The 226,482-nt window shown below is 42.9% G+C and overlaps 12 protein-coding genes across 25 annotated transcripts; 4 read left to right on the top strand and 8 right to left on the bottom strand.

The window, feature by feature from the left end:
* The first annotated feature begins 2,924 nt into the window (after window positions 1–2,924).
* On the top strand, window positions 2,925–13,696 carry ILKAP (ILK associated serine/threonine phosphatase). The gene is made up of 12 exons (XM_053389697.1): window positions 2,925–3,073; window positions 3,740–3,805; window positions 4,945–5,001; window positions 5,476–5,595; window positions 6,749–6,875; window positions 7,820–7,926; window positions 8,904–8,997; window positions 9,779–9,866; window positions 10,777–10,898; window positions 11,503–11,622; window positions 11,770–11,851; window positions 12,643–13,696. The coding sequence occupies exons 1-12, from the start codon at window positions 3,013–3,015 to the stop codon at window positions 12,781–12,783; spliced, it is 1,185 nt and encodes a 394-aa protein (XP_053245672.1). The 5' UTR covers window positions 2,925–3,012; the 3' UTR covers window positions 12,784–13,696.
* A 275-nt stretch (window positions 13,697–13,971) lies between these two features.
* On the bottom strand, window positions 13,972–25,259 carry ERFE (erythroferrone). Its single transcript, XM_053389698.1, has 8 exons — window positions 23,998–25,259; window positions 22,123–22,236; window positions 20,729–20,822; window positions 18,336–18,556; window positions 17,691–17,799; window positions 17,073–17,163; window positions 16,377–16,455; window positions 13,972–16,048 (listed from the first exon to the last, which is right to left on the bottom strand). The coding sequence occupies exons 1-8, from the start codon at window positions 24,190–24,192 to the stop codon at window positions 15,950–15,952; spliced, it is 1,002 nt and encodes a 333-aa protein (XP_053245673.1). The 5' UTR covers window positions 24,193–25,259; the 3' UTR covers window positions 13,972–15,949.
* Window positions 25,260–30,272: 5,013 nt separating this feature from the next.
* Window positions 30,273–43,735, bottom strand: KLHL30 (kelch like family member 30). The gene is made up of 8 exons (XM_053389696.1): window positions 42,968–43,735; window positions 40,580–41,423; window positions 39,629–39,788; window positions 37,998–38,084; window positions 37,457–37,612; window positions 36,623–36,811; window positions 33,601–33,746; window positions 30,273–31,481 (listed from the first exon to the last, which is right to left on the bottom strand). Exons 2-8 carry the CDS (start codon window positions 41,351–41,353, stop codon window positions 31,233–31,235), a joined length of 1,761 nt encoding a protein of 586 aa, XP_053245671.1. The 5' UTR covers window positions 41,354–41,423; window positions 42,968–43,735; the 3' UTR covers window positions 30,273–31,232.
* A 2,260-nt stretch (window positions 43,736–45,995) lies between these two features.
* On the bottom strand, window positions 45,996–75,929 carry ESPNL (espin like). Its single transcript, XM_053389695.1, has 10 exons — window positions 74,693–75,929; window positions 71,155–71,829; window positions 68,520–68,710; window positions 63,529–63,715; window positions 62,365–62,547; window positions 61,527–61,658; window positions 50,985–51,078; window positions 49,581–49,696; window positions 48,913–49,110; window positions 45,996–47,794 (listed from the first exon to the last, which is right to left on the bottom strand). Exons 2-10 carry the CDS (start codon window positions 71,446–71,448, stop codon window positions 46,232–46,234), a joined length of 2,958 nt encoding a protein of 985 aa, XP_053245670.1. The 5' UTR covers window positions 71,449–71,829; window positions 74,693–75,929; the 3' UTR covers window positions 45,996–46,231.
* A 716-nt stretch (window positions 75,930–76,645) lies between these two features.
* Window positions 76,646–91,791, bottom strand: SCLY (selenocysteine lyase). 5 transcript variants are annotated; one of them, XM_053389690.1, is made up of 13 exons: window positions 91,703–91,791; window positions 89,387–89,495; window positions 88,693–88,805; window positions 88,209–88,309; window positions 87,571–87,754; window positions 86,268–86,395; window positions 85,066–85,230; window positions 83,602–83,708; window positions 82,859–82,895; window positions 81,593–81,676; window positions 81,288–81,390; window positions 79,929–80,004; window positions 76,646–77,653 (listed from the first exon to the last, which is right to left on the bottom strand). In XM_053389690.1, exons 2-13 carry the CDS (start codon window positions 89,482–89,484, stop codon window positions 77,509–77,511), a joined length of 1,341 nt encoding a protein of 446 aa, XP_053245665.1. In that variant the 5' UTR covers window positions 89,485–89,495; window positions 91,703–91,791; the 3' UTR covers window positions 76,646–77,508. The 5 variants fall into 5 exon arrangements, with proteins under 5 accessions (XP_053245665.1, XP_053245663.1, XP_053245664.1 ...); XM_053389688.1 differs by lacking the exon at window positions 91,703–91,791 and adding an exon at window positions 90,973–91,122; XM_053389689.1 differs by lacking the exon at window positions 91,703–91,791 and adding an exon at window positions 90,916–90,936.
* Window positions 91,133–95,382, top strand: LOC128414431 (uncharacterized). 3 transcript variants are annotated; one of them, XM_053389694.1, is made up of 2 exons: window positions 91,133–91,399; window positions 93,327–95,382. In XM_053389694.1, the coding sequence occupies exon 2, from the start codon at window positions 93,356–93,358 to the stop codon at window positions 94,232–94,234; it is 879 nt and encodes a 292-aa protein (XP_053245669.1). In that variant the 5' UTR covers window positions 91,133–91,399; window positions 93,327–93,355; the 3' UTR covers window positions 94,235–95,382. The 3 variants fall into 3 exon arrangements, with proteins under 3 accessions (XP_053245669.1, XP_053245667.1, XP_053245668.1); XM_053389692.1 differs by lacking the exon at window positions 91,133–91,399 and adding an exon at window positions 91,671–91,775; XM_053389693.1 differs by lacking the exon at window positions 91,133–91,399 and adding an exon at window positions 92,624–92,647.
* Window positions 95,383–101,073: 5,691 nt separating this feature from the next.
* On the top strand, window positions 101,074–115,485 carry AIRE (autoimmune regulator). 2 transcript variants are annotated; one of them, XM_053389685.1, is made up of 13 exons: window positions 101,074–101,374; window positions 102,195–102,369; window positions 102,861–103,016; window positions 103,779–103,853; window positions 104,215–104,327; window positions 106,028–106,105; window positions 109,581–109,696; window positions 110,243–110,339; window positions 110,910–111,065; window positions 111,352–111,473; window positions 112,896–112,995; window positions 114,169–114,237; window positions 114,647–115,485. In XM_053389685.1, the coding sequence occupies exons 1-13, from the start codon at window positions 101,204–101,206 to the stop codon at window positions 114,725–114,727; spliced, it is 1,509 nt and encodes a 502-aa protein (XP_053245660.1). In that variant the 5' UTR covers window positions 101,074–101,203; the 3' UTR covers window positions 114,728–115,485. The 2 variants fall into 2 exon arrangements, with proteins under 2 accessions (XP_053245660.1, XP_053245659.1); XM_053389684.1 differs by lacking the exon at window positions 101,074–101,374 and having other exon boundaries at window positions 102,172–102,369; window positions 109,584–109,696; window positions 114,169–114,737.
* Window positions 115,486–116,253: 768 nt separating this feature from the next.
* LOC128414428 (nuclear body protein SP140-like protein) lies at window positions 116,254–129,419 on the bottom strand. Of its 3 annotated transcripts, none has more exons than XM_053389681.1 (9): window positions 129,253–129,419; window positions 124,197–124,298; window positions 123,689–123,775; window positions 123,109–123,216; window positions 121,034–121,176; window positions 120,200–120,247; window positions 118,063–118,114; window positions 117,116–117,679; window positions 116,254–116,817 (listed from the first exon to the last, which is right to left on the bottom strand). In XM_053389681.1, the coding sequence occupies exons 1-9, from the start codon at window positions 129,320–129,322 to the stop codon at window positions 116,519–116,521; spliced, it is 1,473 nt and encodes a 490-aa protein (XP_053245656.1). In that variant the 5' UTR covers window positions 129,323–129,419; the 3' UTR covers window positions 116,254–116,518. The 3 variants fall into 3 exon arrangements, with proteins under 3 accessions (XP_053245656.1, XP_053245657.1, XP_053245658.1); XM_053389682.1 differs by lacking the exon at window positions 129,253–129,419 and adding an exon at window positions 128,871–129,153; XM_053389683.1 differs by lacking the exon at window positions 117,116–117,679.
* Window positions 129,420–131,285: 1,866 nt separating this feature from the next.
* On the bottom strand, window positions 131,286–157,007 carry LOC128414427 (nuclear body protein SP140-like protein). Of its 2 annotated transcripts, XM_053389679.1 has the most exons (14): window positions 156,833–157,007; window positions 156,025–156,166; window positions 154,404–154,569; window positions 152,388–152,483; window positions 151,491–151,589; window positions 147,846–147,935; window positions 146,514–146,624; window positions 144,736–144,875; window positions 143,168–143,215; window positions 135,880–135,995; window positions 135,190–135,283; window positions 133,927–133,998; window positions 133,665–133,811; window positions 131,286–133,055 (listed from the first exon to the last, which is right to left on the bottom strand). In XM_053389679.1, exons 2-14 carry the CDS (start codon window positions 156,163–156,165, stop codon window positions 132,972–132,974), a joined length of 1,404 nt encoding a protein of 467 aa, XP_053245654.1. In that variant the 5' UTR covers window position 156,166; window positions 156,833–157,007; the 3' UTR covers window positions 131,286–132,971. The 2 variants fall into 2 exon arrangements, with proteins under 2 accessions (XP_053245654.1, XP_053245655.1); XM_053389680.1 differs by lacking the exons at window positions 154,404–154,569; window positions 156,025–156,166; window positions 156,833–157,007 and adding an exon at window positions 152,951–153,246.
* Window positions 157,008–161,497: 4,490 nt separating this feature from the next.
* LOC128414426 (nuclear body protein SP140-like protein) lies at window positions 161,498–175,091 on the top strand. 2 transcript variants are annotated; one of them, XM_053389677.1, is made up of 13 exons: window positions 161,498–161,635; window positions 162,759–162,924; window positions 163,573–163,668; window positions 164,519–164,661; window positions 165,880–165,927; window positions 167,949–168,067; window positions 168,746–168,887; window positions 170,093–170,258; window positions 171,117–171,215; window positions 171,506–171,616; window positions 172,549–172,691; window positions 173,043–173,090; window positions 173,780–175,091. In XM_053389677.1, the coding sequence occupies exons 1-13, from the start codon at window positions 161,549–161,551 to the stop codon at window positions 173,822–173,824; spliced, it is 1,413 nt and encodes a 470-aa protein (XP_053245652.1). In that variant the 5' UTR covers window positions 161,498–161,548; the 3' UTR covers window positions 173,825–175,091. The 2 variants fall into 2 exon arrangements, with proteins under 2 accessions (XP_053245652.1, XP_053245653.1); XM_053389678.1 differs by lacking the exon at window positions 173,043–173,090.
* Window positions 175,092–187,335: 12,244 nt separating this feature from the next.
* Window positions 187,336–201,351, bottom strand: LOC128414425 (nuclear body protein SP140-like protein). The gene is made up of 11 exons (XM_053389675.1): window positions 200,982–201,351; window positions 200,439–200,580; window positions 199,142–199,307; window positions 198,028–198,123; window positions 197,047–197,189; window positions 195,941–195,991; window positions 193,015–193,133; window positions 191,601–191,706; window positions 189,310–189,381; window positions 189,039–189,182; window positions 187,336–187,559 (listed from the first exon to the last, which is right to left on the bottom strand). Exons 2-11 carry the CDS (start codon window positions 200,577–200,579, stop codon window positions 187,479–187,481), a joined length of 1,119 nt encoding a protein of 372 aa, XP_053245650.1. The 5' UTR covers window position 200,580; window positions 200,982–201,351; the 3' UTR covers window positions 187,336–187,478.
* Window positions 201,352–204,536: 3,185 nt separating this feature from the next.
* Window positions 204,537–210,554, bottom strand: LOC128414424 (nuclear body protein SP140-like). 3 transcript variants are annotated; one of them, XM_053389673.1, is made up of 8 exons: window positions 210,481–210,553; window positions 210,169–210,310; window positions 209,243–209,408; window positions 208,288–208,386; window positions 207,880–207,990; window positions 206,889–207,031; window positions 206,490–206,537; window positions 204,537–205,841 (listed from the first exon to the last, which is right to left on the bottom strand). In XM_053389673.1, the coding sequence occupies exons 2-7, from the start codon at window positions 210,307–210,309 to the stop codon at window positions 206,493–206,495; spliced, it is 705 nt and encodes a 234-aa protein (XP_053245648.1). In that variant the 5' UTR covers window position 210,310; window positions 210,481–210,553; the 3' UTR covers window positions 204,537–205,841; window positions 206,490–206,492. The 3 variants fall into 3 exon arrangements, with proteins under 3 accessions (XP_053245648.1, XP_053245647.1, XP_053245649.1); XM_053389672.1 differs by having other exon boundaries at window positions 204,537–205,809; XM_053389674.1 differs by lacking the exon at window positions 206,490–206,537 and having other exon boundaries at window positions 210,481–210,554.
* Window positions 210,555–226,482: the final 15,928 nt, after the last annotated feature.

Below are 226,482 nucleotides of genomic sequence, written 5' to 3'. Positions count from 1 at the left end.
TTGAATGATCCTTTTATTAATTGTTTAATTTCAAGTATCATCTAGACCTTAGGGGGCAAAAAACAGCATTTCTGAATAAAGCATATTTTGGAAAGTCCTGCAGGAAAAGGAACCTATTAAATGAAGCATAAAATACTGACAGGATGGACTTCCATCTCTGCTCTGTTTCACACAACCATATCATTATAATTATCTCAAGGTGGAGGCTGGTGAGAGAAAATAATGTTATACAAGAAAAATAATTTCAGATTATGTCATACTTATCCTATTCCATAGATTATATATTGGTTAGAGACTGGTCTTCAGTAACTGTAAAAGCCAGTGTTATTTTGTTCACATAAAACTCTTTCCCATTCCAATAAATTATTGGGGAATAAGGAGCTCACCTAAAGTATCAAATGCTCTCTGAACTGCCCTTCAGTAGGGGGATAGCAGAGCCCAGTATAAGTAGTCTTATAAATTATCAAGGAGCAACAGGAAAGCAGAGAAACAAGTAAAAGCAGCACAATTAGCTAATAACTGTGGGACTAAGAGGCGATTGCTTATCCATATGGTAACATGCAAAAGTGACAACACAAGATGTATAACTCTCTAATATGCTCTTACTGTTTCTTTCTGTTGTGTGTTCAATGAACTGTAGGGAGGATCACTATCATTCATGAGCTGTGACTCAATATCAAGAACTTACTGTATAAAAATGAAGGTTGTGGTTACTTTTTATTTTTTATTAATCTTATTTTGCCTGTGCTTCCATTATCTAGTTTGTCCAAATGAGTTCTTCCTGTGACATCATCTCCAAATGCTGGGAGACCATTTCTCTTGCTTTGTATATATGTGATTGCTGTGGGCACACCCTGTACCACTGTATAAATAACAATACTGAAGTAATCGAGTCTAGTTTTCTTGATGTCTTAAAACTATTGAGTGTTGGAAATTAGGGTCTTCAACTGTTTGTGTACACTTAAGGCATTGTTCAGTTAAAGAAATAAATGTGGCATTTATGCAAATAGTGGACACTCTGTTCTTGACCTCTGGCTTGTTTTCTTAACCAAATGTTGTATTGTTTCATCAAAACAAAGCATTCTTGGGGGGGGGGGGATTTCAATTCAGAAGTAAACAAATATGGAAAGTACTATTTTCCCAGTTCGTACAAGAGAGCTTTCCTTTAAATATTCTGTGTCTATAACATTGATGGCCAGTTGGTGTTCATGCCCTGCAGGCCACATGCCAGGTGAGAAAGGTGCTCTTCTTATGCACAGAAGACAATTTTATCTTGCCCTAAGCAGCCCCACCAAATTTTATCAAAGGTACACCACACTTTTTTTAACCTTCAAATTGTTTTCAGAAGTCATGAGAGTGATATTCTACACGTTGGTGTTATTTTAAAGATGTCCAACGATCTCCAACATGGCTTACAACTTATTAACACAACATATGACTCACCATTCCAATGCAGTTAAGACAATAATTTATTTTATTTAGAACACTTCCATTGTGTCATTCATCCCATGGTCAGCAAATGCACAAAGCAGCACAATTATATATTACTGTATATAGACCACCTTAAAAGGAGAAAAAAAGAAAGAATGATATTATAGTGTTAAAAATTGGGGCAAAGTAACTTTAAAACTGGCACTTAACATTAATGTGGTCACCAGGCAAACATGTTTGGAGAGGACATTCCATATTGACAGAAAAGGTCTTGTCTCTGGTAGGCACTCACATAAACTTATGAAGGTGGGGAGCACCCAGGCCAGAATTTTTGCTGACAATTCACTTAATGTAGGGTAGGTGGAGAGTTGCAAAAGAGGACAGGGCTCTGTTAGAGTAGACCAAAGATCCGTCTTATTCAGCATTCTGTTCCGACAGTGACCAACTAGGTGATACAAGAGCTACTTCGATTCCCTCTTCTACACAACTACTAAAGGTGCAGTAGCAACGTCTTATTTTGCCTCTACCTGCCCAGCTAGAGCAAGGATGGGCAAAAGGAAGAATTCCAGTTCATCAGCAAAGATTTTGAGTCTCGATCGGTCAAAACCAAAAATGGGCTTTCCCCCATCTCAATTAGGTTGCTGAGATTCCCGTTTACTCTGCATCCTGTGCTCCTCCACCATTAGGGGCCTTGTCCTGTGCTTAGAAAGCACACTTTCCCACTTGTCTCGTGCTTTTTAGGCACTGATCCATAGCTGTCAACGTTTCCCTTTTTTAAAGGGAAATTTCCTTATTCCGAATAGGATTCCTCGCAAGAAAAGGGAAAAGTTGACAGCTATGCTCTGATCCCAGCGGCTATGCCTTTGGCGCCACCCCGCCAAAAAAACATAACACTCGCTTTTTATCGTTAAATCAAGTCTCATATCATCCACACTTCCTCTTGCCCTGCAGCACGCTCAGGAATCATCTAGTGGCAGCTTCATCTTGTTACAAAGAAGTAACCAAGCCATCCCAGCGGCGGGGGGAAGAGTTGTTTCAAAGCACACCTGTGGAGGATCATTAATTTGACCTACACGGCCGTGTCTCTCTTAGAAAGCTAACATGAGGGGCAAGATCCCCCGCCCCGCAGAACCCTCGTCCTCTTGGTGCCCCGTCAATATTTTTCCGCCTCCCGCTATTGCAAAAAGCATCTCACTGCCGGGAAGCAAAGTAGCAGAACGCGGCGCGTCATCAGAGCGTTCGAAAGAAAAACTGGCGGGCCCGCCCCTAAGGATGATTGGCAGGCGCCAACTCCTCCTTGATCCCTGAGCCATAGGAATAACGGAGCCTGACTTACAACCTTCTAGTCCCGCCCTCCAGGGCGGCTGGCCTATGAAAAGGCCCGCGTTTCTTTTGGTTGTTTTTTGGCCAGGGTGCTTTAGCCACGCCCCTCTAAAGGAGCGATTAGCCGATGGAGGCGAGCAGCCAATGAGAGCTCCGCCTCACGGCGGTGATTGGCATCCAGGTGGGCCTTTGCGAGTGGAGGAGGAGGAAGAGGAGGTCGCCGCGGCTCGGGCCGGCCGCCGCCGAGTGCGAGGCTGGATGGATCTGTTCGGGGACCTTCCCGAGGCGGCCCCTTCGGCAGCTGTGGAGGCGGCGGCAGGTAAGCGCCCCGGGCGCCCTTCGGGGCCTGGACTCCGCCGTCCGCTTGGGGGGAAAGGAGCCTTCGGCTGTCGGCCTCAGCCCCCGGGAGCCGCAGGAGCCGGGCTGGACCTTAGCCGCCCGCCCTCCTTCCCTTCCCGGAGCCTTGAATTCGCCTCATTTCTTGGCGGGGAAGGGAAGGCGCCGCCTGCACTCGGGGCCACCTGCGCAGCCATGGTCCCTTCGAAGAGCGGCCAAGGCCCCAGGTGGGTGCAGGCACGGGCTGTGTTGTTTTTTTCATGCCCAGGATTAGCCCCGCTTTGCTAAGCACGGTGCAGCACGCATGCGCGTGTGAACTCGTACACGGATGCACGCGTCGCGTATTGACACCGGGATGCGCGCGCGCGCGTCCTTTCCTTGGGTGAAAGCCCTAGCGCGCACTCACACATACACACGCATGGGTAACGGCTTCCGAGGTACTGTAATTGCTGCTGCTGCTGCTTCCGTGACTTTCCAGTACTGTATTGTTTTGGCTGTTAGCTGCTAGGAAGGGAGGAGGAGCAACTGATTCTGCCCCCAGGAGATTTACACTTTGAATGATTATTTTTTAAAAAAGAAAGAAGTCAATCTGTCCCTTGTAGTCACATGTTCTCTAATTGATGTCTGTTGTTGTTGCTCTTTTTTTCAGGGAAAGAAGGGCAGAAAGGAATTTTGCTTTTTGATGAACTTCCGTCAGTCAGCAGCACTGACTTTGGTATGATTCTTGTATACATCATGTCTTTTGCTGACTAGCATGGTCATCTCCTTTTTCTCCTTTTGTTTTGTTCGCTAGGCCCTTATGTAGTGATGTGCCCTCCTTATGCTCAGGGGAAGACTAACAGGCACTCTTAATCCTCTTCATGTATGTAACTTGCTTTGAGAAAAGCAGGACACCATTGCTCCTTGATTAACGTTTTTCTTCATGGCAGTTCATTAAGCCATATGTACTCTTTGTCCCAGCCCCAACTTACTACATGTACGTCGAAACTCCATCACAAAGTGGGCCTTTACTCCTGGGCAAGAAGTTGTGTTTATTATTTATTAATGTGCATTCATTACTTGCTATGTAAAATGTCTCCAAGTGACTTTCAGTTGTAAAAAAAACACACAAATACATAGGGTAAAACATAAAAAAGAATAAACAGCTATTTACTCAAAAGTGCTCATCCTGCAATATTATAGAAAAAAACAAATCCTACCCTGGCTCACTAAAAGCTTGAACACCACAACACACTAGGGCAGGGCCTTTGATCCTCCAGATGTTGCTGAACTACATTTTCTGTGAGCCCCAGACAGATGGTGGGCATTTTAGTTCAGTAATGCCTGGAGGCTAAAAGTTTCCCAAAATGTGGGTAGGGTATCATCATATATGGTCCCAACTAAGAACCAAATGCCTGAGTAAACAGGAACATTTTTGACTGGCACTTAAAAGTGAATAATGATGGATATAGTTGCTGCTTCTGGCTGGGGGAGTTCTCTGACTCAAGGTGCCTGTAGGATTGGGAAGATGCTGTGCTGATTTACCCCTTGTCTGAATCCTGTCTCTGTTTAGCATGGGCGCCATTCCTGTATCACAGGGCCTTGGCCATCCAAGCCTGCATTTGTAATGTGTAGCTACATGCCTAAGTTTACTTTTGTTCTTCAGCTTGCTACACAAGCAGCATTTCTACATCGCACTCAGGTTTACTGGTAGAGTGATTACAGAGACATTGCTGATAATACAAAGGCTGGTTGCTGTAGAACAGACATTTTAGCTAGGCAGTGCTGTTTTATAGATTGTGTGTTCTTTATGAAACTGAGAAATCTGTTTGTTCTGGGACCTGGATTCTGGACACATGTTTCCTTGTGTTTTAGGAACTGGAGGCTCTTTGCTTTTTGACGACCTCCCACCTGCCAGCAGCGGAAACTCAGGTGAGCAGTAGTCTCAAGATTTCTGTTTTGCTGTTGATTGCACTGCTGTAATAGGATCACACCTGAGAATGAAACATGCTTGAGTGCTTCAGAAGTTGGTTAACTGAAGGGCTTCATCAAATGGTCACAGGTGAACATTTTCAGGCTCAAAAGTAGTGGTTTGAAGGAGGTGGATTGTTCCCTCCACACCACACCCTCTTTGTCTCTTCAGCTCTTGTTGTTCACTTCCCAGCTGGCAACTGTTTTCGTACCATCTTTTATTGCTTTTGATACTAGAGCTTCCTCTAGCTAGGATTATATAAAGGAGAAATCAAGGGTGGTGTAGCCAGTGTTACAGCATAATTACAGCATAATTTGGCTCATCTCATCTGGCTGCATAATCCCAGCCAGTCAGGGACTGTGTACTCTGTCACAGTATCACTTGAGTAAATGACTTGGATAAATAAAATAACTGACCAACATTTTGTTCCTCAGCCTCACATCCTGCAGAGCAAGTTTCTCTTCCCGTGAGCCATGGGAAGGGAGAGAAGAGGAAATCCACAGAGGGAGAGAAGAATGGGAGTGAAGAACTTGTGGAAAAGAAAGTTTGTAAAGGTTTTCAGAAACTCTGAAGCCACATATTTTCTATTCTACCGCTGCCTTAAATTAGGGCAAAAGTGAGATTGTTTCCTGTTGTGATCATTTTTAGGAATGAGCAGGGGAGGAATATAAGATGCTCATGAGCAAATGTCTCACCTCTGCAGTTTCCTGCTTTTAAGGGTATTCTTGTTTCCTTGCAGACACTGTTCTGTCTGTATTATATCGGTAAGCCATGTTTCCTCCAAGGAGTGAAGGACAATGTATGTGTCTGTTACCCCCTCTTCTCCTCAGAACAACTTTGTGAGAGAGGCTGCTGGTGGTAGCTTTTTCATGACAATTCTGGGTTGCTTTTCAGGCAGCTGAGTCCTCAATGTGGCTCACAATAACAAGGTGCTGTGCACAATTCAAAACAAGAATTGCCTAATAAGATGAACGAGGATCTGAAGACAGGCCTGTGTCCGTGTCTCTTTATCCACTGCCACGAAAGCTTTTTTTCTTGGTGCTCTTTGCAACATGGCCTAACTGCTGCCATGCCATACAGCCTCCATCTATTTCCTCGTCTGCCTCGGGTAGGAGGCTTCTTAGATTATCCAAGCTAACCCAGAGTGTAGAAGCAAAAACATCTTTCGATCTCCCAACTGAATTGTAATGTGGCAACAGTGGCATGACGTGAGTCACATCTGCTTCTGTTCACATCAACTGCATTTGTAGAAATCCCAGAAGTGTACCATGTTGACGTATTCTCTGGTGCACCTGATCAAGCTGTAGCTGTTCAATCTAGTGCTGTGGCTAACACAGTAATGCCACAAGGTTTAAAAATTAAGAATATTCAGAGGGTTCTAACCCCAGTTGAACAGCTTTTTCGTATTAGAATGTATTCTGCCAGCAGATTCTTTATGAATGTGAATACAACTTGGGAATGCTCCTACATTGCCTTGAATGGGGCTTTCAGTCTTTTGTTTTATTGGCATTGCTAGTGTACTCTTAACTGGTGTGTTCTATTCTATAATGTTGCTGTCCAGTAGTCTAGTTAAAGCTTTACATGTAGTTTGTTACCAAGAGGTTTTCAGAATGATACTGTCTTAAGCAAAATGGCCACTTAATGGGATGTTGTGCAAAAGGGAGCTCAAGGATTGAATCCTGTGTGTATCTTTTGCTTTCTTTTTAGATTCTGCAGGTATCCTTGGTCTGAAGGGCTACGTGGCAGAGAGGAAAGGAGAGCGAGAAGAGATGCAGGATGCCCATGTCATTCTGAATGATATCACAGAAGAGTGCAGCCCCCTCCCCTCTCAGATGTGAGTATTATATTTACATATGAGCATATTGACTTGTGTGTGTGTGTGTGTGTGTGTCTGTCCTAGTCCTACTTTGTGCTGTGGATAGCCTGTTTTGCCATATGTGGACAATAATTTTAAAGTTGCTTTCCAGTTGATTTGGTGTCTGGAAATAGTGTTTTCCTTTTTGAAATGTGTTATGCTAGCAATGGTTATTAGACATAATATCTATATAATAAATTAGCTCTGGTGTTGGAGATGGCATGCCTTTGAGTGTCACACTGGCATAAGAGTGCTGTTGCACTTAGGCCTTGTTTCTGGGCTCCTAGAAAACATTTGGTTAGCCATTGTGGGCACAGAATGCTAGACTAAATGGGCAGTTGGTATGACTCGGTGCGATTCTTCTGTTCCTATTGAACACACACATTCACACCTCAATGCACCTTTCCTTGCAGGTGTAATTCTGGGAGATACAGCAGAAAATTGGGCCCAAGTTATCCTAAAAGAGCACGTCAGATATATGCTTTCCATCCTTTTTATTCTGTATTCTTCTAAAGAGGCAAGATCTCAAATTGTGTAACTGTTAAGATTCTACCAGTGGCATTGGAAAACCTAGGATCTGGGTCCTTGTTGATACTGGGGGCTGCTTCACACATTGACAAATTCATAATTTAAAGAGAAATGTGAAACCTGTACGTAGGCAATCCATGTCAGGAATGAAGACCCTGTTGCTCTCCACATGTTCATGGACTTCAACTCCGGTAATCCCTGACCATTGGCCATGCTGGCTGGGGCTGATGTTGGGAGTCGAACAGCGTCTGTTAAACACAAGATTGCCTATCCTTGTGGTACATGGATGAGGGAAGGTTGTGCTTTTTGCAGATCCGCTAGTGATGCAAGTTCAGCACATTGTCAGTTTCTTGGCCACTTCCAGAGAGTGGGGTCAATCTTGTCTTCCTTTACAGTACCCGTGTCTCATACTTTGCTGTCTTTGATGGCCACGGAGGAGTTCGAGCTTCAAAGTATGCAGCACAGAACCTGCATCAAAACCTGATCAGAAAATTCCCTAAAGGTAAAATTGGGGGTTGGGGAGTGCAGCGTGTGTGCAGTATCATTCTCTGGGGTTTCCTGCTTCCTGAGCGCTAGTTTTAAAGCAGTGTAGCTGCTGCTGCTGCTGCTGCTGCTGCACATTAGTGAGGCTTGCTCAGAAGAAACTAACTATGTGCTTGTTTGGGTGCACAGTGCCCAGTAATTTTATAAGCTGCACTGGCACCCAGTCTGTTTCTGAACCCAATTAAAACTCCTGGTTTCAATTATTTGTTTTCCTTAAAATTGTATCCTGCCTTTATTCCACCTTGAAAGCCAAGCTGGCACACATGTGACTGCAGGGTGGCCTCTCACTCAGGCATTGGACAGACCCAGGCCTGCTGAGCTTCAACACAGTGTCCCTTCACACCATAGTCCTGGGGTCCTGCTTAAGCTCTAAACAAATTGGAGCCAGGCTATCTGAAGGAGTGCCTTCTCTAATATATATTTAACCAAACTATGACATTGCCTTCAGAAGTCCTATTCTGCAGTCCTGTCCTGTGCCAAGTGAAGGGTGGTGGGTGGCCTCTAGGGAGACAGCCTTCCTTGCAGGGATACCCCAGTTGCAAAATGCCCTTCCTGAACGGTTAATCTGAATTGCAGATTTTCATTTATTTCATAAAATTTATACACCACTTGATTGTAAAGAAAAAACCAATAACAACCATCAGAGTAGTTTACAAAAGGATAAAACCACAAAATCGGGGGGGGGGGAATCAATATCTTAAAACATACAATAAGTTAAAATACTAAAACAGATTAAAGTTCACACCAGCATTTCTAAGCATCTGGTTAGGCTTGGCCAAACAGGAATGTTGTTAGCAGACACTGGAAATAAGTATTTTAGTCATAATACGTTCTGTAAGCAACATTTCAGGTAATCCTGAGCAGGAATTTTGATTTGTCTAGCACAGAATATGTTTTGAGGGAAGTAGCTAATCACTTCTTTCGTGTTCATAACAGGAGATGTGCCCAGTGTTGAGAAAACAATAAGAAGATGCCTTCTGGACACCTTCAAATACACAGATGAGGAGTTTCTCAAGCAGGCTTCCAGCCAGTAAGTGTAAACTTTCCAAGCATATAGGCCAGGCATAGGCAAACTCGGCCCTCCAGATGTTTTGGGACTACAATTCCCATCATCCCTGACCACTGGTCCTGTTAGCTAGGGCTCATGGGAGTTCTAGGCCAAAAACATCTGGAGGGCCGAGTTTGCCTATGCCTGATATAGGCATTGTATTAAGCGTATTTGGGACTGTATCACTTCAGAAAAGACGTTTGCATGTTTCCCCTTGTCAGATGTTCCCTACAGATGAGAAAGAAAGTTGCCAAGTAGCGTTAAAACAAAGCCACCTTCATAACCCCCCCCTGCCTTTTTTGCAGAGCCAGTGTGGTATAGTGGTTAAAGTGTCAGACTAGGACCTGGGTTCAGATCCTCACACACTTCCACTCACCTAAGGCCAGTCACTGTCTCTCAGCCAAACCTACCTCACAGGATTGAGGCAGTGAGAACCATTTATGCCACCTTGAGCACATTGGCAAAAAAAAGTGGGCTATAAATGCAATAAATAGTAATAATTTGATAACTATTTTTCCATTGCAGGAGTCTTTGTGGGTGGGTGTATACATACTCAATTGTACACTCCTCCATGTGAACTCAACCATTTCAAAATGCAAGGGGGGGCTATAGCACAGGTGTGTTCTTAAACTTGTGAGTGGTCCATTAATTCCCCCTCTTTTTTGCATTGGGCTATCAGTCTCCATAATTGTGCAGCATGACTCTTGGAACAATTTGGAACTTGCTTGAACTCACTTTTGTTTCCACTTTCTTGTACTTCCAGGAAACCTGCCTGGAAGGATGGCTCCACAGCAACCTGTGTGCTGGTGATTGATAATACTTTGTATATTGCCAACCTTGGAGACAGCAGGGTAAGCAGCGCTAGAAGTTGTGGGTCCAGTTTTAATACATTTTTCTTGTTACTGAGTGAGGCTAATCTTTTCAGTTCCACCAAAAGATGCTATAGCAGCTGTACCTTAGCACTGTCATTGCCTTGCAATATGTCCACCAAATTTATTGTTGGGAGGAAATGTGGTTTGGAGCAGCTCTGTGATCCGTTGGATTTTCTTGATGAACTCTAGATGGCGTTACAGACTCAGTGGTGGTGTCTTCCATCAATTTTTAAGATGTTCTCAGCTCAAGCCAATTTCAGGCTCTGGCCATTTTGTGTTTAAAATTTGTTGTTAGCCACCCTGAGCCCCGTTTTCTGAACCAGGAAGGGTGGGGTATAAATAAAAATTTATTATTATTATTATTATTATTATTATTATTATTATATGTGTGGCTGGAGGCATGCAATAGAGTGACACTACTTAGAAATTGGGACGTGGGTGGCACTGTGGGTTAAACCACAGAGCCTAGGACTTGCCAATCAGAAGGTCAGCAGTTCGAATCCCCGCGACGGGGTGAGCTCCCGTTGCTCGGTCCCTGCTCCTGCCAACCTAGCAGTTCAAAAGCACGACAAAGTGCAAGTAGATAAATAGGTACTGCTCCGGCAGGAAGGTAAACTGCATTTCCGTGCGCTGCTCTGGTTCGCCAGAAGCGGCTTAGTCATGCTGGCCACATGACCTGGAAGCTGTACGCCGGCTCCCTCGGCCAATAAAGCGAGATGAGTGCCGCAACCCCAGAGTCTGTCACGACTGGACCTAATGGTCAGGGGTCCCTTTACCTTTACTTAGAAATTGTTTAAGGGTTTGCTTATTGGAAAGTTATCCTATATTGCCCCAAGCAGAGACTTGCAATCCTTGCTACTTGCTCATGAGGGTTCTTCTGTCAGTGCAGGCGCTTCTGTGTCGCTACAATGAAGAAAGTCAGAAATATACAGCCTTAAGTCTCAGTAAAGAACATAACCCAACTCAATACGACGAGCGGATGAGGATCCAAAAGGCTGGAGGGAATGTCAGGTAACAGGTTTCTCTTCTCTTCCTCCAATAGCCCTTCAGCAACATTTGGGGTTTTTAGCTGCAACCGCCCCCTCCGGCTGCCCAATGTAAATGCTCATTTGAACCATGGAAAATTCTTATTAACTGTTAGCTGTAGACTAAATTTCTCAGAAAAAGTCCTGCAAGGGCACATGGGAATTTGCCATACTGAACAAGTTCAACCAAATTTTAAGTGAATGCATAACTAGGGCAGGTGTTCAGATCATATTAACAAATTAACATTCAAGTGCCAATTTGGGATCAAAACATATTGCTTTCTCTTGAGTTCTATAATTATATGGTAAAGTTGCAAAAGGAATTGTGTAGACTACTTGTGAAGCATCTAGCTAGAGTCTGTAGTAAACTGGACTCACCTTGGTCCCAAATACTTCTAGCTCAGAAGTGGGGAACCCTTGGCCCTCCAGGTGCTGTTGGAATATCTCTCCCATCTTCTCTGAACGTTGGCAATGCTGTGTGGGACAACACCTGCAGCGCCACAGGTTCCCCATCCCTGTTCTATCCTGACAACTTTGGGGATTAAACCCAGTGGCATGCTGAAACAGGCTCTCTCTCCCCACTTTTGTAGGGAAGGACGTGTCTTGGGTGTCCTGGAAGTCTCTCGCTCCATTGGGGATGGGCAGTACAAGCGCTTTGGGGTCATCTCTGTGCCAGATGTCAAGCGCTGCCAGCTTACACACAACGACAGGTAAAACCTGACACAAGTACACAAATGCAGAGAATACAAGTGGGCTGTCTTTAGAATAAACCGTTAAATCACTCCTTGTGTTCTGTTTTGTTTCTAGGTCCTAATCCCCCCACCCCCCATAAAACTTATCACTTATTGCTCTTCCAGGTTTATCCTCTTGGCTTGTGATGGTCTCTTCAAAGTCTTCTCACCAGATGAAGCTGTGAACTTCATTATGTCTTGTTTGGAGGTAAGGGGAAGATAGGCTTGAGTGAGAAGAGACAGGGCTGCTTGTTAGGAAAGGAATATGGAAGAGGAACTCACTCTTGTTCTTTGGCTGGCATGTAAGACATCTACTTGATGGGTTGTGTGCCCTGATTCAACCAAGTAGGGACCATGTAAACTTTAGTTGCTGTTTCAGGTGGGAAGGGGGCAGAAGAGAGATGGTCCCTCTGTCCCCATAGCAGCAGGTGGCAGGGGGGGCTTTCATTCCTTTCAGATGACAGTGCAGGTAGCTAATTGCAAGACTGAATATGGGCCCTTTTTTGAGTGTTTCTGTTTAAATGAGATGAGGTTGTTTGCTGTGAAGGAAAGAGCCCCTTCACTGGTGACTTCCCAGCCGTGGAATGCCTTCCCCCAGAAAAACTCCATTGACGTCTATGTTGTGGCCTTTTCAGAGCCAGCTGAAGACATTTATACACCCCCCCCCCAGCTTTCTAGTTCTAAAGCCACATTTTTAGTGCTTAATAGATACTTGGCACTACTGTATCCTTGGCTGCTGATTTTACTTTTATTACAATACTTTTTAAAAAAAGTGTTTCTAACTTTATGCCCATTTTTGTACTTTATAGTGTACCAGGGGTTGTGGGTGTTGAAACAAGTCCCTATACTTCCCAGATATTTTTTTGTGAACGAATGATATACAAACATTGTAAATAATTAGAAGTTACTCTGGGAATGAGAGACATGGGCATTGAAGTGCTCTCAGCAAATGAAGTGAAAAGAAACTACCCCGCATTTGTGTATTCTGCTTCCCCACAGGACAAAACGATTCCCACGAGAGATGCCAAATCAGCTGCTGATGCTCGGTATGAAGCAGCCTGTAACAGACTGGCCAACAAGGCTGTGCAGCGAGGCTCTGCAGATAACGTCACAGTTGTGGTGGTCCGGATTGAGCAGTGATGCCGAGAATAGGTGCAAGTGAGGTCCTTAGCAGCATGCAGTGGATTTAATGGAACAAGTTAGTGTGCCTGTGAGTGTGTATGTAGGGTTTCGGTTGTGTTTCCTCCCCGAATGCTCTTATTTGTAAATAAAAGGGTTTTTTTTCTAACTCTTCAAGTTGGTTCATTGTTTCATAGAATCACAATTGGATGGAATGGGGCCGTCTAATTCACCGAGTGAACTTCTTAGATAAAATAATGTACAGTTGATGCTCATAGTGCTTGAATTGCACAAGGCACCTTGTTTTTTGTATTCCAGCACCTTAAGCACAAAATACATGCCTTTTGTGTTGGTTACGCAGAGGAAGGAAATGATGTATTGAGCTTCATGAGTTAAAAGATGCTCCAGATTTCAAAACAGTTCAATACAGCTTGAGAGAACTAACTATGCATTCGTAGTTGCCTTTCAGGAATTTCCCTTTCAGGCAGTTGTAATAATCCATCTGGAGTTTTAAAAAGCGGCTGTAAATTTTGCATGGAAATTGCTAAAAGAGGATCATGCAGGAAAATTTTTGGGGTGTGATCTCACACCAAAACCCACTGGATTGCTCGCTGCACCTCTTTAGAGGGGATACTCTTGCTGTTGGCAAAAGGTAGGTATCAAAAGCTAAACTTTAAAAGATGAAAAGCTGGTATGTACCTTGGTTGTCATCTGTCAATAGAAAGTAAAGGTTGTGCACACTTGTACCAGTATACTCACTCCTGAGTAAATGGGAATACACCAGGCTCTTCGTAGTAGAATCTACATCTGCTATGTGATCAGATGGGGATAGAAAAGTAAGCCACACTTTTGTGATGCTGAGACTTGTATGTGACGTTTTTGGGAGGAGGGGTCTAATATTTTTCATAGCAAATAAGGGCTATGTCATTATGAGTTTAAAAGGTTGCAGTTTGCAAAAGATGAAACACGAACTCTGGGAGGTTTTTAAGGCTGCTTTATAACTGCATCTACATGACTTGAGGCTTCTACACTGAGTCACTGGCCCTTGAATAAGCTGACCCTGGCACACACTCCTATGCAAGTCGCCACTTCATGTTTTCAATCAAGTGGTGAGCATGTTTGAGTTCAGTCACCAGATGTCCTCTGTGATCGTGGATCTGTTGTCTGAAATAGTTCATAGCAGTTGCTTTAGCAAAAGAAGCCAATTAATACAAGGGAAAGCATATATTTTTTAATTAGAAACTGTCTTGAAACCAATCCATTATAATTTACAGAAAGTACACCATGGTGCAACAGTTTGTGTCAGTGCATGCACATACACTCAGCCAATCAGAACGAAAGATAAACAGATGTCTGAGAATGCAAGAACAGCTCTAAAACTAAGGGTGTGTGGTACGTGTAACCTCCTGCACTATTCTGTATCGCAAGTCTATGAAAAAACACCACTTTTTTTCTTACAGCCTTGGTTATTTTGTATATTCCTTCTCTAAGTAAATAAAATGCATTTAACAGCAAGTGCATAAATATATTTCTTAATATAGTGCAATAAATAGACCTGCTTATAATAAAGCTTCAGTGGGAAGGCTAATGCTGATTGTGCTGCAGGGCAGGGCACCACCTTGGCCTTATCAGGCCGTGTGGCATTTCCAAAGTGGAAAGGGGTGGGTGTATACAGTTTACTGAGAATTTGCCTTTTCTAAAACCTAACAACTTAATATTTGGCTGCCCGGAATCCTTTTCAGTATGCTCTGCCTCTTAAGAATATTTTTGGCTTGGAGGGAAGTAAACTTTCCCTGTTCCTTATTCTTCAGGAGGAAAAAGGAATGAAGGGCAAGGGGAGAGCAGCTTACTTGTCAGTGTTACTCTATATTAAAACTAATCCTTGCATGTAGAAAGATTCAGCTATCAAGAACTCCCTTCTTGCCTTGCTACATTTCTTGATGCAGTCAGTTTTTCCACAGCGCTATGTACTGACTGAAACATGGCTTTCTGCATTCCAAACTGTCCTATTTTAAACTGATCTATTTAAACTGATCTTGTAAGAAATTATCGAAGAAACAAATCTTGTTGAAGCAGAGGTGGTGCTCCCTTATGAAAATTTCCACGATGACTTGCAGGGACTGATTATATAAAATAGAGCAGCTGGGGCAACCTGTTACACAAGTAACTTTTCAGGCTAAAATAGATAAGGGTATGTGTTCATCCCACACACTTAAAAAAAATCCACAGGAGCAGTTCTAATGCCTGCCTACGTGCCCAAGGTTACAGTAATAGTAGAAGAGGGTGGTGCTGCAATCGCAATTCTTGGATATCGTACTTTAGGGTGTACACAGCCTCAGAGAAAATAAGGACAGTTACTAAGAAATGGAAATAACCATCTCTTCCCTCGTCACGTAGTTAGGTTCAAAATAAGTGGCACTAAAGCTGGGCACTCTGTCCATTGGGCTTCATGCTAAATGGACAGTGCAATCTAATTGACCTAAGGCAATAGAAAGCCTCTGGCTAACAGTGGACTCAATAAATAGCCTACCATCTCTTCCCTTTCTTTTTAAAACCCTGCTCTAAATATGGTAGCCAATCTACCCACCGTTCATTGAAAGTTAGCAATGGATATTGGGCACCATGCAGCACAAAGCAATAGGCAAATTCTGCTTGTGGTTGAGGAAGTCACCAGACAGGCAGAAAATCAACAAAAGTTAGCACTTTTAACTTAGAAGACTTATGAACCAATGAGATACTAAAAGATATTCCAAAAAATATATAATCCTTTGCTAAAGACTTTTCTGTTGAGCACAAAACAGCATGTATGCTTCCATGAAGAACCTAGTTTTTGAGAACCACTGCAAACAGATTGCATAATTTTAAGCATCAAACAACAGACATTCAGGAATAGGAGGAACTTCTAGCTGAGTTGCATCAACCCCATTAACACTTGATGCTTCCTTTTATAAGTTTGTTCAGCATCCTTTTAATCAGTTTTACTAGATGCTGGGCCATTTTTCTCAAATCCAATTCTTCACCTTGGTATGCTTAACCAGTTAAACAGCAGTGGAGGTTTGCTAGCTTTGCATCAACAGCTATAGTGCTTTGTTTTGGTGCTTACCAGCTCCAGGCACTTGAGAGGAATGTAGCAGAGGGGCTGATGAAAAGCAAGGTTTCACCTTCAGAATAGTTGGCTGTGAGCCAATCAAATGCCCAGGAGGACAGCACCAAAGTCAGACCCACTTCGAACAGTGAGGGTGGATCCTGTTGCATTGTCTACAAAAACTGAAGCATACTGGCCAGCCTGGAACAGAGAAGATAACGGTGGGTAAGCAAAGCAAGACAGATTTCTGTGCCAAAATTGGTGCCGTCCCTAGGATTGTTCAGATATACCTAGTGCCTATGCTACCTTTTAAAGAGGTTGCATACTTTGCTTGTAGCAAATTGTTTTATAATTTCATGCTAAAGGCCTCCAGTTACTCAACAGCTATAGGAAAGCCTGCGTTTAATAGCTGTTGCCTGCATTTTTTATTCAGGAGGGAACAAAATGCAGGTGTTTTGCCAGATTTGTGTCTCTAAGCACTGCTGGTTATGACAACATCTTACAACTTTCCTTCGTGGCTTTTACTCACCTGCAGGAATAGAATTCCATGGATTGAAATTGTGAAATGTTCATTGTTTCTGTCCAACCTGCTCACTGTTTCCAGAGAACTGAAAGCAAAAGACAACTTCATCAACATGAACAATCCTAGAAAATAACAGGGTAGGCTGTTCATCACTTTAATTGATGAATGGTGGGTGCACTGGAAAGAGTTAGGTTTGGATGTGGGTGAGTGGGTCAGAAACCTCATTCATCAGTGTTCACTGTGTATCATCTGGACTAGTTCAGGAGTGCGGCCAGATCCTTCATCCTACCTACCCTGGACCAACTTTAACACCTGTCAAAGTTCAAAGAGGCTCATTGTAATCCAGTGAGCCCCTCTGAAGTCAGCTTGCAGGTATAGTTTGGATCCTCTGCAGGCAGTTACTAGTTGCTTAGCACATAACCAGCCCAATAAGTTTGCTTGGAGAGTAAGAATATATATGAAAATCTGCATATTCAGCATTGAAGGTAGGTCAAGAAGGAAGTTACTATTTCCTCATTTATAGGCTGCCCTATACGCCAGGGTACTCAGGGTAGCTTACAACAGAGTTGAAATTAAATGTGAATTTCATATGGTAAAACAGAGAAAGCAGGAGCATGTAGCAGAGTAGAAATGAATTGGAACTGAAATAAATTCTAGCTGGCTGCTTTCCTAAACAATACTATTTCTACTCCACACACTCACATGTTCTGTCGGCAGAGGGACTCAACGCAGATCAGCAAGCGCAGGCGTTCGCGGGTGCGGGGCTGGTTCTTCTTTAGCTGAACCTCTGGAACTGCAAAAGGCAGCAACTAGTCAAACCAGAGGACAGGAGGCTTGCTGCTGGGCTGGAATCCTTGACCCCAGCAGCTGGAGGCTATCTGACAGTGTCTAAAAGGCCTACCCAAGGTTCAGAGCTTCACTGAACTTTGCTCTGTTCAATATGCAACCTTTATGTTGCTATTCAGGTTGCCTCAGAGAATGCTCAGCTGAAATCAGACATCCACTTGAAACTGATAAGCAAATTCTAACACTAACATTACACTGATAAGTCATTACTAAAGATGCTTACAGAATCCTCCCCTGCTACATTTCTCCTTGAATTCAGGGCTACGTTATTACCCAAGATGTTTACAGAACTGGAGTTGATAATGTCAAACTCCATAGTACTTCCAGATTCTTATTTCTAGAATGTGCACTTTACTTTTCTTTAAAAACATTGGTAAGAGAGTGGGGTGGGGATAATTAACTGCCAGCTCCAAGTTGCTTAGCATTTCTATCTTGAAGAACCCAACACGGTATTGCTTTAAGTTAAACACTTACCAATATGCAATGTGGCAGTGAAGATGTAGTATCCACTGAAAGGTGCTATGTATTGTCCATTGTTAAGGTTTAGCCCTAGGCCACGGTGGAACATCTCTTCTTTTTTAGGCTACGCACAACAACAACAAAAGGATTATGAAGCGGGGGAGAAAATTGTTCCAGCTTTCCCTGTGGTGCATGGAAATAGAGCGCTGAAGAATGCCCTTCAAGAACCAAGGTTCAGACATTCATAAAAGGGAAAAGGGACCGAACGTGGATCACTTGTGAACATACTTAAGAGGGATGCATAGTTATGAGATGAACAACAAAATATGGCAATATTTTATAACGGGACATATGTCTAGCTTGGCCAAACAAATTCAGAGCCTGGTGCACAGATATTTCTCCATCAATGGTGGCAGCTTCCAGAGTTTTTATTGTGTATCTAAACATTTTTTCCAGGGACAACTTAAATTCTGGAAAACCAGGTTTCAGTTATTTAGATCATCAGTTGCAGAACACACTCTAATACCCTTAGAAATCACGAGATGGGGGGGGGGTTAAGACAGGATTTATAGGGTTGGTTGTCTTGTTAGTGATACTGAAGCAAAAACTACCTTCCCTTTTGCTGACATTTGCAAGAAGAAATGACACCAAGCTACTCACTATGTAATAGAACTGAAGCTCTTGCAATGACCGCCGTTCAATTGAAATGTTTCTCCGGGTCCGACAGTGGAAAGCTGCCTGCACTCGCCCATGCTCCCTGCTTTCTAGAAGTGGTCCACTAATCTGGGCCAGAAAGTTATCTTCTCTGGACCTGTCGTCTTCGTCTTCTTGGCAGTTGTCACAGGCTTTCTGACTGATCCTTTCCCGTTCCCTGATTACACCTGAACAGCCAAAACACAAAGCCCTGTTACTGAGGTGGGCCCACTCACGTTCTCTGTAAGTCCAAACCTGCACCTACTTGCTTTCAAACACAACAAGGCCACACTAGTCAATATGCCTATAGCCATCTTAACACTGGCAGTCCCAAGCCAACCCTAAGACTTGGTGAATCCGTATTATTTTAGACAGCTGGCTCATTGGAATGTATGTTCACCTGTTTCTAGAGCAGTAAAAATACTGGACTTAAGAGTCTGTAGGATCAGACCAGAGCTCCAACAAGTCCAACATTCCGTTCTCACAGTGGTCAGCTAAATGCCCAAGGGAAACTCACAGGCAGGATCAGCAGTCTTCCCATGTGATTTTCAACAAGTGGTACTCACAAACACATTTGGCACCAACATCAGATGTAGTACATAGCTATCATGGCTAGTGATAACTGTTAGGCAAATTCATGGAAGTTAAGGCCCTTGTAAAGCAACCTCCATGGGTGGCTATCACTACATCTTTGTGGTAACAAATCCCACAGTTTAAGAGTGGAAATCTTTGCTAGGATCCTGGTGTAGCTCAGACCCATGGGTGGGGGAGGGAAAACGTGACTACTGCTAGGCCACATTTGCTCCTTAGTGTCTAGTGCATAACATCCTCAGTCGGCTCCCCTTCATTGACTTCTGCTTAGTGGTGAATCTGAGCATGATGATGTTATGGCAGAATCCAATTTGGATTGCAAGGGTGGAGAAACCGGGGGGGGGGGCAATCTAGATGGTGGACTGCAACTCACAAGCAGCATGACCAGTGGGCCAGGGCACAGCCCCCAGGGAGCCCCAGAAGAGCTGAGGCAGCATCGTGGCCAGGGGATGAGTCATTGGACAGCAAAGGGGAGCACAAGATGCTACACCCTCCCTCCCCAGGGGCTGGGGGATCATCAGGATACCGGCAATGAGGAGAAGGAGGCACTATGAGGAGGAGGAGAGCCAGTGTGGTGTAGTGGTTAAGAGCGGTAGTCTTGTAATCTGGGGAACCGGGCTCGTGTCCCCGCTCCTCCACATGCAGCTGCTGGGTGACCTTGGGCCAGTCACACTTCTCTGAAGTCTCTCAGCCCCACTCACCTCACAGAGTGTGTGTTGTGGGGGAGGAAGGGAAAGAAAATTGTTAGCCGCTTTGAGACTCCTTCGGGTAGTGATAAAGTGGGATATCAAATCCAAACTCCACTTCTTCTACTACTACCACTGCCCCAGCTCCGAAGGCCCAGCGCGGATGTGGCTTGGCTTACCTTGCCTCCCCACAGGAACCTGTAGTGGGGGCGCCTGGTTGTGCCCTATCAGACATGTATGCCCAGGGCCATGGCCCCCTGCCCACCCACCCCCACGCTTCACCTCTGAGTTTCCCTACCAGCTTTGGCTGGAGAAGATGCAAGGTTGAAGTTACTGAAGGGGGTGTCTTAGAGGCCTGTGTAATAGCAGAATTCTTGGAGGAATTCCTGTATATGAAAACCAGTATCCTAGAAGGTCCACTTGGAATTTGCATAATGGCTGCCATGGGCGGAAGAAGAAGGGGAGCTGGTAATCTATACTGGTGATACATACCATCACACACACAAAACACTGACTGAATCTGAATTCTAACAGCAGAAAAGTGGCATGGATTGCACTCCTCTTAGAATATACCTTTTTAACTTGGATATTGCAATCTTGGATAATATTTAATGCTGTATTGTTTTTAACACTCGACTGGAAGCCACCCAGAGTGGTTGGGGAAACTCAGCCAGATGGGCGGGGTATAAATAATAAATTATTTTTATTGGATTAATATTCTTGACCTTGCCAACAGCCACAGTTTTAATTGCAAGTTTAATCATGTTTGTGGTTTAAAGAAATCCAAAGCCAGGGCAAATAACCCCAACAACAGAGAATCATAGAAGTGTAGAGTTGGCAGGGACCACAAGGGTCATCTAGTCCTACCCGCTGTAATGCAGGAATCTAATATCATATTTTAAGCATATCTTAGTCCTCAAGAGTAGAACTCCAAAAGTAAAGTCTCCATCAAAACCCAGCAGGTACATTAAGACAACAATAATGTCAAATAAAATAATGTCACCTATTATTAAGGGCCCAATTCATTATTCTGTGCCTAAGGCAAACAAGGTATGTTTGCTTGGAGAGCAACAACCTCCATACCTTTAAGCAGCAATCTGAATTCTCTCAGCAGCTCCTCCTGGGTGATTAAGGCTCCAGGGGGTCCTGGTGGACCAGGGGGTCCTGGAATGCCAAACTAGAACCGAAAGAAATAGAGGACAGTATTTTAGATCCATATTTATTCACATCAACCACCAAACCTATTGTCTGCCTAGCTATCATCAACTCTCAGTCTCTGGGCTCCTAAAGGCTGCTTCTGCTTGTCTGATGTGCTCTTGCTTCAAGATGCTTTACTTAATTGCCTGAAAGGGGCTCCAGTACTAGGAGGGAAGAGAAAGGTCCTTTTCACTTGCAAAGGTTCACATGGGAAGATACGTCTCATATCAACATCAACATGACTCCCTCTCCCCAAACCATTCATGAAATAAATATTCACCTTCTATTTATTTTACTGTTATTGCATTTTAATCCCACCTTTCCTCCAGAGTGTTCAAGGCGGCACGTAGGTTCTCCTGTTTTATCCTCAAAACAACTCTGTCGGGTATGCTAGGTAGAAAGACAGTTTCTGACCCAATGTCACCTAATGACTAACTGGGGATTTGAACCCTCATTTCCCAGGTCCTGGTCCAACACTCTAACCAGCACAACACAACACAACACAACACAACACAACACAACACAACACAACACAACACAACAGACCTTGTACATTTATATTCCGCCTTTCTTCTCTCATGCAACCAAAGGTGGTGTATATGTTGTTCCCACACACTCCTCATATCCCTTGTCAGACCATACTCTAGGAACTTGCATGCTGAAATCCTATGAGTGGGATTTGGTGAAACACTATTACTAGAGCTTTCTTTCTTTCACAAGGTTTTCATTTCTGTGCAGCAATTTCTCTGTGTCTCTTAAAGTGCATGCAGCCATGAACTGCTGCTTTGGTGGGGGGAGAATTTTAAATTGTCTTGGTTAAATTTAGGGAGGCTCCAACAGTTCGGAAGGCTCAGAATGTCAATCTGAGGAGATGTTCACATTACCACCTTACAGTGCAGTGCAGGGTTCTTTTGGGTGGGTTACCCACAGTCCCCCCTCTCACAAACTGTACACATCAGCACAGTTTCATTAGTGTCAGATTCGTTTCTGTAGTTTCCCCCCATGCAAAGGTGTTTACACCCTGACTGGAGATGAATTAGGAACAGCTTAAGATTTCAATCAGCATGAGCCTGGTTTGAGAAACAACTCATCAAACAGTGGCATTTTGTACGTATCCATTTTGGATAACGTCATGTGAACACTGATTAAAGAGCTGTGCTGGAAACGCAGTGAATGCACAGAAGACATGAAAACAGAGTATGAAAAGAGTCTCAGAATCCCTTATCTGAACAGACTTTGAAGACAAGTGAGTCAAGATGAGGACACTTAATATTGCTTACCTTGAACTTTTTGGCTTTATTTTTGCTTCTTTTTTTATTGTTCACCCCGTTGTTCATAAGCAGCATCCAAGCAGCCCGGGATTCATCCCTGCGAATCTTTCCTGCAGCAGTTTCCTTTATGTAATGAGAAGTAAAAGAAAAGGCATGTGAAAGGCAGAGACAACCAGGAACACGAACACACACAACCCACATTGTCCCAAAAACATACGTTGAGGATTATCTTTGCTCAGCATCTTCATAAGGTCTGCTGTATCCATGTGTCAATCGTGCTTCCTTCAGCCAACATCAGAGAAGGGGAACCTTTTACAGCCGCATTTCCTTATGCACTGAAAGTAGGCAGGGCAGGGGCACCCTACAGGATCTCCCCCTCCCTCCTACAACACAAACCCATACACACACTCCATCATCTGCCTTACTTGCCGTGATTCGGTTTACTGCTGAAGGTGCCTATAGAAAGCTGAATGTTACATTATTCTGCAGCAAGAATACTTTGCCAGATGTTTTTGTGCTGGCAGATGCCCTCGGTCTTTGCAAATGCCCCTGCTTAATTGATTTAATCAGTTCCCTAGGAAAGGGAATGGTTGGGAGATGGCCAGAGAGGGTCTGGGTAACATGTTAAGAAGTGCATACTGCTGTCATGCTTGACTATATGATTTCCATATTAACAAGTGCAGATGTCTTGGGCCTTTCTCTCATACCAGAGGAAATAGCTCCATTTCAAAACATCTTTGAATCATAGAATTGTAGAGTTGGAAGGGACTCCAAGGCTCATCTAGTCTGACCCCCTGTAATGCCAGTAGATTGGCCAGCTGCATTCTTTGCTAGTAGAATTCAGTGTAATTCCAAGAATTCACATATCTTCTATAGTTGGTCTACTGCGATTGCTGTGAAGCAAGGATGCATAGGAGCCAATTTCTAGGGGCCGAGGTCTCTTTGGCCCCCTAATAAAATATTTGAGGGGCCAGGGCCCCCAAAGTTGATGGGCATTGCCATTCAAATGGTGTGTGTACCATGCCATTCAAATGGTGTGTGTTCAAATGGCCTTGTGATTGATTTTGCAGGGTGGAGCTTACCTGCCCCCCAGTATATTATTCAAGTTGGCACCCCTGCAAGGATGGCTAGATAACTTGCAGTTCTCCATATGTTGTTGGACTTCTAGCTCCTCAGTAAGCATAGCCAATGGTCAGAGGATGATGGGACTTGTAGTCTAGCAACAGATGAAAGGCCACAGGTTCCCCATCTCTGCTGTAGACTAAGACCAGTCAAAGTGGAGCATCTCCATGTTGCAGGACGAGGGGGCAGTTAGGAAAGTGTTAGCACCCTCTCTCCTTTCTGCTCAAGTATATAGGTTGCTATCCCTTGAGCTGTACATCTGAACAATCTAGAGAAAGGAGTGGTATTTCAAAGTGTTACTACTAGCTGGAAAATGGGCAAAGTGTTCTTCCTTTACTCAGTGAAAGATAAGCATGTGGGCATACTAGGGCCACCACTTTTTAAAACAGAAGTATTTTAACCCACATTGAAATGGCAACACACATAAAACAGAAGTAAAATGGATTGTGGCTAAGCATACCTAGTTCCACTGAGCTCGGTGGGAACTATTACCAAGTAACTACCTGCACATAGGATCACATAGGAGTAGACTATTTGCAAAAGAAGGAGACATACATTCACACTTGCCTGTGCAAATATTCCCCTACATGACGTTCCAAAGCAAAACCTACTCTTTCTTACTTGGGCACAACTTTATTTTCTCCGTTCTCTACCCCCATTTTTAGCCCTTGTGGGCTAAATTCAAAGGGGAAAGTTTACTTCAATTAAGGCATGGGTTAAAGACACCCCAAATAGTGAGCTGAGAGTAGCATTTGTCCTTACCGGGTCATTGGATGATGACAAGGGAGGGCTGCTTGTTTTTTGTCCCGTGAGAGAGTCATTCCATCCGGATTTCTTCTCCTGGCTCCTTCTGTTTCCATGTTTTTCGGTTTCCATAGAGCTGGCACAAAAAGTCATTGCTAGCAGCCCCATGGCTAGTAATCGAAGTGGACAGCTGGAAAGGAGGGGTCCAGCCATCCTCCGGCACACAAGCACGCTGGTAGTTTCTATAGAGACAGACTCCTGGATTTAGGCCTTGGCAAAAGATCCTCGCGAAGAACAGGGCAAAGATTAAGCTGCGGACCTTCAGATGGGCAGCAGTCGATATTCCTGGGGGGGATTCCAGAAAGGAAGAATGGAGTGCAGGAAGAAATTATCCACTGCTCTTTCCAGCAATGCCTGGCTTGTTTACTTTTTCAGGGCAGACCCAATCAAGACTGTCAGGCTTCTTCAATTAAATAATAATAATAATAATAATAGAAAAAGATGAAAAGAAAAGTAAATACTATGGTACCCACACACCTCACCAAGGAATTTCCAGTGGATTTATCAATTGCCTCTTTTTGGACGGGCAGAAAAAATATCATGGGATGGTCCCCTACAATTTAGAAAGGTTTAAGTCAAGGGACTCGGGGAACTATTTTTCCTTCGACTGAAAAGCTCCAACCAAATGACACAGGGCAATTTCCTGGGTCTTCTGTTGGACAAAACTCTCCTATCAAGGCTGCCGAAGTCCTGCGGTTCTTTCGGCTGGCGGCTCTGGCTGCCTGGGGGCACCTGGCTCGCCCTCTTCGCAACACCCCCTCCAGTGCCCTCTCCGAGACGCCTCGGGCTGCTGCCCCTCCGTCCCCCTCGCCCCTCTAAAGGTCGCCGCTGCTTTCCCTTCCTTTAAAGAGCTTGAATTCCCCGCCTCACAGAAGTTGCCGCCTCTGTCCACTTTAGGCGAGGGTTTAGAGGGCCACCTACGGGCAGCAATCGCCAACTACAACAACCGGAGGCTCGCGGAGCTCGCGTTGTAATTCGAATGCCGGGGGGCGGGAGGAGGAAGCAGGAATTCTTCCATTTCTCCCATAGGAAGTGTCTGCTCAGGGAGAGGCTGGGGGAGATACAGATTAATTATTGGAGTTCGGCAACACCTGGAGAGCCAGAGGTTCCCCACCTGTTCTACACGTGTTCCCATCCTGCGCCACCTCCATTTTTATGCTCTCTAATGTTAATTATTTTGATTCGTCCTTCCATTTATTTAGCTGGTGCATTTATATCCCGCCTTTTCTCCAAGGAGCTCAAGGTGGCATACATGGCTCTCCTCCCCGCCCCCATTTTTTAATCACAACAACCTTGCAGGTAGGTTAGACTGTGACTAAAGAGATCAGGGATTTGAACCCTGCTCTCCCAGGTCCTAGTCCAACACTCTAACCACTACACCATGTTGGCTCTCATTATTGGAGCCCATTACCTGAAGGACTCTGGAGGATGGGTCTATACCTCCTCTACACACTTGTACCCATCTGGCGCCACATCTTTATGTTCCCTAATGCTGACAATGGCCTTCTATTCAAATTCTATTTGGGGGGGGGGGCAGTACATGTGAAATTATTTTATGGTGCACATATCATCATTATATTTATATCCCATATCTTGCCTCCATTCCCAAGACATCATATGCCAACATTTAAAATCCATAGAGGGAATATAGGCAATACAGCTAAACAACAACAAAAACAAAACAGCAAATAAAAGCAATAAAAACAGCAACAGCAAAATACGATAAAAACAGCAAAAGCAACAGCTGACGCTTCATGTTCTTTCACTCTCTTTGCGAGGTACCACATTTTCGCAGCACTTAAAGAAACAACTTTTTGCTGCCTAGTGAATGGAGGAGTTTCATACCACACAAAAACCAAAATGCTCTGATACCCACAGCATTTAGAAGGAAGGATTCTTAGGGTCGCCCCCAGACTGTTGCTATTTTGCAGGAAGGACTCGATTGCATGCGAAAACAAGGGTGAATTTCCATTGCCAAATGACCTCCCTGTAAACAAATCTGGATGAATGCTCAATGACGAGCAGAAGTCAGATTAACCTCCACATAAGGTTTGGCCAAGCAAATCTGGTTGAATGCTCAATAAACAGGTCAACTGGAGGAGCTTTGAGTTTCAAGGCTGTTGTGGAAATATATTTCTGCTGAATGTTAAACAAGAAGAACGTTGTATGGTTGTGTCTCAGTTAAACACAAATGCAAAATGCCTAGTAAAAAAAGAACAATTGTCTGCAGGTATCACCAAAGCAAATTTGTTTATGTGCGTGGAATGACACAAAGCCCTAATTCATTATGCAGAGGGGGGCCAAAGGGGTGGAGGAGAAGGGAGGTTATATCACAATTCTTTGTCCATGTCTGGTACATATATATATTAGAACTATTAATGATAACAAAAGAGTTGCCAGCAGATCAAATTGATTTAGACCTTCAATAAATGCACATATAGTGACATCTCTAAAACACAAGCTAGAGAATGGAATGATGAAAGTCTATGGAGGAATCTTCTGCTTTGGTTCAAGTGCTCATGGAAACATGAAGTGATCTCCTCTGAAGAGCCATACTCAAGAGAAATACCCACTGAAACAATGGACTTAAGCACCATTGATTTCAATGGGCCTGCTCTAAGTATAGCTTAGGCCATACTTGCACCAAAGCATGACAATACCACTTTAAACAGTCATGGCTTCAGGGTAGACCCACCCATGATGTGGGGTGAGGCAACCCCCGCAGGCAGCAGAAGCCCCTGAGACAGTGCCCCCACAGGTGCCCCGCCCACCTGCCACTGGCGGAGAAATGGAGCTGGCATTGGCACCAATTTCCTGTGATGTCTTGCCCAAATCTCATGAGATCACACAGAGTGTGAGAAGTCTTGTGAGATTTGCAGGGAGATAATGCTGGCAGTGGCAGGTGAGTGGCCGAGGTGGTGCAGAAGAGGGCAGCACTTCCTGTTTTGCCTCAAGCAGCGAAATGGTATGCACTGCCGCTGCATGACTTCCCCCAAAGGATTCTGGGAGCTGTAATTTGTTAAGGTTCTCCAAACAACTCCCAGCACCCTTGTCATTCCTCCGCTGCTTTGTGCCGTGTACAAACCCAGCTACTGTGATGTTTGAACGGGACCATACATTCAAAAACCTCAGTCACCAGTGAGATTTCTGGCTGAGTGGGGATTTGCAGCCAGGACTTCCAAGTCCAGCGCTCCGTCTACTTCACCACATTTACCTACCATTCTTAGGTGAGTGTTCTAAACTAAAGGATGGATGCACAGGACTGTTTTGCCTGGGATGTCAGCTCCTCGTTCTTTTAGGGTCAGGTTTAAGTGAAATGCTGGGAATTTACTGACGGGATATAGATGTAGAACTACCATGAAGAAGGGAAGGGGGGAGAGGAGAAACGAAATCAACTCTCCTCTCCACGCTTGTGTGAAATCTGTGCTTCATTCTTGAGCTCTCATGTCATTGCCCTGGCCCTCTGTTCCCAGCAGAGTGATGCAACCAAGCTGTTTCTCTCGCTCTCGCTCTCCTTTTCCGTGAAGGGAAGGACCACACGGATGAAGTCATGGGAATGAAAACTCCATCTGTTCCTGAAAACAAATGTAGTGTAGAAGGGTTGTCAATGTATACAGATTCCCTAATAACTTGTATTCTATTGCCGGAAAACTGCAAACTCTGTTACATCAGCCACATCTAATCATTTTTACACTGGTGCTCCATTGTGTGGCAGAAAGTGCCTGTTCCAGTAAGACAAGGGTGGGAAAGCTGTTGTCCTCCAAATGTTGTTGTACTACACTTCCCATCATCCCTGACTATTGTCTATGCTGGCCAGGGCCAATGGGAGTAGAGTCCAACATCTGGAAGGCCACACCCTGCAGCCTGTGCATTGATTGCAAATAATTTGCTTTTGTACATATTATCTAAAATGTTTCTATTCCGCCTTTCCTGCCTGATCTCAGGCCACCAAGGCAGCTGACTGCAAGCAAAAATGATATTCAGTATAACAGAGGTGTGAGTAAAGTATACATATACTGTACATACACAAACACATATATGGCTCGGTATTATAACTACAGTGTAAAATGAGCACTTCCCAGGACTTTTCTTCTTAAAATGATTCTTTTTTATAAACTGGATGCAAGTTTACAGATTACTGTACAGTATTAAATAATTCTGCAATGATAAATGATAACAACAACAACACCGGACAGGATTTTATAGGAACATTATGTGCAACCAAATCAGCAAGGAAGCTTATATGTATTCCTCCACTACCCTAGCCTTTCATGCTCCTGTTTTTCTATCTCAGCAAGTTAATAAAAGAAAGTGATGTGCCAACATGTGCAAGTTTGGCCACCTTTGGCCTCCACCCTTCACTCAGCTCTTACCTGTAGCTCCTAGAAGCTGTCAGCATGCAACAGCAGCCACACCCTGCAAACAGTTTCTGACTGGCCAGCTAAACCAAGAAAGGGTAGCTGATGGGTCTCAAACCCTCACAGAGTTAGGGACTTCTGCTGCATGCAAAGACAGGCTCTGGAGGATTGAATGGACAAGACCAACAGAGGGCCCAATGGTCAAAAAGGTGGTTTCTAGAAGGAAGGGAGGCAAACTCCATTATCTCTTGAGACAGACAGATGCCAACAACAACCACAACTATGGACATAATTTCAATCTTTCTGGCATTTTGAGTTTCAAAATAAGGGAGCAGGGTGGGGTGGAGCAAAGCAAGAGGTCTTCTTACCCATCCACTGGGTGTCCTTTGACGTCAGGAGGAAAGAGAAAGACAAGCCAGCCTTTCCACCTGCTAGATTCTTCAGCAGCTGTTCCTCCCTTCCAGTTAGAACACAGCCAGGTGTTGCAAGGCAGCTGTTAGCAGGTGGCTGCCAATAAATATTATCAAAAGGCTCCAGCTGTTTGGAAGCCAATCGGAGACTGGGGAAAACTTACACCATGCAACTAATAATAATAACAACAATTCTTATATCATTTGTACCCCACCTGGCTTGGTTGATGAAAGAGTGAGGATATGGGGGGTGGGGTATAAATAGACATTGCTCCACCTGTAAGTAGCAAAGATAGAGGCCTACCTCACCTAAAAGAATGTAGTTATCCACCCTGAAAAAGTCAGACTTAATACAGAAATTAGGGTTGCCATATTTCAAGAGATAAAAATGCAGACACAAAAAGTTGTTGAGCTTTTTTAAGGCAATTGTCTGATAGCCCCTCCACCCATGGCAGAGCCCAGTCACCTGCGCCAGAGTCACCCACCCAAATCCCAAATCTAAGACATTTGCTTTAAAATGTAAAATTCCTCCTGGGTGGGCATGTAGGACACCCAAAAGAGGACATGTTCAGGAATTCCCATACGTATGGCAACCCTACATAAATAGTAAAACCAGTCATATTGATGTGGGATTATTATTATTAATTATTATTATTTCATTAGGATTTGATGAGTCACAGCATTCGGAGGGGCTCTATGCATAAATCAAAGTAAGAATTTCATAAACATCTCATAAGTCAAGGTAAAGAATTTAGAGAGCTACCTTACAAGCTTTCATAGAAGTAAGCTTTGCCCCAGGCTAACCTGGACAAATAGAAATGTCCCCTTTTTTCCCTAAGTTGTCACCTGGCCAAGCCAGAATGAACTCTTGTGTTTATTGAATTTCATCTTGCTGTGCTGAACCCCACAATCTCAATTTTGTCAACGTTATAAAAAGGTAAAGGACCATTAGGTCCAGTTGTGACCGACTCTGAGGTTGCAGCACTCATCTCGCTTTATTGGCCAAGGGAGCCGGCGTACAACTTCCGGGTCATGTGGCCAGCATGACTAAGCCGCTTCTGGCGAACCAGAGCAGTGCACAGAAACACCGTTTACCTTCCCGCTGGAGCGGTACCTATTTATCTACTTGCACTTTGATGTGCTTTCGAACTGTTAGGTTGGCAGGAGCAGGGACCGAACAACGGGAGCTCACCCCGTCGCGGGGATTTGAACCGCCGACCTTCTGATCGGCAAGTCCTAGGCTCTGTGGTTTAACCCACAGCGCCACCCGCGTCCCCTGTCAACATTATACTGAATTCTCCTTTGCATTTTGTGTCAGCTACATACGTATGATTCATATAAAACACTCCTATAATGACGATGGAAGGGGGCTTCTGTGACTGTCCAGCATTTAAAACCTACCTAAAAGAAAATAGTTACTTAATCAAGCACCAACAGTAGAAAGAAAAGACTACATAATTGATGATGAAGTTATTGTCAGATTTCTTGACCATACTGATGAATTGTAGAAATCAACAGGAAGAGGTGAGTCTCCATTTTACAGGTAAAATTCATACAGTCCACATGCAAGATATTTAAACTGAACAGAAAATGTGCTTCATGAAGTGCAGAAAGAATCCTAGGGCAATAAAAACAGATATAAAAATAAGAATTCCAGAGAAACCAGAGAAACTTGTGATAACTGGGTCACTAATGTCACTCATCGATCTTAGTCACCACGATCTCAAATTAGCACTGAGAGACTTCTAGTTTTAATTTAGAGCTGGCTCACATTACATCTGGCCCCTTTCAGACTCTGGCCACAGTCCAAAAGAGTGAAGCAATCAATGACATCAATGGACTTATGCACACTTAACTGTGGGCAGCATTGCTCAGGGAAGTCAGGTTCTCTAGCATAATGAGCATAATACTCATCATGTGCTGTGCACTGGAATCTCACAGGTCTCAGCTGCGGCATCGTTCCAGAACGGACACTGAACAATGTTTTTAAAATTGCCAAGTTTTCTTGGCCAAGTTCTGTAAGTTCCTAATTCACACATTATGTTGGTAGACACTTGTCAAGGCAGCCTGGCACTATGTTTAACCATAGAGGTTAACGCAGTCTTTTGTTTCTGATGATATGCCCATTGCAGGGTTTTCTGTTTTAACCCCTCGCTTCTTGCAATTTATAAAGGCAGGTTATCATTTCATGTTCTGCACTGGTGCTTTCGTGCTAGTGCTGTGACCAAAGTTATCCACCCTAATGATGTGGGCAAGGTGATTCAGCCCAACAAGAGCTGTAGTGGGGGGGGGGGGATAGAACCATTCAAATGGTCTGGACAAAAAAGGCAAAAGGAAGTGTACAAATGTGATATTGAAAACTCTGTTCCTTTTCCGAACTTGTGACAGGAGCTGCTGTGCTGTGAGGCCTTGTTCCATCCACTGTTCACAAATGGTCTCCTAGGAAAGGTTCCCTCCACCTCGAAGTATCCATGAAGATAGAGGAGGAGCTGTGGTAGAGCCATAAGCATGGGAGGGCTCCTTCCCTTCTCCAGACATCCTTAGTGCAGTCATAAATTTCCATCTCCACCTGATAGTCACCATCCATGCCCTTCCAGTATCCTCCGGTGACAAAGAGTTTACCTCCAAGAGGTACCATCCCTCCGTTTTCATGGAGGGTGTGAAGCTGTTGCACCTGCAAACAGAGTGGACATGATTTGGATCTGTGTTTACGTGGCAAATCATATACAACAACCGCAGCAGAAACCGCTGTAAATAAGACAGCAGATTGGCAACATACAGTTTGCACCTAGTTCCTTGATGGAATCATATGATGGGGGTTTGTGCTGCCATCCAGTGGCTGAAATATATAGTGCAAGTTAATATCATCAAACCCCTTGGGGGGGGTCTCTCACCCTTTCCTTAGCAGAGTTATTAAGTTGTTGTCTGGGTATTTCTATAAGAGGTAAAAAAAACTTGATTTGGTACACAGTAGCCTTAGATACCTTGTTCAGCAGAAAAGTCCAAATGGGGTCCTTTTTGCATCTCTTGCTTATTTCAAGGGAATGCAAAAAGTTTGATTATAGTAGCCCGTACTTCAGAGAACAGGCCAAGACACACGTGTGTGATGGAGGAGCATGTGAACCATCCTCAGATTGGAGGATGAGGCTCTTTGCAATGGCAGTGAGTAACATATCTACAATTACATGAATGCAGGATATATTTATTTGTATATTAACAACGTTATTCAGTTAAGAGCTCTAATTCCAAAGACATTAGCAGTGCAATTCTATGCATGTCTATCCTGAAGCAAGTCCCATTAAATTCAGTGGGACTGACTCCTAGGTAAGTGTGTATAGTATTGCAGGATAAGAGATGGATGAACTGATTGATTTCAGTTTCTGTTTTTCCACTCTTAAATTTGGTTTGCAGATATGTTTTTTAAGACATCATGGAAGTTCTTCAGCACTTTAGTGTAATTTTCTTGTAATGTTCACATTTTTGTAAGCAAATTTGCCTAATACACACATTTTTTACAAAGCAATTTTCTCTAATAGAATGCCTTCTATTTTCTTGAATGTATGCATTTTTAAGCACACTTTAACTATACATTTTTGACACATTTACTTATTTCTGTCTACTAAGCCAAGCAAATCTGAAATGCTACATATACTTGAGTTCACTTGGTCTCGTTGCCTATGTTTAGGCATGTATAGACATGCCATCCCTGATATGGCATAGCAATGGGTGTCCAATCTAGTAGGGCGCATATGCCAGAAATGGTAGATGCAGCAGGAGTTTGTAGCAGGCTGACCCCTGAGCCTGTGGCACAAGGTCAGGGCTGCACGCCAGCTGATTTCTTTAATACTACATTGCTGTCTGCTTCCCAGCTTAGTAGAGAAGATGCTAAACTGTCATGAAGCACAAAGGGAGGCTGTGTGTGTACTATAATGCCCCTGCTATACTGCGGACTTACACCTGCTGAAAAGACTGGCCACCAGTGGTGTAGTCCCTTGAATTGTAAAAGTCAGCCATCTCCTTTATTCTCTGTCTCCCTCCCTCCCTCCCTCAACTGTATGTAGTTACACTATTAACAAGGCTGGGCTATATTCTTGTTTGTCATAACGTCTGTCCACCTCTCCTGCAGAACACCATGAAAAGATCACAGGGCCAGGTGGCAGAGGAATAGTTCTTGGGTCCAACCAGGCAAAATGTTTGCTGAGAAACTGCTTGATGACAAGATGTTGCCATGAAAGTGTTAAAGAGGCCGCCATCAAGAGCATAACCAATGGATGGCGGGAAACTGACGGCACTAACCATTATTCATAGATCTACAGAGATGGAGAGACTGGCAGGGCATTCTTTGCACCTGTCCTGAGGACTGGAGTGGGCGCTACACAGTCAGCTGAGCACTGACGCCATGCGAACAGCTGCCGCAGGGTTTGAGGATGACGCTGCGTAAACCAACCCTCCAACAACATTACACACATCTTCACTGAAGCCAAACAGGCTGGAGGAACAGGCCATGCTGTGCTTGCTACCAGGGGTATCCTCACTCAAGGAATAGGCTTCCTGCCATGCTGGAACATGGACACTCATCCTTCAGGGATTGTTCACATGTATTACTTTGTGTTACGCATTCTGGAAAAGTGCCAAGGGGGGGAAAGCAGGGGAAAGAAATACAGCATTTTAAAACGCCCGCTCCCCATAACAAACCTATAGGCCACAGAAATCTGTATTTACTTCTATAGGTGCTACAGCCACATACCCTCCCTGGAAACATAGTAGTGAAAGAACATTACTCCCTTACCCACCTTCTGCCATATATTAGCATCTGGATCATACACATAGACTTTCTTTGTGTTGTCGCCAATAAGGTAGATGGCTCCATGCAGAGAGGCACATCGAGGAGCAGAGAGGTATTTGGGGATGAAAGGGGATGCAATTACACTCCAAACATCTAGAAGATAACAATAATAGTAATAGTATTAGTGGTAATAATAATAATAATTTTATATATTAAGAAAATTCTATATTAGAATGACATATGAATCTCAGGGGGGGAAGCTAAAAAGGGAGATGGACAAGAAATGGAGCAGGGGCAGATTGTCACAAGAGACTGCCCTAGATCAGTCCTGCAAATGTCAGGATTGTTTACATGTAAAACCAGTGTCAGTGAAACAGCCTGTCCTGATTTCAGCCTGGCTGCAATAGACATGTGTGTTTATGTGAGTTTTCAACACACTTTGTCCTACTTTTGATCACATCATTCCCATCATCACCACTGCCTTTACTGGGCTAGGAAGCAGCAGAATCACAGGAAAACAATGTCTGCATAGGTTCATAGGAACCGGCCTTCTACCAGTGGTCCGACTAGCTCAGTATTGCCTGCACTGACTGGTGGCTCTCAAGGGTTTCTGGCAGGGGGGCATTCCCCTACCTGAAGATGGCAGGGATGGACCTGGGGCCTTCAGTAAGCATAGCAGAAGCCCTACCACTGAGCCACAGCTCTTCTGTGTTAATAACCAAAGGAAGAGTATACGAGGTCTTCTGGCAGGTAACAATGTAAGAGACCATGAGTAAAAGCCACATTTTAAAGTGTCAAAGGTATCAAGAATACCAAGGCACTCTTAGTGTTTGCTATGTAACATCCTGAGATGGGGCTTATGGGTGGGAGCTGACATGGCAAACAGATGAACGACATACATAATGAGACAAAAATGGAAGGTGCTGCAGTTTATCACATAGCTCCCACAGGCAACTAAACCTGAGTCACATCGTACCAAATACCTTTCCTGATTACGTGAAGCAAATTGATGCTAGCTGAGAGTTTTACTAAAAGACGCGGCAAATAGATCACTTCCACATCCAAGTATAGGCAGCTGGATCAAGGAGCACTAGGAGCAGCTCCAGAAACTGAAGTAGGAAATGGAGTAGGCTGTGTCCCCAGCAGAAAGACACAAATGAAGTCTAGCATTAGCTGCCGGAAGATATTCTGGGCTGCGAGCCAGTGCAGGAAGTCACACCCCATTAACAACTTCTCCCTCCACCCCATATAAATTAGCTTTGGGGACATAAGACAAATTGAAATAAAAAGCCATGCCAAAGCAGCATCAGGGTTCAAACAGGTCAAATGGGCCGCAGGCAATTAACAGCAAGCCCACCGTTTATATTTGCATACATAAAACTGAGCTGCCCACATTCCACAACACTTTGGCATGGCCAAGAAACAGAACGGAAGATGGGGCTATTCTGTGGATGGGGGAAGAATGATTCGCAGGTGCTGTCATCACCAGAGGCTGGCAGCAGATGTAGGCCTCACTTCACAGGCGTGTGTGAATGCACACCTTTACCCTTAAGTGGGAGAAAACACGGTTGGCATTCACTCAGAAATGGAAAAATAAAGGACTGCACTTAGGTAGGGGTGGCTTAGCTGCAAGGAGAACAAAACTATAATTAATAAACTAAGCAAACCAAACCAATGAAAACAACATCATAATCATAAAAACCTTAAAACAATAAAGATTTGTTCAAAACATCACAAGCAACAGCGGTACTAAAAGCAATCTAAAAGATGAAATTAAAAGTATGTGTCTTCTTGACACTGTTTCTAGAAACAGAGAGAGTGGGGACTATCGTAGCTCTGAAGGGGGTGAATTTCACAATCTGCAAGCAACACAAAATACATCCGTCATGCCCAGTAAGTGAGCCTCTGTAAGTGATGGCGTTCTCAAAAGGGCCTCTCCTGCAAATCAACAACCAGCCAGGTTTATATTTATTTAATCCAATGGGAGGGAGAGGAAAAGAAATGTGTCCCACCCTTTATCATGAAAAGCATTTTGCCAGTCTTGTATATTCTTCTAAGGACATGTGGTAGGAAGTAATAGCTTCAGTTTCAATACTAATGATGACAAAAACATTTTCACAAGAAATTAAGAACTAAACCAGAGCAGGGGGCATTGCTGGGCATGGGAAGGGAGGCAATGGGCAAAAGTAGGAAGGGGCAAATTCAGTTTCACATCAATTTCACTTTCTTTCATTTCCTCTAATTTCCTCTCATTTTTCCATCACATTTTCCATCATTGTTCCATCACATTTTCCATCACATTGATTCATCACATTTCCTCATCAGAATGAACTTTTTAAAATATAAAAAGTCCCCATAAAATGAATCAGCATTTTTGTATGAAATTCTCCTTAAATATACATCTTCATGCAATTTTGTCTAATACACATTTGTCTAATACACATTTTTACAAGCAATTTTGCCTAATGCAAGGTGTTTTTGTATTTATTTTCTCCAATATATGCAACTATATGCTCATTTTATCCTAGTAAATGCATTTTGATGCACATTTATTGGCTGGGGAACTGCATTGTGAAATTAGGAGAGGTGCAAATTTCAAAAGATAGTCGCGTTTTGGTTTGCAAATTGTTTCAGAAAGTACAAACAAAGTTTGCTTTTAAGTATGAACTGAACCAAATTTCCCCCCTATTCCTAGCTGCCCAAGCTCTGGGCCTTTTGCCCTGAGCCCTGGATCTCCTGCCCCTCCCCCCCCCTTTTCAACCACACACACCCTGCAAACAGGGTGGCTGGACATTTTACAAAGCATAGTGCCAGTGAGACCCGACATCTGCCATTTTGATTTTTGCATGGGTCTATGCCCCAGGTCTTTTAAGTACCTAGCAAAGCCCCTGCCACAGGGCCCATTTCCAAGATTGCAGAATAGAAAGGATTCTGGTTTTGCACCTGCCCCACCCCCTTGGCCTGCTCAGTGAGCCCATGGCCTGCTTTGGAAAAACCATTCATACACGTTCCCCTCTGTTCCTTCTTACCTATTGCAGGGTTGTAACACTGCAGGGTTAATGCGTTGTATTTGACAGCACAAGAGCCAATGAGGTACAACTTCCCAAGACACCCGGCGATGGTGAAGTTGCTGACGTACTTCAAGGCAGGGCTCACAAAGCACCAGCTGTCATTATAAGGATCATAACACTCCACCTCCACAACGTCCACCGCGGTGCCTACAGACAATGTGAGAAGTGGGGGGAAAGGAGGTTTGAGCACAGTCGAGGCCTACAGATATTTGCACTGAGCAACGCTAGTGCTAAAATAACCCACGAGTCTAATATGTAGGGTCTGGGTTGTGTCTCCAACTAAATCATAGTCACAGTACACCAATGAAATCAATGGACTTAAGAAGAAGAGGAGTTTGGATTTGATATCCCGCTTTATCACTACCCAAAGGAGTCATAACGGCTAACATTCTCCTTTCCCTTTCTCCCCCACAACAAACACTCTGTGAGGTGAGTGGGGCTGAGAGACTTCAGAGAAGTGTGACTAGCCCAAGGTCACCCAGCAGCTGCATGTGGAGGAGCGGGGACGCGAACCCGGTTCCCCAGATTACGAGTCTACTGCTCTTAACCACTACACCACACTGGCTCTTAAGCATCCAAGTCCTCTGAATATAAATGAATTAGACACAACCTTCTGTATGAAATTCAGTCCTACAAAGGCAGGCTCTTCTGCTCAAGCTGTAGTATAGGGATTTGGAATGGCCAGAGGGCACATTATGATATTGTCCACACTAAACCAGCCTCATCCTTGTTAGTGCCTGTTCTCATGCACGTAAAGCAAGAGTCCCCCATGTTACAGATCTCATTCCCTACCACCAATGGCATAGATCTCTCCGTTGAGGACAGCACTGGCATGGTTGGTTCGTGGCTTCAGCATTGGTGCAATGGGCTTCCAGGCACCATCCTTGAGGCAGAAGCACCAGGACTGAGTTGTTGACCATGTGTCATTCCGTGATCCTCTGGAGCCACCTGAAAACAGAAATAGCCATCATACTCACAAAGAGTCCTAGTAGCCACTTTTGTACCAGTTTAAAGCACTTCAGTATTATCGCTTAATACATTATTATACACCCTCACGATATTTTTGCTAGGAGTTCTGGTTCTCTTGAAAATCCTGTGGAATCTGTGAGCAAAATATGACTCAAAATGGTGGGTTGTGGTTCGGTTTACATTTTATTAGATAACTATGCAATCTGGCTGCCCTGATTTAAATTATCTGTTTTAGACCAGAACACACGCCAAACAACTAAATCCATCCTCTCAAGATCTCAGCAGAATGTCTTAGTATGGGAACACACCAAAAAGGTTCAAAGGCTTAGTAACAACATAGACTTGGAGAGAGCATTATCCTTACCTGTGACATAAACATCATTATTTAGAGCAATCACAGAAAAACCCCATTTATTGTAGTCTGGAAAATCAGGCAGAGCATTCCATCTTTCTGAAATAATAGAACCAAATATGTAAGTGGCCCTCAAAGTGTTATAACCAGGTAACCAGTATAACCAGTAAACGCTCTAGTTTTTCTGAGACTCTTTACTGCTCTCAGGTGAAGAGACTTTGCCCCCTATGGGTTCCATCACTCCATAGTACTACCCTAAATCAAGACCATGACCCATGACAGTGATATGATTAGACCAAATGTACTTCTTTTCCATGGAACTTTTCCATATTGAAACAGTCCTATCCAAACCTACGTGTGTTTGAAGGTAATTATCTATGGTCATTATCTGCTTCATTGTTCACAGTGTTATCAGAATACATTCCGATTGCATCATATTGCGTAGATAATGCCAACGATGAGAAAGGTCCTCTTCTCCAAATTAGTTTTTCTACCCAATGCACTGCATTTGCAGGCCTGCCCGACAGCTTCCAACGTCAACATTGGCCTGAGATGAATGCAGCTGCTCAGCAGTCAACAACGCCAAAAGAGCACAGAGCATTACATCATACTGAAATCCTTGTTTGTCGGTGCCTGCATTATTCTAGGTCGAAGTCCAAGGCATGGTTGCTTCTGCCCTCACCAGTGTTTCTGCTACAGAAAGTGGCTTTGGATAATGTTAGGTGTTTTGAGATGGCAAGTCTAAATGTTAAATGTTTAGATACCTATATTTTTCAAACTTCTTCGTTTAACAGCCACAAGATAAAGGCAAATCTAAGAACTGGATAATCACCAAATAAATAAATAACAATAAAAGAGTGGAACCACTCTGTGGAGGAAGGGTGAGAGGTTTTATTCTTGATTCCAGAGGAATTCCGTAAAGGAAGACAAAACAAAAGGAGCAAATGAAGTTAAACTTCCAGCCCATTGTGTGTTTTTTTTTGGGGGGGGGTTGTGATAGAAAGACAACAGCACGCATTATATTCTACCAAACTGCTCGCTAGGAGCTAAAACAACTTGACTGGTGTGCACAAAATCACTGAGATAGCTGGCAGGACCTTCAGATTTTGTTGCAATACCGGTTCCATCACCCCTGACCATTGGTTGTACTTGCTGGGTTGATGGGAGCTGTAGCCTAGAGAGCTCCATGTTGGCTATCCTTGCACTAGACTAGAGTCTTACTTTTAAATGTTACAAAAATATTAATATGTAATACAACTAAATACCTTTAATAAGTATACTAGGCCCTCTGTATTCATATTCTGGTTGTTCTGCAATAATTAGTTCTCTGTCTTGTTTCTGAGGGATTCAGGTCTCATCTTTTCCATCCACCCACCACCAAGGGTCTGGAAACATGCATTTCCCCAAAACACTACAGAGTGGCACCATCAAGCATGATCTACCCTGTAAAGGCCAACTCATAAAGATGATAGCAACAGGTACCAAGGTGAAGATTGTATTTCCCCTACCTCTAAATGCTATACCACTTCAGTTGTTGCCATCCTCTTGCAGTGCCTAGTACCATGAGCCTAGTTGCTCCCTGATGTAAAGATGCTCTGAGCTGGAGAGTGCAGTTCTGACATTGTTTGGGGACAGGTACTTACTAGTCTTAGTGTTATAAAAGGCAAAATTCCTGGAGATTAGTGGTTGCTGGTCATCTTCTTCATTCTCTTCCAGAGCTCTGCCTCCCACCACCACTAGCACCTCCTCAAGCTTTTGTGGCAGGGCCTTCAGTCTCTGCTGGACAAATGGCCTGTTCTCCAACTTAGACAAGAGGGGGAAAACAATGATTCTGGAAGACCAACACCTCTCCCCTTTCTCCAACACTTTATACAATGACCTTGTATGATGTAATTCAGTAAAGCAAAATTCTCAAATAAAACTCTGGGATACTTCACTGCAAATACTACCCTGACCATGGCAGGGACTTCTAGCTGCTTTCCTCACAGATGGTTGTTGCCACTTTCCACTGTCTTTTAGACTAATTTGGCTGCACTGATTTAGGCACACTTGGACCATACTTTAAACGTTCTTCTTAAAATACAAGGGCTAGAACAAAGTATTTAACGTGTTTCTCTGGAATTGTGATCACTTTAAATTCAGATAGGCCCATCTAAATAAACTATCCTTTTTGGTACTGATCCAATTATAACTGTTTTTGGGAGAGACATAACCATAATCCATGTAAACCAAGGAGTCAGTCATTGCTCCTCACAGTGGCATCTCTAGGAAAACTGCATGCACACACACCCTTGTTCCTCCTGAGTCAATGGACTTAGTGATGGCTGGGCGGGTGGGAAGAGGAGAAGAAAGAGGGGAACTAGTGGGGAAAGGTCAGGAACTCTTCCACTGCCAATCAAAGCTGACAGTTCATAGCTAATTAAGAAATGAAAACTTATCTCAAACAAGAAGTTGGCATACCAAGATGAACAGTCACAGATTCTAGGCACGCCAGTTAAGGACACCTATAGCTATTGGATCACAGCACCCCTTTTCTAGCTTTGGGGCTGAAACTGGAGCTTAATCAGGGTACTGTGGTGCCTCCAAGAACTGACCGTGCTACGATGTCTAGTGATGATGGTCTTGCAAGCCTCCGATTCTTGAATCAGTGGTTCTGATGACAAGAGGTTCTGCAGGTACTGATCTGGCAATGAAACCAGATGCACTAGATCAAGGAGTTCTGGAAGGTGCGTGGCTCTAGCAGACTTTTCATACTTCACCCACCTCAGCACAGCCTCAACTAGACTCTGCTCTTCTTGTACCTGGAGCAAGTTGTTGGACAGGTAGATAACCAGCCTCTCTTTGGATAGCTGCAGGAACTCCTCTTGTTGAGACACAAGTTCAAAATTCTCCTGCAGAAATGACCAGGCCTTGGATGACACTTCTGGGCAACCATGCAGCTCCCCAAATTCACAAATGCCCAAACAGTTGGTCGCATCCATCTGCTGCCTCAGGTACCGACTGCAGACTTTCCGGAGGACAGGGAAGTGGAGTTGGTTGGATGTCCGAATTAAGGCTTCCACATTACCTTGGTTGATGGTCACCTTCCCTGTGTAAGCAAAGTCAATCAAGGTCTCCATAATGGCTGGATCCACCTCTTTGATCTCTACACGAGCTGAAATGCTTTCCAAGAAGTCGCCAGCAAACATGGCATTGAAATAGTGGCTGCAGAGGGCTAGGATACTGCGGTGGCAGGGGAATTCATGTCCCTCAACTATCAAGGTGACATCTGAGAGTTTTGGATTGGAGCGAAGGGTCTGAAGTCCTTCCAGAATAGACTGGGGGTGGGATGGAAGGCAAAAATCGAAGTCATCGATGTTCCTCACCATGCTGGTGCTCCACTCCTGTCGTCGGAAATGGCCTTAGATGACTTCAATGGAAAACAAACTTTTCCTAATCCTAATAGGAAAGCAAAGAAGAAGTAAATAAGTTTTGTGCTTCAAATGGGAAATATTTTTCCTCAATCATGACTTGAAGTGAAATCTCCATAGTGACATTTTTGGATCAATGGAACTCCCTGAAAGGAAATGCAAACTGTTGTGACCTGGTATGTCCAAATAATAACCCCGTACCCCAAAACAACTGAATATAACAGTGCCATATGTGTGTGTCCTGATCGAAGTATCTACAAGGAACTTGCAGGGATAGCAAAGGAAAAATCTATACTGATGTCCCCCACCCCTGAAAGCTTTCAGACTCTCAAAAGTACTTCTGTCCATTTTCCTTGCATAGAACGAGGAATGAGTTACAGACCTTATTCAAATCTCTCTGTTCAGAAACTCCACTTTCTTAGATGGCATTCTCAAAAACAGAGAAAGCTGCATCTTGCTTCATGAAGCATTCTGGGTAATTGAAAGCTTGCCACATTTTTGTGACTTTTTTGTTCTTCCCAATAAAGGTACTTACCGACCAATACAGCTACCTTTGTTTCTGTAAATTAGTTTGCATAATTTATCCTGCTTTTTCTAGTTATAAGGAAGGAAGGCCACCAAAAGTCCCTCCAGGAGCCCACTATGGCATCTAGGGCTTTACCAGCCTTGCCCAAAGACTTTAATTCCCATCTTCATTGTGATGGTGGGCTGTTGTGTTAATGAAAACTAAAGTTACCAGAAGGCTGCTGAATTCTGTTTCTAGGAAACTGCCTTATACCATGGGGCCTATCTAGCTCAGTATTGTGTACACGGGCTGGCAGCAATTCTCCAGGGTTCCTGATTTCCCAGCCCTACCTGGACATGCCAGGCATTGAACCGGGGGCATTTTGTACACAAAGCAATTGCTCTGCTATCAAGCTTCCTTCCCCTATGACCCCAATAACAAATTCGGTGCTTTTATGAGCTTCCACAGAAACATGACACACACAGTCCCGTATATGATGTGTGGAGACAAAACAGTATTGTAAGCAGTCTTACTCCAGTTGTCATTCTTAATAAAGGAACAGTTTGTAGTTCATAAGCAATGAAATTTGGTGGGGGAAATTTGTTCCTGCCTTCCCAATCTCCTCTACCAGGTCCTCAGTGCTGACCTAGAAAGTAATTGAATATCAGACTTATGCCATATTAAGTAGCAAAACACTACCGATAATAAAATCCCTGGTAACAATATTAGTGGTTATATTCTCATCTTAGTTGGTGGTTATATTGACCCCCCTTTTCTTCCCGATATCCAGGAAACTTGCCTCCGCCTCCCAGTAGTTTGTTGTTCAGCAGTGCTGCATTGATAAGAAGTTCTTGGTATTTGATCTCTGGAAAAGTTTGATACTTAGCTTCCTAGCAGATAATGGCTTATAACTGTGGCAGCCCCTTGTGCCTCATGTTAATGGCCTGTACACTATTTTTGACTTGAGAGCTCCACCTTCCCAAATCCAGTTTGCTTATTCCCTCTCATCTCATGTTGTCCCATTCAGCCCTGCCAGAAATCAAAACCGCCTGGCCTCCGGTTCTTACCTTGTTAACTTCTCTTACATCCAGTCAGACAGTCGGAGCTCGAATAATGCTTGGGGAATGGCTTGCCTTGACCCTGGGAGGAGGCAGTTACCCTGAGTTGGTTTGGGTGGTGTGTTTTTTTAAGGCCGTTGTAGGCTGGAGGCAACCAATGCTTGTTTCTCTGTATGTATATATATATTTAGACTGAGGCTTACAGCCAGAGAGGGCTGGGAAGTGTGTTGACAGTTATTCTCTCCAGGCCACCTGCTCTTAAAGCAACACACCAACGAAGAGATAAGAAGAAGAGGGCATTGGAAGGAAAGCATGTCATGTGCCCATGGGAAGCAGATACGAAGCTGCTCAAGAGATTGTGCACTTACATCTGTTTTCAAATAGGCACGGTGCGGGGATAATGCAGAATCAATCTGCAACGAGTTTTTATTTTCAGAATGAAATCAGTTTCTCAAGAAGTGCATTTCAGGGGCAAAAAGTATGCAACAGATCTACATTGTGTGTTGATTCCACAGAAAAAACAAGTACTCAGTCTCCATTGATTCTAACATAAAACGTCATGTGGACGCAGCCATTGTCAGTGAGGAGGAAGTGGGTGGGAAAAAGGAGCTTGTTCTGGAGGGACCAGAAAGGACCAGCAGGGGCATTTTCATTACTTGTGCCCCTGTAGCCAGGTGGGCAGCAGGGATGGAGTGACTCAGCAAATTAGGATTAAGCCAGGATACTGGATTTAGGTGTAACAGCAAACCACCGTTAAAAGGAGCTAAACCAACTTAAAACCATGGCCTCAGACAACAATAGTTAGTGGGGCTGGGGGCAATCTTTTTATCTCTGAGGCCAGCAGCAGCAGTAGTGGGTGGGAGCTGTATGCCCCCAGGGCCAATCGGGGCGGAGGGTGGCACTGGGCCTGGGCCTCATGTTCAAAGGGACCTCAGATTTAGACACTTGCTGGGGTTCTTTTGGCATCTGGTAAGTTTCACAACTTGTTTTTGTGTGCATTGGATCAAAATGTGACACGCTGCCTCACTTAAAGCTGCAAATTAAAGCAAACAGGAGATTCAGTTTTGCAAAAGATATAATTCTTTTTTAGCGGATACATAGTCATAGTTAAGAGTTAAGAATGTCAAAAGAAAAGAAAAGAAAAAATATATTGGTTTAGATGGCACAAGGTTGGGTTACAAACATGCCCTTTCAAAATGTATGATTATATAAACCACTCACTCTTTTTCGTGCCTTACATTGTTTTCGTTTGTTGTCATGTGTTGCTGTCTTCATCGCCGCCGTTGCTGCTGCTAGAGGCATCAAAATCTGGAAGTGATTTGGGCCTCCCTGGACCCCTGAAAGGGCCTGCATTCCAGTAAGAGAGGCCAGAGCCAGTGTGGGCTGAAGCCATTCACACATTCACACACACCTGTTTGGCAGGCTGGGAGAAATGCAAAAGCACATGAGAATGTGCGATGGTTCTGACCAATGCACTATAGATGTGTGCCTTTTTGAACTAATAGTCTAAAGTGCAAAATTGAGGAGGAGGGGAGGGGTAGCTTATGAGCCATGGAGTGCCAGAAATAAGATTCAACACATGTCCTGTTATTTAATTAGAAACTGTACAAAAGGATAGCAATGTAAAGAAAGGTACCTCATCCCCACATTTATTCAGTGATGATGATTCAAGCACTCACTCTCATTCTGTAAACCTTTCTGCCAATCACACTGTTGGCTGCTAAATATAGTCCAGTGAGCTTATACTAGAGCTTGCAGTGGGTTGCCTATGTAGTGCCCTGCTGCTTTCCCAAGAATGTCCACAAATAAACCAGGGCAACAGTCACAGAGGGTAGCATTTCCACCTACAGTAAAGAGTGAGCTACTTTTACTGTCCCACATCACGCCATAAATTAAGGGACTGACTGTGGCAATGGGAAGGCAAAAGGAAATGTATGGAGGTTCCGTGGTGACTCAGCCTGACTGATGCTTTGTGCACCTGAGATCTCTTCTATTTGTCCATTCCCAGCACACTGGATCAGTCTCTTCCTTGTATATCTTAGCAATTGTTACTGCAGTGATAAGCACAGAAATTTTGTTCCTTACATTTCATAATTTTAAATTGTACATTTTTAAACCATTTCTAGTGTTGTATTTTAAATTGTTCTAACCTGCCCTGGGGCCTTGAGAGTGAAGGGCAGGCAATACCTCATTCGCCATCATTATTAAATGTATACTATGAGTGGTTTCATGCAGTCCCTAAACAAGCCCATTATATTTCCTTCTGTAAGAAATGTAAGACACTAGTTTTGTGTTTCTAGACAGAGATTCTCAAGTAAAAAAAACTCTGCATCATTTCTGATCTTTTTTTTAAGAACACACACAACCTAGTGATTTCTCTAAGTAATAATTTGATGGAAATACCTTTTGTTTCTACTGAGAAATGTTTTTATTAAACACACAATCTAATTTAAAATAGAAAATGTATATACAGTTACAAAATGAAATTATTTATACTTGGACATCCGTTCAGGTGTTTTAAGTCCATGAAGCCTAGTAAGCAAGTAGCAGAACATGAGACCTGTGCATTTCAGGTTCAGCAGTAAATGATTAATTGCAGTGGATGCCAAAGAGACTCAAATACATGCCAAAAGTGGATAACAGCAGTTGATATCTCTGGTGAGTCCTCTGAAGATGTGAGAAGAGAAACAGCAAAAGAAACAGTCTTGGGGGCCTTCCCAGGTTGGATCATTTTGCTGATACACTGTTTGTAACTTATAAATATAGATATAATGGAAATGTCTGGAAAACTCATTATCTCTTTTTGAACTCTTACAAAGACACACTGAATACAAACTAAGCAATCCCAAGGTGAATATTTCATGGCAGAGAACCCATCACTTCCTAAGCCCTGTCAGCAATGCTCTGGTGGGAGGAAAGCTTTTCACTCTTTTTTCTTTCAGTTCTCCTTCTGTTTATTTATTTTTTAAACTTGCATTGACATCAGAGTGGGCATAGTCTTTTTGTCCTTTTCAGGGTGCTTGTGTCAAGGGACATTTCTTGTTCCTTTTTTTAAAGGGAAGAAGCAACGGAGAAGAAGTGAAGGCTTGACCCTTCATCTGTATCACTTGTCGTCTACCCCTTTGCAAATTAATCTTGCAGGCGTTTGTAGCCATTTGCAAAATGAACAGTCGATGTCTGTCTATTCCATGTCATAGTGCTGACAGGCCACTCTGTGCACTCTGAATCTTATAGACACCTATTCACAAATGAAGACTGTTAATGTAAAGATCCTCATCCCTCTAAGCTAAAGATCTCTGCTTCTTTTTCTTTCCAGAAAGCAAAACTCCTGTTTATATACCTGCAGATCTCATCATTGCTAAAGGTGTCTAGTTCAAAGCATTTTCCAGGGGCAGAGTCTCCCTCCTCCAGAGAAAGGCTTGGGACTCCTGTTTTGGGTACTGGTTTCAGATTTGTTTCCACTGGTGATCTTTTGATTTCCATGTTCACAGCTGGGTCCTTGTTATTACCAAAAAATTGTTTCTTAATATCCTCAAAACTGTCTTTCCAGCTTCTTTTGCCTGCAGCAATCTCATCAATCACTGCTTTGTGGAAGGCCCGCACTGTTTCCCACCGATGCCCACCCAAGTGGTCAAAAACTTCGAAGCAAAGGAGATGCCTAGCCTTACGTTCTTCTGGAGGGAGGTCCAGCTCTAGGATGTGGAAATAGCCGAGCATAAACAGGTCAAGAGTTAAGCTATTGTAATCAATAGGCTCACCATTGACATATGGCAGGAATTGTTCTGGAGAGTAGATTGCATGCCGGTGATTGAGGCGCCTGATCTGTCGAGATGGTACAAGGGAGATGATGTCTTTCCAGTGACTGATCAGATTCTTGATAGCGTATCTCTGTTGAACTAAATGGCCAAGCTTGTTCATTTCCACCAAGGGCTTCTGCATTGGAGGCTGCTGTTTCTTGAGCTCTGCCATCACATCTACCAGTCCCATTTTTCCAGGCAGCTGCGTGTCAAGAGTCCTCCTGGCCATGAGTTTCAAGGAAGGCGTATAGGCAGATTTCTTCCAGTGACTGAGAAAAAGAAGCACAATGCGCTCTTTTCGGAGGTTGCTAGACTCTGCTGTTGAGACGCAAGAACCACTCACAGAGGAGGCTCCCTCACAGCTGATGCCAGAATCACTGGCATTCTCTATGTCTCCAAACTCATGTTCCTCACAAACCAATTGCTTCTTGTTTTTACAAGTACCTAGAAACATTTGAGGGGATGACTCCTTGGCTGTCCCTTGTTCCCAGAGCATGGCATTCAACCCTCGCTGCTCAAAAGCTTTGTCTTGTCTCCAAAGATCCTGCTTTTCAAAATTGCCCCTCAGATTCCTGACAGAGACGCCACACTCCAGGATTTCTCTCTTGACAGTGCCACCTGAAATACACTTGGTCTTGCTTGACTTATGAGAATCCCTTAGAGCTGGCTTCTCATTAGCTGCTTTTTTCATGCCATTGACATTGGTGAGCAGCATGGACATGCTTTTTACCAGTCCAGACACATGACTGCACCAGGCAGGGAGCCCCTGGCTGCCATCCTCTGAGCCCTGTTGCAGAAACTGATGGTTGACTGTGATGTTGACGACGGGAGCAGGGAGAACAGTCTGCAGCTCTTCTGTCAGGCGTCCTAGCTCACTCTCATACTCCTGGCATTTCTTCTTCATCTGCAGTTTCTCAATCTGCTTCTCTAAGTACAGCAGGTCATCTTCAGTGAGCAATTCCCCAAAAGGGCCCAGGATGGCATTGTAAGACTGAGAATATTGCCAGTCATCCATCTCCAGTGTACAACTTTCCTTGTTCTAGATGGGTGGGGGCAGCAGGGAAGAAAGAAAGAAAGACTGCCATCAGTTAAATTCAAAGATATCACTTTAGGCGCCTTTCCCCAGCCTGCCAAAAATGAAGAGTCAGGTGAGCACATCACAGATTCATAGAAATATAGGGCTGGAACAGATCATCAAGTCCTGGCCTCAGTCAGAACAAAGAATTTCATCTTGTCACAGAACTATCTACCATCACCTACACTTATACCTTGGATATACAACTGTAAAGTGAGCCACCTGCCTGAGTGATTGAATATAGATGTACTTACTTGCTTGCTTGCTTGCTTGCTTGCTTGCTTGCTTGCTTACTTACTTACTTACTTACTAATGTGACCTGCCTTTTGTCTATCATTGAATCCAAGGCAATGTATTTATTTATTTTAGTTATTCATTCCATAAAATTTATATACTGCTTGACTATTCAAAAAACCCCCACCTCAGAGTGGTTTACAAAAACTATTATTATTATTATTATTATTATTATTATTATTATTATTATTATTATTTTAAAAAAGAAATAAAGCAATAAAAATATCTGTAAAAGCAGTTAAAAACAGCTATTTAAAATATTCAAAAAAATAAATAAATTCAGTGATAAAAACAGATTAAAATACATATTAGCATTCTACATATCTGTGTAGGCTTGTCTAAACAGCAGGCACCAAAAAGAGTACAGTGAAGGTGTATACCTGATGTCAATACTACATGTTGTTCCTGGACAATCCCCCATCTAGGAACTGACCAGGCCCAAACCTGCTAATCATGGTGGTGGCCTTATGTGCCTTCAGACCAAACCATTCACATCTGTAATCTATGAAGTTGTGGCCTCTTTGATCCTAAATTTACATTCACTGTCTTGTCTGGTTATTTATTGATCCAGGAGCAATGGAGTCATGCAAAAGGAAGTGCTGGGAATTACTTTGAAATCCAGATTTCCTAGATCTTAGCAGAGCACATTTACAAAACATAGACAATGTGTATATTATTTGCCCGTCTGCTCTTAGGGCAACCTAACTGCAATAAAAACGGAGGCCAGTGTGTGAACCAGGTAAGACAGTACAGTGACACAGTTTCCTTCTATTGGCTCAATACGGTACCTTCCTGCCCATCCCTTCTTCGGATGCCAGCTGCGCCTGTAATTTCCTCACCATCACCTGCCGCTTCCACTCTGGAATTGAACAACCTTGCTCATCATGAGTAGGCACCAAGGCATCAATGTCCGATGTTCCTAGCTCATCCAGCATTGAGAGCAGGTTGCCTGGTACTGCAGCATCTGGTGTCTCTCTCTTCTCACCCTGCGTGGAGGACACCTAACTTGTTAGCAACTTTTAAGGAGTTTAAAGAAGAACAGATGCTCATGAATCTACCACAATTGATCCTCAAAACATTATGGCAGGAAGCCCAAAGTTATTAGAAGGGATACCTACAGCAAAGCTGGAAAACCTGTGGCCCTCCAGATGTTGCTGGACTCCAATTCCCATCGGCCTCGGTCAGCTGATGGGAGTTGTAGTCCACCTAAGTCCAGAGGGTCAACAGGTTCCCTGTCCCTGTTGTGGAACATAAAGCTATATATCTCCATTTGTGGGTTATTTTTAACCCTTCTGAAAGGATGTGTTTGGAGGCAGGTCAGCCAAATGGCTAAATCTAGCAGGAAAAGAGAAAGAAAAGTAAAACAAAGGAATTAGAGAACCGCAGGAGAGATCGTGGGGATTACAAATACAAAACAGATGAGAGACAAAGAGGTGTAGATTATCATACAACATACAGAGCTTGAGAACAATGTGGTGATTCTCGCCTTCTGCAGAGATTTATTGATCTTCAGCTCGGGTATCAGTGATTTGTCTGATTCAGTGGGTTTCACCATGTTGAAGGACTTTGAAGCTGGAAGAAAGACAAACATAGTGGAATCCTACAGTGAGCACCAAAATCCACACTGAGAGCTAGAAGATTGAATTGACCACTGATAAGCTTAAGACATTTCTGTTCTGCACCATTGAGAACAGGTTAATTTCCTTCCAAATTATGTAGACATCCACACATCAGTATTTGTCATGCCATCAAAGGACGTAAACAAAGGAACATTGCACAATTACGCCTACCTACCCCCATAATATGAAGGGCAAACTAGACATGATGTGGGAGATCTGTTAACAAGATCTCCCACGCTGTTGCTTTTAAAGAGCAAAGGAGTTACTGCAGGGGATCGTCCATCCCTTGACATGATTGAAACCACCTTCCACGGAAAGTTGCTCTTTGAGATATCCAATACATCTTATTAGATCTCATCCAATGTGTTTTAAACTAATCTTTCTCAAGGACACTCTCAATCACAAGCAAACAAAGTTTTTTTTATCTCTGGAATGGACTCCACCTCCCATCAGAGCCACCCAGCATGGTCAGGGATGATGAGAGATGTAGTTCAGCAAGATCCAGAGGAGAGCATTTTGGCCACTTCATTGTACAGCTTTTGCCATATGCTGGAGATAATGATGATGATGAGTTTATTCATATATACATGTGTACTCGAAGTGGTTACACATCTTTACCCTGGCCTCTGACAGTTAAGGTCTCACCTTTTTTTGTGAGACCCACCTCTTGTTGAATTTCTACTGTTCTGCTCCATTTTTATGTGTTTTATCATTGATTTTATAATTGCATATTCTATTGTTGTAACCTGCCCTGGGAACCTATGGTGGAGGGTGGGTAAGAAATCTTATAAATAAATAACCCCTACTCTAACATCTCTGTGGCAAATGGGATACTGATGTAGGTCTAGATGATACAGAGTCACTCCTGTCCTGGATTGTGAGAAGAAACAGCCTGCTTTGTGGCATAAACTGATTGGCCTTCCCACAACATCCCCTCCACATTAGCCTTTTGCAGGTGTTCAGAGAACATATCTAACACTCCTTATCTAACACTCTGTCTCCACAACCAACCCCCATGTTTCTTTAAAAGGTCTAATAAGGTTCCTGCATACACATAGGCTCTTTCTGCACAACTGGGAACCCTGTAAAAGGCAGGTTCTCCTTTTATGAAGGTCAAGTTTCAAACTTTATATGAATGCTTTGAGGTCACTTAACATGTGAAAGAGTCTATTCTACTGAATTTCAGGGATGCTCAGCATTTATATTTGTCACAGGAAAGTTAATTGGGTGGCGTTACTCACCAGGTGCTCTATGAAGAGCGCTATTAATATCTTTTTTCTGCATATTTGATGCAGCACTTACATCTGATTGAAGAGGTCTCATTGGTTGCTGGATCTAAAAATACACAAGGGAAGATTAGAGATGTAACCTTTGAAAACTAAAAGCGTTTTTTCTGTCTCTGGCCTGGTTTGTTTTGTTTTTGGCATCCAACTGTCTCGAGAGACAATGGAGTGTGCCCCCAGGGGTGAGAGACTGGTAACTCTGCCTCCCATATTGATTTTGCTGTGTTAGCAGCACCAAAGTGACCCCTCCAGGGTGCAAGCCCAGGCAGTGTGTATAGAGGGGCCCAGATGACAAGACCCACCCCTTGGCCTCACTGATGTGATTCGAAGGAAAGCAGAGCAATATGTTTGGAAGTTCAAGCAGCTTAAAGGCATGGTAGAATCAAAGAGTCTTTGCCACCCTTGCAAGGCTCAAAAGAGGAGGCAACCAAACCCCTTTTTGGGAGGGAGTCCCACAATTTGGGTGCCAGTACTAAGAAGCCTGTTCCTGTGCCCCCACCAAGCACCCCTCCAAAGTTGGCAGAACATGGAGCAGGGCCTCAAGATGTACACTGTGTATGAGCAGGTTCATGTCTAGGCCTAGATCACTAGCTCACGCACAAGCTTCTAAGTGCATGTCTGTGTACAGTGAGGTTTGTTTGGTTATCCATTGTGGACTATAGATAATAAGAGAGGAATCAGTCCATCAGCCCCATGGAAAGCATCCAGGAGGTTCTAAATACAAAAGCTTCTTGCACATTTGCATGGCTGTATTGCCGTTTCCGTTTCTAGTCAATCAGAGCATCAAGAATTGTAGAGGATAGCAGAACAAATCATCACATAGTACTCCCTTGTAGCTCTGTATGATCCTGAGGAAAAACATTGCTGTACGGCGGGGGTGGGAGTGAACAATATGGGATGCACAGCTTTCTGAATAAGAGCACAATAACACGAGTCATGAGAAGAAAAAGAATAAACATTGAAAGGAATTGCAAAGCATAGGGCTGAAGGACTCAGTTACATGGCGTGATAGAAAAATGCAAAGCAGTAACCTTACAGTTAAAGAAACTAAGATAGAAAGTTATATATTGGCTTTACAACCTGATCCCATACTGCATCTAAGATGCGCTCCTGCCTACAAGCTAGCTAGCATCCTATCATTCAGTCTACCATAGTGTCATTCACTAAATTTGCGCTTAATTGTACTTTCTGCTGTTTGCAGTCCACTCTCTGGTTTGTGACTAGGCACAGGGAGAGTATGTATGGGGATCTGTTTTAGAGGACTGTGTACAGTTGTCAGGGGTGACCTGTGTCGGTATAAGTTTGCCATTGTATCCGTGTCCATTGAATGGTTGCCCTTTACAGCTTGGTATTAGCATTAGTCTTATGCATTTAGTTAACATAAGGGCTGTCATCCAATTAAAAAATATTTATTATTATTATTATTATTATTATTACATTTATATTCCACCTTTTCTCCAAAGAGCTCAAGATGGCATACACACTTATTTCCCCCTCCATTTTTCTTCTCACAACAACCCTGTGAGGTAGGTTAGGCCGAGAGAGAGTGATGGGCCCAAGGTCACCCAGTGAGCTTCATGGCCAAGTGAGGATTCAAACCCTCGTCTCCCAGGTCCTAATGCAGCACTCTAACCACTACACCACGCCAGCAAAGGTGCTTAGTTGATAATATTCTGCCTTTTAACAACCAATTGATTCATTTGACTGGCATATATTTGCACATCACCAGGACCTCAATATAAAGGCACTAAAAGAGGTGAGAGATAATATGCTATTTCTACTTGTTACACTAAAACACTAGTACTTTTAATTCTTAAAAATATAAACAAGTGTGCCTTTAATTCTAAAGGCATTAGAATAAAAAGAATTAAAAGCCATTAGAATTAAATTAGTGATATGTTCAGCTAAATCAACAGAAACATGTGTTCCGATATTGAAACATTCCATCAGTGACACTGCATTTCAGAAAATCAGTCGAAAACAAACATTGCACAGCACAGCTGGAGTTCAATACATTAACATGCTGTAGGTTTGTTCTGTATTTCTTGAATTGACACCCAATGGCTAGATTTTAGATTGTTACACCATCACCCAAAGTGCTAACCCCCAACTCTACCACAACCAGCAGGGGTCAACTTTGGTCTTTCAAATTTCCTGTGCCCTGTGTGAGCCCAAAATCTGGCATGCCCCCCTTCCGCTCTTCTGAATTCACTAAGTCATAGTTGTGATGCCCTGCAGCCCAGTGTGGCATAACTGGTCACACTGCCCTGAATTCTTCTCTGCCACCAGGGGGCCCCCATATTATCCACCAGGCAGAAATGACAGGCAGAAATTTATGGAACTGCTCCAAAGATGTACATACCAGTTATTCACCTCCTGTCCTTTGTGGGGTCCATTTGGAACGGAAGGGAAAAGATGAACAAACGCTGCTCAGATTAGATCCAGCCCTTAGGGAGATCAGAATTTCATAACAAACCAGGGAATATTAATAACTACTCTTAAAAGGAGGAGAAACTGGAGAACCCACTCGGTCTAGAGGCAGACAGAAACTGCATTGTGTGGCAAATGCCAGCAGGAGAAAGGGTGGAGGTCAGGGAGTCACAATTAGCATTGCATTAATATTTGAATGCTGGGCATCAGGTGGCAACTGGCAAAGCAGCCCAAGGGGTCTAGAACCTTTAGCTGTAACCAGGAGACTGAACTGCCTGCGCCCTTCTTCCTTTTCCATTCATTTTCTAAAATGAGTAAGTTTTGTATGGAAAGAGAGTGCTCAGCTGGGTTTAGTGGAGCCAATGCGCGCGCGCACACACACAGAGAGAGAGAGAGAGAGAGAGAGAGAGAGAGAGAGAGAGAGAGAGAGAGAGAACCCCTCTGTCTGTTGGTAGCCAGCCCTAGAGGTCAGCAGGGTCAAGAAAATATTTAGGCCCAGAGGTTGCCTGAATTGTTCCAGTTTCCGCAGGCATCCTGAGGAAAATGAGTTCCTGAATTCTCCCATATTCCTCTGCAAAGCCTTAAGATAAATCATGTGATGACTTTTGTTAAAAAGGCAAATAAACCTTAAAGGAGTCACACAGCACTGCAATTTTGATCACAGCAGCAGCACTGTGGAGAGAGTATTTGATTTTTCTTTCCCCTCATGCTATTTTGTACATTTACGTTGCTACCCCCCAGCCCGAAGCTGCTATAAACTGTGCAGTTGGGTGAGAGGAGCACTTATATCATGCCTGTTTTTTTAAAAGCTGCAGAGCTAATGGCAGGTTCAGAGTAGTTATTTCAGAAGAATAGCAGAGACAGAAAGGGGCTAAACTTCCCTTCTTCTTCATCATCATCGCTTGGTTCAAAATGGGAGCCCTCTCAATGACTTTTTTTTTTAAGTTGAGAGATCTGACCATGGAATGCCCATGTCCTGTGTGGTATGGTCTTTACATGAATAACTTCTCTCATCAGATCAGCCTCCATACATTATATATGGATATAATGGATTGGCAGTGATAGATTACAAAAGTGTAATTTAAGTATGGGGCTAGAATAAAATAATGAACTATGAGACTAATGAACTCAGTGCTATTCGCAGAGTTCAGGGAGATAATTACTGCCCCCATCCAGCTAGCAGTTTTCAAGTGGATGAAGTTTTCAAGTGTTACTCCAAAATAATGCTTCTCTCCGTTTCTTAAACATTTGATCTATTAATCCGATTTTACTGCTAGTGTTAAGCCCATCTCAAACTCTTGGGGAATGTAAAAATGCAAAATGTCACATTAACACTAAATTAAAACAGTAACATATCTCCCCACTACTCTTTATATCGGTCCTGGAGGTTTTGCTAAATATGATTAGGAAGGACCAGTTGGTTAAAGGGGTTCAGGTCGGAGCTAAACAATATAAATTGAGAGCATTTGCAGATGACCTGGTACTTACATTACAAGAGCCAGAAGCTAGCACAAAAAGAGTTTTGGAAATAATTCAAGAGTTTGGTCAAGTGGCAGGATTTAAATTGAATAAGTTAAAGACTAAGGTATTGGAGAAAAATCTAACACAGTTTGAAAAAGAAAGATTTCAGAATGAGACAGGGTTGACGGTGGTTAAAAAAGTGAAATATTTGGGAATAAATATGACAGCTAAGAATGTGAATTTATTTAAAGATAATTATGAAAAAACTTGGACAGAAGTGAAAAAAGATTTGGAGATTTGGTCAAATTTGAAGCTTTCCTTGTTAGGTCGAATTGCAGTTATAAAAATGAATGTATTGCCAAGAATGTTGTTTTTGTTCCAAGCATTACAAATAATGGATAAGACGGATTGTTTCAAGAAGTGGCAAAAAGATATATCTAAATTTGTCTGGCAGGGCAAGAAGCCCAGAATTAAATTTAAGATACTAACGGATTCAAAGGAAAGAGGGGGATTTGCCCTGCCAGACTTTAAACTGTACTATGAAGCGGCAGCTTTCTGCTGGCTAAGAGATTGGCTACTTCTTGAAAATACAGATATCTTGGATTTAGAAGGTTTTAATAATATTTTTGGGTGGCATGCATATTTGTGGTATGACAAGGTTAAAGCACACAAAGGTTTTAAAAATCATATTGTCAGAAAAGCACTACTAAATGTCTGGACTAGATATAAAGATTTGTTGGAAAACAAAACCCCAAGGTGGCTGTCGCCAATGGAAGCTAAGGCAGTTAAAAAGTTAAATATGGAGTCTAAATGGCCAAGATATTGGGAAATTCTGGAAAAGGAAGGGGACAGACTGAGATTGCAGAGTTTTGAGAAACTAAAAGGGAAAGTGAGAGATTGGTTGCACTATCATCAAATAAATGAAGTGTTTGAAAATGGACAGTAAAATTGGCTTCCAGGTGGAAAAATCAAAATTGGAGACTGAATTGTTAGAATCCAGCACTAGAAATTTGTCAAAAATGTATAATTTGCTGCTGAAATGGAATACACAAGATGAAACGGTTAAATCAAGTATGATTAAATGGGCTCAGGACATTGGTCATAACATTTTGTTTGCTGACTGGGAGAAGTTGTGGACCACCGGGATGAAATTTACGGCATGTAATGCCTTAAGAGAAAATATTATGAAAATGATCTATAGGTGGTACATAACCCCAGTCAAGCTTGCAAAGATTTACCATTTGCCTGACAATAAATGTTGGAAATGTAAGGAAAAGGAAGGCACATTCTTTCACCTCTGGTGGACGTGCCCGAAGATTAAGGCATTCTGGGAAATGATCTATAATGAACTGAAAAAGGTATTCAAATATACCTTCCCTAAGAAACCAGAGGCCTTTCTCTTGGGTATTGTCGGCCAAGGGGTGTTAAAGACGGATATAACTTTTTTTATGTATGCTACAACAGCAGCAAGAATACTCATTGCGAAGTACTGGAAGACACAAGAACTACCCACTCTGGAAGAATGGCAGATGAAGGTGATTGACTACATGGGCCTGGCAGAAATGACGAGCAGAATCCGAAACCAGGGAAGAGAAGCAGCGGAAGAAGAATGGAAAAAATTTAAGGACTATTTAAAGAAATATTACAAAATTAATGAAAGTTAGAATGATGTTGGACTAGAAAATAAATGGTTACTATTAGTAATGGTTAAGACAAGGAGAATAAGGAAGATTAAATTAAATTAAAATAAGGGAAGATTTGCTGAATAATTGATTAGAAATTGGAATACAGAAAAGGGAGGCATGAGGAAGTCGGAGAAGAAAGGTATAAGAAATTAAGATATGAAATTGTACTTGTTTTTGTTTTTGTTTGTTTGTGTATTTGCTGTGTTTATTGTATTGTATTGTTATGTTTTTGTGGTTATAAAAATTCTTTAATAAAAATATTATAAAAAATAAATTAAAACAGTAACAATTTGATGGCCATTTGATAAAGAGCGTGCTTTGGGTTAACCTTCCAGCTCTGAGCATGGCTGAGAAAGATGGCTTCTCCAGAAGGAGGTGTTCTGGCACATTTCGCTCCTCTTGCAGCTTCCTCCCAAAAGGTTTCCCCTAACATTTACTGTAAGACATTGCACAAATGCAAGAAGTAACGGGCCCATGAAGGAACAAAGGTTGTGCTTGCAAGGAGGAAATTGGATCAAAGTATGTGTGTCAAAGGTGCTGAGAAGGACATGTAATTCTAACCAAGGATGTTAGTGAACAAAGCCTCTCTCAGCATAGGCAACTATGTACAGTAGTGCTAATTACAGGCAGAGAACAGAACACCAGCAAATGTCTACTACATAAAAAGCCAACAGCCTCTTAGCCAGGCACCATCTTATGCTCACAGCTGGTTGGGAAATAAAGTTGATTTCATCCTAACACACTCTATGCATTATGCGACTTTGGCTATGTGCACATAAGGGATGGAGGAGAAATATGGTTCAGTTCATATTTGAAATCAAATTTATCAGATTCTCATTTTCTGAAACAATATGAGAACAGAAACACAGCCATCCTTCAAAATTCACAATTATCCAAATTTTGTGATATAGTCCTCCAACCAATGTTTAGAAAAATGTCTATTTTCAGAAAACACGTGCATTGAAAATGAATATATTACAGTGGTACCTCGGTTTACGAACTTAATCTGTTCCGGAAGTCCGTTCTTAAACCGAAACGGTCTTAAACCAAGGCGCATTTTCCCTCCTGCCGCAAGTGCCCTTCCACTGTTCAGATTCCGTTCTTTGTTGTTGTTTAGTCGTTTAGTCATGTCCGACTCTTCGTGACCCCATGGACCAGAGCACGCCAGGCACTCCTTGGTTCTTAGACCAAGGTAAAGTTCACAAACCAGGATACTATTTCCAGTTTTGCAGAGTTCGTAAACTGAATCGTTTGTAAACAGGACTGTTCTTAAACCGAGGTACCACTGTAGTAGAAACAACATAGAAAAATCCAGAAGTGTGGAGAATTGAACTAAGATTGGAAAATCTAGAAATGGAGAAGATTGAAATTTGAAAGTACTTCCATACCTATATTTACATTTAGCACATTTAGCAACAGTATTTCAATGATGATATCTTAGTTTATTAACCCAAGAGATGCACAAGTCTCTTGCCTGAGCCTTCATTCTCTGCTTGCAATTAAATGAGGAAATGTGTAATGAACCATATATTTCCATTTTATACAAACTATGGTTTACCTGCTTTGGAACAAAGCAGAATCTTATGTTCCAGAGCTGCTAAACATTGTTTCCTGGACAATAAGAAACTATGGTTAGTTTGGGACTTCCTGGCTTAGTCATGGCTTGTGCAAAAGGAGGAACAAAGGGGCTCCTCCAAACATGAGAAGCCGGGCCTCCTCAAAAAATACATGGGGCCCCCCGAGGCCTCTGAGAGTCGTCGCCTATGAATTACAGCATGAACAGAACTGGCTGTGCTCATCCGTGACTGAGGTCGTACTCCGAGAGAGAGGGAGGGAACATGGCGCCGAGGTAAGACGCTTTGGATTTCTTTTAATCTTCTTTTAATCCTTTATATTTTATCTTAACTGACCCAGTCAGTCTTTGAAGCTTTTTATAATTGCTGCAGCTACATGCTATGGCAACTTTCTGAGAGATTTGGCCCTGCTCCAGATTGCTGCAGACTGCTCCTTGTTTCTCTCTTATCAGCGGGCCGGCCTCGGCTGCTAAAAGAGAAGAGAACGCCATTATCCTAATTGGAGAGAGGGCTTAAGAGGAAGACGCTGTGTGGTGTTTAAATCCTGGATAAGTCATCGTTTGTGCCCAGGCTGCTGTCATAGAGGGTTGAGAGAGGCCAGTGGAGCCAGGACATTTGGCACCCTACCCCCTAGACATCTTGAGGCTGTCACATTTCAATACTTCCCCTTGTGAAAAGCTTCTGCAAATTGGGTCCAAGGTGTCCACGAAAGACTGATGTTGTAAGTGGATTTTACCGCAGTGGAGAGGAAAACTTCACTATTATTATCCATCCAAGGAGCTTTCACCCACGGTGCCATCTTCTGGTGGTCTTAACTATCTTATTTGTGTGTTAAATGTTATGTTATTTTAAGAATCGTATAATCCTTGGCCTGAGGAAAGTATGGGTCAGAACAAACGCTTGAGAGACTTTGACGAGCCCCTATCATCCCCTAAACCAAAACTATCAAGGTTGGTGCCACACTGGAATAGAAGAGGGAGTGACAATGCGGAGCATTGCTTTGCGGTGGAAACCCAAAATCGCTTCCTACCTCTAATTGATTTAGAAGCTACTCCAACTCTGACGACTCAAAATTTTTCAAAAGTAAAGTCTGTAAAGGAGAATACGAAAGAAAAACTCTCAACACAGGATGATGGTTTAACATCTGATATGGGGGAGTTCCCCAGTTGTGAGCAGTTACACTTAGTAATTAAGACCCTTCACTGTATCTTTAAAAGGCTGGATGAGGTATCTTCACAATTATCCAATATCCTGCTGAAAGTCGAAAAACTTGAATCAACAACACAATCTTCAGTTTGTGAGGTCAAAAACTTATTGCCTCACCCCAATTCAGATAAAAGAAAGGAGACTAAAATTAAACATATCTTAAATTCCCAATTGAATAATCAGATATTAACTCTGCAACCCAAGAAAAGTTGCCTTTCTGTCAGGTCGGAAATAGGAAGATGGTCATCGCTAGAAGGGGCTAAAGACTGTTTAAGCAAACTTTTAAAAATTAAGAAACACCAGATTGACCTATATGCGGTGATGCCCCTGTTCCGACAGACCAACTTCTTGAAGGTGATACTTGCGTTCCACTCTGAAAAGATACCATCTATTATTGTTAGGCGGAAAACGCTTTTGTCCATGGCCGATATCGTAGCAACAAGGGTTTTTGCAGATAGCAAGATCAAACCCCTTCTAAATAGGTGCCCTGGCGGTGAGGACATTAGGACAAGAGACTCTGCCTTACTTCAAAATACTGTCAGGCCCCACTGCGATGATTCTGCAGTGTGCCATTCTTGACCAATCTCGATACCCTCTCAAACAGCCCTATATGAGGACGGAAACCTGCAGACTACCCTTGATGAAAGGGAACTTACTGATTCGTTCAGAGCCCTCCCTCCGGAAGAACAGTCGGTGATGATGCAAAGATTTGACACGCTTAAAAATCGCATCCGTGACTGAAGTTGTTTTAGTCTTGAACCCTCCCTCAGTCCATAAGGCTTGAGCAAGAGAGGTCCACAGACCCTGGTGTCTCCAGAACCCCAATCCACATGTGGGCATCAGCACTGTGTTAATTAGTCATTGCCAAAGAGTGTTCTGGAGAGATTTTTTCCCCCCATTAATATTTTAATGGGAACTGAGTGATGGGAAGAGGTTCTGGTTTCAAAAGTTCCCATTCCAAATCTCGGGCTGTGGCAAGGATTTACTATGCTTTGTTCAGTGAAACCTAAGAGCTTGATTAGGATTTCAGAGCCAGCTTCTCAAGTTAGCCACAGTGCCATTCCGATGCCCCATGGTGCTTCTCTCTTGCTGCTGAAGAGCCTCAGCCGTGGAAACTTGCCGCTGCCCTACTGAAGGCTCTCACTCAGCAGCCTCTGAGCTCCTCCTTCAGACCCTTCTTATCTCACCATCAGTTGCTGGCTAATTGCTGTCTAGTATCCATGTCCTCACACTGGCAGAGGAATCCAGGAGGCTCTTCAACATGCTTGCCCACTTGTTGCCCCGTGCTAGGGACATAAATAGGTGGAAATTTTCCACTCTGCTCAACAGCATGCCAAAAATAGCTGCAAAGGCAAGAGGAGCACAGAATGAATTCCATCAGGGCTGCAGAAGAGAGCCAACCACTTGTTTCAGAGCGGAGATTGTGGAAGCCCAATGACATAACTTCCTAATATTTGTCTGGCACATGGCGATTGGTGAGATAAGGTGATAAATTTATGTGGATTAAATGGGTATGAGGCAAACAGATCTAAGGATTCAGAGGGGACAAGCTCAGTGACTAATTAGTCACCCAGTGACTAATATATCTAACATGCAGAGCCTGCTATGCAAAATTACATAGCAACACTGCTCCTGCTCAGTGTTCCAGCCAGCCGACCAGCTATACCTTCATTCAGGATACTCCATTTCCCCACCCCTCCACTCCCCACCTGCTTCAATGAGTGCTTGTAGCTCAGAACACCACTCAACAAGTGGACCGGAACACTGCACCAGGCAACAAAGAAAAGAAACAAACTCTCTTGCTCCTAGCAAGCTAGAACATCAGGAACATCTGCCCTGGCTTGTCCACTGACCTGCTGCATGTTAATGACTCATGGAAGTCAGCTTTCAATGACCATGAGCTAAAAATGTTCACACTGCTCATTTTTTTTAGAGTAATGTTTTGAGAAGGTTTCTGCTTTGATTTTTAACAAGGGATACATAATATTATGGAAGCCTGGATAATTTACCTTTCTCGTGTGGTGGTCTTCTGCCTTGTGGTGACATATCCAGCTCACCGGGCAAACAGTACAGAAGCCCCTGTCTCCAGTGACTCACATGAACACTAAGACTTGTACATGATCAAAATATAATGTTTAGATTACCAGCTTCTCTGCTTCCTGTAGGTAACATGCACACTGCCTGTGTCCATTGTATTCTGCCAGGTCTCGCGCAGTGTAACCATCCCTGTCATGGATGCCTGGATCTATTTGGTGGGAGATCAGGGTTTGACAGCACTGCAAATAAATGCAAAAAACAACCACCATCACCCTAATCAGTACAACCAATTTATAGCAAGTAAGGGAATCATGAATGCAACGGGGGCTTTTTCTTCAATTTTTTTGCCAGTGCAACTGTCACAGCTGGACAATAATGTTCATAAGTCAAAGAATAGTCAAATAAATCAATAATTATTCAAGGTAAACTTTTTGCATCAATTGAAGAAGGTAGGCTCACATTGCTTAAAAATCCATTCCCACTGAACTCCATCATTTGTTCATTTTGTGCTTCCATTTAAAAAATCCTCCTTTACACTGGTTAAACACTATGGATGCTGGATTGATACAAACACAAGATGCATGAGCTGATTGTTTAAACAGCCAAGTGTGGGCTACTTGGAATCTGTTAAGTAACCACACGGATGGTTTCCTGGGAGGCAGGTGGGGGGGGGGGAGAGTAAATGTTCGGAGAAAGCAATGCTTTTTTCTGGTGGAATGCACCAGAACGCAGTTCCAGGTCTTTTTACTATTATTATTATTATTATTATTATTATTATTATTATTATTATTTCAAATCCTCCTGTCAGCCACATAGGAGAGGGGAGTGATGGCATGCACACGTCATGATCAACCATGGCTGAACACACCGTATGAGTACGGCTGTGCCATCAATTTTGTTCTGATCCAATACTCATTTCCCTCGCTACATGGTATCACCAAATACCTCAAGATGCCCATTCTCAGCTGCATCGTGGAGTGGGGTTCCTCCCCAATGGTCCAGCACCACGTTAGCTCCCATAAGGAGGAGTCTGTCAACAATTGCAGTGTGTCCCTCTCTGGCAGCAAAATGGAGTGCAGTGGCTCCTTCTGCATCCTGTGCTGTGAGGCCGAGATCAGTGAAGGTCACCTACATGAAGGGGGGGAAAGGAGGGTTACATAGGAGTCAAAGCCAAATGGTTTTTTTTAAGATGAGCTGTTGTTTTTTCATTCACCTATTTCTATAGCTGCCTTGGGTACTTTAGCACAGAAAGCAGAGGGAATTTGCAAACAGATAAATAGCGTGGAAGCACCCTCCATTTCTGCAATTTGTTTTCTATATACACTGCATGCCATACATACCACAGAACTGTGCCTGATATGAGGGGTGTTAGAAATTAATGAAACTAAGACTGCATACCTTTTATATTAAATACAGAAGGATATACAAGGGCAATTAAACCTTTTGGTGACAGACCTCTGTATTCTGGAAGTTTCTGATTATTAAAGATATGAGTGGCAATCAAATTAGTTAACAATGCAGCATTTAAGAACATGAATGATAAAAAAGGAATATTGAGCTCCATGGCTGGCATATGACTGCAGAACAATCTATAGTGGACAAAATGATGTCATGGTTGATTCAAATAATATACTCCCATTGCTAAAATGTAAATGTTTCTTGCTTATCTGGATTTGAAGATTGAAAAAAATACTGGTTTATGGAAGACAGACTGGTTGGACGTTAATCAGTGAATACTATATTTAGCTGCAGGACAGAGAATCAGAAGTCTTTTATCTTTCTTCTCTCTCTCTCTCTTCCTTTTCTTTCTTATACTCTTTCTGCCTCTGTTTTTTTTTATATTATTTCATTATAAAAAGATAGTTCACAATGGGTATGAATTTTTGTATATCTTTGGACAAGTATCAATGAATATATTTTTTTAAAGAAAAGGAAAAAAGTGGGATTGTGTGTGACTGTCCCAATAACATAATGAACAGAAAACATCATGAATGTGCAATAAAAAGGAATTATGGAGGGGCCTTCAGTGACACAGTTATCCAGAGGAGCATATTCATATTCTTGTTGAGAAATGACGCTTGCTACCTAAATATAAAAGTACAAGTTTACCAGCCAGACGACAACAGCGTAATGACCACTACAGGCAGCTGCGTGGAGCACTGTCATGCCATCATGTGCTCTCAGGTGCACATCAGCCTCACAGTCCTTCACCAGGAACTGAACGATGTGCAGGTGGCCCTCCTGGCACGCAAGATACAGCGGGGTAGCTCCACTCTGAGTTTGCTTGTTTACGCAACTGTTGGAGGAGAGGAATTATGCCAATATTAGAAGGGATGGCGGTTGGGAATTCATTGCCTCTGCGTGACAATTACATAGTTCCTTATTTAATGTATTTTTGCATATACACAGGCACATTCCCACATGGAATTTATATATATCATGAAGCTGTCAGAGGCACAGATTCTCTGCCATGTCAAAGGTGACAAGCCAAAAGCCCAGGTGATGAGGGCATCTGAGAGCAAGGCTGAAGGCTGTACAGTGGTACCTCGGGTTAAGTACTTAATTCGTTCCGGAGGTCCGTACTTAACCTGAAGCTGTTCTTAACCTGAAGCACCACTTTAGCTAATGGGGCCTCCTGCTGCTGCCGCGCTGCCGGAGCACAATTTCTGTTCTCATCCTGAAGCAAAGTTCTAACCTGACACACTATTTCTGGGTTAGCAGAGTCTGTAACCTGAAGCGCATGTAACCTGAAGCGTATGTAACCTGAGGTACCACTGTATTTGAAAGGCAGAGCTGGAGGAGCCAGATGTCTTATAGCAGAACTCAGTGGCGTAGCGTGGGGGGTGCAGGGGGGCCGACTGCACCGGGCGCAACATCTGGGGGTTAGGGTTAGGGGCCGCAAATCCACGGGTTAGGGGGTGCAAATTACTTGCCTTGCCCCGGGTGCTGACAACCCACGCTACGCCACTGGCAGAACTTTCCCTGTATTTTGACGTTTTTCAGGGGAAATAACTGGTTGAGGACACTGGGGAAAATACTCTAACATGAAAGCAAAGGGGAGCACCTGGTGGAAATGGGGGATTGGAAAATTGAAAAGCTCTATTAAAAAAGAGAACTTCCCAAATGCAACAAAGCCCCAAAGCACTGAGAAATGTACCTGGCATCAGGTATAGTATATGGAATATGACACAAGTTATAAAGGAGTGGAAGTGGAGGCAGCAGCAATAACAGAAATAACAGTAGAAGGAGCTGCAGCACGGTGGGGGTAGCAGCAAAAATGTAACTTTAGTATAATGCAGAAATAGAGGTTTGGGACAAAAAAAAATGCAAACAAAATACATTGTTGTCAAATTGGAACCCTGTGATTAATCAAGAGGACTTAGTATCTCGGGCGAAATGGCGCACACAAAAAATGCATACTGAATTAAATGTGAAAGCGCTCGTGTGTATAAAGAACTAGAGCAGTGCAACAGCTAATGTTGGAATAGGGAGACCCAGGTTCATATCTCCACTCTACCATGAAACTCACCAGGTGACTTTGGGCCTGTCATTCCTTCTAAACCAAACCTACCTCACAAGTTTATTGTGAAAATAAAATTAGGTTGTCTGGGGAAGAGAGGAGACAACCACGTCTGCTGCCCTGTGCTTCTTGAAAAAGGAGTGGGATAAATTGTAATAACTAAATAACAGTTTCCAGATTCATGTAGATAAACTTTTTTTTTTACTAAAACCATTTTAACCCTTTAAAAGCAAGAAGTGAAGGAAACAGATTGGAATCAATTCACATAATTACTTTAGGGGTTTTATAGTGGACTTCAGTCACTGCCATTACCAGCAGAGGGCAACCATGTTTATTTTATATCACTCTCCTCTTGCCTCCTGAATAAGGGCTGGGGGATATAGGATTGCTGGCTGCATTCATTTAAAAAGCTTCTTTGGACTAGAGGTGTGCTGTTGACTCTTAAGGCATTTTTGCACCCAGGATTTCAAAGTGGCTCTTACTTCAATAGCTGTTAATGCAAAGGACAATTGCTCTTGGCCAGAATGCTTCATTATAAATGCTTCCTCACCACTTTCTCCACCACAGCAACAACAATAAGGTGGTAAATGCTTAGAGTGATCTACGCCCTTCATGTGATAATGGCCTAGGCCAGCCTTCCTATCACCTCTCAGTGAGCTTCCTTCCCTCTGACCTGTCTCCTGTAGCCAATATTTCATAGTACCAGGGCCAGCCCAAGACGTTTTGCTGCCTGAGGCACAGCAGCAAATATCAACTATGCCCCACCAACAAACCAAGGTGCGTGGCCTGTCATGTTATTCTTGCACCTGAGGTAGAAAATCCCACAAGCCTCTCTCCCCTCCCTAGCAATAAAAAAAAATACTAGAATAATAAATAAGTAACAAACTATTGCTCTTTCATGATGCCTATAATAAACTGCCTAAGGTAGTTGCCTCACTCTGCCTAATTAAGGGCCTAGCCTTATATATTGCTACTGTAAAAGGGAAAAGACACACAGAGAGAGTAGAGATAGGTGACTCTGTCAATTTCAGTTTCTCTTAGTTTCTCCTCCCCACCCCACTTCAATTTTAAATTCATTTCTTGAAAAATATTACACTAGTTTGCGAATTTATTTTCCTTTAAAGTCATCATGGAAATTCATCAGCATTCAAGGGCACATTTCTCCTTTTCTACACATCTTTATATGCTATTTTGCCTATCTGCACATTTTTGCAAAGCAATTTCCTCTAATAGCATGCATTTGTGTATGTCATGTTTACTAACACATGCATTTTAACACACACACTAGCCTATCTAATTTCTCCTCCATCCCTAACAGTGAGTATAAAAAGGTTTCTCACAATGTATTCAGCCTTTGGGGCAAACAAGCCAATCTTAAATATTGACCCCAATGGCTTTAGTGCACTCCACAGCCTGCCTCAACTGTGCTTTGATGAGTTGTTCTACATTTTCCTCTCCCTTAGCTCTGTCTTTCCCAGCATTTTTGCTCTTCATGTTTCCCCAAGACGAAGCAGAGTAAACAGCTGAGGGAGTCTAGTGATACTAACAGATAACAAGCCTTTGGGGGCTCTGTGTGAAAGATGAGCTTGAGGGAATTGTAACAACACACGAGGGCTCTAGGGGGCAACAGCCTTCTGGAAATTAGGAATCTGACCCTTTGGGAATATCTATCAGAGATATATTGGAAAATCCACCCAAACGATAAGCACATCAGAAAGACATTGACTGGGCACCAACAGCCTAAAGCATAACAAGAACACATTGCTTTGTACTTACGCATTTAAGTGTAGATCGTTTCTTTTGTAATACTGAATTTACTTTATGTTTGCTGAATTGTTGATCTTTCTCTTCTTTGAATTTAGTGATACATTTTGTTAACGGTTTTCTCCCCCAACCTTCACCAACCAATGTTTTGTATATGATAATAAGTGGGTGTTTGCTGTAGGCCGCACTGGGCACAGCTCACTGTGGAAAGGTGGCAGATAAACACAAAGAACCAGATGCCCCTCAGACGGAACCTGTTTCTCTGAGTGGGGTCACATCCCACTGAAAGAAGGGAATGGAAAGAGCTCCCAGATAGACTTCTTTGAATTCTGGATGCTTTAGGCAAGAGAAGAAGGCACCTGCTTGAGTCCATAAGGTCCCCATGTCAAACTCTGGAATCTCTAGTGAAGTTGCTCAGGTAGAAGCAAGTGATGGGAAATACCTCTCTTGCCTGAGATCCTAGAGAGCAGTCAGAGTAGACAGTACTGGGCTAAATGGACAAATAGTCTGACCTGATATAAGACTAGGGTGACCATGTGTCCTTGACCAAGGAGAGAATATTCCCTGGTCCAAGATAAAGAACCATACAAAGCATGGTCTTCCCCACTACAGTGAGATGCATTGTGTTTCTATGTACGTTGTAGTAATTATGTCTAGATTTGTATCTAAGTATATTAAATTTGCACACACAGATGCCATGCAAAAATCTGTCAAAAGGACCACCTTATAACAGCTCCCTATGTTCCCACAACTTGCATTGCTAATCTTTCATATCTGTCATTCTTGCACTGTACAGCTTCTGCATGGCTTTGCAGAATAAATGAGAAAATATATATATATGGAGGGAGAGAGGGAGGAAAAGATGCTGGGCTGTAGTAGATGAGGGAAGAGATTAAATGCACTCAGGCAGATGGTTATGAGGCGTCTGCCTTTGGAAACACAATCCGCTTCAGCAAAGATCTTAAGCGCCTGCCTTCTGTCCTGTCAACAAACAAACATAGAGCATCTGGGAAATGCTGTGGCATGGAAACAAAACACTAAGGAAAACTCTACGCTGCTAGGCTAACCTAGCTATGTACTCTCAGAACTCTGAAAATGGTTGCTGTCAGCTGCTTTTTCCTCCATACAAGCTGTCCCAGTGTACTGTTGCAGGAAGAAAGTCCAGCACAAAGAGCAAGTACACCAGTATGCTCTGCCCTGGAAAGCATTTCCCCTGATCGCAGCATCTTCCATGATCACAGCACAATAACAGCACCAGAAAGCACAGTTGCAATTGTAGAAGTTGTGCAAAAACATACCCAGCTCCCAGAGCACTTTCTCCATCAGTTTTGTGCCCTTCCCAGAGGTTGTTGGAGTATACCTCCCATCAGCCCTGACCACATGAATGGCCTAGGAGGGGTGTGTTGCCATCATGGTCATCTACACTGATTTCATTTTACTGAATAATTTTTATATCAACAGTGTGTGTTCTCTAGACCACACAGGCAGGCAGTAGCACAGCAACTCTGGTCAATGATTGTACTGGCGTGCATTTGTTCCTTAAATGACTATGTGTAGTATTACTTCAAAATGTGGCTATCTAGCCCTGCTGTGCTTGGGAGCCCTCCTCTGAGTGGGACCCTGGGTCCTGTCTTGAGAACATCATTGCATGCAGCAGAAAGAGGTGGTAAATGTAGCTGCACTGGGGCAAACACAGAAAACAATGTCCCCATGCATTGCATGTGCATAGTGCAGGCCTGAGTGACAGCTCCAAGTGAGGAAACAGTGCCTTGCAGTATCAGTATACTGAATATCAGTATGCTGTGTTTTTACCTACCTGTGGTCTGCAGCAACCAGCAGTTTGAGGCAAGTGAGATCACCCTTAGCTGCTGCATAATGAGCTGGCACGGCACCTTCCCTTGTCTTCATTGCAGTGTCAAAGCCTGCCTGGACCAGCCACTCAATGGCCTCTGGATGTCCAAAGCGAGCAGCTAAGTGGAGGGGAGAAGCCCCTGAAGCATCCTGCTCCTATGGAGAGGAGAAGAAACAGTTCAGGAGTAGTGGTTAACTCTTCCCCACCCACTCTCACTCCTTAACATCCATCTCATGACCACTTTGGTAAATGGGTTTGTGGGCCTTTTTCAACATCCCCCAGAGGAGGCTGTTTCAAGTGGTCTCTGGGTCACAATTACAACTGGCAAACTTAATGAGGTGGAATATTTACCGATGGACTATATAAATGTAATAAGTAACAATAGTGCGTCATGACCCAAAGACCATGCACTGTGTGTTGGACTTGGAGGATGATGAGATCCTGCATCTTTCTAGGGTTTACATGCAAAAGGTCCCAGGTTCAATCCCTGTCATCTCTGGGAAGAGTTGAGAATCACTCTTGATTCTCAAGAAAGAATCTTGGCCTGAAAGAATCACTCCCAGTCTGCGTGGACAATATTGATCTGTTTCAGTTTGGGCAGCTTCTTACGTTCCTCCATTAGCAAGCTGCTGCACTCGCGATCAGCCATTTCATTAGAATACAACAGAAGTTAAAGTATACTGAGGATTTGGAAAATGGAAGTGTTAGTGTGAATATGGCCTGGAAACAATGTAAATAGTTTGTATGGAAGAAGGCAACTGTAGTACTGTACAAATGCATGTCTTTTGTTTTTTTAAAAAAACCATAGAGGGGTATAGGTGGGGCAAAAGGAAACATGACTTCCGTCATCTACTCTCAATCCAGCATCTCCCTAGAAAGCAAGTAATGAGGTGATTGTTTCAGTGTGTTGCCTTTTTGTGAGCCTGCCTCTAGCCAGAACCATTAAAGAGCCAATGTAGCATAGTGGTTAGAGTGTTGGTCTGTGGTCTGTGAGACCAGGGTTCAAATCCCCACTTAGTCAAGCAACTAAGACCTCAGACCTAAATTACATCGCAGGATTGTTGTGAGGATAAAATATGGGAAACCATGTATGCTGCCACTTTGAGCCCCTGGGAGGAAAAGTGGGATAGAAATCTTGATAAATAAGTAAAGCAGCTAAATCAGGCTATGTCTTTATACGTTCGTACTTGTGTTGTATGCCCTCATCCTGAAGGACATCAGGATATCCCAACAAAAACTGCCTCAGCTGGCCTATCAAAAGATCCAGGAACCCAGAATGATTTTAAGGTACAGGCAATGCTCACTTTGTGCAGGGGTCACGTTCTGGACTCCCGTGCGCATTGGCGTGGCCTGCATAAAGCGTTCCACCCCTTCCAGGTACATTTTTGGGTCACTTCCGGGTTCGGCACCATGCATGCATGTGCAATCGGATGCACATGAATTGGCCGTTGCCTCTATTTTCACTCATTTATGTCCACATGTTCATTAAACAAGTGGAGGAGGGAGAGGGGCCATGTCCACAGGATGTGGCACTGATGGCATGCATTCACCTGAATGAGTGTAGGCAGCCCTCAGGCACAGCCGTGCTGACCCCCTCCATGCATTCCCTGGATGAGTGAATGGGATTTTAATACAGTGTTCCTATGTGGTGACATCTGGAAGCAGTAATTATTACTAGAAATACAAGCACCAGATTTTCTGACCGTTATTGCAGTGTTATACTTTCATTTGCACCCTTTGCTAGCATATGCTGCAGCTTGCAGTGGAAGCCCAGGACACTATGTTTCTCAAAAAGCCAATTCCCAAAAATCCATTGTTACAGAGAAACAAAACTCATCAAGTCGGCTACACAGACAAGGAGCTTGATTTTAAATAGCTGGAGCAAGAGGGGCAGGGAGCAAGTTAATGCTCCACCCCAATGATGTCCCCAAGCACACTTGTTTGCTTTCTCCATGTGGGAGTAGGGAAAGAGCTGAACTTGGGGGACATTGCCATGGGGTCAAAATTTGCCCTTTCCCATTAACACTTCGTGATCCAGCACTCAGAGACAAATATCCTGCGGGAGATACAATGACTGCCCTGTATTGGGAAGTTTTTAATTTTTGATGTTTTATTATGTATCGTTATATGCTGTAAGCCTAATAATAATAATAATAATAATAATAATAATAATAATAATAAGTGTCTCCATGAAGAGCGTATACTTAATTCACGTCAGACTTTTGGCAATGAACAAGCCCACTTTAAACACAACACCCACCACAAAGAAGGACTTGCTAAACACCGTCTCCCTTGGACAAGAATAGTTAAATGCTGTTGGTAGTCCAGCAAGGGTTATTTGTAGACAAGGGGTGCCGGCACTCTCTGCCACCCAAGTCTAATCTAAGAGCAGCAACCTGTGTAAAAACACTGGGTGGTATTCAATGCTGCTCCTACTCAGAGTAGACCTATTGTCGTTAATGGCCATCACTAACTTACCTTAATTAAATGAGCCCAATAGGAAAACTTATTGAATACCACTCATGGCAAATATGTCTAGCTGCAACCAGCGTTCTACCTTGCTCCCGCTGTTTAGATCCCTGTTTGTCAGACCCCTTACCTGCATGCTGTAGCCTCCATCTTTGATCAGCCACTTCAGCTCAGCCAAGTTGCCCATGGCTGCTGCATCGTGTGCTGGGGTCGCACCATTGTTTGCTCTCTGATTCCCGGGAAGCTTTGCTTGCAGTACCAGGAACTTGAGGCACTCCAGCCTGCCTGCTCGTGACGCATGATGCACCAGGCCTGCTCCCGAGCAGTCAGTGATGTTCTGGTCCAGAGTACCATCAATGTGCAGCTGCTCCAGCATAGGCAAGTCTCCTTCCTTGGCAGCTAAAATAGCCCTTTGGTCTCCCATCTCTGGGAGCCTTGCTGTTGTCTTCACTGGAAGGTCCTACTTTCGCAGAGTCTCTTGTTTTATGTACCAGCCAGGTGCTATGTGTCTCTGGTTACCGGGTAAGGTACTGTAGAAAGCATATGTAGTGCAGGGTTGTTTTTTTTAAGAAGGGGCACATGGCTGGTGAGGGAGAACAGCTAAAAGCTCCTGGCAGAATCAGGGATGTTATTAACTCTTCTTCCACTTGTGGCACTGAATCCTGAATTGTTATAAAGAGTGGCGTGAGAAAATATAAAGTAAGCTTGGTGTTCATTTGAAAAATACGAGCCAGGCTTTCAGGAGCAACAGCTCTATGATGCAATTGGCATGTGTTTCAGTTCCTACTGTATTTTCCTGCATTGACTGATAAAACACAGAAAATACGCTGTGAGCTGGTTTATGAGTTAGATTCAAATTTGTAAAAACCACAGCTGTAAACAGGAAAGCTAATATTTCCCCTATAATTGTGATGTACATGTCTCTAGTATGGTGTGGCTGATTTCTGTTCAAATAACAGAAATTCCAAAGAGATAGGTTAAATACAGATGATGATAGAACACTAAACAATTCGGTTCTACAGACTTCTGCCACATTGGGATTGCAACAATCCTCCATCATCAAAGAAATTAGTGTTCTATTATTACCAAAGAGGGCAAATTCTTGCAATTTATTGTGAATTAATAAAGAGGGTTTCTATAGAGCCAAGATGTCAAAGCTGCCTTATTATTTTACTCCATTTTCTTTATAATGAACTAAAACAGATAATATACAATGACCAGTTATCTCGCTCTATTTTGTTTCCCCATCCAAAATATTTAAAGCATCTATAAATGTTCCATAATCAATCTATGCACAATACATTAGCAAGTAATCAGAAAGAATATTTTTGCTCCTCCCATGCCGGTGCAGATCTTCCCCATGGCTTCCTATAATTGTTTCATAATAAATCTGTAGAAATCAAATAAACAAATGATCACATAGAATATTTTTCTGCCGCCAGAACACAAACAACTTTTCCCAGGGTCTTCCCATTTGGATCATTGCATCAGCACTTGCTGTGAGGGTACACAATCTCCCAACTCTGTTTCTTCTTTTGTAAAAGCAGAATTTGCTATTTGAAGGAGAATAATAATTTTATCTCCATTCGCTCTACAGCTGTGCCTGCAATGCAGATCAGTTCACTTTTACTTGAGCTAATACAGGCTTCAAACCCAAATCCCCATTCATTATGCATTTTGATAGGTCACTTACTCCTTCCAGTATCTTATACGACAAAGTGCATTCTATGCCACACCTGCTGGATCATATATGTACACATGGAGCTGCCTTTGTCAGCAATCCAAGGTCTTAGGCCATGTCATCCCTAGGCTGGCAACCCCAAATTCTTGTAGTTACGAGATGCCAAAGCTTGACCCTGTAAACTTCTGCATGTAAAACATAGGTCAGGCTTCCTCAACCTCGGCCCTCCAGATGTTTTGAGACTACAATTCCCATCATTCCTGACCACTGGTCCTGCTAGCTAGTGATCAAGAGAGTTGTAGGCCAAAAACATCTGGAGGGCCGAGGCTGAGGAAGCCTGACATAGGTTGTCAGTCAACCAGCTGAGTACAGGGATGCACCTGTCACCTTCACTATACAGCAGGGGTAGGCAACCTAAGGCCCATGGGCCGGATGCGGCTCAATCGCCTTCTCAATCCAGCCCACGGATGGTCCAGGAATCAGCGTGTTTTTACATGAGTAGAATGTGTCCTTTTATTTAAAATGCATCTCTGGGTTATTTGTGGGGTATAGGAATACATTCATCCCCCCCAAAAAAATATAGTCTGGCCCACCACATGGTCTGAGGGACGGTGGACTGGCCCACGGCTGAAAAAGGTTGCTGCTATACAGGTTTTGACAAGTGTTGAAGATGTACCTCTTTACTCTGGCCTTTCACACCTGAGGTGTTTTCAGGACCCTAGCCCTTCAACTGCAATTTGTTTTGACTGTTTTTAATACTGAATTTTAAATTCTGGTCATCCTGGGACCTGCAGGTGAAGGACAGGCAAATAAATAAAATAAATAAATGCCTCAAGTAGAGCAAATAAGCTGTGTGGCTTAGTATGTGTATTTCCATCCTCCTAGAAATCTTTCACCCTGTTATTTAAAAAAAATACAAAGGAAAAGCATAGAATTGCAGGTAACTATGGAGCCCACTTCTTTTGAATTTTTGCATATGGGCTGAATATACACCATTACATGAAGCTTAATAATAGAAGTCTCTGTAAATTCCACAAACACACACATTTTTGAAGTCTAGTAGATTGATGCTGGAAAATTCTCTCCTCTTCAATTTCATACATTATCAATGACAACCATCTTCCACCTCCTTGTGGGCTACTCTCATCTTCCAGACACTAGCCAAGGGGGCAGATGTATTTTCTGATGCATAGTCATGGATGGCCTTTGACATAAAATATTTTACAGATAGAGCACACAAACATACACAAGCCGCTGGTGGCCAGAATGCCAGACCTTTGGCCCTATTGGTGATCAGGTTGGAATAATGGACTATGATTACAAAGTTCTGGTGCACAATAACTCAGCTGGAGCAATAAATGCAATGCTCAGAACAGCTGCACAAAAGTAATAGAGTGGGTAAATACAGCCTTTATCTTGACTGTGGTCCCAGTCAGAAAGAGGAATTCAGCCTTTTGACAGAAGGGAAACTGCCATCCTTTCAATCTGGGCAAGTCATGCAAGGTGCTGTAAGACTGAACTCCAGGTCTCTAGACTGTGGTCAAAGCTAATAACAGGAAGCACTGATACTTAAGCAGGAGAAGAGGTAAGTGTTGAGGGATCTCAGACTGATTGGCTTTCCCCCCAACTGCAGAATGACTAAATAGATGCTCACAAATATCCTGCTGACAGCTCTCCGGCTACTTCTCTTCAAGTGCCCCAAAGCAGAGAGAATTGAGGTATTCAGTGCAGGAAGTATGGGGGTGCATGAGAATAGAATCTTCAAATTAGCCCTAAAGCATGATAAAAGTAAGTACAGATACACTGGCTGGCTGAAGCTTTCACAATGTAAAATCTGCACTTCTGTGAATAACGAAAAATGCTATGTCATAGCAAGACTTAAAAAATAAACAAATCAGGCTGGCGTTGATACAGGCTTACTTTTAACTTATCACATTTTAATGTATTTTAGACTTTAAGTTAATATCTGTTTTACAATGTTACCCACCTTGGCTCCACAGAACAAGGCGACAGACAGCAGCATACCAGATTAACATTTTGATATGTCAGCAAATAGCTTGTGATTTCACATTCATAAAAAGCCACAGAATCGTGAAACCAACCCTTGATCTTGTCTTCTTATCCCTATTATCAGCTGGCATGGCTGTATCTGTGTTGCAAAATAAGTTGAAACAGACGTGAGTCTATTCTGGGCCCTACTTAATTGCCTTCTTTGAATTCCTTCCACAATGGTTCTGAAACTCAAAAGCTTTCAAGAAATACACATAATATAGCATAACACATAACATTTTCAGACGGACATTTTCCCCCCATATATTTGTGCCTGGCTGTCCTCCCCAATCCAGCAAGTTTCATTTTATCAGTGTTTCCCCATCAACAGGGCCAGCAAGACATTCTTCACAGCAGGTCTGATGTTTTCCTATGACCGTTAACTGAAAAGTAGTCCTTGGGATCTTCTTTTCATGGATACAAACAAAAGACAGTTCAGGGAGCTGATACAGATCTACAAAATCAGCTTACATGCCAGGAAAATAAAGGAAAAGGCTAACCAGTTAAAAAATAAAGCATTTGTTCCTACAGATGTGACAAATCCCCTAACAGCATTAGGCACCATCTACTGTGAAAGAGGATGCCAGGCAAGAGTCTTACTTTCTCTAAATTCTCTGAACTCTTTTTACAGGAAACAAATATTAGAGTTTGTCAGTCTAAGGAAATACAATGATTCCTGTCTCCCTGAGTTGAGTAAAATTGTTCCTATTCCTGTAGTATTAGACCTACTAGCTTCCCATGCACAAAACTGAGGAACTGCATGTGGACATTTGCTTCTGGTGCTAACAATTGTCTCTGATAATATAACCAGCCTACCTATGCGCCTCACCTGGGACTTTGAATATATATGTATCGGTCCCTTCTCCTGCCCCCAAACAAAATAATATAGGACAGTATTCAGCTAAATAGTTGCATTAGTGCAATGGGACCCCACTCCTCTCCTCCCCCTGTGCCTTCCCTCCAAATCTGCTCCAGAGGCTTGGGTGAACCCCCATAACAGATTCAGTGTTACACAGGGGAAGAATGTTCTGCTGCGCAAGGAGAAATTCTTGCACCAACAGAATATTCACCTTAGCACTATGGGGTATACAATCCATCCTGACTAAATTACTATTTTATAATACCTATCAAGGCTGCAGCAATCCAGGGACCCCAGATAAGACCTGAAGGTGCTAACCAAATCTGAACTCTGCTTGCCTTGCCACTCTTCTGTCCTTGCCCCACCCCCTGCTCCAGTTCCCTCCTTTGTAACAAAAGTACTGGCTCTTTCATGCTAGAAAAGAGAGCACCATGCATCACAGTGTTTAGCACAGAGATAGACTATGGTAGCTTAATGTGCAAACTTGCTTATATAAGTGAGAAGGCATAACCTTCATCCTTCCTTCCCCTCATTCTCCATGCTACCAAACACAGTGCCTGCAGTGGCAACTAGGAAAGGCTGCACAGGTCAAGGTGGCAGACCTTTAGGTATTTAAAAATGGCTACCATATCATTCTCCTCTTTTCCAGGCTAAACGTACCCAACTCCCTCAACAGTTCCTCTTCTGCTTGTCAAAACCCTGTTGACTCATGTTAAGCTTGTGATCTACTAAGACCCCTAGATCATTTTCACAACTACTACTGGCAAGCCAGGTGTCCCCCACTCCTGCCTAAGTGCAGAACTTTACATTTCATAGGATTATAGAGTTGGAAGGGATCCTGAGCGTCATCTAGCCCAACTCCCTATTGGAATTTTGTTAGTTTAGGCCAATTCTCTAATCTGTTAAGGTCATCTTGAATCCCAATTTTGTATTTTGCAGCATTAGGTACCTCTCCAAGTTTAGTGTCATCTGCAAATTTGACTGTCACCCTTTCAATTTCTTCATGCAATTCCCGAAATATTGGTTTTCTGAGTGGTTTTCTGCTTGACCCACTCCTTTGCAAGGGAAAACTCACTCTTTAGCAACAAATCAGAACAAATAGCAATCCGGAAAAAACCCAAATTGCCATTTGCTCTGATTGAGCACTAAAGAGCAGTTTTCTCTAGAAAAAGCAGCAGGACAATGGAAGTGTGGAGAAGCCCTAGGTTAGAGAGGTTCTATGCAGCCTTCATAACACAAAACACAACAATGTGAAATGAAGGTTTCTCTCTTTCTTTCTCTCTCTCTTCAGCTCTAGAAGAATGCATATTTTAGTCCCACTGCACATCTCAATGCTAAACACAGTGCAATACTATAGCAGCTACAACCTGCTGCTGCAGCAAGAAGAAATATTCATATTCCTTCAGTGCCTATATGGAGGGCAATTGCTTTTCATTCCCAGTAAGGAATACCCCAGAAGGGTGGCATCAAAAGAGTGGCTGTTTCCAGGTACCAAGGCAAGCTCCCAATTTTTCAATATTTTGGGATTCACCTGTCCATTCAAACCATAATATTTAGGCTTGTTTCCTGAACCCACACAAAAACCTCAATCATAGATCTAAACATCCAACTAGAAATGTTTACCCACTTCAATGAGTAAAAACTGCTGGCAGAGCCTGCTCAGCATAGTGACTACATTCAGGGAGCACTGATTTCTGGCCTGATGTATTCAAGGGCTGGGGAATCACTAGAGATTATTCAACAAGAATTCAGAGGCCAGAAGCTGACTAGAATGTTATCTAGCCTCATTCTGTTAAATGTAATAGCACCTAGAGAAATGGAAAATTAGGGTCAGGTAAGCTCACTTCCTGGTTTTAGAGGGCAAAACTGTCTCACTAGGTGACTGAAAATCTGGCCTATTGTAGCTGAGCCACAGCCTGCTTCAGATCTTCCACAATCAGGTCCACATCCTCCTTGCTGGTAGCACGACCCACACTGAGACGCAAGGCGTTCTGTGCCACGTCATAAGGAATTCCGCAGCTAAGCAGGATAGAGGATGGCCTGGTGAACAAAGATAAAGTAAGTCAAGTTTAACCTCCTAAAATTCCCTACAGTGGTTCCAAGAAGTGAACAGAGGAAATAAAAATTATGCAGTCCTATACTTATTTCTAAGTCTCATTAGTTTCCAATATGAGCCACAAAGAACTCTGCCTCTGTAGTGCACATTCACATCACTGTTCTTCCTAAGAATGCTGCAGTCACCCCAGCTTAGGTACAGATCCACTGCAGTGTTGGTTTTAAATGATAGGCAACACTTTTCTCTTGCAGGCAGCCTCTGAAATATTGCCCAGGAGGGAATGTGGCTAAAAAAGGTTCCCCATCTACTGGTATGTAGAGTGGTTAGAGTGTCAGATTACAACTGGGGAGAGCCTAGGTCCCAGCTCAGACATAATTAACTGACCTTGAGCTAGTGACTAGCTAACCTCTTCACAGGTTGGGTGTCAAAAGAGGGTCAAAGAACTGTGTATGCTGCTCTGAACTCATCAAAGAATGAGAAAGAAATGTAAAAAAACAAACAAATAAATCTGACTTAAGCCCAAACTAGATGCAAGACCATCTAGTGTTAGCAATAAGAGCTGGATGTGGACCCTGGCATGGAGGTACTGTAAGGGAGCTTTTACCCTGCTGTGGACCCCTGCCCCTGTTAATCACATTGGGGGGAAATGTTTCTATCTTCTCCAGTGGAAGCTTTCCCCCCATGCATATAGGAGGCACAGGCAGTCCCATCCAGATTGGGGCCACCATGGCAGGGGAGGAGTGGTTCAGTTCTCTCCCCCAATAACAGGGTGCCAGTCCAGACTTGCCCCACATTCCTGCAGTTGTTACTTGTGTGAATGGCATCTGAATTTTGTTTGGCCCTTCACGCTTGCTATTCAGGAACCTGCTTTTGAACGGGATCCTGTGCGCATCCATGTGGAAACATGGAAGTGAAATGTATTATCTCTGGAGCAGGCATGTGAGCAAAAGCCTCAATTCTAGCACATTCTGTTCTCAGATTTGGCTCCAGCATTATGCAGCTAATCAATTGGGACACAAGGCTTGTCATACCAATATGCTCATATGATTTTGCAGGTCTCAGGCATAAAATTGAACCACAAGCATTCTAGGAAAATCTTTAGATGAAAGAAATACAATACAAGGCACTTAGGTTTCCACTGCTCTCTCCAGTATTTGAAACAAACAGCGCACAACAGCAGGGGAGCAAGTTGCTGCTCAGACACATGATCTGTCACACTACACTGCTCTCTCTATTCAAAGGAAAACCACTTGATGATATCCTAATCCTAGGCACTTAGCTGATCACCTATTTCCCTGCCCAGCTGGAACTATCCCTTGTGAGTTCCAAAAGAGTGGATGCCAAGGTAGAAAGGCCACAGCTTATGCAAATGTTGGCTTGTACAAAAGTGCAAAGAAAACACTTTCCACTAAGATACAAATACATTAACCAGCTTATGAACTTAAGATTGACCAGCTTCCATAATAAGCTCAGTCCTGAATAAACGGCAACAGTCTGCAACACTATCTCAGTAACCCCCTACTGCTAGCACCCTTTCCTGTGCTACCCTTACCACCTGGGGGGAAAGTGGGACTGGCACTGTGGCAACTATACAACCCCTTCCACTTCTTAGTCCTGGACCAGTAGCTCTTTAAAGCCAGGAGAAGGGCAGTTCACACAGCTAAGTAGAGGGACAGGCTAAGTCTGCCCATTGTCCAGGGGCAAATGGCATGGCCTGGATGCAGGGTGAGAGATTGTGGGAGGCGGTGTCACATGCCTCTGGCTGTCTTCTCCTAAAGCAGGAGGATTTCACGTTTGAAAATGGAAAACGTTCCTTTTGTACATCTTTGGGGGGCAGGAGGGAAGACTGTAAGATGTAAGGGCTGGTGTTACTGTCATAGGGTGGAATTTAACATTCTGCTCTTCCAATCATTCTGCCTGCACAAGCATTTCAGCTTGCCAGATGAAACGATCCCACCATCTCCACCCACTGTTGTGGGGTTCTCCTGACTGCCCTCCCTGAGCCAATTTTGGGGCAAACGGTGGGAAATGGGAAAGTTTCATTGTGCAAGTGCAAGTCCTTGTGCAGGGCTGCTGCTGAGAGGGTAGGTTGGGTGAATCCTACTATTGTCACACACACTATTACTACCATTAAGAAGCAGAGTTCCCTGAGGAGGTGGGTGAGTACAGGTGTTGCATCCTTTGCTTTCACTTTTCTACATCAGATGGATCTGTTCCCTCCAGCCACAGAATGCCCAGTTTCCCAACATGGTTACTTACCGGTCACCCTTCTCGGAGTGGCATGCAGCACCAACACTGGCAAGCAAAGTCCTACAGTGAGATAGCACCAGCCGACCTGCAGAAAACACAAGACATAGGCGTGCCATGAAACACCCAAGGACCTGGTGGAGGAAGCAGTGGCATAGCGTGGGGGGTGCAGGGGGGGCCGGCCGCACCGGGCGCAACATCTGGGGGGGGGGGGCACTCGCAGCTCTCTGCCCCTACTAAAATCCACAGGTTAGGGGGCGCAAATTACTTGCCTTGCCCCGGGTGCTGACAACCCACGCTACGCCACTGGGAGGAAGGAACCCACAAAATCGGTTTTCAACCTCCCCTCACTCCATTCAGTGCTTATCCCACCTACACTTTGCTAGAACTGGCTTCTCATTAAAGCTGGAGGAGGGGGGGAATAAACAAATGCAAAAGTTAATGCACATCATACATACAAAATTGTCAAATGCAAATCTGAACAGGCAAAGTAGGGTTTTAATGACAAAAAGGTTTAATAGATAAAATCAGGATGTGGGTTTTACAATTAGAATCCCTCCTGAGATAAATATGAAATTCATGCTGAAATTATAAAAAGCCAAAGCTTAAAACTCATTTCCTTTGTTTACAGTGGTATCTCCAGTTACGAACTTCATTTGTTCTGGAGGTCCATTCTTAACATGAAACTGTTCTTAACCTGAAGCGTGCTTTCGCTAATGGGACTGCTGCTGCGCCGCCGCCGCACAACTTCCGCTCGCATCCCAGGGCAAAGTTGCTACCAGGAGTATCTACAGTGGTACCTCGGGTTACAAACACTTTGGGTTACAGACTCCACTAACCAGGAAGTAGTACCCCGGGTTAAGAACTTTGCCCCACGATGAGAAGAGAAATCATGCGGCGGTGGCGCAGCGGCTGTGGGAAGCCCAATTAGCTAAAGTGGTACCTCAGGTTAAGAACAGTTTTAGGTTAAGAACGGACCTCCGGAACGAATTAAGTTCGTAACCAGAGGTACCACTGTACTTCCAGGTTAGCGGAACTCGTTACCCGAAGCGTTCATAAGGGGGACGGTACGTAACCCGAGGTTCCACTGAATTTCAAAATTTCACAATTTGTAATTTTTTTGAGCAACTAGAAAACCAATTTCCAATACCATTTTTTAGCATCTCCCCACTCTCCCTCACACAGCAGCAGTCTGGTTTTCATCTGCTCTGAAAATATCTTAAGAGCAATGCAGTCTTGAGATCTATAGACAGGATTAACACATGTGTTGGTCACCGAGGAAGCTGTAGGCAAAAAAAACCCCAACAACACCTAACGTAGACTGACAGCAGCCATATAGGAATGGTGAAAATTTAGAGCCATAGGCGATACCTTTTAGTCCTGAGCCCATGACAGAAAAGTTACAGGTGTTGCACAGTCTCCTTGAGCCTTTCAGCCTGCAGTTAAAATAAACTCCTTGCTCTTCAAACGCGGCCTAAAATGTGCAAAAATAATACTTTCAAGAAATGTTTGTTAATGATTGGCCTCACTTCACTATCCCCCAGCTTAGCGTTCCTACAAAGGAAGGCAGCAAGAAGAAAGTGCCATACAATTCTATCTACAAACAGAGGTCAATCCTCCCTTCCCTATGCAAAGGTTGCAGGTGAAACCAGAAAACAATCACCCAAAGAACTCACTTCAAGTCTCTCTTCCAGGTAATCCCGGACCTTCCTCATGTGAGCTTCATAAACCTCACAGTGCCTGCTCACCAAGTCTGCTGCCTGCAAAAGAAGACAATCAGCATACCATGTTTCTCAGTGGCTACAACAAGAGACAGAACCATGAAGGGAATGATGATTCCCATAGAACGTTCCCATCCAGACAGATGAAAACAGATCATGGGTAGGAAATCTGAATGGAATCACCTTTTGTGCCTATTCATAATGTGATTCCTTTGGTCTGACAGTGATTTGTCAGAGACCAAGGAAAGTCTATATGGCACAATTTTGCACGAGCCTCTCTCTCTAGAGCACACCTGCAAGGTACCCACCACTCTCAATCAACTAAAAGAAAACCCATTAATCATATAACTATATACCTGCAACCTCAGTGACATAAGCTCTCTTCATATGTTTACTCACCTGATCTACCAGGGTTCTAAACTGCATTGGCAGCCTACACAGATAGCAAAGGCTCCCTGCTTTAAAACCTATTCCTCTATGGTGCATTTTGTTTTAATATACTGTTTACTACTTGGGGGGGGGGGAGGCATTTGGCCAAAAAGCAGGAGCTGGGAGGAGCTACACAACCTTGGACATGGGGCTAAAGATGCTGACCCACAGCTCCTGCTATCTATGTTGTCCCTTTGTGAAAGCAGCACATGAAGAGGGCTACTAGAGAAAATCTGGACATATTCTCCAACAGACTCTCAAACAGTGGCTGGGTGTTGAGTTACTGAGAACACTTTCCCCTCACCCCACCCCAGTGTATATATAGGCCAACTTGATGTACCTTTCTTGTTCTGGCATGCTATTCACATAGAGCCACAGGGAAAACTGTAAAGATTAGCTATTTGCTCTGAAAAATATGCCTAGAAGAACAACCTCTAGTATTTCAACAAGTCCTCAGTAACCAGATCCTCACAATGATGGGAAACAACCGAAGTTTACAGTAAAGCATTTGTAAGCATCCTTGTCTCCTATCAGTGTCCCACTGTGCACAGATTTAGAACTTTTGCTCCATAGGTCAAATAGCAACTCCACCTCTGGCATGAGAGTGCGAGGGTGTGAGGGAAGAGAAGCACCAGCACAGATAAGCAAACCCGGGGAAATCTGTTGCACTGCTTCTGCCTTTAAATTATTGTAAGAAGAATGCTGGGTTGAAATCTGAGCCTTGCTACCAGGACAGCATCTCCTGTTGAATCCATAACTGTCATTATTAGCTCTCATCACTTCTGAGCTTACCTTGCCAAGGCCAGCAATCATTGGTGTATTCTCAGTCCTAGAACAGAGAAGTGCAGTGTGTATTTATTCCTAAAGCATAATAAAAGTGGCACAGGCACAGGGGCTATATCTACTTGGGTAACTAGCATAATGCAGGGACTGAAAATGGCGCTACTGCGTGATAGGAGCTACTGCTCCTGAGTTACTCAGTTGTGGGGGGAGGAGATCTGGTCTTTCTTGTTATCTGAATGTGACTTAGGAAGCTCAGATGCTGCCTTATATCAAGTCAGACCACTGGTCCATTGAGCTCAGTATTACTGACCCAGCAGTAGTATTCCAAGGTTTCAGGCTGTGGTCTTTCCCAACCCTACCTTGAGATGTTGGGGACTGAACCTAGAATCTTTTTGCATGCAAAGTGTGTGCGCGCTAGCACTCAGCCACAGCCCATGACGTAACCCCTACACTGCATTTCCCAGCAGCTTATCCTGAAACTCTTCACACATTGCCAAATGAGAAACATGATACGAAAGGGGAAGGTTTTCAAAAGCTGAGCCTTTCACTCACTAATCTATGCATCCTTGGAGTCTCAAAGAAAACTTATCTTCAAAAAAACCTGCTTGGTGTCTTCTCTCGCAGCCCCTCACCCGCGTGAAGAAGAGGAACATGGGCTACCCACATATTGCTCCCACATCCAAGAGAGGTTCCCACCTTACTTGGCCTCTCCCTGGATTAACTGGCTCCCTCTGTGCCCTCATCCTTCTTACCCAGGGCGGAAGTTCCGTTCCTGCCCACCTCCAAACAGCATGGGATGGAGAGGAGTGGTGACACCAGGGCCTCGCACATACAGTGCTCCAATACGCGGGGCATAGAACTGCAACGATAAATCACAAAACTAATGCCTCCAGACAAGAACTAAGAGGTGTGTCCAACAGGAAACTGAGGTACTTTGACCACACAGAAGTAAGGCTGACAAGAGCAGAGAAGCAAACATTAAACCTTGGGGAAATCATGGTTGCCCATGGGAGAGAAATATGGTTGAATCCTATGCTCACTGCTACCCCTCAGTGCTATTTCACACATAACAGAAGAGTTTCCTGTGTTTTCTCCCCCTGTTCTGTGTCACTTGACAGGCATTTGTGTGCTTCAAAAAATACATGACAAACATGTTCCCAGATACCACAGTTATTTAACTAATTACGCCTGGAGATTAACTTGAATCATTACTTGGCTACTGGCAAAATAAATAAAAAAATGAAAAGCTGTTTTTGAATACTGTAATGGAAAGTGATGTTGACACACTGGACATCTCCTGCTGTGTGTCATGCTCTCCTGCGCAATGTGAAAATGTGGACAAATTCACTCAACATTGTTCCCAGATTGCCATCTGGTGGAGAAGCAATTGAGTTGCATTGCATCCTAAGAAGTGAGTTATCGACTGTCCACTATGTTTTTAGGTGTTCCAAGAGTTCACGATGAAAATAAAAGACAATTTAAGCAACACTTTCTGCATTCCTGTGCAACCATGCTAGATGCATGGGCTGCAGAGAAGAGGGCCAAGATACTGTTCAGGGCAGAGTTTACATTACAGTCACCATATGACAATCTGCATGGCAACTGTAGCAAAATACAATTGTCAGCAGCAAGCAAATCAACAATGGTTCTCAATTTTAAAAAAACCTGAGAAACTGCTGCTCTAGCACATGGAATCTCCCAAAGTTCACAAAAGGCCAAAGTGAGATGGCCTCATTGTTTATTCTTTGTGTGTACATATTGTGCACTGTTTTTACAAACTTTCAAATGAAAAAAAGGGTTTTGGAAACCAGGATGTAGATAGCATTAGACACATTTATTAAACAACATAAGAAAAACACCTTTCGCCCTAATAGAGCCAGTCTGCAATTCTGCACAATGAGAACTGTGAGTGAGAGAACCAATCATGAACACCAAACGTTTTTACTGCCAGCTTCCTGTCATACAAAGCACCTCTGGATTATGGTCACTGTCTGGTTCTCAGAATGATGGCTGGTGTTCAGGGAGCCCTGGAATGTTCTTTCTTATTTCTCTCTCTAAATGTTTTATCAACAATAAAGGATGACTCTATGGGCTGACAGCAACTCTCTGCTCAATGGGTATTGGATTTACCATGTTGGGAGATGACCTAGATGAATGGACATCTCTTACCCTGCATGTTGAAACTATATTGTAGACTGAAGAGAAAAGCACCATACCTTGTGCCCCACAATAGTGAGGTAATCCACTCCCAGATCCTGCACGTCCACTTGACCTTTCCCAATCATCTGTGCTGCATCTGTGTGTACCAAGATCCGTGGCAGACCAGATGCCGTTCTCTTCCGATTGAGAGCTTGAATCCGTTGGCTGAGTTCGGAGACAGGCTGATAGAAGAAAGCACCATCAGGAGACATCATCTCACCAGGAACACAAGTGTTCTGGCTCTCTCTTTTGCTACTGCCCTACTGGCTGGCATATGATGCCTTCGTGGAATTACTTGCATGGAAAGCTGATGGTTGCCTTTGAACTTTTATTGATGATATTATATTGCTTTATTGCTATGTAGTACAACTGCCCTGCCTTGGTGATCTAGGTAGAAGATAGCATTGGGTGTAACTCAGCATCCAAACAAAGGACACCACATATAAACTCCACAGAACACATAACCCTACACAGGGAGACCATGGTTCACGGCATAGGGCTATGTCTCTGTGTCTCCAGAGAGCAAAACCTGTAATTTCAAAGCAATGAGGTGACAAAAATGGTAGAACTAAAGGTTTTACTATACAGTAGACCCGTGATTTATGTACATTTAACATGTGCACATTCAGCTTTAGGCACTTGGCAAAAACAAAAAATTAAAAGGGGGGCAGAAAGAGGAGCGGGCATCTGGGGGGGGAAACTTCGGCAATCCCACCTGGCGTTGCATCCAGTGTGTTTTGACTATACATGATTTTGGCTTTATGCACTATCCCCAGAACTTAAACACCTGTGTAAATTGTGGGGCTTAAAAAGGTAAAGGGACCCCAGACCATTAGGTCTAGTCGTGGCTGACTCTGGGGTTGCGGCGCTCATCTCGCTTTATTGGCCAAGGGAGCCAGCGTACAGCTTCCGGGTCATGTGGCCACCATGACTAAGCCACTTCGACGAACCAGAGCAGCGCACGGAAACACTGTTGACCTTCCCACCGGAGCGGTACCTATTTATCTACTTGCACTTTGACGTGCTTTCGAACTGCTAGGTTGGCAGGAGGAGTTGCGGGGCTTACTGTATACTGAGATTGAAAGTTGGTGGAGTGAAAGGAGAGGGGAAATATTTTGGGGGAGCATCAGCTCCCTCTCATTGGCGCTTGGGATCATCTGACCACATATATGAACCTCATATCCTTAAACATGTAATAAGAACTGAAGGCACAACTCACCATGATAACCCCAGTTTCATTATTGGCCAGCATAATGGAAACTAGACATGTAGTTGGACGGATTGCTGCAACAACTTCATCTACTTCCACCTGTCCTGTCACTTTGGACACGGGTACAAAAGTGGCTTCTGTAAATAAGGATGCAAAAAAAGATGTTGATCCCATAGCTCAGTGCGTTCATCAGCAGTTACTATGTATCTGGCAGCAGTGGAGAAAGTCACAGGGAATAGCAGACCTATTGCTAGGCAACAGGCAAGCGCTCCTTAGTCTTGAAAGATTAAGATATGGCTGTCATAAGGGAATTTGGGAGGAAGTGGCTATTGACTTAGAAGCAGCATTTAATGAAAGAGGCAGCTGAGCAAAAATGGATTTTCCTGGAGCACAGCTGGATACTTGGAAGATAAGAGAGGAGGAAGCTGAGGGGAAATGCTGCATGCTGTTTAAGTCTCTTCAGTTTGCAAAAGCCCCCACAAAGAGCTCTGAGTCTCATACTGAGTTCTGCCATGATCCTGCCCAATTGGAGAAGCACCAGAGATTAAACCTAGCACCGTTTGAACACAAGCTATATATTCCTCCCTCCCTACGCAGTGATAAGACCACTTATCAGCCAGGTTTGGAATGCCATCTCTGACTCCATGTGTTGGTCACTTTTTGACAGGCGAGAAGGATAGGATAGGATAGGATAGGATAGGATAGGATAGGAAAGGATAGGATACCATAGGAAAGGATAGGAAAAGGAAAAGGAAATGATGCAAACAAATGAATTTGAATTAAAGGTTCAGAACTGCCCCCAATTCTGGACATTAGCACCACAGTGAAAGTACTGCTGAGCCAGCTTTAGACAGCTCACATTTGGAGTAAACAATAAAGAGACAGTATACCCAAAACCCCCTTCATGGATCACTGCCTTGTTGTGGTGAGGGGCTTGAATAACTCCAAGAAGCTCTGAGCTATGCCATGCAGGGCCACCCAAGACGGACAGGTCATAGCAGAGAGTTTAGACTCAATGTGATCCACCTGGAGAAGGAACTGGCAATCCACTCCAGTATTTTGCCAAGAAAACACCATGGACATAAAAAAAGAGAAGCTTTGAGAAGAAAGTGAGAGTTTCCAAGGCATGCTCTGGTTCATGGGGTCACAGAGAGTCGAACACGACTAAGACGACTAAACAACAATACCATAAAAAGTAGTATTTGCTACTCAGAAACTAAAATTGCTAAAAAAAGACCTTTTGCCTAAGCAGAATCTGGCAAGTGCGTATAATTTATCAGTAATCTCTGACTATCCACTACAGTATACTCACCAGCCTCATGCTCTTTCACTAGGTGTTCCACAGGGAGACGGACCGAGTCATGCTCAATGCAAGATGTAATTAAATGTGGGCACATCCCCAGAGTCTTTTGTTTATCCTCTCTTGGTCCATCAGAACTTTGCTTGTTGCTTTCCTTAAAATGCTTCACTACAGTGTGGATCACTAAATTGTTTGCCTGAATGGAAAAAGGAGGGATACAAATCCCAATCTCATATGTTCATATGAATATCCAGATTTACCAGTGCAGTCCTCTGGAGTAGACAATGCTGAATTTCTTACCCAAAAACTAGTTCAGTGCCAGACTTGTCTTTCAGTCTCAGAAGGATCAGAGGCAGAGGACTGATTTGTAGTCATTACCTCCATGTGAGTGAATCAAATTGCAATACATGCTCCTTCGCAGGTTTTAAATAAAAGATAGAGCCATTCAACAGAAGAGGGATAGACTTTCTTTTTATCTGATGGGTGTTTGCTGGGTCTTACTTGGCACTAATTAAGAATGGAGTCACCAATGCTATGAGAAGCAAATAAAGTCAGACTCCATTTAGGAAAAAAGACAGCTAGCATGTTATGGGTTGATCTCTTAAATGACTGCCAGGTCAAAACAGTGCTAGCAGCATTTCATATCTCACCTCTGTCCCACCAGAAGTGAAGACGATGTCCTGGGGTCGTCCCCCTACCATTCTAGCCAGACTTTCACGGGCTCCATCTATAATATTTTTAGCCCTTCGACCTGTGAAATCAAAGGCACATTTATCTTATTATCAAGGCAAGCTGGGAGGAAGTCTCCAAAGGGTGGCATTAGGGGAAGACTACCGCCTTGAGTTCCAGGATGTAATAAAGTGATAAATAAACAAATTATTAAGTCCACCCAAATTCTGGAAGAGTTTAATTGTTTTGATACAGAATAATTATTTCTGGTAACAAGAAGTGCCAGATTTGGCTCTGTGTTCCTTGCATGAGCATTTATTTCAGCGAGTGCTAGAGTGGATCACATGCAGTAATACATTCCTTTAAGGCCATTTCAATGCAGTAACTTGAATTTAAAAAGGCAAGATGAATATAAAAATGAGATGGATGCTTTCATATAATGTTTCCATCCAGGCTTGCTCTCACCTTCTGTGTAAGAGCTGCTCGGATTGCCCCATGCTTCATGCATGGCTTCTGTAACTGTCTCAATCACCTCTGGAGCCAGAGGGGTGGTTGCATTGTAATCTAGGTATATCTTCCTGAAGGGAACAGAATGCAAGAATAGTTACAACAGAAAAAGGAATAAGATACATTCACACTAGCACTCTTTGGGCCAAAGTTGCATCGTTGGTTATGAAAAATGCTGCCTTAACCAAACCACTTCTGAAGTCGTCATTGCCACAACCACAAAGATGATACTGGGGTTTTGAAATAAAACATCACTATCTCTCCCCAAGCTTTAAAATGTGGTGCCAGTTTTGATGACTACATCATATGGCACACTCACATGAATGTGACAGAGTGGGCCCAGGCCCATGAAAGCATATGCCACAATGCATTTGCTAATCTTTAAAGTGATTTTGCTGAAAATCACAGCATTCTAGCACTTAAGAAGTTGGCTACTATAATAATCTTTCAGTTCCTAGAGCTCAATCCTAAGATTTTTTTACTTGCTTGGAGTTTTGCAATCCAATCTACACACATTTACTTGGAAGTAAGTTCCACTTAATTCAACAGGACTCATTCCCAAGGTATATTGTGGGTAAAATAGCAAAATGTCAGCACTTACCATTGTAAAAAAATTGTCTCCAATTTTTTAAAATCAAGGGAAGCTACAAACCTGTTTGATGAGTTGTTCTCTTCCCCATCAAAGTCAATTTTCTCTCTGTTCTCATTTCCTTTGTTCACTAATACTTTCTTCATTTGGTTCTCTTCCATTCTCCACCAACCTATTTTAAGAAAAACACAACCCACTTTGTTCCATGAAACATTAGACTTCAAATAGCACGCAAATAAATTATGACATGCCTTTGCCCATGAATCAAAAGGACACCACTACTCGTTCTGCTGTATCTTCAGGAATCAGAGGCACTGACTTGCGCCCCAGATTGGAGGGGCCCAGCATCGCACGCAAGCGCAACGTGACATCATGACATCACACGTGTGAGGCCAATGGGTATGCAATGAAGCCCAACACCACTGCCCCCTGCTTGCAACTGCAGACCAGAATGCCAGAGACTGAAAGTGAATCTGGACCTTTTGCATACAAAGCATGTGCTTTACACTACCAAGCTACAACTCTTCCTCAAAGGTGAATTGCCTAATGTCCCCAAGGAAGCTCATAGTAGAGGGGAAATTAGTATCATTATTTATTAAATTTCTATACCGCCCTTCATCCAGAGGGTGGTTGACAATATAAAAACACAAAAATACATACCATACATACCATAATAGCAAACAAAAACAATACTCCCCACAGTTTAAAAACCCATAGAAAGCCAAAAATTCTAATTTGTAGTTCAATCTGCAGTGATGGTAGTTATTCCGTTACAATTTTCACCTGCTACTCCATTTTCTCTCACAGGCTCAATGCATAGGCACTGTTTATGGGCAAAGACCTACTTCTAGCTTCAGACACTTCCAACACATTACCAGAATAAAATTTTGTTGTATAGCTAATCACTCAACAATGGAGGGTTGTTGAGTGGAATGGGAGAGCCTCACACTATATGAAAGACTCTTAGATGTCTTGCAGTCCTATCCACAGTTGTTATCGTTCCTCTCCGTTTGTAATTATCATTGCTTTGTTTTTGCACTGAAACCCCGCCCTTTCCATTAAGATTTTAGCACAACCTTCTAATCCCAATGGCCTACTGTAATTAACCCTAAATACATGTGCCTGAAATAACTGCTTATCTAAGCCTTGTCTCTGCTTCCCTCCCGTTTCTGTCATTGCCTATTTCTGGATTGTGAACCCCTTGGGGCAGGGACCTATCAGCTCCTTCTTGTTTTGTTGCAAAGCCTCATGAATGTGGATGGCACCATACTACCATTAATACAAAAAAACCCAACAATTTATATAAATCACCAAGTTGGTTCCTTTTATTTTATTTACACTGATATGTTTTTTACTGCTGAAATTGTGCTGAACAAAATGGAGAACTGTTCTCCTCAGCTCTTGCCCACAAGACATAAATTGAACCTCCCTTTGGACTAGGGAGCGTATATCTTAATAGAGACAAAGCAAAGATACTACTCCCGCCCCCCGGGTGAGAATGATGCCTATCCAAGAACACCTAAAAACAGAATACTGGACTGCACAACCTTCCGCCTCAACGCGACCATTTTTACACAAACTTCGCGGCGCACCTATTGGCTACTACGACATAATTTCAGCTACGAACCAATCCGCGTCCTCCAACTCACCAGGTAGCTATTGGCTGCTGAGGCTGCTTAACACTCCAGCCACCGACAAATCAGATCCGCGCCACACAATTCGGACTGACAGTGGCAAGGCGGGTTGACGCGTAGTAGACGCAGGAGCCGGGGCATCCGCTGACTCTCTCTTCCCACTCTCACTATTGGTCTATGGTCGAGTCTGGTACTGGTGTGGCTTCAGCTTCCGCCCAAGAAAGGCTATTAGTTTAATCGCGACCAGGCGGGTCGCCTCCTCAAGGACCAATCAGCTTCCTTCTCCGCCAGTGCGTAATGGCGCTCAGCAAGGCACGGCTGCGTTAGTTAACCAATCGGTTGCCTCGCACTGACGATAACCTGCCTCCGACCTTCCCCTTAAGAAGCAAGACCCCTTCGTCCATTTGCCTTGGCTTCGCTTACTGGTTCTGCTCACCTGACGGTAGTTGGCGACTGGGTCTTTTTTTTTTTGCCGTCGTCGTTACTTGTTCGTCTATTTTTTCCCACAAGGAGGCCTCACAGGCCCGGTTTTCGCCTCAGCTGCAAAAACGGGACCATATATTAGCTACCAACGCCCAGTTTATTTTTTCAAAGCAACTCGGTGAATGACAGTTGAGATCATAGAGACGTCGGCATGAGAGACCACCACAGGGGAAGGGTTGCTCGCGCTGCCCTTCCTCAAGATGGCGGCGGCGGCACCGCTTTCCCTTTTCCCGCTGCGTAGGGCTCGCTCGCTCGCTCTCACCAAGATGGCGAAGGATGGGCCGCGGGCTTTTAATTGACGCTTTACCTGTTCTGGCTGGTTCTGCTGATCGAAGGCAGGTCTTGGGGATAACGGGATAGGCGGGATTAGAGCCGGCCAGGCCGGGCTATTCAACGGTTGGCCGGCCGGGCAGGGGAAACGGCGCCTGGGCCTCAGGCGGCTTCGGCCTGGGAGTGGGGAGGAACTTGCCGGGGCTGAGAGGGAGGGCGGCAGGGCCCCACCCCCATCCGCCTCATGGCGCCTGTGGCGGCTTTCGCCTCATTGGCGTTATTCTCCAGGCAGGAATAAGTGCTGGCAACTGCCGTACGTGGAGTGCCTGGTCCCTGCCTTGCAGACGGGTAGTGGGGCGCGCAGGTGTTCTCTGGTGCTCTTGACAGCCCCGTGGTTTGAGGCGGTGCAGGGTTGGTCCGCTTGACAGGTTTTAGAAAGATCCCTTCCTTCTCGGTGGGCTGTTTTAATCCCCCCTGTGGACCTCCAGAACGTGATCCCCGGACGCTATGCTCTCAAGCCTCTTTGGTTTAGTGTACTACCTGCGCTCATAGTTTCCAGGACCTAGAGCGGACTTGCATAAATCCCGTGATTGCATCGCCTTAAAAATCCAAGTTTTGAGCCCTTCAGTTGAGAATTTGCTTACAGTTTGAAAATAGGAAATTGCTTGAATGCTAAAACTTGGAAGCATCATTGTATATATGCTGACAGGTGCTATTTGTATTTATTTGCCTGTTTCCATTCTGGGATTCAGGTTTCCTTTAGAAAATACTGTTCCATTTCAGATTGCAACACTATGCACATCTGGGAGGAAATGCTGTAGTCAACTTGCTTGTGAATATATATATGCATGAGGTTTCACTGACAGGAAGATTAATGTAATTATACCAGGGCACTTATTGCAGCAGGCAGCTTTGAAAAAGCAAGATTGAGGAAAAGGTACAGCTGCTTGGAACTGTTGCAGTGCAATCTGTTAAAGGCTACCTGTGTGATGGGAAAGCAGGTTCGAAATGTTGTAAATAAATATTTTAAGATTTGAAGGTAATTTGGCCACCATAGATTTCTGAGTTATAATGGACAGAATACAAGTATTAAGACTGCTTGTTGAGGTGATTTGTAGTTAATCGGAGAAACACCTGTGCCATTGCTAGAAGGCCTTTTGTGAATTTCCTAATAGGGTTTAATAGATGGTATCTAATGTTAATCATGCTCAAAGGAGACCCACTGAAATCAACGGACAAGTACTCTGGGTCTACCTTGTGTGATATTGCACTATATTTTTAAATATTAAAATATAAGAACATACTGAATTATATGTGAATGATTTAGCTGTGCCAGTGACAGATCATGGGGGAAATTCAGACTGCAGCTAACATGAATAAAATACTTTATTGATGCTTTACTGCTTGCCAAGTCAGTTTTGTTTTTCAGATAGGAGCTTACTTAGTCCAAATGGGTGGAACTAAGTAATGCTCTCTCCAGAAATTACTTGTCTATGTTGGCTGCAGTCCTGAACACTTTGACCACCTTGACTTACATATTCGTAGCTTCACATAATTAAGTTTTTATTTTCATTCTTGTTGCTATTCTATTTCAGCTGTCTATCTCTTTATTTCAGCTTTTGGTATAAAAAGACACTGGAAAGGAATGATGGCGGCTTTGGATACTAAAGCAAAAGCAAAAAAAACTCTGGGGACAGTTGATTATGTGGAGTCATCAGAATTTGCCCAAGGAATTCTGCCTACCAAGAAGGATGTCATTCAAAACATGCTATATCTATTGCACCCAAAAAGGGCTGGGCAAGCCCAGCGATCCAAAGAAGATGCTGCCCAGTTGCTTGCTGAACTTCTGCAGGAGCACTGGTTGTTTTGCAATTTGTATACCATAGCAACACAAAGCATAAAGAAGCATATTCTTAAGGTGTATGAGGAATTTTCAAAATTATATCAGTCCAGAAAGCGAAGAAAAAATGAATTGTTTACACAGAAAGCGGATGATTTCAACAGGAGTTCAGAGCAGCTTTTTGACATATTTTGTACAGACACAGGAACAAGAGAGAAATTGGAGCAATACAGTGGTGTGAAGATGACTGACATTGAGTGGAAATTTCTTGAAGATCAGAGGAGTGAAAGAAAAATGTACTTTGAGGACTTCGTGGACAAGAAACAAATGGAAACAATAGAAAGACGAAGAAAAGTAGAATCACTGGAGCACTTCAGGAAGATTGCAGAAGAAGAGAAAGATGCATGTAAGCGTAAAGGAATGACTTCCAATAGAGATGAGCAGCCAGTTGAAGATGTCAGCAGTAGGAAGAAAGATGACCCCTCCCTTGGACGCAGCAAAGGAATTGGGAACTTTTCACATAAGGCAAAAAGAAAGCGCCTATCTTCTGGCTGGATTACTGGGACAGCATCTTCAACTAGCTATAGCGAGTCAGTTGCACCTGAATGTCAACATATACGTATGAGCATCAGAAAAGTCAGACCAGGGTTCTATGAGACTTTTGACAAATATGAAAACTGCTAGCCCAACATTCAAAATCTGTTTCTGTTGAAGTTTTGGGAGGTCTTAATACCCTGACTAATTGGAAGTTGATGTAGATAATTTTGTTGGGCTCCATTAATGTACAGCAACACCACCAAAGCAATGGCACCAGTAGAAATGGGCTTTTAGCTTACTGAGAAAGTAAGATTTGTTTAGGCCTGTACTGATACTTTCACAAGGTGAAAGTACTGTGTACTAAAAAGCTATAGTGTAGCAAAGGAAGACAGAAAAACCAATGTTTGGATGTTAAAGCAAACCAAATGCACAATAGTAGGTTATGTTATATAATAATTTAACCACTGGAACAGACTTCTTAGGAAGGTGGTGCATTCTCCATTTCATACAGTCTTCATGTTGGGCTGGACACTCCTAAAAAAACATTTTGCTGAAATGTTGTATAGTGGCCCGAAATAGAAGTGTGAGGAGAAAATGCAGACTCTCCTGCAGGAGAGTCATATTATATAACCTGTTGCCCATTCCAACCTCTGTGTCTCCCAAGACTGGAAGACCATGTACAATTAAAATAAAAAATGGTAACTAGTGAGATGGCAGCTAAAAGGGGAACTTGGTTGTGGGGCTGTGTGTCACAATGCAGGATCTTTTTGAGACTCACAATAGATTGCTAACTTCCTGCCTGTTAAAACAGTAAGTAAGTAAGCACACCTGAAGGGAAAACAGTAATTGGCTCAATTATCTAAAAAGTACAGTAGTTTCCTGTAATGCCCACCCCCATACCTTGATAATACTTGTATGGTCTTAAGAGACTGACCATATACAATTTGCCATTACTTCATTGAGACTTGAAGGGGTTCTGCGCCTTTCAGGACTAGGTGCTTGCAGGCAAAAGAAAATAGGTTTCCTCTGTTTGATCTTGCAGATATTTAGTTCCTAAAATACCTATACAGTTCTGAAAAGCAGCTTTTGAATAGATAGCATTGGCTCATGTGAGAAGGGGGGAAAAAAGGGTCAGGAAATTTTAAAAATGGCTTTTGGTATAAATGTGGTGGTAACAACTATTTGTATATTTTCTGCATTCTTAGCAATTAAATATCAGTGGTGAGAAATATATGTGGAAAAGTAGAATTTGTAATTGAAAATATTTGAGACATAAACATGTATAATGCACTGAACAGCATGGGGTTGGAACTGCCTTATGAATTATTTTAAAGGTGTTTAATTCTTCTTTTCCTTGAGTAAGGATTGCAAATGAATGCACTGCAATGTTTGCTACAGTGGAAGGACGTAGCTGCACTGCAGTTATAATGAAACAGAAGCAAGTCCTTCCATCTTGAGAAATTTGTAGCTCTGCCTGCAGTGAGCATTGGTAGTACAGATTGCAGCCCTTTCAAAGCTAGGCAAAACTTCTGTTTTCATACCTCACTGGTTTTCCCCCAGCATACAGATGGCTAGTTTTCACAGTCTCAGATCCAAACATATTGTATGCATGATGGTCTGTGCATGTACTGTTACATTACATGACCTCTGGATCACATGGTGTATACACAGACATCCACATATGGAATTGCTGTAATCTTATCTCTGGAAAGTCACAAACACCCGGCAACACACCCATACCCATGTTTCCCATCATGTTGGGAAGAGTATATTCCTCAGTACACTGCCCCATTGGCTGTATAGTAGTTAAATCCTAGAAATCATGGGGTATTGGGAATGGTTTACAGATATATGTACATCACTTGATCTATCACCACCTAATGGTTCTTGGCTGAAGATGTGAACTGTGCACCAAAATGCTGTGTGTTGGAATTAACGTTGGGCGATATAACTGGCCTGTTAAAGTTACTATAATATTCTTCTAAATTTTGCTCACATAATTTCCATAAATACAAGTACTTCAGAATATTAAATGGTTACTTTTAGGCAAAGGGCACCTGTCTAGCCCAAAATCCTAATAACAAATTGCCATCATTTTGTTACCCTTTGCCAGAAATGGTTTTATTTCAACTGTTGCCTTTTTTCATATGGACCAAAAATGTAACTTTATGCAGCATTATATGCATGTTGTGTCAAGCTAAGGAACAATGATTTATTACTACATCTGCCCTTGCTTATACATTTGATTTCCCATATGGGAAGTAGCCCCGCTCTAAAACCATGTCAAAAAGGCTGACTGGAGAGACGATTAATGCAATTAATTGTAATGTAATTGGGTGATGTGCATTATGTCAGTAATGCAAACAGTTTCACTGGATCTTTGAAGCAATAAAAGCACCCTCTTTTTTCGGGAAAACAAGTGAGCCATCACTAATGGTAGTGACAGTGCTTCCATTAAAATTTGTCTCCTTTAAAGTTTTTAGATGGATATTTCCAAATGTTTGCATTCAATAGTCATAGTTAATTTTGAAGTTGTGTTTCCATTCCCAGTCAAGATAAGCTAACCAAATGCCTAAAATTATCATCCCTCATTGGTCCTAATATTAAATACCTCCCCAAATTGCAATATATTTTCTGCACAGGCAAATTTTGAACCTTCGAATGAAGGAAATTGTCAGAATGAGATTCAGTCACTCTTGAGTTTAATGTTTTAGGGATCAAAAATCTTTTTTGTTTCCTGGAAGGGGTAATTCAAATGATATATGTTCTGTAGCATACATACAAATGCCTCGCTCCATACATTGCAAAAAAGCAGCTAATTTTTCTTTTTCCATGTGTTCATATTGGTTAGGTTCATTTAAAACTCAAAGTAATGGGGGGGGGGGAAATATATGATTTAGTAGTAAGCGTGTGATTGTCGCATTACTGCTGAATTAATCCTACTTTTTTATTTTAAAAAGTACCAATAATCAGGCCCAGTGCTAAAGGTTTCTGGAATTTGTTGATGGCAGGCCGGCCAAAAGATCGTGTTGATTTTCTTGATAGACCGGTCATGTTCAAAAGAAGCAGCAAAAGAGAAAGTGTTGATTGTTTTTGCTTCTGAAAATTTTGACATTTTGTGTTCTTTGATGACATAAAATGTCAGATGCTTCTGCATGTATAGAAGTGTCTGATTACCAAGACTGCATTTCTAAACAGACTAGTAAGCCTCTTGCTCTGCCTGAGGGTTTTTCATCAAATCCGTCCACTGTTGAGGCTTCTCTTCCTACTTTCATACTCGAATGACTTGATTTATTTACAATATATACTATTTTCCAACAAGAGCTCCTAGAAGGAGAGCAATTAAATTATTCTCAAGCACATTCATGCAACACTTTCACCTGCGTCTTGTAGGCCTCAGTGGGCAGATGATAGCTGCAGCTTCTGCTTTCAGAACTCTCGGTGGAGGTGCTGGGGGACCAGAACTATAAGAAGTCCTCTCCCCAGCCCTCTTGTTGCCGTTGCTGCCTAACTTGGCTTAAACTGTGCACAGGGGAATAGCCCCACTGCCTTGAAAGTGTTGCCAAGCACCAGGCCTAGGTAACATAAGGTGTTAATGTCCTTGATCCTTGGCAGCAATAACGTTCTTTAACAACCACTTGGAAATCTACTTTGCTGCAAAATGTGGTGCCTTGCTTCTTGCAGCAGGAGATATCTTGTACCAAAGTCACAGTATGCTTGTGGCTATCTATCGACTTCCAGGTATAGCATGCTTCTGTTACCCAATAAAGTTTTAAAAAATTGAATCCTACATGGCTTGAGAAAAGCTCGCAATGATCTGCTCAGAGACTTACAATTGGCTGTCTACATCATCTTGATGGTATAATCTGTGCACCATGGGAGTGGGGCTTTTGGGGGGGGGGTAGTGCCTAGAAAAAGATTGTTGGATGACCAAAACTTTTCAACAATAATTACAATTTTAGCTAGGAACCTTCTGCTGTAAGCATATGAATGACTATCTTTTGATCTCTTAGCTAAAACTGCAGCTGACTGTGGCTCCCATGGAGAATTCCATATACTCATTTGGAGCCTTTCCTCACAAATAGAAACATCAAGGGTGTGCATGGTTGTACCAAGTCAAACCATTGGTTCTAGGATTTCAGATGGGAGTCTTAACTAGCCTTACCTGGAGATAACTGGGGATTAAACCTGGGAGCTTCTTTGCACAAAGCACAGTCTCCAATGCAAAAACTGGAGGTGTGGCTGAATGCCTCACTCTATGGACACTGCTCTGTTCCTTGTCTTCAGGGGCATGTGATAGCATTGGCACCACTTTCTCCACAGGTGGACTATGGAGCCAAACAGCCATACTGTGGTTTATCCTATCTCACTCACCTTGGCCCCCGTGATCTCCCCTTGGGAAATGCTGATTGGGGTGGGACTAGGGCACTAAATGCGGCTGTCTGAAGGCACCCTACGTTGTATGTTTCCTTTGGAGCTCCAGCCATCCAACAGGTACAGAGGCGGAAATCCGGCATGTCTCTGCTGCTGCCCATTGGCTTCAGACTTTAGGGGAATAGTAGAGGCACTCCCTTTTGTCCCTGACTTCATGCTGCACTTCACAGATGCTGTGCGAGATCTGGGGCAAGGCAAGAACACCTCTTGGGGCAGGGGCATGTTCTGGTGATTAGAAGAAAGAGAAAAGTGGGTGGCAGGAAGAGATGGCTCCACCCAACATAGGCTCAGACCCCAAATGACACTTGTGAGTCAGTGGCCCTCCATAGAAATAAGCTTTCCCACCTACTATGTATGATTTTCAATACAGTGGTACCTCAGGTTAAGAACTTAATTCGTTCTGGAGGTCTGTTCTTAACCTGAAACTGTTCTTAACCTGAAGCATCACTGCGCCACCGCTGCACGATTTCTGTTCTCATCCTGAAGCAAAGTTCTTAACCCGAGGTAATATTTCTGGGTTAGCAGAGTCTGTAACCTGAAGTGTATGTAACCCAAGGTACCACTATAGTAAAGAGCAGGGGTCAGCAAACTTTTTCAGCAGGGGGATGGTGCACTGTCCCTCAGACCTTGGGGTGGGCCAGACTATATGGGGGGGGGGAATGAACAAGTTCCTATGCCCCACAAATAACCCAGAAATGCATTTTAAATAAAAGCACACATTCTACTCATGTAAAAACACGCTACGTCCTGGACCACGTGCGGGCCAGATTTAGAAGGCGATTGGGCCAGATCCAGCCCCTGGGCCTTAGTTTGCCTACCCATGGTAAAGAGAATAGGGGCAGACATAGAATTAGTTGGTTCTGGCTCCATCTCCACTTGGTCTCTCAGCTTTTTGCTCTGCCAGTTCCATGGGCCATGGAGAAGAAAAGGTGGTTAAACGAGTATGACATTTTTAAAGGGGGAGGGTTTAAATTTGCCCCCCCCAAAGTGACCACAGAGTAATTGGAGTTGTGTAACCCTATTTTAGGTGACTATAAATAAGCCTTGTCCTTTTTTTAGCTTCATCCAGTAGGAAGAGTTCCATGCAGTTAAGAGATAATAGCTAGGTATCAAAGTTTATAAATCCTGCCACTGACAGCAATGTTTCAAGGTGCTTTGAAGCCAGTGGTATGCTTGGGAGTTTGCATGAGTTTTCATCTCTGAACTTGTTCTCCCAGATTTAGCATGTAAAAAGTAAACAAACCCACCCACTGCTTGTAATTAACTGCTGCCAGCCATCCTGAATTACACTGGAGAACAATTAAGAGAAGTGTTTGGTTTCTAAAATAATTCTGGGAAGTCCATTGAAGTTTGGAAGGGTGGGGCAACCCACAGATCTTACTAGGAGCATAACCAGCAATCCTTAGCTACTTGCAGAAATGATTTGGAGAAGCAACTCTTATTTGTGGACCTAAGGATTTCTTCCCTATCAATCTGCAATAAAGGATCCCTTGATTTGACTTAAAGATGGAAAATATTACGGGCTGCCAGCCAGTCAACAATGTACTTGTTTGCCTAGTAAAGCCATGTTCCACCAGAAAACTGATATCAGGCTCTCAATGGACCATATAATCTGGGTTTTCCCAAATTTCTGCAAATCAAGATCCACCCACAATAATGCCAATCATGATCCAGTGGATTTCATGCTGGCTGCACCCGTGAAATTGACCTGCTAGATTATATTAGGGCTGCATCCCAGATCACCCCAGATTCTCCCTTGCTCTAGACCCACCCAAGGGGTTCTTTAATTTGGAATTTGGAAATTGACAAATGTAACTATATCTTCTGACATAACATGAATCTATGGTTTATTACTCAGGGTGGCTGTGCAATGGATTGTCGTCACCTTTGAATACATTGTACTGTACTGTGTTTTTTTTAAAGCACTAACATAGCCCCAACACTGAGCCAATAGAGCCCAATCCATGTCTTGTTTTGAAAAGTACCTCCCATAATCCTTCCATTTTCCAGTCCTGTAAGTGTGTGCAGATGGTGTAGGGTGGAGTGAAAATCTCTCAAGCATTTTCAGAAAACGAAGCAAGCCAAATAGACTTAATTGGAGATAGCTTCAGCTTCCCAGATCTATCAGAGGGTCATCACTGCGATTCTATTGGTTCACCAACAGGGTTCTTTGGTGGTGGTTGTTTTTCATTACACTCCCACTCCATGCTCCACAGACTGAGCATATAAAAAGCACAGGGAATTACAGAAACAGGTTCATGTGAAATACAGATACCAAATAACATCTCCTTTTGACAGGTGAGGCCAATAAGACCACCTTCCTCCTTTGTTTAGCAAAGACAGAGCAAGCAAAACAAATCTAATCTGGATGTTCAGCAGTCATTGAAGAAGTGAAAGACAATGAGTAATAGAAAAGGAATGATATAAATATGAGTTTCTTTTTACAAGCTATACTTGCAAATCTGAATTTCCACAGGCAGGTGGTCTTGAGAGTGAGGTTTCTAAAATAAGCCAGGATCTGACTTGTACGGTCACTTCTACCCAAGATGCATGTTCCTTCACAGCATCTGCCATGACCCAAGCAAGTGTACATCAAAATTAAGGTATCCTTTAGTAAGGGTTAGCAGCTGCACCGTGACCAGAAATGGGCATGGAAGATGGATGCTTCTAACAATCCTGTAAATGTTACCCTGTCTCAGGATGTTCGGTTCTGATAACAAACCTTTAGGAGAAGGAGACCTGCGGAAATTACTTAAACTTTATCGCACAGAGATCTCCATGGCAGTCGACGATGTCTTCCCATTGCTCCACGGACTGGCAGATCATGACATTGTCACGGAAAAGATGTTCAAGGTGAGAGAAATAAGAACAATGAGATGATATATACTTCAAGTTTTCCTACTGACTACTAGAACAATCTCTTGTGGCATGCATATAATTTGTATAGAGGATAAGTTATATATACCTGCCCTTTTTTTGTTTGTGTACTGCTGAACTATGACTCCTTCCTGGCCTTCATTTCTTTTATTGTTCTCTGAAATTTTAATCTGGTGGTTTTATTTTGTTTCTCTGAACCCAGTTAGGGAGGTCAGGTAGAAAAAGAGGGGTTTTTATTTGCGGTTGATACTGCTTGTATCATAGCACCAATTTGTAGTCATGAATCTCAGTGTACATCGTATATTATTTTACACCAAAGATCATGGGTGTTGTATGAAAATCCTTGCAAATGGCACAAAATCCTAAGGGCTGTGAACAATCAGAGCAGACCAAATAAAAATTAATGAACATTACTAATTTAGTTTTATTAATGTCAATGGGTCTACTCTAATTAGCACTAGCATTAGCTACAATATTAAGCCTTGGGAAGCACTATTGTTTTGTAGACCTTCAAAGTGAGCAGTTCATGAGATGAGCAGTTCTGGAGTGCTTGTGTGATGGCCCATGTTTAATTCATTGGTTTCCCCTTTTTTCAGCATTATTGGCACTTCACAGTTGTTGTTCTTCAGTCTATAATATGTCCCCGGGACTTTATCTGCAGTGCCAGAATTTGAGACTCTTGCTGTAACTGCAGAAGACAGATTTGACTGCAGTGTACCTGAGCAATTTAGGGGAGCAGTTAAATCTACCAGTATTTGGAAAGTAGACTAGCCTTGCTTTTTCTTTCTCCCCGAAGGATACTCTCCATCTGAAGGAAAAGGATGGCTGCCACAAGGCCTTCCATGCCATGTTAACGTGGCTGTTGAGCCAGGACTCCTCTTCCATCCGGGACTTCTGGAGGGTTCTCTTCAAGGATTATAACCTGGAGAGATATTCCAAGCTCCAGTCCATTCGAAGCAGCTTTCCTAAAGGTATTTGCTGAAGTCATCATAGCCATGAAGAAATGGAAGATGAGTGAAATATAAGTGGAAATAGATTCAGAAACGCCTCTCTCATGTTTTAAAGCTGGGAATCATTTATTTATTCACCTTTCTTGTTTAGCTTGTTTATTTTACTGCATAATATAATGTGTTTTCCTGCTCCAGGGACAATTTCCCCCACCCTGAAGCACAATTTCTATAATCAGGCGAGAATCCCGCAAAACAGACTTATGGATGAGTGCTTATTGTGGATCCATGCTCCTTATGCATACACATTTATTTGCAGTGTCCACATATCTTTGGCATCAAAATGCCAGCCTATATTTCCCACTGCATTATACCTTGTTTAATCTGTATTTACCGTTTATGGGGAAAATATAAGAATAAGAAAAGCTTGTTGCTAGCAACCCATTGTTGCCTCATTTACAATATTAAGCCCTGTCTAGACATGCCTCCAGTCTCAGAATTTGCTTTCTTTTCAGACCTGGATCTCAGTAGGTATTGCAGCAGGGCAAGGAAGCTCTCAGCCAGTCCTAAGGTATTGACTCAGCACAAATCCCAAGGGAAGAGGAAAGCAACAGATGAAAAAGATGCTTTGCACCCACCTCAACTTTCAGCAAAAGGCGACTCACACCTTGGTATAGAACTATTTGCTGGGGTTTTGCTGTGCTTTTTGTGGATGCAAGAGTTGATATTAAACATGCCAAAGAGGATTAGGAATGGATTTCCTCCAGGAAGAAATAAGGAACCTGGAATGAGAATTTTCAGTTTCAAGAACATCAGCACAAGCCATTCTCTTTTTTGGTAGTATTTCACTACCTTGATTTGTTTTATTGAAGATATTGATATACCAGTTTTCAGGCGAGCTTTGCAAAGCAGTTTCCATGCAATGCTAATGAACTGAGCATCAGTTTAAAAATATATTTTTTAAAAAACAGCCAAGGCAAGAACTTTCTGAAAACTAGATCTCCTTCTTCTCAGAGCTACAGCTCTCCTTCTCCTCATTCAGGGTGGTGGTGGTTAGGGAGGGAGAGGCCACCTCAGCTGCAATACTAGGAGCTAGGTCATGGGTAGGCAAACTAAGGCCCGGGGGCCGGATCTGGCCCAATCGCCTTCTAAATCCGGCCTGCAGACGGTTCAGGAATCAGCGTGTTTTTACATGAGTAGAATGTGTCCTTTTATTTAAAATGCATCTCTGGGTTATTTGTGGGGCATAGGAATTCGTTCATTCCCCCCCCCCAAAAAAAATAGTCTGGCCCCCCACAAGTTCTGAGGAACAGTGGACCAGCCCCTTGCTGAAAAAGTTTGCTGACCCCTGTCCTAAACACATACTTGCTGTTTATTCAGGGAGGGGCAGGCCTTGTTTTCAGTATTGTAATGCGTGTCCTATAAATCAACAGGATCCCTTCCAAAGGCAAAATCTGTGAAGAAGTCAGAAAATGTTGAGACCCAGCATTATCCCCTTTCGCATGGTGGTATGTGCAGCACTTTGCCGTTCTTTGTATCTATCCAGCACTGACCTAACACGGTACCTTCACTTATTTCACTCAGAAGTGACCAAACTCTGTTTCTTCTTACTTAGATTCTAGATCAGGGATGAGGATCCTGTGGCCCTCCATATTTTGTTGGACTACATCTCCCATTATTGTGGCCTACTGGCCACACTGGCTGGGGCTGATGGGAGCTGGAGTCCCAACAATATCAGGAGAGGCAAAGATCCGTCACCCTGTTCTACATCAAACCGAGGGCAATTAAGCTGATATAAAAATTTAGACTGTATGAATTCTGTGTCCCTGCTTTGATGAGGTAAATCCAGTGTGATCTTCCATTTTCCAGGTGACACTAAAAAATGCATCAAAATTGGTGGTGAGTTTTATGCAGCCGACAAACTGGAAGAGAGGAACAAAGCTCAGGATCTGAAGCCCAGCGGGAAAGCTAAAGAATCCCAGGTCTGTAAATACATATGCCACACAATATACTTCTAATCCTTTCACATTTTCTCTGCCTCTTTTGCCTTGAAGTTACTAGCAAGCTTTGAGGGCCACAGAGTCCTTCAGACCACAGTGCCAGGTGAGTGGATCATGGCATTGGTTTTGCCAAGGGCAGATACTGCCGGTTTTTGTTTATGCAGCACCTGCAGTCAGGTGCTTCACAATTACTTCTGTGTGCAATTACCAACCTCTCTATTAAGGGGCAAACCCAGCAGCTTCGGCTCATGGCAAGCGAATCACATGACCCACCCACCCACCTCACTCAGGGAATTTACTGGTAGAACAGAACAAGCAGTTGCGTAAGTGAAGCCTTAGTCTAATACTGCACCCGAGAGTCAGACAGAAACAAGGAGGGCTGGGCTCTTGCACTTTTAATAGCTGCTTAGAAGAGGGAATTGCAACAAGAGTAGTAGGTTCAATGGTAGCTACAACGGCTGAAATTCCTTCTTCTGCACAACTACTGAAGATGCAGGAGTCCTATTCAGCTGAACACTCCAACCAACACCCTTCCTTCAGGTGTGTCTTGTGCCTCTTTGCCTCACAACTCAACTTGACTCTTTTACCTGTGGGGAAGCTTGTGTGAGTTTTCTGCACATTCCAGTCAAAGTTCAAAGGCTACAGAGGAGAAATTTATAGCTGATCCAGTGTTGTTAGGTTCTGGATCAGCTGTGTTTTAATGTATGTCTGTTGCAAAGCCTTTATGGCGCTCTTTTATTGTTTTTAGAATAAGAATAATAATTTTTATTTATACCCCGCCCTCCCCAGCCAAGGCCGGGCTCAGAGCGGCTTACAAGCAATAATAAAAACAAATTGAATGAATACAACTTAAAAACAAAATTAAAATACAACATTAAAATAATGGAACATTAAAATATTAAAATGTAGCCTCATCGCAGGAGGAGAAGGAAAAGAAAAAAGAAAGAGAGGGAGGGAATCAAATTGGCTCCAAGCCAAAGGCCAGGCGGAACAACTCTGTCTTACAGGCCCTGCGGAAAGAAATCAGATCCTGCAGGGCCCTGGTCTCATGAGGCAGAGCGTTCCACCAGGCCGGAGCCAGAGTTGAAAAGGCCCTGGCTCTGGTTGAAGCTAATCTAACTTCCTTAAGGCCCGGGACCACTAGGGTGTTGCTATTTATGGACCTTGAGGCTCTCCGTGGGGCATACCAGGAGAGAATTTTATGTGTACTGCTTAGAGATTTTTTAAAATATTAAGTTGTTTAGAGAAGCTTTTAAATAATAAATGAACTTGTGCGTTATCATCACAGCTGCTGCAAAAGGCAGCATCAGATAGAACAACATTAATTAATAACTTTACTACAAGACCCATGGATGACCCATACCTGTCAGTTTTCTTAGGGAGACAGAAGAACATCTCCAGTGGCATTGGGGAGGAGCTGGAGAGGAGCATCATTTTAGCTTTTCAAAGTACAAACACACTGAAGCACCAACACTATGCATTGTGACCCTCATGTAGTGCAGCCTTTTCCAACCTGGTGCCTCCTTAAAGATGTTTCTGACTACAATTCCCATCAGCCCATGCTGCATCTAGAGTGCACCAGGTTAGGGAAGGCAGGTCTGGGACAGTCCTACTTGGAATAACTGCTATGATCAGTGGGGTGGACTTACTCCTTGGTTCATAATTCTTCTCTTGATTTTCAGAATGGAGATCAAAAAGCAAACTTGCAGAATAGTTGCCCTACCATCCATTTCCACACTGTGGATCCAGCCCCCCAGCAGGTAACAAAAAGAATGTCATTTTCCTTTCCCTGTGCTAAAGGTATGTCAGCTTCCCTCTGCCAGTGCTCTTCATATATGGCTATGTTTTTAATGGAGGAGGTTTCTCCTGTTCTTCATATATTTCCACCTCTTTGTATAGTGGGATTTCTTGCTGTTTTTTTTTTTTTAGTAACATGGAAAACTGTTCACACAACATTGTTTTATTTTGTTATTCATCATATTTGTATTCTACCCTTCCTGGAAAGGAATTCAGGTGGTTTACGTAGGATTATTTATCCTACTTTATCTTCACCAGAACCCTGTGAGGTAGGTTGGGCAGAGAGATAAAACGTGACTTTTCCTAAAGTCTCCCAGTTAGCTTTGTGGCTGAATGGGGATTTGAACTCGGGTCTACCCAGTCCAGTTCAAGTGTACTATCCACTCAAACACTTTTTTAGCGTGCAAATAGAAGCAAGTGGAGTTTCCACCCTTATGGGATTTAGAACTCATGGGCTGGGTGTGGCGTTCGTACGGAGCCCCCGGTCGTCTCACAGACTATTGACCCATACACCACTAATCCACTGCCACCAACCAAGTCCTCTCTGGTAAAATCACTTAGTTTCAGTCAGGTTCTCAAGGTAACAAAGAAGAGTGTAGTTTATTGTAGACACAAACAAACTTTGACTGCATTCCAAACGTTGTTACTCTTTACCTTCTTAGTCTTATTTTATCCTGTCTCTATCTCTTCTACCTCCCCTCACACAAGAACCCACTGCACTAACTGTCTCTCTAATTCCAACTGCTTTTCCAACTGCCTTTCCCAACCAACCAGCTCACTAAAACCAACCAACTACCCACCATCAACTAACTCAAACCTCGTGCTAAGCCCTTTTATAAACAGGTAGGCTCCGCCTCCAGCTTTCCTATTGGTCTACATTTTTAACCCTTTCTCGCCCCCCTGTACAGACATTTTCTAAACAAACAGGCACACTGGGTATTGTCAGGAAGGGGAAAACCCTGAGATTAAACATAATCAAATGTGTACGCATACACATATGAAATGGGACATATTTGTAGGTATTTTTAGCATCTGTATTTTCAGCATTATGCTAAATTTAAAGAGAGAGAGGAAAAAAGAAAATATGGAAGGAGGGTAGTTGGGCAGTTTGTCTGTTCGAACAAGTTGAAGGCATAAGCAACTTTTAAGGAGAGATGCCTTGTGCTTTTATGCTGCAGGTGTATTTCCCAAGTAGCTACTCCACATATAAGCAGTCAGCACTGTAGCTTTTGGAAAATACATCTGGAAACCTGCAAAGGAGGCAACCCATGGTAACTCCCCGGTGCATCACCTCATGGGATTACAGACACACGTCCCCATGTGGTTACTGCAGGCAAACATTATGATGTTTGTTGTGAGATGCACACAGTGGCACCTGGAAACACATCTGCCAGAGAAAATATGAAATGGTCTTCGCTTTTTTAAATGTAAAAGCCACAGAAATTGGACACTGATTAAGACTGGACGGAGTGAGAGTCACAGACTGTGCAAGCCTCTTGCTGCAGTACAGTCGGGTCACACCCACGCCATATATTTAAAGCACATTGTTTTCCCCTGGAGAATCCTGGGGAATGTAGTTTAAGGTTACTGGATATTGTAGCTCCGTGAGGTGTAAACTACAGTTCCCAGGATTCCTTGGGGGAAGCCTTGTGTTTTAAATGAATGGTGTAGATGTCACCACATTCACAAATCATGCCTAAAACCGAAGCCAGTCTTTTGGCCTGAAAACTAGTGTTTCTTTATAGAGAAGATGTGCTGAGCATCCCAGCTGTCCTAGACAGAGGCACATCTGACACAGGCATGTTGAGTGCTACCCTTTGCCTTGCATTTCTTTCTTCTTCTTTTTTTATTGATACAGCAAGAAAAAAGAAAAAGCACAAATACCAAATCACACACAGGAATAACCATAGACACATAATTTTCTTAACAAACAATAAAACATATATTGGTCTTAACACTAAAGACCCAACCTCCCATCTATTCCATATTTCGATTTCATATTACTTATTGCCAATACACACTTTTATCATAATTAAACTTTTTCTTAATATATCTAATTTCTTATATCTACCTTGCAACTATTACTGAAGTTCCTCGAATGCTGCAACAAATTTAAACTACTGTATTTATTTTTCAAATATTCTTTGAAAACCTCCCATTTTGAAACAAATTCCTGTTTTGATTTATTCTTTATTTTTTCTGATAGACCGTCTAATTCAGCATATTCTGTCAGCTTTTGGATCCAATCTTGTATAGAGGGGATTTCATTACTCTTCCATTTTGCCCCAATCAGAACTCTTGCTGCCGCCGTCGGGTATAAAAAGATACCCTTCCTCTTTTCCCTTTGCCTTGCATTTCTGATGCTCTTAAGCAGAAAATGAATCTCCACCAAGCCACATAGTTCATTATGTCTTGAAAGTTTTACCCCACTTGGGAAGTCCCAGGTTTCCTCAGCTTCTTATACTGGTGCCAGATTCACCCATGGGACAAGGTTTCACCATGAGAATCATTTCTCCTTGGCAGAGCTTAGTGCCGCTCTTGCCAGAATGGAATTCCCCAAAGATTTCACAGTTAAAGGCTGTTGCACAGCAAGGAACACCTTGCACATCAAAGCCAGTGTTGGTCCTCACTTTCCCCTGCTCAGTTGGGTTTTGCTTCTGAAGCCATCTCTCTTAATAAGGGCAAATTAGCAAAACTTGCAGAGGCTCAGTTACAATGTCCATTGCATGCCCTCTGTGCCTCCCACCAAGGCTCTCAAGTTTTGGAAAAGCAGAATTTGAAGAAAGAAGCAAAGCGCAAAGGACAGAACAAGCCCCGTTTCCTACAGGAAGCAGCACTGTACTTTATTACTGTCAAGCGTTCCTGCTGCATCAGACTCTGCTGCACAAATGACCAAAGGTGTGACGCTATTTTCTTGGATGTTCTGTCTCAAAGCAGAGTTCAATAAGAGCCAGAGCAAGGGCAAACCTCCCTTTAATTCTGTCTGTTTCATGTATTTCCAGTGTTGCAATTAATTCACCCATTTCTAGGGATCTTGCCTGCCAGAAAGAGCTCTCTGCTCTAACTCCCTGTTGCCCTGAGACTGCAGAGCTGTAAGGGAAGTGGGACTAGAGCGGCTGGGTTGTGGATGTGTGCACTTGAGATTATGTAACTTCATAAATTGTTGCCTGGACTTTCTTGCATTCCTCTTCCCTCCCCATTCCTTTTTCCTTTTGTGTTGTGTCCAATCCTGGAGTCTCGCAATCCCTTTAAAAAAAAAACCTGTGTAGAGCATTTAATCAATTTTATGCACTTTAAGTGTTGATGATGAAAGTAGCAGAGGCTGGTGATCTGGATAGGTGGCTGTAGGTGTGTGTAGGTCCCTAGCCATGTAGAGAGAATCCGTCTGAAAATGGAGTCTTTATTCTATTTCAATTCTCCCAAATTTTGCTGGGCCAGAAGAACGATGACGAATGTGCCGTCTGCAGGGATGGTGGGGAGCTGATCTGCTGTGATGGATGCCCCAAGGCCTTTCATCTCACCTGCCTTGTGCCACCACTGACAGAGATTCCCAGGTAATGACAGTTCTGCTGGTATTTCCATAGCCCCCTGGAATCACATCAAGATCTGGGTGCAGAACAGGTTTTATTTTGATTATAAGCCACCTTAAATGCTTGCTTGCTAGAAATCCAGGATATAATGGCTTGAAACAAGTATCTGGACCATGATCAGACAGTTTTTACAGCTGATCTTCCTTGTGCATGTTCGGAGAGCATATTGGCCTAACCCCAACCACAGTTCTCACAGCAGATGAAGATGATTACCGGACTTGCGCAGAGCCTCTTCTCTTCTAGGAACAGGGAGTGGCCTAGGAGGGAAAGGCACCCATCCTTTTATTTCTCAGGATCTTTCCTGTGTGCAATTTGTTTATGTCTTCCTGCCCTCACTTGCAATAGTGTGTCTGAGACTGGTGGTAGATATGCCATTTTCCATTGGGTGGGTGAGTGGGGGACTGTTTTTGTTTACATTTGCTTAACTTGTTTCATCCATTTCTTCCTCTCTTTCTCTACTTGCTATTCACGATCATGCTCCTGTCTTTTTCCCCTCGGGACACTGAGCAGCGGGACATGGAGGTGCGATTCCTGCTCCTCCGGGCAATCGAAACAATACAGGGGCAATGGAGAAGAGAACAGCAGGAATGCCCTTTCTCAAACACAGGTATAATTATGATCCTTGATTTCTCTGTGTCCCTTCACGATCCTCTCTTTTCCTCTGCCTTGCGGGAAAATTTTCTCCGTGAAGCAACTCAAAGAAACTGCTCTGTTGCTCTTGTCTCCTTCAACAGCTGTTTATGGTCTTTTTGTGCACATTTATTGCAGTCCACTTTTCCTTTGTGAGAAAAGGGAGAATAAATGGCCCGGACCTTTGGAATGCAATAATCTTTAATATCAACAAAATTGCAGTCTCTGAAGGTGTTTTAACACCTTCACATGACCAACACCCCAAAACCCTGCTGAAATATAAATTGTATCCTGCAGTGACCCCTTGTGGCTGTTTTCCATTACTGCTGTGTGACATTTCTCTCTTTAATTATTTTTTTAAATAATTCGTTTGTAGGACAATCTATCATATTTATTATTGCAATAGAAGTAAAATGGTAAAAATGAAGTTCAGTGTGTTCATTATTACACTTAGTCACTTTTTTTAATACAAAAAGCAAACTCAAATCTTCTTATGCAAGTAATGTGATATATTCTATCAATATATTTATTTTGCATACCTGCTTAGGGAGCTGTATATCTCCAGAGAACAACAGAAGATGGAAGGAGGGTTCTCATCAAGGAACCTGTGTGTGCCTCCCTCAGGCAGCCTTTGCTCTCTGTGACCCCAGTATCTGGTGTGGCACCGCCAACAGTTCAGAATGTGGGAACAGAGAAACAGCTGGTCAGTATCTTATCTCCCGTGGAACTTTCCACCATTCACTGGGCTTAGCCATTTCCTAACATTGCTGTGATGAAACTATACTCTGCTTAGTTCATTTTTCTGAGGCCCTGAAAAATCTTACAATGGCCCCAATGGAAGTGGTAAGTTAGAAATCAAAGCAATTGCAGTGGACCAGACAAGCATAAGACGGGACGGTCACATGCAGCACGTGGTAGCTCTGAAGAAGAAGAGGACCATGATTTGCTAGAAACCTGACTCCAAATTCTTTCTTTTTTTCCCTTTACAGAAGCTGACCATTGGGGAGAAGTGTGGAGTATGCAGGAAAGCAGGAGACCTGATCTACTGCAATAAGTGTTTCCGGGCTTTCCACTGGCCCTGCCATTTTCCTGCCCATGCAGATCAAATCAGGTGCCATTTACATCCAAGAATTAAGCCATCCATAGCTCCCCAGACTTTATAGTTCTTGTTTGTGAGAGCGTGAGAGAGCATGAGAGAGAGAGAGAGTAAGCCAGATGGTGGCTTACTAAGCCTGGTTTAATGTCATAGTAAAGGTAAAGGGACCCCTGACCATTAGGTCCAGTCGTGGCCGACTATGGGGTTGCGGTGCTCATCTAGCTTTATTGGCCAAGGGAGCAGGCGTACAGCTTCCGGGTCATGTGGCCAGCATGACTAAGCTGCTTCTGGCGAACCAGAACAGCGCACGGAAACGCTGTTTACCTTCCCGCCGGAGCGGTACCTATTTATCTACTTGCCTTTGACGTGGTTTCGAACTGCTAGGTTGGCAGGAGCAGGGACCGAGCAACGGGAGCTCACCCTGTCGCGGGGATTCGAACCGCTGACCTTCTGATTGGCAAGTCCTAGGCTCTGTAGTTTAACCCACAGCGCCACCCACATCCCAGTGTCATAGTACCAGATCAGAAATGAGGACAGGCACCACAAGATGGGAGTTTTGTTTATGTAAGTGCTGCTCTTCTGAATACTGCTACCCTGTAACAGGATGAACATGGAGAGTGGCCTATTTATTGTTTGAACAGGTGTCAGGTGTGCCAGAATGGTGATTCTTACTAGGGGGCGGGGACACTTTACCTGAAGCCACCACCCTAAGTCCTTCACAGATAGATGTTCTAGTATTTTACTCAAAGCAACATCTTGATCTCAAAGCAGACAAAATCCAGAGTTTTCCAAACGAATCCATGCATTTTACCATGTTTATATCCTGGAGTGTCCAGTGTGGACTTCAACTAGCTACTCTCCAACGACAGGTGATGTTGAAGTCCTTATATTACTTTTTAAATAGGCGCTCTCTGCTAGCAAATCTGAATCATACAACTGGAAGCTGGGCCTGGTTGCATAATGAGCTTAATGTTAGCAAAAGTGATGTCTCATGGCTCACTCATACAGTTGGACGGTCAACATCAGTTTTCAATTGTACGAATCAGCCTTGAGTTTTACCAGGCAATCTTGCATGGTTTCTCCTTCCTCTCCTCTTAGGGCTTTTTCTCACTGCAGAGTAGTTGAGTAGCTAAGCATATGGCTGGCCTGTACCAGTACAGGTGGGGGCTCACATGACTGAGTATCTCAACCACCATACAAAAAGGAATCCATGCATATGAAAAACTAGGTTTCAGGAAGAAAGGTTCTAGCCTAACTTTCTTCCTGACATCTCGTTTTCTATGTGGGTGTAATATTTTTGTATGGAAGAGCATTCAACCATGTGAGGCCCCTCGTTGACCTGAAGTAGTCCAGTCCAGCTTTAACCTGTTATCTGTGCTTTCTGAAATATAGGTTTGTGACTTCAAAGGGTAAGATCCTTTGTGTGTTTTGTTCTAGTGGAATCTTAATGTGCAAATCCTGCACTAGCAACCATCCCATGACCATCAGCTTGGATGGAGCTACAAACTCAAACACCCCAACAGTACGAGCGGTAAAGGTCTGGATTTTCCAAAATCTTTTCAACTTTATAGTAGCTAGTGAGTTTAATCTTTGCAGCTCCCCTGTGGAGGTCCATTAGGATGAGAGATAACTGGTTGTGTGGAGACTTGAATTTGGGTCATCCCAGTCAAAGTCTGACAATCAGACGTACACTATACGAGTTCTCATTGTTATTGTTAATACCTGTTAATTTTCTATAACATCAGTGTGTTAATAATACAGTGGAAGGAAGGAGAAACAGGCAGGAAGAGGGTGTGAATGTGAGCAAATAATTACATTCAAAAAACTTGGTTACCCTCAATAGATGAGGATTAAAAGTTGCCAAAGGAAGAAGGAAGGGAGAATGGATAAAGGAAACTGCAGTATACATGAGTTGAATTTGATATTGTTGTGCATCTCATGGTATGTATCCTTTGAATATAATGATGAAGACAGCAATAATATAAAAAGAAAGTTCTTAGCTTTGTCCTTCAGTTGCAAATTGAACATCACTAGCTTTTAACTTTGGATGGCAGAGCCATTTTTAGGGACAACACTGGGAGTCAGTTACCATCAAACCAACCCCCTCCCCTGCAAAAGAAAGCTGCATCTGGGCTCAGTATACATGAAGGAGCGTCTCCACCCCCATCGTTCTGCCTGGATGCTGAGGTCCAGCGCCGAGGGCCTTCTGGCGGTTCCCTTGCTGCGAGAAGCCAAGTTACAGGGAACCAGGCAGAGGGCCTTCTCGGTAGTGGCACCCGCCCTGTGGAACGCCCTCCCATCAGATGTCAAAGAGAAAATCAACTACCACTTTTAGAAGACATCTGAAGGCAGCCCTGTTTAGGGAAGCTTTTAATGTTTAACAGACTATTGTATTTTAATATTTTGTTGGAAGCCGCCCAGAGTGGCTGGGGAAACCCAGCCAGATGGGCAGGGTATAAATTAAATTATTATTATTATTATTATTATTACTATTACTATTATTCAGTCTTTACCCTGATTGTAGGCTACATACATCCTGCAGAAGGAATTTCCAGTTTCCTAGAGTTGACTAGGTTATTCAGCATTTATATAATGGAGAATTACTAAGGCTGCAATTCAATAAATGGGTAAATCCCATTGAACAAATTGGGTCTTACTTCTGAGTAGACATGCATAGGATTGCACTGTAAGATGAGATTTTGAATCCTAGGTGGTGGAAGAATCTGCTGGGACTGAACCCCTTCTGAACAAGGATGATCTGGACTCTCTCTTAGGGGAGGTAATGGAAAACAAATCTTCTTGTGCTATAATTTGTCCAGTGCTGAACAGGTCTGTGGATTCTGGAACTGTCCATCGCAGTGCTTGAGATAATTTGGGAGATTTTAGGTCCCCCTTGATATTAATTTGTTCTTAATTTCAATACTTTGCACTTTCACGTTGCAAGTAGTTGTAACTTGAGAGCACTTTCATCACATCCAGTAACACGGCAGAAACTCCTCCGGGCTGCTAATAAGGATGGCAGATCAGTTATGCCTGGTGGACCTGTGCAGTCTGTGTACTTCAAAACAGGAGAGCAGCTCTGTATTTGTCTGCTGCCTGCATTTTGCTCCTATGAATTGCTACTCTTATTTCAGTACTGTTGACCTGGTGAACAAATAGAAATGCCTCTTTTCTCTCTAATCCTACAGAATACCTTTGATGGGATCTTGCACTGGGCATTCCAGAGCATGCCTCGTCCACTGTCAGACACTCAAGGATTTTTCTCATAGGACTCTGGATTTGGCAGTTTTGCTATTGTGTCAAACATGTTCCTATTGTCTCTTGCTGAAACATTGGCACCCAAAACTACTTGCTTTCATGTAGTCTATATTACCGCAATGATATAGTTCTGTTAAATTGATACTTCTCTGCTCATCTCCAATTGAGAGAATTGATATTTTCAGTCTGTACCTGAGTAGCTTATCGTAATCACCCATCAAATAATTGAGTGATGGGATAGTAATTGAATTGTAGTATATTCTTTTTTCCACAGATTTTTTGATGAGGGCTTCAAAAGCAAAGTCCCTCTGAACATTCTTCCTGGACAAGTTCCATGCTTCCTTTGTCAATAAGATTACTTTATGCCATTCCTATAGTGTGCTACAGCCTAGATTTAACCAGAAGCTTTTCCCTATTACTCTGCAAATTAAATTATCAGACACTTTTGAGGTTCTACAGGAGCCATTGCTATGGTTCCAGTTCTCAGGCAGCATGAAGAGGAAACTATGCAAAAACCATGTAACAAGCAGACAAAGCACAGCAGATTTTCCCAGATGCACTGAAATGTGGGGAATCCAAGCTGCCTAAGGGGGACATTATAGAACCAAAAGTATTCAAGAGGGCAGGGACTCAAACTGCCGTCAGCGCCAGCCAGCGTGGCGTGGCCAATTGTAAGGGATGATGGGGATTGCTGTCCTACAATATCCAAAAACCCACAGGTTACCAGCCATGTCTGGTATATAAGAAATCTTCTTCAGGCTTAAAAGTTTATAACTGCGAGAGGCCAAGTTACAGGGAGCCAGGCAGAGTGCCTTCTCGGTAGTGGCGCCCGCCCTGTGGAACGCCCTCCCATCAGATGTCAAAGCGATAAACATCTACCTGACATTCAGTAGACATCTGAAGGCAGCCCTGTTCAGGGAAGTTTTTAATATGTGACATTTTAGTGTATCTTTCATCTTGTTGGAAGCCGCCCAGAGTGGCTGGGGAAACCCAGCCAGATGGGCGGGGTACAAATAATAAATTATTATTATTATTATTATTTATTATGAGTTTACTAATATGAATTAATATGTGTTGCTTATGATTATGTGATATTGTAGGTGTTTGTGGACTGCCCTTGAGTGAGTCTGCTTGTCCTTTATAGCTTGTCTCTCACGGCTACTAATGGCAGAGCACCTTGTAGCAATTCATGTTATATGCTGAGTTAAAACATTAAAGGTGTCATGGCTGCTCCTAAATGATAAAATTGTTCTCCTGGAAGCTTTTCCAAAGTCAACTTGAAACAGTAAGAACCATTTGGGCTGCATTTGGAGGGTAAGGCGAAACTAGCAAATATTTTATTGCTTTCTAGTGCATGAATATCATGGACATTTTATTGTAATATTGTTGTTTTTAACTTTCATTAGTTAGCTGGGGAATCGCCTTTGGGAGACGATGGGTTGCAATTTAAACAAATGAATCATTGCTTCTTAATTAGCAAAATATGTAAAATGCATAGTTTTTGCCATACTTTACCAGTGAAATAGGAAATCCAACCTCTTTTAGAACTGGTTTACTAACCTGGACCAATAAATCAGTGAATGGTAAAACGCTGCATGGAACATCTCTTCAGTTTATGGGAATACAGTTTGATAATAACTAGGACAGAACTAGAGATGAGGAGGAAGGAAACAAAATCACATCTTATGAAGATTGAAAAGAGCTCCAAGTAGGGAATTGGCAACAAAATGACAAGCGAGACTTAGTATTTCACAATTTTCCTTTTCTACAGGGGAGGGGTGGGTGGGAACCATCTCTTACGGCTAGGACCTTTCCACACCCAGTGTTGTCAGGATCTCCTGCACTAATGTTTCCAGTCGCATCTGGTGCTCAATGATGCTGTTCATTTGCTTCTGCAATGTCAAAACATCCAGGGCTGCATCAAGCCGACTGCATCGGTCCAGGGCTTTCTTTAGGTCTGCATGTTGATGCCGCAAGCCAATTAGGTGGCCATTGATATCTTGGAGCTTCACCTGCAAGGCTTTGCGATTCCCAAAGGTGTTTTGGAATAGTCGTTTCATTTTGTACACAGAACGCAGGATGGCAAGTCCTAGGCTGGATGCTGAGGGGAAACAGAAACGAAGACCAGACCATAAGGAGGATTGAGACAATAATGACATGGCAGACAGAGCCAATGCCCATCTGACATTCATTCCAGTGGGTGGAGGGAAGCCTAGCTGCCTAGTCCTATAGCTACTTCAATTCCACCTCCTATGCCAGTGAGAAAATCTGCCATCCAACCCCAGACAGCTCCCTCTGCCAGCCACCTCCCCCAAATCCCCATGCCCACCAAAAATCAAGGCAGAGAGGATGCAGCAACTGTAGCCCCGTGGTGTAGGGCCTGGGGCTATCAGACTCACACATGGTGTGGGGCTTCATGCTCCGGCGCCAATGGCATCTCCGATGTGGTGTCCTCAGCACAGGTGGTGGGTTCGCCTGTGGTGAATCCGGTAGGCTCGCCTGTGGTGAATCTGGTGGGCTTGCCTGTGGTGAATCCAGTGGGCTCGCCTGTGGTGAATCCGGTGGGCTCGCCTGTGGTGAATCCGGTGGACTCACCTGTGGTGAATCCGGTGGACTCACCTGTGGTGAATCTGGTGGGCTTGCCTGTGGTGAATCCGGTGGACTCACCTGTGGTGAATCCGGTGGACTCACCTGTGGTGAATCCGGTGGACTCACCTGTGGTGAATCTGGTGGGCTTGCCTGTGGTGAATCCAGTGGGTTGCACCTTGCCCTGGTGAGTGCAGATGGTGAGAGACGCCTCAACTCCACTCGAAGGAGCTTGTGTGGGGTCCTGCCTGGTGACTGAGGTGCCACTGGAGTAGTCTCTTCTGATGACCCTGGCGTGGCCTCTTCTGATGGCTCGGGCATGGCCTCTTCTGATGACCCTGGTGTGGCCTCTTCTGGGTCATCATGACAGACCACAGCTAGGGTGGGAGATGATGAAGCTCAGTAACTGACGGTCTCTATTCTTCACAGTAGCCATGTCATTCCCCAAAGAGTCAAAGCTTCAATGAAGTTCGCATATGTGGGCATCCAGGGAATCCATGTCCTGAATTATGGTAGCATTCTAATGGGAACAGGGAATGACTGCCTATCTCTGTGAGAGGCACATCAAAGATTCACCCAGCAAAGGGCATACATCACAATACCACAATACAAAATTGGGCATTCCAGGCAACCTTTGGTGCAACCACATTATAAAGCCAGCCTTGGACCCAAAGGCATGAATTTGATCCTGGGCTTCCCACATATAACCCAACACTCTCACTGCTTTGTAATACATACCTCACAGAAAGTTTCCACTGACCTGATGACTGGAACTGAGCTGATTCGCAAAATGATACCGATGGATTCTTTACCTGCCAAATAAAAATAGGCACAGATGATTCAACAGGCATAGTCAAACTGCGTGTCATTCAGCAAAACACAGCACCTGCAGTCTAGAAAGACAAGTCTTGCATTTTTTATAATAGAATCCTAGAGTTCTAGAGTTGGATGGGACCCCAAGGATCATCCAATCACAGAAGCCATTAGTAAGAAAAATTAATTTCAGCCAGGTGTGTTTGGCACTGCCTGTGCCAACTACCTTTTCTCAGTTTAGCTTTTGCCTATCCCCATTTTGTTTATACTCTTTCCTAGTTTACCAAGCTCTGGTTTGGGGCAAATACAGTAAAAGGCCATCTCATCTGCTGTCAAGAATCTCAGCTTGCCTTACTGTTTTCTGGCCCATAAATCATTCTTTGGTTATCAGTCATGGTCCCTGGATCCTGCTCTTCATCTGACCCATTCTCTGGTGGCCTCACCAGACATCCTTTTATAATGATATTTATTAAATTTTCCATTTTAACAATCCAATAAAACCACATTAAAAACATTCCAAATCAAACAGTCCAAATATTATGCCAAATTATAAATCTTTGTTTGGCTTCCCATGCTCTGAGGTCGGGGAGTGCTGATCATCTCACATTTGTGCTGCTTTTCATAGTTCTTCCAGGTAGTTCCCATAAGTCAATCCGATGTTAATCCTTCATTTGTTTTTAACAGCCTCCAAGTTCGTCTGGCAAGCGAGTTAAATCAATACAGTATATTTCTGTGTGGGTGTTTATATTCCTTTTCTCTCTCTTTTTATTCTTTGTACTCTGAATCTGATCGTGGCATTTCACTTTCACTTCCTCACGCCTGTGATTATCCACTGCGACACATTCCAAAATGGAGGAAATTTGGCTTTCTGCCAGTTGTACCAGGCATATGTCCAAACTTCTCCATTTTATCTCATTCCAAAGCAATTAAGCCTGTACTTTAGCAAGAAACCTTGATTTCCACAATTGCAAGTTCATAAATCTTTTCCAAACAGTCAATAATTAGACCAAAATTATATCAATGAATACAGCACTCTCCAGTCCTGCTTGCGTACATAAACAATCTGGCAGTCAGTCCTTCCAGGGAGATTTGCCAAGTAAAATAGCAAAACGAAGTATATAAACAAGAAACAAAGGAGGCTCACCCCCCTTCCGTTCCAACATACCAGTCCCGTACTGGTAATCCTTCTTCCAGTCGAATCTTTTGGCACCTCAGAGGCTGAATCAATTAGCAGAGTAGTTTATCTCCCCTCACTCAGAGCATGCCCATTAATTAAGTCTGAATTTTCATCTTAAAAAACAGGAGTTTGTTGCTCATGGCGGTGACTTCGGAAAGTTGCCAAAGAGACGCATGGTGTTTTCCACCTAGTGCCCCCTGCCCCCTCATTCCTCCCAGATTGGGAGCAGGTGTTGAGTGACCTGCGAGTGAAGCTGCTCCCCCCCCCCAGGGCCTGGGGCAGTTGGGAGGATGATTAGTCCCATCTCATCCTCAAAATATTCCGTGCGAAATGACTCCGATGTAATGGGCAGCCGCCATCATGGCAGCCCAAACCGGAAGCCCTCACCAGACATCCTTTTAACTGTGCTTTCATGAGTGCTTGTGCTCATGATGTTATTAGGGCAGCTCTATACAACCCTAGTTCCTATACTGTTTGTGCCTGCAAAAGTTTCAGGGTGGACATACTTGCTTTGCTTCCAATTGGTGACGGCTACTATTGCCTGGCCATCATGCCTGCCCCACAGTTAGGCCACAGTCATTGCAGCACATCTCTTAATTATGTGTAGAAGTCCCTAGATCTTCCAGAGACAACACTTTTTTCCAGTTCCATTCACAACAGGTCTACTAGCATTGACAGGGAGGTGGTGCTGGGCTCAACCATTTCATCTTTCCAGGGCCCACAGGCAGCATCCATAGTCTGAGGGTTTTTTTTCCATGCTGATAGTGCAGTTCCTTTTTTATATATATTTTAAAATGTCAACTGCTTTGAGCACAGGTGTATTTGTGGAAAACATAATATATGAATAAATTGACAATATCTATGGCTGTCACACACCAATATGGTAAAACTGTTGATAAACTGTTACCTTTTTCCTCCTGCCGTATATTCGTTTTGGATTAGGAAGATATCCACTCTGAAATAAGCATGACATAATTAGTTACTCTGATGCATTAGCGGGATCCCAAAATAGTATTTGAAATGAGGGAATCCACACAAAGAAGTGGGAACTATTTTTGAAACATCTATTTTTTGACATCAGTATATAAGAAGCTGGCTCTATTTCTTAGCACAGATACCGCTCACATCACTCCCATATATATTTATATGCGTTATTGTCATAGGTGCCTGAAAATGTTAATACATCTTTGCTCCAGGAAATACACCTCTTGCCTTTAACTGGCACACACCTGAGCAACATACAGTGGTACCTCGGGTTAAGAACTTAATTCGTTCTGGTGGTCCGTTCTTAACCTGATGTACCACTTTAACTAATGGGGCTTCCTGCTACCGCTGCGCCGCCACCGCACGATTTCTGTTCTCATCCTGAAGCAAAGTTCTTAACCCAAGGTACTATTTTGGGGTTAGCGGAGTCTGTAACCTGAAGCATCTGTAACCCGAGGTACCACTGTGTAAGAATAAAAAGTAGCAGAAAATGCAAGCAAAAGGAATTCCTTTGTTTCCAATTCTTTTAGTCTAATTTTGTGTCTATCTCACCACCAACACCTCCCATTGTTGTAGCAGGTACAAGGAAGGTACAACAATACTATATTATTACATAAGGACAGGATATTGTATTTGTGATTATAAGAAGGAAAGGTGTGACTGTCTGCAAACTTGAAAGTATCATCTAATACTTCTTTCAGATCACATGTAGAAAATAAAGCATTAAAATTACAGGCATTACAAGTGAACTGCATACCTCTATTAATTTTTCTAAAGGAAGCCCTTTATGGCGGATACTTCTTTTCCAGGATTTCCAGCTTTCACGTTCTCCTTCAGCCTCAAATTCTGGTGGCGTGAACCACTTTCCATCAGAACCCTTGATGGACTTCTGCGAAATTCCTATGACAAACAGAGAAGTCACATGAATGTTACACACCTATCCCAATCAGCAAAGTTCACTGAATCATGTAAGAAATCTGACAACAATTTATCCAATATATACTTTAGAAAACGGCGTTTCCGTGCACTGCTCTGGTTTGCCAGAAGCAGCTTAGTCGTGCTGGCCACATGACCCAGAAGCTGTACGCCAGGTCCCTCGGCCAATAAAGCGAGATGAGCGCCACAACCCCAGAGTCATCCGTGACTAGACCTAATGGTCAGGGGTCCCTTTACCTTTTTACTTTAGAAAAAAAACATATGAACAGAGATTCTGATACAAGCACTACAATAAATTTCTGCATGGGGCTTGGTGCTTCTGACTAAAACTATTTAGTGTTTGATTTTGTTGTAAATAGGTATGCAATAAGAATCACTGATCAGGGAACACAAGTCTGTCTTGATACTTCAGCAGCTCCTCTGCTGAACTCTTCCAGTATTTCTTTACCGTATTTTTCGCCCCATAGGACGCATTTTTCCCCCTCCAAAAATGAAGGGGAAATGTGTGTGCGTCCTATGGGGCGAATGCAGGCTTTCGCTGAAGCCTGGAGAGCGAGAGGGGTCGGTGCGCACCGACCCCTCTCGCTCTCCAGGCTTCGCGCAGATCTCCGCAAGCCGCGGGAGCCCGCGCCGGGCTCCCACAGCTTGCGGAGAGTTGCCTGCATGCCGAAGACTTCGCGCAGCTCTCCGCAAGGCGCGGGAGCCCGGCGCTGGGCTCCCGCGGCTTGCAGAGAGTTGCCTGTTCTGGGGGCTGGGGTCGGGGGAAGCTTGGGCTTCCCCAGCCCCGCGCCTGGGGGGGAATAAATTTTTTCCTTTATTTCCCCCCCAAAAAACTAGGTGCGCCTTACGGGACGGTGCGTCCTATAGGGCGAAAGATACGGTACATGCTGGGTATATAAAATTGTTTGATTGCTTATTTTTAAGATGAATCAGGCATAGCCTCATTTTTTAATGGTACAGCATGGCAATCTGGCTTTGATTAAATCTAAGATACCTTGAGTAATTTTTCAGTCTACATTATTTGGCTATGTTGCTGAGCAGTGTCTGAGGAAAGGTGCCTTCTATTTGCTGTATTACTCAGCTACGAATGATCGCCAAAGGAGAAGCAGAAGCAGCAGCTACTGCAACCGTCTCATGGCTAGCCATTGTAAAATTGCAGGTTGAAGAGGCAATCCATCTGAAAACTCTACAATCACATTTCTGCACACTTTTGGTTCTGACAATAGAGAAGTACTGGTATTTCTTTTCACTTCACAGTATATGGGAAGTGAAAACTATAAAAAAAAATTAGTCAAATTCATAAATTACATGCTGAAATACTTAAAGCTGATGAAATCACTTGTGCTTTTAAGAGGGATTCAAATGACTGAAAATATCATTATAATACTGAAGTAATTGCTGTAAGCTACCCTGGCTCCATAAGCAGAATGGGATATGTATAATATAAAATAAACTGTCTTCTGGGGAAAATTTGGGGGCTTCTATATACACTTACCTAGGAACCTTCCAACTGGACTACAATAATGCACTCTATGTGATTGGCAAGAATCTGAAGCTGGTGAAGAATACTGTGGCCAGATTTTGAGTGAACACCGATGTCATGTAAAGATATAGCTTTTTGCCCAAGCTTTCCCTGACCCATAAGACCAGACCCTGCTTTGTGTGTTTGAATACACTGAATTTATGCTTTTAAATGAACAAATAAATGAAATGGGACTTATTTCTGTTTTGAGAAGATATGTAGAAGAAAGCGTTCTTCCCCAAATGCAAATGGTAGTCATATACTAACTACATGATGGCTTCCTTCCCATCCCAATTTTTAAATCTGCCATTAGTATTATATGCCTTGTACATATTTAATACACACAGATATACTCTTCAAAACCAACAGTTTACCTGCTGCCAATTTCTCCTTATACAAAACACCTTTAACTTGTCCACAGTGCACAGGAAGGGTGGAGCCCAGCAAATCCTCCTCTTGAATTTCAATCTGCCTTCGTTTTACTAGATGAGATCAAGAAATCGAAGTCAAATAGTTAAAATTCCTATATTTTGGGCTTCTAGAAAATAAATCTGATACCAAACTCCAGACCACCAACATGCAGCACAGAATATTTCATATCATCTGAAAGTAATTCAGATCACTTGTAGTAAGAGTAAATTTTAATCTGAGAGAGAAGTGAAAAGATATAATTCTAGATTAATTATATTCATCTAGTCAACAGAATTTATATACTGCTTGGTTGTAATGAAACCTCTAAGCAGTTTACAATCTGCCAGTCCACTCCAGTGAAGTTCTAGAACAGAGTGATGGAATGAATTACTTAACTATTAACACTAAGGCATGAGTGGCAGGATAAATGAAGAAAACAGTGAGGAAAAGGATGGGCTTCTCCAGCAGAAAACTGCAAGCTTATTTAGTAATTTTACAACATTATGAAAAGTTTGTGACATTCTACAGCATTTAACTTTTTACCTTTTCGAATTCTTCTACCCTTCCATCTTTCAGTATATTGCATTCGATGCTTTCTTTTTCTCTTTCTCTTTACTGCATTTGTTGTTCCTTAAGAAAATGTTTCCAATTAATTACACACACTTATTTCTAGTTCCTTCTTCACTCTGCATTAAAGACAGTGCCCAGTGCTAGACAAACTCCATGAAGTCTTTGAACTGTTCTGGAAACCCTACCACATTTTAAATCATAATTTGGTGAAACATTATCCAAATTTCAATTAAATGGAACTTCTCTCATCACCCAAACCAGAAAACAGCACTTAAGAGCTTTGGAACAAGCCAGGATATTAAGCAATGCCTTAATATTCTGCTTGTTTCAAAGCTTTTCACTATAGTTTCCTGGTTCAGATGAAATGGAAATATAAATAATGAAAGACTTTATGGTTTGTTTGCTGGCTCTTTGCATGACCAACCTCTCATCCCTGAACTATATGCCTTAAACTCCCCTACATATCGATGTTGGTACTCACGGCCATTTCCTAAGGAGTAATCAGGATCACGTTCATCTGTGGAAGTTGATAATTCACTGCTGTTCGCTTCTGAAGTAGAGTTATTTCCAGCATTCTGGGTAACTAAAAATGTATTATTATTATTAATTAAAATTGCATACTGCCCTTCATCCAAAGATCACAGGGCAGTTTACAATATAAAAATATAAAATGAGAACACAAAATACATAACAAAAGAACAGACATACACCAATAACCATCCTCGCATAAACACATTTTAAAAGCCATAGATTACATAATCAGCTGAAGGCCTGGCTATAGAAAAACATTTCATTTTTATTTTTTTTAAAGAAATATTTATTAAGATTTTACAAAGACAAATATACAAAAACACATAATAAAAAAATAAAAAAATAAGTAAACATACAGAAAAAATAAGAAAAATTAAAAACAATTATTTTTCATAACTTAAAACTCATTTGCTTGTTTCTTTGACTTCCTCACACCTCCCCTTCTTGTATTCCCATTTAAATAATCAAATCAGCAAATCCTTACCCTCTTTCATTTATCTTATCTCTATAACATTTTATAACTCAGTATTTTCATCCATTATCAATTCATTTTTGCATATTCTTATTAACTTTGTTGCTAATACCACTTATTTCCAATCCAACACCATTTTAGTTATTTTTTTACCTATTTATACCCTTCTTCCATATTCTTAAAGCATTACAGCTGGAAACCACTTAAATTCTATCCAACATCATTCTAACATTCATTAATTTTACAATATTTCTGTAGATAGTCTTTAAATTTCTTCCAATCTTCTTCCACCGTCTCTTCTCCCTGGTCTCGGATTCTGCCAGTCATTTCTGCCAATCCCATATAGTCCATCACCTTCATCTGCCATTCTTCCAAAGTGGGTAAATCTTGTGTCTTCCAATACTTTACAATAAGTATTCTTGCTGCTGTTGTAGCATACATAAAAAAAGTTCTGTCCTTCTTTGGCACCAATTGGCCGACAATGCCCAGAAGGAAGGCCTCTGGTTTCTTCAGGAAGGTATATTTAAATACCTTTTTCATTTCATTATAGATCATTTCCCAGAAAGCCTTAATCTTTGGGCACGTCCATCAAAGGTGCAAGAATGTACCTTCAGTTTCTTTACATTTCCAACATTTATTATCGGGCAAATGATAAATTTTTGCCAGCTTGACTGGTGTCATGTACCACCTGTACATCATTTTCATAATATTCTCTCTTAAGGCATTACATGCCGTAAATTTCATACCTGTGGTCCACAACTGTTCCCAGTCAGCAAACATAATGTTATGTCCAACATCTTGTGCCCATTTAATCATAGCAGATTTCACCGTTTCATCCTGTGTATTCCATTTCAACAGCAAGTTATACATCCTTGACAAAATCTTAGTTTTGGGTTCTAACAGTTCTGTTTCTAATTTTGATTTTTCCACCTGGAAGCCTATAGAAAAACATTTTAGCATGGCATCTAATGTATGTTGAATATCTGTAAAGCTATGTCTGCATATTCATCATAATTGTGAAGCCTTTATTGCTTTCTCTCATCACCTGTGCAGCAGCTTTCTTAGCATAAAATTTGGCGAATCTGGCAAGAAAATGGGAGTGATAAAAGAAAGTCCACTCCCATTCTGGGTGCTGTGAGCACCAAATACATACAAGCGAAGTGTGGATGAAATTTACTTTGGGAGATAAGTTAACTAATAAGTGATTAGACTAAAAGGAATACGCATAGCTTTTGTTCATACCAATCTCAAGACTTTTCAAACAAGATATTGACTTGAACTTAATCTGAACTTGACTGGATCCTATGGTGAGACTGAACTTGATGTAGAATGCAGGATAAATCTGAGAAGGATTACAATGTTTCTTGAAGGAAGAAAACTGCATTTTTATATTTTTTTTGAAGATTAGCACTTGGGAAATCTTATAACTTTGAGAGAGAAACTTATGTTCTATAAAAGTGCTGAAGACGTCTAACCTAATGGAATTATAACTGTGATTTAATTTATTAAAAGGCACTTGCTGGCTAAAATCAAGATCAAAAGAAGAGGACTAGAACATCCATTATTAATACTGAACTAAATTAGAATCACGTCAGCGGTTCGAATCCCCGCAAGGGGGTGAGCTCCCGTTGCTTGGTCCCTGCTCCTGCCAACCTAGCAGTTCGAAAGCATGTCAAAGTGCAAATAGGTACCGCTCCGGCGGGAAGGTAAACGGTGTTTCCATGCGCTGCTCTGGTTCGCCAGAAGCGGCTTAGTCATGCTGGCCACATGACCTGGAAGCTGTATGCTGGCTCCCTCGGCCAGTAAAGCCAGATGAGCACCGCAACCCCAGAGTCGGCCATGGCTGGACCTAATGATCAGGGGTCCCTTTACCTCTACCTAAATTAGAATCAAAATTTAATTGTACAGGCTTATTATATTGAATATATAGAAATGATTTGGATGTGAATGGATGTAAAGATCTGAATATATAACTCTTATAAATTATATTTGTGAGTAAGGTGGGAGAGGGAAGGGATAAAGTTGGAAGCACTGGTTTCCTCTTTTGAACCTAATGAAATGTCCTTGGCAAAGTACTGACAAAGCTAAAAATAACACTATTAGTGGTGGGAAAGGACTTTTTGTTTTGAAAGTAAACCCTAGAGGAAGCTGGGAAACAGGGAGTTAGCCCCCCCTTACTCCAAACTAGAAATGGCAGAGGAAAAAATCCATATGTTAAAACAAACTAACCAGGCCGTAATGCAAAAGAACCTAAGAGATGAATTGTATGATTTTCTTTTAGTCATGAAAAGAGAACTGTTTGATCAGATAAAAGATGTTAATAAGGCAGCTTCTCAAATCTGTAAAAGTAATAATGTACTTTCAGAGGCTGTGAGACAATTAAAAGAGGCAAACACACAAATCACCAACGTGAAAATGGTAGAGAGACAAGGTATGAGGAAGATACAAAGGAAAGTAAGAGTAGTTCAAGACAAAAATGATATTACAGTCATAACTCATGTTGCGTCTGCTTCAGGTTATGTCTTTTCAAGTTGCGTCCCGTGGCAACCTGGAAGTACCGGGACGGTTACTTCCCAGTTTCCCCGCTTATGCATGCGCAGAAACACTACGCGCTCTGGATAAGAATGCTTCGAGCTGCGGATGTGCCTCCGGGAGGGTTTACGTCCGCAACTCGAGATTTGGGAGACTTTGACTGTGATAGAGAAGAAGCAGGAAGGGGGGGTAAAATGCATAAGAGCTACTATATGTGGTGGCAATGTAAAATTATTAAAAAGGCCTGGGAAAAGACATATAAAGACTTGAAGATTATGTGGGAAATGATTAATGTTAAAAAAAACCTGAAATCACCACCAGGGAAAATTAAATGCAATTCACATCGGGGGAAATAAATACAGTGAATTTCTTCTCCTGCCTGAGTCCTTCCAATTCCTGGATCCAGCAATCTAATGGAGGATTCTTTTGTTGAAGTAGCCAGGCAGGGGCCACACTAGCCCCAAAGTACTGCATGGGTTGTTAGTACAGTGGTACCTCTGGTTGTGAACGGGATGAAAGGAACACAACCTGCAGCGGCATGTCTGTGCATTCGCAGGTTGCGATTCGCTGCTTCTGCGCATGACGTCATTTTGCAAGTGGGTGGTAAGAAGGACAAAAGTCAGCATGGTATGCGAGAGCAGGATTTAGAAGCAGGCTGCAGGCAGAAGCCTGAGAGGGAGAGCCATGCTTCGTTTCTGGTTGAATCCAAGGCTGTGGCAATGGGAGAAGCAAGACCATCTGGGCATGGCTGTAGCCAAGGGGGGGGGGCAGCCGCCCCCCTTAAATCAAGTAAATAAATAAATGAACTGACAGTGTCGCAGATAGCTCGGTTCTGCCCCCCCCAACCATAAATCCTGGCTACACCCATCTGAGCTGTTACTACTTTGAGTCCCACCCCCCAGGAGGTTGTAAATATGACAAATGCTTAAAAGGAGTATACTTTGTATTTTACTGCTCTTAAGATTGCCACAGCTTGAAGCGCCAAGGAGAGGGTAGTGGTGCCCAACCTGTGGAATGCCCTGCCACCAGATGTCAAAGAAATAAACAACTATCTGACTTTTAGAAGACATCTGAAGGCAGCCCTGTTTAGGGAAGCTTTTAATATTTGATGAATTGTTGTATTTTAATAGTTTGCTGGAAGCTACCCAGAGTGGCTGGGGAAACCCAGCCAGATGGGTGTGGTATAAATAATAATAATAATAATTATTATTCTTACACATCTCGTCCAAACTTTGGAAGGCAGGAAAAACTTGTACAGTGGTACCTCGGGTTAAGAACTTAATTTGTTCTGGAGGTCTGTTCTTAACCTGAAACTGTTCTTAACCTGAAGCACCACTTTAGCTAATGGGGCCTCCTGCCAGAGCATGATTTCTGTTCTTATCCTGAAGTAAAGTTCTTAACCTGAAGCACTATTTCTGGGTTAGCTGAGTCTGTAACCTGATGCATCTGTAACCTGAAGCGTCTGTAACACAAGGTACCACTGTACTGTACATATGTGTATGGGGGGGGATTTTACTGTGTGACAAGGATGCAAATCTGATCGTTATTTTCAAAAGAAGCCAATGCCCCCATGTTTTGGAGGAAACACATTAGCAGCCCTTTCTACTATTGCTCGCTCACCACATGTAAGGAGAATCTTCACTTTCCGGGTCTGATAATATTAAGCAAATAACTGTGACGTGGCTGTTAATGAAACACATCCTCTGGAGGCTGGCATTTTGAGAAGGGCTGCTTTACTTCCTTCGCTGCTGCCCACAGTTTCCCGCTCAAACTCGAATTTCCCGCTCAATCCCTCCCGGGCCTCCCAGGCTTCCCCGGCGGGCGCTCCCGCCTCGCTTAGGACGCGGATGGTGGGCGCACAAGGGCCAGGGAGCCCCTTATAAGGGGCTTCCAATCAGGTTACAAAACAACGGCCTATGGGACGGGGCGGGGACCCCGCCAACACCGTCTGAGACTGAAGCAGCAACTCCTTCCCCTGTATGGAAATGAACCGGGCACTTACTTCCCTCTTTCTCCTTGGCACTGGTCGGAGCAGAGGCGTGAGGCGCCGAGGGACCAGCGCCACCTTCCATGAAAACAGCCGAGCGCCGCCAGACTACCCGAACTGTCTTTCTCGGCCGATGTATTCAGCAGAAACGAAAGTGAAGACATCACTTCCGCAATGAATTTGAACGAAACAAAAAAAATTTTTTTCCTTCCAGTAGCACCTTAAAGACCAACTAAGTTCTTGGTATGAGCTTTCGTGTGCATGCACACTTCTTCAGATACACATTTCGTGCATGCACACGAAAGCTCATACCAAGAACTAACTTAGTTGGTCTTTAAGGTGCTACTGGAAGGAAAAAAATTTTTTTTGTTTTGACTATGGCAGACCAACACGGCTACCTATCTGTAACTGGAATTTGAACGAGGATTGCTATTTGTTTCTTGCGGACTCGTTTAGCGCGGGGTGGCGGAGAACTGGTCGCTCTGCCCTTAACCCCTTTCTCAGGAGATGAAATGCCCATTCCCTCGCTCTCCCACACCTGTCGCAATAGGTTTTGCCCATAAAGCGTGTCTCCCTCGATGAAACGTTATGCACTCTTTTGTCACACACGCACACGTGTCGTTCTAGCAGAGCTCTGCTCTGTCTCCACCCCTCGTGATCCGCCAGGGCTTTCCAGGACACGTGAACTAAGCATACACTCCAGTGCGTGCGCATCGTCTGTACAGAGGAGGACTCGCACGAATTCCTTCGCCAAAGTGCCTTTCTCCTTGCAATACATCAAAGCGGTGCTGCAGCCTTGAGAATCATGACGCGGATAATTCCTATCTCTTCTATAAACTGTTTTAGTTAGTCTCGCTACTGACTTGTCGATGGATGTTAGCACGCTGTATAGCTCAGTGAAGCAGCTTGATCCACGATCGGAGTATAGAGAGGCTTGGCAGGGCGCAAGACTTTGGCGGAGAAAATGGATTGATTGATTGATTGTGGATTCAGTCTCTTTCTCGTGTTCAACTTTCACATGGGGCTGGCAAGTTAATGGACTTGTTGCTTTTCAGTGGAAGTCCTTTTGGGGTGGGGGCAAAGATGCTGAGCTTTTTTTAGTTTTGCCCAGATATTTTTTTCAGCAAAAATGCAAAAAATGCTGTTTATTTTTATGGAAGATAGGCCAAAACGGCACTGCCAACACGGGCTGCCATACATCCGTATTTTCCCAGACATTTACCAGATTTCCACCAGGACACTGCTAGAGACAGCTATATTCCATATATGTCCTGGAAATGCCAGATGGATTGCAACCCTACAATAGTCCAATGACAGCATATTCTTCAGGCAGTAAGAAAGCCAACAAGCCCTCTCCCCTTCCCATATTTTCACTTAAACTGCTCTCACATATATTCAAGATGTCAAGTTGGTAGGAAGACTGGAAGGTGTCCCAATGCAGATGCTTCTTTTTTGCCTCTAATCCTGTGCCTAAAAAGAATAATTTAGCAGGTGATGTTCTTCCTGCCACTTATCTTTACCACTGAAAAAACATATGTCAAATTTTTGGCTGCTAAAGAAATAGAAGGGCCAAGAAAAGAAGAGTCAACAGGAGTTGTGCAAAGCCAGCTATTTTATTTCCATGAAGTCTTCTATATTTCACATCTTTACATGCACAAATGTATGTGCCTGATTGCAGGTTGCTTGCTCAATTCACATTTTCAACAAAAATTACATTTTCTAGTCCTAATGCAAAAGCTAGTGATTAAACTTAGCAAAATCCCCTTTCTCTTGAGCGTCGTTCATTTCCTTGTTGCAGAGAGGGGGCTTCTCCCACTCCCTGCAGCAGTGTAGAAAGCTTGATACATCAAACAGTACAGTGCATATGAAGAAATTAGCCATCTTTTGTCTGCTTCAAAGTACAGCTGCACTAAAGAAAAGCGGAGCCTAAACTTAATTCTCTCCTCTTAGGCAAAGATCACAAGGCGACCTGGCTGGTAGCCAGATTCCGCGCCCAGATTCGTAGGCACAAATCATCCTCTAGAATAAAATAGCTTACCAGGGAAATGCTGAAGTCGCCCTTTGGGGTGCCCCAGGGTCAATTTTTATGGTAGCCCAAATCTCAGTTGTACAGGTGTATGTATATATCTCAATTTTAACTCATGAGCTATTGCTGCAATCTGCTCTGATTGTATATTTTATCTTTATGAACGATGTTTTTATTGTGTTATGCGAGCTGGTCTTTGACCATAATAAATTATCTATAACATGTGTGGACTGTAATTTCCCAAACACCTACAAACAATACATGGTTGAAAACAGTGAGTCGGGCATTTAAGCCGAGTGTATTTCACAAGTGGAGTAGACAATAAACCACCCCACAAATAAATGGAAACCTTACTCTGTCAAATTGGTCATGTTTTGTGACATAGCTGATGATTCTTTTATGCTGTGTTATGTGTTTCTGAAAGTGCTATTGCTTGTCAAGCAAACCACTTATCATGAGTGCCCCTGAATCTTTCTCATATGAGCTCCCACAGGGGCGTGAAGGCCAAATCTTTATGTAGCACTGAAAGGTTTGGGTCAGTTTGGTTTACAATGAAGCCAAGACCAGACATCACATCCTCTGATATGAAAGCCTTGTCCTTAATCACTGGTGGGTTGGTCAGAAGCCTGACTGTTTTGACTTAGGGCTCATCCACACTTCCACGTACCATTTACCCTGCTGCTTACCACTGAATCGGAGCATCAGTCCCGTGGATGGATGTTTGCTCTGATTCAGTGGTAGAAAGTGGGTTTCCCCAGGGAAAGTGGAAGGGCTCAGTCCTGTGCCTAGAAAGCAGAAAACTCTCAGACCCATAATTTCTAGATGTGGGGCAAGTGAAGAATGGACGAGCCCTTAGTGTTGAGCAACTGGCTTGAAGTGATACCACCTGAAGACCGTTTTGCTAGTCTCAACCAGCTCCAGGTACTTATTTCAGAAGCTGCCTGGCCAGAGAGGTGAGCAGGTGGCTTGGAGTTAAGATGCTTGACCTGCTACCCCTGGACAAATCATCTAGTGAGTACCTTGAGCCATGATGGCCACAGGAGCTTATGAGTAGCAAATAGGCTTTTGTAACACCTCCTCCTGGTTCCTTGTTCCTGCTGTGGTAGAGATGAGCAGAGAGCAGGACTGACAGATGGAACAGCTCTAGACTAAGCAGCTTCCTCCCATGGACACGAACATCTGGCTTCAAGGTGGCTTCTGTGGGGAATTTTGTGATGCTGTTCTCCAACCAAAGAAAATTTACAAAAATGCATATATACTAGGGGCAACTGCATTAAAATGGATATAGTATTGCAAATAACATACAAAAAATACATTATGGCTTGCAAAAATATGCGCTTCGGTCAAAACTGCATACAAAGATGTGTTTACTTTGCACTAAAATGCTGTAGAATTCTCATGAGGATTAAAAAAAAATAAAATTCTCAAATTGCTACAGAAATGTGGAGAACTGAAGTTATGAATGGGAAAATGACAAAAAGAGAACCGAAAATGACAAATCCCGCCACTCCTAATGGGAACATTTAGGCCAAAACTCATTTCACTGAGTTCTTGTGTTACATAGATTGCATTTGAGACTGTGTTGACATGAATTTAAATTAGACTTGTTTTATATTTTGATCTAGGCTATGTTTTGTTACTGGACGGATACTTCGTGTTGAGTTGCTCTTACTATTTTGTTTAGTAAATTTGGGCTGCCCTCAAGCAGCTAATTACAAATAGAAAACGCTTCTCGGAAGCTCTTTTCAAATTCATTTTGCAGTTTTCTTCCATCTTCTGCAACATCCTGGCCCTGTAGGGGAAATATAATAGAACATTAGCTTTGATATGTGTGTGACTTGTTGCTTAATTTATTTAGATTTTACCATTTCTCTTCAAAATGTCTACAGCTGGTGGAAACGTTTAAATATTTCTGTTGTCCTAGCCATTTCAGGTTATCGTGGCAGTTTATGTACAAGTACAATGAGATTATCACAATGAGATAGTGGGATTTCAATGACAGCTGTCTAGCTTCTGCTTCAAGACCTCCGGAAGAGAACTCCTTCTCTGCAAGTAATATATTGCAATCTTCCCACACATAGGTTTGCAGCTATTCAAGCATTCAAAGACAAGAAGGGGGCCAGGTGGGTTTTCTTAGGGACACATGAGGATCGCTTAGATGGTTTAGCACTGAGTGACTGTGGTCGTTATGAGAGTTATGTGTTTGAGTACATGAAAGGGAGAGAGACAGAGACAGAGAGAAATTGAGTCACACTAAATCATATTTTACTTTTTCCTCACCCTTATTCTTTTGGGGTTTTTAATTTCAATGTATAACAGAAACCTGACTTGACCTTCTCACTCGCATGTGTTTATCATTCATAGGCAACAAACTGAAGGGAAGGGAAAGACTGATGCTTACTTGATGAAACGTCAGAAAATTGCTGAACATCAGACGCATATCAGCAATGAAATCCCCCACTGTTTCGTAGTGGTTTAAATGCAGCTTCTCTTTAATCCTCTTGAGCCACATAGGGTTATTTGGATAGTTATCATCACATGTTTGGATCTGTTAAATCAGCACCACCAGAAAGCAATATTAGTATAAGTACTGGAAATATTTCTACAATCTCAGCAATAGTGCTCCAGGTTTGTGTTATTTTACTCTTGCCCTCATGACTTACTGTGACTGGTTCATCAGCAAAAACAGCACCTTCAGGCTCACACCAGGTCTTTAGGAGCAAGAACTCACATGTCTATAAAACAAAAGAAACCAATGTTCAAGGGCCTCAAATTAAATCAGGAGCCCATGCCGATAGACATAAATTGATTATATTTATTTAGAAACAGGTCCCAGCTATTTGAATGAAACTTTCACCAAATTCACCAAAATTATTATTACTGGTTCTTTTAGAGATTTTACTTAGGAATTAAGAAATTGTAATTGGTAACTATTGTTGGTTACTTAATTGATTAAATTTGCATGTGTATAAAACAAACAAAATAAACTGAAAAAATCAATTTTATTTTATTCATCTGAATGAGTTCTAGTAAGGAAAAAGAAGAATTTAAAGAAAAAAAATATGAAGCAACGCAGTATTAACCAGTTAGCTGCCATGCAACTAGGATTTCCAGCACCCTCTTTTCTAACGTATCTAGCTATCTATTTACAACCTTTCATTGTAGATCTCAGAAACAAAAAATTAAAAATACAGCTGCCGAATGTGAGATGGGAGGAAATAAGGTGTGAGTTGCAATCACTATGTATTCCTAGTGTACACAGTGTACACCTAGCAGTGGCCAGTCATTAGCAATTCCCCCACCTCCATCCTCCCCACAAAGCTAACTGGTCCTTCCTGACTTCTAAGATCCTCAAGACAGTAGTCAGCTATATTTCCTCTTTCCCCCAAATAAAAGGACACTGTCCATTCAATAAATTATTCAACCAGTGGCTAATCCTATACAACACCCTTCCCTGTTAATTATAGCTTAAATATTTAATATGGCATTCTTGCTCTGTAGAATGGCCAGCCAGATGCAATGCCCTGACTCCCAATACAGATGAAACAAACTGCCCATCCAACAAATAGTAGCAGCCACACAGTGTAGCAGACCAAGTACTCAAGCTGTTTGATAACCAAGTCCAATGAAGAACTCGATGGAGAAACTGGAAAATGAAGCCTTGTGAAGCTCTTTAAAGCTACCACAGCACTGCTTTTAAATATGCCAGGGGTTCCTCCCACATTTGGGTCACAAATTTTGGGTGTCACAAGGAGAGGTAGAGCTGTCTTGGTGGTAAAAATATTGGGAAGTTTATGACAGAGGTGGCTGGCCTTGCTAAAAGGACACTTTTTATTTAGAATTTTAAAGCAATTGATGTTACAGCCCTAATTTTACTACTTTGCTCATCATTAAATTGAAATAGGAAAAGGTTTTACGTTACCCACATTTTTTTGCTTGGCACCCATTTTCCACTTTAAAACCTGGTCTTCTTTGTAGTAAAGGTTACCTTTCCATTTGCAAAAGGTGCATTTCCAAAACCTATTAAAATGCAGTACAAAGCATGATGGTAGTGTTAGATGCAATTTGCAGACAATATTGCCATGGTAGAAATTTATTTATTCATTTCTGAAGGTTTGCCATAACCATGACTTTCTTAAACTAACATTCCTTAGAAAATTACTTAGCACCAGAACTAACACGATGACAAGGCTAATCATAATAGTCATTTTTATTAAACACTATCTTGAACTGGAACAAAAAGAAGCAGTGGTATAACATATCACTCGGCTATAACATATTACTGAAAGCTACTGTTCTATTATAGTTTAGCTTCACCAGGACTAATATGCATTAAACAGGAGAGATGAAATATCATTACAAGATTTTATAAACAGTGTAGTTTTGCTTTTATAGACTTGTACCTTATTTAATGTGAGAAAAATAGTGAAATTGATTTGCAATACAAAGTGCACTATAGTCTATAATAATACAAAGGTTCACAGCTGAGCTAGCCTACATCTTGCTAGCCTACAGTTTAGCAAGTTATTGCTGGGCTTTACAGAGTGATGTTGTCAACACCTGACTTTCTTGACTATTTCACCTTACTCTAGAACTCAGAGTAGGAAAGCAAATACCTTTTCACAGCCAATTCTTCTGGAACATGGCAAGAAAGATGAAATGATTTATTGCATGAACTGCAGCATATATCAGACCCGTCTTCCATACACACATCACATATGCCATCTGTTGGCTAAAGTAAAAAAAAAAAGAAATTTGTTGAAACGGTAGAATGAGAGGGTTTTTTTATCTGTGGTCTTGCTTGCACACCACCTTGTGAGCATAATGGGCCCTGAATGGTGGTTTTAAAAGACTTTAACAAAGGATTTTCAGTTGGCAGGCATATCATAAAATATCTTCAACAACCACATATACACCTGTGTGCAGTAAAAACTTAAAACTAACTTGGTTTGTTTTTGCTGCAACAGATAACTTGTAGAAGTTATCTTTGGTTTATGTAGAGGTCATTGGAGGTATCCAATTAATATGTCAATATCCACTTGGTATCTTCCTGTTTTCTCAGGTCTGACAAAACAGAAGTTTAGGAAGCTGGCAAACAGGTAATATTTCTTGGACCCTGAAAGCATCACATCTTGCTGGGCTAAGAAGAAGGTGTGTAGACAAAGGTGTCCTTGTAAAATTACTCAACATGGACGGACTACCAGTAGTAGCACTATAAAGTCATGGCTAACATTTCAGCTTTTAAGTAAATAACATTTTTGAATGTCTTCATTTTATATTTTCTCCCTTTATGCATTGCACACATGAAGAAGAGCTTGTTTCTTCAGGCTGCTTTGCCTGTTTTCTTGATCAACCTTCCCCTTCCCACACCCATATTTTTATACTACTACTAAAGGCTTGTCTGGAAGTCTCTTATGTGCGCTGAAGGAGAGGGGGGGATAGAAAACTGAGCTGGTAAGGGCCAAAACAGGTCCACTGGGAAACAAGGGGAAGCCGTCACCATATTTAGGAGAAACTGGGATTTGTAGAAGAAGAAGAAAAGATATTTAAGGAACAAACACACCATGTTGAGCATCAGTTGGAAAAGAAAAATTGAAAAGAGGGAGGGATAGTGGAATGCCTTGTCTGAGAGCCTTATAGCAGCAGTAGGCAACGTAGTGCCCTCCAATCGTTGGGACTATAACTTCCATGACTCAAACCCATTGGCTATGTTGGTTGGGGCTGATGGGAGTTACGAGTCCAACATTTGGAGGCCACAGAAGGGCTGGAGGACCTTTGGCTCGCAAGCCAGGCCTCTTCATTTGGCCTTCCAGTCCATTTTGGAGAAGCCACACTCACTTGCCCTACACCTGATGTCACACAGGTGGGGCTTCAAAGAAACAATTGGGAGATTAAAGTGGGCTTCCAATTTATCCTTTGCTGGAACAAGACATGCTCCCAGCTGCCCACCATTCTTCTCTTTGTTTGCCCCCACACACTACCACCAGCAGCCGTAGTGGGGGTGGGGAAGGATAAAGGGAAGCATGAAGTTATTCTTTTCCCTTTGCTCTCCCTGCTGCTGCCAGTGTGGCAAGTACATGAAAGAAGCTGCTTATTTCTTAAAACGCAGGCTTGTTTCTCATGCTTCCCACAGCAGCAGGAGAAGCTTAGGAACCTCGCAACAGATTTTGACAGGTGGGTGGGATAATAATGACACCCTGCAATTGACAAGTGGGCAGCCCTGCCTACCTGTCTGATTTGGCACTTGAAGATGCTACTGGAACTGTTCAAAAGGCAAGTCACTGCTCAGTTTAAAGCAGTAGTTTCAGTTTAAAGTTAATGAACCTGTGCTCGTGCTCGTGACACGGGCATAGCCCATTAAGGCTCCCAATCCGGCCTCTCAGCAAATTGCCAATGGAAGAAGAGATCTGTCTTTTCTTTCATTGACAGTTCACTGTGTTTCTGTACTGGGTGTTGAGAAAGGGATGGGTTGACCGAGGGCGTACATGTGGCCAGCATGACTAAGCCGCTTCTGGCGAACCAGAGCAGTGCACGGAAATGCCGTTTACCTTCCCGCCAGAGCCGTACCTATTTATCTACTTGCACTTGCATGTTTTCGAACTGCTAGGTTGGCAAGAGCAGGGACCAAGCAACGGGAGCTCACCCCGTCGCGGGGATTCGAACCTCCGACCTTCTGATCGGCAAGCCCTAGGCTCTGTGGTTTAATCCACAGCGCCACCCACATCCTTTTTTGAATTAGGGTTGAATTAGGGTATGAAAATTATATTGAACCAGATATAAAGGAGGAAAAGGTTTCATGGGATAGCAGATACTTTCCTTCAGCATTTCCTCACACAAATATATGATCAGATTCCAAGTAAGAGACAGAGAACAATATTGTTTAAAGTATAGTATACATTTATATAGATAGTACATTAACCGACATGCATCCTATGAAATCTGAAGAAATCAATTAATAAATTGATTTTGGTGGTGGCTCTGCATCTGTAGAATGACCTTTCTACTAAGGTGAGTCTTACCACCTTATTATATTCATATGGATACCAGGTACAAACTCAGCATTTTTGTCAGGCTATTTATGAATCTTAGTACTGCTTTAATGTTTTTGTTGATTATGTTTTGTACCTCCTTATTCTGAAGTAAATATTAAATTTTTTGGAGATGATCAAGACAGAAATGTCTTAATGCATAAATGGACAAATAAAATGTGTAGATGCCCATTTAGATAGGTGCATTGTCTACAATCAATCTAGTAAAAGTGTTCACACTCAAGTGTTGAGTTTCTGTTAATTGGTTCTCATGGGAAACTTACAGATTCTGGCTTCACACAATTAACTCAAGGCAGTGTCAATTTACTCTTGGCAGAAAGCCAAGGTCAGCTTGACCTAGAAACTACTTACTCTGATTGGCTAACGACCAGCACTCAACTCTGTTATCTAGGGATTGCTAGCACAGTGTGATGTGTGAGGTGTGTTAGGAGTAGGAGTGCTGTGTATGGTTAAGAGAGAGAGAGAGAGAAAGGATTTATTTTGCTTTGTTTTGTATGCAGAAACTCTGCTGGTTTTATTTTTCCTTTTAATAAATCCTGTAAATAGTTATTCTGAGTCTAGCTGACTAGTCATTTCCACCTCAACTAGCTTCTTCGCTGTGCAGGAAAACTCTGCTACGTTTGGGCTAAAGCCATTAGAGCTATGCCTGACACTTCAAAGTTCCATGAGGTTATGGGTATTGTGCTGCCAGCCTGAGTTGTGGTGGTGTCAGCATCAACGGCGTTGGTTCCAGTAGTTCCAGAAGTTGTTGTTCCTGTTGGTGCAGCAGATGGACACTGGCTGGTTCCTGACTGTGGTGAGCTGGTGACGCAGTGGACACAAGGACAACAGCTGCAGCGTGTGAGTGCTGGGTGCTGTGGTTCCTGTTTTCTCTCTCGGTGGTCGTGAGTAGCTGGTTCCGGGTTCCAGGGACATCGCTCTCAAGATGGCCTCACAACCAGTTCAGATGGCTTTTGAGCGTCTGAATGACTCCAATTACTTGCTGTGGTCAGAACGCATGCAGGCAGTGCTGCAGAGGGATCGTCTCTGGCAAGTGGTGAGTAAGTTTCCTGCGAAGCCTGATGATGAGGACCTCGATAAAGACCAAAGAGCAAGGGCCACAATTGTCTTGGGGCTGGAAGATTCCCAGTTGCCGTATGTGAGGGGAATCAAGACAGCTAGAGGTGTGTGGCAAGCACTTAAAGAACTCCATGTGCGTGAGACAGCGGTTTCCAAGCTGTTCATTCGCAAGGCATTGTACAAGGCAATGTTACAGCCTGGGGTTACAATGCAGGAACACCTACACAGTTTACAGTTAAAGTTTGCTGCGCTACAGGAAAGAGACTGTGCATTAGACCAGCAGGAGAAGGTGGCTATTATTTTGAGTTCTCTCCCGGAAAGCTGGGATAATTTAGTTTTGTCTCTAGAAGGCATACAGGAGCGTGATTTATCAATCAGTTACGTTACTGGGCGTTTGATTGAAGAGTGGCAGAAGAGGCAAGAAAGGTCATTTGCTACAGAGGCTTCTACAGGCGGGCGGTTTGGAAGGAGTTCTCATGCCGTGCCAGAGGTGAAGCAAAAGCAGCGTACCGGTGAGGAGTCTGCGTTTGCTGTTAGGCGTTGTTTCCGATGTGGGTCTTCAGCGCATCTAAAACGACAATGTCCTGAGTTGGTCAAGTCTCAGTGGCCGGTGCAGGAGCAGAGACGAGATCAGCAGCAGCAGCAGCGTAAAAAGAAATTATTCAAACAAAAACAGTCGGCTCAGCTGGTGACCGCTGAGGTCAAGATTGCTGATGAGAAACAAGCTGTCTGGGTGGTCGATTCGGGAGCGTCTCGGCACATCGTAAATTCAGATGAATTGTTTGTTTCCAAGAACTCAGCACAGCGCAGCCAGGTGGCTCTAGCAGACGGAAGTACTTCCGAAGTGATTTCGGGGGGTACAGTTTTTGTTCCTTGTCTTCGTGAATGCCTGCAAAATGTACTTTGTGTGCCGTCATTAAGGAGCAATCTGATGTCTGTAGATTGTTTGCTAAAAGCTGGGTTTAAAGTGTATTTTGAAGGAGACAGTTGCATTATTAAGAAGGCTGGTGAGATTTTAGGCACTGCTAAGTCAGAGGGAGGCTTGTTTTGGCTTAAAGCAGGATCTCAAGTTGCAGCAGTAGTCAGTAAAGCTCAGCCTGCAGTGAATAACAAAGCTATACATGACAACTGTGTGCACTTATTGCATAGGAAAATGGGGCATGCTTGCTGGAAAAGTGTACTAAAAATGTCTGAATTGGCTGATGGGGGTAATTTAAAGAGTTGTAACAAGTACCTTGATTGTAACGTTTGTAAAAAGGTTAAAACCCACAGAGTCTCTTACCCCAGAAGTGACAGAGTTAGTGAGTCACCGCTACAGCTGGTTCACATGGACGTAATTGGTCCATTTGCTGTAAGCAGGGGTGGATCGCGTTTTTCATTAACAATTGTGGATGACGCCACGCGTTATTCTTGGGTTTTTCCCATGAAGAATAAGGGTGACGTGTTCACTAAGTTTAAAGGCTGGGTGGCATCTGTGGAAAGATTTCTGTCCATTAAACTCAGAAGGATTCAGACGGACAGAGGTGGCGAATTTATGTCAAATGCTTTTAGAGATTGGTTACAAAAGCGTGGCATTGGGCATAGAAAAACGAACGCTTTTCCCCCAGAGGAGAATGGCGTTGCAGAGCGAAAAAACAGATCTTTACAAGACATGATGTTTGCCATGCTTGATGATGCTGATTTGCCCACGTCTTATTGGGGGGAGAGCATGCTCACCGCGTGTTATCTCCAAAATAGGCTCTTTCATCAAACAATAGGTACAACTCCATACTTTAAATTGTTTCAGAAAAAACCCAAAATTGACCATTTGCATGTGTTTGGATCAAAAGCCTGGGTGTTAATTCCAAAACAAATGAGGAAGAAGGGAGATCCTAAGACCAAACAGTTAGTGTTTGTGGGTTACCAGGAGCTGGGAAAAGGTTTCCGCTTTGCTGAAGGGACAAATGGCATTGTGATCTCCAGGAATGCCAGTTTTTGTGAACATAGTGGCTGGGAGAGACTACATGCCAATACTGAGGTTTGGTTTGAACCTTCCCAGGAGCTTCATGACTCTGAAGGTAAACATAGAGAATCAGAGTCTGAGGGGGAGGAAAGTTCAGATAAGAGTTCTCAAGAAAGTGGAGTTGCCCAAAGACCAGTTGTTAAGCAACAAAAGAGAGGTCATAGTTCTGAGGAGGAAAGTGGGTCAGAAGAAAAATTTTCTCCCAGAAGATCTAAAAGACAAAACAAAGGAGTGCCTCCAGTGCGTTTTTCTCCAGATACTGCAAATGTGTTTAGTGTAATTGCAGAGCCCAAGAGTTTTCAGGAGGTGTTAAAGTTACCAAAAGAGGAGGCAGAGCTCTGGAAACAGGCAATGGAGGAAGAGATGTCCTCTCTGAATGAGCACAAGGTCTTTACACCAGTAGCAGCGCCTGAGGGGGCAAAGACTTAGGCCCGGTTAGGACATATCTAGGGTTGGAAGTGTGCTGGGCCCAAGATGGCAGCTGCCTAATTAGTCAGCAGAACAAAGTTAAACAACTACTGACTACATACAGGATGCAGGATTGCAAAGGGGCAGTGGTGCCTATGGATCCAGGTTTCATAAAAACACTTCATATAGATGAGAGTCCTGAATTTGAACATCCTGATGTATATCATTCTGTAATTGGAAGTTTATTGTATCTAGCACAGTGGTCCAGACCTGATATTAGCTACGCAGTAGGCATATTAAGTAGATTGGTCTCAAAACCCACACTAAATGCCTGGAAAGGGGTAAAACAAGTTCTGAGATACCTCAAACAGACAATTGGTTATATGTTACAATTAAATTCTTCAGAGGATGAAATGTTGAGTTGCTACTGTGATAGTGACTGGGGAAATTTGCCAGATAGAAAATCTGTCACAGGACTGGTCATAATGGTCGGTGGAGCTTTAATCAGCTGGCGGTCACGCAAGCAAGACGTTGTAAGTGTGTCATCAACGGAATCAGAGTACGCCGCGTTGAGTGAATTGTGCAACGAGGTGATTTATTTCAAGCATTTGTTAACAGATTTAAATGTAAACTGTGGAGAACCAGTACAAGTTTACATTGATAATCAAGCTTGTATAACCTTAAGTAAAACAGAGGGTTTCAAATCGCGTTCCAAACATATCTCTGTAAAATACCAAAATGTGCGTTGCTGTGTACAAGACAATGTAATCACCTGTACTTATGTATCAAGTGAAGAAAATGTAGCAGATGTGTTAACTAAACCATTGGCAAAGGTAAAGAACAAACGAATGTGCAAGGGTTTAGGTTTGCTGGAAAAATAATCTCCTACATAGGTGTATTTGATGTTAATTGTCCAGCAGAATCTGTGAGGGGGTGTTGAGTTTCTGTTAATTGGTTCTCATGGGAAACTTACAGATTCTGGCTTCACACAATTAACTCAAGGCAGTGTCAATTTACTCTTGGCAGAAAGCCAAGGTCAGCTTGACCTAGAAACTACTTACTCTGATTGGCTAACGACCAGCACTCAACTCTGTTATCTAGGGATTGCTAGCACAGTGTGATGTGTGAGGTGTGTTAGGAGTAGGAGTGCTGTGTATGGTTAAGAGAGAGAGAGAGAGAAAGGATTTATTTTGCTTTGTTTTGTATGCAGAAACTCTGCTGGTTTTATTTTTCCTTTTAATAAATCCTGTAAATAGTTATTCTGAGTCTAGCTGACTAGTCATTTCCACCTCAACTAGCTTCTTCGCTGTGCAGGAAAACTCTGCTACGTTTGGGCTAAAGCCATTAGAGCTATGCCTGACACTTCAAAGTTCCATGATTGTTTACCTTATTTTTCCCTGGGGTAGTTCGTGCTGGCTCAGGTAGCATGCCATCCTGAAATAAACATCACATTTATTAGTTTTGCTCTGAAGCACAAACAGAATCCCCAAACATAATCTGAATTAGATGGTGGAAATGAGACATATTACTGACACCTCACTATTTATATTTGTTTAAAATCCAGTAGGAAAATATTTCATTCTGCTGGAACACTCTGCTACTAACCTTAAATTTCCCATGTTTGAGCAAACAAACATCAAAGATAGGCTCCCATGTGAAAAGTTGAATTACTTCCATTTTGGTCTGAAGAGATACAGGGGTTTCTTACCCCACCACAGATAATAAATTCAGTGTTACTAATGTATTCTGCATGAAATGGATTGTTACTGAGTTTCATGAATGGGCACAGCTGTTGCAAAGCATCACAGTGCTCATTTGGCACACCTGTTGTCTTGTAGATTATGATTTTTATGCTTGCAGTATTTTGTGTTTTAGTATGCTGAAAGTCACCTTGAGAAAGATAACCTTGAAAGGTGGCCTATAAGTAATGAAATATATAACAATCCTAGCTCTAATTGAATTATCGTGGTCTGTATTTTTTGCATTTAATTTCCCACTGACCTCACTGCCTACAATCCCTCCCACTGAGAATTCTGTTCCTACTCTATCCGGCAACTGAGGATTGAACTTCACGTATCTAACGATGGGGCCTCCAACCTAGAAAAGCTGATACTATAATCAATCTGTGCCATCAGATTTTTTTTGTTATTTTTATAATAAATATCACATAGTCTTTATTGTAATCATAAAACTTCCATAGATCATTCCATATATCCGTGGAATGCAGATCTTGCCTTTAGCTGGCACAATCCTTACGTCTGCTCAGTTCTACATTGTGTTAGGGCAGGAGTCGCCAACCTTTCTGAATCAGTACGTTTCAAATTTTGTGACAATGCTGGGGGCACAAAATAGTTGCCATTGTGGGTGGGGTGGAATGGGATAAAACAAAATAAGAAAGATAGCTATCCCCAGCAACCTGATGGAATACCATAGGAAGTCAGCTATGTCCCACTGGTTCTGATTGTGGAGATCACAGAATTTTTATTTTACAGACATATGGATGCTGTTGCTGTCTAATAGCAACAGAGAGCATTCCTCAGCAACAGGAAATGTATACAAGGTAGTCACACCACACTGAAATTGCTTTGAAGGTATCTGCACGTTTTGTCCCATAACTGATTTTCTAGAAGAGCTGGAGCCTTACTGTTCAAAAAATGAAAAGTCAACACTCAGCAGTGTCTGTTCAGGGAAACCAGTGGTGGCCTTTGCAGGCAACCTATCACCTGTTTGTGGGCAGCTCTTGTCTTAGGGCACTCTAGAATCTAGACAATGGCTTTTTCATAAAACAATTTGTGCTGCTATTCACTTACAATACAGGATATTGACCTTGTAACAGGAACGATATGTGTGGATAAATATATGGAAAGCCGTGGTGGCATCATTTGAAATTCCTTTGTAATTACAAGTAAAGAACGAGGCATTAAAATTATAGCCAATAGAAGTGAACTGCATACCTTTATTAATGTTTCTAAAGGAGCCCCCTGATAGCGGATACTTCTTCTCCAGTTTGTACCTCCAATTTCTCCTTCAATCAGAAATTCTTGTGGTGTGAACCATGTTCCCTTAAAATTCTTGATACATTTCTGTGTAGCTCCTGTAACAGAGAAGTCACACCAGTGCTGCAAGCTTGTCCCATTCAGCAAAGTTCAATAGAGGGAGAAAGAAATTGCCACCAGCAGCTCCTTTTCCAATATTTACATTGGGGAAAATCAATACTAGAAATGTATTTCAGCACGGGACCTGCTCAGGGCCAACACCAGACTACAGGGAAGCGGGGTCTCTACTCCTGTCCCAGTCCTTCTCTTTGTGGCAACAGCAACACTATCCTCTTTCAGTCCCAGTGTGGTGTAGTGGTTAAGAGCGGTGGACTCATAATCTGGGGAACCGGGTTCGCTTCCCCGCTCCTCCACATGCAGCTGCTGGGTGACCTTGAGCTAGTCACACTTCTCTGAAGTCTCTTATCCTCACTCACCTCACAGAGTGTTTGTTGTTAGGGAGGAAGGGAAAGGAGAATGTTGGCCGCTTTGAAACTCCTTTGGGTAGTGATAAAGCAGGATATCAAATCCAAACTTTTCTTCTTCTTCTTTCCCTCTTGCTACCCCCATCCCTCCTGCTTCCTTCCCTGTCCCCTGAAGTAGCATAAGTGGTGGTGGATTATCTATCATCTCCTCCACATCTGAGATCTGAGAAAGGCCCAATGGTGGCTACAAATACTTTAAAAGATTTTCTAGCTGCAGTGGCAAACTACTGTAACAGTGCAGCCATTTTCTCAGACACCTCACACAGAGCACGCCTCTGAGCAGTGAGGTGAGTGTCTAGCAAGTCACTGTAGATGGGGACAACCTTTGCTGTAAGCAGTGCACACATACCACTACCTGAGCATGGAGGTGAGTATTTGGGCAAAAGGCTGGTCTGGTCAGAGGCCCTGGAGTCTTTGGCCAGTGCCCAACATGGCTGACCACAAGCACTGGGCCTGATAATACCACCAGTAAAAAATAGCATTAATTACATGAAGTGTAAAATGTGTTTCTCTTCCAATGTTCATTTGGTATAATTATAATTTAAGTGGGGGGCAAATTTTCTCCGCCCAATAAGAATGATCCTGAAAACTGTAGCACCAAATACATTGAGTTGTCTTTTTTCTTTTTTAAAATATGGAGGAATTGCCAATTATTTTCAATTCACAATTTATGGGTTGATGTAACTGCAGTGCATTAATGCAGTCTAATGTGGGGAAACTTTGGCCCTCCAGATGTTATTGAAGTACAACTTCCATCAGCCCCAGCAAGCGTGATCAGGGCTAACAGCACCCAGAGGGCCAAAGTTTTCCCACACATAGTCTAATACACAAATGATATGCTGCACCAATTAAAGTGGAAGAATACAATACAATACTGTTTTGTGATAATTTTTTTAAGTTGAAAAAATCATTTAAGCATGCATTTCTTAACTGTAATTTGAAGGATTTAAAGGTACTGAAAATCCCATTGTGATATAGATAGAATTACTCCAAGTTACCCAGGATTCAGTGGGAAATAAAAAACCAATTTCCTACAAGACTATTTAAGTGGTCCCAAACATACAATTACACCCACATACTGCCACATGGATGCATCTTTCTCCCAACACACTCATGGGCACAAACACAAAGATTTTAACTTCTTATTGCTATAAAATTCCCTTAAAATATGTAATTACACATACAATTAAACTGTTTCAAAACAATGTTTACCTGTTGCCAATTTTTCCTTATATAAAACACCTTTAGTTTTTCCACAAGTAACAACCACTGTTGAGCCCTGGACAACCGGCTTGTCTTTTTTAATATTTTGTATCCCTTTTCCTAGAGGAAATCAAGAAATTGATGTCAAATGCTGCAATTTCCATATTTTGGGTTTCCAGAAAATGACAGCAGTCTTACCAAGTTACAGATCCTGCTGATAAGATGTGGCATGAAGTAGCATTTCATATCACCTGAAAATATATTGGGACACAATTCTAAACCAAAGATACTGTCAGGTATGTTGGCAGGCAAGGGAGTTTCCCCTCCCTCCAGTAGCTTCTGATAAAAAGTAATGAGCCTCTGGCAGGTTTATAGTCTGTTTTATTTATAACGACATATTGAGAGCAGCATCAAACCACCCTCCCCATGGATGGCAGTTGCTCACTCTGAATCCACTCCGCTTCTGCAGCAAGAAGCGCGCTACCGGTCACCTGTCCCGCCCCTGCGCTTCCGTTGTTCCTGGACCCTTTTAGTCGTCCGAGTTCGGGGGGGGATGGACTTCCCCACCACTCGATTGAAGAATCTCCTAAATGTTCCCTCCCTCCTGGTTGCCTAGCTACTATCTCAAAGCTGTCCAGCTCTTCCCCCGACTGTGCAGCCTCTGAATCTTCTGGTCTCTCTGCTTCTGGGAACATGGAAGGTGGGGGGGCGAATCCTCCCCCTCCTCCTCTGTTAGAGGCTGCTCTGTCTGTGACTGCATTCCCCCATCTTCGGAGTCAGACCAGTCTCTGGCATCATATTCAGACCAGCCCCCGACAGATACAATGGCTGGAAAGCTACAGGATATGGTGGAAGCTCCACATTGCCAGCATAACTCAAATTATGACTCCGCCATTCTGGCACATCTGCGCAGATGCCCTGGTGCAACTCTATGTGTGCCAACTCTTAAGAAAACAGGGAACTGAGAAGTCAGGTTGCAGCATATAACCACAATGTGAAGCAAGTTCCTTGAGCTCACATAGGGTCAAGGGGTCAGGTTTCAAGACATAGCAAGAATGGAGCTCCATAGTCATCATAACAGGATTCTGTAACTATTGGTAATGGCTAACATTGCATGCATGCAGTTAAAACAACAACAAAAACAGGGAACTGGGTAATGGAGGCAGGCATTTAAAAAGAAGTGGGCAAAATGGCAGCTAGGAACCAGGGTGCAGGTAAATGACATATGGACAACGCCCACGCCCAGTTTGTAGGGTGTATGCCAAAGCTGCTTTTGGAGAACTGTGGAAGGGGTTAGTTTGGAGAACCTATGAGGAATCTATACCATTGCACCTTCTTTACCTTTCGGAGTACCACCCATTTTCAAACAGGTGTTAGTTGGTCCTGGAGACATTTTTGCCATGCTTTCTGTCGCACCAGCAACTTTCAGTCCTGAAGAAGAAGAAGAAGAAGCCATTTAGTAGGGAATTGTTATCCCTTTTTCACTCATTTTAAAAAGAGGAACCAAGGGGACTTCCGGGTTGGCGCCATTGTTTAATGGCGGATTCCCTCCGAGCTCCGGAGGGAATCGGCTCCGTAGCGTCTGGGTCTGGCCGCTGCGGCGAAGCGGAGACCCTTAAAATCACAGGCGCGGATGCCTGTGAACACAGAGACTCGGCGGGCACCATTTGCGCCCCCCCAATCCGCGACGGAGCCTTTTTAAAGGCTTCGGAACGGAGGCAGGGTGAGGCGTGGTGCTGAGAGTGCTCCCTCGTCTACGGAGCGAAGCCGCAAGCCATTGACAGAGAGCGCCAACTTCTTCTTTGGATCGATTGGATTTTAAAACATCAACCCGTGAGTAATACGGAGATTGGAACTCTAAAAAAAAATTTTTATTTTGGATCTGGAACGAGCGGGAAGGGGTTAAAAAGGAAGTCCACCCCCCCTCTTTGTAAACAATTTAAAGCAAAGGACCGGGCAGCTAAGGTCGAGAGAATCTGTTTCTTGCTTTTTAATAAAAGATCTTGACTTCACGGTTTTGACATTATAAGAAGATTTACTGGAGGATAAAAAGAATTCTGGGAGCTGAAATTTCACCCCCCCCCGCTAGACCCGGGAACGTCCTATGAGAAAGCCTGCTGTATTGAAGAGTTTGACAGCTGTCAAGCTAGCTGTCAGTCAGCTAGTTGTCAGCTGGGAAAAAGAGAACATTGTTTCTGCTGTTTTTGCTGGTCTACTCGTATAACTTGTTGAAAATAAGGAGGGCTGATACAAAATAACTGGACTTTTGGTTTTGAGCTGAAAGGAATATTAAGGAACTAAAATCCCCCTAGAGGGGTAATAGGGACATTACATCACAAAAATGGCTGGAGCATGTAAAATTCAAGCAGAATTGGACAGAGCATTTTTTCTCCTGGGAAAGTTACAAGATGAGTACAATGCTTTGTCTACAGAGGTTTCAGTATTACATTCGACAGTAAACAACAGCTTTGAGCTTGATAAGGACTTGAAACAGGAAGCCCATTCAACTGAACAAATAAATGAAACTGAAAGTGTAGATACGATGGAGCAATATGTTGCTTTTGAAGAAAATGAAGGAGGAGCTGGAAGTCTGCAGGAGTCAAAGGAGAGTTGCAATATGAGGCCTGACATGATGATAAAAAAGGACAATAAAAATTGGATGTGGAAAGCCTGGTCTGAATGGGAGTCTGAAAAATGGAGAGATCCCCTTTGGAGGAGATCTGAAGACCTGAGGATTACAAATTCGCTGAAGGTGAAAGTTGGAGCTTTGGGGACATGTGGATTTGAAAGAAATTTGAAACAAGAGTTGGAGTACCCCATAGGCTTTGCTTTTAAGTACGGAGGACTGGCTGGAAGCAACATGGATCCTGCTGGGCCGGAGCCTCTCCGAGACTTGGGGTTTAACATTAAGGACTATCAAAGAGACCGGCAGAAAGGAACTGAGAGAGATATAAGGGCCTCGGACGTGAGATCTCCAGGCTAAATAACATAAAGGCTGATGGATATTGGTTGGGGACTGGAACCGGGAAAAGGGTGGGTGGAGGTTGGGAATCCAAAGGGTACATAAGTATAATCTGCCTTGTGTTTTTTTTATATTTTGTTAGTTGTATGGAAATTGGGAAAATCGTGGAAGATGAAATTTTGGTCGACTTTAGGAAAAAGGTTTAAGAATAATTAATGAGGTATAAGTATTGATGTGTAATTTTGATAAGGTAAAATTAATTTTTTTTAAATTAAATGAGAATAAGGCTGTTAAAAATAAATTGAGGAAATGGAAAAAAGAAGTAAAGTAAAATAATAGTATGTTAGAACAAATGTTCAAGCTAAGGTGAAGAAATAAGTTAAGGACTTGCTGAATTGACAATTTAAATTAGAATACAGGAAGGGGAGGTGTGAGGAGGTCTGAGAAATAAGGTTAAGGAAAATAAGTATCTGAAACTTTATGTGTTTTTTTTTCCTCTTTTTTTCTGTTAAGTTTTGAATTTTATGTATTATTGTGTGGTTTTTATTTTGTTTATTTTTTGTTTTTGATTGTTATATGTTTGTTGAAAATACCAATAAATATTTAATAAAAAATAAAAATAAAAAGAGGAACCAAGGACTCAGCTATACAGCTGCAAATAAAACGTTTTAAGTGTGTTGTAAAGTGCATTGTACAAATGTGACATTAGATGGCGATGGTGAGCTATCGCAAATTCAACATATTTTTCAAAAAAAAAAAAATTTAAGCATTTTCACAACATTTTTAATATGTGGCTAGATTCCACCCAAATGCCATGGAATGCCTTCATAGTGCCAGGCCAGCAGTGCAGTTGTGTATTAAGCATTTAAAAATGGTGTTTTTTTAATTACAAAAACAATGAAAGGAAACACAATACAGGGAACAACAGGAAAAGAGAAATCTGGAAAAACCCATACATTGCTTCATAAAGTTCATACATACTACATATAAGCATCCCATACTAAAAGCATCAGTCAGTGTCAAGTTTCACCAAGTAGCACAAAGTCACTGGGTTTTCAATACCTTTCAATACTCTTAACTGATATGTTCACTTCTCAGATATGACTATTTTCCAAATGTTATTATACCAAAGAGAAATATTTAGGTCTTTCAAGGCTTCCCACAACTGTGTGATAGACAGCCTAGCTGCAACTAGCAGAAAGATTAGCAAAATGTTTGGTTTTATGTTCATCTTAATGTCCTAAAAATAGTTACAGCTGGAGTGTGATTTGTATTGGGTCCTGAATAATACTACTGATTTCCTAATATATGTCAGACTAAAAGTTTTTGACAATCAGGCATTCCCATGAAAGATTGAAATATGTTACCGAGTGGCCACAGCCAGCCAAAACACTACAGGTAGACCAAGGGTAATACATGATAGCTAGCAAACTGGAGCCTTGTATCACCTATGGGAGGCTCTGGTGTGGTATTCTGCACTATGCAGGCAGAAATAGACCCTGCTGGTTTTAATGGTTCACACGCTTTTCTGTTTTATATCATCTATTTCACATCCTATGTCTGCCTCCCAGATAGTTTTCGTGCTTCTTAATGGGCTGAATGAAATTTCCAACAATTCTCCATAAATCTCTTATATCAACACTTTACCTTTAGATCCTTGGTTTAACAGAACAGTTTCAAATCTGGTAAGGGATCCGGTGCCTAGATACCCTGATTTAGCAGGATCTAACTCAACTGATGTAAGTGAAGCCATCCCATACATACCCAAATCTCCTGTGTCCAGTCTTAGTTGATCCTGGGAAACTGGATTACCATTTTTATTTTAAAAATTGCATTATCTAAAGTATCCTTTTTCCTCTCAAGACAATAATACCTTCCACAAATTTAACATATTCTCGTCTACTTTTATCCAATGCTTATATACCGTCATTGCCATGAAACATGAATATCAAAACTGAAAAACCTCTTCATATAAAATTATGTTCAGAAGTGCCCACCCTGCTCCATCTATTTTTATGCAATACCTTGATAGCTAGTTGAGGCTTCTCCCTCTGAAAAATATTTTTTTTTATAAGGTTCTGCCATTTCTTGATCAAACTTGGGTATAGGGAGAAAGGAAAAACCTGAAACAAAAAAGGAAAATTTTGAATAACCTTCTCACTCAGTTCTTATGGGTCAGCAAATTCTGCCTAAAATGAGAATACTAGTCACAATACCTCCTGAGAAAATGGCTGTACTGTACTTGGCTTAGGGAAAGGTGGAATATGGACCTCCTTACCATAAGGAAAATGGTGTTTTCAATTTCCAAAGATGGATTAGGTATCAGTTGAAAATTCAGTCAGCAATTGGCAGCTGATTATGCCAACTCTGTTTCCATTTGCCAGCATTTTGAGACTAGTGGGCCTCAGTAAGGGCCCCTCCAGGCAGATGTTTTATTGTGGGTGTATTCTGCAACACATTCTTGACACAATAATAGTCCATTAATGGTAGATTTTTTCTGCTTTAGCTTGCTGTGTGATGTTTCCTTAATGCTACCAAGTTATTGCTGTCCAAAGGTTCTATAGCGCAACAAAGGCATCACAAAAATATAGCAGAACATTTGTGACATAAAAAGTTATAGAACGTCAGAAGGAAGTTACAGGCTATGCACTGACTTAAAATAAAACAGTGCAACTGCCTCAAGCTTTATCAAGCACAAACAATGCTGACAGCAGGAATACACATGACTGTCCCAATAGCCCTATTAGCACAAATCATCAGGAATGCGCAATAAAAAGGCTACCTGGAAGGTCTCTAATTTTCATCTATCTCAGGTAGTTCCTGTAGGTGGAAAGTTTGGGGAGTTCTGCCATATATTATTGTATTTTTCTCTTCCCACAGTCTATGCCTCAGAAACATTTAGAGACCCATGTAAAATTCACCTTTCGGTACAGAGAATTCAGAATTGTTCTTCTTTGTCTGGAGTATGTTCTTGCTCCCAGGTCCTGTGGCAAAGCTATTTGTAGCATGCTGGAGAACTGAAAAGAAAGCGTGTGAAGAAAACAAGGGCATTAGCACCTTACTATTAAATTAAATGGATAAAATGTGTTGCGAACATCTAATTCAGGGGTCAGCAACATGGCACGGCACCTGGGAAGGCTTCCAGTGGCGCCCCGGGGAAAGGTCCTCTGATTTTGAGCTTTCATTGCTCTTGTTTTAAGTAAGTTTCTAGTCCTCCTAAAAAAAAAAGTTATGCAACATAATGTGCAGGTGCTTTCTAAGCAAACAAGACTGGTGGGGCTACCTTGTATATTTTTCATGATACTATGGACAGCAACAGCATCAGTATATGTAAAATCAATAATCATAATCAGTACCATCAGGACACAGCTGACTTCCCATTGTAAGCAGGTCCAGCCTGCCAACGAGGTAAGGTGAGGCAAATGCATCAGGTGGTACATCCAGTCTCCACTCCTGCCCTCTGCCTCCTCCTCCTCCTCCTTACCTGCCCATTGTGACACCCTCACCACCACCTCCATCCCTGCTCTCCGCTGCCCACTCCTCTCCTCTACGGCCTTCTGCTCCCCTGCTGCCTTCTGCTTGGGGTGGGTGTGTGGCATACAGGGGAGGAGCAGGTGACAAGAGTGCTGACAAAGAGTAGGCGCTAGTGACATTTCCTGTTTTGCTCAAAGCTGCAAACTGCTCCGAGCCAGTCCTGATTTTAAGCATGAGATTATTGGGGGTGGTTGTCTCTCTAACTGTGTGTTATGCCATGTTCCCCTTGGCAGCCATTTTGTGCTATGCCAGACACACCCCACATGGCAGCCATTTTGTGACCAGTGCCCCTAGCACTCTCATAATTGAAAATGTATCCAGTAGTTGACAAAGATTCGAGATCGCTGATCTAATCATTTATGGTTTATAAGAAACTGCAGCTGGTGCAAAACGCTTAGTACAGCATCCTTCCATGCATACACATCACAGAGGCTGGATGGCCATCTGTCTTGAATGTTTTAGTTGAGATTCCTGAATTGCAGGGCATTGGACGAAGCAACCTTTGGGATCCCTTCCACCTCTACGATTCTATATCAACAGTGCTGGAGGAATGACACTGATTGCCTATTTGCTACTGAACTGTGTTTGAGGTGATGATGTTGACATGTAAGGCTCTGAACAGTTTAGGACCACTGGCGAAGGAAGAGGGCTGCGGGGGGAGCGCACCGCCCCTGGCAGAGAGATTACGGTGGGGTGCCATTGTGGCTGCCCACCCACCTGCACTGGGTGCCCCGCCCCCACAGGCAGCACACCACGCCCCCAGGACGCATGCCAGCCCCGCCCCTGCCTGCTCTCCGCCCCCCCCCCCCAGTGCTGGAGCATGAAGCTCTGCCACTGTTTAGGACAATGCCTCCTTTCACATATTCCAGCCCATTCACTGTCAAAATTGGATGCCCCTCTACTAAGGAGGATATTCTAAACATGCCATATCAAGCAGACATACGTGTTATGATGACTAGGATACAGCACCGTCTTCTGACACAGTCAAATTAACCTTCCCTTAGAGACAAAATGAGCACTTATGGGGAAAGCTGGTAAAAACCTACAATTTAAATAGGCATTCCTGGGCACTGATCCTTAGTAATGGCATTACTTAACTTAATTCTGGTTGATGCTTTCTTGTTGTTTTAGTGTACTGGTTTTATTTTGTAAACCACCATATTATTTTTCACAATAAAAAGCAGACAATAAGTGCTTTCAAATAAACAGAATAATAATAAATTCGCCAGCAGATGGCAGGCAGAGAGCTGAGACAAAGGGAATGCATGGTTGGGAATATTCCATGGCTCAAACACTCACTACTACACCATTTCTCAATAAAATCCGATGATTTTCCTTTCCTTTTGACTATTTATCTTTTATGTTTGCCAGGTAGATTTAGCACAACCAACAAGATAACTTACCATTTTTTAGGCTTTCATATATTGGCTTTAAATTTTGATATGCTTCCAGGTTCTCTGGGCAGAAAATCTCCTTTACTGCTGACACATTGTTTGCAATGCTTTCAAGTACACTGTATACCACTCTTTGAAGAGCATTTGCATTTGACGATACCTGCTCAGAACAAATCTAGAAAAAACAACAACAACACAAGCATTTTTTAAACTCATATATAGTAAGTACCCCATTTCCCATCATATCCAAAATGGTAAACCTAGCATAAGCAAAGAAATCAAATCTAATTCAAATTCCAAGGCCCAGCACAGCTAAAACCCCTCTCCGATATTTTGTATTACAGTAATGGCAAAGAAAGCTTCAAGGCATGTGACCTCTTGTTTTTCAGAAACAAGCCACAACCTGCTGCTGTTAAGGAGTGCATCGTCTTCACTTTTTCGCTGGGTCACATCTCACACTAACTTTCAAGGTTCCTCCTCCTGTGCAATGGTTGCTGCTGTATCCCAACCTCTCCTAAAGGCTCTCAGGATGGAGAGGGGAAGTTATGCTGGGAGAGGAGGCGTAGGTTCACTCTGCGGACACTATGACTGAATGGAATTTCAGCCCAGATCTTGGCATCCAAGTCTAACACACTGTTCACTACACTTGGTTGTCTCTCATGCTATGTTCCTCCTGCTACCCTGAAAATCTTTCTGGTTATGAGTCACGTATAACATCTCCCTATGCCACAGCTGCAACCATTTGCCCTGTGCCATATGGGTAAGGTAAAGGTAAAGGGACCCCTGACCATTAGGTCCAGCCCTGAGTGACTCTGGGGTTGCGACGTTCATCTCGCTTTATTGGCCGAGGGAGCCGGCATACAGCTTCCAGGTCATGTGGCCAGCATGACTAAGCCGCTTCTGGTGAACCAGAGCAGCGCACGGAAACGCTGTTTACCTTCCCGCCGGAGCGGTACCTATTTATCTACTTGCACTTTGACGTGCTTTCGAACTGCTAGGTTGGCAGGAGCAGGGACCGAGCAATGGGAGCTCACCCCGTCGCGGGGATTTGAACCGCCGACCTTCTGATTGGCAAGTCCTAGGCTCTGTGGTTTAACCCACAGCGCCACCCGTGTCCCTGCCATATGGGTACTTCAGCATTAAAAGCAACACATGGGAGAAGGCTGCTGCAACTTTTCACCTCTTGTTTCCTACCTTCCCTTCAGCTATTTTCCTCCCCTATTGGCTGGCTTCAAGTATTAGGAAAAGGAAAAAGTAACCGATTTCAAGGAGCTAAAAAACAGGCAGTGAGAGTTGAACACCTCCTTTCTTATACATTGCTGATGGTTAAATTAAGATGTCTCCCACCCCTTGCTTTATATACTAGCTGGGCAGACATGTGAACAATGGTCCTATAATGTCAGGTTTTGCTCCAGGAAAAGCTCAGACAGATGTGGGGAATCTTTGGCCCTTCAGATGTTGCTGAACTAGAATTCCCATCACCCCTGGCCATTGACCATGCTTGCTAGGGCTGACGGGAGTTGCAGTCCATCAACTTCTGGGAAGCCAAAGATTCCCCAATCCTGGCTTAGATGAACTCCGAAAACCTAGGCACATCTTAAAAAACAAATTCAATGTCTAGAATAGTCACCTTAAACTGCTCCTCAGATATTATTTTCTTGTCTCGCAGGATAAAGAAAAAGGGAAATGAGTCCTTGATAGCAGCAGAAATCTGCATTTTATTGGCTCTGAACCATTCCAAAATTTCACCCGAAGTACCTAGAGCAGACATGCTATAAACAAAGCAAGATGTATCAGATACCTTCAAAAACTCGATGAAAGCAAGAGAAGTGATGGCTATTTGAAGAAAAAGTTCTAGCATTACCGTCACAACCAAAATCTAGAATTACATGGAATTAAAATAGGCAGATCCCACTTCTGAAAAGGGAAAGCTATATTTAAAGTGTCCATGGCAGGTGGCCATCCAGCCTCTTCTCAAAAACCTCCAAGGAAGGAGAAGGTCCTTGGAACAGAGCTGAAGAGAATATTTTCTTGTCCAACCCCTGATAAGGAGGGAAAACATACTATGGGAAGCAACAGGAAAGCAGCATTACAGTGAGAAACCAATGCTAATCTAGCTCCAACGGTCTATTCAATCCAACACGCCTCTACTCAGAAGTAAGCCCAACTGAGTTCTATGGGGCTTACTCCCAGGTAAGCGTGTATAGGATTGCAGCCTTAGCACTCCAAGACCCCCAGAGGAAACGCATCAGTCCGATCCTGCTGCAGGCGACCTGTTTCTTGAGCGTCCCTCCCTCATCCCCCTTCGCTTGCCGAAATTCAGGCGGCGCCTCGAGTCTCCTCGATCTCTTGAATGAGCGCAGGATTGCTTTGCCGCGACGCCAAGCCCGTCGGAGGCTCCTTCTTCCTTGCAGAGATCAACCGCTCGCGACACTTACCTTTCTGCTTTTCCTTCGCAAAGTGGAGGCTGCACGAACAGGCACCAGGTCAAATAGAAGGATCGACCTTGAAATTTTGCCAAGTGAAAAAAAAAAGTGAGGGCGAGAGAGAAATGAAACTGAAAATATTCCTTCTTCAGTACGTCGGATCTCCCACTGGGTCCATGACTGGCTGTTGGGAGCCGGATTTGGGTGGAACCTCTAAATTGGCCAATTTCTGGGAAGAAAGGCAGAATCGAAAGTTTTAAAAAAACTAGGAAATCGAAACTTCCCTCTCCCTGTGAATCATGTTAGAAACTGTGCATAATGTATTGCTTTTTAAAATAATTACCCTTGTCACAATCTCTTCCTTTGGAGACCCCACCCTTTGTCTCACACACAGATTGTGACTGCTGCCTGAGTCCTGGTATGACCTAAGAGTTCCCCTCTAGTTCCTTTCAGTGCCTGTATAAACAGATTTTGAGATTATGTTTTTGTGGGTCTTCAATGACTGTGTGTCTGCGGTGTGAATGTAAAGGGATGGTTGCGCGGAGTCAAGGATTTGAACAGGAATGTACATGTTGCTGAAAGGCCGAGGAGAGCCACTCGTGTGCCTGGTTCATTTAAATGGTTTCCTGATGCAAAAATCTCTCTGCTTGGAATGTGAAAGCCACAAATCCCATCTTGCTTCAAATCCAGACACAAAGTCTCATAAATGAATGTTTATCTGCAACAAACATTGTATGCTGGAATTATTTCCCTTGTCTGAAAAAAAATGTGGCTGAGTCAGAGCTTTCCAATACAAATGTTTGCTGCTGGCAATTCAGACTGCCAGTGTGCCATCAATGGGCACAGACAGTTTTTAGCATCTCCAAGACCTGAGGCAACTGGTGGTGTGATCAGAATGTTGGAGGCTACTGGGGTGGAGTCAGGCTGAAACCCCGACTCAGACATGAAGGCAATCTTGGGCCAGTCTCTTTTATCTTGACCTAACCTACCTCACAGGGTTGTTGTATGGATAAAATTAATGGTGGTGGAGAGCCTGGTATGCTACCCTTTGCTCCTTGGAGGAAGGGGGCAATTGAAATGAAACTCATGAGCTTTCATTCTTTCTGAACACTGTTCACCCCCACCCCTAGTTTATTTGTGACTCTTGCTAATCTAAATTAAACTGAAGCCATCCATGCTCCTAAATTCACATTGGAATCTCACTTTGGCCACAGCTGGGTACTCAAAGTAAATATAGAAGGATACCCATATAAGTTACTAATAGTCACACAGAACACCTAAAGCTGAGTAGAAGTAGGAAGGTTAGATAGCACAATTCTGCAGCCTGATCTGAGGTTAGAGATTTATCAAGCCTCAGACATGTTTTTCTTCTTCTAATGGGACCTTTCTGTTTATATGCTCTACAGTTCTTTACTTTGAGCTTGAAATACGTCTTTAAATAGCCATGTCATTTATTGCTTTCATTGACTTTTTTGTGTTCTGATACTTCTTGCTTTGTTTATAGCATGTCTGCTCCAGGTACTTCAGATGAAATTTTTCGGTGGTTCAGAGGCTATAAAGTACAGATTTCTTTGACAATCAAAGATACTTTCTCTTTTCTCTATCTCCTGCAAAACAAGAAAAGAATCTCCGAAGAAGACTTTAAGCTGATTATTGTAGGCATTGAATTTATTTTTTAAAAACCCCACCTGGACATGTGAAGTCCATCTAAAGTAAGAGTGTGAAATCTTTGTCGCTACAACCAGAAAGGTTTCCCGAGTTATAGGTGGAGCACAGCATGAGAGGCAGTGCAGTATGGTGAACAGGGCGCCAGACTTGGATGCAAAGATCTGGACTCTAACTTCACTCAGTCAGGGTTGGACTAGATGATCCTCAGGTCCCTTCCAACTTTATGATTCTATGGTATCTGTAATGAAGTTCACTGGGTGAGCACAGGCCATTTGCACTCTCCCAGCCTAACCTTCCTCACAGCTTTCTGGGAGTAGCCTGCACTCATCGCTCCTGAGTTTCCTCACTGAAACAGTGTCATGGAGAGCATGCTGAGAAGCCACAGGTCACTTTTCTTCTCCATAGGAAAAAGCAGCTGGAATCAAAGAGAGGATACAACTATTAAAAAGGGTAAAAGGTTTGACCAACAAGACATGAAATAGTGGCTCCCATCTACTGAAAAAAACTATGTACCAACCACATATGTGATGAGATGCTAGCATTATTAGGCACTTTATAAACAACAAATTATGTTCCTGGAGGAACAAAGAAGAACATTATTAGTAGTTTGTCTTGTGTATCCACAAGTCTTGTGAGTGCATGACTATACACAGTCCAGGGACAAAAATGTGTTGTCTTAAAAGCTTTTGTCAGTGTTGCATGTGGAGAGGTGAAGTTGACATTTGAAGACAAGTAAACGCAAGCAGAATAAACAGGCTACATTGGCTCACTCTCTGGGATGTGAGAAAGGATTATGATACAATTTACCCTAAATTCTGCATCACTGAAAGGTGCTCCCATTCTTCAGCTAATCTCAGTTTTGCCTGGAACTCATTCACACTTTGCCCCAAGGAGGTATTTCCCCTCAATTTGGACAGTGGGTGGGAAACTTGAGGCCAGGGGATTGGTTGTGGCCCTCTATACCTTTCAATCTGGCCCTCTGGACTTTCCCCAGCCACACGCCTTCTCCCTAGATGACACTGCCTCCACACCCTTTTAGAGTTGTAGAATGGAAGTCCGAAATCTGGACTCTTGTGTAGGGGAAAAAATACTTTTAAAAGCTATACTGCAGAAAAGCATCTGTCTTAAACACTTAAATGTTACAAAGTAACAAAAAGAACTAGCAGTGGTTCAGTTCTTTAAAACATTCTCCCTCTAATCCTCATCCCAGACAGAATTTAAACATAGTTTTTATCGCTAAATTCAAAATGCACCTCTCTCCGTTCTCTGCATGCTGGCATCTCACAGCACCTGTGTCTCTCTCTGTGTTGTAAGCAGCCCTATTTACATATCTACATAGGAAGGTGCTCAGATTTCAGATCTCCTGTTAAATCAGGAGGCTTATAGCTCCAGATGTAGTGACAACCACACCCAGTGGAAAAACACCAGTTCTGTCCCCATACAACCCACAACAACCCACAACAGACTTAAACACAGCATTATATGTGCATTAAACCAGGGCTTTTTTCAGACAGAACTCGCTGGAATTCTCAGGTGGGCACCATTGCCATTATAAGAGAAGAAGAAAGGCATTGGCTCCCCGTCTGTGGAATGCTCTCCCCAGGGAAGTTCACCTGGTGCCTTCCTTACACACCTTTAGGCGTTCCTTTTTAACCAGGCCTTTGTCTGATTGACAGACTATACTGCCAACCTAGCAGTTCAAAAGCACGCAGTGCAAGTAGATAAATAGGTACTGCTCCGGTGGGAAGGTAAATGGCGTTTCTATGTGCTGTGCTGGCTTCGCCAGAAGCGGCTTGGTCTTCTTGCCTACATGACCAGGAAAAACTGTCTGCGGAAGCGGACAAACGCCAGCTCCCTCGTCCTGTAAAGCGAGATGAACGCCACAACCCCAGTCGTTCGTGACTGGACTTAACTGTCAGGGGTCCCTTTACCTTACTCTTTTAAAATGTGGCTCTTTCTTGGAGAGTGTTATTGGGTTGTTGTTTTTATTTTGATTATAGATACTGTGGTTTTTATGTCGATCTTTTCTGTGAACTGCCCTGAGACCTCTGGGTGTAGGGTGGTATATAAATTCCATCCATCTGTCCATCCATCCATCAATCAATCAATCAACCATCGCTTTAAGTTCACACCATAAGGATCACCCACAGTCATTCAGAGGCACTGAAGGAACTAGTCAGAAATCCCTGGACTGGATCCCACACAAGTCCTTACCTGAGGGCTGTGGTCATGATCTGTGATGGAGGACGGGAGGGGCCTCTCAAGTCAGAGACTGACAAGAGTAATATTTCTTTTAACGTGAGAAATATCTTATGCAAAGTTTTTGGCTCATGGGGCGGGGGGGCCTCATGGTTTATCATCAAGCGTTCCTCCAGTTTCGGCTTTCTTTTCTGATTTCTGTGTCCGTGATGATTTCCTTTCCATGAAACGGGCAGAGTTCCTCACTTCTCCCCGAGCGCAGCTCAGAGCAGGCAGCGCCAGCCCTCGACTGGAAGACGTTGAGTTTCCTTTCGTTTTCTCTCGCTCTTCTGGACGGGGAATTCCTCCTCCTGCTTTCTTCAGCCCGTTCTTCGCGGCCCATCTCCGCTCAGTCAAAGCAGAAAGGTAAGTCAAGGGACAGGTTGATCTCCTTCACAAGGAAAAGGCTGTCCATGGGAAACATGCTTCCCGTCTGCGCTAGTCTCCCTCTCGCAAAAGAGCGACAGACCCCGGAGGGACCCCACTTCTGCAACAGGTGGGTACTCAGATTAAATGCAGAAGAAGACCAGGATAAATTAACCCGGGTTGGTGTTATTCGCAAGGAACACCTAAAGCTGCGTCGAAGTGGAAAGAGGAAATCGCAACACAATTAATTCCACAGCCTGATCTAAGGCTAAGGATTCCATGATAGGGTTTCTCATTTTTGAGAATCATTCTAGATAAACGCTAGATAATGCTTAATTTTGCTTGTTTAAAAACCACACGATTTCCAAGGTCTTTAAAACATAGTTTTGTGTTGTTTGTAGTATGTCTGCTCCAGGTACTTCAGCTGAAATTTTGGAGTGGTTCAGAGCCCATAAAATGGAGATTTCTCTTGCAATTAGAGACCCGTTTCCTTTTCTCTGTGGCCTGCGAGACAAGAATATAATCTCTGAAGAAGATTTTCAGGTGACTATTGTATCTAACAGGAAATTATTTTCTGCTTAAATTCCTACTTTGTTGCTCAATTCAATTTTTTAACATAATTTTTAATGCGTTGTAAATTTGCTGTTTTTAATTGATTATAATTTAGTAATGATTTACTGCTATCGTTGAGAGTGAATTTCTGTTTAATTATTATTTGTTGATACTTTGGGAATGTCGTGCTTTATTCTAACTGATTATCACATATTCCTTTATTTGATATAAGATATTTATTTTAAGTCACATTTTTATTATGACTAGTTTGTTTTGCACCGGATTGTTATGTGTGTCCTTGTATATTTTGTTGTTTCTTCATATTGTAAACTGTCTTGTGTATAGCAATATAGAAAGATGGTATACAAATTAAAAATGAAATGAAATAGCAGCAGCCTGGATAGCTAAGTTGCTTAGAACATGGTGCTGATAACACCAAGACTGCAGGTTTGATCCCCGCACAGGACAGCTGCATATTCACCCATTGCAGAGGGTTGGACTCAATCATTCTCAGGGCCCTTTCCAATTGCGCAATTCTACGATAATAATAATAATTTATTATTTATACTCCACCCATCTGGCTAGGTTTCACCAACCACTCCCAAAAACACAATTTAACATTAAAAACTTCCCTGAACAGGGCTGCCTTCAGATGTCTTCTAAGAGTTGGATAGTTGTTTATTTCCTTGACATCTGATGGGAGAGCGTTCCACAGGGCGGGCACCGCTATTGAAAAGGCCCTCTGCCTGGTTCCCTGTAAACTCACTTCTTGCAGTGAGGGAACTGCCAGAATGCCCTTGGTGCTGGTTCTACGATTCCATCCAGGTTGTGGCTTGTTTCTGAAAAAGTGGCCTTGAATCTTTCTCTGCCATTGGTAAAAGGCATAGGATAGGATGTTAGTGTTCAGAGACATGTAAGCTGTGCAAGGTATTTGAACCTGGCAAAGGAGGATAAAATTACATTGACAATTTCTGCTTCCTTTGATTGTGCTGGGATGATTATCCAAACAATCTGCTGTTAGATCTGGTGGGAAATGGGAAAGTTACTCTGTAATTTCTGTCTAAAAGAAATTTTGAAGACAGAGATTTTAAAACCCTGTATTGTTTCTTTCTAGAATTTGCAAGATTGGGTAACTGCAAATCCAAATGATATTCAAAGAATGGTGTACGATGTCCTTGAGAGTATTCAGGGCAATCTGTCAGCAATAGAGGAGATCTTCTGCAGCAGTAACCTGGCAGCATATCAAGACTTACAGCCACTATATGAAAGCCTAGAAAATGGTAAATCATCTTGTATTGGAGACTTAACCTACCAGTTGAGCCTTAAAGATATATAGCCAAAAAGAAACAAAAATCATTAGCATCTGAGAAATAGTATAGTCAGTGTTTGAGCCACAAAGCCTTGTTCAAGTCTTTTCCCAGCCATGCATTTACTTTGTTTCAGTCCTCTGCCTGCCACCACAAATGACATACTTGTGCATTAATTTATGTATTGAAAATTATTGATAGGCTGGTATTTATTTTGAAATATAACAATGTGGTTTACAAAATAAAACCAGTTCGTCAGAATAATGATAAAACATAAGCCAGCATATTCAAAGTTCAGTAAAGCTGGTCTTAAGGATCATTGCCCAGGAGTGCCTATGCAAATAGTTAAGTTTTCACCAGCCGGTAGAGCAGCTGCATTCCCCTGTAATGTGGGGGCCACAGTAGAGAAGGCCCTTCTCTGGGCCCCCATAAGATGCACATTTTCTGGATGCAGCACGACTAGTAGGTCCTCTTTTGAGTTGTTGTAAGACACATCATGATTAGAAAGCTTCCAGAAATGTCAGTGAGCCGGTTGCCTTAGGACTGCTGTCACTTGTTGGCAGCCCAAAATATGGGAACTGTAACCTTTGACATCCGTTTCTTCATTTCATCTTGGAAAAGGGACACAAGAGCAAAGTCTGGATTTCGAGGGCACGACACTGCCCGTAACCTGTGGAACAGCACAAGGCATTTTACATACAGACATATTTGCAACAGGTAATCATTTGGAAGAGTAAATGTATAATGTTTAAGGAATATGATACCAATAGCAAATTTAAAAAATGGTGTTTGACTAAATGTGTGGTGTTGGGAGGAGGAGGCCTCAATGTGGGTGGTATGTGAGTATCTTTTATTTTCTGGGAATACTTCGAATACTGATATCCTATAAAGCTCTTTAATTATATTCCACTGTATCCTGTGAACCTGGGCAAGCCTAAAATAATTCCATCAGTACCACAATGGTGCAATCAGTGCTTTTGAAATCTTTCCCTATTTATTAATGCATGATTAAATGATTTTATTTAGCTTTAAATGTTTTGTTTTTGTAACAGAACAGTGTCATGTCGATTCTCTTTATCATTAATGCATTAATCTACATTTATACATGGCAGTTATCACAACCCATAAATCTGAATGAAAAGTAATTGGCGATTACTCCCATTTTTTCAAAAAATAAAGAAACAATTTATTGTGACCGTGTACAGGAGGAAGAGGGACAGGGAGGAAAGCAGGTGTCAGGGAGTCTAGCTGTAGTGATGGGCTGGTTCATTCTGAGGGGCCCTGAAGTTTGGCATTAGCCGTGATCAGCCTGAAGTTTCTTTCCAACTTCCACACCACCATCTCTGCTTCTTTCTCTCTTCAGTGAAGTCTGCTGAATGGGATAGGTCAGGCATAGGCAACCTCGGCCCGCCAGATGTTTTGGGACTACATTTCCCATCATCCCTGACCACCAGTCCTGTTCACTAGGGATCATGGGAGTTGTAGTCCCAAAACATCTGACGGGCCGAGGTTGCTTATTGCCTGGTATAGGTGCATAACATTAATGAGACTGTTCTGTTTGTCAAAGGAGTTTCAAGAAAAAGTATTGAGAGTCCCAATGGAAAGTGGCTCACGCCATCACAATTTGAGAGTGAAGGAGGACGTAAACACTGGAAATGGTGGAGGAGAAGTATCCAATGTGGGACGACTTCATTAGACACATTAATAAAGGTATGCAGTTCACTTGTAACAGCTGCAATTTTAATGCCTCATTTTCTTACCTGCAACTCTAAAGGAATTTCAGATGATACCATTAAGGTTTTACAGATAATTATCCACACATGAGTATGTTTCCAAAATGAGTATGTTATTTTTAAGCTGACTTGAGTCCCCGAGGGGGGAAAGTGGTGTGTGTGTGTGTGTGTGTGTGTAATGACGAAAACAACAACAATGGTGATGATATTCACAATGAATTCTACACTATATAACTGGAGTTACCTTCATAACATCCTCATTCAATAAAGAGGGAGAAGAAAAAAGAGTGAGCAAGAGGAACAGACGGAGCTTGGGTGTTTCATCAGAAACCACAAAGTGTACTTTCCCTGACTATCTCTTAGTCCCAACCCCACCCTTGTAGACAGGAGGCAAGCAAGGTTGCTTCCTTGTACCCAACAGTGAGGTCAGAGGAAAATGAAATGTAAAACCTACAGACTGATGATTTAATTAGAGCTGGGATTTTTATTTATTTCATTATTCATAGGCTACCTTCCATTGCAAATACTAACATATTAAAACATAAAACACTCCAAACATAAAATCATAATACAAGACAAGTGTGCAAAATAAGCACTGTGATGCTTTTCAACAGCCATGCCCATTGAGAAACCTTAGACAGTAGCAATTCATTCCCTGCAGAATACATTGTTGTGGGTATTTAAAAGAAGAGCACATGCCTAGAAAGCACGGGGCCAGGAGGTTTTGCCTTTGCCCCACTGCTTTCCCCAGAGAAACCCACTCTTTACCGTTAAACTAGAGCAAACAGCAATCCACAGGAATTCCAATTGCCATTTGTTCCAATTCAACCCCAAGCAGCATGTTTTCCCTGGGGAAAGCAGTGGGACAAATAAGTGTGGATGAGCCCTTAGTAATACTGAGTCAATTAACATCTGCAGTGGGGTAAGAAACGACTGTCTCTCTTCAGGCTCAAATGAATGTAATTCAGCAGTTTCACATGGGAACCAACTTTTACATACCATTGTTCAAGCATGGCAACTTTAAGGTTAGCAGCAGAATTTCCCAGCGGAATGAAATATTCTCCTACTAGATTATAAACATATATCCATAGTAAGGTGTGTAATTTCTTATGAGTTCATTCCCTAAATTCAGGTGATGTTTGGGGATTCTGATTATGCCTCAGAGTAAACCTAATAAATGTGATGTTTATTTCAGAGGGGACTGCTACCTGAGCCACCACAAAATTCCAGCAGGACGACGATGGTAAACATTTCCTTAACAATTTTACAAGATTTAAACTGGCATGTACACAGTTTATTTATTCACTCGTGTATTTAGATATTTCCTAACTTGCCCTCACCAAAAATGGTTATACCACAGTTTACACCTAAATAAGGCAATACAAAACATAATATATAACAAAGAAAAACAAAGAGAGAGGGGGGGGGAAGCTTCAAGTGTGAGTGAGATTTGCATTTCAATAGGCATTGCGGTGGGAGGCAATTTGCCCAGCTTGCTTGCCCAACAAAATGATGGTGGCACATATGAAGGACAAAATCTAGCGCCAATGATGACAACAATGGCTCAATCCCTTATCCAATGATTTTTTTTATATATAAAACTCTTACTGTATTGAAACAAGACACGAGGGTGCAATCTTAGTCAAAGGCAGGGATCCTGCTCACAGTTTCTTTGAAATTTCCACTACAACTGCTCACACTGCCAAAGAAGTAAGCTCTGCTTTAAGTTAAGTACTGTCGTACCCTTGGTTCTCAAATGGAATCTGTTCCGGAAGTCCGTTTGACTTCCAAAAACATTTGACAACCAAGGCGCAGCTTCCGATTGGCTGCAGGAGCTTCCTGCACTCAATCGGAAGCCATGTCAACCATGTCGGATGTTCGGCTTCCAAAAAATGTTCGCAAACCTGAACACTCACTTCTGGGTTTGCAGCATTCAGGATCCAAAATGTTCGAGTCACAAGGCGTTCGAGAACCAAGGTACGACTGTAATGGGGTACCTTTCTGGCCATTTTTATCTGGCCTCTTCATGCGGGCCAACTTTGGCAGGCAGATGGGACAATCCATATAATGTCATTATGTCAAAACATTATTGGCAGGTGGGTTGTCTCATCCCACTGCCAAAATCCCTTGATCCTCCACTCGCGGCTGCGGTAGCGGCGGGGTGATCCTTCGCACACAGCTGCGGTGGTGTGATCCTCCGCATGGTGGCGGCTCACAGCAGCGTGCCCAGGAGTGGTGGGGCGGGCCCCCCGTGGTGTGCCTTTTTGTCACTCCCCTCAGAGATGGCCCCCAAGGCAGCATCCCCCCTCCCCCATGCTATGCCCCAGTGTAGCTAGCCAGGGGCATAGGGGGCGGTCCGTACCAGGCAGCGGGGGGGTGTGTGGGTGTGTGTAGGGTGGTACGGTGTGTGCTGCATTAGGGGGTTGAGATTCTGTGTGGCAGGGGAGCCTGTGGGTGGCGAGGCTATTCCTGGGCATTTTGGGCAGAGCCACTTCCCTTCCCTGAAATTGGCAGCTGCTGAACGACTTTGGTCTGCCCCAGGCCCTGGTGGGGGTTGCTACATTGCTGAGTATGTCTAGTGATGGAGAGCAGAGAAAGAAACCTATGTTTTGCAGACATTGGAAGCAAATGGGGCTGCCCCACCTATATGGTATAAGGGGCTCAGACAGGGCTTCCCACCACCTCCACAAATGTTGGGGGGAGGTTGGATCGAGTAAATGAAGAATGTCCTGATAAAATAAGCTATGCTTCACATATGCAACTTATAAAAGGAATAAAAAATATATAAAACTGGGGCAGAACCTGAAAAGTCAGTCATGGCCATTTATTAGTGTTACCAGTGGTAGTCTAATCAATAGTGAGTCATTTTACAAGGGAACCTTATCTAAACTCTCTCTGCTTATTTTAGGGTCCAATAAATGTTACTTGTGTTAGCTTCCTGCTCTTCAGGTTGTCACATATGTACTAAACTGAGAAAATAGGAAGATTCTGAGTATATATCATGTAATAAACTGAATATATTTAAAGAATACTACCAGAGGATATTTGTTGCATTAAAATCTGTTTTCAAAAAAATATTCTTTTCCACACCATTGTTTATTTTGATAATGATGATATGTCTGGCAGCTGAATATCCTTTTAAACCACATTTCAGGGCTTTTGCCCTCACAAGGTGGGGTACAAGAAAGACCACATATTAAAACTCACCCCCCCCATGCATTTTGATAAATTTATTTTTTACAGTGACTGTTTTTTCCTCTTCAGTCTGAACATGATGATGTATGTATTGTGTGTAAGAAAGAAGATTCACGGATATGCTGCAGTTCATTTCCCAGATGCTTTCATGAAGATTGCCATATTCCGAAAATATCTGCTGAGAAAAGGTAGTTTTTCCACCTCAGTTTCTGTATTAAGGTGATCTATGAAATATGCTATACAGTTTCTTTCTGTTTATATGCTGAAGGCTGAAGCCTTATCCTTGCCAGGGAATCGTTTGCCTGCGTCCCCAGGACCGAAGAGAGAGCAAAAAGCACCAGGAAAGATTCTTCTTTGGAGAAAAAAGTTTTATTGAAATCTGTGCACAGAGGTGGCCAGTGGGATCGTTCCCAAAAGACTGGCCCATAGATACAAATAAACAAGCATCTTTATACCTGAGAGTCTGCCCATCTCTTCCCACCTCTTTAAATTCTCCAATCAGCTGGCAAGGTTAAGCTTATTTCCTTATATGGTATATGGCTATCTGACTAGCTAAGCCCACCTCCTTCCCTTGTTCGTGTGCTCCTCTCTTGCGTTACTGCAGCAGAGAGCATGTGCAGAGAGTAGCTCCTGGTTTGCAGAGCTCAAGCAATTGCAAAGAGGAAGTAGCTCCCAGCTTGCAATTGCGGTTTTTTGCTAGCTGCTTAACCACAACTGCAGAAGTTAGCTTAGGTGCAGATAGTATTGAGATTAACCCTTTCAATGCTATACAGTTCTTTGTGCTTGAAATACTTCTTTAAATAGCCATGTCATTTATTGCTTTCATTGACTTTTTTGTGTTGTGATACTTCTTGCTTTGTTTATAGCATGTCTGCTCCAGGTACTTCAGATGAAATTTTTTGGTGGTTCAGATCCCATAAAATACAGATTTCTTTGGCAATCAAAGATACTTTTCCTTTTCTCTATCTCCTACGAGACAAGAAAAGAATCTCCGAAGAAGATTTTAAGGTGATTATTATAGGCATTGAATTTATTTTTTTTAAATCCCACCTGGACGTGTGAAGTCCATCTAAACTAAGAGTGTGAAATCTTTGTCCCTACAACCAGAAAGGTAATAGCATGAGAGGCAGTGCAGTATGATGAACAGGGAGTCAGACTTGGATGCAAAGATCTGGATTCCAACTTCACTCAGTCAGGGTTGGACTAGATGATCCTCAGGTCCCTTCCAACTTTATGATTCTATGATGAAGTTCACTGGGTGAACATAGGCCATTTGCACTCTCCCAGCCTAACCTTCCCCACAGGATTCTGAGTAGCCTCCACTCATCACTCCTGAGTTTCTTTAGGAGCAGTTGGTATAAAAATATTCTAGTAACAACAAAAAACATTGCACGGAAGGAGAAACCTTACAAGTTAGTTACAGGTAGGTAGCCGTGTTGGTCTGCCATAGTCGAAACAAAATAATTCCCCCCCCCCTTCCAGTAGCACCTTAGAGACCAACTAAGTTTGTATTGGTATGAGCTTTCGTGTGCATGCACACTTCTTCAGATACACTGAAACAGAAGTCACCAGACCCTTATATATAGTGAGAGGGTGGGGAGGGGTATTACTCAGAAGGGTGGTGGGAATGGGTGATTGGCTGATAGGTGTGGTAAACCTGTTGACGACTGTTAACGACTGCAATTGGTCTTACAGGAAAAAGCAAGCCGTGCGATGGCTGAAAATAGCTTTATCATGTATATAAGATAAGAATCCAATGTCTCTATTCAGACCAGATCTCTCCATGGTTTTAAGTTTGGTAATAAGTTGTAATTCTTTCCAGTCTATTTCTGAAATTGTTTTGTAATAAGACAGCTACTTCCTTACTAGTTAGTGGGGGATGTGAGCCACAGGAAAAAACAAAGAAGACAAACCCCATAACAGCAGCCGATTGTGGCTTGTTTCTGAAGAACAAGTGGCCAAATGCCTTGAGGCTTTCTCTGGCATTGATAAAAAGCATAGGAAAGGACATTAGCTGGTCTGAGGGATGCTAATTCTGCAGGGTATTTGAATCTGGGAAAGGAAGTTAAAACTGCCTTGACAATTTTTGCTTCCTTTGATTGTGTTGGGATAACCACCCAAGTAATCTGCTGTTAGATCTGGTGGGAAATAGGAAAGCTACTTTGCATTTTCTCTCTAAAAATGTTTTAAAAGCCTGTATTGTTTCTTTCTAGAAATGGTGTGATAAGGTAATTGCAGAACCAAATGATATTTCTAAAGTGGTATACGATGTCCTTGAAAGCATTCAGACTAATGTGTTAGCAATAAAGGAGATCTTCTGCAAGGAGAACCTGGAAGCATATCAAAATTTACAGCCATTATACGAAAGCCTAGAAAATGGTAAGTTATCTTGTTGGCTGTGCTAAACCAATCAAATAAGCCTTAAAGATAGAAAAGTCATCAGCATTTACTGAGAAACGGTAGCCAGTCAGTCTTTGGGCCACAAAATCTTGTAGAAGCCATGCATTCACTTTGCCTTAGCCCTCTGCCTGAGTCCTGGGATATAATAATAATAATAATAATAATAATAATGTATTTTGTTTACTTTTTCCAATAGATTGCCTTTTATTGTGAAAAATATCAAGGTGGTTTGCAAAGTAAAATGAGTACCCTTAAATAATTAAACATGAACCAAAATATTCAAAACTCAGTAAAGCCAATACTAAGAATTAGTGTCTAGGAATGTCTGTAGTTTTTACCAACAGGTGGTATGTCTGCAAGGGGAGATAATTCCATAATGTGGAGGCCATAGTGGAGAGGGTCTTTCCAGCCACCATAAGGTGTATGCTTGCAGGACATATAATGATTAGAAAAGGCCTTCAGCGATGACAGGGAATGGGCAGGCCCATATTAAAGGCGACACACTTTCAGGTCACCTATGTCAACAATAAAACCTCAATTCAGTAGCAAAAAGGCAACCAATATATGTATATTTTTATGAGCTGAATACAGTGAAAGATTAAAAGCCATGGGGATGTGGAGAGTGTGTGCATGAACTTAACAGTTCAAAGCTGGTGATGCCACCTTAGAAGAACCAAGCACACTGTTAAGATTGTGCCAACCTTACACCTGAACTTTACTTGAGGCTCTCAGCTCTTTTATAAGCTTCAAATAATTTACACTTCATTTTCGCCACTTACCGGTAATTTAACATTAAGGTGGCAATGCCCTTGTTTTCCTAACACTTGTCCTCTTCAGTTCTCCAGCATGCTCAGAATAGTCCTGTCGCAGAACCTGGGAGCAGCAAAGTACTCCAGGGAGAAATGAAGAAACCTGCGTCCCCTGGGGAGCAACAGAGTGAGTTCAACAAAAGTCCGTAAATGAGGGACAGAGCATCCTGTTTCACTACTGCATTCTTGATTATTTGTGCTAATAAAGCTATCAGGACAGTCACATGTAATCTTGCTTTCAGTGAGTTTGTGCCTGCAAAGGTTTGGGGCAGTCACAGTGTTTTGTTTTCACTCTGACATGAATGCACACTTCGTACCTCATCCTCTTAGCAGGATCATTAATCTGGTAAGACCACTGTCATTCTCTGGAAGGCCAAAACATGTAACAGCTGACATACATTTATTGATTTCATCTAGGAAAAGGCATGCAGAATAATGAAATACAAGATTTGAGTGTTGAGGTCCGAACACTGAAAGTATGCTGTGGAAGAAGTAAAGGTGTTTTCTATAAGAAAAGATTCATAGCAGGTAACCATTGTGTTGGAATAATATAATTATACATGGTATTGCATCTGCTAAAGGAATGTGATACCAAGAGCAGATGAAAATATTTTGGTTGTGCAATAGCACAAGGCCTGGCCATGTTGCCCAGAATGCCTGGCTTTGAGAAGAAGGAGCCTCTTGGCCTTTTCTCCGTGTCCAAGTGCAAAGGAGATGTTGGAGAAGCCCTGCTTAAACCCTATGCTGAAATTCCTTTCCAGCATTCATTCTAGGGCTGTGCCCCTCTGATCTGCCCCATAGTTCTCATTTGGGAGGAGGGTGTCAGGTTGACCCACCTTGGATCAACATTGGAACCCCCACCCCACCTAGCATTTAAGCTGCTTACAGAGACTCCAATCCCGCCTGGTCTATGCTATTGCTTTGCAAGCAGTTTCTCTGCCAGGAAGCCTCCAGCAAAAGAGTTCTCTGCAGCGCACAGGATAGGTGCTTCCACTGAATAACTGCTCAACAGAGGTGCTAATCCTGCTCCTTTGCAAGTGGCTTCTCCCAGGAAGCAGGCTCAGGTAGCAGGCTCCTTCCTAATCCCAGAAGTCAGGGTGAGTCAGGGTCTTTTATTGTGATTTTCCTGCATGATGTCCTCCTCTCCTTTCTGCCTAATGCCCCACCCCTTGACAACCACTGATTGCTCTGGGCCATCCAACCTGACCTCTAGTGATCTGTGTTTGTTGGTATCTGATTCGTCTGATGCCAGAGTCCCTCCTAATATGCCAGTTTTGGCCCGCGACTTGGTCAACTCTGGTGCACAGCCCTAGTTCATGACACAATCTTTGTTCATATCTTTTTTCCTAAGTACATATTGGAAAAGAATCTCCTGTTGGCAGGACTTCTTTCTCTCTTCAGTGAACTTTGCCAGATGGGATAAGTGAGTCACATTGATGTGACTTATCTGTTTGTCATAGGAGTTTCAAGGAAATGTATCAAGGGTTCCGATGGAAGATGGTTCACACCGTTAGAATTTAAGGCTAAAGGAGGATATAAAAGTTCAAAAGGCTGGAGAAGGTGTATCCGCTTTGGCGGGATTTCCTTAGAAGCATTAATCAAGGTATGCAGTTCAGGTATAAAAATCTGTTAAAAAATCAGTTTTTACTTGTAATGCCAAAGAATTTCAGGTGATAACATCAAGGCTTTCTAGTTATCCACACATTGTATTCTTATGGCTGGTATAATATCCTGCATCACGTGTGAATCATTTTCATGGACAGTTGTTGCATGGAAAAAACATTATTCAAGTATGGCCACCTTAAGATCAGTAGCAAAGTGTCCTGGCAGAATGACATGTCCTCCTACTGACTTTTAAACAATGAGTTATAGTAAGGTGCTACTTATGGATCTAATTTATTTTGAGTTCATTTTGAGTGCCTCAGAGTAAACCCAATACATGTGATTGTTTCAGTGGGGAGAAATACTGAAGCCACAACCGGAATCCTCAAGAATGCAGAAGGTAAATAGTAATTACTAAACATTCTTACCAGATGGTTGTGTTTTCCACATATATGGCACACACATTATTCCTTAAGATATTTCTGTGCCTCCCTGTTGCACAACAGTGGGTTAGGCGGTCAGGTTTGCCACCCAAGGCAAATGGCTTGACCTGACCTCATGGATGGGCTTCACACATGCAACATATGAGGGGAGGAAATCCAAAACAGGCAACAGAGAGATCCTCTTTACTCTGAAGCTGAAATGCCAACCATGGCCATTACTAGTGCTACCAATGGCGGTCTATCAGTGGTGAGAGCATTTACAAGGGGACACTTAATTACACACCCTCACCTTAGGGCCCAAGAAACGTTGCATGCGTTAGCTTCCTGCGCCTCTCGTTTCCACAAAAAAAATTGAATTGAGAAAAGAGAAAAGATCACCTTTAAAGGAAACTACTAGAGGTTATCAGTTGAAGCAAAAATAAAAAAGTCTGTTTCAAATTATTTTTTCTTCCTCACACCATTACATGTTTTGATGATGTTGATATACCTGCCAACTGAATATTCTATATTAAAGTATTTTTAAACCTCCTTTCGGGGAATATTGACAAGAAATACCACATATTACAACCTCTGTCTCTCTCTTAAGCTTTCAATAATTTTATTTTTCACAGTGACAGGTGTTGTATTTTTTTCTTCTCCATTTCAGCCAGATGACCTATGTGCTGTGTGCTGTGAGGAGAGAGGTCACTGATACACTGCAATTCATGTCCCAGATCTTTTCAGGAAGATTGTTGAGAAAAAGTAGTTCACTTCATGTCACATTAGCAGACATCTTTATAATGCAAAGTTGGTTGTTGACAGGCGATGGTAAAATAGAACTAAATCAAGCAATGATCTCCATTTTTTCAAAGTGAATGTTCTAATATCTTCTCCCTTTAGGGTTTGGAAATTTCAGTAGATGGAAAAGTAGTGGAAGATAAATTTGTTAAGAAATTTTGGGAAGTGTTTTCTATTCTGTAAGCAATTTCTTACGTTCCGTCTTCAGACTTGTGAGCCATCCATCCCAAAAGGTGCTAACTTCTTTGCTGTTTTTAAAACTTCTTAACTTTACCCTATGCTTTCATTTTAAATTTAAGTGCTTATGACCCAGATAGACTGAAAACTTAGCAGTAACCTTGATACCAAGCCAAAATGCCCTTAGCAACTGTTTAGTGACAGCATAATAGAAAGGATGTTTATATGTGTATGCATTTGGAGGGTTTTTTTGTTTGTTTCCACGGGCTAAGAACAAAGAACTGAGCTTGGGGCTGGTAAATGAGAGGTGTGAAGAATCAAGCTGGAACTCTGAGGCAAGCAAATCTGGACTTTGCTGCTTGCACTGGTCTCATGAAACGAGGAGAGGACAACATTAGGACAACCCTGGATTTGGCCAATGGATTTTGCTGCTTTTGCAACATTATGGCATTCTGGATCCTTTTCGAGAGGATGTTGCTTCCCATCTTTGTCTATGTAAAACTTCTGTCTCAGTGCCATTTGGGAGAAGGCTACCCAGCAAACCTCTATAGACAGGACCAGGGCTAGACACCTGAGGCAAACCACCAAATGATACCCCCCGGCCAGGGAAGAAGGGGTGAGTGAAGATGTACACCAAGAACAAGTGGGGAATAAATATTGACATTGGGATCTTCTACACCTGTGGATCCTGCCGCCTGAGCAGTCATCTCACCTGACCTCGTGGATGGGCTGGCCTTGTCCATAGTGGCAAATGTGTCTGCAACACTTTCTCATGCCTCAGTCTTTTTCTATTTTTGCTTGTTGCAAGGATCACTGGCTGGGATCCTTTGTATGTATAAGTATCGCGCCATCCTTGGTATGTGTATGGATTAGGGTTAGTCTGCTTAGATGGGATGATTCCTTCACTCCAATTTTTATTTACCCTTTTCCAGGGTAAATCTCCACAACAGAAAGGATGCCCAGTCTGTAAATGTTTAATCAGGAAATAAAGCTTTTCAACTTTAGTCTGGCTTTTTGTCTATATACTTCCTTGCAAAGAGAGATCCTGGATTGTGTGTCTGAGGCCTGGTCACCTTGGCACACACAGCATTGCTGTTGTTTTAAAGTTCACTGTCCAGTTCTGACCCCCAAACTGGGTCATAACAATATGAGCCCAAGGCAGGCTCTTATGCACCACCTTCTGCAGCTTAATCTACACTTATGTCTTCAACCCACAGGTTGAAGGACCCACATCTGGGTTGTGAGGCCACATCAGGTGGGTCACGACAAAGCTCACCACACCACCATGCAAACCTGCAGCCTTCTCTTCTCTTTCCTATGTGAGGGTTTCCTCCTCACTTTGGACTGCTCCAGCTTTGCCAACCTCTGTTGGAAGCATGCTGCTTGGCTTTGGAAGAGGCTATCCAATTTCAGCAGCCTCACTGAAACAGTGTCATGGAGAGCAGGGTGTGGCGGGAAGCTGAGAAGCCACAGGTCACTTTTCTTCTCCATAGGTAAAAGCAGCTGGAATCAAAGAGAGGATGCAACTATTAAAAAGGGTAAAGGTTTGACAATAATACATGAAATAGTGGCTCCCATCTACTGAAAAAAACTATGTACCAACCACATATGTGATGAGGCGCTAGCATTATTAGGCACATTGTTGTTGTTGTTGTTTAGTCGTTTAGTCGTGTCCGACTCTTCGTGACCCCATGGACCAGAGCACGCCAGGCACCTCTGTCCTCCACTACCTCCCGCAGTTTGGTCAGACTCATGTTTGTGGCTTCGAGAACACTATCCAACCATCTCATCCTCTGTCGCCCCCTTCTCCTTGTGCCCTCCATCTTTCCCAGCATCAGTGTCTTCTCCAGGGAGTCTTCTCTTCTCATGAGGTGGCCAAAGTACTGGAGCCTCAGCTTCACGATCTGTCCTTCCAGTGAGCACTCAGGGCTGATTTCATTAAGAATGGATGCGTTTGATCTTCTTGCAGTCCATGGGACTCTCAAGAGTCTTCTCCAGCACCATAATTCAAAAGCATCAATTCTTCGGCGATCAGCCTTCTTTATGGTCCAGCTCTCACTTCCATACATCACTACTGGGAAAACCATGGCTTTAACTATACGGACCTTTGTTGGCAAGGTGACGTCTCTACTTCTCAAGATGCTGTCTAGGCCTGTCATTGCCCTTCTCCCAAGAAGCAGGCGTCTTTTAATTTCGTGGCTGCTGTCACCATCTGCAGTGATCATGGAGCCCAAGAAAGTAAAATCTCTCACTGCCTCCATTTCTTCCCCTTCTATTTGCCAGGAGGTGATGGGACCAGTGGCCATGATCTTCGTTTTTTTGATGTTGAGCCTCAGACCATATTTTGCGCTCTCCTCTTTCACCCTCATTAAAAGGTTCTTTAATTCCTCCTCACTTTCTGCCATCAAGGTTGTGTCATCTGCATATCTGAGGTTGTTGATATTTCTTCCGGCAATCTTAATTCCAGTTTGGGATTCATCCAGCCCAGCCTTTCGCATGATGTATTCTGCGTATAAATTAAATAAGCAGGGAGACAAAATACAGCCTTGTCGTACGCCTTTCCCAATTTTGAACCAATCAGTTGTTCCATATCCAGTTCTAACTGTAGCTTCTTGTCCCACATAGAGATTTCTCAGGAGACAGATGAGGTGATCAGGCACTCCCATTTCTTTAAGAACTTGCCATAGTTTGCTGTGGTCGACACAGTCAAAGGCTTTTGCATAGTCGATGAAGCAGAAGTAGATGTCTTTCTGGAACTCTCTAGCTTTCTCCATAATCCAGCGCATGTTTGCAATTTGGTCTCTGGTTCCTCTGCCTCTTCTAAATCCAGCTTGCACTTCTGGGAGTTCTCGATCCACATACTGTTTGAGCCTTCCTTGTAGAATTTTAAGCATAACCTTGCTAGCGTGTGAAATGAGTGCAATTGTGCGGTAGTTGGAGCATTCTTTGGCACTGCCCTTCTTTGGGATTGGGATGTAGACTGATCTTCTCCAATCTTCTGGCCACTGCTGAGTTTTCCAAATTTGCTGGCATATTGAGTGTAGCACCTTAACAGCATCATCTTTTAAAATTTTAAATAGTTCAGCTGGAATACCATCACTTCCACTGGCCTTGTTATTTGCAGTGCTTTCTAAGGCCCATTTGACTTCACTTTCCAGGATGTCTGGCTCAAGGTCAGCAACCACACTACCTGGGGTGTACGAGACATCCATATCTTTCTGGTATAATTCCTCTGTGTATTCTTGCCACCTCTTCTTGATGTCTTCTGCTTCTGTTAGGTCCTTACCACTTTTGTCCTTTATTATGGTAATCTTTGTACGAAATGTTCCTTTCATATCTCCAATTTTCTTGAACAGATCTCTGGTTCTTCCTATTCTGTTGTTTTCCTCTATTTGTTTGCATTGCTCGTTTAAGAAGGCCTTCTTGTCTCTCCTTGCTATTCTTTGGAAATCTGCATTCAATTTCCTGTATCTTTCACTATCTCCCTCGCATTTTGCTTGCCTTCTCTCCTCCGCTATTTGTAAGGCCTCGTTGGACAGCCACTTTGCTTTCTTGTATTTCCTTTTCATTGGGATGGTTTTCGTTGCTGCCTCCTGTACAATGTTACGAGCCTCCATCCATAGTTCTTCAGGCACTCTGTCCACCAAATCTAAATCCTTAAACCTGTTCGTCACTTCCACTGTGTATTCATAAGGGATTTGACTTAGATTGTATCTTACCGGCCCAGTGGTTTTTCCTACTTTCTTCAGTTTAAGCTTGAATTTTGCTATAAGAAGCTGATGATCTGAGCCACAGTCAGCTCCAGGTCTTGTTTTTGCTGACTGTATAGAGCTTCTCCATCTTTGGCTGCAGAGAATATAATCAATCTGATTTCGATACTGCCCATCTGGTGATGTCCATGTGTAGAGTCGTCTCTTGTGTTGTTGGAAAAGCGTGTTTGTGATGACCAGCTTGTTCTCTTGACAGAACTCTATTAGCCTTTGCCCTGCTTCGTTTTGATCTCCAAGGCCAAACTTGCCAGTTGTTCCTTTTGTCTCTTGATTCCCTACTTTAGCATTCCAATCCCCTATAATGAGAAGAACATCCTTCTTTGGTGTCACTTCTATAAGGTCTTGTAAGTCTTCATAGAATTGGTCTATTTCAGTTTCTTCAGCACCAGTGGTTGGTGCATAAACTTGGATTACTGTGATGTTAAAAGGTCTGCCTTGGATTCGTATCGAGATCATTCTATCATTTTTGAGATTGCATCCCAGTACAGCTTTCGCCACTCTTTTGTTGACTATGAGGGCCACTCCATTTCTTTTACGGGTTTCTTGCCCACAGTAGTAGATGTGATGGTCATCCGAACTGAATTCGCCCATTCCCGTCCATTTTAGTTCACTGATGCCCAGGATGTCAATATTTATTCTTGCCATCTCATTTTTGACCACCTCCAACTTACCCAGGTTCATGGTTCTTACATTCCAGGTTCCTATGCAATATTTTTCTTTACAGCATTGGACTTTCCTTTCGCTTCCAGGCATATCCGCAACTGAGCGTCCTTTCGGCTTTGGCACAGCCGCTTCATCAGCTCTGGATCTACTTGTACTTGCCCTCCGCTCTTCCCCAGTAGCATGTTGGACGCCTTCCGACCTGAGGGGCTCATCTTCCAGCGTCATAACTTTTATATGCCTGTTGTCTTTGTCCATGGAGTTTTCTTGGCAAGGATACTGGAGTGGCTTGCCGGTTCCTCCTCCAGGTGGATCACGTTTGGTCAAAACTCTCCACTATGACCTGTTCATCTTGTGTGCCCTGCTCGGCGTAGTTCATAGCTTCTCTGAGTTCTTCAAGCCCCTTCGCCACGGCAAGGCAGTGATCCATGAAGGGGATTAGGCACATTATAAACAACAAATTATGTTCCTGGAGGAGCAAAGAAGAACATTATTAGTAGTTTGTCTTGTGTATCCACAAGACCTGTGGGTGCCTGACTATACACAATCCAGGGACAAAAATGTGTTATCTTAAAAAAACTTTTGTCAGTGTTGCATGTGGAGAGGTGAAGTTGACATTTGAAGACAAGTAAACGCAAGAAGAATAAACAGGCTACATTGGCTCACCCTCTGGGATGTGAGAAAGGATTATGATACAATTTACCCTAAATTCTGCATCACTAAAAGGTGCTTCCATTCTTCAGCTAATCTCAGTTTTGCCTGGATGTCATTCACACTTTGCCCTAAGGAGGTATTTCCCCTCAATTTAGACAATGGATGGGGAACTTGAGGCCAGGGGAGTGGTTGTGGCCCTCTATGCCTTTCCGTCTGGCCCTCTGAACTTTCCCCAGCCACACCCCTTCTCCCTAGACGACACTGCCTCCACACCCTTTTAGAGTTAAATGTATAACTCCGTTTAAACATATAACCAATTTAAGTACAGTTAAACACAATTTAGCACTGTAACCCCAGAAGTAAGTGTTCCAGTTTGTGGACTTTTTTTGGAAGCCGAACATTACACTTTAAATATATATATATATATATTTAAAACAAGTTTAATAACTTCATCTGACAATTAATTAACCTCAACAAGTCAACATACACATACACATCCGTTGAGTTCAGTTTTGTTGCGTTTGTTGACTGAACTAAAAAGTTTCAATAAGTATTATGTTGTTTTTTCAAAAAAGTGTTGTCTGCCCAATTTGTTTTATTTTAAAGACACATATTTTTGCCATTTTGTCACCCCCCTCAGTGATGACACCCAGGGCGGTCCGTACCCACTGCACCCCCCTTCCTACGCCACTGGTGGAACTCAAATCAGAAGCATAACACTCAAAACGAAGCATGTTCAGCTTCCGAACCAAGTTTGCAAACTGGAACATTTACTTCCGAGTTTGCAGTGTTTGGGTTCCAACGGTAGGATGCTGTTGTGCAAGCAAATGCATAAGCAAGATGCTGGTAACTTTCCGGTAAAACAGATTGCAAAATCAGTTGCACAACAAGTTTCCACTAGTACAGCTGTTGCGTTGGATTCCTCTGTTAGGCAACATTAAAACTCAGCAGTCCATTACAGCAAGATCCCTTGATCTACCCAGCATAACTTGATCTGGTATTTCAACTGTATGGAATGATTTAAAATAAAAGATGACGGAGAAACAAGAACTGTTCTGTCATAGGATGTGTGCAACAAAAGAATATATTCCACATAATAGGGCTGTGCAAGTGTACCGTACCTTTAGCTATGCATATTCTCTCCCCACCATTTGGGATATTTTTCCTTTGAGTGGTTCTACAGAGATAGAGCTCAACCACAGGAAAGGGAAAGTCCACAGCTGTGTGGTACAGTCTCCGCTTTACATACAGATGATCCCAGGCACTCAAAACGGAAGCGTGGATCTCAAATCGGAAGCATAACACTCAAAATGGAGCATGTTCGGCTTCCGGAAAAAGTTCGCAAACTGGAACACACACTTCTGGGTTTGCAATGTTTGGGTTCCAAGTTGTTTGAATACCAAGTCGTTTGAGAATCAAGGTACCACTGTATGTGTCTAAGGTGCTACATCCTTGGGAATCATGATACAGTACTAATTCCTAAGTCTTTAATCTCTCTCACTTTATCTGTCTTACAGTGCTGGTTTGTCAGTACTGTAGATGATCCCACTATAGAAGAACTTGCTGAAGAAGCTTGACACAGACAAGATTGACATACTGGTGCTTGTCAAATCGTTTGACTGTGATGGAAAGAGTGGGACACAGTTATCACTGGCTGCACATTCAGCCTCTTCTGTTTGTCCACACTCAGGGTAAAGGTAAAGGGACCCCTGACCATTAGGTTCAGTTACAGATGACTCTGGGGTTGCAGCACACATCTCACTTTACTGGCCGAGGGAGCCAGCGTACAACTTCCGATGTGATGGCCTGGGACTCGGGGTCGGACTCAGAGCCAGAGGAGTCTCAGTCCACACCGGATCCTTTGCCTCAGGCAGCAGCTGAACCTAGTCTGGGGCCTGATTCTGGAGAGCCCCAGTCTGCACAGGTTCCCCTGCAACAAGCACCAGTTGGGCCAAGTCAGGGGCCTGAGCCTGCCTTGGCTCCAGATGTGGGGATTACCTCGTTGCCTTCAGCTGGGCAATCACTTACAGCTGCTCCACTACCAGTCGGGTCAGGAGAGGCTGAGGTGGCCTCTGGGTCTAGTAACCCACCGACATCTCCCGAGCCGAGCTGCAGCGACTGAGGTCTGAGAGAAGGAGAGACCTGAGTACCCGCAGGAGGAGCGCTTGCCTTCGGGCGAGAGAGGGAGGGGAGTCACCGGGAGATCAGGACCGGCCGTTACCCCAACAGAGATAAAAGGCTGCTGGATCCCACCCCAGGTTGCGAGAACAACATTGCTGTTTACCAGAACCTGCCTGTGATCCTGTGCCTGACTTTGCCTGGTTTCCTGCCTCGTGTCCTGCCTTGGACCTGTCGGACTGACTCCTCGCGGAACCCTTGGATTTGGGACCGGACCTGTACCATGTTACTCGGGTTACCCCTGGGCCCAGCACATCTGGGTCATGTGGCCAGCATGACTAAGCTGCTTCTGGCAAACCAGAGCAGTCCACGGAAACGCCATTTACCTTCCCGTCGGAGCGGTACCTATTTATCTACTTGCACTGCGTGCTTCCGAACTGCTAGGTTGGCAGGAGCAGGGACTGGGCAACGGGAGCTCACCCCAACGTGGGGATTTGAACCACCGACCTTCTGATCGGCAAGCCCTGGGCTCTGTGGTTTAACCCACAGTGCCATCAGCGTCCCTCACAGTCAGGGTACTAGCATGTTAATGGATTCACTGCTGTATTGACACATTCTTCAGCCAGTGAGAAAGCTGAGAAGACTTCCCCACACCCTATTTCCCAGATTTTCAATTACTTGCACTCACACATGTATTTGGCATCTGAAGTTGGGAGGACTGTAGTGTGTTCTAATGCTGATGCCTTTTGGGGGGGTCCCTACCTCTGTGGCTGAAAAGAAATTAAGCAGATGAAGTGAAGCTACTCCTACCATTTAGGTTAATGCCTGAAAGAGCTTCACTAGTTAATTTTTTGCATGAGCCTGTTAGGATGTGCAAAACTAGCTTCTTTATTTTAACGACCTTTTCTGTATTTCCTGACTATATTATTGGATAACTATAGGAAGGTAGCAGAATGGCTTTAATATTCTTGCTATTCTGAAAAAGGCTGTTGTGCATATATAATATTTGCTTTCCAGACCTTAGAATAGCCGATCCGCATCATAACAGAAAGCCAGCACATTCATGACTGCATCTTGCATGCATAAAGGCACGTACAATACATAGCTGTCAAGTGTCCCTTATTTGGTGGGACAGTCCCTTATCCCAGCGCCATGCCCCGCCGCTGTCCCTTATTGATGAGGCTTTGTTTGGCTGCTGGCTGGGCTTTCTGCCTTTGGCTCGGAGGGGCTCAGAAGCCGAACATACCTGTGCCCGGAAAATCCCTTATTTTGGCTGCTGATCCCTTATTTTCGAGGCTGCTGGTCCTTTATTTTCAAATCTGTAAATTGACAGCTATGGTACAATATCACCGGCTGACCAACAATTGCATTCTCTAGTCCTCATTGCATTCTCTAGTCCCCATATGAAAAGCAGTAGTGAAAGCTGAAATGAATTCCTTCTGTTCCTTGAGCTTTGTCTGTTTCCTGATGACACTTCCTGCAAGCGATGTTTGTATAGAAAGTCTGCTAGTTTCGTTTCACCCCTTTGCAGTTCTGCAAAACAGTGATTACGGTAAACTTAACACATTTTCTCTCTCTCTCTCTCTCTCCCTTTCGCCTTTTCCTCATTACAGGGAAGGACTCTTCCACTCAGGTGTGTTTTTGTGTAGAAAGCTTGCTAGTCTCATCTCAACTTTTTGAAGTGATGCATATAATTATCTGAGCTTGTGCATATTATGGCATATCAAACCACATCTGTTTGTTTTTTTAATCTGACCATCCTACACGCATATATGCCTCCAGTTGCTGATATACTTTTCTCCAGCAAATGCCCAAACATTTACACATCCTGCTGCTGATCATTTGTTTTTCAATGGAAATTTACTTTGATAAAGTTGGATGTAAGGATATTTGTCCACAGCAGTGGAAGAATAATAGTAACATCAGACCTACCCAGAATAGACTCATTGAAATGAATGAACACAAGTTAGTCATGCCCTTGGCTCTACTCAGAGTAGGAATAGCATTGAATACCATCCCTAGTTTCAGCTTATTTTTACTCTCCTTTATCATTTCAGAGGACTTTTGCTAATAGGAAACTGCAGCAAGGTAAAGGACCACTGGACGCAACTGGCATACTGACAGAATCTGGTAATTGCGAACACATTATTCCCAGGTGTCTGCCTGTTAGCCAGAAGATTGGTGATTCAAGCCCATCCATGGTCGGACACCTGTGGGCAGGATTCAGGGGCCTGAACTAGTTGACCCTTGGGGTCCCGTCCAACTCTACAATTCTATGATTCTATTGTAAGATGTAAAAAAAAATCCACGTTACAAGGCAGACAATAGGTATTTACATTCTCTCATCCAGTGATCCATCTCCTACCTGCTCATTATATCAGAAGGGAAAAACATGCAGAATTAACCATAATAGAATTGCAGAATTGACGTGTATGTACTAGGCAACCTAGAATGCTGCACGCCAGTGCCAATAAAACATTACACCAGAAAGAAATGAAGTATTCTGCAGTGCAATACATGTTCTGGGAGTGGATTCACAAGAGTGCTTAAATATATTAGCAAAGCCTCACAATACTTCACCTGTCTTTTCCCTCACTGTCAGGGCATCTAAAAAGTGGTAAAGTTGGTGGTAGGTATTTTTCAAAGCATGTTAAAGTGGGGTGATGTCATATGTTATGCATTTTGTGTTTTTATGCTGTAAGCTGCCCTGCAATTGTTGGATAAAGAGTGGCATAAATTTAATAAATAAATAAATAAATAATAATAATAATAATAATAATAATAATACCATGTTTATTCTGCTTGCATTTACTTGTCTTCAAAAACCAACTTCACCTTCCCTCATGCAACACCGACCAAAGTTTTTGACATCATACATTTTTGTCCCTGGATTGTGTACCACCACATTTATAATTACACCACCACCTCAGCCCACGCCCCAGCCTTGTGTCTGAAGAGTGTTGGGTGAGATTCTAGCCCTGGATTGGAAAGTAGAGTTCTCAGTGAACAGCTCTCTATCCAGTACAGCTCTCTATCCCCTGTCACCTGTCCCTTGTATTTTCCTTATATGGTGGTGTAATTAATATGGTGGTGTAACATTTTGGAGACCATTCTGAGATCTGGATCACAACAGATTGCTCCATATTTATGCGATTCAGATTGCACAGAGCTTTGTTTACCAAATTCAGGTCTGGCACAAATCAAATCAGTTCATTATTTGGTATTCAGAATGATCAGTTGCACAGCGCTAGCATTTATCCTACAATTAATTTTTGCAGGGAGGATGCTTTCAAGAATTCAGCAGTGGCTACAGATTTTAGGCACCTTAACTGGAAGCAATTCCATTTCCATTCCATGAAAGTACTTTGGAATTCATAGCTTGTGAATTTGCTAGTTCACTTATTGTAAAATGTCTGTTATTATCATTGTTACTTCGAATTGTAGACATGCATAATTCATTTTAAAGTATTTTATTTATATCCCCCCCACTGTAGGACTCCTAGGGGCATTATATACAGGAAATAAAAGGGAAAAAATTGTAATTATCAATTGGTGCAAGAGACACGAAATAAATGCATCACCCATATCACCTTTAATCTTTTCATATTTCTGAGACACCAATCAATAGGTGTCCTTGCATATTGATATTAGATGCATATAAAATAAAGTTTGTCCAGATAGCAAAAATTTATTTATTTATTTCAAGAATTTACATATGCTTAACTACAATAGTCTCTAAGTGGTTTACAAAGATGCAGTACAAAAAAATAAAAATAAATTGAAATTATAATTGAAACTTCAGTTAAAAAGCCCACTGTTTCAAGTGGTGTTAATTATCACTAAGGATCAGGCAGGGGTACTATAAAACAAAACAAAAAACCTTTATTTAAGCAAGCTTTAACTCTTAAGCCTCTGACCCTCCTGCTCTCTCTATACTTTCTGTGCTGAATCGCTTTCTGGTAGCTGTTCCCTTAACTTTTGCCTTCCCTCTGTCACTAAGTCTCTCCCTCTGTCTGCTGTCCTAACTCTCTTACTTAGTTTCACATACTTTGATACACCCACTGGAATTTTTTTTAACAATGCAGTATGTGCTGGAAGTTCAAGAGAGGGGAGGTTGTCTGACCTCAACTGAAAGGGAGTTCCATAAAATTGGACCCGGAATACAAAATGCATGTTTCCTAGCAAATCCAAGCCATGCATCTCAGCCATGCCATAAACAGTGACTCCTGAAGACCACACTGATCAGGCAGAGATATAAGGGATTAGGTGGTCCTGGAGGTATCCTGAACCCAAATTGTTAAGGGCCTTGTAAATTTTAGGTTTCACCCCACTTATGTGGAGGTAATGTTCTGGGCCCTCGTGTAGTTAGGGTTGCCATATTTCAAGTAGTAAAAATCCGGACACCCCTAAGGTTGTTGAGGTTTTTTTAAGGAAAACCCAAAATTGTTGAGCCGAAAGTTGTTGAGTCTATTTCCCCCTGCTCTCCTGCGCGCTCTCTCTCATGAATGATCGCCGGGTGTGGAACACACTTCCGCCCGCAGACAAAGCCACAGCTGTCTGAACATCATACCCTCTATCTAACCTTTGCTCTCTTAGTGGTCTGCCGTGCCCTGTCTGTGACCTTTGTCTCCGTCATACATTGTTCAGGGGGGAAATGACGTGGTGGGAACAGGTGCCAAAATAACATTGTACCACCCCTCGATCTTGGGATTGGAAGAAGTGTAAAGGTCACAGTCCAAAATGTATCTGACTGGTTTTACATATTGTGCTAATAAAAGGAGCCTCTACAGAGCTAGCCGGCAGCTTGTCTTGAAGCGTGCTTGCCAGCGTGCTTCTGCACAGCTCACCTGCATCCAACCTCCTGTCGTCCTCCGTTATTCCTACATCTCTCTCTCTCCCCAACTCTCTCTTCAGCTAGAGTTGGGACTGGCTGGAGACTGGAGGATAGGTTGGAGGCTGCAGGCAGCTGCTGTTAGGTAGCCTAAACAAAGCTCCACTGCATCTCAACACTCTTCGGGACTTCCTCCGCCTTCACTTATGTCCTCTTCAGGCTTCTGAGAGAGTCTCCTGGTGAGCCACGAGGACTCTCCAGCTCTCTCCCATCCTTTCCTGGCATGATTCCATTTATTTATTTCCCAGCACCACACATATACAAGGTCACATGTGAGTGGCACACACATAAGTGAGGGGGATGCCTCCATTATAAGAATATTGATCCTCGCCTGCTAGCATATGGACAGCCACTGCAGACTTTTGGGCACTGCAGTTATGTGGGGGAAAGAATCTGTTCCCCTCAACAATCTAGCACTAGCTGCAATGTTTTGCAACAGCTGGAACCTCTGGACCTGCTTTTCTCACCTTGTCCACAGCCAGTGGCTGTTGGGAGAGGGTGAGATTAAGCTAGTGCATTTTTTCTGGGGTGGGGGGACACAGGGGTATCTATACCCCTAAACATTTTGTGAATCTAAATTTGGCCTCATTGAGGGGCAGTGTTTCAATATGAGTAGGAAAATGAGAGTACCCCTAAACATTTTTTAAGGAAAAAAAGCACTAGATTAAGCTAAGGAAATGGAAGAAACCATTGCTATGATGGGTAAAGCAAAGCAGATTTGCAGCGATAAATGATTGGATAAGAGCAAAAAGGTTAAAGAAAGGGAATTACAAGTAATTTAGATTAGGGGTTGCTGGAAAAGTTTAAAACAGGGATGCAGAAAAGGGAGGCATGGGGAAGTCGTTGAAATTGGGTATAAGGAAAAAAGGTTATGAAATTATACATGTTTATATGTTTGTTTGTTTTTGTATTGTTATTTGTAATGTCTTATAATATATGTTGGAAAACCAATAAAAATTTTATATATATATAAAAAAGAAACCATTGCTATGGCCATGTTATAAATCTGACTCTTCAGCCAAATAATTTGAATACACAGAATACATTTTTCCTGTACTTCCTGCAAACCCACCTAAAATCCCCATGGCAGTTCAATTTCTAAATCCTAAAGAATGCAGGTAGCATTATGTATCCTCCTGAGTTATAAAAATTAAGTTATACATATATAAGGCACCATTTTTAAAATTTGGCATGAAGTATTACTTATACAGAAATCCAATTTTTACATAATGCATGGAAAGTTGGTTAGCTGAGAAACTGGCTCACATGTCTGAAAACCAATGAATTTAAGAAATTTGTTACAGAATAGAAAACACTTCCCGAAAGCTATTTTCAAATTCAGCTTGCAGTTCTCTTCCATATTCCACCATGTCACTGCCCTAGAAAAAAAGAATTAAAATGTTCACTTTGATATGCCTGGAGCTTGTTACTTTATTTGTTTAAATTTTACCATTTTGCTTCAAAACACTTACAACAAGGGAAGCTATGTATTTAAATATTTCTGCTCTCCTGCTCTCCTAGACAATTCAGGTTCTGGTTGGCAACTTATGCACCAGTACAATGAACTAGTAGATTCTCAGTTATTTATACAGATGACTTCCACTTTACAGCAGGGTTACATTCTGAGGATAGAGCGTAAAGCCAAAATGGTGGATAGTCAAAACACATTGGGTTCAATGGCAGGTGGGATTACCAAAGTATTTCCCCCCAGATGCCCACCTCCTATTAATTTCTTTGTATTATTTGTTGTCAAGTGCATAAAGCTTAATGCACACAAGTTACGAGTTACTTTTACTGTAATAACCACAGACATTCACCAAGCTTTTAAAGACAAAAGGGGTTCCAGGTGGCAGTGGTGGAGGAACGGGAGTGTGGTGGAGCAGGTCACCCCGGGTGTCACCACTGGGGGGGGGTGACAAATTGCCGAGTGGCACTCACTGTGGGGCCTGCAGCGCGCCCAAGCCACACGTCTCTCCTGGGAGTGACATGGTGGCTTGAATGCCCGCAGGCTCTGACCTGCCCAAACGGTCCGCCCGCTGCCTCCCCCTCAGCTGTAGGGCGGCTGAGTGAGAGGAGGCAGGCAGACTCCTCAGAGGCCCTGAGGAGTATCCTGCTCCAGCTCGCGCCGCCCTAGGCGCCCGATTGGCTTGCTCCGCCGCTGCCAGGTGGGATTCTTGGGAAATGCATGAGGATAATAATAATAATAATAATAATAATAATAATAATAATAATAATTAATTTATTATTTATACCCTGCCCATCTGGTTGAGTTTGCCCAGCCACTCTGGGCGGCTCCCAATCGAGTGTTAAAAACAATGCAGCGTTAAATATTAAAAACTTCCCTAAACAGGGCTGCCTTCAGATGTCTTTTAAAGATAAGATAGCTGCTTATTTCTTTCATGTATGAAGGGAGGGTGTTCCACAGGGCGGGTACCACTACCAAGAAGGCCCTCTGCCTGGTTCCCTGTAACCTTACTTCTCGCAATGAGGGAACTGCCAGAAGGCCCTCGGTGCTGGATCTCAGTGTCCAGGCTGAACGATGGGGGTGGAGACACTCCTTCAGGTAAACAGGACCGTTTAGGGCTTTAAAGGTCAGCACCAACACTTTGAATTGTGCTTGGAAACGTACTGGATTGCTGACTATGAGACACTGTGATCATTGTGAGAGAGGTTGTGAGTATGTGTGAGGGAGGAAGAAATGGAAAATGGACTAAATCACCTTTTGCTTTTCCCCACCCTGATTGTTTTGTTTTTTATTTCAATTAGAATGGAAATATAATTTTACCTTCTCTACCCACTCCTGCATCTTTAAAATGCACTGGCAAGGAACTGTAGGGGAAAGAGAGACTGGAGCTTACCTTATAAAATTTATGGAAATTTTTGAACATCAGGCGCATATCTCTTACGAAATCTCCCACTGTGTTGTATTTTTCTTTATGCAACTTCTCGGCTAGGCGCTTGAGCCACATGGGTCTCTTTATGACAGCATTAAAATTTTGTATCTGTTAAATCAGCACATCAGAAAAGAATATTTGTAGAATTTCCTGCAATTTCAATTCAAGCACTTGTAACATTTTAAAGAACCATTTCTGCATCAATGTCCCAAATATTGTAGTCAACAAGACTTACTGTAGCTGGATTGTCAACAAAAAGAAAACTTTTAGGCTGACAGCAGATGCTCAAAAGCAGGAACTCGCATTTCTATAAAACAAAAGAAACTGATATTTAAGGGGGCTCAGATAAAATAAGGATCCCATGCTAATAAATATGCATTTGTTATATTTACTTGGAAATACTCCCAGCAATTTCAATGAAATTTGTATTCAAAGAAGTGTCCTTAATATATATCACAACCAAGATAATGTTTCCTTGGTAATGAGATTTTAATTAGCAATTAAGAAATTGTAAATAATCATCATGCTTTACCTGCATAGCTCATTGATTAAATGTGCATATGTACAAAACAAAATTTAACATAAAATTTGAATTTTATTTTATTCTGATGCATGTTTTTCTTTAGAACTTTGGCAAAAGCAATACAGTGGTACCTCGGGTTACATACGCTTCAGGTTACAGACTCCACTAACCCAGAAATAGTGCTTCAGGTTAAGAACATTGCTTCAGAGGGAGAACAGAAATTGTGCCCCTCGGCGCAGCAGCAGCGGGAGGCCCCATTAGCTAAAGTGGTGCTTCAGGTTAAGAACAGTTTCAGGTTAAGAACGAATTAAGTACTTAACCCGAGGTAACACTGTAATATCAACACTGAAAGAGCACACGACCAACTATTTCATGATGGTGCTAAAACCAAGATTTCCAAGACCCTCTTTTCTAGCAAGCCCATCATATTTGTTTTTTAATAGAGCAGTAACAATAACTTTGATAAGCAAAGCTAGCGATGTTGGTCCATATTACTGCTATTTAGTAATCTTAAATAAATATTATGTACTTTTGTGTGTTGATTTGGAGCCCGGTGCCTCAGATCTCTTTAGTCACACCTGGCTTTTGTGTAAGTCAGTGGTTTTCAGTCAATGTGCCATGGCAACACTGGGCTCTGTCCCTCTTGCCTTCCCTCCCTTCCTCTGATGCCCTCTTGTGTCCCTGCCTCCCAAAGGCTTGCGCAGCTGTATGTTGCAGCAGCCCTGGCTGCAAGCTCCTCAGGCAAATGGTGCCTTTGTGGCTGGCTGGTGGGGGGGGGGCTTCCCAGGCCCCTGTGGGCCAGTGTGAGGAGGCACCTCTCTTTGAGGCGGGGGGGGGGGGCAGCTCAGAGATCAGGAGTGGTGGCAGTGGCTGCCCGGAGGACTCCCAAGGAGAAGGGAGAGGAGACTGAGGGACCCCTCCAGAAGGGAGGGTGTTTGAAAAAGGATGAGATGCTGCTGGCTCTGCAGACAAGGGGTGACATAGCTGGGCTCCTGAGCCCCACAGGGGTGCCACAGAAAGAATGTAGTTGGTCAAGGGAGCCATGGACCCAAAAAGGTTGAAAACCTCTGGTGTAAGTGTTTCATTTTGCTGGAGGCTTCAGGCAGTAGAAAGCGGTGATTTAGCTCTTACTTTTTGGAATCTCATAAGGGCTCAGTGAGCCACAGGCATCCTCTGTAAGAAGGGGGTGGTAGCACCATTGAAATACTTTATTGTCACTTGTACAGCTTGTATACAGTGAGATTACACAAGCACCCCCCACTCAGCTCTCTTAGTCTTAATTCCCCTCGTTTACTGATGCACACCCACCAAACCTGAAAGTCAGTTGCCTTATAACATGTTATCTTTTCATTCAGCAGCCTAACAGCCCACGGATAGAAGCTGTTCTTTACCCTGTTGGTGCGACTAATCATGCTTCTATATCTTCTGTCTGGGGGCAGGAGATCAAGAAAGTGCCGGCCAGGGTGTAAATCATCCCCGAGAATTTTCCTCACTCTCCTGAGACAACATTCTTCCACTATTTCATCCAGCGGATTCACAGGACAGCCCATAATATCTTATGCTGTATTCACCACCCTCTGTAAGCACTTCCTATCAGTTGATGTCAAACCAGCGTACCACACCATGATGCAGTATGAAAGGACACTTTCTATTGTTGACAGGTAGAAGGAGATCATCAAATGTTGATTGACATCATCCTTCTGCAGTACTCTGAGGAGATGGAGTCTCTGTTGGGCTTACTTGTTGGGGGACTTGGATTGACTCTGAACCCATAAACCCTGACAGATGGTCTTTTAGATATTTGGTTCCTAAGCCATTTAGGGCTTTTATGCTAGTGTTAATACCTTGAGTTATATATATTTGATAGCAGTTTCCTCTAAGGCTTAATGAATGGGGAAAAAGGTTTCGATCATCCCAGATTTTTAAGCAATTAATGTCACAGCCCTCTTTTTCCTATGTTTCCTGTCATTTAACTGAAGCAGAAAAAGGTTGATGTAGCTCACCACAATTGTCCTGCCACGCATCTTCCATCTCAGAACCAGGTGCTCTTCACGGTGACGGTCGCTTGCTGGTTTGGGGCATTGGCAAAAGGTGCATTTCCACCTATTTCTGGAAAGCAGAACAAAGTGTGATAATACCATTGAATGCAATTTGCATTTAATACTGCCACACTGGTAGCTGTTGATTATAATGTTTTATGATTAATTCTGCAAGTTTGCCATACAACCAGGTCGTTCTTAAACAAACAATGCTTTCAGACAAAAAGACATAGGATAACAGATCCTTGGCTGAATAAGCATCAGAACAAATAAGAAGAAAAGGCCTTAGTCACAGGACCAGTCCAATACATCTTGGCACCTGAGGGGTGAGTGAATATCTACATTGGGAACTAGGAGGGAATCAAATCAACCATACCTGATGCTTGAAATAGAATACCTGATAGGAATCAAAGGAAATCAATCTTACCTGTTGGTTGAAGTCGAAATCAAAAGCTGTCATGGGGCAGGGGGAAAGGGGCTCACTCTGATTAACGGCAGGTGGGTGCAGACCCCAGCAGACCCCAGAGGGCAGACCCTGCCATTTCCTCCCTAGGTTTGGGAGGAGAGTAGCAGCATCTCCTGTTCACTGACTGCTGCGGAGGTGGCACAGGGTGGGCTGCCAAGGCGACATAATAACCAGCCTTCAAGGAGCATTCCTTTGAAGCCAGGTCAGCTGCCCCTGTGGATCCTGCTGTAGGCCAAATTGAATAAAATATGGGGGGGGGAGGTAAGCCCCAGTCCGCATAATCGAACACATGATTCAGTGCACCCACACCATTTGAATGGCAATGGCCATCAACGTTTGGGGTGCCCGGCTCCCTCATCTTTTATTGGGGGGGCTGAAGGCAGCTTGGCCCCTTGGGAGTTGCCTCACCTTACCTCCTGGGTGGGCCAGCCCTGGTTAGTCATAATAATCATTCTTATTAAGCACCAATGGGATAGGTGTTCTATAAAAGAAAGTAATGCTACGCAGTTGGCTATAACATATTACTGAAAACTACTGTTATAGTTTTGTTTACCTTGGCTAATATTCATTAACCTGTTACAATATGTTTTAATCTGTGCAGTTTTCCTTATACAGACTTGCACCTTAACTCAACATGAGAACAATATGAATATGAATAATATGAAAAATGGCGTGAAATGCAAACCACACTACTGCCAACATTAATTCAGATGTCCACAGTTGAGATGCCTAGAGCTTAACAAGTTATTGTTGGGCTTCAAATAGATGCAGTTTTAGCCTGAGTCATGGGCTACAATTCATGTTGTGTGACTTTGCACTACTTAGCAAATGTAGCAGATGCTTTAGTTGTAAGATATTGATGTTGTTATTTCATAGATCAGCTTAATACAGAAATTGAGGTGGAGAAACTACCTTTTCTCAGCAGATATTTTCGGGATATGGCAATCTTCATGAAAGCATCTGGGGCATGAACTGCAGCATATCAGTGAATCTTCTTTCTTACACACAATACATACATCATCATGTTCAGACTAAAGAGGAAAAAACAGTGACTGTAAAAAATAAATTTATCAGAATGCGTGGGGGGGGTGAGTTTTAATATGTGGTGTTTCTTGTACACCACCTTGTGAGGGCAAAAGCCCTGAATTGTGGTTTAAAAGGATATTCAGCTGGCAGACACATCATCATTATCAAAATAAACAACGGTGTGGAAAATTGGATTTTAAAAAAAACAGATTTTGTTATTTTTGATGCAACAAATAACCTTTGGTAGTTTTCTTTAAATATATTCAGTTTATTACATGATATATATACTCAGCATCTTCCTATTTTCTTGGTTTAGTACTTATGTGACAACCTGAAGAGCAGGAAGCTAACACAAGTAACATTTATTGGACCCTAAAAGGTAAGCCGAGAGAGTGTTTATATAAGGTTCCCTTGTAAAATTACTCACTGTTGACTCACTGTTGATTAGACTACCACTGGTAACACTAATAAATGGCCATGACTGACTTTTCAGGTTCTGCCCCTGTTTTATTTAATTATTTTATTTTATTCATATGTTTATATATTTTTTATTCCTTTTATAAGTTGCATATGTGAAGCTGAGCTTATTTTATCAGGACATTCTTCATTTTCTTGATCCAACCTTCCCCCAACATTTTTGGCAGGAAGCCAACACAGGTAACATTTACTGGGCCCTATAATAAGCAGTGGACACGGGTGGTGCTGTGGGTTAAACCACAGAGCCTAGGACTTGCCGATCAGAAGGTTGGCAGTTCGAATCCCCGTGACGGGGTGAGCTCCCGTTGCTCGGTCCCAGCTTCTGCCAACCTAGCAGTTCAAAAGCACATCAAAGTGCAAGTAGATAAATAGGTACCGCTCCAGCGGGAACGTAAACGGCGTTTCCGTGTGCTGCTCTGGTTCGCCAGAAGTGGCTTAGTCATGGTGGCCACATGACCCGGAAGCTGTCTGCAGACAAACGCCGGCTCCCTCGGCCAATAAAGCGAGATGAGCGCCGCGACCCCAGAGTTGGCCACGACTGGACCTAATGGTCAGGGGTCCCTTTACCTTTATAATAAGCAGAGAGGGTGTTTAGATAAGGTACCCTTGTAAAATTACTCACTGGTCATGGCTGACTTTTCAGCTTCTGAATAAAGATAATTCCTCTTTCTCCTGTTTTTGTTTTATTCCTTTTATAAGTTGCATATGTGAAACTGAGCTTATTTTATCAGGGAATTCTGCATTTTCTTGATCCAACCTTCCCCCAACCTTATTTGGACTGCTACCTTGGATGGCTCCCATATCTCCTAGGGGAGAGCGAACTCAGGTAGTGAGTGCCAAAACATGGACACTGGGAAACAAGAGGAAGTTATCACCATGTTTAGGAAAACCTGGGATTTGCAGCAGTACAAACAATATTTAGGGAACAACCCTAAAGAATCAAAACCTCCCCAAATCAGCTCAGTCAGGACTAAACATGTACATCAATTACAAAATGCTGAGTGTCATTTGGAAATACATAGAAAAGCCCCTTATACCATATAGGTGGGGCAGCCCCATTTGCTTCCAATGTCTGCAAAATACAGGCTTCTTTCTCTGCTTCTTTCACTAGATGCCCATTCTGAGCACAGGACTGGCAACATTGCTTGCACTCAGCAATGTAGCAACTCCCACCAGGGCTTGGGGCAGACCAGAGTTGTTCAGCGTTTTTTAGGGCAGCCGCCAATTTCAGGGAAGGGAAGTGGCTCCACTCAAAACACCTAGGAACTACCTTGCCACCCACAGGCTCCCCTGCCACCCAGAATCCCAAGACACTGTGCTGCCCTACAGACCCAGGTGCCACCCTACAGATACCCCCTACCGCCACTACCTGGCACAGACCACCATCCCCCATGCCTCTGGCTAGCTACACTAGTAGCTAAGCTTGGTTGCCAAGCACACAACTGTCAGCTGGTTTTTGAGCAATTGGGAACCCCATTCAAGGGGCTTTGGCAGTGGGATGAGACACCCCGCCTGCCAATCATGTTGTGACATAATGGCGCCATGTGGATTGTCCCATCTACCTGCCAAAGTTGGCCCACATGGAGAGGCCAGATAAAATTTGCCAGAAAGGTACCCCATTACTTAGCTTAAAGCATAGCTTACTTCTTTGGCAGTGTGAGCACTTGTAGTGGAAATTTCAAAGAAACTGTGAGCAGGATCCCTGCCTTTGACTAAGATTGCACTCTCGTGTCATGTCTCAATAAGAGTTTTGTAATAAATAATTGGCTAAGGGATTGAGCCCTCGTTGTCATCATTGGCACTAGATTTTGTCCTTCATGTGTGCCACCATCATTTTGTGGGGCAGGCAAGCTGGACAAAGAGCCTCCCACCACAATGCCTATTGAATTGCAAATCTCACTCACACATGAAGCTTCTTCTCTCTCATTTTTTGTTTTTCTTTGTTATATATTATGTTTTGTATTGCCTTATTTAGATGTAAACTGTGGCACAGTGGTACCTCGGGTTAAGTACTTAATTCGTTCCGGAGGTCCGTTCTTAACCTGAAACTGTTCTTAACCTGAAGCACCACTTTAGCTAATGGGGCCTCCTGCTGCCGCTGCACCGCCACTGCATGATTTCTGTTCTCATCCTGAAGCAAAGTTCATAACCCAAGGTACTATTTCTGGGTTAGCGGAGTCTGTAACCTGAAGCGTATGTAACCTGAAGCATATGTAACCTGAGGTACCACTGTACAACCATTTTGGGTGAGGGGAAATATCTAAATACATAAGTGAATAAATAAACTGTGCATATGCTAGTTTAAATCAAGTAAAACTGTTAAGGAAATGTTTACCATCATTGTTGTCCTGTTGGAATTTTGTGGTGGATCAGGTAGCTGTCCCCTCTGAAATAAACATGACATTTATTAGGTTTACTGTGAGGCATAATCAGAATCCCAAAACATCACCTGAATTTAGGAAGTGAACTCATAAGAAATTAGACACCTTACTACGGATATATGTTTATAATCTAGTAGGAGAATGTTTCATTCCGCTGGGACATTCTGCTGCTAACCTTAAAGTTGCCATGCATGAACAATGATATGTAAAAGTTGGTTCTGATGTGAAACTGCTGAATTACATTCATTTGAGCCTGAAGAGAAACAGTGGTTTCTTAGCCCACTGCAAATGTTAATTGACTCAGTACAGTGGTACCTCGGGTTAAGTACTTAATTCATTCCGGAGGTCTGTTCTTAACCTGAAACTGTTCTTAACCTGAAGCACCACTTCAGCTAATGGGGCCTCCTGCTGCTGCTGCGCCACCAGAGCACGATTTCTGTTCTCATCCTGAAGCAAAGTTCTTAAAACCGAGGTACTATTTCTGGGTTAGCGGAGTCTGTAAACTGAAGCGTATGTAACCTGAAGCGTATGTAACCCAAGGTACCACTCTATTACTAAGGGCTCATCCACACTTATTTGTCCCTCCGCTTTCCCCAGGGAAAACCTGCTGCTTGGGGTTGAATTGGAACAAATGGCAATTCATTTTCCTCTGACCTCACTGTCAGGTACAAGGAAGCAACCTTGCACGCCTCCCGTTAGCAAGGGTGGGGTTGGGATAACAGATAGTCAGGGAAAGTACACTTTGTGGTTTTTGATGAAGCACCCAAGCTCCGTCTGTTCCTCTTCCTCTATCTTTATTCTCCTCCCTCTTTATTGCGTAAGAATGTTGTGAAGGTAACTCCAGTTATATAGTGTAGAATTTGAAGCTATCATTATAAATCTATCTATTTATCTCCCACCTTTTCCCCTAGGGGACTCAAGGCAGCTTAAAAATAAATACTCATTTTAAGAATAAAATATGTGGATTTTTATCTGTAATGGTATCTTCTGAAATTCCTTTGGAGTTGCAAGTAAGAAAATGAGGCATTAAAATTACGGCTGTTACAAGTGAACTGCATACCTTTATTAATGTGTCTAATGAAGTCTTCCCACATTGGATACTTCTCCTCCACCATTTCCAGTGTTTACGTCCTCCTTCACTCTCAAATTGTGATGGCGTGAGCCACTTTCCATTGGGACCCTCAATACTTTTTCTTGAAACTCCTTTGACAAACAGAACAGTCTCATTAATGTTATGCATCTATACCAGGCAATAAGCAACCTCGGCCCGCCAGATGTTTGGGGACTACAACTCCCATGATCCCTAGTGAACAGGACTGGTGGCCAGGGATGATGGGAAATGTAGTCCCAAAACATCTGGCGGGCCGAGGTTGCCTATGCCTGACCTATCCCATTCAGTAGACTTCACTGAAGAGAGAAAGAAGCAAAGATGGTGGTGTGGAAGTCGGAAAGAAACTTCAGGCTGATCACGGCTAATGCCAAACTTCAGGGCCCCTCAGAATAAACCAGCCCATCACCACGGCTAGACTCCCTGCCACCTGCTTTCCTCCCTGCCCCCCTTCCTCCTGTACACGGTCACAATAAATTGTTTCTTTATTTTTTGAAAAAATGGGAGCAATCGCCAATTACTTTTCATTCAGATTTATGGGTTGTGATAACTGCCATGTATAAATGTAGATTAATGCATTAATGATAAAGAGAATCAACATGGCACTGTTCTGTTACAAAAACAAAACATTTAAAGCTAAATAAAATCATTTAAGCATGAATTAATAAATAGGGAAAGATTTCAAAAGCACTGATTGCACCATTGTGGTACTGATAGAATTATTTTAGGCTTGCCCAGGTCCACAGGATACTGTGGAATATAATTAAAGAGCTTTATAGGATATTAGTATTCGAAGTATTCCCAGAAAATAAAAGATACTCACAGACCACCCACATTTATGCACATTTATGTAAACACCATTTTTTAAATTTGCTGTTGGTATCACATTCCTTAAACAGATGTAATTATACATTTACTCTTCCAAATGATTACCTGTTGCAAATATATCCGTATGTAAAATGCCTTCTGCTGTTCCACAGGTTACGGGCAGTGTCGTGCCCTGGAAATCCAGACTTTGCTCTTGTGTCCCTTTTCCAAGATGAAATGAAGAAACGGATGTCAAAGGTTACAGTTCCCATATGTTGGGCTGCCAACAAATGACAGCAGTCCTAAGGCAACCGGCTCACTGACATTTCTGGAAGCTTTCTAATCATGATGTGTCTTACGGAAACTCAAAAGAGGACCTACTAGTCGTGCTGCATCCAGAAAATGTGCATCTTATGGGGGCCCAGAGAAGGGCCTTCTCTACTGTGGCCCCCACATTACAGGGGAATGCAGCTGCTCTGCCTGCTGGTGAAAACTTACTTATTTGCATAGGCACTCCTGGGCAATGATCCTTAGGACCAGCTTTACTGAACTTTGAATATGCTGGTTTATGTTTTATCGTTATTCTGGCGAACTGGTTTTATTTTGTAAACCACATTGTTATATTTCACAATCAACACCAGCCTATCAATAATTTTCAATACATAAATTAATGCACAAGTATGTCATTTGGGACGCGGGTGGCGCTGTGGGTAAAACCTCAGCGCCTAGGACTTGCCGATCGCATGGTCGGCGGTTCGAATCCCCGTGGCAGGGTGAGCTCCCGTTGTTCGGTCCCAGCCCCTGCGCACCTAGCAGTTCGAAAGCACCCCTAAGTGCAAGTAGATAAATAGGTACCGCTTTATAGCGGGAAGGTAAACGGCGTTTCCGTGTGCTGCGCTGGTGCTGGCTCGCCAGAGCAGCTTCGTCACGCTGGCCACATGACCCGGAAGTGTCTCTGGACAGCGCTGGCCCCCGGCCTCTTAAGCGAGATGGGCGCACAACCCCAGAGTCGGACACGACTGGCCCGTACGGGCAGGGGTACCTTTACCTTTATGTCATTTGTGGTGGCAGGCAGAGGACTGAAACAGTGAATGCATGGCTGGAAAAAGACTTGAACAAGGCTTTGTGGTTCAAACACTGACTATACCATTTCTCAAATGCTAATGATTTTTGTTTCTTTTTGGCTATATATCTTTAAGGCTCAACTGGTAGGTTTAGTCCCCAATACAAGATGATTTACCAATTTCTAGGCTTTCATATAGTGGCCGTAAGTCTTGATATGCTGCCAGGTTACTGCTGCAGAAGATCTCCTCTATTGCTGACGGATCGCTCTGAATCCTCTCAAGGACATCGTATACCACTCGTTGAATATCATTTGGATTTGCAGTTACCCAATCATGCCAATTCTAGAAAGAAACAATACAAGGTTTTTCAGATCTCTGTCTTCAAAACATCTTTTAGACTGAAAATACAGAGTAACTTTCCCATTTCCCACCAGATCTAACAGCAGATTAGTTAGATATTTATCCTAGCACAATCAAAGGAAGCAGAAATTGTCATTTATCCTCCTTTGCCAAGTTCAAATACCTTGCACAGCTTACATGTCTCTGAACACTAATATCCTATCCTATGCCTTTTATCAATGGCAGAGGAAGACTCAAGGCCACTTTTTCAGAAACAAGCCACAACCTGGATGGAATCGTAGAACCAGCGCCAAGGGCATTCTGGCAGTTCCCTCACTACAAGAAGTGAGTTTACAGGGAACCAGGCAGAGGGCCTTTTCAATAGCGGTGCCCGCCCTGTGGAACGCTCTCCCATCAGATGTCAAGGAAATAAACAACTATCCAACTCTTAGAAGACATCTGAAGGCAGCCCTGTTTAGGGAAGTTATTAATGTTAAATGCTGTATTGTGTTTTTGGGAGTGGTTGGTGAAACCTAGCCAGATGGGTGGAGTATAAATAATAAATTATTATTATTATCGTAGAATTGTGCAATTGGAAAGGGCCCTGAGAATGATTGAGTCCAACCCTCTGCAATGGATGAATATGCAGCTGTCCTGTGCGGGGATCAAACCTGCAGTCTTGGTGTTATCAGCACCATGTTCTAACCAACTTAGCTATCCAGGCTGCTGCTATTTCATTTCATTTCACTTTTAATTTGTATACCATCTTTCTATATCGCTATACACAAGACAGTTTACAATATGAAGAAACAACAAAATATACAAGGACACACATAACAATCCGGTGCAAAACAAACTAGTCATAATAAAAATATGACTTAAAAGAAATATCTTATATCAAATAAAGGAATATGTGATAATCAGTTAGAATAAAACACAACACTCCCAAAGTATCAATAAATAATAATTAAACAGAAATTCACTCTCAACAATAGAAAGAAATCATTACTAAATTATAATCAATTAAAAACAGCAAATTTACAATGCATTAAAAAGTATGTTAAAAAATTGAATTGAGCAACAAAGTAGGAATTTAAGCAGAAAATAATTGCATCAGTTAGATACAATAGTCACCTTAAAATCTTCTTCAGAGATTATATTCTTGTCTCGTAGGCCATAGAGAAAAGGAAACAAATCTCTAATTGCAGCAGAAATCTCCATTTTATGGGCTCTGAACCACTCCAAAATTTCAGCTGAAGTACCTGGAGCAGACATACTACAAACAACACAAAACTATGTTTTAAAGACCTTGGAAATCATGTGGTTTTTAAACAAGCAAAATTAAGCATTATCTAGCGTTTATCTAGAATGATTCTCAAAAATGAGAAACCCTATCATGGAATCCTTAGCCTTAGATCAGGCTGTGGAATTAATTGTGTTGCGATTTCCTCTTTCCACTTCGACGCAGCTTTAGGTGTTCCTTGCGAATAACACCAACCCGGGTTAATGTATCCTGGTCTTCTTCTGCATTTAATCTGAGTACCCACCTGTTGCAGAAGTGGGGTCCCTCCGGGGTCTGTCGCTCTTTTGCGAGAGGGAGTCTAGCGCAGACGGGAAGCATGTTTCCCATGGACAGCCTTTTCCTTGTGAAGGAGATCAACCTGTCCCTTGACTTACCTTTCTGCTTTGACTGAGCGGAGATGGGGCTGTGAGGAAGGGGCTGAAGAAAGCAGGAGGAGGAATTCCCCGTCCAGAAGAGCGAGAGAAAACGAAAGGAAACTCAACGTCTTCCAGTCGAGGGCTGGCGCTGCCTGCTCTGAGCTGCGCTCGGGGAGAAGTGAGGAACTCTGCCCGTTTCATGGAAAGGAAATCATCACGGACACAGAAATCAGAAAAGAAACCGAAACTGGAGGAACGCTTGATGATAAACCATGAGTTTTCCCCCTGCCCCGTGAGTCAAAACTGTGCATAAGATATTTCTCACGTTAAAAGAAATATTACTCTTGTCAGACTCTGACTTGAGAGGCCCCTCCCGTCCTCCATCACAGATCATGACCACAGCCTGCAGGTAAGGATTTGTGTGGGATCCAGTCCAGGGATTTCTGACTAGTTCCTTCAGTGCCTCTGAATGACTGTGGGTGATCTCTATGGTGTGAACTTAAAGCGATGGTTGATTGATTGATTGATTGATGGATGGATGGATGGATGGATGGATGGAATTTATATACCACCCTACACCCAGAGGTCTCAGGGCAGTTCACATAAAAGATCAACATAAAAACCACAGTATCTATAATCAAAATAAAAACAACAACACAATAACACCCTCCAAGAAAGAGCCACATTTTAAAAGAGTAAGGTAAAGGGACCCCTGACAGTTAAGTCCAGTCGCGGACGACTGTTCCTTCAGTGCCTCTGAATGACTGTGGGTGATCTCTATGGTGCGAACTTAAAGCGATGGTTGAGCAGAGCCATTAACACACACACACACACACACACACACACACATATACATACATACATACATACATACATACATATACATACACACACCCACACCACCCTATACCCGAAAAGATCAGCATAAAAACCACAGTATATATAACCAAAACAAAAACAACAACCCAATAACACCCCTCCACAAGAAAGAGCCACATTTTAAAAGGGTATAAGATGTCAATCCGCCTGCCAACCTAGCAGTTCGAAAGCACCCCCGGGTGTAAGTAGATGAATAGGGACCGCTTACTAGCGGGAAGGTAAACGGCGTTTCCGTGTGCTGCACTGGTGCTGGCTCGCCAGAGCAGCTTCGTCATGCTGGCCACGTGACCCGGAAGTGTCTGCGGACAGCGCTGGCTCCCGGCCTATAGAGTGAGATGAGCGCACAACCCTAGAGTCTGTTAAGACTGGCCCGTACGGGCAGGGGTACCTTTACCTTAAGATGTCAATCAGGCAAAGCCCTGGTTAAAAAGGAATGTTTTTGCCTGGCGCCTAAAGGTGCATAATGAAGGCACCAGGTGAACTTCCCTGGGGAGAGCATTCCACAGATGGGGAGACACTGCATGAGTTTGAGAAAAGTCTGGCAGGGATGGGGGAACCCTTTTAAGTCCATGAGCTGCGTTCCCTGCTAGACAAACCATTCAGGGGCCGGATGCGTTGGTTGGAGAGGCCGGAAGGAAAAGGTGGTGGAGCAATATATACATGAATTTACTTGCACACTCCTCTCTATCATCCAAGCAGGGAAGAAGCATTATCAGAGTTCGAGGACACATTGTGGCTTGGCAGAAACACTCAAGGAGTGTGCAATGGAGGGCTGTGTTAAAGTTATATGCAGTGCTATTTTTCTAGACAACGAGGTGCCAGAACTCACAATGAATGCCTTTCTTCTTCCCTTATAATGGCAATGGTGCCCACCTGAGAATTCCAGCGACTTCTGGCTGAAAAAAGCCCTGGTTATATGTTTAATGCAAATATAATGCTATGTTTGTTGTGGGTTGTTGTTGTTTTGTATGGGGACAGAACTGGTGTTTTTTCACTGGGTGTGGTGGTGACTGCATCTGGAGCTATAAGCCTCCTGATTTAACAAGAGGTCTGAAATCTGAGCACCTGCCTATGTAAATGTGTAACTAGAGCTGCTTACAACACAGAGAGAGACAAAGGTCCTGTGAGATGCCAGCATGCAGAGAACGGAGAGAGGTGCATTTTGAATTTAGCGATAAAAACTATGTTTAAATTCTCTCTGGGATGAGGATTAGAGGGAGAATGTTTTAAAGAACTGAACCACTGCTAGTTCTTTTTGTTACTTTGTAACATTTAAGTGTTTAAGACAGATGCTTTTCTGCAGTATAGCTTTTAAAAGTATTTTTTCCCCTACACAAGAGTCCAGATTTCGGACTTCCATTCTACAACTCTAAAAGGGTGTGGAGGCAGTGTCATCTAGGGAGAAGGCGTGTGGCTGGGGAAAGTCCAGAGGGCCAGATTGAAAGGTATAGAGGGCCACAACCAATCCCCTGGCCTCAAGTTTCCCATCCACTGTCCAAATTGAGGGGAAATACCTCCTTGGGGCAAAGTGTGAATGAGATCCAGGCAAAACTGAGATTAGCTGAAGAATGGGAGCACCTTTCAGTGATGCAGAATTTAGGGTAAATTGTATCATAATCCTTTCTCACATCCCACAGAGTGATCCAATGTAGCCTGTTTATTCTGCTTGCGTTTACTTGTCTTCAAATGTCAACTTCACCTCTCCACATGCAACACTGAGAAAAGTTTTTAAGACAACACATTTTTGTCCCTGGACTGTGTATAGTCATGCACTCACAAGACTTGTGGATACACAAGACAAACTACTAATAATGTTCTTCTTTGCTCCTCCAGGAACATAATTTGTTGTTTATAACGTGCCTAATAATGCTAGCACTCATCACATATGTGGTTGGTACATAGGTTTCTTTTCAGTAGATGGGAGCCACTATTTCATGTATTGTTGGTCAAACATTTATTCCCTTTTTAATACAGTGGTACCTCAAGTTTAAGAACTTAATTCGTTCCAGAGGTCCATTCTTAACCTGAAGCACCACTTTAGCTAATGGGGCCTCCTGCTGCTGCTGTGCCGCCAGAGCACGATTTCTGTTCTCATCCTGAAGCAAAGTTCTTATCCTGAGGTGGAGTCTGTAACCTGAAGCGTATGTAACCCGAGGTACCACTGTAGTTGTATCCTCTTTTACCTATGGAGAAGAAAAGTGACCTGTGGCTTCTCAGCTTCCCACCACAGCCTGCTCTCCATGACACTGTTTCAGTGAGGCTGCTGAAATTGGATAGCCTCTTCCAAAGGCAAGCAGCATGGTTCCAACAGAGGGTGGCAAAGCTGGAGCAGTCCAAAGTGAGGAGGAAACCCTCACATAAGAAAGAGAAGAGAAGGCTGCAGCTTTGCATGGTGGTGTGGTAAGTTTGGTTGTGACCCACGTGGTGTGGCCTCACAACCCAGCTGTGGCTCCTGATGACCCAGCTGTGGGTCCTTCAGTCTGTGGGTTGCAGACATAAGGTGTAGATTAAGCTGCAGAAGGTGGTGCATAAGAGCCTGCCTTGGGCTCATATTGTTATGACCCAGTTTGGGGGTCAGAACTGGATTGTGAACTTTAAAACAACAGCATTGCTGTGTGTGCCAAGGTGACCAGGCCTCAGACACACAATCCAGGATCTCTCTTTGCAAGGAAGTATATAGACAAATAGCCAGACTAAAGTTGAAAAGCTTTATTTCCTGATCAAACATTTACAGACTGGGCATCCTTTCTGTTGTGGAGATTTACCCTGGAAAACGGTAAATAAAAATTTGAATGAAGGAGTCATCCTATCTAAGCAGACTAACCCTAATCCATACACATACCAAGGATGGAGTGATACTTATACATACAAAGAATCCCGGCCAGTGATCCTTGCAACAAGCAAAAATAGAAAAAGACTGAGGCATGAGAAGGTTTTGCAGACACAATTGCCGCTATGGACAAGGCCAGCCCATCCACGAGGTCAGGTGAGATGACTGCCTCGGGCGGCAGGATCCATAGGCGTAGCAGATCCCAATGTCAATATTTATTCCCCACTTGTTCCTGGTGTACATCTTCACTCACCCCTTCTTCCCTGGCCAGGGGGTGGGGGGCACCATTTGGTGGTTTGCCTCAGGTGTCAAAATGTCTAGCCCTGGTCCTGTCTATAGAGGTTTGCTGTGTAGCCTTCTGACAAATGGCAGTGAGACAGAAGTTTTACATAGACAAAGATGGGAAGCAACATCCTCTCCAACAGGATCTAGAATGCCATAATGTTGCAAAAGCAGCAAAATCCATTGGCCAAATCCAGGGTTGTCCTAATGTTGTCCTCTCCTTGTTTCATGAGACCAGTGCAAGCAGCAAAGTCCAGATTTGCTTGCATCACAGTTCCAGCTTGATTCTTCACACCTCTCATTTACCAGCCCCAAGCTCAATTTTTCGTTCTTAGCCCGTGGAAACAAACAAAAAAACCCTCCAAATGCATACACATATACACATCCTTTCAATTATGCTGTCACTAAACAGAGTTGCTAAGGACATTTTGGCTTGGTATCAAGGTTACTGCTAAGTTTTCAGTCTATCTGGGTCATAAGCACTTAAATTTAAAATGAAAGCATAGGGTAAAGTTAAGAGGTTTTAAAAACAGCAAGCAAGTTAGCACCTTTTGGGGTGGATGGCTCACAAGTGTGAAGATGGAACGTAAGAAATTGCTTACAGAATAGAAAACACTTCCCAAAATTTCTTAACAAATTTATCTTCCACTACTTTTCCATCTACTGAAACCCTAAAGGGAGAAGATATCATAGCATTCACTTTGATATATATGTAGACCATTGCTTGATTTAGTTCTATTTTACCATCGCCTGTCAACTTTTTCTCAACAATCTTCCTGAAAAGATCTGGGACATGAATTGCAGTGTATCAGTGACCTCTCTCCTCACAGCACACACAGCACACAGGTCATCTGGCTGAAATGGAGAAGAAGAAACAACACCTGTCACTGTGAAAAATAAAATTATTGAAAGCATAAGAGAGAGACAGAGGTTGTAATATGTGGTATTTCTTGTCAATATTCCCCAAAAGGAGGTTTAAAAATACTTTAATAAAGAATATTCAGTTGGCAGGTATATCAACATCATCAAAACATGTAATGGTGTGAGGAAGAAAAGATAATTTGAAACAGACTTTTTTATTTTTGCTTCAACTGATAACCTCTAGTAGTTTCCTTTAAATGTGATCCTTCCTCTTTTCTCAATTCAATATTTATGTGGAAACGAGAGGTGCAGGAAGCTAATGCATGCAACGTTTCTTGGGCCCTAAGGTGAGGGTGTGTAATCAAGTGTGCCCTTGTAAATGCTCTCACCACTGATAGACCGCCATTGGTAGCACTAGTAATGGCCATGGTTGGCATTTCAGCTTCTGAGTAAAGAGGATCTCTCTGTTGCCTGTTTTGGATTTCCTCCACACATGTTGCATGTGTGAAGCCCATCCATGAGGTCAGGTCAAGCCATTTGCCTTGGGTGGCAAACCTGACCGCCTAACCCACTGTTGTGCAACAGGGAGGCACAGAAATATCTTAAGGAATAATGTGTGTGCCATATATGTGGAAAACACAACCATTTGGTAAGAACGTTTAGTAATTATTTACCTTCTACATTCTTGAGGATTCCGGTTGTGGCTTCAGTATTTCTCCCCACTGAAACAATCACATGTATTGGGTTTACTCTGAGGCACTCAAAATGAACTCAAAATAAATTAGATCCATAAGTAGCACCTTACTATAACTCATTGTTTAAAAGTCAGTAGGAGGACATGTCATTCTGCCAGGACACTTTGCTACTGATCTTAAGGTGGCCATACTTGAATAATGTTTTTTCCATGCAACAACGGTGCATGAAAATTATTCACACGTGATGCAGGATATTATACCAGTCATAAAAATACAACGTGTGGATAACTGGAAAGCCTTGATGTTATCACCTGAAATTCTTTGGCATTACAAGTAAAAACTGATTTTTTAACAGATTTTTATACCTGAACTGCATACCTTTATTAATGCTTCTAAGGAAATCCCAACACAGCGGATACAGCTTCTCCAGCCTTTTGAACTTTTATATCCTCCTTTAGCCTTAAATTCTGATGGTGTGAACCATTTTCCATCGGGATCCTTGATACATTTCCGTGACTCTCCTATGACAAACAGATAAGTCACATCAATGTGACTCACTTATCCCATCTGGCAAATTTCACTGAAGAGAGAAAGAAATTTCGCCAACAGGAGATTCTTTTCCAATATGTACTTAGGAAAAAAGATATGAACAAAGATTGTGTCATGAACGAGGGCTGTGCACCAGAGTTGACCAAGTCGCGGGCCAAAACTGGCATATTAGGAGGGACTCTGGCATCAGACGAATCAGATACCAACAAACACAGATCACTAGAGGTCAGGTTGGATGGCCCAGAGCAATCAGTGGTTGTCAAGGGGTGGGGCATTAGGCAGAAAGGAGAGGAGGACATCGTGCAGGAAAATCACAATAAAAGACCCTGACTTACCCTGACTTCTGGGATTAGGAAGGAGCCTGCTACCTGAGCCTGCTTCCTGGGAGAAGCCGCTTGCAAAGGAGCAGGATTAGCACCTCTGTTGAGCAGTTATTGGGTGGAAGCACCTATCCTGTGTGCTGCAGAGAACTCTTTTGCTGGAGGCTTCCTGGCAGAGAAACCGCTTGCAAAGCAATAGCATAGACCAGGCAGGATTGGAGTCTCTGCTCACTGATCCTGCAGCTGCATTGTGCTTTTTGCAAGCAGCTTAAATGCTAGGTGGGGTGGGGGTCCCTCCAGGGCTTCTTCAACATCTCCTTTGCACTTGGACACGGAGAAAAGGCCAAGAGGCTCCTTCTTCTCAAAGCCAGGCATTCTGGGCAACATGGCCAGGCCTTGTGCTATTGCACAACCAAAATATTTTCATCTGCTCTTGGTATCACATTCCTTTAGCAGATGCAATCCCATGTATAATTATATTATTCCAACACAATGGTTACCTGCTATGAATCTTTTCTTATAGAAAACACCTTTACTTCTTCCACAGCGTACTTTCAGTGTTCGGACCTCAACACTCAAATCTTGTATTTCATTATTCTGCATGCCTTTTCCTAGATGAAATCAATAAATGTATGTCAGCTGTTACAATACCCATGTTTTGGCCTTCCAGAGAATGACAGTGGTCTTACCAGATTAATGATCCTGCTAAGAGGATGAGGTACAAAGTGTGCATTCATGTCAGAGTGAAAACAAAACACTGTGACTGCCCCAAACCTTTGCAGGCACAAACTCACTGAAAGCAAGATTACATGTGACTGTCCTGATAGCTTTATTAGCACAAATAATCAAGAATGCAGTAGTGAAACAGGATGCTCTGTCCCTCATTTACGGACTTTTGTTGAACTCACTTTGTTGCTCCCCAGGGGACGCAGGTTTCTTCATTTCTCCCTGGAGTACTTTGCTGCTCCCAGGTACTGCGACAGGACTATTCTGAGCATGCTGGAGAACTGAAGAGGACACGTGTTAGGAAAACAAGGGCATTGCCACCTTAATGTTAAATTACCGGTAAGTGGCGAAAATGAAGTGTAAATTATTTGAAGCTTATAAAAGAGCTGAGAGCCTCAAGTAAAGTTCAGGTGTAAGGTTGGCACAATCTTAACAGTGTGCTTGGTTCTTCTAAGGTGGCATCACCAGCTTTGAACTGTTAAGTTCATGCACACACTCTCCACATCCCCATGGCTTTTAATCTTTCACTGTCTTCAGCTCATAAAAATATACATATATTGGTTGCCTTTTTGCTACTGAATTGAGGTTTTATTGTTGACATAGGTGACCTGAAAGTGTGTCGCCTTTAATATGGGCCTGCCTATTCCCTGTCATCGCTGAAGGCCTTTTCTAATCATTATATGTCCTGCAAGCATACACCTTATGGTGGCTGGAAAGACCCTCTCCACTATGGCCTCCACATTATGGAATTATCTCCCCTTGCAGACATACCACCTGTTGGTAAAAACTACAGACATTCCTAGACACTAATTCTTAGTATTGGCTTTACTGAGTTTTGAATATTTTGGTTCATGTTTAATTATTTAAGGGTACTCATTTTACTTTGCAAACCACCTTGATATTTTTCACAATAAAAGGCAATCTATTGGAAAAAGTAAACAAAATACATTATTATTATTATTATTATTATTATATCCCAGGAGACCAGGCAGAGGGCTGAGGCAAAGTGAATGCATGGCTTCTACAGGATTTTGTGGCCCAAAGACTGACTGACTACCGTTTCTCAGTAAATGCTGATGACTTTTCTATCTTTAAGGCTTATTTGATTGGTTTAGCACAGCCCACAAGATAACTTACCATTTTCTAGGCTTTCGTATAATGGCTGTAAATTTTGATATGCTTCCAGGTTCTCCTTGCAGAAGATCTCCTTTATTGCTAACACATTGGTCTGAATGCTCTCAAGGACATCGTATACCACTTTAGAAATATCATTTGGTTGTGCAATTACCTTATCACACCATTTCTAGAAAGAAACAATACAGGCTTTAAAAACATTTTTAGAGAGAAAATGCAAAGTAGCTTTCCTATTTCCCACCAGATCTAACAGCAGATTACTTGGGTGGTTATCCCAGCACAATCAAAGGAAGCAAAAATTGTCAAGGCAGTTTTAACTTCCTTTCCCAGATTCGAATACCCTGCAGAATTAGCATCCCTCAGACCAGCTAATGTCCTTTCCTATGCTTTTTATCAATGCCAGAGAAAGCCTCAAGGCATTTGGCCACTTGTTCTTCAGAAACAAGCCACAATCGGCTGCTGTTATGGGGTTTGTCTTCTTTGTTTTTTCCTGTGGCTCACATCCCCCACTAACTAGTAAGGTTTCTCCTTCCATGCAAAGTTTTTTGTTGTTAGAACATTTTTATACCAACCGTTCCTAAAGAAACTCAGGAGCGATGAGTGCAGGCTACTCCCAGAATCCTGTGGTGAAGGTTAGGCTGGGAGAGTGCAAATGGCCTATGTTCACCCAGTGAACTTCATCATAGAATCATAAAATTGGAAGGGATCCTGAGGATCATCTAGTCTAACCCTGACTGAGTGAAGTTGGGGTCCAGATCTTTGCATCCAAGTCTGGCACCCTGTTCACCATACTGCACTGCCTCTCATGCTGTTCTCCACCAGAAAACCTTTCTGGTTGTAGGGACAAAGATTTCACACTCTTAGTTTAGATGAACTTCATGTGTCCAGATAGGGTTTTAAAAAATAAATTCAATGCCTATAATAATCACCTTAAAATCTTCTTCGGATATTCTTTTCTTGTCTCGTAGGAGATAGAGAAAAGGGAAAGTATCTTTAATTGCATAAGAAATATTTATTTTTTCGCCTCTGAACCACTGAAAAATTTCATCTGAAGTACCTGGAGCAGACATGCTATAAACAAAGCAAGAAGTATCAGAACACAAAAAAGTCAATGAAAGCAATAAATGACATGGCTATTTAAAGAAGAATTTCAAGCTCAAAGTAAAGAACTGTAGAGCATATAGACAGAAAGGTCCCATTAGAAGAAGAAAAACATGTCTGAGGCTTGATAAATCTCTAACCTCAGATCAGGCTGCAGAATTGTGCTGCTATCTTACCCTTCCTACTTCTACTCAGCTTTAGGTGTTCTGTGTGACTATTAGTAACTTATATGGGTATCCTTCTATATTTACTTTGAGTACCCAGCTGTGGCCAAAGTGAGATTCCAATGTGAATTTAGGAGCATGGATGGCTTCAGTTTAACTTAGATTAGCAAGAGTCACAAATAAACTAGGGGTGGGGGTGAACAGTGTTCAGAAAGAATGAAAGCTCATGAGTTTCATTTCAATTGCCCCCTTCCTCCAAGGGGCAAAGGGTAGCATACCAGGCTCTCCACCACCATTAATTTTATCCATACAACAACCCTGTGAGGTAGGTTAGGTCAAGATAAAAGAGACTGGCCCAAGATTGCCTTCATGTCTGAGTCGGGGTTTCAACCTGACTCCACCCCAGTAGCCGTCCAACATTCTGATCACACCACCAGATCCCTCAAGTCTTGGAGATGCTAAAAACTTTCTGTGCCCATTGATGGCACGCTGGCAGTCTGAATTGCCAGCAGCAAACAGAAGCTAGCCCTTTGGTCCAATAAAATTAGTGTTTGACCAGATATCTGTAATAAAAAGCTGGACGTTTCAGATGATAGCTGTGACAAATGTATCAAAAATCCCCCCAACCCCTTACTCAGAATTATCTCCTGAGTTGTTCTGAACATTCTGGGTGCAAGGATATTCACTTCGCTTTGTTTCAGATGTGCCTTATTAGTTTCAGAGATACGGGTGTTTCTACTTCAGCAGCCACCGGACTTCTGGTACTCTCAGAGGCAGGAAATGAACACACCCTGCAGTTTTCCGCTTTTTATCGCTCCCCCCCCCGCAGTTTTACTACTTTATCGCTTGAGGAAAGTGAGCACAACTTGTTTCTTTAGATCTGAAACAGCTTGTGAGAGCTCTGGCCCCACATAAGTAAGATGAGGAAGAGGAAATGGCGTTCAGATGCGCGGTGCCCTTTTCTGCCCCTTCGTATTGGAGTGACGGGGGAGGGGTAGACGGACGCTCAGACAGACAAATCTTGCCCGCAACAGACGTGTCTTCATTTTGTTTTGCCCTTAGACCAGTTTATTGGGCGTCCCTCATCCCCAGTTGCTTGCACGAAACTTAGGCAGAGGCTCGATTCTCCCCGATCTCTTGACGCAGCACCGATTCGGATTTGTTTGCTGCGTTAAGAGGCGCTTCCGGAGTCTGTGGCGAGAGGGAGCCGAGCGCAGACTGGAAGCGCGTTTCTCCCGGACTGCTTGTCTGCTTCATGGACAGAGAGATCAAGGGGCTTCTAGTGGGACCGTGCGCCCTCCGAGGAGACGGGGGACCTCCATGCCCACGAGCCGGAGATAACCAGGACTCTCCGGAGCAAGTGATACTTTACGCACTTGGCACGACACGCGCGCTTTAAAACAGATCGGTGGGAATCAAGAAACGGTCCCTTCTATCAAGTACAAAATGGTGACCCGAGGAAGGCGACGCCCAGAGCCTTTTCCTTTGCGCAGCAGATCAACCAGTCCCTTGACTTACCTTTCCCCTTTTTCCTCAACCACCAGGTTGAAGCAAACAGATGGACTCGGCCTCGGGATGTCGCCCAATAAAAGACAAAGAAGAGAGAATGAGGGAAAGTTCCTCCCTGTCGATTTTTGTCTCGAGGAAAGGAAACTGAAAGTATTCCTCTTCCAAAAGTCGGCGCTTTTGTCGGAAGCCGAGACTCGCTGTTCCAAAAAACCTCTCGCTTAGCCGGTTTAAGAGAAGGAAAGCACAATCAAGAATTAACATCCTCTCCTTTTTCATCCATGGCCCGTATTGTTAAAGCTATGGTTTTCCCAGTAGTGATGTATGGAAGTGAGAGCTGGACCATAAAGAAGGCTGATCGCCGAAGAATTGATGCTTTTGAATTATGGTGCTGGAGGAGACTCTTGAGAGTCCCATGGACTGCAAGAAGATGAAACCTATCCATTCTTAAGGAAATCAGCCCTGAGTGCTCACTGGAAGGACAGATCGTGAAGCTGAGGCTCCAATACTTTGGCCACCTCATGAGAAGAGAAGACTCTCTGGAAAAGACCCTGATGTTGGGAAAGATGGAGGGCACAAGGAGAAGGGGACGACAGAGGACGAGATGGTTGGACAGTGTTCTTGAAGCTACAAACATCAGTCTGACCAAACTGCGGGAGGCAGTGCCTGGTGTGCTCTGGTCCATGGGGTCACGAGGAGTCAGACATGACTAAATGACTAAACAACCTTTTTCATCAATGATTAGTATCCTCTCTATCCCTCCCCCGGGGGGTCATAAGAAGAACTGTACCATAGGAGCCAACTCCTAGGGGTCGTGGGGTTTTCAACCCCCTCAAAGTTGATAGGAATTGCCATTCAAATAGTGTGCATGCACCACACTGTATGATCAATTACCTGGCCCCCCACAATATTTCATTCAACTTGGCACCTCTGAACTGTATGCCTCTTATTTTTAAAAAAATTATTGTTCTCGTCACCATCTCTTAGAGTCCATTCTCTCCCTCACACATCATGAGGAAATGCTGACGTAAGTTTTTGAATAACTGTATCTCTGTGGTTGAGCAGTCATGGAGTTGAGAAAGGGATGTGTGTGTTTCCTGAAGGGCTAAGTCAATCCAGTCAATGTGGGGGCTCATTGCCAGAAAATGGTTTCTTGATGCAAAATCACTGAAAGGCAAGCTATCAAAATTCAAGGAGGGCTGGAAGGTGACAGTGATAGGGAACCCTTTTTTGGTCCAGAGCCACATTCTATGCAGAGAGCCTTTTCGGTAGTGGCGCCTGCCCTGTGGAATGCCCTTCCATCAGATGTCAAGGAAATAAACAGCTATCTGACTTTTAGAAGGCAGCTGAAGGCAGCCCTGTATTGAGAAATTATTGATGTGTGTTGTAAGCTGCCCAGAGTGGCTGGGGAAACCCAGTCAGATGGGTGGGGTGTAAATAATAATAATAATAAAATATTATTATTATTATTATTATTATTATTATTATTAGTTAATCTTTCAGGGACTGCATGATTAAGGTCACCAGACGTCCTTCCCTGGGGACAGTCCCCGGATTTGCCAATCAGTCCCCTGGCAAAATCCATTGAAGTTGAAAAGTGTCCCCGGATTCATTGAAAAAAATCTGATAACCTTATGCATGCTGGGCTGGGGGCCAGGAGGCAGAAGCAAAAGTGGATGGACATGAAAATATGACGAGCATGCGGAATCAGGCCATCTAGTCCAGCATTCAGTTTTCACAGTTGCCAACCAGATGCCTAAGAGAAACCCAAAAGCAAGACCCAACCACCAGAACACACATACCCATCCTATGGATGGAGGAAGGTATGTGAATTTGCTCACAGATCTCCTTCCAGGCAAGGAAAAAGCATAATCAGAGTAAAAATACTCAGGAGTAGGGGTGTGGCTTTGGAATGTCCAGAGGGCCTGGTTGAAAGACACAGAGGGCCACATTCAGCCCCAGGGCCTCTGATTCCCCACCCTTGTCTAAACTGAGGAGAAAGGTTTGTTGGGTGGAGAAATAAAACCTTTTGGGGAACAGAATGTGAAGGACAATCCAGACAGACTTGAGATTAGCTGAAGAATGGGAAGCATTTTTCAGTGGGGTGTGTTTTTTCTGGAAAGTTTTGAATTAGTGTAAATTGCATAGCCCAGAGAGTGATGCTTATTTATTTGCATTTAGTAAGTAAAGCTAAACACTTTGAAACTACCAAGGTTTGTTTATTTATTTGCAATTGACATCCATTCTTTTCAGAAATTGGAAATGTATGCCCCAGATCACTAGGTTCAAGGCATTTCTCTCTGTAGTTCTGATACCTGGTAGCAGATCTGATAGTGGCACACGTTTCTTGCCTTCACTGAAGCTCTATTTATATATTTGCAAATAAGCAAAATATTACACAAATGCCACAAGTCTTTAATACTGGGTTGTTCAGCCCTGGGACTTCTCACTAGTGGGAACCAGATAATACTATAAAGTGTTGCTGCCACCTTCAGTTAGTGGCTAGGCACACATTTCAGGCATTACAGTTTGGGGTTTTCTAAATGTAGACATCACAAGCAGTCATACCTGCACAATCTGCAGATAGTATGAGCAATTGTTAAATATTGCCATCTGTACACACATAGGGTGTATCCTCTGTGGCTAGCACCCATTAATTTCTTTACTCCCTCTGTTTTCAACACCCACTTCACTTCTTATTTGCTACCCCATCCCCCAATGAGTTTATTGATATACTGGAAGCCCAGAAGCAGACTCAGTTAGTTATATTCAATTTGGCGTGTGCCCAAAGGCTTTCTTTCCTTGTACCATGCAGGCAACTTCATGACTACATATCTTGGGGGGGGCAAGGCACTCTGAGTATGCTCAGAGGCTGTCTGATCTAGTGCCATGCATGGCTAATTACTGACTGCAGTGTCTGTTTTATTGCAAGGTACTTGTGGCATGGTTTGCTCAGAGTCTCCTTTCCTTGGCACAAGGCAGGCAGAAAACATCCTTCTCTTTGCATGCAATTGCACATCCAATCATATTCAACATTTCTCTGGCAAGCATGCGGAAGTTTATATTGCCAACCTTTTTCTCCAACAGCATGGACAAGCATTTGCTCATCCAGTCACAGATAATCTTGCCCAATTAAAATTGAATCAGACAGAATTGGATATAAAGGGATTTCAAGATGCTTGCCCGCTTCACTCTAATGGATCCGTATCAGAAAGCAAACGTTGCAGATTATTGGGGCATTCCTAGATCCAACAATTTTTGATGCCATTCATAATTACGAAGACGTTTCTTACTAATGAAAAAAAGCAGCAGCTGGCCTGCTGACTGGGGATTGAGCACTGGGAACACATTTCTCTCATGCTCCAAAATATGTAGTGACTTCCTGCTTCCTCTCCGACACAGTTAAATTTGCTTGTTTGACCTTAAAAACTACTGCCCATGAGACAGCTTTAAAGTTGCCAAGCTGCAGCTCAGAGATACATAGATATATCTTCACATTCCCCACTGCAGGAGGAAGCAAGGCTACTGTGTCTTCTCTTGACCGTTCTTGATGGGCCATTGGCCTGACTCACAACCTGCTGTGGAGCCCTGCTTGTTATGGTAGGACAACAACACACAGGCAACAGAACTAAGGGAGGGGCGTGCAGAAGAAGCCATTGTGTCTTGTCTTCTGCAGAACCGAAGCAGATGTATGTTCTCTAAAACTGTATTCACATTACTGCCTTAGAGAAGATAGTTTGAGAAACAGTGCATCAAACACTAGTATTTTATTTCAAAGTAGGGGGTGCATATGCATCGCAGATAACATGTGAACAGCAACAAAAACCCGCACTGCAAACACAGTAAATGCATAGTAAATAGGAGTGTGAGCACAGACTAAGTAACAGCCTGACAACCCCAAAAGCAAATACTTTATAGGCAGTACCAATATCTGCAGCAGAGAGAAGAGAGTCACCCTGCAGTGCAGACAAGACCTGAAACTGGATTCACAATATAAATTAATATTACTATTAAACTCTTTAAAAACTTGACTTGCCTTTGAATGCTGGTCATCAACCATAACAATAAAGATTTAATTCGATCTGCCTTTTTTAAATTTTCAATTAGGATGGCTCATTGATAAAAGAGTAGATATTTTTTCAATGTGTGTTTATGTGTGAGGTGGCAATCATGAGAACAGAACCAAGGGATAGTTGTGTTCCAGACGGGCCCTGAATAAATACACTTTTCTGTATAGTGCCTTAAACTCTGTTCTCCTTAACGCTTGCTGTCAGGTCATTATTAGAGGGTAGCTCAGAGAGGGGTCCTCAGCTCTCTTGCCCCTTCTCCTCTTTCCTTTTGAAAGTCAGCCTAAATTTGCATGTATACATATGACTTATCTTATGCAAATTGGTGTCATAGGCCTACAACCGAAGTTCTTTAACTTTAGCAACAACTCAGGCTGCTGTTACTTTAAAAAGAAGCCCCCTCCCCATTATGATGTTTTCAGTGTTTATTTTGCATTCATCAAATTGAAGGCAGAAAAAATACTTTAAATAATTCATAGTTATACAACTTTAAGTGGAAGACACTTCTGCGTACGAATCAGCATGTATCTGCCTGTGTTGTGTGGCATTTGACTTTTCTAGTGGGAAGGGCCTTCGCTCTGGGAAGCAATGATTCTGCCTGTAGCACCGCACAAGAAAAACAACATTGTCATGGTATAAGGCATTATTCATGGCATAATGAGTAAGCCACATGATACTGCATGCTGCAAAATCACTCCCATTTTACTCTCCCCTTCCTTAAGCCAGGACCAATAAACAATAAGCATCGGCTTAATGTGATGTGGGAACCAGCACTCACTTTTTTATCCTAACACAAGAACAAAAAGAGACCTGCTGGATCAGGCCAATCTAGTTCAGCATCCTGCTCTCACATTAGCCAATCAGATGCCTGTTGGAAATCCGCAATGAGGGTGTGAGCACTTTCCCTTCTTACAGTTTCTAGTTACTAGTATTAAGAAGCATTAATGCCTCAAACCACGATCAATATGCCAAGAACAAACCTTGTCTTACCACCCTAATTTTTTCTGGAAAGAAACAAACCATGAGCATTGCTTCACACATCATTGTAAACCAAGGCTTGTGGTTTGTTGTTCCTGGCTTGAGTAAGCGTGTAACCAAAAGGGAGTCATTCAGCTGTGTGTGCACCGGTACATTTTTTTCATCACAAGCCATGATTTATGGTTTTCCATGATGTGTGAATGTGGCATAAGACGAGTGTAATGTCTTAAGCAGGCCCTTAAGAATTAGCTATCCTTAAAATTTTGAATCGGAACTTGCATACAATATCCAGCAGAGGGCAAACCTACCCTGCTCCTAATCCAGACATGAAATCTCAAAGATGAATGTATGTTGCCTGCAAATGAACACTGTATGTTGCAACTATTTCCTGTGTCTGCTAGACACTGTCAGAATTGCAGCTGAGTTGATGTAGTTTTAACAAATACATCAGAACAAAGTCTGCTTGTAACATCTTGTGTTTCATTTTAAACTTCTACTGCTATTTCACCATTGACAGCTGTGTTTACATATGGGTAAATCAGCATTCCTTTTGCAATTTAGCTTTGGCTCTCTTTCAGGGTTTCACATTTATCTGAAAACATAAGCAACTATACTGTTGTTTCCCACAGCCAATAAATAGTTGGCCCCTCACAGGCACTTCTATTAGCACGCATTTTAAATAGTTCTCTTGAATTTTGTTTTTTAGCTTGGCTCTAGGAGTTCTGCATTTTATACTAGAGGAAGGAAATACTGGCTCTGAGTTTATTAGACATAACTTTTCTTTTCTTTTCTTTTCTTTTCTTAATTGCCCATTTGCAGACTGTTTCTTGGCTATAAGAGCTGTAACATTTCAAGCATATTAAATAATCCTAAAACCACATTTTCTCATAAGGTCCCATTGAAGATACCAGGGGTATGTTCCAGGATCATCATCAAATGCATAAACCATTATTTTGTTCACATAATCTGGGTGGTAAAACTATAAACTTTCCCCACTATTTGAATTTGTTATCATAACACTACAGATCCTTGTCTAATAATTTATTAATAGCCAAAATGTTGTGATCTAGTGTTCTCGTGATAATCAATAATTGTCACCCATTCCTTTAGAAGCTCCTTAGAACTATCCAAGAATCCTATATTCTTCCCATATTATGAAGCAATGGGGGATTTGTTGAAGAAGAGGAGTTAATAATTTTGTTTAGTGATTTTGTGTGAGTGCTCATGGCACTATACAAAACCAAGAGAGAATCTGCCATGATATTACTGTGGCTAGTTTCTGTAGCATAGTGGTTATCACATTCGCCTCACACGCGAAAGGTCCCCTGTTCGAAACTGGGCAGAAACACAGAAACACACACACACACACGTTATTACTGTGGCTAATTTATAGAACTGGGATGTCTAAACTAGGTCATGTAGTATGGATATCACATAGGTTCTGAGAAGTTTGTGAAAGTAGATAATAAATAGAATTAGGACTTACCCCCATTTCTGCCAAAGATGAAAATAAGTTCTGAATTAAAAAGCAATTTCATTACCTTTATAATTGGGATGGGAAGCCTCAGGAGTGAAGGCAAAATGTCATCCTCCATCAAGGAGGTGTGTGTGATTCTGCTCTGTTGCTAGAGGACCAGCTGACCTCAGTGACTAATGTCTTTTTCCAGCTACAGCTGGTTTGCCGGCTATGGCCATTCCTGGACAAGGGGACACAGATAGCCTGGGCACAGTTATCCACACCCTGGTATCATACGGGCTGGATAATTGCAACTAACTTTACATGGAGCTACCCTTGAAGACAGTCAGGCAACTGCAGCAAGGGTGAATTGACAAGCATGTCTGCAAGAGACAACATTACACTTGTTGTTAAATTATCTACACTGGCTGCCTATTAGTTACCAAGCTTAATAATTCAGGATTCTGGTACAGAAACACAAACTTCAATAAAGCTTGGGACCCAAGTATCTGAAGTAACATATTTCCCCATACAATCCTGCTTGACCCTCTTGAGGATGCCATCACTAGCAGAGGTAAAAAAACAATGTCCTGCCAAAGGACCTTCTCATCATTAGCATCAAGGCTATGGAATATCCTCTCTTCCAAACTTCAGAACCAACTGAAGGATGTTTTATTTTTTATTTTTTGAATACCTTTAAATAATTATAGGTCCAGCCTGAAGGACTGCAGGCTTTTCTAGCTATTAATTTGTATTTGTTTTCTCTGTTTATGTTGTTTGTTGTGATACATAAAGGATACATAAAATTAAAAATGATTAATGCTTAAAAAACAAACAAACAATAATAATAATAATAATAATTTATTATTTATACCCCGCCCATCTGGCTGAGTTTCCCCAGCCACTCTGGGCGGCTCCCAATCAGTGTTAAAAACAGTACAGCATTACATATTAAAAACTTCCCTGAACAGGGCTGCCTTAAGATGTCTTCTGAATGTCAGGTAATTATTTATCTCTTTGACATCTGATGGGAGGGCGTTCCACAGGGCGGGCGCCACTACCGAGAAGGCCCTCTGTCTGGTTCCCTGTAACCTCACTTCTCGCAATGAGGGAACCGCCAGAAGGCCCTCGGCGCTGGATCTCAGTGTCCGGGCTGAACGATGGGGGTGGAGACGCTCCTTCAGGTATACAGGACCGAGGCCGTTTAGGGCTTTAAAGGTCAACACCAACACTTTGAATCGTGCTCGGAAACGTACTGGGAGCCAATGCAGATCTCTCAGAACCGGTGTTATGTGGTCCCGGCGGCCACTCCCAGTCACCAGTCTAGCTGCCGCATTCTGGATTAATTGCAGTTTCCGGGTCACCTTCAAAGGTAGCCCCACGTAGAGCGCGTTGCAGTAGTCCAAGCGTGAGATAACTAGAGCATGCACCACTCTGGCGAGACAGTTTGCGGGCAGGTAGGGTCTTAGCCTGCGTACCAGGTGGAGCTGGTAGACAGCTGCCCTGGACACAGAGTTAACCTGCGCCTCCATGGACAGCTGTGAGTCCAAAATGACTCCCAGGCTGCGCACCTGGTCCTTCAGGGGCACAGTTACCCCATTCAAGACCAGGGAATCCCCCACACCAACCCGCTCCCTGTCCCCCAAAAACAGTACTTCTGTCTTGTCAGGATTCAACCTCAATCTGTTAGCCCCCATCCATCCTCCAACCGCCTCCAGGCACTCACACAGGACCTTCACTGCCTTCACTGGTTCTGATTTAAAGGAGAGGTAGAGCTGGGTGTCATCTGCATACTGATGAACACCCAGTCCAAACCCCCTGATGATCTCTCCCAGCGGCTTCATATAGATATTAAAAAGCATGGGGGAGAGGACAGAACCCTGAGGCACCCCACAAGTGAGAGCCCAGGGGTCTGAACACTCATCCCCCACCACCACTTTCTGGACACGGCCCAGGAGGAAGGAGCGGAACCACTGTATGACAGTGCCCCCAGCTCCCAGCCCCTCTAGACGGTCCAGAAGGATGTTATGGTCGATGGTGTCAAAGGCCGCTGAGAGATCCAGCAGAACTAGGAAACAGCTCTCACCTTTGTCCCTAGCCCGCCGGAGATCATCAACCAGCGCGACCAAGGCAGTTTCAGTCCCATGGTGAGGCCTGAATCCTGATTGGAAGGGATCCAAATGGTCCGTTTCCTCCAGGCGTGCTTGGAGTTGTTCAGCAACCACCCGCTCAATCACCTTGCCCAAGAATGGCAGATTTGAGACCGGGCGATAGTTGGCCAAATTGGCTGGGTCTAAAGATGTTTTTTAAAGAAGCGGTTTAATGACCGCCTCTTTCAGCGGGTCTGGGAAGGCTCCCTCACAGAGGGAAGCATTCACCACCCCGCAGAGCCCATCGCCCAGCCCTTCCCGGCTTGCTTTTATCAGCCAGGATGGGCAAGGATCAAGGAGACAGGTGGTCGGTTTCACTTGTCCAAGCAGCCTGTCCACATCCTCGGAGGTAACAGATTGGAATTGATCCCATGTAACAGGACCAGACAGAACTCTAGCACTCTCCCGCCCTGGCCCTGCTCCCACGGTGGAGTCTACCTCCTTCTGAATCTGAGCGATTTTATCTGCAAAAAACTTGGCAAAAGCATTGCAGGAGATCTTGGGGTCCCTACCAGGCCCCGGTGGTACAGGTGGTTCCGATAGATTGCGAACCACCTGAAAAAGTCTCCTGCTGCTGTTTTCTGCAGATGCAATGGAGGCGGTGAAGAAGGCCCTCTTCGCCGTCGCCATTGCCACTTGGTAGGCTCGACGTTGAGCTCTAACCCGTGTCCGGTCTGATTCAGAATGAGTTTTCCGCCACCGGCGCTCTAGCCGTCTCAACGATTGTTTCATCACCCTCAGCTCCGGGGAAAACCACGGGGCTGTCCGGGCTCCATGCAATCGGAGAGGGCGCTTCGGAGCCAGACAGTCAATAGCCCTGGTTAACTCCGCATTCCAGCGTGCCACCAGGGAATCAGCTGAAAGGCCATCAACTTGGGATAAAGCATCCCCTACCGCTCTCTGGAAGCCAATTGGATCCATTAAGTGGCGGGGGCGGACCATCCGAATCGGTCCCACCTCCCTGCAGAGGGGAAGGGTTGCGGAGAAGTCCAGTTGCACCAGGAAGTGATCTGACCATGGCACTTCTTTCGTTTCGCTTTTAGTTAGTGTCAGATCACCAACATCCATAGAGGTGAACACCAAGTCTAAGGCATGTCCACGGCTATGAGTTGGGCCAAACTTATTCAGGGACAGCCCCATGGAGGCCATGCTTTCCACGAAGTCCCGAGCGGCCCCTTGTAAGGTCGTGTCGGCATGGATGTTAAAATCCCCCAGGACAACCAAGCTAGGTGTCTCCAGGAGCATATCCGCCACGACCTGAAGCAGCTCGGGCAGGGAATCCTTGGTGCAGCGGGGAGGTCGGTACACCAGTAGGAATCCTGTACTGCCCCTATTGTCCAACTTCCAGAACATGCACTCAGAAAACTGGGTCTTCCCAATAGGACGCCTGGTGCAGACTAATGACTTCCTAAAAATCACTGCAACCCCCCCTCCCCGCCCACATGACCTGGGTTGCTGTGCGTAAGAGAAACCTGGTGGGCAAGCAGCGGCAAGGACAGGCCCATCTGCTTCATCCAACCAGGTCTCTGTCACACATGCCAGGTCAAATCCTCCATCCACAATCAGGTCGTGGATGGCAGTGGTTTTATTCATCATTGACCTGGCATTGCACAGCAACACTTTCAGGTCATGTGGGTTTCCCTTGCTGATTACTGTATCCTTCCGGTCAGGACCAGACCTGGAGGCAGGGATAGTCCTCAAACAACGACTAAACCAGCCTCCTCGGTAATGACATGGTCTGGTCTTAGCATAACTCCTCCTCCTGCCCGTGATCACTGAGATCGGGTGTCCCAATACATCCCCCCCTGTGGAACCTGCCCCACCCAATCTATTGGCTGAGGCCCACTCCCAGGCAGCCATGACCCTTCCCCTTAAAAAGCAAAATACAAACTATATAATAATTTAACAGAATAATAATAATAATAATAAAACAAAACAGAACAAAACAAAACAAAACAAGAAACAATAGTGCTGACTAAATGCTTATCCCACCCCAAGCAAAAATAAAATAATGAAATAATATAATATTATAAAAAACAACAACCACCATTTAAGGTGCTGCAAATTAAAAGCGGTTAAAACATTTACAACCATTTACAACCATTTAAACAACTGCTGCTCAGCTAATTGGAACACCTTCAATCAAAAGGTTTTTTAATTTAACTGCATCTTTAAATAGTATTTAAAGAAGGGCTTTGATACAAATGGAATCTTAGAATGACTATCTAACCAAGATCTCTGTCATGAAGCAGAATGATCCGTACAAATCAGCCTACACAATCCTAGCCATTTTGCCTGATTGATACAAAGCACAGCTAGGTGTCCTGCAGAAGGATTTTACAGAGCAGTTAGTTTGAGATGACTTGTTGAAATGAACCTTAGGAATAAAATAGACTGGTTCAGTTATTAACTGGCAAAAATAAAACAAGCAAACCAACCAACCAACCAAGGGAAAGCCCCCAGGCTGCCTAGACACCACATCCTCTGTCTGAGGTAAAGGCCTTATACCTTAATCACTGATGGGAATGGATAAGCCTGGTTGTTGCCAGGGACAGTATCAGGTTGCTTTACATATTCCAGAGATAAGCCAAACACAAAAACCCCCAAGTTTATTGCTAAGCCCTGGTGAAGGATTGCTCAGACTATGGCCTGGCCTGGTCCTTTTTGTATGCTTCTACACTTGTTTCTGCTACAGGAATGTGTTAGTAGTCTTTTAAGGTATACAAGACTTTCATGTTTTTCCTTCAGCCTAAAGTTCTACTTTTACTTTATCTGGGATTATCACATATGATGAAAAACAGTGTGGGAGGGTGTTAGGGGTGTTGGTAGTACCTCTGGTTGGGGACACATTGTTCTCCTTCTGGGGTAGTTTGTCCATCTTGGTCCCCACCCTGCCCTCACCTGTGGATCCTAGAAACTGTCAGCATGTGACAGCAGCCACATCCCAAGAACGGCTTCGACTGGCCGGCTAAACCAGGTGAGGGTAGCTGATGAGTATCAAAAGTTGGGGCTCGTCAACCTGGGAAGGTAACCTATCTAGAAGTCAGAAACCTTTGATCCTAAATCTCTGCTGCCTTGCAGGATGTTTGGGAGAAGGAAAGGCTAAGGAGTAAACCATACAAAAATTAGGGAGTGTAGTCCCTAAAATAGTTGGATAGTGCCTTGTACACCTTTTTCTGACAACTCCTGTAGCTAAGCTGGTGTCAAACGTATTGCTCTGATTTCCTTTGGACCACATCAGCAAGGTGGAGAGGATAGATATTGTCCTCTGGGTAGCCCAGGACCTCCAAGGAGGTCACTTCAGTGCTGCTAATGCCGCAGTTTGACTTCAACCTCTCCCTACAGGTGCACTCCATTGTCTCTCAGACAGACTGATGCCAACAAGTGGTTTGGCACTAAGGCAGAGTAAAATAAAGTCAATAGAGATGTGAGCAGTGGTTGGAGATGGGAGAAAGCATTCAGAATGACTCAAGTCAGAAAAAAATGTTGATCTTAGCCCTAAGGACGTTTGTTATATGTAGCCCTTAGGTTTAGGATTTCTGAATATTCTTTTAACTGCAGGAAAAGCCTGGAAGTCCCCTGGCCAAGCTTCCCCATGACAGACACAAACAAGTATTTAGGATTTTAAACAAAGCCCTTTTGATCATGCAAATTAACTAGCTCCTGTTCTGACAAAAAAATGCACTTAAGAAAATGAACACATAAATCACTTCTTATCAGACAGATCTCTGGGGAAATAGTGGAATAAGAACTTAAAAAGAGACATGACCACACCCACACAGAAAAGAAAACCTCTGCTGGTTCCCTTTTGGAAAACAGAAAGCCAAAGCATAGCATTGTACTTGGGACTTGATTCTAGTTTATTTTAGACCCCAGGAGATATGCGGGAGGAGGCGTGCCACTGCAAATTTAAGGAGGCTCCTCTATGCTGGGATGGGCAAATTCCAAGACCTCATGCCTTAATGAGGGCGAGGAAACAAGACATCTTCTCTTAAGTATTAGAAGCAGATTATCCCAGCACAAAAGAGGCCATACAGGAGGGTCAGAGCTGGACAGTAGTTTGTGGCAAGATGTAAAGATGGAACACATCATTTTATTCTGAATTAACATGGAATAACTGGTCCCACAGCTTCTATAATCACAGCCCTAACACCATACATAAATATACTTTGAAAGTGTGGGCTTTCTTTAATCATTTAATCAAATTAAATCTTGTATTTCCATCTTCTGCCTTAGAAGGTAGTCAAACATGTTATCAAGGACATAACTAATGAAGCTTGTTATATGCCATATTTTGGAGTAGATCATTTACTATTCATTTACCTCATAACTGCTTTAAGCGCTCATAATTTAAACATGTGGGAAATGTACAGATCTATTTTCCTTCCTTGTTATTTCCCAGCCCTGTTAGAAATTGTATAAACATTATCATAATCATCATTTCCACCCTAGCTTTTATTCATTTAGGATGGCTTATATTTGAAATGTTAAAAAAAAAGCTGCAGAACAAATAATATATCATAAATTGGTATTTAGATAAAATTGTAGAGGGTTGATTAGCAGGAAGCATCACAGAGCTACAATTCCAGAACCCTTAACAGAATCCTTCGGGGGAAACAATGTGTTTCAAATGTAAGGTGCTATTGCTTCAACAGCTGAAATCACAGCAAATAAACAAAAATTCTTCAATGTGTTTTGATGCACCAAGAACTGGAAACAGAAAATTTAGTTCAGTTCTAGGGTGAAATCGCAGCCAGCGGTTTCATTTAGAAAAGATGGGGCCACCAGGGAGCAGCTCCTCCACTGTTTGGATCAACATGTGATCCATGTATTGATGGAGCTTCTACTTGTGGCCAGTTCACAGTTCTGTGGGTACTGGGTTGCAGGTGTTGAAACTGCACACCTGTGCACACTTAAAGGGACGCGGGTGGCGCTGTGGTCTAAACCACAGAGCTTAGGGCTTGCTGATCAGGTCAGCGGTTCAAATCCCTGCGATGGGGTGAGCTCCCGTTGTTCGGTCCCTGCTCCTGCCCACCTAGCAGTTCTAAAGCATGTCAAAGTGCAAGTAGATAAATAAGTACCGCTCCAGCGGGAAGGTAAACGGCGTTTCTGTGCGCTGTTCTGGCTCGGCTTAGTCATGCTGACCATATGACCTGGAAGCTGTACGCCGGCTCCCTCGGCCAGTAAAGCAAGATGAGTGCCACAACCCCAGAGTTGTCCAAGACTGGACCTAATGGTCAGGGGTCCCTTTACCTTTACACACACTTAAGTAAACCCCATTGAAAACTGCCAGATTTACTTCCAAGTAGACACAGTCAAGTTCCTGTTGCATACGGGTCTATTTCCACTTTACCTGAATACCCAAAGTGCAGGTCCCCTCACTTCTGAGACAAAGTGCATGTCCTAATAGCCACAGCATACTGTTCTACAACCTTACATTTGAAGAACACCAGACAGGGGAACCTTTTACTATAAATCTCCCTTCTCTCTCACCATAATCTGAAATGACACTCCTGAACCCTCAACTAAATAGTACTCTGTTCACTTGGTGATTTAAAATGGGGTAGAGGGGGGTGGGAAGAGAGAAAAATCCAAAGCATGAGGTTAACAGGACCACTTTGTGTGAAATATAGAGTCCATTGACCCAGGGAAGTTTAAGTTTATGCTTTCAGCTAGAGGAGGTGCAGCTGCTTCCTTAGCTTGTGTGTATGTATCAGCGACTGATCCACTGTACAGTGGTACCTCGGGTTACATACGCTTCAGGTTACATACGCTTCAGGTTACAGACTCCACTAACCCAGAAATAGTGCTTCAGGTTAAG

This window comes from Podarcis raffonei, chromosome 5, assembly GCF_027172205.1.
Source record: "Podarcis raffonei isolate rPodRaf1 chromosome 5, rPodRaf1.pri, whole genome shotgun sequence".
Lineage (NCBI taxonomy): Eukaryota > Metazoa > Chordata > Lepidosauria > Squamata > Lacertidae > Podarcis > Podarcis raffonei.
This window is presented reverse-complemented; position numbering and strand designations above follow the sequence as displayed.

Excerpts from the sequence above, each read along its gene's own strand:
- ILKAP (XM_053389697.1), top strand. The coding sequence starts at position 3,013 with ATGGATCTGTTCGGGGACCTTCCCGAGGCGGCCCCTTCGGCAGCTGTG. Across the intron at positions 5,002-5,475 it reads TGCCAGCAGCGGAAACTCAG|CCTCACATCCTGCAGAGCAA; the intron begins GTGAGCAGTAGT and ends TTTGTTCCTCAG. Across the intron at positions 7,927-8,903 it reads GATCAGAAAATTCCCTAAAG|GAGATGTGCCCAGTGTTGAG; the intron begins GTAAAATTGGGG and ends TGTTCATAACAG.
- ERFE (XM_053389698.1), bottom strand. The coding sequence starts at position 24,192 with ATGGCTGGACCCCTCCTTTCCAGCTGTCCACTTCGATTACTAGCCATG. Across the intron at positions 18,557-20,728 it reads ATTCAGATTGCTGCTTAAAG|GTGTAATCAGGGAACGGGAA; the intron begins GTATGGAGGTTG and ends TTGGCTGTTCAG. Across the intron at positions 16,049-16,376 it reads ATGGAATTCTATTCCTGCAG|GCTGGCCAGTATGCTTCAGT; the intron begins GTGAGTAAAAGC and ends TCTCTGTTCCAG.
- KLHL30 (XM_053389696.1), bottom strand. The coding sequence starts at position 41,353 with ATGGTGAGGAACATCGATGACTTCGATTTTTGCCTTCCATCCCACCCC. Across the intron at positions 38,085-39,628 it reads CTTTTATAACACTAAGACTA|AAAGATGGAATGCTCTGCCT; the intron begins GTAAGTACCTGT and ends CTATTATTTCAG. Across the intron at positions 31,482-33,600 it reads ATGCTAATATATGGCAGAAG|GTGCAACAGCTTCACACCCT; the intron begins GTGGGTAAGGGA and ends CTCTGTTTGCAG.
- ESPNL (XM_053389695.1), bottom strand. The coding sequence starts at position 71,448 with ATGGGAGACCAAAGGGCTATTTTAGCTGCCAAGGAAGGAGACTTGCCT. Across the intron at positions 61,659-62,364 it reads CTGAGAATGGGCATCTTGAG|TGCTGTCAAACCCTGATCTC; the intron begins GTATTTGGTGAT and ends ATTTATTTGCAG. Across the intron at positions 47,795-48,912 it reads AAGAAGGGATGGGCAGGAAG|AACAAGGAAAGTTGTACACT; the intron begins GTACCGTATTGA and ends CCACCCATCTAG.
- SCLY (XM_053389687.1), bottom strand. The coding sequence starts at position 90,739 with ATGTCTTGTGGGCAAGAGCTGAGGAGAACAGTTCTCCATTTTGTTCAG. Across the intron at positions 82,896-83,601 it reads GAACGGAACTTCCGCCCTGG|GACTGAGAATACACCAATGA; the intron begins GTAAGAAGGATG and ends TCTCTGTTCTAG. Across the intron at positions 81,677-82,858 it reads TGATTGCTGGCCTTGGCAAG|GCAGCAGACTTGGTGAGCAG; the intron begins GTAAGCTCAGAA and ends CTTCTTTTGCAG.
- LOC128414431 (XM_053389694.1), top strand. The coding sequence starts at position 93,356 with ATGATGGCGGCTTTGGATACTAAAGCAAAAGCAAAAAAAACTCTGGGG.
- AIRE (XM_053389685.1), top strand. The coding sequence starts at position 101,204 with ATGTTACCCTGTCTCAGGATGTTCGGTTCTGATAACAAACCTTTAGGA. Across the intron at positions 109,697-110,242 it reads CCACTGACAGAGATTCCCAG|CGGGACATGGAGGTGCGATT; the intron begins GTAATGACAGTT and ends GACACTGAGCAG. Across the intron at positions 111,066-111,351 it reads TGGGAACAGAGAAACAGCTG|AAGCTGACCATTGGGGAGAA; the intron begins GTCAGTATCTTA and ends TTCCCTTTACAG.
- LOC128414428 (XM_053389681.1), bottom strand. The coding sequence starts at position 129,322 with ATGGAAGGTGGCGCTGGTCCCTCGGCGCCTCACGCCTCTGCTCCGACC. Across the intron at positions 124,299-129,252 it reads TGCCAAGGAGAAAGAGGGAA|TTACCCAGAATGCTGGAAAT; the intron begins GTAAGTGCCCGG and ends ATACATTTTTAG. Across the intron at positions 123,217-123,688 it reads GGGTAGAAGAATTCGAAAAG|TAAAACGAAGGCAGATTGAA; the intron begins GTAAAAAGTTAA and ends GATCTCATCTAG.
- LOC128414427 (XM_053389679.1), bottom strand. The coding sequence starts at position 156,165 with ATGTCTGCTCTAGGTACTTCGGGTGAAATTTTGGAATGGTTCAGAGCC. Across the intron at positions 135,996-143,167 it reads CTACCCCAGGGAAAAATAAG|CCAACAGATGGCATATGTGA; the intron begins GTAAACAATCAT and ends TTTTTACTTTAG. Across the intron at positions 133,999-135,189 it reads TGGGTGCCAAGCAAAAAAAT|ACATGTGAGTTCTTGCTCCT; the intron begins GTGGGTAACGTA and ends TTTGTTTTATAG.
- LOC128414426 (XM_053389677.1), top strand. The coding sequence starts at position 161,549 with ATGGAGATTTCTCTTGCAATTAGAGACCCGTTTCCTTTTCTCTGTGGC. Across the intron at positions 165,928-167,948 it reads ATTCCAGCAGGACGACGATG|TCTGAACATGATGATGTATG; the intron begins GTAAACATTTCC and ends TTTCCTCTTCAG. Across the intron at positions 168,068-168,745 it reads AAAATATCTGCTGAGAAAAG|CATGTCTGCTCCAGGTACTT; the intron begins GTAGTTTTTCCA and ends CTTTGTTTATAG.
- LOC128414425 (XM_053389675.1), bottom strand. The coding sequence starts at position 200,579 with ATGTCTGCTCCAGGTACTTCAGCTGAAATTTTGGAGTGGTTCAGAGCC. Across the intron at positions 199,308-200,438 it reads TCTCTGAAGAAGATTTTAAG|AATTGGCATGATTGGGTAAC; the intron begins GTGACTATTGTA and ends GTTTCTTTCTAG. Across the intron at positions 195,992-197,046 it reads CATTAGACACATTAATAAAG|AGGGGACAGCTACCTGATCC; the intron begins GTATGCAGTTCA and ends TGTTTATTTCAG.
- LOC128414424 (XM_053389673.1), bottom strand. The coding sequence starts at position 210,309 with ATGTCTGCTCCAGGTACTTCAGATGAAATTTTTCAGTGGTTCAGAGGC. Across the intron at positions 207,991-208,287 it reads GTCCCCTGGGGAGCAACAAA|GAAAAGGCATGCAGAATAAT; the intron begins GTGAGTTCAACA and ends GATTTCATCTAG. Across the intron at positions 206,538-206,888 it reads CCTTAGAAGCATTAATAAAG|TGGGGAGAAATACTGAAGCC; the intron begins GTATGCAGTTCA and ends TGATTGTTTCAG.